At 40.3% G+C, this 249148-nt stretch overlaps 2 protein-coding genes across 2 annotated transcripts; both read left to right on the top strand.

The window, feature by feature from the left end:
• Nucleotides 1-19590: 19590 nt before the first annotated feature.
• Nucleotides 19591-59011, top strand: LOC306823269 (scavenger receptor cysteine-rich domain-containing protein DMBT1-like; the record flags this gene model as incomplete). Its single annotated transcript, XM_079342724.1, has 8 exons — nucleotides 19591-19678; nucleotides 19952-20002; nucleotides 52344-52658; nucleotides 52956-53270; nucleotides 53559-53873; nucleotides 56302-56616; nucleotides 58550-58864; nucleotides 58920-59011. 8 exons carry the CDS (start codon nucleotides 19591-19593, stop codon nucleotides 59009-59011), a joined length of 1806 nt encoding a protein of 601 aa, XP_079198850.1.
• Nucleotides 59012-68927: 9916 nt separating this feature from the next.
• On the top strand, nucleotides 68928-219939 carry tsnare1 (T-SNARE Domain Containing 1). Its single transcript, XM_079343521.1, has 12 exons — nucleotides 68928-69016; nucleotides 99484-99605; nucleotides 120595-120672; nucleotides 122541-122610; nucleotides 141633-141723; nucleotides 141830-141904; nucleotides 142079-142135; nucleotides 145955-146107; nucleotides 170357-170429; nucleotides 179476-179558; nucleotides 193670-193779; nucleotides 219327-219939. Exons 2-11 carry the CDS (start codon nucleotides 99521-99523, stop codon nucleotides 193763-193765), a joined length of 861 nt encoding a protein of 286 aa, XP_079199647.1. The 5' UTR covers nucleotides 68928-69016; nucleotides 99484-99520; the 3' UTR covers nucleotides 193766-193779; nucleotides 219327-219939.
• The last annotated feature ends 29209 nt before the right edge of the window (nucleotides 219940-249148 follow it).

The raw sequence follows: 249148 nt of genomic DNA, 5'->3' as shown, positions 1-249148 counted from the left end.
TTCTGTTTCATCTTGTTTTAGTTTTCATTCTGTCCTTAGTGTTCTGTTTGTTTCCTAGTGTTGATTGTTTAGCTTGTGTGTTTTAATGTTTCATAGTTTTATCTTTACTTTAGTCTTTAGTGTGTTTCCCTGTGTCCTCCTATGTTACCTGTTAGTTTATTTCCGGTTTTGTGTTTTAAGTCTAGTCTTTAGTGTTTCCTGTTTTATTTTGTAATATCTGGTTTAGGTGGTGTTGTCAGTGTTGGGTTTTACTTTGTACTTGTCCTCTAGTGTTCTGGTCTTGTGTTCTTCAGCCTGCCAGGCTGGTATGGAGGAAAACGATGGAGTTGAAGGTATGGGGGCAGGCCTTTATAATGTTGCAAGTGTGGCTTACACAGGTGTGGTAGAAATTCAGGTAAGGTGATGCTGCTAGGTTGAGCTTGTTATTTTAATAGTACTATAAGGTTTCCTCTAAGTAGCCTGTAAAACAAGACAGTGTGCACAATACTCACAATACTTCATATTTGTGGATTGAATCACATCTGTGATGTTATGAAAGAGTTTTTTCTTTGCGTCCCTATTCTACAGCAGGTTACACCAGAACTGCATGAACGTATCAAGTTTTTATACCGACATTAAGGAGTAGTTAAAGCGTCTCATTCACTTAACGTTATCACCCAGTGACTGTAATCCTGACGACCCGAATACAGAGAAAAACCTATAAATAGATGCCACCAGTTGCTATCTGCAACTTCTGTTATAATTGTCTGGAGAAGTAAGACTATCAGGTCAACCAAAGATGTGACAAGCCAGAGGAAGTTCATTGATATAAAAACATTCAGATGCAAGGCAAGTCAAAGTGCTTTACAGGGAAATATTAAGTGTGTTTCAAAGACGCTTGCCATTCTGAAAAAGCTGTTTCAAAGTATTTTTTTTTCCACCTTAAAACTACTAAAGAGACAGGGTAAAAGCATGTCTAACTTACAGCTGCAACTTGCCTGCTTGCTGTCATATTAGTCATGCGGATATTCAGGCTCTCTTAACCTATGTAAAATAATGTTAAAATCTTCCCCATACAGTGTGCGCACAGGACCATTCAGACCAAAATCCTATTTTATCTCACCATACTGTGAACAACTTTATTTCTGCTGTAAAACTGGGTGTTTGTGACTTTAAGGGCTGTTGGCTGCCTCGAGTGGACAGTGGAGAAACTTAAGGTTTTTGCACTTCCCTTGTTCCCCTTTGTTACGGCTATATGTTTCCGTGTACTGTTAATCCCTCCTCCCTTTCTGTTGTCTCCTGCCCTGGTGTAGCCACTGATTGAACAACGAGGCACACCTGGCCTCAGAGCTTAAAAGCCCAGTGCTGGCTTCAGTAGAGAGGAGGCATTTCAAATGGGGACTGTTGTGCCTCTCAGCCAGGGATTGTTTGTGGGTGTTGTTGTGTTTGATTACATTAAGTTGATCTTTGTTATCAGTATGTTTGTTTATTAGTAATAAAGGCCAATGGTTTGACTTAGTAAAGGTGTTAATTATAAACGAGTCAATGAGTGGTTTGTTGTTAGCCCCATAAGGCCGTCTTATGGTGGGGCGTAACACCCTTTTTTAAATCGTTATTAGTTTTAACTTCAGCAGCATTTTATTTTTAACCACAAGAGCTTGTCACTTGCTGGGAAAACAGTAAATTCATCCCAGATGATCCAAGGAGTCTGGATTTTACAAAGTATATGAGTAACTGTATGAGTAAAAGCAACACCATATTGTGCTTTATAGGAGAAAATAAGATTAACCCACATTATGTAAAGGACATCTGCTGCCAGGGAGCACTCAATCAAAACAATTTAAATTTGTTGAGGCTAAGGTGGCGTCATGGGATTGATTGTCTCTGCTACTCATCCCTGACCCCCATGGTGAAAACAACACATTGACTGGAGTAACCCTAACCCAGACTTCCCTTTCCACAGCAGTGTTTTCCAGCTCCTTCTGGGGGATTCAGAGGCGTTCTCAGGCTACATAGGGTACATAACCCCTCCAGTGACCTCTAGGTCTACCCTGGAGTCTCCTTCTAGTTTTGATGTGAAAGAGTTCCCCCTGAATGTCATGCGTTCTTTTAGATTTGATTGGCTGATTATTCAGAAGGGACCGGCTGATTGGCTGTCTGTCTGTGACTGTATCGACGAATTAGTCCACAAGCGGGAGGATTTAAAAGCTAGTGAAGTTGTGAAGATAAATAAAGTGGATTTCTTATTGGAGCACAGTTTTGAAACCGTGAATTAGCAGGAGAAGTTGGAGGTAAAGTGTAATGGAGCATTCCAACCGATGGACAATGTCATCACCCAAACTGCCAGTAAAACAAACCGTGGATTTAATGTGGAGTGGTTTTCAAAGGAAAAGTGAACAGTTAGCGCCGAGAAGAAGGCGCTCTTCTGTTTTCCGTGTTTGCTATTCGGCGGGGATGGGGTTCAAAGATTTGAAACGTCTTTCTGAAAGGATCTCAAAACATGACAGCAGCGGGAGTCTGCTGGACTGTGTGCTGAAACTGGGATTACTTGGAACAGTAAATGTGGCCGCTCAAATTGACAGCGTTGACAGGCGTTACAGGCGATCCATTGAGCAGCAAAACGACAGGTGGAGGAGAACAGGTACAGCATGTGCTCATTCGGATAATCACATGTATTAAACTTTGTGGAAAATGCAAAGCTGCATTGCGGAGCCATGACGAGTTGGCGGACAGGCATTTTCCGTTGTATCTTTGAGACCATGAGTGAGGGTGATTGGAGGCTTCAGAGGCAGTATGACGCTTAGCCCGTCTTCAAAGGGACATCCAGCACCATTCAAAACAAACTGTTAGACTGCATGTATGAATGTACAGGGAGGAGATAGTCAAACAAAGGGGCGAGACATCCTTTGTCACTGTACAGACTGACGAGACAACTGATGAGAGAGTGTTTGTGTCAGAGAAAGAGTTTGTATATGAGGGTTTGTGTGTGTGTGTGAGAGAGAGAATGTGTTTGTGGATGTATGTTAGATTTGAGGCACTCTGCATAGTGTTTTTTTTTGACGTGTAAAATTTTAAAAAAAAGGGCACTGAGCTTGTGTAGTTTGTTTTAATAATACATGTAATGATTTCATACATTTAAAAAAAAATCTCAGAGCATTGAAGAAATGTTACTTTCTAAATCATGCTAGTTTTCAAAAATTAACAACCCTGCCTTTGTGAATGAAATGCATTTGGTTGTCCTTGTTCCTGTTTGCTTGATACTTGAATGTCAGGAAGGATCAAACTCGGTTATTTCAACTTTATTTTTTTCACGATCAAGAACTAAGAGACTAATGCAGCAAATCTAACTAAAGCATAACCTGCCAGGCTTTGAATGTCATTATAATAATAATTTATACTTTATTAATCCCACGAGGGGAAATTCGGTTTACACTCTGTCTAACACACACATAGGCCGAGATACACACTCATGCACAAACAGGGTTCTAGGGACATGCATTAATGGAGAGGTCTCAGAGTGAGGGGGCTGCCCACAGCGAGCGCTCCAGAGCAGTTTTTGGGGTTCGGTGCCTTGCTCAGGGGCACCTCGGCAGTGCTCAGGAAATGGACTGGCACCTCTCCAGCTACCAGACCAGTTTCCGGACTTGGTCCGTGCCGGGACTTGAACCAGCGACCCTCTGGTTCCCAACCCAAGTCCCTACAGACTGAGCTACTGCCGCCCCATTACCAAAGGGATCATATTTAGCACACACACAGACACACTGTCAGGAGAGAATGTCTTAAATTGTGTCTTGTATTAATCTACCAAAAGTAATAAAAACTCACCTCGCAAAGTGGAGCCAGCTTCAATCGTTCACATAAGAGAAGTCTGTCTGTTCGTCACCAAATTCCACTGCTGAATAGTGACCTGATGAAAGCATCAGATGGTGGGTTATGGGGTTATGAAAATCATTAGGAGATAGAATAACTGTAGGCAGTGCACACTGCAGCACCCTGACCCTGACGCCTCATGGACAAACAGCAGTAATAGTTTTCTCCTCCTCGTGCTGTCTTTCTGAGAGCTGTAGATGATATGTATTGAAGTATTACCTTTTCTTCTACCCTCCACACACACACACACACACAACCTCTAGATACACACTTCTTCCTTTGCCTTGAGCACAGCCACACAGCTGGGAAGTCCTTCTGATTCGAAACCCACAGAGATCTGAGAAGCGAGAAAACAAATACATCTTCCCTCCTTCGCTGTCATTGTCTCCACTTTAATCAAACACAAAGAGGCATATGTAAGTGCATGTTTGAACAACACACACACACACACACGCACACACACACACACACCTCAAGGAGACTTAGCCAAGCGTGTTGTCAGGGCGTCGTATAAGAAAGCTGTTTCACACATGAATTTTTCATGTCGGGGTTGAGCCGGATGACTAAGGTGTTGATGCCTCCAAACCTCTTCTAAAAAAAATGTGCAATGTCTGATCCTGTTTGCAAACATTTTGTAACTAGTTTTCCCTTTGAGCTTTAGAATAAGTCTCGATTTTTCCTTCTTCTTTGCTCCATGAAGCAATCAGATCTGTGTGCAGCCTCGTCATGAACTGCACTTACAGCGGGCTGAGGGTGCACTTTCTGAGGCTCTTTGTGGCGGAATTATGTTCAGCTAAAGTCCAACAGCACGGGGGGGACAGAGAGATAGAGAGCACAGGGATGAGTGCGAGGGGAAAGCAGCTGTGTTAGCAGCTGAACTAATAAAAGAGCATTTAAACAGACACACCCCGTCTCCTAATGCCTCACTGTGACACCGAGGAATTAACGAGCCCGATGTTCCCAGGAATTCATTAATGCTTGGCATGAGCGAATATTGCTATTAAACATCATTTAAAATAGTACAAAGCCAGGATGTAAATGTTTCCTGTCGTCCTATTTTGCAGGGAAAATGAAGCAGTAATTTTTAGGCACATTGGCTTTAATTGCTGCCATACGTCATGTTGTGACGTGATTTTATGACCTCGTTGTGGTGATGCAGGAGTGTTGTTGCTAGTGTGGATAAATGTTGTGTCAAACTAAAAAAGCAGGGTTCACACAGGGGTTGAAAGGGCTTGAGTAAATCTTTTTTTATACATTCAAACAACAGGCACTACTTTTAAACAGATCAGTCAATGCATGTGAAGCATCATTATCTATGGGGCTTATTGTGTGCACAAGTTGTTGCGAGCGGCATCCATCTGATGTGTATCTTGAGTATGATAAATAGTATTGGTTATGAATCGGCAGTGATTCTCACTATTAGGCTTCACCAGGGTGTCACATATTGCTTTAATAGGAGTTGCCTGTGTCTATTTGGCAAGCTATTTTATCATTAAACATGTTTATTTTCAGGGAGGTGACTTCACGTGTCACAGGGGAACGCATATCCTAAATTAAGGAATTATGTAACAAAACTGAGCTAGATAAAAATAATAATTATTCTTATTATCAAAACAGGATTAAAGATGCCAAACTAAAAATGGAATGCCCTTCATAAACTAATGGGAAGAAGAGCTAAATTAACTCTTAATTCATCCGTCTTGGAATGGAATTTCTCTTACTAAACCAGTTGATATGGCAAATGATTTGAGTACATACTTTAGCAATGCAATACAAAAATTGCGGGATAGCATGGATCTCACTAATGAAAATGACATTTCTAGCAGGCTAATAAAAGACAAATACAAACAAACGAAACAAATAACGAGAAACAAATCATAAATTTTAACTTGAGACAGTCGGTATGTGTATATGTGTTACATTAATTGTTGCTTGCCTCAGTAAAGGCCAACTGATCAAGGTGTTTTCACAGTTTGTTCGATTCACAAGACTCCATTCATATAGAGATCTATATGTGATTTTGTCATGTCGAGCCGAAGCAATGCTTTCTATATTTTGTGTGAAATGATTAGTTTTCAGGCCTGTAGTATACAATGACAGACAAGTGAGGAAAAGCCCTCAGGTGTTGACAAACCCCAATGTGAAACTACTGAAACAAGTAGCTGATTAGATTGCCCTGACGATTGTGTACAGTATATACTGTAATCAATTTAAGTTTATAAAAATGAGTTTGGAGAAAAATGAGCTTCTGTTTAACACAGACACTAAGGGGAAGCTTATTAAACAAACACGAGGCTGCGCATCTCTCCTTAAAAAAAATCACTGATTGTCTTTGGGCTTGGTTAATAACAGCAAAATATTTTTGAGTTTGGTACCCAGGCTACTCCCCACAGGTCTGTTTTGAATTCAGAGAATTGAGGAAAGATATCCTAATCAGTGCTGGCATGTTGATGCTGTGTTGGTTGTGGGGTTAAAGGTAGTAGTGCAGTACTGGTGAGGGTCAATGCTGCAGAGGGACAGACCGAGAGGCCGATTTATCTTGAAGCTTAAAGATCCTGTGGGGAGTGTTTGGCTGGTGTTCGGACCAGGCATGTGTTGCACAGACTCAGGCTTGTAGCAACATAGAGGAGACTGATTTCAGAACTGTAGGAGGAAAACGAAGACAGACCCTGCATTCCCTGCAGCACCTCAAACAAACGAAAAGTTCCTCACAGGAGCTTTCCATCAACCGCCAAAGTGGGAGGACGCGTTTGACAGGTGATCATATCGGAATTAGTGCAGCTTAATACCTGAACTAGCCTGCCTTACTTCTCTTATCCTTTTGTAGTAATAAGGTTTTCTCCCCAGTTGTTAATGAAAAAAGAAGAATGTGTATTAGTGTATTCCCCTTAGCTTTCTTTATCATTTAAATTAATTAAGGTACAAAAATCCCAAGAGAATTCCTGCAGATCTCTTTTATTCATTCAAATGTCAAACCAAGGTTGTGAGGGAAATGTCTGTCCTGTTCAGCTTGCTTGGCTTAGATGTCTTTTTTTTGTTTTTAAATTAGGGATGAGTAGAGTAACAATGGTGAGCCAGTCCAGCCATATCAATAAGCAACTGGAAGCCCTGTGACTTCCTAAACATCAAACTGTGTACCAGATGGATGTTGAAAGGAAGGAAATGCACAACGAAATGAGCAGATTGCAACTAAGGAGAAAATGGAGTTCATTGAATGATGTGATGAAGGGGGATGAAAACTGTATAAAACATGTGCTACAACACAAAATCTGTCACCTCTTAATCCTGGATCGGTGAGTTTGACAGCGCTTGCCACAACCATCAACAGATCAAAACGTTTCGGAAATTCTTCATGTTCATCCACATACTCGGAGAGTGTAAGTGTGAAACCAAACAGAAATAAAAGCAGTGACCTCATTTAGGATCCTTGCTGCCTGAGGGTGGGAGCTCCCTCCTGAGCCTCTCTGTGAATCAGGCTGCTGTGAGTAAAGCCTAGCTTAGCACAAAATCTGGGAGCAAGTAAAGTGTCAGCCTGTCTTTCCAAGCTAACAGTCAGGCACGATCGGAGTGAAATCAAAACTGAGCACTGACAATGGACGATAAAGTTTCCTTGAGAACTCTCTCAGATGGATGTGAAAATGTGTTTCCTCTCGCTATCGCTCACACTCATCATCAGCAACAAATAAAACCTTGCAAGCAAGCTAAACCTTTAAGAATAGCCCATGTTTTTGGCTGCTGGCAATTCCTGACAATGTTTTTCTCCTGTATGTTACCTTATCACAAAAAAGAAACTCCTACGACCCGTTAAAATCAAGCCATGATCAGCTCATGTGTCCCCCTGTACATTGCACTGCAAACGACGAGGGCCTAAGACAGCAAGACCAGCTGTTTGCCTGCCTCCAGCTTCCCTGATGGACACCAACATCCTGAAGCTATCTCTGTACTGCACACACATAAAATTGATATTGATTTTCCTGTGTGAGCATATTTCCTTAAAATGCCCCTAGAATCACATTTCAAGCTTTCTGCTCTTTCTTTATTACAGACAATTACCTCGTTCTCATTTCTATTTGCTGTGTACATGCAGGTTGTGCTGCATGACTCTAGAGACTGAAGAGCGCTGTCATCTGCATTGCACACCATTATCAGACATGACTAATTCAGCATGTGGCCAAAAGACTCTAAATGTGTGATCAAATATTTAAAAGGGCCACAGACTATCCACCCACCTCACACTGGCCTTTGCTTTGCAGCATTTATGCAGAAAAAACACTGAACGCTGGGGGTTTCCACCTTACTTGAACATACTGCAGCTCTCAGGGCTTGGCCTTGTCATCTTTGAGAAGTGCACCTGGTCAAGTGTCCTATGGGATATAATAAATGCATGTGAACTTTATACACAGAATGCCACAGTGTCCCATAGCGGCCTGCCATCCTCTTTGTACATATGTAATCTGTTTTCTCTCTTGCAGTTTTGCCTAAATTGTTTGTTTTGTGTGAACTGTATTTGCTATCTAATCTCTGAATGCAGCCCCATGTCATTTGGATTTGTACAGCTTGTGCTGGATAACACCGTCAGGGACATTAAACCCAATTTGAGCGTGACCTTTTTTGCTGCTTTTATCTAAAAGACTCAGGGAAAAAAGCTGTCTCTCTATTGTGAGGACTTTTATGAGTCCGCTCAGCAGCCATTCATGAATGAGCTTTTCTTTTACCCCTGCTTCATATGACAAAAAGTCCACACCTTGCACATGACAAACAACCTTTGAAATCCAGATGCAGCCACATCCCTTGTATCTTTAATCACACGGTGCTATTTTTAAAAGGCCCACTGTTGTACAAGGCTTATTTTAAGTGAAACATTGATCCTCTGTGTCGGGATACATTCAGGCCTTGTCGAGCCCAGCCTGCTGAGCTGGGATCTGGCTCAGGTCCAGTTCCACTGTGGCTGGGGTGTTCACTGTGTGGGGGTGGCTGGGACCATCCAAGCCAGAGAAATCATCACTGCTCACTTCTCATCCCCCAGCCATGTTTCTGCTGAGAGAGGAGAAAGGGGCGCCAGAGATGTGAATATGTGTCAGCTTATGGAGCATAGAGGGAATAATGTGATTTTACCAGTGTGTGTGTGTGTGTGTGTGTGTGTGTGTGTGTGTGTGTGTGTGTGTGTGTGTGTGTGTGTGTGTGTGTGTGTGTGTGTGTGTGTGTGTGTGTGTGTGTGTGTGTGTGTGTGTGTGTGTGTGTGTGTGTGTGTGTGTGTGTGTGTGTGTGTGTGTGTGTGTGTGTGTGTGTTGTGACTGGGAATATATTATGCACTCATGCATTGAATGAAGGCAAGCCTTTACAAAGACTCAACTGCAACTGTTAGGGTGTACTGTCTGCCCCTCAGTTAAAATGTGAGGTTATACAGGTGACTGTAAAAGTTATTATGGATGGTTATTAGGATATTTTAATTAGGATATTTTAATGTACAACACTTTGGTCAGCTGTGGTTGTTTAAAAGTGCTTAATCAAATAAAGTTGGATTGGATTGGAGTTGGATTATGTTACTTTAGATTTAAGCATGGATGTGTCCAAAAACCACATGCTTACATAGTGCCAACAACAGGGGTCACCAGCCTTTTTGAAACTGAGAGCTACTTCCTGGGTACCGATTAAGGCAAAGGGCTACTAGTTTGATACACACTTCTGCAATAGCCAATTTATTCAATTTACCTTTAACTATATGTTATAATTAATAATTAATGATATTCAGCTATGTGAAGACACTGATCATATTAATGATTTCTCATAATAAATATCAACAATGATTTAACAAGATAGGAAACAGATAAATATCAATATGCCACAATTTATTTCTATATTTTCTTGCAGAGCAAATGTTTTTCAAATTGAACATCTTCAAAATATCACTTTTACAATAGTCTTTGGAAATCACAATGTCCCATTTTCACAAGCAACAAACACCTTTTAACAAAAAATGAATAACTTTGCACCATATTTGAAACAAATAAAAATACAAAAACTACCTTATTACATTTGTAACTTGACACCAAATCTGCACCATTTTTGATATTTTCAAATGTTACATTTTAAGTGTTGACTGACACATAACTGTATACATGACCTCAGGATGAACGTTTTATGTGTTTACAGGAGCCCAGAATGGACAAACTAAAACACCTTTTGACCTTAAATGAAATCTGAGGCTTCCACATAAGTGAACCTACAAAACAAATGGACTTTTTCCACATCAGTCATTTTGAACAAACGTTCACATTTGAACTGGACACCAAATCTGGTATCTGTTTCTTTGTCAGTTAGTGGGACACCTGGCATTGCATGCTGTTCACCAGTGTGTTGTACTCTGGTGTGTACTCTGACACTGCAACTCTGACTAAGTCTTGTAGATGTGCATCAGTGAGGCATGTTCTGTGTTTGTTTTTGAAAAAGTTCATGTCAGAAAAGGCTGATTCACAAAAGTAGGTTGAACCAAACAGGCTTGCAACCTTCATAGCTGCTGTGCATACACCTTGGTACTTTTCTGTGTCAACAAGGCACCAAAAGTTTGGTGCACCCTGATAGGCTTTGAGGTGGAGGTCATTTTGTAATGTTACAATTTCAATCTCCATCTGGCCACCATCCAGGCTGAACGTTGCACTTAACTGCTCAGCAATGCATATGTCCACGTTCATGAAAGGGTTAGAAATGAACGATACACATGGCTCAAGCTGATCCAGGTCAGAAAACCTGTTCTCAAACTCTTGTCCAAGTTTTTCTATGACCTGAGAGTACTTTTCTGCACAGAGGGAAAGTGCAGCACCTTTTTTCTCTGTAAATGCACAGAGAAAATGTTCATCATGGCTTTAAATGCATTTAAAGCACTTATCATATCAGCAACAGTCTTACCTTTGCCAGATCCCGGTCCAGCTGTTTGGCCAAGTTGCCGGACATCGCCGACACTCTTCTTACCATTGTAGTTGCCCCCAGTTGAACATCGGAGAGAGAGTGGAGATTACATCTGTTCCATATTTCTCGTCCTCAAGTACAGTTTTGGCAATTAGCATCATTGCTTCTTTGACAACCTCCCCATCTGAAAATGCCTTCTTTTTCTTAATCAGGAATTGCGTAGCTCTAAATGAGGCTTCGGTAGCTTTTTGGGAGTTTTTCACCGGTCTCGTGAAAAAGATTACCCAAAGCTGCCTTTAACTCGCGGGCCTTTTCTGCTCGTAGTGTACTGCCCTGTGGGTAGCTAGCATGGTAGCTGGTGTGACAGGTGGTGAAATGTCTCTCCACATTGTGCTGCTTTGCCGTCGCCACAGTCGCCCCGCAAATGAGACACACGCAGGCTCCTTTCACGGTGGTAAAAAAAACCTCTACCTCCCATTCATCGTGAAAATAATATGTTTTCTTTCTTTTTTCTGCCATCTTTTTGGGGGTCAGTCATCTCCTCTTTTTCGCCGCGCTCGCTAGTCATCCTGTTTGCGTGATCTTTGCGTATGCTACGTTACGACCTTTGACCTATACCAGGTCAGAGTTCATTTATATTAAACATTTTTCAGTTTTTTTTTTTATATATTGTGATTTCCAGTTTACATGCAAGTGTGATTTAAACAAGAATAGCACAAAAAAAAACAAAAAACGTAGATGCTGGTATGTGCGCTATTGGAGCTATTTTTAGAACAGCCTGGCGGGCGACTCATGTGGTCCTTAGGGGCGACCTGATGCCCGCGGGCAATGCGTTGGTGACCCCTGGCCTACAACATATTTCAACAGTATACACTGCATATGGTCTACTTACCCAACCATTTGTATGGCATTAGCAATATACTAAGGTATGAGCATGTGACTGGTCTACGATTTATGGTCATAACTACGTTGTATAAGCGCAATCATTGGTATAGCAGTTAGTCATTTTTATATAATTTAATAACATAAACATATTACAGTACAGTTACTTTTTTTGTTTGGTGAGAGAGTGCCACAATTGTATTTTGGAGTTTGAGACAATACTTCAAAAAGTCTGGCCAAAGTAGTACACAATTGGATATTTCTCACATACATAACATTTCATACTATTATTTTGGCAATATTTAGTGTAAATAATTTGAATGGTACAAAAGTATGCATTTTCAGAAACAGCCTTTGTCCTATAGACTGTATGAAACATTGATGTAGTATCATTGCCATTAGTCTCTGAAGCTTGGTTGTGAAGGCCATCGACAAAGGTCACCATATTGGGAATACTGTTGTCATGACCCGGCTCAGTGGGTCAAAACAAATGAAGGGAGACACACCAGATTCAAAGTACAAATAATTCTTTTATTAACCCCAAAATAGCCAGTCAAATCAAATTACATCAATTATCAAATTAAATTAAATCTTTCCTTTTGAAAGGGCGAACAAAGTCACAAACACCAAAACAGCCAGGTACCTGTGGAGTAGAGCAGGGCAGGCAGAGAGAGAGAGAGAGAGTGTTACATTTCAGGACATTATGTAACCTCAGCACACTGGGCCCAGGTGTGCTGAGGTGTGAGTTACTCCAATCAGTACTTCCACCAGACCAACACACCTCCACAAGGCAACCAAGACAAAAACATCCCTTGCCCCCCCCCCCCCCCCCCCCCCCCCCCCCACACACACACACACACACACACTTAAGACAGGGGCCTCAAAGGGATCCACGACATACACTAGGTAACGCAACAACAAGGCTTATTCAGGAAATCAAGTGAAGTACTAGGGATCATCCTAAGCTAAATTACCTTACTGGGGTGCATGAGTTCAGTTCTCTGAAACACAGGCAAATGACGCAATTTTAAACTTTCAGACAGTCTGCTTCAAACAAGGCCAAACGAAGTAGCGTAGGACATGGTCATAACCCCTTTTCACACCCAAATGCCCACAAGCATCATGTGCAGTCCGCAGCACCACATCACAAAAACAACTTGGCACTACAACCTGAAAAATCACCTCACCCACAAAGTCTCCATCACAGGGAATCCACTTGCGCACCAGCAACTTATCCTGAACAAAATACCCCTGTGCCACATCCATGACCTGGTCAACTGGCAGCACTTCATCCCACAATACAGACAGAGAAGGATCAGCCCTCTGACTCGTCACCCAGTCTTCCTTTGAAACAGAAGCTGGGAGATCTGGTAGTTTAACCAACCCATCTCCATTACCACCCGAACTAGGCATGCCAGGCACAGATTCCTTGTGGCTGTGCGCACTTGTCACAGCACAGGCTGGAAAAACCTCTGGCACAAGCCCACTATCATTCAACATCTCAGACAATAATGGCTTAGACACAACCACAGGTGGTGGTGGAACATCAGCCCACACCCGACCACCAGCAAGATCATTTCCCAACACCATAGCGATTCCTTCAATTGGCAACTCAGGAACAATACCCTGTACCAACTCACAGTTCAACTTCAAGAAATGACGTGGTACAGTATTCAAACCCAACTCCATACCCCTCATCAATATGTAAGCACCGGTTTCAGTCCGTGGCGAAAAAGGCAACACTGAATCCAAAACATGTGTGTTTTGCACCTGTAACACGAAGAATCTTGATTGGAGCACCTGATTCACTACCAATCAGTGATACCAAAGCATCAAAAATAGATAGGTCTAAAACCAGAATTCTCATCTGGGTCGACACAAACTGGCACTTTACCCAAGCCAACGTAAGAGGGCACACTATCAGAACATCGAACATCTATCACTGGAACATCGGTACAAAGCATAGCTGGAGCATGAAAGTTGGGCTTGACCTTTGGCTTCAACAGGGGACACTGGTTCTTCCAATGTCCATCACCACAGCAATAATTGCACACCCTGGCCGTCTCATGTCGGCCCATCAAAGCAGTATCACGCATCCGATCAAGCCCAGAAAATGTTGGCCCACTGCCTGTGTTCACTTCACCAGCCTCCATGTTCGCACCAAAACTGGACTTATGAGTAAGCACAAAATCATCAGCCAACTCTGCAGCTTTCAGCGCTGTTAAAGGTTTCTGCTCATTTACATAAGTAGTAATGCGCTGCAGGATAACATTTTTAAACTGCTCCAATATCATGAGTTCACAAAGATCAGCAAAAGTACAAACTTTAGCTGCTGAGCACCAACGCTGAAAATGGGAAGTCAGATGGCGAACAAACTCAACATTGGTTTGTTCGTTGTCCTTTACCCAACGTCGAAATTTTTGCAGATACGCCTCTGGAACGAGCTCATATGCCTTCAACACAGTGGTTTTAACCAACTCATAAGTCAGATTCCCTTCACCACAAACAGCAGAATAAGCCTCCAATGCTCTACCAGTGAGGACACACTGTAGCATGAGAACCTTATCTGAATTTGCCCAATCTCTACAATCAGCCACACGCTCAAAAAGTGTGAAGAACGTGTCAGGATCACGCTCATTAAACTTGGGCACTAACCGCAAGTTAGCAGCAACAGCAAACCCCCCTGATGAAGCACCACCAGAACCCCCAGGAAGAAGCTTGCCCTCTCTTATCAACTCCAACCTTGACTGCTCTCCCTCCAACTTCATCCTCTCAATGTTCTGTCTCATTTGCTCCAGCTCAAGCCGCTCTTCCCTCTCGATCTGTCTGCGTAGCTTCTGCTGCTCAAACTGCAACATTAACAGTTCCTTCTGCTGTTCAAAAGTTAGGCCTGCAGTCTGGAGAACTACTGGTGCAGACACTGCCACAGGCACTGGGTCTTCTTTCACCCCCTGATCAATCAAAGCCAACAACACCGTTTTACGAATCTCTTCCTTTAAGATTCTTTCTAGAAATAACAATACCATAATGTTCAGCTATCTCCAACAACTGTTCCTTCTTACAAACATTTAACAATGTCACTGTGGGTGCCTTGAAAAATTCTGACATGGAAGCCATGATCACTAAACCAACAGAAAATTATCAGAACTGCTTTTATATGCACTTGGGCACGCTTTGCCCTCGACAGACAATTTCCCCCTATCTGCCTAACAGAAAGCTATCTACAGCTCGACCCTGGTCTTCGTGTGGTACTGATGGTAGGTACTTATGCACTGTAGCCCAACAACTCGGGAAAGCAACCATTGATATGGCGACCACCCTGCAGTAGCGGATGTGCTCCCAAGACAAATGCTCTACCCACTTTCCCAAATAGCAAAAAAACAAACTGACATGATCCCTATTGGAACGTACCCTACAGCCTGACGGAGAAATGTCTGTTCACAGTGTTTCAGCAGTACCAGTGACTTCCTGGATGGTAAAAAACAACCTCTAGATCAACAAACAAAATGGCTTCTACTGAGCACATGGTGCATCTCCCAGCAAACTAATTCAAGGTCTACTAAGTATTCACTTAAGTGTGCCAATTAGCTATTTATGTCAAGTTCAGAGGTAGAAAAACAAGGAGGAGGACCCATGTGCAGAAAAAACAAAATATTTATTAAACAAAAGCCAAAACGAAAACTTAGTGAAACAATAAATCCAGAAAGTCCAAAAGAAGCCTCCAGGAGAAACAAAAAGATAATCCACAGGAGCAGGGAGATAATCCACACCAACAGGCAACAAAAGACAATGATCCGACAGGGGACTGAGGAAAAACACAGAGACTAAATAGACAGGGTTAATTGGACACAGGTGAGACTAACGAGACAGGTGAGGACAATCAGGGTAATCACACAGGCGGGAAGCACAAGGAACAAAGAACACAAGACCAGAACACTAGAAGACAAGTACCAGGTAAAACCCAACACTGACACCACCAAAAGCAGATATACAAAATAAAACAGGAAACACCAAAGACTAGACTGAAAACACCAAAACAGGAAATAAACTTAGAGGCAACAGGGAAACACACTTAAGACTAACGTAAACAACAGACTATGAACCATTAAAACATACAAAGGAAACAATCAACACTAGGAAACAAACTAAAGACAGAATGAAAACTAAAACAAGACGAAACACAGGAACAAAACCAAACCATGACAATTTAGCTCAAACTCAAATAATAAAAAAATAAATAAACAATAAAAGTCCCTTTATTTATACTTCAAAGTATAAATAAAGGTTAATGATTGATTTTCAACATTACTCACCTGTTTAACAGTTTGGTACAGTTAGATGTCTGCTATGCTTAACTTTAGCTATGATAATGGGAACTTCACCTGTCCTCAAAGACATTGTTGTTGGTGCCTTTTTGATGTGTTTCAAAGCCAAATATGCGGAGAATATGATGTTTTGTAATTTGGCACTTACAAACATATGCAGTTGAAGCTTATGGGATAACAGGGTGAGATCAAGAAAGGTGTTTAAGATCTCCTAATTATTTCTATTGTGTTGGCCCCTTAAAAACATAAACTCTTTCTTCAATTTTCTGATGAATGAATGATGAATTTGTGCCTTTGCAGAACCAAGATGCCCAAGTCAGCGGGTGACAATCCCATGAAAACTCTCTCTGCAGAGCCCTAGAGGTTAAGCTAACCTGCGTTAAATCTGCAAAACGTCCTCCCTCGAATTCTGTGAAAGGAAACATGAATAATATGTGGAGTCAAAAGAAACCATTTTCCATTGACTAAGGTCTTTCAAAAGGTAATCTGCACACAGATGTACACAGATGAGGAATGGAAAGAATCAGCAAAATCAGAATGAAGAGTCACTAATCTGGAGTTTCCGTCACACTGCTTACTAAGCAAATTTGTGTTAAACCTTAAATGTGTATTAACCTGTTTGGACAGTTATTGGCACGATCTTGTTTGCCACTTTCTTCCCTCTGCCATCAATCACCACGCCTTCTGGTTCACTGTAGATGGCATGTTTATGTCCTTGAGAGCTTTGCCTCTTTTGATTATTACTGCCACATTTTTTCATCAGCGTCTGCTCCCAGTCTGGATCCTGCCTAACCACTTTAGAATAGATGATCATTTTCCAAGGTGCTTTGAAGGTCTGAGGTGGAAGAGAAGATGCTCTCAATTCAAGGTGTCTGCTCTCCACCAGGAGACGCTGAATTATAAGCATGCATGCTGCATGTGCATGATTCTGTGGCGCTCCCAGGTAATAACATACTGGGCTTGTTGTCAGCCAATTCTCTACACAAAACATTAAATATGGCACATTTAAAAACATGTAAGTATAAGCATTCTGTAGTCCACTTTGATTCAACATTTGTAATTATTTTTTTCAGATTTTCATATAATGGCTGTGTGATTAAAGGTGAAGAGAGAGTTGTAGGGTTTTTACTCAGAACTAGAGTGAAAAAATCTGCCTTTAATTGCACTTTAAGAATAAATATTTTCTCTGTATACTAACAAAATATGTAACATACAGGTCGCCTGCAGCTAGATGTTGCCTGTTACCCAAAACACCAAAGTCCAATCTAGTTATAAATGGAGGCTAATGTCACGCTTTCAACTCCATTGCTATGAAAACTCTTTTTCCACATCCAAATACCAGACTCTCCTTCAGCCCTGTGTGGTACTTAGAAAAAAGATTTTACAGGATTAAGTCACAACAGATTAAACCAGACTGTCAGACTGCATTATTTAATAGTTTGACACGACTGAAAAACTGCCGTATCCTTAAAGTGTTACTTCTTACTCTCTTTGCAGATCTGCTTCAACTATGGCTGAACATCAGTTTGTTGTGTTTGCTCGAAGAGAACAACATGACCTGTTGAAGCTGCATCCATAGACTGTCGATATTAATGGACTCAATGTCTCAGGCAAACTTTCAGTCATCCTAACGACAGGCTGAGAGTTGGAGCTGAGGCGGGGTTTAAGCTAAAAAAAAAAAAAAATCCTCCCCTGAGCATTGTGTGTTCATGAGGACAATAACTAATCAGACCGATTTTTTTTTTTTTTGTACCAGGCTGTAAACATGTTTTATATATGCTGTGAAAATGGATGTGACTTCCAGTGTTCCTCCAGCCAGCCTCAAGCAGATAAACTGCAGGATTTAGCACTTCCATATTGGTTTCATTTTTCAAGACCACAGATTGCATCCTATAGCACAGTATGACCAGTGCAGGGGTCACCATCACCAACTGACATGATTAGAAGCAAGCATCCTTGGATACACAGTGGGGCAGCTGTGGCTCAGTGGTAGAGTTGTCATGTCATGAGTGTTCAAATCCCGAGCTGCTGCTGCAACTTAATTAATGTGTCCTTGACATAACGTCGAATTGCTCCTGCTGCTTCATCTGGTGTGTATGAATGCATGAATGGGACGATGACAGTCCAAAGCCCTCCATGAAGCACGACACATCAGCAAACAACAAGCTGAACGGGAAGTCAGAAAATGATACAACAATAGAAGATTGGGTATATTTTCAGAATAAAACACGTTGTTTTGACGGTTCAGAAAAATGACCATATCTTTTTATGTGTTTATAAGGTTCATATAGAGTTTTATACCACATACACCGTATTATCTTGCGGAGAACGTGGCCGCTAGGTGTTGCTAAAAGGAATGTGCACAGAGCTGTGACGGACCGGAAAGGACACGCAATGCACACAGATCTGGTAGAAGTTTGGGGTTAGGGCTAATGGGTTATGTGATTTTCAGGAAGACGAAGAAATCTGATACTATATCAGCCGATATCCATTTTAGATCTGTACAGATAGATGTACATTTTTTTCCATTATCAAACATGTGAAAAAGATTTACAATGAAGACAGAAGGTCACTCAACTGGAAAGTAACTGTGTGTACGTGCATCAAGGTTAATAATAACGCTTGTTGTAATCCATATAGCACACTCTCTCCTGACAGCCGAAAAGACAAATGATGTAATGAAGATACTCAAATGAAATGCTATTTGACTGGTGAATAAATCTAGTAATATCAGGCAAACATTGATGCTAGCTGATGTAGGTCTAATACTAAAACGTTGCCAATAAATGTTTGTTTTTATAAGTTAGACAGTCTGCAGGAATGTATTTAAAAAGTCTGTTTTTTTGAGGTTCTTCTCTTCCTAATGAGTTTTTTTTTTTCATCCATCTTGACATGAAATTAGAATGTTAAAATGCTCACTTTTAAAGGTCTAACATCAAGCCAAAATATCAGTGTTGAAATCAAATACAAAACAAGTTTTGGTTAAACTATAATCAGAGCCTTTGCTTGAAAATGCAGAGCTAGATAGAATCGAAGCTTAAACTTCTGAGGTGTTGGCTGCTGCCTTTTAATGCACTCTTTTGGCAAGGCAGCTGAAGGCAAAAAAAGTAAGTATTAGGCAAGCTGCAGAAAGCTCATTTTCCGTGTATGGCTGTGGATAGAGAATGCTCAGAGGTCAGAATTAACTACAGAGCGGAGGCTGTTTACTTCCCCCTATTCCTCTCGTATGCTGAGTTTGTCAGTCAGCTGTAACCCATCGGATGTTTTTCCTCCCTTCAGATCAGAGGAGTGGGCTCAAACACAGACTATACTTGAATTGACCCCCTGCAGCAGTGAAGGTCACAGTCCTGGAAACCCTGTGCATGTGCTTCATGCATTCAAGTCAGGATGGCTGCGAGTAATGTGCACTCAGAGATAACATGCTGGAAAAATGACCCACATTCTACTGAACACTGACACACACACACACACACAAACACACACACACACACACACACACACACACACACGCGCACACACACACACACACACACAATGTATGGGGGGTGGGTCCATTCTAAATTCATCTGAGCAACAGCTGACACTACACCTACATTTTCCATAGACTTAGAATGCTCACATGGGCACAATGCACAAGTGGCGCCCGCATGTGTGCATGATGCGCCTTAACACGTTTGCAGACACCACAGCTACGCCACACTTTATAGTGTGTACAGGTAATTAAAACGTAACACATTGTTTTTGTAAATAACAACAAAAATATCCCTTTCATTTACCCCTTTATAAATCCAAAACAAACTTAAGAAATCAGAAACAAAGTAAATATACATTATGAGCCACCAGTTTAGTTTAGTTTAGTTTAAATGGTCTTTTAGTCTGTTTTTAACCAAAAACAAAATCCCTAATCCAACACGGCCGTTGACTCCTTCATAAAAGAAACCCCCCCCCCAAAAAAACTCAGGTGAATATTAAATCCTATTCTTTGACAGGATATTCTCTGACTATGCCAGAGAAGAGCGTAGACAGAGAGGACTTAGGAGGTAAAACTGTCAGGTGTAGTTGCACATGTGACAACATACCGTTCGCACTTAATAATGTTCAGCACTCACGCAAGCTTACTGATGTGCGATGGACTTGTGTGCATGAATTTAGGATGGATTCACCCCCCATACACTATGCAAACCAAAACAGCATATGTGCTCCCTTGCCCAGATGCTGTCACCCTACAGCTACAGCATTAAGCAAACATTTGACTCTAACCATCATATCGTTCAGCTGACTGAGCAGTTTGATATTGTACTAAATACTTTCGTATAGTATTAAATATTTGACTACAGTACATTACCAATCTATTAAAGGCAGGGTCATTCAATTTCAAAAACTAGCATGATTTTGAAAGTAGCATTTCCTTAGCGCCACATCATTACTCATACCCTCCCCTTTGTGCTCCCTCAAAAGCCACACCCCTCACTTACAGGCACAAGCAGCGCTGCTCCAGTGGCACACCTCCAACCTCTCTCCACTTGAGTTTGCACAAAGGAGGAATGAATTAAAACACACTATAATTTAACACTATGAAGCACAGGCAGCAGACGAAATTGTTCTTGGCTAGAGCTGCAATTGCCTGTGGTCGGCATTGTTTTGTTAGCAGGCTAATATTAACCCACTTTGGTTAACTCAAGTAATAATTTGTCGCTGTCCACTCTATTCAATTATTGTGTTTTCATAGTAAGCACAGCAGTCTGTCTCCAGAGCATGCCAGCAACGCACCGACGCTGTGCTCCGTTTCAAATACAGCAGTCACACAAGAAAACATAAAGAGCATCCGTCGAATTAAAAAGAAAAAACAAACAGAATATACGGATTTAGGATTGTATTAGCATCACTTGATCAACATTACATCAAAACATTCACTAAACAAACTGCCAGTCGTCCTCAGAGACACAAAGTAACATGTTTTTAGCACGTTTTTCTCTTTAGTCTCGCGTGATCTTGTAGATCTCCTGTGGTGTGTGTACAGCTGCTCATAGCTTCACCCATGTTCCAGAAATGGACAATAGGGCAGGATGCGTGCCGTTTAGTTTAATTGTATCTGAAAGTTTATATATTTAATATATAACACATATTTTGTACCCGAAAGCTTCCTTTTTGTATTATTTTATTCTGCAATTTAATTTGATTTGTTGATCTCATTTTGTCTCCAGTTTGGGATAAATAAGCAAGTGATTGATGTTGATGAGCATGTTCCTTTGCCAGTGCTAAACCAACACTTTCCTCTTGGTTCTTGTCTGTGTACAAAGGGAGGCCTTCCAGATCTGTTTCAGTTTATGTAAGAGGGACATGATTGTGATATTAAATCAGAGAAGGACCTCGCAGAAACTTGGCAAGAAGTTAATTGTGGTCAAACGCAGGCTTGAAGGCAGTTATGTAAGGGCAGAGCAAATAGAACTGAGCAGGCAGGGAGGAAGCCAAAACATGACTGCACTCACAAAGAAAAAGCAGAAAACAGAAAGGGCCACTAAGAAAGAAAGCACAACTGTCAAAACTTCAGGTTAATGAGCTGTGTAAGAAAATAAAACTGGCAAGAAAATGTTGTGATTGGTATGAGACATCTGCAGCATTTTGAAAGTGGAAATTTCCACAGATGGATGGAGGGAAATGATAGTAGATTATGCTGCATAAAGCAGGAAAAATCTGTACAACAAAGTAAATAGAAGGGGGGCACTCAGGCACATGCCAACTGTTCTGCTTATCTCATGATCATTTGGGATTTCTCAACCATCCACTAAGCATGCAGAGATGGTTTGATGAGAGGTGTCTCCTCAGCTTCAAGTACCTGCTGATCTTTGTGGCTACTCCAGGTCCTGGTGTAGTTTTGAGGCGTTATGTTCTGTATTTGTAGCTCAGGTGTGTGACCCTGTTCTATCCATGGTCCACCTAAAGCCTAGCTCACACTGAACGAGTTTTCCCCAGTTGTATGGAAATCGGGGTGGCATGTCAGCTCACACTGTATGTCTGAGTCATTTACGAGCCGACCTTAAAGATTTATGTGCTCACTCTGTACGAGCTGATTGTCGGGCACATCCTGAGAGTTCACTCTGTGAATAAACAATGACAATTGTTAACAAAGTTTCATCTGTAAACTCCAACAGACTCCAGGTGACAGCTGGTGAAAGAGAAGGAGTGGAAGTTGTTGCAGGATAAAGGACAGTTGATACAATCGTAGATAAATGGATACAATGTTTCAGAAAAGTGCTGCACTGATGATCTGTGCCGTCCTGTGGACTGAAACCTTCAAAAAAGGAAAGAAACGGCTGCCTGTATGGACTCGCAGGTGGATGAGGAGACAAGGACTGTAGGTGTGTGCGTTTTTGCAGAGAGGTTATATAATATTATGATTATATTGTGGTTGTGCAGATAGTGCAGATCGTTAAGATTGGAACTTTGTACGACTCACACTACAAGATAATATGGGCACATAATCGGTTCCAAGCAGCCTTGAGTCATGAGTGACCTTGCGATTGTGGGGAAGGAGGAATTAGGCCTCAAATCAGCCCCATTGTCCTGCAGTGTGAGCCAGGCTTTAACGTTTTAGTAGTGCACACTTCTCTTCTTGGTCTTTTCAACTGTGCTAGTAGCTCAGTGTGTTGGGCCTCAATTGGGAACAGGAGGATGCAGACCCAGTGTGGATATTGGTAGCCCCCTTCACTGACATCTCTCCATTCGTGCAAAGGATCCAGTTTGTGCATTTGTGCGTATTTCAGCGTATGTGTAGAATGTTCAACAATTTCCCATTGTGGGATTAATACAGTAAATGTTCTTCTTCTTAAATGGCCTACATGCATGTCAAAGAAACTCACTCCCCTCCAGTTTGTTTCCTCCTCCTGCTCAGATTCTGCTTGAGCAAGTCTAAAGAGGTTAAAGATGGCAAGCTACTGTATATGCACAATGATGCAACGGAAAAGTTTGTTGTCACAAAAGGTGACAACAAACTGTCTCCTGGACAGGATTTACTTTTCTAGTTTAAGGCATTCTGCAAGACTTTGTAACCAGGTTGCGAGTTTTGCTCTGATTCATCCTAAAAAGTAAAGTTCCAACACCAATGATATTGAGGGATATAGCCTGATTTGCAATTGCCATTCCCATAAAGCTGGGTGTGGTGGAGGTTCAGGGGTAAAATGAAACTCATCAGGCGTCAATCTCAGATATCTCTAGTTCCAGTCTAACACACTGCTGCTGCCTTCTAACCAATACACTCACATCACTTAGCAACGGAACTTTAAGTTTTAAAAAGAGGAACATTAACAGCCACAGGACAAGAGGGAAATATGATGCTATTTAAAATCAATTTCTCATCTTGAATATGTTTGCTCTCCGTTGGTGAAAAGGTGAATCATTAAGATAATAAAGGTTTCAGTAAAATCTGCCTTTGTGTCCTGTCCCTCAATGTGGTTGTCATGGTCACAATGAGGGCCAGAGCGGTACAATGAAAAAGTTGATTCAACATCGACTCAGATGGCAGTGACTCATCGCATTGCCTGTCTATGAGAAGCTGAAGCTTCCCCTCTCTCCCCCTCTCTTTTTCGCTCCTGCTGTTGATTTGTGTTCACAGTAAAACATGGGTGTCTGACAACACCTTCAGGCTTCTCTCCTGCTGTCATGGTGCCCTGAAACAAACAGCTGTCAACTGGCTTTTCCCTCCTGTGTGTTGAAACAAGGATCACCTTTAACACCCATCTTGTGACTGTGTTTCGCCCCATGCTTTGTAACTCAGGTATCTTGTCTCCATTTGTCCATACTGGTCTTCTCTGATTTTTTTTTGATTTTTTAAAAAGACCTAATGTTGACAAATGAAGATGTGGGTTTATACTCGAATTTCTTTTGTTTTGTACAGTCAGCCACAAGTCTGGAATAGGCAGCTTATCTTGCTAATGACTGCCAAACAAGCAGGAAGATGTATGCTGGCACTAGTCCTCAAAGCTAGCTAGCATCATAACAAATATAATAGGGACATGGTGAGCGACCATGACCTCGTGAAGGGGAGTTTGTCCCAATGCAGGGGCTGCATTTGAAGGCTGTTTACATCACAGCGGTGGGTTGCAAAGCTGTCCCATTTCAAAGGCTGATTCACAAGCAGTGGACAAATGCCTAATTTATTTGAAGGCAAACAAATGAAGGTAAATGGACATGAGCATATAGAGAACTTTTGTAATATTCTGACCACTCCAAGTGCTTTTACACAGCAGGTCACACCTACACATTCACACAGTGATAGTAGAGGATTCTATTCTCAAGTGTCTATTAGTATTAGTGCCCATGGACACATCAGACATGTGACTGCAGGGGCTCAAACTTGCAACCTTCCAGTTTAGAGACGACCAACTCTACCAACTGAGTCACATCCACAGCTCGTCTGATCCCTCCTGGGCATCATATGTGGCCCTACATGTGGCAAGATTTATTGTGGGCCATTAAAAAACAAGAACCTTATTTCAAATCAGATTTTGATATTACCATAATACATTGGTAAATGCCATATAATAACAGAATGGGTTTATATAAGAAACGCAACTCAAAGAAATGGAGGCATACACAAAAGAAGAATAAAAAAACCAGAAAATCACAAATCTAACCAGGAATAGCCAGAATCATCCTTTTCTACCCATGACTGCATTTTCATATGTAACAGTTAGTTTCACTTTCATTGATGTATTGGGGTCTGAATATAATTTCTAATTACATGTCCTTAGTGCTGTTTCCTCTGGCTGAGTTCACAGTGCGTGTAGTTGAAAAAGACTGGTGCTGCCAACTAGCTTCTAAAGGTTCTTGATCAAGTTAAAGAATTCAGGCTAAATAAACGTAAATAGTTATGATATCCACGTGTTTGATTGAAGTGTTAAAATTGAATTTGGCATATTTTGAATCGAAAGTGAAATCTCCTCTCAGAACGTCTAATTCATTGTGCATGCAAGGAGCTTTTTCTAAGAGAATTTTAACAGGTATATGAGGTCTGCTGGTACTTACTGTATGTAGGAGGGATTAAAAATAAGTATGCATGAATAAGTTGTGATGTTTTCATTGTAATGATTAAGCAGGACGCCCACACTGTGGACTAATTGGATCTTTTGTCACTGGGGCCCATTCCCCATCACAAACATGAAGCTCTTTAAGGGCAGAAAGTGCATTTCTTGGCTCCTTGTGACTGCATAAAACATTATGTAATCAATACTTTGTAATAGGTACTGATACCAGATGAGTAGAGTATTGACCTGTGTATGTGGGTATGGATTGCTGTGGTATTGATCCAGACCTTCTCCTCTCCTCTCGTATAGCTCACTGACTTTTTTTTCCTGATCTATCATGTTCTGAAGAGGTTTTCTCTCCATCCCCTTTTCCTTCATCTTTATGCACTCCCACTAATCTGCAGGATTAACTTATTCTGTATCTACCTGTATTCTTTGGTTATTTCTGAAAGCCTGAGCACTGAAAACTGGCTGGGATTATCTCCCAGCGGAGTGTTTGATGTTCCTCTCTTAATGAGGCAGGCAGCAGAGAAGCCGCCACGCTTCAAACCTTCCCTTTTATGTGGATGTAATGTTGCAGCCATCTTAAAAGCAGTTATTACTGAGCCATCACATTCATTCAGGCACGTCCACTCCTGCATCAATGTTCGGTCACACTGGGGTCAAATGGTGTTTATGCTCATTGCATTGCTAATAGTTTCGATAGCTTGAGGCAACGCTAGATTTCAGAGAGGGCTGTTGAATTGCAACATCAAGTCAATGCAAGATAACACACACACACACACACACACACACACACACACACACACACACACACACACACACACTGTCACAGCTCATATAAGAAACACTTATTGGATGATGCACGGAGCTTAGTTTATTGACAGATAAGGATGTGTGTGTGTGTGTGTGTGTGTGTGTGTGTGTGTGTGTGTGTGTGTGTGTGTGAGTCTAAAGGACTCCAATTATCATCTCGAGGGGCCCAAAAATTATAAAACTTGTACAAAATGTGTAATTCTATTGCAAGTTGAAGAATTCATTCAAATCCATCAGCCGAATAATATTACTTTTATTAAGAGGACAAAAGCAGGAAAGTTAGACAATGGAAATGAACTATAGGAACTGTATTGCTTTATTGACTCTTGCTACGTTCATGTTTATTTGGACACAATGAAACCCTGTGCTTCTTAATTTTTTGTGCAGTTTTAATTTTTGGCACACTTTCATCGTCACTGGAAAAGTGAAGTGGTCGAACATTCTCTCAGCTCAACCTCCTCAGACCTGGGCTTTTGTCTACAACGCAACCATTTGGGATTAGAGGAAAAATGGATTGGAGGAATAGGAAGTGGATTAGAAATCTTGGTTACAGGCTAATTAATGAATACTAGCATCTTACTTGCTATTGTTAAAGTCTTATTGTTACTATTGTCACTATTGTTAAGATAAAGTAGGTATGCTCGCCAGCTAATTAAACTTCCTTTGAGAAGTTTTTACCAGGATACAAAACAGTCAGAACGAAACATAATGCAGATGCTTCTGTATTTCTATTGAACCAGGACTGTACGACGCAACAAGTTCCACATACACAGGGTCTCTTTGGGTCACGTAGATTAAGTAACCCTGACATAAGAGATCAGGCTTAACATTCCTACGAAGCTGGTTATCAACGTGATCGGTAAACCCAGAGTTGCCAAGAGCGCAGTCACATAAAGGTAGCAGAGTTATCTTCATTTAACCTATGATGATCATCACTACGTTTGTCGTCAGCAGATCGTCATATCTACAAACTCTTATCAAACTATATTAACAATATAACTTGACTAAAGTTACACTGCTGCAGGAAGGACAAATGGACATAAAAAAGAAAACTCTACAAGAATTAACGCGCAAACTGCGGCTTATTATATTTTTTCCATTGTTAGTTCATCTTCAAACTGACTATAATAACTGGTGTTTCTTCTCTGAAAGAGTTGTGTTGCTCTTTCATGGGGTGAGTAGAAAAGTTTGAGAAGTTATATATCAGCTGCAGCTAATGATAGTTCTACGCTGACAGTTTTTTTGGCGTTTTTCTCGGCCATGTGAGAGAGCAGCTACTGTTTACTCATATGTTGAATGACAACTTTTTAGACAGGCACTGTTGAAGTCACCGGCGCTCTTTTCAAAATATCCAATATTCCCATCGTTTTATTTTTCTTGAAGTCCCTGTTGTTTTAGAGCCAACACACACTTGAAACACTTTTATTCTCAGAGCAAAAACGCTTCCTCCAATTGCTCCAGAGCGCAAAACCAGCCATAATGCCAGACCTGGAATACACTACCGAGGTGATTTACAGCAGCTACAATAAGGACACTGCCTCCTTAGAAAGTCAAGATGTGGAGCGTTCAGGCAGTAAGAGAGGCATGACGGCCTGAGGAAGAGTTAGCAGGGTCAGCCGTGGGGTCACATAAAATCACAAATCAATCAATCAATATAATCCACCTCGGTCCTGTAAAATCTTTCACCTCAACTTATGTTTGAATAACTGTTTGTAGATGACAGGTCAACATCAATGTTTTAAGACATACTCCCAGTTCTCAAAAAAAAAAAAACCCCTGAGGTTTATGTGAGTCCATGTCCTGATGAGTTTCATAAGCTGGGGAAACATTATTGCAATGCTTTCATATAGTGATGGAATACCCCAATTAAGACTTTGACACAATTAAAGTTTTAATAGCTAATCCAAGAGAAGCTGGTGGCAGCTCCTCTTGAACTAGCTGTTATAACTTTGCAGTCAGAATTTGTTTCCTTTCAGGTAGCTCTCATTAATCACAAGCTTATCTTAAATTCTGATAAAACAAAATGTTTTGTTTTCAAGGTCCTATGTGAACAATGTCCCTATTGGTATTCACACTCTTCAGGGTTCCCAAATTGAGAAGGTAGAATCCTATAAATACCTAGGGATTTGGCTGGACAATAGGCTCTCTTTCCGCACCCATGTGGAGCAACTGTCTAAAAAGATTAGAAGAAAAATCGGATTCTTGTACAGAAACCAGTCCTGCATCTCTACTGCCAGTAGGAAAATCATTGTGCAAGCTACAATTATGTCTGTTTTTGATTATGGTGACATTCTATACATGCATGCCTTTGCCACCACCTTGAAAGCCCTTGATGCTGTGTATCATTGTGCATTGAGTTTTCGTGGCTGGCTGCAAAGCTCTGACACATGACTGTACCTTGGGCATCACTGTAACTGGCTGTCCAAAGGCAAACCCATTGGCTCATATATATTTATAAGTCTATTGTTGTTCTACTCCCCTCCTATCTATGCACCTTAATTGTACCCGACATCGGTAGCAATAGCCTACACTCGACTGAACTGCTATTGCTTTTTGTACCTAAGGTCTGCACAGAATTAGGTAAGACGGCCTTTGGGTACTCCGCCCCCTCTTCCTGGAACACACTACAGGCAGACTTTCAGCTGAGAGATCTGGTCACTCTCACAGAATGAAAGCTGTGCTGAAAAACCACAAATCTAATTCAGTCGGGAGTGGTCGATGTATATTTTTAATGTGTTCACATGATGTTGTGTGTTTTGGCCATGCATCTACTTGTGTTTTGATGACTGTTACTTCAATGTTTTTATTTTTTGTTTTATTGCCACTGATGTACCCCGGTCTCTTTTGAATGAGAGATTACACAGTCTCAATGAGACTACCTGCTAAAATAAAGGTGAATAAATTGTGAGATTTTGACTACATGCAAGATCGGCTAATTGATTGACTTTCTGATATGTAACTTTTCATGATTTTCTGTAAACAACCACATCAGTGTTAATCTCCACACAATTTTCAAATGTAGTCATAGTCATTAGGGTTTACCTATTATAAAATCATCATAAAGCCAAGTTTTTTTTTCGTCTCGTCATAGTTGACACATTTAAAAAAAACCTTTGTCAACGAATATTTTTCGACAAGATTAACCCTGAACCACAGCCTGATTCTTTGAATGAAAGTGTGATTTGAAATACTGTTGGGGACATTGCATTGTTTTTTAGTTTCTGCGTTAATCAATAAAAATCACAAGATGCTTCGAGGCCTTGTCTTTGATTTAAGAGTCATTGAGATGAACAGTGCCATCTGGCTTCTCCTCTCAGATGAAAGACATCGATCATTTTGATTGGTGGATGAATATGTCAGCGAATCCAAACACTGAAAGACACTAATGTCTTCAGTAGAGTTAGATGAGGGGTAATGATTTAATGAACCTCTTTGAACATAAAAGGCTGGAAATTCTGAATTCACTTAAACGTTTTTATGTGCTTTATGACAATTGCTTAATCAGGCTTGTTAGGGGTGGTAGTTAGGAATAATTACAACTTATAAATGGACGGTACATTTGGTATGGCGACTGTATATGGCTTACTGAACGGACATTATTATTGCACATATATTTTAGAACCAGCAGCAGTTGCAAAAAAAAACCTAGCAGCTTGAGATAATCATAGAGCCTGATGGCTTCCTCCACCCTGACAAACCAATCCAAGCCAGCCCAGCTGCTCTGGAAGCACCAATAAGTCACGGTTCACTAACTGACCCTCCGAAAGGACCAGTCATGCAAAGCTGAGTGTGTGACTGGCATGGCATACATTGGCTGGGAAAGTGGTTTACATGCAAGAAGGAACGTTTCACATGTCTAATTCCACTGTCGTCTTTACACCTTCATGTGGAATAAAGTAGAAATACGCACATACAAAATGGATTTTTGACTGAGAAATTGTTCTGACAGAATGATATTGATCCCGACAGGGCTCCCTCTTTTATTTCCCTGACCACTAACTCTTTTACCGTGTGTTTATAAATGCTTCTCTCAACAAATTCTACTGCCAAGCCAAGCCCTCATCAAATCAGCAATTTATTCCACTTTAATTACTTAAATGGAAAAAAAAATATGGCTGCAAGAGTCTTCAAGTTGATTCATCATATGTTTGGGCTAATCAGGTTAAATGTGAAAAAAAAGCAAAATGAAGAATCCACGGTACGCTGTCAGTCTTATTTTTGCAGCTGGCATTTATTTGTTTCGTGTTTCAGTCAAAGGCGATAAAAGTGTCGGCTAATTCATCACCTTTTCTGTGATGGTGAAAATCAAAACACATGTAAGAAAAAAAAAGTGTCTCTGCCTTCTTCATAAAGCCAATGAGTGACAGGAAATCCATTTCTGTCGCATGCAATTACTAGCATGCTGATTCGATGGAAAGTACTCCTGCTTTATATTTCATCAAGGCCATAGAGGCGCTGAGGTGGCGCTCAATACTGGCCTCCAAATCAACACACACACACACACACACACACACACACACACACACACACAGAGAGAGTAGGGATTAGTAGTAAAAAAAACGTAGAACTAACATGAACACATGTTAGAAAGGAGGGAACAGAAGCCATGATTCTACTATTTTCCACTTTTCAATCTTCATATTTTTATCATTAGTGATGGAATTATCTTCAGGCAATCATCCTACATGTGCAATCTTATGCCTCTTCAAGTTTTTCTGTAAAGACAGTGGGAGGAACTAAACTGAAGGTGAAACTTGCATTTCATTTTGAAGGCATGTGAGTCTTAGCTGTAGTAATGTGAGCTACAGTTCAATCAGGAGAGAAATATTTAAAGATAAACATTTCTCTTACAGGACGATGTAATATAAAGTGATTGTCAGAGAATCATTGGCGCTTAAACTCCACAGGGAGATGGAGTGAATGAAAATGTCTGCCCTGAGCGGGAGCAAGATCTACCCTCCACGAAGTCCAGACACTGAAATGATGGAGGTGTGAGCTGAAGATGTCGTCTGTGCGTATGTGATGAAGAGGCTGACTGAACTGTGAGGACTGGGGTTTGATGAGACGATAGTTGATGATGTCAACTGAAGCTGACAGGATGTAAGCTGATGAAACTGAAGACTGTTGACCTGACAATGGCTGATGATGTGATTTGAGGCTGATGGGGTGACGAAGGTGAAGAAACTACGAAGGCTTGGTGGATATGGAGAGGCGGAGGGCAGCTCGTGAGGATGTCATGAATTAACTCATGGAAGAGAAAAGACTGCAGCAACAAATAAGGCTAACAATGAGAGAGTGAAGCAAGGCTATTGGATAGATGCGACCAGGTGATGTGAACAGCTGATGACAAAAAAGGAGTGAGTGTGGAGAAGTGATGTCACACAGTATGATAATAAATAAAACTACCGTGTCTCTTTCAGACTGAACATTCGCTACAATACACTGAATACTAGAACACAGAGCTACACATGTGTGATGATGGATACTGTTTGTTGTGTTTGAATTCACCAGGTGGTGAATGAGTTTCCCAGCTGGTGATAAAGTTTTCTAATCTCATTTTATCTATATTTATTTGTGCAAGGGATACCCTGTTAGCCATTTAGATTAACATTAGGATTGGATTTGAAAAATATTTATTCCATCAGGGACAATATGCTTTTTATTTATTTTTTATTTAACCTTTTATTTAGCCAGGTGATTAAACGATTGAGATCAAGATGTCTTTCAAAAGGGTTTGCAACAGAGGAATAAATGAAATACATTAAATACATAACGCCCATGGATGTTGTCATGACAGACAAATCATGATAAAGTTCTTTTAAAGACACCCACTCAAAAGTGTAAAATATCCTTTCATGGTTAAAGTGCATCCTCTTGTGCCGGCTCTGTTGAAGGCTGAATGTGCAACATTTTACACATAAAAGCAGAAGAAATCCAGCACATCCCCTGAAAATGTGTCTCTGAGTCATGACTGTCTACATTGAGTGTGACACCCGAGTCCCGCTGTCTGATGTTGTCTGAGCCGTATCCACACATGTTTAAACGGACGTGACGGCTCATCCCCTGGAGTATAAAAGTAGTTTAACAGAGGGACTTGAGAGAAGAAGAAAAACATGATATTCGGATCACACAATCATTTTTAGATCATGGTCTTTTGTGTAAATTTACATTCAGTGTGAAGCTACGAACAAACTAAAGGCTGCTACAATTAGCCTGCTAGCACAACGATGCAGCTTGAGTTGTTTTGGTTTCATGCTGCTGCTTAAGGGTGACATCTACTGGATCAAAAAGCCACATATTCTTCTTTGAAGTAGAGTTAAGGCTGCAGGTACGAAAATGTTTCCGACAGCCTGATGGAAGAAACTGAAAGTCAAAATTGAGGTTTTTGATTTGTATGATACTGTATGTAGGATAATTTGCTTCTCCTCATTGAGATGTTTGTTCATTTATTTTAAATCTGTATACTTCAGTTTGTCATGTGTCTGCTTGAGGCTGACTCCAGGAACACTGGAAGTCACAAACACATGTCAGGCATCACGTTTACAGCCTGGTACAAAAAAAAAACAAATGGGTCTGATTAATTATTGTCATTGGCACACTCTAAAACAGCTCCGTTTTGAATTTAAAAACTAAATGACTCCTCTGTAGTTAGGCGTGACTGCTGGGCTAGAACGTGGCTCGGCTCTAAGCCTGTCGTTAGGTTGACTGAAAGTTTGACTGAGACAGGATTTCACCAGCATGGCGGCTGCTACCGATGAGCCTCTGGAGCCCCCTGCAGTAACAGCTAGCTGACGTCACTCAGACTTTGAATGTCAATATTTACAGTCTATGGTTTGGACATAAATTACGTCCATCAACAAATGATCTTTAAATTAATGTTTTTCCTTGAGGGACTGGGCGAGTAGTTTGTGATTTACTACTTAAAATGTTTTTTTTTAAAAATGAGAAAAAATTCAGCCAAAGAAAAGGAAGCTTTGAGCCTGCTATGGGTTGTGAGCCAGCATCAGTGTGATTTTACAGATTAAAGGGTCACTTTGTGTGTATGTGTGGGTGAAATGACCATCACTAGGTGGTCTGGCCATCGTGCAGAGATAGCTTGGAGCAGACACAGGCAGGATAAGAGCACTTCTGACTAGGATTGTGTTCCTGTCGGTGTTTGATAATGGATGAGGTCCAGGGAAAGGGGAAGCTGGAGTATCCTGCTCGGTCACAGGGTTACATCTAACAAAAAGGGAAGGGGGAAAAAAAAGGAAGTGCATGTCTGTGTTAAATCTAGTGTAGTGAAAAAGGTGAACTTGTGCATGCATGTGTGTGTAAGTGCTTCTTCTTTGTATTTTAATGTCAGGGCGCTGGTGCTCTGAATTGTTTTAAATAGGAATCTGCCCTCATAATTAATTGATTGCTCCTTCTCTTCCAACCTTTGTGAAATGTAAAAAATATGAAAACTTTATGAGTGTTTCATGCATGAAAAGCTTGTTAATAATAAGTTAAATGTGAACGTCATGTTGCCTGCTGTTTTACTTGGGTCTAAAAAGGAAAAAAAAAACACTTCAGAGTTAACATTAAGGTTTAAACATTAAGAAGGCAAAGTAAAGCGTGCTCCAGTCATCTCATGCATATCTCTCCTCCTAATGTCTTTAAGGTGTGGTGGTTCTCGGGTTATTTCGAAGAGCTGCAAAAATGGCACTGTGAGAGTGTTGCAACAAGGGTGGATGTGCACACAGATTTTTTTTTTAACTGAAGCGTAAATAACTTCCTCAGGACGCCTTTCTGTAATGTTTTTTTCGGATACATATCACGCCTTCAAGACGTAATCACCAGGTGCATTATCTTCAATTCTGTCTCTTTAGTATTTCAACAAATTGTCCCATTTCAAGATGCATATCTCTTATAATTACTATTTTGAAGCAAATACTTCTTCTTCTACTACGTGGAAATATTTTCAGGAAACGAAATCGTGTCAGGACTAGGTTTATGTCGTCTGCAGGCAAAGGCAGTATCTCAGAAAACTCTGTCTCGATTAATTTCCTGTAGCTTCGAGCTACTTGAAGCTAACCAGTTTCCAGCTCGATGACCTCTTGGCTTGATCAGACTCAGCCTTGGTCTGTAGCAGAACTTTTTAGCCTCAGAGCTCCTGCCATTCCAGCTCAAATGAAATAGAGTTTCAATGTATTGCAAAACCAGATGTCACACAACACATCTGGGTTGTTGTTTTCCCCCTGCTGTGATTGGAAAGTTTCTGCATGTACTTCAACCTTTTGGAAGCTGTGTATACCTCCTGGCTAAATAACAGCACAGTGGTTTGTGAGGTTGTGACAATAAGACTGTTTATAATATTTGCGATAAGGTGCACGATTGCAAAGAACTTTGACACATTTTGATTCAAAACCAGAGAGAATTGTTGGTCAGTTTAGACCTGAGGATGACAGAAAAGATGGGGGTGAAACTCTTAATTTATGTCAGAGCATTTCTCAATCTAAGTAAAAAAACAAAACAAAAAAAACTAAGTTTGAAAAAAATAATGACATTTTTTTTCTTTTTTGAGGATATTACATTCTTGAAAAAAAGAGAACGCTCGTACTTTTGCAGGAATGTCATTTTTTTAGGTGGTCAATGTCAATATGGAGGAATAACAATATGTATTATTGTAGTTTCTGTGAATGGACTCTTTAAGACAACAATGAGTCCTAATGACTGTCCAAAAATAATGTCAAGTAACTAAGTCAGCAGACAGCAGAGGCAATCTTGCAAAACAAATTGTTTTTTCTATTTCCCATCTATAATGTGCAGATCACACACTTGTGTGGACACAGTAAACATCTTTGCATTAACACACACATTCACACACAGACCGAGTGGAGACCAATAATTGGAAAAGTGGAGGCAGCTTTGAGCTCATTGAGCTAATATGAACAACATTAGCAGAGTGTAATTCAGCATTTTAGATGGTGCTTCAGTCCATCTGCATTCCTCTGATTAATCACACACCATCCCTTCAACACACTTTAGTCTGGCCCCAGATCAACGTGCAGGTCGAATAAAATCAGAGTGTGGGGCCAAATGTATTCATTAAAAATCGAAACATGGAAAACGTTTCTGCAAAGTACAAACAAACTAAAAACATCGACAAAGGAAGTTTGCTAAGGTGGCCCTGAAAATAAACACACAAAACTTAGTTTCGTTACACTTTTAGCACTTCAACAGTAGAGGAAGAAACAAAAAGGAATTACAGGCGGCAACCTTTAGTTTAGTCCAACGTTTAGTCAAGAGGATTGAGCTCCACACTGTCTTTAGGTTGAGTGAAAGTTATGGTGAGACAGGATTCCCAGCATGGTGACTGCTGCTGAAGGGACTTCAAATCGGCAGTAGCTCAGTCTGTACGGACTTGGGTTGGGAACCGGAGGGTTGCCGGTTCAAGTCCCAGCACGGACCAAGTCCGGAAACTGGTCTGGTAGCTGGAGAGGTGCCAGTCCACTTCCTGAGCACTGCCGAAGTGCCCCTGAGCAAGGCACCGAACCCCCCCAAAAAAAACTGCTCTGGAGCGCTCGCTGTGGGCAGCAACCTCACTCTGAGACCTCTCCATTAATGCAGAGTGAAAAACCGAATTTCCCCTCGTGGGATTAATAAAGTATATGAAAAAAGAAAAAAGAAAAAAAAAAAAAATCCCCCTGAAGTAACACATGGGTGATGTCACTCAGACTTCATCTATTAATATTTACAGTCTGTGGTTAATACAGAACATACAGAGGCAGGTTCATGTGACACATTATTTTACAGTTAAACTGAAAGTTTTCTGTTTTAACTTTTAATGCATCGTGTGTTCACAGAGAATGTTGGATGAGTTGTGACATCTGTAGTGTTTTGAATTGTGGATCCTTAAATAAGTGAAGTCTGCAGCCCTGGCGGCTCGTCTGGCAATGTGCAGAAAGTCCGCTTCAGGCCCTCTGTTGACTGTGGTCAGCCACCAGCACTCGCCCACTATATTTGTGAGCCAAAATGGCAAAAGTCCTGACATTTGGTTCCAGCCTGAGGCCTGTTATATTTACAATATTTCAATATTGACTGAGAAAATGCTTATCAGCTATGGTATAGTGAAGGTTAGTGTTTGTGTGATACTTCTGATCTAGATTGCTAATCTGAACAGTCAGAGTAAAGGGGAGGACACGATGACCCTGGGTGGCAGCCTCCCACATAAACATAGAGAAAGAATGGTTAAATGTGAATTATGCAACAAATGAGATAAAGCTGGTGGAAGAGCTCAGCACATGATTTATTTAATAAGTTAAGTATCTATCTATGTCTGTCCATCCGTCCATCCGTCCGTCTATCTCTTGTCTGACTTCCTGTCTGAGCAATGAGTGAGTGTTAATGATAATTGGATCTCAACCATATTAGGCCCAGCTGGCACAGTATCAATGTGTTTCTGTGTGCTTGTGGATGAGTGCATTTACGATATAAAAGTGGTAAAGGTATAAAAATAAAGTTGTAAATTTAGAACAATAAAGTTATAAATTTATGATATGAAATTCGTAAATCAATTTGAATAATTCTATGGTTGTCATCAAAGAGCAGCCATCTTTGAGGGAACCCTCAGATGCTACAAAAGAGACAATAATCAGACATTTTGGTATCTTAAAGCAGTTACTCAGTCAGTGTGTTACTGACTACACAAAGAAGTATTTCTGTATCTGTGAAACCTTTACTAAAGTATTACTTCACAAGATGCTCCTGCAGCTACTGCTTTACTGATTATCATCATTTATTTTATTTAAATCCTCAGAAGACAAATTGAGGAAGAACCCTCATTTACAATGGTGCCGAGGTACATGTTACAGATAAAACAAGAGAACCGCAAGATATAAAACAGGAAGTGCAGTCAGTTTAAAATGGCAAGAAAACAACAAAAAGAGTGAAAGTAATAAGTAACAACTTTGAATGCTAAAAGCAAAAACAGCAAAAATCAATCAAACTTTTGTTTTCAGTTTTTGTTGTTTAAATTGATCGTAAAACATCCCTGAAACAAATTCCACGTTTGGTGCAAAGAAACTACAGGAAGGTTATTTATAATAACCGGTATATTGAAAAAGTCAGTGACATTGAGCCCAGTTGAAAGTTGACATGGTATATCAGACCAACTATAAATGACTGGATGTGTAATCTGAGGTGGCATCTTCCAATGGCTGTTTAGAGAAAGAAAAGCTGTAAACTAAAAGGACCACTTTATATTCGTAAATGTTTTGTAAATGTCTTCTTTTATGACTCTGTTCTCGTACATTTTTGACTTTGTTCGAATAAATGTATCACTCTAATCTTGAAATCGCAGATGTTTTTGATGTGGCCCTAATATCCCTTGTAGGTGATAAGGGCATGTAGTGTCAAGCTTTGATAATAGTGCAGTCCAATTTCATTCACATCCTTGAAAACAGTGATAAAGTAAAAGAAGACGTGCAAAATGCTGTGACAGCACAGATCACAGAGCACTACTTAGTTTGAGTTGATCCTAACACACCGGTAAAAACGTGCAGGAGAGCTGTGTTCTCAGACGTTTCTGTCAGGCCCCCTCTTGGAGTTTTCCAAGGGGATCAGAAATATATTTTTGTCAGAGATTATTGAGCTATTTTTAAACCAGCAGCAGCAAATTTGAAACCTTCTCAGTAAAAAAGTTGGTGCTTTGTTTTTTTTCAGACTGAGGACGTTAGTTGGGGGCAGCAGTTGCTCAGTTGTAGGGACTTGGGTTGGGAACCGGAGGGTCGCCGGTTTAACTCCTGATGTGGACCACAATGTGGAAGTTGGTCTGGTCGCTGGAGGGGTGTAAGGGCGCTTTATAAGCACCTCTGAGCAAGGCACTGAACCCCCAACCACTCTGGTGTGCTCTCTGCATAGCAGTGTGTGGCAGCCCCACTCCGACATCGCTCCACTGATGCATGTCCACCTGTTTGTGCATGTTTGTGATTTCAGCAGCATGTCTCTCAATAACAGAGTGCAAACCACAATTTCCCTCGGGGTTCAAAAAGTTCATTCCCCCCCTACAAAAAAAAAAAAAAAAGATCACTGATGTAATCTGTTTCTGATGACCATACCAAGAAAAGACCATTACAGAAGTCCACCCTACTGGAGGCCTAAATGTGCTTCAGTAAATCTTTCCTTGACTTGATACCTCTAATTTGTGCTGTCCGAATGATAAAACAACAGTAAAGCTAAAGTGCCTCAAAGTGGCCGGCAACACTTACATTTCTATTAAAACACCAGGACTTCCATCTTAGTTTTCAGTCTTTATAGCTCAGGCATCAAGCTGAGCAATGACTTTAAGATGTTCAGTGGAAATCAGAATGTGTTGAGTCTAACAAACTGGGAACAGCAGGATTCTTCATCTGCCTTTCAGTACGTAGCAGAGATATTTAAAGTAAGGAGGCAAAGTCACTGCGTGGTAAGTAAAAAGAGCAACAACACAACTTTTTGTCAGGATGAAAAACTTCATCTTGAGATTCTCTTTGCACCCAAACTTGCAATTAAGGGGAAAAAAAGAACCCCTGCTGTTTCAAAACATTTGAAAGCATGTTCCTTTGTTTTTCTATTCTTCGATGCAAAAAAAGACACGCAACACTAAAGCTCCAAAATATAAACGTGTTTATTTGCTAAAAGTTCATGAACAGGGGTGCATCGTTTCGAGCTGTCCGGGCTCTTCTGAACCTGTCTGTCTGTAAAGCAGACGGACAGGTTCAGGTGTTGTTAAAGACAATCTAGGAGACGCACCCATGTGGACATCAAACTGAAGCAAATTAAGTGGATATTTAACCCACATAGTTTTAGAACCTATTCATAGAAATGTGAGTTTTAGAGTTCAATCTAAGTGTGGACAGCAAATGTATGCAAAACAAATGTAGACATAAGCACAACACATTTTAATCTACAGAGTCTCTTATGTATACATCTTAATAAAACACCTGAGTGTTCTATTCAGGGAAAGTATGTGCTTCTTCCACAAGGTCATCAATAAATAACCATAACAAATAAACATTCATATTACAAAATAAATCTTAAAGATTCATGAGGTATAATTAAAAGGAGCCGAGTGGAGCTTCAGAATACTCTGGATCTTATGACCTCTATTTCCCCCCTTCACTAGCTTGCTGACACATTCCCTCTTTGTGACTTTTTCCATTTCCCTTGTGGCTGTTTACTTAACATACTCTGAGATGAATTTGGCAAGAAGATTCTGAATCTCTTTCAAAAGAAAGGTCTAAAAAAATATGAATATTTTATTCAATTAACGACTGAAAGAGGACCAAATGTCTCCTTTCACATCCTAGTCTCCAGGGTTGGTTTTCTCGGGAACAAAAGTGCTGTTCAAGGCAACAATTAGCTTTCATAAAAACCTCTCGCATAAAGAAAATACATAATTTTGGAAAAAAATAAAAAAGTGTTTTTTAAAAGCAGTATTATCACTTAGCCAAAAAAGTTGAGAGACAGCTGACAGCTTACTCGGCCCGTAGGCTGAATAAGAGTTGGATTTTGGTGCTTGCAATTTTTTCTTTTTCTTTTGGGAAGTAATGATGTGGCCAAATAAAGATAAGATGGTGGAGCTTAAGATAGACTGATAGAAGGGCTTAGAACAGACTGTAAAAACATGAGCGTAGTCTCAGTGGGGTCGCCCGTTGGTCTGTGAAGCACACTAACCTACCTGACAGTCAAAGAGCTGGAGAGCTGAGGTGGGCCTTTCTTCCATCTATCCATTGTCTATACAGCTTTTATACTGCCACTGGACGAGAGGCGGTGTACACCCTGGACTGTTCGCCAGTCAATCACAGCTCTTACATAAAGAGACACACAACCAACCACATTCACATTCACAACTACGGGACATTTTAGAGTTGAGGTGGATCCTGACAAACAACGTGCTTATTAGACAGATCAGCCGAGCCCCTATACTCTTTGATCACATTTAAATGGCTGAGTTTCAAAAAAACAAACAAAAAAAACCCTGCATGGGGGGAGACACGGCTATTCAGATGAAAATCGTTTTTGTTCCAGGCTATGATCATGTTTATTCCTGGTGATGAAATGTGGCACTCAAGGAACTTCAGATTTTTGCACTCTGCTCTTTGTATTGTGCCAGTTTATGATAAATGTTATCTCAAGACTTTACAACTTCACCATAGAGCAGGTTAAAGACCTTACTCTTTGTTATTTTATCTACAAAGACACTAACATTAGTCCACCATGTGTCACGAACATACAAAGAGACCCAAATGCACGACTCGATAGGCACAAACAGTTTCTCAAAAACGTTTAATCCGGTCAGGGTTCGGTACACGGGAATCAGTCCAAGGAAGTAAAGGTACAAAATCGGCATGCAAGGGGAATCCAAAAAACACTCGGGGGTCAGAACAAGAATCAAATACAAAAAAATACTGGGACGCTGCTACAGAAGAGACAAGATGAACTGGCACGGAGTGAGGGGAAGACAGACATTAAATACTGAACAGGGGGTGGAGTTAACAAGACACAGGTGAGACACATCAGGTAATCAGCAGGCTGAGACACACTGGGGGAAGGGCATGCAGCCAACAGACCTGAAACGAGACACAGGTGAGTAACGAGTAAACAAGCACAGGACATGATACATGAGGAAAAACAGAAGATAAACAGACACTTAACCCAGGGACGTGACACCACGAGCACAAAGCAACATTTAAAGTCAAAGTTACCCCGGTAAGAATTGAACAACATTCAAAGTATTCTAAGAACGTGGAGTTAACCCTGAAGTCACCCTCAAAATCCTTTGTCATGATCTACCCCCCAGATAACCTTAGTCCACTCATAGAGTGTGGTTTAACTCAAAGGGCGTTACAATATAGACATCCAGCACTTTAGCAGCAGAGATTAAGCACCATCCCTTTCACTCTGACGTCCTGTTTTAAATGCCACTTGCAAATGCTTCGCAGGGTGACTTAAAAATCCATTTCCCACTTCACGTCCTTGTTCGAAGTCCATTTGTCTTCCCAGGATTCCTGTGTTTTGTTTATCGATTTGCTGCTGCCTGCTGTCATGCTCAGGACCAGAGGAGACCTTGAGAGAAGGAGAAGCTGATAATGGAGTTGTCTCCCTCTAGTTATCCCTGGTAGGACAGAAGGGAGCGGCAACTCCCGTCTGACCTTCACCTACTCCCCCAGTACAACAGATGACAGGCCGTCCTGTTGGCTTAAAATGAAGATGATCTGTACATTGACGGATGTGTTCTTTGATTATTCAGTTTCTCTACGTGTCTGTCTCTACTCTCCACTGACGAATAAAAGTCATAACTATTATCTGGTGAGACAGAACAACTGATAGAACAAACAGGAACAGACAATGCATACCATTCACTTTGTACAACATCATGGAAATGATTTCTGATAGTTGTAAGAAAACTTATGTGAGGACTTGTGATCTACCCATCGCCCTCAGACGCTGCAGGATGCTACACTGCAAGCTAGCACAAGATAACCATGTTTGCTAACCTGCCTGTCGAACAGCGAGCAGGCCAATTCAACGTCCACCGTCAAAGTCAACACCCTGGTTTTTTTTGGAAGGAGCTTTATCCACTTTTGCCTCACTTTGATTATATTTCTGCTCTTTTTTTTCTATTTTGCTTTTTTTCCTATTTGGAAAGACATGAATGTGGATAGAGTCGGAAATCAGCGAGAGAGAGAGAGCGAGAGAGAGAGAGGGGAATGACACAGAGAAAGGAGCCACAGGTCGGATTCAAACCTGGGGTGCCGACTTAGCATGACTTGCATGGGCCATGCTCACTAACCACTGTTCCAGCACCCTGATATTCTCTACTCTTTGCCACTTTGTATTCACTGACTTCCTAAACTCACCTGCGCGCTGTCATTGGCTGGGGAAATACAGCAGAAACGTCCAGAGCCAACCAAAACAAGTCAAAACAGGAAAATCCAGTCAAAGTCTCTGCAGTCGCAGTCACCGGAACATATGTACAGGTATGGAGGCCCATAAGTGATGACTAAGTGGCATTCATTATTAGTGTAAGTCTATATTTAATTGTTTAGTAAAAAGCTCCTGTCCCTACCTTTACTGTGAATAATGTTGATTGTTGTCTTTTTATGGCTGCAGCATGGGGGACGAGCCCAATTCAAATTCATGACTTTGTAGGACAAACAGTTCTATAATCAACACTGTGGATCTTTTTGACTTTGCAGACACCAATCTATGAATATGGGTGGCAGCGAGAGCACAGCCTTCATTCACAAGATAATACGGTCTCTTATTAGGCTGACTGAGTGCTTCAATTAGCGCTTGGTTTACATTTTCCATCATTGCTCTTGCTCCGGTTCTCCAGGTGTCTTCAGGATGATTACTGTGTGAGGGATTTTTCCACTTGCTACCATCTGGGTGGGAGGAACAGAGAACACAGCCATCTGTAATACGCAAAGCTACACAACAAACCATGCATGAGCTGCCTTAACACAGCAATGGAAGAAAGCTACACACGTGAAATATACAGGGTTGGCAAGCAATCAGCCTTATTAAGACACAGTAATCATAAAAAAATATAAAATTTTCTTTAAAGTCTGTCTTTTGCATAATAGTTTTACAGCCAGTCAAGTTTGTATACCTATTTTTTTATATCTTTTTTTTTTTATATTAATATGGGGATATAATTTGAATATTTCATTTGTCCAGCATTCCCCCAGACTCTATGCTTTTTTTTTTTATTATAGAGGGGAAAAGTTGTTGCGATGTGTTCACAGTTGTTGATGTCTGCAGCAGTTTGAGATATTCTGCCTGGATTTGTTTACATTTTGAAAATTGCCCCCATTACAATATGATTCGCTATCAGCACACCGAGATAATTCATGAATGGATTGGACCAGCCAGAGAAGTAGTACTCAACTCCTCATAGACTGGACTGGGACTTAAACATGTACTGCATCGGGAGATAGAGGAAGACATGACCTCATAAGGCCTTGATGATTTGTGAAGTTTTCTTCATGTGATGCAAAAAGCGTCATATTGCATCACATGAAGAAAACTTCCAGGCAAAAAAAAACTGAGAAAAATGAGGGCTGGATTCACGACCATTCAACACTACTACCATGTTTCTAATGATACACAGCTTCATGTAAATGGGTGAAGTATCCCTTTAAGACATTACAAACAAGACAAAAGGAAAACTAGCAGGAGGAAATGACAATCTATTTTGTAGGGCTGTGTTTATGTACGTGTATATGTGTGTGTGTGTGTATTTTTTGTGTGTATATATAACCAGAGTGAAGAACAGGGAGAAGGACAAGATGTTGATCAGGACTGTATAGGTATAACATTTCTTGCTCATAATACATCATAATTGCAATTTTACTGTCTCAACAATATTGTTTCCTTTTATTCAATCTGTTTCATATGTTCATTATTATTCCTTTATTAAACTTAAACCAAAAAAATTAGAATTGGGTTCTGTGTCTCTCTCTCTATTTTAAACTGCTCTAGAATTCCCACTTCTGATATTAGATTGATTAATTAATAATTAATATAGTTATGCCTGGTAATCCAGTTGATGCCCTATCTGTCTTCCGAGTTATAATACATATTCATATTTAATACATTCATTTTCGCTACAGTTGTTTTGTTGTAAGAAACGTGGGAACAGGTTTTTAATGTTATTCTCTGCTGTGCTGCTGTGTCTGTTAATAATAGTTTGAAAGAGTGGAGAGTTTGATGATGACATTTTTGCTGTTTGTGCAGGGACTCTGGAAGTAGGCAGCACCCCCCAAATCAGGCACATTTTAAACGATCAGGTTATTAAAAAATGTAAACTTACTAACTAATAGTTTCTGCGGAGTAATAAGCCTACAACTCCTAACTGGTCAGAGTTTTTATGTTGTTGCACACACGTTGAAGTGTCATATCCAAATGTATAATTTTATGTAATCATTTTTATTTATTTTAGTTATTTATTTTAAAATATAACTGTAGTTGTCAAATGAAAGTAAAAAGAATCCAAATGTAAACTCAAAATCACATTTTTTTTCTTGAAAATAAGTGTGTTTTACAAAAGTGCTGTTTTCTCAGCCTTTTGTCCGGAATGTTGTTTTTTGTGAAAATGGCCGATATTCAAGTGCTGATAAAAAAAGATTGAATGAAGCTTGAATAAAATAGTTTTTTGTATATGAAAGCAGAAGCTCTGATCTTTCTTTTGATGTATTCAATATTTACATTCAAATGCATTATGACACTTTTTGCATCACATGAAGAAAACTTTCAAGCAAAGAAAAACATATTTTTCTCGTCTCAGGGCAAAATGAGGGCTGGACTCACGACCATTCAACACTACTGCCATGTTTCTAATGATACACAGCTTCATGCAAATGGGTGAAGTATCCCTTTAAGACTAGACTAAGAAACACTAAACACCAAACTAGGAACCTAAAAACACAAGTAACACAGGAAAAAAAACAACTTACAGGCAACAACGTCCCAACGTCCTTCCAATCAGAGGAGAGCAGTCTTAACACAACACACACGGCAGGATTATTTTATAAGATTATTTTATGATGATCAGGGCGTCTTTAAAATTATCGGAAGGGGAGAATCGAGGCCAAAATCGGCCTAAGTATCCCGCCGTGTGAACCAGCCTTTAGATGAAGACACAGAAGGACATGGAGAAAACTTTAATTACAAAACCAAAGTTAATGGCTGGTCATGGTTAATGTCCAAGAGATTAGTTATTTTGCTCATAAATAAAATCATGTGGCCACAGCTCAAGTGCAAATGTTATAAAATGTGACACTGGACTGATGGCAGTATCAATCAGAGATTCATTATTTACAGAAAATTATACACACAAAGATATTTAATTATTATTAATTACTATGCAGTTTGATGAGAACACCTCCCAAAAGAGCTTCACACGATAATGTATTTGAGGAAGTATCATGCATATTGAGGAAGTATAAATAAGAAGCACTGTATTAAGACACTGTTTCAAAACATCAAGGTTTTCAAGGTGGGCTCACCCACATAACCCATACTGCCACCAAAGTAATCAGTCTGGACACACCAAATGTACAGGAATAAAACAACAAGGCCATCACACGTATCATACATGCAATATTGTAGGGCCCGTTTTTTTTCTCATCTTCTTGTTTCCTCTGAAAAGGCACACAAGTCTTTATCCAAATTAGATGAAGACACAGACGGACATGGAGAGAGCTTTATTTACAAAATCAAAGTTAAAAGCTGGTTAAAAAAAAAGATGAGATGAGTTATTTTGCTTATAAATAAAATCTTATGGCCACAGCTCAAGTGCAAATGTCATAAAATGTGACACTGGACTGATGGCCGTATCAATCAGAGAATAATTATTTTTAGAAAATTATACAGATATAGATAATTAATTATTATTAATAACTATGCAACGTGATGTTGTATACACAAAAATATGTAATTATTATTAATTACTATGCAGTGTTATGTTATATACACACAAAGATATTTAATTATTATTAATTACTATGCAGTGTGATGGGAGCACCTCCCAAAAGAGCTTCACACCATAATGTATTTGAGGAAGCATCATGCATATTGAGGAAGAAAGAAAGAAGAAGTACTGTATTAAGACTTGCTGTTTTAAAACAACAAGGTTAAGCAACTTTTCAAGTACCAGACAATTCATGCATTAATGTTAACTCTTATTTGAAAGTGTTTTGATATCTTTAAGGTTTCATCAACATCAAGAACTCATAATGCTCTTCGTTATGAATATGTCTTCTCTAGAATACATATTCTGAAGATTAGGCCTCCAATGCCTGACAAACCTCATACCACAGCTGGGGTGCAAAACAAAAGTTTGTCTCCTGCTTGAGTTAACTATTCTACTTTTCCTAGAACTCAGAGGGCTTGCTTCTTTCCTTCTTACCACTAAACTAATATTTCCGAGCATCTGGAGGTCATGGTAAAATTATCTAACACCCAGTCAAGGAGGACCTGTCTATAACTGCCACTAGGATTTACTGCCTGAAGTCTTTTTCAGATCAGAACCATCAGCAACACATCAATAAACGTGCCATTTTTGTCCAACACCAATAAATGGTTATATCAAATCAATATTGTCTTCTACAGGGAAATAGAACATACAAACATCTCTTACTTGGAAGTGAGAAAAGTCCAAACCACCCAAATCAGTTCAATTCAAAAGACTCTCATGGCAGGATCTGAGAGCACATAGCCCAAAGAATCGGCAAATGTCACAATAGCCCAAAGTCCCTCAACATAAAGCTAGACCCAGACTGCACATCAAGCATATCCAAAATTTCCCATCTTCTCCAAGGCTGTTCAAAACATATAGACTGCAGTACATGCAGACCGGCTCCATCTTCTCCATCCATCCATTTTCATCCGCTTATCCAGGATTGTGTCAAAGAGGAAGCAAACGCAGCAAGTCAACCCAGACTTCCCTCTCCCTGGAAAAACTTTCCAGCTCCTCCTGGGGGATTCCGAGGCATTCCCAGTCTAAATAATCTCTCCAGCATGTTCTGGGTCTTCCCCAGGGTCTCCTCTCAGTTGGGCGTGCCTCTAACACCTCTCACGGGACATATCCAGGGGGCATACTTAACAGATGCCCAAACCACCTCAACTGGCTCGCTCTACTCTGGCTCCCCCCAAATGACTGAGCTCCTCAACTGATCTCTGAGGCTGAGCCCAGCCACCTTCCGGAGAAGATTTTGAGGTCCCCATACTAGAAACCCTCCTTCCCCCCACTGCTTAACGCACTTGCCGAACAGATGGGCAAATTCCCATGCCCACCCAAAGAACCCTGCAAGGGTAAAGAGATGGTTTATTGTCCCACGGCCAGGACGGAATCCACATTGTTCCTCCTGTTTCCGAGGTTTGACAATCAGCTGGGGCATCCTGTCCAGCACCTTAAAGTAAGCTTTCCATGAATGCCTGAGAAGTGTGATATACCGGTAATTGGATCACATCCAACGAACGGTTGCCAGCCAGCGCCAGCCTTTTTCACCATTTTCACCAGTCTTTCAAGACCCACAGAATGTTTTGTTCTTTGAATATGTAAATATTGAATACATCAAAAGAAAGATCAGAGCCTCTGCTTTCATATACAAAAACTTTTTTATTCAAGCTTCATTCATTCTTTTTTATCAGCACTTGAAAATCGGCCATTTTCACACACAAAAAACAACATTCTGGACAAAAAACTGAGAAAACAGCACTAAAATGTGTTGATTTTGATTCTACATTTGGATTCTTTTAACTTTCATTTGAAAACTACAGCTTTATTTTAATTTAAAAAATTTAATAAAAATTACATAAAATTATACTTTCTCTTTGAATAGTGTAGCACTGCAATATTTACAATCATGAGACAACTCGCTAACTTTATACATTTACACATTTTTCTTCTCTTATACACTCAAACACTTTTTTTAAAGTTTTTTTTTACAAACACTTAAATATTGGTTATTTTCAGTAATAAAACATTAGTTGAACAAAAACCTGATCAAGAAGAAAGACAACTGTGTCTCCAAGGGATGCGCCTTCTCCGCGATAGGGTTTCATGTTGTAACAGTACCCTGTGTCAGAATCGCAAAGGTGTAGGATTTAATGCCATATTTGACAGGTTTTTGGGGATTGTACACCCTGAATGCTAGCAGTCCACGTCACAGAAGCAAACCCTCATCAATGCAAATGTTGGTGTTAGGTTGATACATTTAACTGAATTTAGATACAAGGTAATCTAAGACAGGGCGGACTTTGTACAACCTGTCAGTGCTTTTTGCTGGCCTTGATTCAGTATCATTTAAGTGAAGAAATCTCCACATGATTTCAAACCGGTTGTGGGACATGACCTTGTTGAAGTAGGGGGTGGCCAAAATGTCATCTGTAGACCAGTACATTTCAAGGTCAGGCTTACGAATGATACCTATGAGAAAAAAAAGTTCTGTATCAGTTCATCAGATATGAACAACTCAAAGTTAACCGGTTGTTCTGAATCAAGAAAAGCAGCATAATTTAGAGTTCCAGGATTCTCAGTGAAAGGAAAGTCTTTTGGCTGCCAGTTCATTTCTTTCCACATCAGATTACCTGGACCAGGACCTGCACCTGGCTGGTTTACGGGGCCTCTTGCTTGGTCACCAGGTATTTGACCTCCACCACGCCCATGAGATCCACAGGTCTGACCGCTGCCTCTTTGCTGTGTTCGACCTGTAAATAATTAGAATGACAATTTTTTTCAATCAACAGTGCGATGTGCACAAAGAGAGAGACGTTATTTTTCGGCCTCTTCATATCATATCTTACCTCTTTGACCTTGGGTAGTTCTGCATAAAGGACACCTGGGCCTTAAATCCCTGGACTCAGTGTGTGTATTTATCTTCTTACTTACTTTTCAGATGCTTATATCCCATAAATTGGCATATATATATATATATATATATATATATATATATATATATATATATATATATACAGTATATGGTAAAAACCATTGACTAAAGGACTGAAATGTTATTTCACTACATTATAATAAGCATGTTTTTTTGTGGTGACTTTTCTGCCTCTGTGGAGCAGCGGTTAAAATTTCAGCCACTGAGTTCAGCTCAACTGTACTCTTGACTTTAAAAAACATCAGCATTTTAAAGAGGAAGTAATTCAGGAAATGCAAATAGGTGTAAGTGTGTCTGTGTCTTTTTTTTTAATCATTCTTCTGTCTTTTCACGTGAAACATGCACGCTTTGCATCAGCCATGAGGAACATACAACAGAGAGACCTTTACATAACACTCGGTATGGCACAGATTTAACATTTGAATGCAGGTTCACATCTACTCACATTATTATACAGAAATTATTTAAATATACAGAGATAATTAGGTGAACAAATACTTTAAATGGTCTGTCACTTATTGTAACTTTCTTCTCTATTGATTCTATTCTGGACCTCTTCTTTGCCTGCAGGTAAGTTATCCTTGTTATTATTGCTTCATTTCCACAGCGATACCTTAGCCTGTATTCAGTCCTATATGACTGAAAGGTGATCACATCAGATTAGTTGGCCGAGTTTCAGGGTTAGTAGTACATGCAGACCGAGGTTCTCAAAGGGTTGAAGTACTGTAACATCAAGAAACCGTTTGCAATGATAACAGGATTTAAAACAGCGGAAGCAAGCGCAGTAAGTCAACCCAGACTTCCCTCTCCCCGGAAAAACTTTCCAGCTCCTCCTGGGGGATTCCGAGGCATTCCCAGTCTAAATAATCTCTCCAGCATGTTCTGGGTCTTCCCCAGGGTCTCCTCTCAGTTGGGCGTGCCTCTAACACCTCTCACGGGACATATCCAGGGGGCATACTTAACAGATGCCCAAACCACCTCAACTGGCTCGCTCTACTCTGGCTCCCCCCAAATGACTGAGCTCCTCACCTGATCTCTGAGGCTGAGCCCAGCCACCTTCCGGAGAAGATTTTGAGGTCCTCATACTAGAAACCCTCCTTCCCCCCACTGCTTAACGCACTTGCCGAACAGATGGGCAAATTCCCATGCTCACCCAAAGAACCCTGCAAGAAATTATTTAAATATACAGAGATAATTAGGTGAACAAATACTTTAAATGGTCTGTCACTTATTGTAACTTTCTTCTCTAGTGATTCTATTCTGGACCTCTTCTTTGCCTGCAGGTAAGTTATCCTTGTTATTATTGCTTCATTTCCACAGCGATACCTTAGCCTGTATTCAGTCCTATATGACTGAAAGGTGGTCACATCAGATTAGTTGGCCGAGTTTCAGGGTTAGTAGTACATGCAGACCGGGGTTCAATGATAACAGGATTTAAAACAGCGTTATAGTGGAGTTCCAACAGCTGGGCATGATGATAACCACACTCTGCTGCACGCTTTTTGAATTAAAGACCCGAATAACAATTGTGAAATGTTAACACAGGCTTCTAAATCATTTCTGTTAGAAGCCTCTTTCAGAAGCAGTTTTTGAAATGACAACAATTAAAACATGTCATGGTTTGGTTTTGTGTATGTTATATTTTAGAGTTTTCTGTTTTATATATTCCCTTGTGTTGTGTTTCTGTCTTAGTTTGTATCCTCATGTCCTTCTATGTTGTCTGTAATATAGTTTCCTGTGTTACTTTTGTAAAAGTTCCTAGATTGGTGTTTAGTCTTTTAAGTCTAGTCTTTAGTGTTTCCTGTTTTATTTTGTAATATCTGGTTTAGGTTTTGTTTTTAGTGTCAGGTTTTACTTTATACTTGTCCTCAGAGTTCTGAGGCCTATACTATGAAGCAAGTTCAACATATCCAGGGTCTCTTTGGGTTATCTGGCTTGACAAACCATGACATACAAGATCATGATTATCAGTCCTACGGTGTAGGTTATCAACCTGATCCGTCAACCCAGGGTTGCCAAGAGCGCGTTCACGTAATAGGGGCGGAGTTAGCGTCATTTAACCTATCACAATCTTCACCGCGTCTGCCGTCAGCAGATCGTCATATCTACAAACATATTTACAAAAACTAAAAACTACATTAACGATGTAAATACGTTAAAACAAACAGGCTCCCAAGAGACACAGCTGCAGTAACAAATGCAGGAAGGACAAAAAAAGGAAAATCTGCGAGTAAAAACTGCAGCTTATATTTGTCCCATTGTTAGTTCACCTTAGAACTGACTATAATAACTCGTTTCTTCTCTGAACTGAATGTGTTGCTCTGACTCTTTAAAGCGGAGAGTAGAAAAGGTTTTAGAAGTTATATTTAAACTGCTGCTCTGATCATCACAAGCAGAGCAACTTTGAGAAATTAAACATTAATGAAAACACAATTAAAAGCCACAAGAAAATATTTGTAATTGTACATCTTTCACTAAAATGTTACGCCGCTTTCTTCAGGCTCTGTTGAAGGATATCAGTGAAACATAATCATTAACTAGACGGACTACAGTCTAATGTAAAATCATGTGGGACACATGAAGTGTCCTCCCCCCTCTCGATCAGCTCCTGGAGGTCCACGATCTAAAGATCTGATTGGTCAGTGGGCGGAGATTTTCAAAGTTTGATCTCTTACCTCCAACATAACCTGCTCTGGAGCAGGTTAGGTGTTCAGCATAAGTTACCGTGGTGATATACTCAGGTAAAAAGTAATCGACCCTCGTAGGACTGAAAACCCAGGGTTAACCCTGAAGTTACCTCGCTAAGCTCAAATCCTGCTTCGTAGTATAGGCCTCTGGTTTTGTGTTCTTTGTTCCTTGTGTTTCCAGCCTTGTTGATTACCCTGATTGTCCTCACCTGTCACGTTAGTCTCACCTGTGTCTGATTACCCCTGTCTAATAAGTCTCTGGGTGCATTCGGTTGTCCCTCCTATCTACTTTCACTATCCACTTTACCTTTACATGACATTTTCACGGGGTTAAAGAAAGGTTTTAGGAGAATTCATAAAGGACTTAGGAAAAGGCGATCGCGTTGTTTTGACAATCCACACTTTCACTAAGTGATGTAATAATAATGTGAAGGCGGCAGAGGTTTGTGACGTGAGTCTGCCGTGGTGGAACTACAGTTTTCAGAAATAAACAACCTAAAAACCATGGGGTGTGAATAAAAATAAAATGTAGGCGTTATTAGATATCAGGAAACTTCACTTTGATGGTTTTATAACATCAACATCACGTTCAGAGTTTACCTCTAGATTTAACATTGATCAAAGTTGTTTGAGGCAATTATTGCAGGGCTAACTTCTATGATCTGGTTCAGGTTTTATAGGCCTATTACAATTTCTCACATTAAATCATCATCAAATAACAACAAATCATCTCCACAAACATGATACAAGAATGTAAAAAAGCAATTTTCACCCTCTTCATACACACAATAAAAAGTAATGAAAGTCAAATCAATATGCAGATTGTCTCTACATTTCAGTTAGTTTTCGTGAACACTCGGATATGGGTCGGATACGCGAGTCCCTTTAAAAGTTGCGGCCGCAATGAATTGTGGGGCGGCACTTTCTTATCTCCTTTGGTAAAGGATGGTCCAGTGTTTCCTATGCTAAAGGAGGTTATAAAGGAAGCAATGAGCTACCTTTCCTTAAATCTTAGAGAATTCGAGCACTTCCGGGGTTAAGGAAAAAATGCGAGTGAAAGTGGATAGGAGGGACAGTCCGAACGCACCCTCTGTTTTTTTTCTTACCTTCTTGTTGTTTGTTGGTTGTAGTTTGCCTGTAGTCAGTCTGTGAGATTCTTGTCTAGTTTGAGCCTGTCGTTTGTTTCCCTTTGATCCCTGGATTTACTTCGTTTTTCTCCTCGTGGCTTTTTGACGTTTTGGAATTATTATTTAGTTACGTTTTTATTTTCTTTTTCTTTAAATAAATCAGCTCCTTTTTGTTTTATCTGCAATTGGGTCCTCTCTCTCTAAGGTTTAGGTGGTCAGATGAACAATTTTCACACTTGTCTTCCAAGACTGTTTTTCACATGACCAATTAAGAAAAAAAATCATGTTTTTTTCTTGTAATGTTTTGTTCTTCTTCCACTCTCAGGTGCTCAGCTCAGATTAACTGGGTCTGGATCTACTCAGTGCTCTGGAAGAGTTGAAATCTTCTTTGACAGTACCTGGGGAACAGTATGTGATGATGAGTGGGACTTAAGTGATGCTGAGGTGGTGTGCAGGCAGCTGAACTGTGGGACAGCACTGAGTGCTCCTGGAGGAGCCAGCTTTGGTGAAGGAAGTGGCCCAATCTTGCTGAATCTAGTGGACTGTTCAGGAAGGGAAGTGTCTCTAACTGACTGTCAGCACAAAGGATATCAGATTCACAACTGTGGACACGAGGAGGATGCTGGTGTGGTCTGTTCTGGTAAATAAAAAATTAAAAAAACATGTTTGTATCAAATATATTTAAATGTCTAATGTGCTTTTTGATATCATGTTTTTTTGTATTTGGTGTATATGAAGCCTGTCGGAAAGCTCACATGCAACAGCTGGTAACCACCACCTGAGGAGAATAACAAGTTATATGTTGATGTAACATTTTTATATTAATTAATATTTTTTTCTATTTGTATCATCAAAAAAACATATGTAGATAGGCCATTATGAAAAACGACTCACGTTTTATCGTGCAATGTTTTTTTCTTCTGTGATCCACTCTCAGGTGCTCAGCTAAGATTGGTTGGGTCTGGATCTACTCAGTGCTCTGGAAGAGTTGAAATCTTCTTTGACAGTACCTGGGGAACAGTATGTGATGATGAGTGGGACTTAAGTGATGCTGAGGTGGTGTGCAGACAGCTGAACTGTGGGACAGCACTGAGTGCTCCTGGAGGAGCCAGCTTTGGTGAAGGAAGTGGCCCAATCTTGCTGGATGATGTGGACTGTTCAGGAAGGGAAGTGTCTCTAACAGAGTGTCAGCACAAAGGATATCACAAACATGACTGTAAACATGATGAGGATGCTGGTGTGGTCTGTTCTGGTAAATAAAAATATCATGTTTGTATCAAATATTTTTAAAATTCTAATGTGCTTTTTGAAATCTTTTTTTTTTTTGTATTTGGTGTAATAGCTGCTGGTAACCACACCCTGCCTCGTGCTTTTAAAGTTTCAGAGCAGAATAACAAGTGATATGTTGATGTAACATTTTTATATTAATCAATGATTTTTTTTCTATTTGTATCTTCAAAAAACATCTGTAGATAGACCATTTTGAAAAAAAAGTCATGTTTTATCTTGCAGTGATTTTTCTTTTGTGATCCACTCTCAGGTGCTCAACTCAGATTAACTGGGTCTGGATCTACTCAGTGCTCTGGAAGAGTTGAAATCTTCTTTGACAGTACCTGGGGAACAGTATGTGATGATGCGTGGGACTTAAGTGATGCTGAGGTGGTGTGCAGACAGCTGAACTGTGGGACAGCACTGAGTGCTCCTGGAGGAGCCAGCTTTGGTGAAGGAAGTGGCCCAATCTTTTTGAATGAAGTGGACTGTTTAGGAAGGGAAGTGTCTCTAACGGAGTGTCAGCACAGAGGATATCAGATTGACAACTGTAGACACCATGAAGATGCTGGTGTGGTCTGTTCTGGTGAGCACAGTTTCAAACATCTTATGTGTTGATGTTGTAATAAAAAGTTATCAAAGACCCAAACCCACCCACCACCAACCGGCTGTGGCTCAATTGGTAGAGTCGTCGCCCCTCAATCGGAAGGTTGAGGGTTCGATCCCCAGCTCCTGCGAGCAACATGTCCGATGTGTCCTTGGGCAAGACACTTAACCCCAAATTGCTCCCCCTGCTGCGTCTGGGGCGTATGAATGTGGCATGAATGTATAGATACTGGATGGGCCACATATCCAGCCCATCAGTGTGAATGGGTGTGAATGGGTAGGTGTGATGGGTAGGTGTAAAAGCGCTTTGAGTAGTCGGAAGACTAGAAAAGCGCTATACAAGCTCAAGTCCATTTACAAAGGCAACCTGAAGGACTGGAGCACATGCTGAATCTCTTAGTGTAATCACGCATGGGAACACAGTGTTATCATCAGTGAGAAGCTGATTTCTTTCCTATTAATTATTATGATTATTTATTTGAAGGTCCACTGTGGCTCAGTGGTTGATTTGGTTGTTACTATTTGTCATTCTGGGGATTAATCCACAGCTTCTGCTGTCACATGTCAAAGTGTCCTTTGGCAAGACACTGAAGCCTAAATTGCTTCCATTGCTGTGTCAGTGGTGTGTGAATGTGTATGAACTGGATTAGTTAATACTGAAGACATTTTAGGTAGCCTTTACCATCAGTGTGTGAATGGGTTAGGAATGGGAAAATGTGACCTGTAGTCTAAAGCCCCGCTTCTACCGAGCGGTCCGGCTGGGTAGTCTCGGTACGACGTGCATTTTGCGGCGTTTCTATAGACCAGGGGTGTGAAACTCCAGTCCTGGAGGGCCGGCTTCCTCAGACTGTTAGATGTCTCCCTGCTCCAACGCAACTGAAACCAATGAGTGACTCGTTATCAGGCTTCTGCAGAGCTTGATGACAACACATTGGTTTAAAGCAGGTGTGTTGGAGCAGGGAGACATCTAAAAGTCTCAGGTATCTGGCCCTCGAGGACTGGAGTTCGACATCCATGCCATAGAAACCAGGAAAGATTCCCAAATAACTGATCTGTGCCGTCCCACTTTTTGGGAACCTTCCGTTGGGGTGCCAAAAGTATCGAGCCGACCCGAAAAGGTGGAGCTAAACACTGCAGTCCGTTTATTGGTTGAAGGAATTGTCATTTCCAGTGTTACGTCAGCAAACAAAACTGTCGTGTTTAAACCATTGACTGGAATACACAGCTGATTGTTTCTGTCTGTATTTCTCCTCGAGGCACAAAGCCTTTTCTGAAACAAAGCTTGATTGAGTTCTTGTAATAAATAGTCACATGCCAATGACAAAGTGGTGAGCTGCTGGATGTCTTCCAGCGGTGGTTTTGTTTGTGTAGCTTTTTTCTCCTTTGTTGAGTTATTAGATAGCTGTTAGCAGTTAGCTGCTATCATAGGATGCTATTTACAAAGCGCCTATCGTCATCCGGCTTACACGACGCCTACCAAATAGGGCATGGGTGGCTGTGGAAACGCAAACGGGATCAGGCTTAATCGAACCAAACCATACCAAACTGATCCGTACTCGACTGCTGTGTGGAAACGGGGATTAAAAGTGCTTCAGAGGACTAGAATATCGCTAAAAAAGCAAACAAATTTATTCATCACTATTATTGTAAAAATGACACTACTATCACACTTCACACACAACTACAATGCATCACTGGGATTTAGTGGGGACATAATAAATGCTAAGAGTATTTATAAATGAAATATATTCACAAGGAAATCAACATAATTTATAATACAGTAAATACTAAAAAACATCAGCACATTATCTAAAAAAACAAACAAACATGTTTTCTCATTACAACACATTTACAAAATACACTTGATAACTCTTAAAAGCAGGGTTGGTAATTTTGAAAATTAGCATGATTTTGAAAGTTTGTCTTTCTCGGTATTCACCCACACTCTACCCTTTGTCCTTCCTCAAAAGCCATGCCCCTCACTTACATGCTCTAGCCCCATTGGTCCTGACGTTGGTTTTTGCGCATACATTGAGTTTGGGCTTGTGCATGCATGGGGTAGACAACGAGCAGGCAGACAGGGAGGCATGATTGGTTCATAAAACTTGTACAAATGCACACATTGGTTGAAGTTTTGGCGAGTTTACAAATGCTACAGATGACAGATTGTCTTCATTTCTTTTTTATAGCTCACCAGGTCACAAACTCCATTACTGGTAAGGAAATAAAGTTTCCTTAACTTGATATGTTAATTTTGAATTATTCGTCTGAATGATATGTTGGGACAATATTTGTAAATTAATCTTTTTATTTTCACACTTATCTTCCAAAATTGTTTTTCACATGACCAATTAAGAAAAAAAATCATGTTTTTTTCTTGTAATGTTTTGTTCTTCTTCCACTCTCAGGTGCTCAGCTCAGATTAACTGGGTCTGGATCTACTCAGTGCTCTGGAAGAGTTGAAATCTTCTTTGACAGTACCTGGGGAACAGTATGTGATGATGAGTGGGACTTAAGTGATGCTGAGGTGGTGTGCAGACAGCTGAACTGTGGGACAGCACTGAGTGCTCCTGGAGGAGCCAGCTTTGGTGAAGGAAGTGGCCCAATCTTGCTGAATCTAGTGGACTGTTTAGGAAGGGAAGTGTCTCTGACGGAGTGTCAGCACAGAGGATATCAGATTGACAACTGTGGACACCATGAAGATGCTGGTGTGGTCTGTTCTGGTGAGCACAGTTTTAAACGTCTTATATGTTGATGCTGTAATCAAAAGTTACCAAAAGCCCCGAAACCCACCCCACCAACCACAGAGGCAACCTGAAGGACTGGAGATCATGCTGAGTCTCTTAGTGTAATCACTCATGGTAACACAGTGTTATCATCAGTGAGAAGCTGATTTCTTTCCTATTAATTATTATGATTATTTATTTGAAGGTCCACTGTGGCTCAGTGGTTGATTTGGTTGTTACTATTTGTCATTCTGGGGATTAATCCACAGCTTCTGCTGTCACATGTCAAAGTGTCCTTTGGCAAGACACTGAAGCCTAAATTGCTTCCATTGCTGTGTCAGTGGTGTGTGAATGTGTATGAACTGGATTAGTTAATACTGAAGACATTTTAGGTAGCCTTTACCATCAGTGTGTGAATGGGTTAGGAATGGGAAAATGTGACCTGTAGTCTAAAGCCCCGCTTCAACCGAGCGGTCCGGCTCGGTTCGTCTTGGTACAGCGTACATTTTGCGGCGTTTCCATAGACTAATCCCAGGAAAGATTCCCAAATAACCGATCCGTACCGTCACACTTTTTGGGAACCTTCCGTTGGGGTGCCAAAAATATCGACCCGACCTGAAAAGGTGGAGCTAAACACTGCAGTCCGTTTATTGATTGAACGAATTGTCACTTCCAGTGTTACGTCAGCAAACAAAACTGTCGTGTTAAAACCATTGACTGGAATACACAGCTGATTATTTCTGTCTGTATTTCTCCTCGAGGCACAAAGCCTTTTCTGAAACAAAGCTTGATTGAGTTCTTGTAATAAAGAGTCACATGTCAGTGACAGAGAAGATGAACTGCTGGATGTCTTTCAGCGTTGGTTTTGTTTGTGTAGCTTTTTTCTCCTTTGTTGCATTATTAGATAGCGGTTAGCTGTTAGCGGTTAGCTGCTATCATATGACGCTATATACATAGCGGCTACTGTCATCCGGCTTACATGCCGCCTACCAAATAGGGCACGGGTGGCTGTGGAAACACAAACGGGATTGGGCTTAATCGAACCAAACAGTACCAAACTGTACTGATCCGTACTCGACTGCTGTGTGGAAACGGGGCTTAAAAGTGCTTCAGAGGACTAGAATATCGCTAAAAAAGCAAACAAATCTATTCATCACTATTATTGCAAAAATGACACTACTATCACACTTCACACACAACTACAATGCATCAATGGGATTTAGTGGGGACATACACACAATAAATGCCAAGAGTATTTATAACAACATCAAATCAAATCAACATCATTTATAATACAGTAAATACTCAAAAACATCAGCACATTATCTAAAAAAAACAAACAAACATGTTTTTTCATTAAAAGACATTTACAAAATACACTTGATAACTCTTAAAAGCAGGGTTGGTCATTTTTGAAAACTAGCATGATTTTGAAAGTTTGTCTTTCTCGGTATTCACCCACACTCTTCCCTCTGTCCTTCCTTAAAAGCTATGCCCCTCACTTACATGCTCTAGCCCCATTGGTCCTGACGTTGGTTTTTGCGCATACATTGAGTTTGGGCTTGTGCATGCATGGGGTAGACAACGAGCAGGCAGACAGGGAGGCATGATTGGTTCATAAAACTTGTACAAATGCACACATTGGTTGAAGTTTTGGCAAGTTTACAAATGCTACAGATGACAGATTGTCTTCATTTCCATTTTTATAGCTCACCAGGTCACAAACTCCATTACTGGTAAGGAAAAAAAAGTTTCCTTAACTTGATATGTTACTTTTGAATTACTCGTCTGAATGATATGTTGGGACAATATTTGTAAATTATTTTATTTTTTTTCACACTTATCTTCCAAAATTGATTTTCACATGACCAATTAAGAAAAGAAAGTCATGTTTTGTTCTTGTAATGTTTTGTTCTTCTTCCACTCTCAGGTGCTCAGCTCAGATTAACTGGGTCTGGATCTACTCAGTGCTCTGGAAGAGTTGAAATCTTCTTTGACAGTACCTGGGGAACAGTATGTGATGATGAGTGGGACTTAAGTGATGCTGAGGTGGTGTGCAGACAGCTGAACTGTGGGACAGCACTGAGTGCTCCTGGAGGAGCCAGCTTTGGTGAAGGAAGTGGCCCAATCTTGCTGGATGATGTGGACTGTTCAGGAAGGGAAGTGTTTCTAACGGAGTGTCAGCACAAAGGATATCACAAACATGACTGTAAACATGATGAGGATGCTGGTGTGGTCTGTTCTGGTAAATAAAAAAAACATTTTTGTATCAAATATTTTTAAAATTCTAATGTGCACAGAAAAGGCCCAGCTGCCTCTGAGCTTCCGACTGGATTTGGGGACTGAGAGGAGAAGCTGGTCAGATGATCTAAGTGACCTTGAAGGAACATAGGGTACCAGTAAACTTGTCAGATACACTGGCGCTAAACCATTTAGGCACATTATAAAAATATACAGCAACATTTTGAAGTCAATTCTATATTGCACTGGAAGCCCATGGAGGGAGGACAAGACAGGGCTGATGTGATCATGTTTTCTTGAATCTGTGAGCAAATGGGCGGCGGCATTCTGAACTTTTATTTCTTAGTGTAATCACTCATGGTAACACAGTGTTATCATCAGTGAGAAGCAGATTTTTTTTTTTCATGAGGTAAAGATCGAGCAGGCAGACAGGCAGGCGTGATTGGTCCATAAAACTTGTACCAAGTGCACACATTGGTCAAAGTTTTGACGAGTTTACAACTGCTACAAATGACAGATTGTCTTCATTTCTTTTTTATAGGTCACCCGGTCACAAAATCCACTACTGGTAAGAAGAAAAGTTTCTTCTACATGATATTACATAGGAAATTATTGTGGGTCATATTTCACTGATGAGGGGGTCGTCATAGCTTGTGTATCAAAGGGTTAAGGAATTGTACATCTACATTAGACATATTTTTGTTGGATATATTATTGAATCAAGTGCTTTTCCCTTCCAGAGGTGACCCCAGTCATCCTGCTGTTGGCGGTGATACGGATGGTGATGATACTGTTGCTTATGGTACTGTTGGTGGTGGTGGTGGTCCATCTGATCTGCAGGAGAAGACAACAAGCAAAGCAACCAATCCTGGTCCACAACAAATGTAATCACACAGTTTCCCAATCATGAACACATACTTTCTCCAAAGATCACTCATAACTCACTCATTGTGCCAATATTTCAGTGGCTGTCAGAGTGGGAAACGATGATGCGGAGGACTACGTGAATATGGTTCCAGTGGAAACCAAGAAGAATCTCATAGAAGAAACAGACATAGTTGATGAAGAAAATATTAATGAGGAACCAGACACTGTTGATTATCATGTTTATGAAGAGGAAGACCATAATAGAAGTTTTAGAAAGGTCAAGGTCTGTTTTAGCGTAGATGAAAAAAGACATGAGAAGGCAGAAAACAGTCAAGAGGAAGATAATTATGTGATTGTACTCGAACCGCTTACCGAACAAACTGTTGGCATTCATGAAAACCATGAGGATATATAGCACATGTGCATGTGTGTAACTTTTCCCTCCTGAGTCCAGTCGCTTCCAATCATCTTTTCATCCCCTCGTGATCTGACCAAACTTTTAAGATTTGGCACCGGAGGGCATCAATTGATTTAAAGGCATGTTTCAAGATAGATGCTTTATTTCTTTTAATCAGCTGTCTCAATGAGAAATGCAACTTACCAAAATCACATTTCTTCTAATATTCCAGGCGTGGCAGTACATTATATTTGTTCAAACCTTCTTGGTTTCCTTCAGAACCTGACACCAAACTTGTTGATGCCTTTCTTTGAAACCACTGTCTTTAGGTGCACTCTTTACATTGATAATAATTTATGGATGTTGACATGTTAACCTCTGGACAAGATTAAGGAATGAAATTTAGGGCATATATTTGACGGTCAGTGGGACTCTCCGCTTTTATCAACACAAAAGTCTTCACTCTGCACAAGACATTCACTACTAGAATTCAAAGTGGTCCAAAGAGCCCACGTGTCTAAGGTCAAGTTAGCTAGCATCTACCCTGATATAACTCCCACCTGTAAAACTTTGATGCTACTCTGATCCAGATTTACTGGCTTTGCCTTTGCCCACAAACATTCTGGATAGATGTCTTCCATTTTATCTAAAATATTAGACAAAACTTTAGACCCAAACCCTATTGTCGCCTTTTGATGACCAACCTCTGACATCTGCGGAGCACTGTGTGGTTTCCTTTGCTCTGCTCTTGGTTTGACCTGTAAACTTGTTTAGGTGAAAGGATGCTGCCTTGTCCACGCTTAGCCATTAGCTTTGGGATTTAATGTTATGTCTCCAAATGGAGATGCTATGGGGTTTTTTTTTTGTTTTTTGTTTTTGTCAGTGGCTCCTTAAAAAAACAAAAAGAACCTGGGAACCTTTCTTAACCTACTTCCATCACACCAAAAGATTGTCAGCTTGAAGTATCTTTTCATTTGGCCCTTGATGGAAACCGGACTTCATGGTGGTGTAGGGAAGGGATATTGTTCTTAATTAACTATTAATGTTAATGCCACAGGATTCTGTTCACTTTTTACTTCCCTGTACCTAACTGTATTCTACTGTATCATTTGTGTGCCTTGATTCATGTTGTCGTTCTTTGTTTCTCGTCCTGTCTTTGTTCCTGCCTCTCTGGCTTGATCACACTGCACTTTCAAATCAGATTTTTTGCACATCCAGATTGTATGTGGTTTGTGATCTCATGGTTTTTGGCTCGTCTGAACACAAAAAGCCACATGAGATCAGATGTTTTGAAATCTGATTCAAACCACATACAGAGGTGGTTTCAGATCTGATTCAAATCTGATTCCTACAGATCAGACTCCATCTGAGCATCTCAGTTGCTTTAATGTGTCTTCTGTGTCACTCTCAACGCGACGCCTTTAAAAAATCACCATGACGTAGATCTGGAAAGCCGGAAGTTAACTTTGGTCAGCAAGAATTAAAAAAAAAAACGTAGTAAAACAAGCCCGACTGACAGACTGCTCCACATGATAGTTTGCATCAGAAATAACCCCACTTCTCCATCATCCATTTTGCTGTTGTATTTCCTGGGCGTAACATATTACCACCATATGGTGGATCCGACCACATCAATATGGACAGGCAGATCGGATTTGGTCACTTGCAATTTGTAATGTGGACAGTCAGTCAAGTTAGATTGGATTCTGATCAGATTTAGGGACAAATCTGATTTGGGTGACAATCTGAACAAAGCCTCTGTGTTTGCCTCCTGTCTGATTGCCCTGATTGTCTACACCTGTGTAACTGGTCTCACCTGTTTGATTAACCCTGTGTATTTAGTCTCTGTATTCCTTCCGTCATATAGTCAGATCGTTGGCGCATGTTGGTGTTGTGTGTCCGTTTATGTTTTTCGTTCTCTTTGTGATTCCCAGTGTTTTACCTTTTAGATTTATTTAAACTTTATGAATAGCACATTTTTGTTTGCCTTTTAGTTAAATAAATATTGTTTTCCTTACATCTGTAATTTTGTCCAGTTTCTTTTTTTTTTTTTAAAGACTCAGACACCGAACACTTTCTTGTTTTTCCAATGTGGGTGTTTGGCAGTCATCTTCATATCTTCATTATTTTATTCATTCATGTGTTTTAAAGATTAAAAAATTTACAACTTTTATTTTAAATTATAAAATCTAAAGGTAGTAGGGTAAACAACACAACATTACAACAATACCCACCACCTATATAACACTAAAAATAGAAGGAAAAGAACATTCTTATAAACAGAGTCACTGGAGATCATGTGCTGGTTGATAACAACTTTAGCTCTGGTTTTCCAGATAATTGTGTTAATGACACACATCACCAGTCAGAACAGTCTCCGTTTGTCATCAGTAAAGGACTCCGAAAAACAAACCATACATAACAGATTTATAATTATGAACAACTTTAAAACCTACATCAGCCAGTTTTGATCTGACTTCCTTTGTTCTATAGCAGTGGATCAACAGATGTTCTAATGTTTCATCCTCAGTACAGTTGATCATGGGACACTTTTTTGTTTTAACAAAACAACTCCACTGAACAACTGCTCTCACTGGAAGTCTGTTAACAGAGACTGACCATGCAGTGTCCCGGAGGCGCTCAGACAGTAATTTATCCTGTACATTTTTAGTTATCTATTCACACTCAACAGGATTTACTTGTTTATATTCAATTAGTCCTCCATTTACAACATCATTTAGTATTTTATAGATTTCTTTAGTGGCTGAAGTAGTCCAGTTTATATTTAAGAATTCGTATTTTGTTTTAAAATCACCAAATAACAACTTATAATAATGGGTATTTGTTCTACCTCTGGCTTTTAATTTGTTCCATTTTGTGTTTCCAGTACCTTGAAATCAAAGAGAAGTTTTGTGTCTGAATTCACAATGTAAACTTGTAACAAAAAGAAATGTCCATTTAAAAAAAGATATACAGCCCGCCTCTGACAAAGCAAATAGCCAATCATAGTCTCGTCCTTTTTTAGCTTAGCACCCGCCAATCACATTTGAAAGAGGGCTCTGGCCAACGATTGAGTCATGTCCCTGCACTGGCTGCCGCCTGCATCACCCTTCCATAAGCCCAGAGTTTCTGTTGTGATGTGAGTCAATGATACTTGTACAATGGATGGATTCATTGACGCCAGATACTGTTCTTATTTGTTTTGTCACTTTGCCACTGTACAAGCCTCTGATGAGTTGTTCAGCAATTCTCCCTGACCTTGTTACATTATTATTTTTGACATAGTCCTGTTAATCTGATTCAATTTCACATGTGAATAAAAGGTCACATAAATACACTTTTTTTTTTCAAGGCTTCAAACCAGCAACCTTTAAAGTCATAAGCCTTACTCTCCCTTCGTTGTTTGTGGACAAAGATTAAAGCAAATAAGTCAAATGAATCTCTTGATTGTTGAGGTATAAATAGGATCTGCTATATATGAATATCCAGTAACAACAGTCCTGTTGAGAGTACTGATGCATGCAGGCTTCATGTTTGCCCTTAAATTAGCCAATTCCTCGAGGATGAAGTGCGGTGCATTAGAGTGAAGTGAATGGCACACTTAACCTGAGGGATTGTGTTTGTTACAGACACAGCAGGCCGATGAACTATGGATCTGCCGTGAGTAAAGGGAGCTGTGTATGTATCTGTGTGTGGTGACACTGAGGAGGCCTGACAGACTTGTTCTCTGTCAGCAGATGGAGGCATGCATAATTCAATCTTGAGGCAGTTTCATGCTGTTTCTCTTCCTGTCTCATCACTGTTCCCAAAGACAGACAAAGCAGGATTAGGATATACAGAAGAAGCAGGGGATACAGTTGTCTTTCCTTATTTGCTCAGCAGTGGTTTGCCTCCTCCTTGTACATGAGCTGGTTACAGTGTGCTCCCAGATGTTACTATTGATATGTTTAGTTGTTTTTATTAATATTTTCGACAATACTACAGTAGATTATGCTCATGTAGAGTACGTTACTGATACATGCTTAATGATGATTGATAAGCAGACAGTATGCTACTAGTTAGCATGCTAATAAGCAACAGATTGATCTTGAGTATTGTGATCTTTGTTTAGTGTTACCAGAGATTTAAATAGAAAAGTGTTTCACTTCTGGCTGTTTGGAGGTGTAATTCTAAATCATAAAGAAAGGCAGTAACACCAAGGCAGGCCGACAATAGTGAGATTGTAGCCCTAATAAAATCCTCTGATATCCTGATTTGTTCTGTTTTTCAACAAGTTGTTTCAGCCCTCTGCTGCATATTGTGGTGCTGATTGTTTTCTCCTGGGCATCTTTTCCAGAGTATACAAGTTGTTCTGCGTCTCTCAAGCAGAGTTGAAAAGAAAAAACTCTATCTTTTAAGACAACCAATCGAGAGGCAAGTTTCTCAAACTCCAGATTTGTCTACCTCCTGGGCTTCTCTGTTAAAAATAAAAAATAAAAAAAACATTTCGAAAGAGCAAATGTTTGTGTAAAGTACATCATTTCTCTTTCCATAGTGAATTAGCATTTGAACAGTCGTTTCCCCAAGAACCTTGGAGCTCCTTGGACGTCCTGTGCTGTGTTGATCTGTGGACATATCTGAAGCATCTGTCATGATAAATGTCCGTCTGTTGATGTCTGTGACGCCACTCCACACCGCTGCTCCTCTCTGCTCATGCACTTTATGGCTGGCATATGCTGCCATGATTCTCCTCACTCCTCTCCTTGTGAGGTTAAACAGTTGTACAGTTTGGATGAGTTATGCACCAGCTTCCTGTTTAGAATTGCTTCATTGTGATTTCAATGTCAAATATCACATCTGTGTTTACCTTTTTCAAGCTAACTGTCCTTCATCTGTGCGGTTGTTGTTCCAAGGTAAGGTTGTTTCTGAGGGGGAAAGTGAGTGCTGAACAAATGTACAGCTATGTAGCAATCTGTATCATCCAAACACACAGAGTAATAAGCTTCTACACAAACACATAATGGTCCAAGCCTGTCACCATTAGAGGCAGTTATATAGTTTACATTTGTTCAGGGTAAACTAGTTCCACTAGTTTGTTTTTTTTAAAGCTGTAAGTGATGAAACTCCTTCCCTCAAAACCTTTCATCATCACCACATACACCAGTAGTTTCCAAACTTTTTTCTGTGGGCCCCTTTCTGTAGATGCAAATATTTTGAAGTGACAAAGTGAAAAAAACTAACAAGGTGCTTTTAAAGAGGAAGCAGATAAAAGTGATGAAACTTCCAAATTTGTGACATCTGATGGTGTAAGTTTACAACCTGTACCTGTTTCATTAGCTGTGAATGACTTTGTGTACTGCTTTGATTAAGCTGTGCTGGACCCTCCCTGACATAACACCAGGCCCCTGCTAAGGGCCCTACTTTGGGAGTCACTGACATACACAATCAGTCTTGATTATAAACGTCAATAAAAATGGCATTCTTAAGCATCGGACAAATATTAAAATTAATTGATTTATTTTACACAGTGACAGCATGAACATTAAATTCAGCAGAAGAATCTTCAATCTGATATGTATCACACGTGCTGCTGTCATTAACAGCTCCATTAGTACATATATCAGTCTCATTGTGGACAGGACAGCTGGCCTGGGTCCCTGCAGTTTTTCTTGCCATATGCACCATACTGATCAGACAGCAGGATGGTGTGTGAAGGTCACTCTGGTCTCAGGGAGGCAGATGTCTCTCTGGACATCACGCCGCCGACATATCCAAGTTTGTGGAGCAGCGAGAGCGGAGTAGCGATCACCTGTGCACGGTACAGATGAATCACAATGTCATGAAACATACGAAGATTAAACCTTTACAAAAATAAAACCAACACTTGTTTAAGAAAATACATTTTATCATGACTTATGTCATGACAATGTTTTTTATCAACAGTCTTTAACATCATCAAAGTTGACACAGGATATTCTGATGTGCTTTGACTATAAATGAATTATATTTGAATTAATATGAATGAATATTTTATGCATTTTACTTTTAATAAGCATCTAGACAACAGTTTTAACATTTGTTTACATATATTTAACCAGGAGAGCTTTATTTAGATGAAGAATCTCTAAATCTTTTATCTCATAGATATATATAACAAGCATATAAAAGTCGAAAAAATACGAGCCTAATTTGTCAAATAAAAACCCAGCCCAAACTTTAGCTCAGTAGCTTGAAAGACAGCGTCTAAGACGATACAGCCTCAATCACATCACCCTGAGAATAAAAGTCAGTTTCAGTGACTTTTGCTTCGAGTTTGAACACATTAAGAAAAAAACAGTTTTGACACCTGAAGAGTGTCCTGCACTAAACTGAAGGCCTGTGGTGAGTGACAGAGAACCTGATGCTGTGTAGGAGTGGAGCAAACAGTATCATATGCATATAAATGTACATTGTCATGGTGACCCATTTGTCGATACTGTTTGTATGAATTGTCAATGACAGTTGCCCCAAGACTGAACCTTGTGGATCACTATATGCTTACTTGAAGATATCTGGAGGTGATGCCACACTCATTGTGATCTGTTGGATAAATAATTGATCAAATTATGGAGACTATGATAGAGACTGTGACTGTTGCTAAAATAATACACATTATTATTTTAGCATCAACAAAGTTGATGTTGTTTGAAACATTTGTACATACATACATAAAACCTCAGACTGTGACAACTACTTGATACAATAATGCAATGGTAATGTCAGAAAAGCTTCACTGTTCCGAAAGGCTGTGGCATGGTTTTGTCTTGTTTATGTTATAGTTCAGAGTTTTGAGTTCCGTTGCTTTTGTTCTTATTCCCTAGTGTTTCTTGTTTCCCTGTTTTTAATGTTAGCTTGTTTGGTGTTAAGTGTTACCTGTGCTATTTTGTCATGGTGTTTCCCAGGTGTGTTTCTTGGTTCAGTCTGTAGTGTTTCTTGTTTTATTTCATGTAGTTCTGGTCCTGAGTGTTGTCTTGATTCCTGCTTCTGTGTTTCCCTCCTGTCTTGATTACCCTGATTGTCCTCACCTGTGTCTTGTTGGTCTCAACCGTGTTTGAATGTGTGTGTATGTTTTCTCTGTATTTCCTCCCCTCCGTGTCAGTGCATTGTTTTATGTTGGTGTCCGTTCATGTATACTGAGTCCTCGTGGCTCCCTGTGTTTTCTTCTTTTGGAATTTTTGGGATGTATTTTTTGTTCGCCTTTTTGTTAAAATTTTTGTCCCCCTGCAACTGGATCCCCCTCCCTTTTTTTCAACTGCATCGTGATTGGCTGCACCTTTAAAAAGCAACATTTCTTCCAACCTATACGACCGTAGAGGTCGTCTGTCACGTAATACGACCCATAGGAGCGTTTCCTGAATTAGCGCCCCTACCGGCTAACGGAGAAATGCCAGTAAATCGTCACCTTGCACCGTCACACTGCTTGATGCGCTTACCAAGGTAAGTGGTAATTAACTATTAAGTTAGATAGCTTGGACTTGGGTTAGGGGTCAAATGTCATTCGATGACAAACACACATTCACTGGATCGAGGTTATTTTACCTTCCGCTCAAGGTCGCTTGACTCTAAAATGTAAATATGGGTCATAATTTGACACTTGCAGTTAGAAATTCAATCCTGAAATTGACAGTCAAATTATTAGTAATTTAAGCTATCACTGATATAATCGAGGGAAAATATTTCAACATTCAGAAAAGTTATACAGTATGTGTAATTTCTTTCATACAGCAGACACAGACATAGCAAACAACAGTCATTCATATAAATAGCACAAGTACTGGATTTGTATTGGTATTAGTATAGTAATAGAATTAGTTTTGGCATTATATTGGAAATGTTTAAATGTTTTGTTTATTCTAAAAAGCAGTTGTTGATATTTATTGTTTCTATTACTACTCAAAAAAAGTGAAGAAGGCTTGCCACAATTTTGCTTTCATATCGTACTACTTCAGCAACGTCTGCTAAAGGGCCATAATTTGGAAATAAACCGGCCATGCAGGGAAAAAAAAGACAGGGATTAATTTCCATTAAAATTTAAATGAAAAATGAGAAATAGACACTGAAAGTCCCAGTATTTAGTGATTTACAGGATTGTTGTCATCTTTTTAATAGTAGAGAGTTTCTGCACCTCATAGTTTCATGTTATTATTTGTGGTATCTTACAGGTTTCCCATTCTTACAACCTGGGTTCGATTCCTGGGCGGTGCACATCTTGAGGGGTGGCAGTAGCTTGCAATTTGGTCTTTTTTGGGAATAGGGTGTGGAACTATAGTGTTGCCTGTTCAAGCCCTGGTGAAGACCACAGTATGGAAGTTGGTCTGATCTCTGGAGAGCTAAGAATTCACTTCCCGATTATTGCCAAGCTGCCTTTACAATATGACACAAAATATGACAATATTTCCAAAATTATTAAAATAATGTCATCACATTCCACGTTAACAATAATTAAACTAGTGTTTCCCATTTCTTAAATAATTTAAAGGAATAATGTTCTTCACCACTCTCCTTGTTAATGTATGGAGGATGTGTATACAAATGCACATAATTATATAAACCTTAATCATACTTCAGTTATTATTTCTGTCATAGATCATCAAAGCAGGGGCTCAGAATGAAGTGAATTCAGACCTCTTATTTATTTTCACCTGGCCTTCACAGCCACATGCAGCTCAGTACTGTATGTTATTTATAGAACAAAATCCAATCCTGTCTATCCCTCCTAAACTACAAATCCCAGAGATCCTTGCTTCCTCTAATCTGGTCATATGACCCGGCAGTAGAGCAGGTGGTACTTGGTCATATGATATTGTGAACCGAGGATGAGGAGCAGCAGCATCTAAGCTAAATCACAGCCCACATCTCTCCCTACGCTGAAAGGTAAAGCTGGAGGAATCCCTCCTTTTCACACTGTGTCTTTGAGCCTTTAGTGACGGATGCTGCAGCCTTACACAGAGGAGGGGGAGGAGGAGGAGGAGATGCAGGCAGAGATGAGGGGGATGGTAGGCCATCAGGGATGCCTCTCCGCTGCTTTCTGTAGAAAACAAGGAAGCACAGATGTCTGTGGTGTGTGAACGTACTGTATGCTGTAAACATGTTTGGCCTGAGTTTGTGTGTGAGGAGTGTGTGTTTGTGTGGGCTCCATATTGTTGTGTATAGGCAGAAATCCTGTAGAGAGGGGATGGACTGTTGAGTGTGTTCCACTTTCGATGTAAGAGCTTTCTGTTGTTATTCGGCAGGAGGTCACACATGGATGGATGATTCCTATAGGTTCTGTTTCCCCCCATCAATGCAAACATGTCAGTGAGTAAGGCCAGGGAGCTCTGTATGTATGATTGTTACAAGGAAAATATAAACAAAAAGATGTGTTGAACTTTCCACAGCATGCTGACATTTGGAATTGTTGAATAAGACCAATATGCTCTCAGTCATTGTGTAAGCATTCATACTTTTTTTTGAAGTGTTCACGATATGAAACCAAACCTTTGATTTAGTGTGTTTTTGTTGTAACAACAGACTGTTGAGTCTTCTTCCTGCCGTTCCCCGAGTCCCACTTTACAAGCGCACTTTCAACAAATTGCTGTTCATCATGCCCAAGATGTCTGCCTCTTAAATAGATGTTTTTTATTGCCAGTGTAACTTTGCCAGATGTTGCTCAGGGCTCATGATGGATTAATGTTGGGTCTATGTAAAACGTGAACCACTATGAATTGCCTTGTTGCTGAAATGCGCTCTATAAATTCTTGCCTTGCCTCCTGATTTCCCGCTGGCCTGCATTCAAACTGCTCCAGGACGAACCCGAGCATGAGCACGGTTAACTCTCTGCATACCATTCCAATACAACACATGGCTTTTACATGATCATAAAGCGTGCTTAGATTACAACGCAGGTGGACTTACTTATAAGAAATACTTAAAGAATTGAAAAAGGACACATGGCTGAGTCAGCGTCCGCATGTCAGAGAACGACACAGTATGTATGACTGCATTTACAGTACTGACTTATTGGCTTGTTTTTTTTTTCATTTTATTCAGATACAAATGTAACACTCTGAGATTTCTCCATATTGAAGGCTATCCATGTTGTGCCCGTACTTGTGCTTGTGCATGAACTGTACCATGCCTAAGCACACCTCTTCTTCTAAGTGAGCCAGGGCCAAGGAAGTGTACCATGCTCGAGCACCCTTTGCTGCTCTTTAGTAACATGTCTTTTACTTACTTTTTTGTCACAGGAAGAATGTGTAACATTTAATACAAATACAGCAGAAATCCAGTGTATCCTCTGAGTCATGACTGTCTACAATGAGTGACACGAGTGAGTCCCACTGTCTGTGATGTTGTCAGAGCAGTGTTTACATCATGGATGGTAAAGTCGGCCAGCTCATCCCCTTGGTTTTAAAAGTTGTTTAAGAGGAATAGCATTCTATACTCGCTACTCATTTGAAGTGTGTATACAGCATGGTAATTTCCCGTAATATTTACATGCAATGTGAAGCTACGAGCTAACGAAAGAGTGTTACCATTAGCCTGCTAACACAACTCGACTGCAGCTCGAGTAAAGGACAATTCTGTCTATTGCATGCGCTAAGAACTTAATTATAGTGCATTCCAATGAAATAACTTTGTGAGTGAAGTGGGGTTGGAGGTATGTCGCTATAGGAGAATGGTTATACAAATAAAGATTGACTGATTAAGTTTGTTGGGTTGCGGCTGGGAATGCTGAATATTTAGTGAAGGTTTGTTCAACCTTCAATCGTTCAGCCCTCTGAGGTAGATCAGGTCTATAAAATATTCCGTGAAAACAAATGTGTTTTGAAAAAACACAAGTTTCCCCTGTTCACAGTTATCTTCACAGCTTTCCTCGAGGCATGGCTGTTGTTTTTAGTGCAATGTAACTGTTATGCTGCCTAAGCCCACAAACATTTGGTTTATCCTAAAGTGTTTAAGCGTTCCTTATGTTTTCATTAAGGTCAGGCTTAAAGAATAGTTCTACATGTTGGAAATGTGCTAGTTTTATTTCTTGCTGGGATTATCCTGCTCAAATAAATACCATTTATTCGAGCTTTTCATGTGATTGGAAGAAGCTGTGGCTACTGTAAGCCTGTGTTTTGCTTTATAAAATAGCTGTAGCCGGGTCAGACGGTTGGACATAATAGATCTCAGAGTCTGGTCATGTTGACAAGGTGAGGTGAGGGTCACACAGTTCTGCCTACATTTTCAAATTTCAACAGATGCAGAGAGGCTGATTTCAGAAGTACTACATTTCCCTCCAGATGAGCCTGTATTAACAATGAATTGATGTTCAGTGAACACCTGTGATAATTAAAACTACAGCCCAGTTTTACAGTTCATGTTCGTCTAAGAATCATGGTGTCGTTCAGTACGCTTATTTCACTGAGCCTGACATCTGATGTTGAAAAATGACAATGATGCACTATTGCAAAAAAAATAAAAACTGCAGATCCTTGAGTTTCCTCTTAAGCCTGCCTCACACTGCAGGAGTTTGAAAATCCTCCCGATTTTGATTTTGGGCAGCATCACATACGAGAATCCTTAGAGATATCCTCCTCAATAATCTCCAACAAGCTCACACTACAAGATGGCACAAAAGGAACACATCACCTCACGTGACCTCATGTAAACCATGGAGTCAACAGTTAAATGTGCGATTATAATGCTTTGTGCAGAGAGGAAAATATATTTAAAAACATAATTTGGGGTGAACAAATGTCTACAACATGGACTGCATATTCTTCAGAAAGAGCTGAAGGTCACATTGAGACTTTGAACATATCAGTTGTCAAGTGCACCTGTGCGGGTTAACTCCTGCCGCCGGTCGCCTTGACTACCTTTATGACTGTCCTCCCCGTCACTCTGATGGTAGTCATGCAAACTCCTCCAGAGCGTTTTTAAGACATAACTGTCAAGATTTTAAATTCTAAATATCAAATGTGTGAAATAAATCAGGTCGTCCCCGGCGACCGCAGAGCTGATTGGGGACATCAAAATTGGATCTTTATTCGACTCACAATTTAAAGTAATCGAGACAGCCTTGAGTAGGACCCAATCATCCTGCAATTTGAGCCAGGCTTTAAGCTGTCCCCCAAAAGAAAAGAAAACAAACAATGTAATTAGGCACGCAGCAAAAGGCTGGATCGGATTCAAACCCGAGTCCTCTGTGACGGGGACTATTGCCTCTGTACATGAGGTATGCTAAAAACCTGCTGTAGGCTTCATGACATCTGTACCATGGTTACATTTTTACAAAAGCTTACATTATATGAAGCATTCAGTCACAGTATACTCACTGAAAAAAAAAAAAAAGAAAGTTGCATGAAATCAACTGGACCTGGCAGAGGAAACAAGGATTACATAAAGAAGAACAAAGGGAACAAAATAGATTGTTCTTCTTCATTTATATAAAGGACACCATGTATTGTATGGTGTGGAGGTGCACAGTATGCATTCCAAATGAGACTATCCCATAATATGTTCCAGCTATGTTTTATGTAACTTATAAGACTTAGAGCGGAGGGGTTTATTAATATAATCTGAACTCCATCCGTATTTTTCTGGTACATCTGAAATGAGTTCTTCCTCTGTGGTGTGGTAGTCGGAGTGTATGTAACAGGATGTTGAGTGGTGGGTGTTCTCTGCATGAGTCATTGCTCATCTAGCCGATCTGGACAACAGATTGTTCTATTTAACCACTCCCACTCTTCTTTCTTCTCTCTTTTTGTCTTTTTTTCTCTAGTCACTATTGATTATCTGCTGTTTGTTATGAATATTAAGTGATGATTCAGTTCATCACAAACTGTTTTTGTACTCGGAAAATGGTGGTTATCGCAATTTATGCCTGAAGTGGGGTCGCCAGCTTAGTTGTTGCAATCGACTTTGTTGTTGTCAGTCATTTTGAAGGACAGGGTTGTAAACACTCCATCACGATCTGTCATTACTGTTTTTTTTTTTTTTTGTTTGTTTGTTTTTTCATAAATGAACATTAACAGAGAGCCAGAGAACACTTTCCAGAAATGATGGAAAGGGCCACTGACCAAGCTGCTGTCCTTTACCAGAGTGGTTTCTGACAAGGAAAAGGCTGACATGTTGCGTCTTCTAAATCAGTCGTTGTCAACTGGTCGGTCAAGACCTAAAAGTGTGTTGTGGAGCTATTTTCAGTGGGTCGTGAACATGTGACTGGAAACAAAAGTGTCAAAAAGTCAATGAAGCGCTCTTTAAACATGCTTGTATTGTTCCATTTCTTAATTCTGTAACCTTTCGTACCATCTGAGGTCCAAACAGCACTATTATTTATTTAATAGTTTTGATTAGGTTTTCTGGACCTGCCAATACAAAATCAAATACCTGGCCAGTTACTTTCTTCTGGTATTTGGACTGGGTCAAGTGGGGATTCCTTGACTTTGCAGCAAGCCTCAAGTGGACACTCATGGAACTGCAGTTTTTTGCACTTCAGATTTCTTTTCTTTTTTTAAAAAAAACCAGAGTTTGCTGCTTGACATGACTTCAAGTACTGGCAAAGATAAGCTTCAGAGTAGCTTCTTATGTCAACATTGTTCTACTTAAACTGTCACATGAATGTTCATGTGTTGTGTTTGGATGTTTTATGACCTCAGAACCTTATTTAGGACCTCTACACTCTCCTGACAACAATCAATTATATGTTGTTGCCATAGCAATCGGATGTAGCGTAACAGTATCACTATTGAGATTTCCAAGCGGTACAAACCCTGATGCTCAACCGTGTCAGCATGAGATGAGACCCACAACCTCCATCACATTTGTGAATAATGTTTACATATGGCTCCCATTCAGAACTGCCATCTGCTGCGCTGTTTGTACAAATACACCATCATCCTTTGGCAGACAGTCAGTCACACTGTGCTGATTATTTGCTTTTGCTTGGTATTGTGTGATTATTACAGCAGTGATAACACAAGGAACATTTTTTTTCTATCCACCACACCACATCACATCGTACACCACAGTAGCAGTAAACTAAGCTATAAGCTTTATCCGAATGCATGTTGTTGAATCTCAGAGTAAGAACAAATTCAAGTAAGAACGTATTAATGAATCCCAGATTTGTACGGACGGTTTAAGCACAGATATGTACATTTGCACTGTTTGAAAATGAGGCCCAAAGTCATTGTGATGTGTTGCGCAGACCTTGTTAGAAACTGAGACATATTCTCAGTGGTTCTCTCTTCTTCTTTTTTTGTGATCAACAGTTTGTTAAAACCTTACTTCAAAACTAAGAAAATAAATCAATCATAGATGTATATTCGAGGGCGCTTAACGATCAGTTTAGAAAGCTTTTACAACATCTCTTGGTCTTCCTCAGTGGATGAAGTTCACCCATTAGGCTACACAGAGATGTACACGTGCAGAAGACCAGGGTGTGAGTTATTATAGAGCCATCTCCATGACAACAATGCAAACTCAGTCTGCAGAGGACAACTTTCAATCACTGTGTAAATCCTCGGGAAACCTGCTTTTTGGATTCTCGTTTTCTATCTATCACATTAGTCCAGAACTATGCATTTTCAGATGTTCTTCCTGAGAGATGTGTCACCCAGGTTAATTCATTAGAATTGGACTTAGCCTCTTGTTTTTTTTGTTTCTGTGCAAGGGGAGTGACCTCAGTGAACCTCCATAACTTGTGATGAATCGGTTTTCATTTTATTTTGAATTTATTTGTTAACTTCCCTATATTTTTACCTAAAACATTCCCTAACGTCACCTGAACTCCACCGAAATCTATCAGCCAATCAGAGCTCAACCCACTGATCAAAAAGATCTGTGTCACGAGGTCACTTCCTCTCATCTCATTCAACGCATGGTGAAACAGCACAGCAGAAGTTGTCTGCCCAAGACAAGAAAACAGTTTACGTTTCTTTGCACTCAGTGGTCAGGTTTTTTTTTTTGTTATGATGAATCTTCTCCATGATCAAGATGGCGAGCTTCCATCCTAGATCATTTCACCTCCTGCTACAAGTGTGCTAGGACTGGGAAAAACATGTTGGGAGCACTGAAAGATACTGTTTTTTGTTTGTTTGTTTGTTTTTAAACAGACCTAAACAGAACCTTTCCATTTGTTTTTTGGATTGATCTAAAGGCCAATATTGTTTTGTGGTTATTGTAATTGGTTCATTTTATAAAATACAATTATTATTATTTAAACTTACATTTTTTTTAAAATGTTATGATTTCTTCTATTGTTTATTTAACAAAATACTTAAGTAAATGCATAGTTAACATAGCCCACATACTATAGATTATTTTACCTTTGGTTTGACTGTTCATGAATCCCAGTGAGTTTCGTGATCCCTTCCTGTATCCTGGTGCTTTAAAAGGACCCTGCATTCACTCAAATACATTTTTAATTTTGAACACATTTTGGAATTAAAAGTTCAAAGCAGCATGTTTACCACGTTTCAGGAGAAAAAAAAAAACTACTGGTGCATCCGAACACACCAGAAAAAACATGCTTGACATATACAGTGAGTATATGTTTACTGACTCCTCCTGTGTTCACTGGAATTATTTCAAGTATGAATATCTTAGTATCTTCCAAAGTACTTATATTCAAGAAGGCTCAGTCGATACTCCTTCTCAAGAAAGCTTAGGTCTTTTGACATCAGCAAGATTTTAGGGAATCATGGCTCGTGACCTCTTTTATGCTGTGCTGTGCTGGGTGGGAAGTATCTGTGTGGATGATAAAAACAGAATCAATGAGCTGATCAAAAAGGCTGGCTCTGTGATTGCTATGACTCTAGATACACTTGAGGCTACCTTTGATAAGAGAATGAGGACACATGGTGTTTTTAATGGACACAAAAGCTCCTTCAATGAGCGACTAGTGTTTCCCTGAAGGATTCAGGAGGTCGTTTGTTTGAGCAGCAGTCAGATATTCTTAATGTATTTGGTTGTGACTCCGACTCATGGCTGTACATTCTGTCCCAAATGGTTTCAGTGGTGTTATTTACTTGTTGTGTACTGTGATTGTACTGTCGATAATGTTTGCTGTGTGTGAATTGACCAACTGGCAAATGAGTTTCCCTGCTGGGGATTAATAAAATATTCTAATCTAAAGCTTGAGTCCTGCATAAGAAACATTACAAGTGCATTTTTAACATCATCATCAATCAGAGCTTAACGTGAAGGCAGATTACTTTTGATAGAGATGAGTTAGGAACATTGTCGCTCCTGTGGTCAGGAGCTTTGCGGACTGAACACATGACTGAATTTTCAAATTGGTCAAAGAGGAGCCACGTGCGGTGTTTCTGAGAGCCCCCTCCTACCTTGCTTGAGAGTTTTTACAGTGACATACAACTGGGAGGAGGCACAGGGTACTCTGAAGGATAGAGGTTTTAGCTGATTCTATGCATGGTTTTCAGTTTATTTAATCATCTGGGTCAATCCAATACAAACTGATATACAATTTCTTCAAATACAGCTAACTGCCAATTAAATGAATCTAAAGAGTCCATGCATTTTGACAGCATGGACTGATGTTTTATGGACTGTCTCCTGAGACCTAAGGCCAAAATGTATTGCTCACAAAATATTTTAAATAACCAACTACATTTTAGAGCAAATTCCAGGCGTGCGAATTAATCTCCATATGTTTTACTGCAAGATTGATCAACATTCATAATGTAAAAATTTCCCTCTCTCCTGCAGTCACATAATGATGTAAGGTACTGGAATTGTATTATAGGATTATACCTCACCTACTAGCTTTAATAAGTGATTTGAATGCTTGATGGCAACTGAGACCCTTTAGTAAGGACAGATAGGGAAAAGGAAGGAGCCTTTTTTTGCTGGATGTGAATTCAGAGAGACAAGAGGCCCTGCCGTCAGAGATAACAAGGCCAGGCTCTGTGATGTGTGAATAATGGCCAGACAGAGGTTTAGACATCATTAGAATAATCAGTCCTGATGTGGACGGAGATGCATGGAAATACAGGGGAAGCCTACTGATGTCTGATAGTGCACTAATTAAGATGCTGCTGGTGATCTCTTCTCTTTTATTTTTTTTAATTTTTTTTATACATCATGGACGTATTGTGATCCAACCTCTGGGCTAGAGTTTAGTTTTAATATGAGTCGACTAAATTTTCACATGCCTTAGCCAATCTTAAACTTGAATTTTTCATTTATTAGATTTCGGTCTTTCATGTGGCGAGTCGTGGCTGTGCTGCTTTTTTGCATGAGCAATTCCTCATGTCTTTCTACTTTCTATTGAACTTTTGCGTGTTCTGCGTTTTGCTGATGCAAAACAGTCCAGCTTTGGGAACAGCTCAGCTGCAGCTGCAGACCATTCAGCATGTTTGTGGTTTTATCGTATTTCACTACTCATCTTGCTGTCTGCTGGATTGGAAACCCCATTGATCATATCAGATTGGATAAGTAATTGATTGTTACTGGTTATTAACCTCCCAGAACTTTGGACCTGCTTGCCAGCCTCTGAGAACAGACTGTAATCAGTCACAAATGGCAGCCGCTAATGAAATTAGTTCCTGGTTCTGCCTCACAACTTTGTTTGTTCCACAAAGTATTGGCAAGGGCATAGCGATGCCATGGTTTCCTCTCCCACAGGAATGGAGTGATAGAACAACAGAATGCAGATAATGAGCTGCTATGTCTGTGTTGTCTCTTTGTAATTACTCACGTGTCTGACCAAAATGTAAAAGATGAGGACATGGAAAGTTTTACTTGTAACAATTTGGGTAATGTCCACAGTGTTGCTGCAGAGACAACTAGTGTGTGACCATCCAGGCCAAATGCAACCAAGTGCATGAAAGTAACTGTTCAAGAATCCCGGATTTTTATTGAACCATGGGAACGTTTCAATCGACATCGTCCTCGAATTTGTCTCTTGCCTGTGATTCTCCACTATGTTATTATTTTGTTTACTTTTAGCACATGATGTGGGTTCCTTTTGTGACCGCAGAGCTAGAAACAACAAACCCATAGAGAGTTTGACTTCACTTGATTTTTAGGAAGTCATTAATCAACAATATTGTTAGGATATATCTTCCTGCTTTGACAATGTTATACATTATGCATATACCTTTAATTACAGAAATCACAATGCTTACTCTGTTAGCAAGTTAATAACTTTGTATTATTCATTAGCATTAAGCTAATGAACTGAGATGTGCATCCTGATCCATTTTTATGACATTTCACATCTTCCCCTCTGAAGAATAAAGCAGAATATTACATCTGCCGCCAATGTACTGAATGATACTAGTCGAAATATAATATAACCTCTGTATATAGCTAAGAGAGATGTAAAGATTAATCTTGATAAATCGATTTAAAGGCGCCAACGTCCACATTGGTACTGCTACATCACAATATTATGGTGAACGTCAGCTGCTGTAGAACAGAGGTGGATAGCAGCTGCAGAGAAAGATTTAGAAATTGAGGACGCACCAACGTATTTTAAATCCCCAAGACAGAAAATTAAAGAACGAAAAGAAGACGGGGAACTACTCAAATAGCACCACCAGCATGATGCAGCATTTAAGCACAAAAAGAAGCTCCAATCACCTCCCCTCGAGAATTAAAAAAAGGCCAAACCATACTGACAAGCAGGTTAGCGACCCCTGAAGGAATCTTTTTCAGCCATTTTTGTCTACAGTCTATTTTATAAAATAAATTGTGAGAGAATTGTGTAGTGAATCTAGTATTGTATCATGAGTTGATTGAATTGTTACATCCCTATAGCTTATTGTTTGTCCCATCTCTCTCTCTCTCTTTTAAAGAGTAGAATGAAACAGCTTGGGTTGCTGGCAGTAGCTCAGGGTGTCTGGTTCAAGTTTTTTATATGGAGCATGTAAATGGTGTGTAAATTGGTCTGGATAAAGGAGAGGTGCCAGTTTATTCTATCGGAACTGCTGAGGTGCCCTTGAGCAATGTACCGAACCCCTCACTGCTTGGGTGCTCTTTGGTGTGCAACCCCTCACTCTGACATAGCTCTCTCTCTCTCTCTCTTTTATCAAATCTATGGGATTGTGTTTGTGCATGTGTATTTATTTGTGTATATTTGGCCTATGTGTATTAAGCATGTCCACTGAAGGAATGAAAAAAAGCGCATTTCCCCTTGGGGTATGTCTTGTTCTTTTCCTTTAAAAATTAAAAAAAAAAAAATTGTAACCTGAGTCGCCAAACTAAAACCAACTTTCATTAGAAGAACCAATAGCTTCAGGCAAGTTATTTTTTTTCTGAGCAGGAGGATTCGCAGAATAATGATTAAATCAGTTATAAATTAGCACATGTGAAGCCTCTGAATTGTTAAACAGGAAGGAAACATGATTGATAGAAGTAGAGCTAATATGCCTCCACATGAACCTTTAACAATTTCAAATTCATCCTTACAATCATTATTGTTTTTGAGCTCATTCCAATGGTATGCATTGTTTATAACTACATTATTTAATTTCTGAGCAGAAAGAGAACCAATTACTGTTTAAGTGTCCAGTGACCAGTTCAAAAGTACCCTACCCATTTCAATTCAATGCAAGTAAAACTAAATCCTTGTGTTAAAGTCTGTTCATTGCCCACAACAAAATGTCAAAGTCTTGCCATCATGTATACTTACAAAATGTTAACCAACATGTGGATCAGATCTACCACGCTGTGCAGTGCAAATTAGATCGCAATATAATGAATCATATTTGCTTTCACAGTTTTCTGCTGATTTAGCCTGAGCTTATCAGCCAGCCAACGCAGCCCAATTGTTCCCGAAGCATGGCCAGATGACTGCTTGGCTTTGTGTTTGGAAATGCCTCTGATTATCTTGTCATAACCAAACAGTGAAATCCATTCACTCAAGAGTCAGCTTTTGTTGAGGCTTGACTGAGACGCATCTTATCATCTGGTAGCAACGATTCAGCTCCATGACATGTGAAATCCCAATATTAAGGAATATTAACAGAGAGTGATGGCAGCAACCCACTGTAGAGCATTACCAGTGTGTGTTAGGCTGATAAAATAATACCCCACAGTTGCTTTGGAATGCCTTGCATGTGGGGATTCAGGGCTTCAAGAGGGTTTTAAAGTTGGTGTGTGTATGTGTGTATTTGTGAATGCCGAGGTCTGTTTCCAACAATTGGGATTTTGTAGCCATGGAGATGGCTAAGCGGGACTGTGAAAAAGCAATCTCCAGGAAGTCATAGCCGCGGGGTGAAGCATATGTGGCATGGGGATGGCACCAGAAGGCCGCATCATGGATGTCCAGTTGGCCATCTGTTGCAGCCCTGCAGCCAGGGCCAGGAAGCCCCCCGGAACTTACACAGGAAGAACGACATTTTGAAATGCCAGGGCCCTGGACAGCTCTGGTTTCCCCCGGGAGCTCCTGGGCACATCCCAGACACTGTGCCTCAGACGATCTCAGTGGGACTTCCAGAAAACATCCTAGACTGGAGCGATGACTCCGTGCGGTGCATTTGTTGGTGTGCAGAATGAGAATGCTTGAGTGGAAGCGACCACAGCATGGATCTGTAATCGGCCAAAGATCATTACTCTTCCTCATCTTGGGCCAAGTCCCCAGGCCGCTCCACTCCCATCCAAACAGAGAGCCCATTACCAGACTGTGTCACTAGAGGCCTGTCCACAAGGCTTGAGGAGACAGCTTGGCATTCCACAGCTGCTTTTTCTCAGGGACAGAGCAGTACTTTCAATAACTCTTGTATCCTGTGAATGAAATTAAATGCTTATTGGGTGGTGGAATTCATTGTAACATAGAAGTGGTGATATTGCAGATGAAGAGGTTGTGTTTCAGTTAGCTTAGTCAGTTATAGTTAAGCTGGAGACCTTAAATCATCACTCAGTTTTAATCAGTCCCTCCAGGAAGTCGTGATGTTGCGATCGCAACAATTCACGCAAATTCAATGAATTCCTGCGATTTTTGGGCGACCTTGCAATTGTGTTCAATCACTGCAACTTTTCTGCAAGTTTGAAAAATTTAAATAGTTTTCCCCGCGACTTTCACCAATCAGAGCAGTCCCCCGCGAAAACAGTGAGCTAAACGTTACCAAAGATCAGTGACCACGGATCAAACTCACCTCCCTGTCGCACTCAGGAGAGTGTGCACGAAGCGTTTGTGTGCTGAAAAGAAAAGTGCTGCAGGTCCGTCCTGTCTCCATGACAACAGTTTGTTGACAAAGTGCTGCTGTGTAGCTGACACTGCTCCGTCACTTTTTAATGCATGTGTAATATTCTGGGAGGATCCTGGAAAAATCCTGGAAGGACTATTTATGCAAATCAATCATTTGACTTACCCACTTCATATGCAAATGTTCATGGAGCTTCATCCACTTTAAAAATGATTAAAAACTGAGATACTGGTTGTAGCAGAGCAAACATCAAACTATCAGGTCCTTATGAACCAAGTTATGAAAAATCTGTCTCCTCAATGCTGAGTGGTCCTGTACCTGCTTGTATTCATAATGATGCTTTAGTGCCTCCATGCACTGTTGTGTGCAATGAACTCGGGTAATTATAGCTGGGTGTCAGGGGTGGTGGGAGGCGCTGATCCAGGGATAGTGTGGGAAGACATATCTTGAGGGACGAATTTAGCTCCGCGTTTGATCTGAACAGACCATCATCAAGTTCATAAATGGACTTTCAAAGCAGTACAGTGTAATGGAAGTCTTGCCGTAAAGTTGTTTTTAACACTAACTGCTAGCTACTAACCAAGAAAATGACCATTGTTCCTGGAGGCCTAATGTCCTCAGAAATGGTTCCTGGGTTAGAGCCATACCAGTGAGAGTATCTAGAAGGTCCCATAAATAAATAGCTATGCTTTCTGGAGTGATGATAATCTCTCTCTGTCTGTCCGTCTGTCTGTCTATCTTAATGATAAAGACGTAGCCTATAACTTTGCTGCTAACCTTAGTATCTATATATACATTTTTTCAGTGAGCCGCTAAGAGAGTTCTACACACAAACAACACCATTATTATTGTCTTAAATGGTTAATGGATTTCAACTTTTATTGTGCTTTTCTAGTCTTGTAAAGTGATTTTACAACAGCAGGTCGCATGTACATATTCACACAGCAGATAGTAGAGGCTGCTATGTAAAGTGACCATCAGTCTTAACTCATCTGTTCATACATATTCACACACCACAGATGAAGCAATTCTGGATTTAGTGTCTTGCCCAAGAACACATCGGACATGTGGCTGCTAGAGCTGGGAATTGAACCTTGCCTCTCCAGCTGAAAGACGACTGACTCAACCACTGAACCCTTTAATTTCTCTCATCTCATAGAAGTGCTCTGTTAGTGATGTTAGCATTTTTTTCCAAGTTGTGTTCAGGGCTTTTTCAGTTTTCTGGGATTGTAACAGCACAACTCTGAACATATGACCTGCTTCCTGTGTCTGAAGTGTTTGTGCTTCAGTTGAACTAAAAATATGTCTCTCTGACATATGAGCTGTTTTATTATTCTTCAACTTTAAATATAATCCAACATGTGCCTTCTGGTTATTTTCTTATTTGCTTTTTTCCTCATTCACAGGCCACCATTCTAAAAATACAACCAGCTGAGATAGCCTTTGAATAGCCTGCAATATTACTGGAGGTATGTGGGTGCATGTTACACAGCTCCAAGGTAAGATAATAGCTACTTTTTCTTAAAGGTCAGATGAAAAAGAGGCCAGATAAAGTCCGCTGCATGCCCGGATGTTCTTTAGAAAAGGCCACAGACACATTGGGAGTGAAAGGCTGACGAATAAGAGAGAAGGAAGGTTTTTTTTTAATGCACTCATTAGCGAGTAGAGATTGAGGAATATTGAAACAGCTCCCCCTTAGGACCACCAATGTGCTGCAAGAAATGCTCATGCTGCCATTGACAATCCAATCCAATCAGTGTGTAGAGGACAACCTTTTAGGTCCTTTCAAACAAATGAAAGCAGCATAGCACCTCACCTTTTGACTCTAGCTCGTTTTTCACAAAAGCATCCTGCGTCTCTCTGAGGGGCGTTCAGGCTCTCCTCCTCTAAAGTGTTATTGATAAGTGTGTTGCTAAAAAGAAGTGTGTTTTGTGCCTGCACACCTTTTGCACTAATAAAGATACAGCTAGTTCCTTTAAGACACACAAAATGTGTGTGTACCATTGTGATGATCTGACCTGAATCTGACAGGATAAGTCAAGTGACATCCAACTTCGTACTTGTGAAATAAATTGGGGTTTTTTCATTCAGTAATTACAACATTGTAATCATGAAGAACATGTCTGGGGCCTGGGAGAATGACAATATTTCCAGTTTTCAAAGTCAGAATTAAATAAATAATACTGAAACTTACCTTTATAAAAAATTTGAGATGTAACAATATAGAAAAATCTCACTAAACAATAATACTGCGATAACAAGTTCACTGCACAATATCTCTTCTCCCTCCTCACTAACGCCCGTGTCCAACATGTCTTTGCGAAATTGAGGCAGCGAGCATAACGTACAGGATAATTGTCTCTGTAGTTCCTACTTCCATCTGCTGTGCTCCACTGTGGCTGAAACAAAACTAGACTCTTGACGTCACAGCTCCAAGAGAGTATTGAGACATTTTAGTTCCGGCAATATCACAAAATCGACAACACCGTTACTTCCTTGGTAACAATCAATCACAGTTTGTTGACTTGATGCTCATCTTAAATTATGAACATGTAGTAAATAAACTCTTTCATCTCACTGTTTTTTTTATCTAACGCTTCGAGAAGACAATAATGAAACTACCATTAAACTAGTGTTTGATAGAAAACTAAATCTAGGTCAGGACTGCCCAATACCTAACTGTTTGACATTTTAGTTTTTTCAACCCTGCTTTTCTGTCTTTATTCCCTTTGTTTGTGTCCTGCTTAAAGAGTGAGGTGGAGTTATCCATCAGTGTAACATAACTTCATTTTTAAATGGTTTGTTTGCCATGTTGGGAAAACATAAGAATTATAGTGCAATCCTGTGAGTGGCCAACATCTAGCCATTGCTTAAGTTTGATGCTTTGTACCTTTCCGTATTGGGGATTTATAGGCAGCTGCAGGGTCATGCTTCTGGTTAAAGTCAGTGAACAAACCCTGGTGGGGGTTCAGAAAACTCAATAACTGCCAATATAGCTGTTTTCACATTTCCCCTGTAACCTTTCTAGAACACTTGAGGGCAATCAAGGCTCTAAAATCTTCTTTCGTTTCTTGTTCACATGTGCACCTCTTAGCAGCTACAATACCAGTCCTCTCAGAGGACATAGGACATGATGAGAAAAAAGAGTGATGCAGATATTGAAAATGCGACCACATAGTTCAATGTCATGATGGCAGATCTTTGTATTTATATCAGTGCATGTTTGACAGATTCATCGTATCAACTAAAAACCTAATGAAGCAGTTTGCACCGGGTCGCGTGCTTTGAGTAGAATAGAATCATCGCCACCCACTCCAAGTGGTTCTTGACTACATTTCCTGAACATATCATGCGACATCTCACTTCTCATCCTGACTTCTTATTGAGAAGGGAAAAATTCAAAGTAAAGCCAGAGTTTAAATGTTTATGTTCATGCATGCAGCTCACCCCAAAACTTTCAGGAAGTATTCAGGGTTTTTTGCCCATGTTAAAACACCAAATGCTACCTGACTTCCGACATGCTAGAGTGCTCGGTATGTTACTTTTGTTAACGTGTGTTACAGTTAAAACGATTGACAGGGGATGAGAGACAGGAGGATCAAAACGAACAAAAGGGGAATACAGACAGACAGAAAACATAAAGAAGAGGAAAGGCATCATACAGAACTGAATTATAACACTTCATATGCTCAATGTTGCTGAGGATTGGTGCAAAATTTAAATAATGATTCGGAATTTACATATTTACTGAGCTGCTTTCCCCATTTATGAGTACCATAAGTGACTTAGAACTGTGTGTTTTGTACTACTCCATCTGCCACTACATGTAGCCAAGGTAAGCAAATTTGGGACCTTGGAACCAGTTTTGCCCTCTACAGTTTTATTTTCTTATTTTGTTAGTAGTGGCATTGCAGTCCTTGTTGGTCAGCTTATTTGTCAGCGTTGCCAAAATGCTTGTCTAAGACATTTGTCTCTTTTTCAAACTTGTGTAATTGACATGCTGTCGCACAGGAATGTGTGGGACAATATTTGACAGGGATGTGGCACCTCCATGTCAGGCACGTCTGTTTCACTTCTTTTTAACGGGGAAGCTGAGACCACCTCACACAGCGTCTCCTCTATTGAAGGTGTCTCTTTCAGCTCCCTGACCGAGCGGGCCGTCTCCATGGTTTCCAAACCCAATTAAAGAGGTTGTTCCAATTAGAGAGCTGAGAAAGCTGACGTTTGATAGGTAAGAGCACCGAGAGCCTGGCCTCACCCAGCATACAAGCAACCCCCCTTCCAGTACTAAACTGTCAGACTGCAGTCGTCCTGTCTTTGATTTGATCATGTCTAGACAGTAATCTGAGCAGCAGGTGTGGCCATATGAGCTTTACAGTATTCCATTTCAGATGTATGTGAGGTGTTAACAGGTGGGCTTCAAGAGATAAAGTCTGTTTCATAGCATGTGACAAATGGTTGTAAATGTTTATGAGTGTATTATTCCTGATTATGATGATGCCAGTTTAATGCACATGGATTTATTTTCTAACCCCTGGACTGACAGTCATATGCAATCAATATAGCATCAATTACAACTCTGCACAGAAGCTCCCATCAACATGTGTGAGCTGATGAAAGTGAGCTGTGTATGAGCCTCCCTCCTTTTAGCCAGCTGTAAGTACAGAGCAGGACTGCTTAAATCAAAGCCGTGACAGACAACAAGACGGCACATGCTTCATCAACAGAAGCTTCCAGTAACAGTTTACTTAATCCCTGCCAGTCCACACAAGAGTGATGAAGGGCTATCATACATCACAAGAACTTGTATTTGTGTGATGACGTGAACTGATCTGCAGTGTGCGGCCAGTGTCAGGCTGCTAACTGCTCCACAGTACAGCTCTGTGCCACCATTAGCTGCTTTGCTTTGGAACAGCATTGGTGTCGTAATTTGTGATCCTATAGCAAAGATAGAGTTGTGCTCTGGCTTCTTCAAAGAACTTCAGAACTAGCATATTAGCTGTACATGTGTCGTGAACAGCAATCGTTAATTATTTTATTTTTTTTAAGATTTATTTTTGGCCTTTATTGCCTTTATTGATAGTGAGAGGAAAGTGGATAGAGTCGGAAACAGGGAGAGAGCAGGGAGAGACATGCGGGAGGTGGGCCACAGGCCGGACGCGAACCCGGGCCGCCCGCGCGAGGAGTAAAGCCTCGCTATATGGGACGCGCGCTGCCGCTGCGCCACCGGCGCCCCACAGCAATCGTTAATTAATGATGATTCAAGTCAGCAACCTTTCCTTGAAGACGCTGCTGTTTGTTAAAGAAGCTGAACTCCAACCCCCTTCACCCACACCTGAAAAAGACTGATATAAGACAAACATTAAACTTACCTTTAAGAATAGAGATTGGCTAAGTAGCCTGATGATTTGGGGTTATGGAACATGTATTTCTGCAAAGTTTTACAGACATACCTTCAACTCAACTATTTAATAAGTGTGTCATCTTTGTTTATTCTGCATCAAACCAATAAAAAGGATTGACTCGGGATGTCTTCTTCACATGAAAGGACATTGACAGAAACATGAAAAGTACTCGTGTCCATGTTTTGCTGTGAGTCATGAAGGAGGGTTTAGTGCCAGCATGTTTTATAAGGTTAGAGCTCATGATTAGTGGCATCTCACACACACTTTCCTTTTTAGATTATGTTGGGGCTTGGACCAGACGTCTACTGGCTCATATGCACTAACTTTTCCCTGTTATCTTTTTTGACATGTAAAGTCATTTCACATTATTTTATATCAGGTTGAATGTCAAGAAAATCTCTAATTTATTGTCAAGTGACGTTTTTGTTTCTTTTAAACTGAGTGTTTTCAGTACAAATTAATGAAAACATCTGTGAGGGTCGTCAGATTTGATCTGATTTACTTCTCTGTGTACATGTAAGAATGTCCTTGATTCCTTAAAGAGATCTTTTTTTTGGGTTACATGAGGGTCAGCTCGGCCCCTTTAAAGGGAAAGTGTTAGTGGGAGTGCCAGCACAGAAACTAAACTATACTTCGCTGCAGACAGGGTCAGCTTTACCACGTAGCCTCTCTAAACTTAAGATATAAATGACCTAAAAAGCGGTGACTATGTATGGTTCAGAAGGTTTCAAGCACATTACTTTGGCGTCAACAAGGCACTTTCTTTTCTTTTCAAATACGTGTTCCTACGCCATCGATCAGCTCCTTTAGGTCTGCAGGATTTGGAATAGACAACATATGAAAAATTACCTCTATCCACTGTCATGCCTTGACATTAAAGGCTTACAAAATATCTTACAATCCTCAGACCATAAAAAAAACACTGCAAAAAGGCATCTAAACTCTGTTGTTGAGAAGTCACTACAAGAAGCACATACAGTGAGTTCACAGTGCACGATCCAACGAGACAGGTAAAGACCAGGTTGTCAGGTTGATGAGCTGAGTGGAGCCAGGTGAGCCTCTCTGCTGCTGATGAGAGAAGCAAGCCACACCCCCTGCCACACACTCATACCTGCAGGAGAATAAATACAGAAAGGGGAGAAGCTGAAGGAGAGAAAAGAAACAAAAAAACAGAAACATCTCAGAATCATCCCTTTAACCTCACAGATTTTTTATTTTTTTTGCTTCTCCTTAAAATTGTTATCCATTATTTAGAGATGTGAGTGCATTTTTCTTTCAAACCCACAATGGAGGTCCATTGATTGCAACCACTCCATCAATGTATTGATTTCTTTCTGAAGTGTAGATGTGAATGTTGTTCTGAATCTGACGGTCTCAACCCCTCGAGACAACAGAGCTGGAAATAAGTATCGAGCATGTGTGCACACTGGCTCACAGTGAACTATTCAAACACGGTATCACCCTGTTGATGTTCATGCATATTCATATTTCTGCCTTTTGTGAGAAGACAAGCTTTACTGAACATCTAAGGCTTAAGTTTAAACCACATTTGGAAACTGAATCCTGCAGCATGTTTGTTTTAAACAGTCAGTGCCGTAATGTTCAGTGAAACATTTTGCTGTAGATCACTTAGTCAAACCAAACTGACCAGAGGCAATACTGAACCCCTCTGGCACCCTGAGCTTCAGGTTGGAGAGTGCATTTTATAGTTCAGCTCGGATGGCATGTGCCACTGGAAGGTAAGCTGAGGCAGAGTTTAGTTATGGGACAGAATGGGGTGATTTATCTCAATAATGAGTCCCTTTTGTGTGACAAGGCAATTTCACTGCCCAGAGTGTTTTTTCCCTCTCCTCCTCCCCGGGATGAAGGTTGTTTTCAAAGGGAGGGAGTGCTGATGGAATGGCCTGAGATCAGACTGGGGACAAGGGAGGAGGCTTTAGTAAACACACATGAGCAATCCTTAAGTTTGGCAGTGTCAGCCGAAGGGCCGACAATAAAGACAGGGGATAACGCAGAGCCACTTTGCCAGTGGAGAGAGAGACGTCGGTAGGGAGTTCATCTTTGTTTCTTTCTGTCTGTTCTGAGGGGTTACTGTCGATGGTTGAGCCTGGAAACACATTGCCTTTTCATTTCCATCTTTTCCTTTGATCCTGTCAAATACTCGGTGGATACAAATCTACTGTGCGGTTGCATCTCTATTTCAGAGTATTGTGTGCAAAATAGTGTGCAATCAAACCAGCAAAAACTTTGTTTTCTTGGCAGTATCAGCAAAACATCCATTTACTCTAATCTAACAATACAAGGAGGCACCTTTAGTGTCCAGGCTTTGGATTCTATGTCACAGAAAGCTGCATCGGGGTTATTTCAGGACTCAATCTGCTGCAGCTGGAGAATTCTCTCGGTGTGGCTAACCTTATGAAGCAGATTCTCCTTTGGGGAAGGACTTCATTCAGTATGTTTGTGTGATGTTAAAATAAATTGATTTATTGTGTGAGTTGGGGGTTGATTGGCTCTTGCATGTATACACTTTAATCTCACCCAAACTGTGCGCCAAGGTGTGCTGCAGATGCTCCACAGTTCTCATGCCGGGCTTGGCGAACACAAATGTGTCAATATGGCGAGTGACAGAGCGAGAGCCTTGGCGGTTTGAGCACGTTGTTTTCACAACCGCTAATATTGGTGTCCAAATCTCTAAATTGTGCAGCGAAAGAACAGCACACCTTGTTGTAAATATTTCTCATCTCATCCACAATCAAAACGGATAAGTAATCAAAAATGTAACCCCCGTACAGACACGACTGAATCAGACCTTTTTGGGGTTTTCACAGAAGAAGCAGGCCACAGTTTGCTGATTAATACTTGCAGATCTTGTCTTTCCAATTTCCCTTCCTGCATTTGTTCCTGCAGTGGTGTAACTTTAGTCTTTGAGTGCCTGTTTGTCTTAAACATATTTATATTATTAATATAGTTTGTTCACAGTTTGTTTGATATTACGATCTGCTGACTGCAAATGCAGTGATGATTATGATAGGTTAGATGAAGTCAACATGCTCTCTGAAACTCTGTGTTTACCTATCAGGTTGATAACCGACTGGACTGTTAAGCACAATCTCTTATGTTGGGCGGAGTGAATGCAGTTAACCCAAAGAGACCCTGGTATATTTAACTTGCTATGTGACGACTGGTGCATCTGCAGCCCGCCTCGAGCAGACACTCTTCGAACTGCAGGACTTTGCGCTTCGCGTTGGCTTCATTTTTCAAAACCGGTAGCCGCTTGGATTATACTCTAAACTTAATAAGGGATAGACAGCATTTCCAGCATGGCAACAGTCATCTGTGGGTCTCCAAAGCCCCTTGTGGTAATAGAAGGAGGACTTCATCCAGGCTTCGTCCATTAATATTAACAGTCTACGGTATTTACCCTGCTACAAATTGTATTAGGTGAAGATCTGTCCTTCCCTTTGTTGGGGGCGGTGAGGCACTAGCTTTTTTTATATTCCAGCTGCCACTGTAGTAACGTAAAATCAGTCACTGGAACAACAATATAATGCTGTTGTTGCTTTAATGTAAAAGATAGATAGATAGATAGATAGATAGATAGATAGATAGATAGATAGATACTTTATTGATCCCGAGGGAAATTCAAGCATAAAGTATAAAGTCAGGGTGATGGCAGGGCTACGATACAGCGCTAATACATGGGTGTTCCTCCTTGAACATTTGTAAGCATCATACACTTTACCATAATGATCCTTTTATTATTAGAAACATTTAACTGAAGTTAGGGTTCAAACATGTAGCTCTGTGAGCAGTCCATGGATGTCATTCTAACTTTCATATTCTTTTATGCAAGCAACGCTTCTTGTGATTGGCAGTTTCAGTTATCTCGACTATACTATGTTGACTTCTTGGCTAATTCATAACTCTGGAGTCGTGTGAGCTGCCTGAGGCAGACAATGAACATTTGGGTTAAATGAGAATCATAACAACACACTGAAATATGGAATAACTCCAACAGACATTTCTGGATTGGTAAATGAAACATATCTAACACACATTATACATCCATTAACCCAATAGAGTCACAATCAGACTTTGTGTGTGAGATAATTAGACAGGGAGCCTCCTTCACTGTTATGAATCGGGATGTGAGAGAGAGCAGCTTGGTCAAAGAAGCCGAGATGATGAGGCTCTTTCTTTGAATCACAACGTCACAGTGTTCATGGTCATAACACCTCACTGACTTGATTCCAGACCATTGAAGTGATACGGCACTATAATAAGCCCGGGTCAACCTTTTGTTTTTGAACTTTCATCTTATTGTGCCACTTGAATAAGCACAGCTTCCAGAGTCTGCACAATATCTCTGATAGATGTTTGACATAACAGTTAGGATGAACTAAATATGGAATATCACATATTGACTTACTGTGCTTCATTTAACGTTAACAACACCTTTGTATTCCCATCTTGGCAATTACAACAGCTTGGTCTGTGATCAGACACTTTAAAATGTGACAATTGTGAAAGGTTCAAACATCGTATAAAATGTGACTTTCTGCTTATTAGCAAATAATGAAATGAAGTCAAACCTACTCTGGATGTGTTGTCCCCAGGTCTATGTTAACATTGATTGGATGGTGCTTTTTTATGTTTTTCTTCGAGGCTCAAACTAGTGTCAAACACGTTATTTTTTTTCTTTGGCTCAACCCCTTTCTCTCCAACAGTTAGCCCTGCTTCCTTGCGTGGTGAGAGAGGTGGCCCCTCCCACTCAGGGAAGCTGTGTTTAGGGAATTAATAACTAAATAACCCCCAATTTCTACATACTCCAAACACGCTGCATTCTGTCAGCGCTACACAACGCCATAGTCAGCTGCCACTGTAGTCAATCAATGTTTCCGCAGCGAGAGCCTGGGTCCATCTACAGTGTGTCACCAGCGCCACTACACTCTGCTCTGTTTCAAATACACTATGAGTCTATTTTAACTCCAGGGACAAGTTCATTGTAGGCACTTGTCAAGCTGGACAGAATATGACAACCCAGACAGGAAGTCAGACACGGAAACGCACAGTCAATTTCAAAATAAAACAATAATTCGACTCCTCAGGATCGTATTTTTAATCACTTTATCAACGTACAGATCTGGTCGACAAAACAGGCAGCTAATGAGCAAAGAAATTATCCTCAGAAAGAAAAAGCACCATGTTGTTTGCAAATTTTCAACACTTCCGATGGGAGGCAAGTAAGGACTGCAGAAGGCCAGCTCATCTGGATGACTTTTTGAAGGATTGGTAGTCTGTTAATAATAGTTTGACATACATGTAATTTTTACTAATACAGGGTTAAAACAATCTAAACTGCCAGAGACTAAAACCCTGCAAATACCCAAACACTTGATACATGTGTGTCCTGTTTGCATATCAGAGACTGAGTGAATATCAGTGGCACAATATGCTTTGTGAATAGTTTGTTGAGACGGGGCAGATAGAGGGTACAGTTAATGCAAGATTTATGAATCTTTTTTTCGTAAGCAAGCCATAAAATTTCTGACCGTATTTAACTATATGTCATGTTCTTTGTTTTCCTGCAATATATGTAAGTTATCTCTGGCTGCTGGATGATACAGGAAAAAAAGGATGGAGAGAAACAAATGTTGAATCCTATGAAAGAGAAATACGTCAGGGTGATAAATTACACTTTCACAAAAAAAAAAAAAAGAATTGACTTTTTCTCTTGAACGAAACTGTATTTGCATAAACTTGACTCAACATGACTGTTCATTTTTCTATGCAAGTTCAGTTTTGAGTTTCTTTTGAAATCAGGGAGTTCTTCTCTTCTGTGCCGACTGTTCTCTTTCTTTTGTTTTCTGTTTTTTTTTTTACTGTGATTACAATGTAATTACTCACTGCTCTGCAGGAAACCTCCTAAAAAATATCCAAATACCATTTCCTGTCAGGGAAATTATTAGCAAGCTGATGCACCTGCAAATTTCAAAGTCTAATGAAATGCATGGAAAAGAGTGCCAGGAAGGACGGTGATAATTTAAATCCTATGCACTGGAGGATTATAAGTGTTAATACACAACAGATTTTTATTTACAGTTTGATAGGGGCAACAACATAACACTATTTTTTATGAACCCAAAATACATGAATCAGTCTGGTTTTAACAAAAGAAACAGAAGAAAAGCTAAATATAACACTGGTGTTTTAAAGGTTCCCAAAGTTTTCACCGAAAGACCCCCGAAATGAGAGCGCCAGAGACTGGGGGCCCCCCACTGTCCCTGGAGGTGGTTAGGGCATATAATGTACGTAGATCACAGCCACTTACTAATAGACCTACTGTATGTTAATTATTTTATATAGTCATTTTTTGTAAGAAAGAAAAGATGCAAAAGTTATTTTTATGCATAGACTTTACTACTAGCTGGGCAAACAAAAGTTCATAAACATCAACACAAACAGGTGTGTGCAGCTTTGTATGTAAAGAGCAGCAGACACCCACACTGTTGTTGATGGCAAACTTACTTCTTAATTATTATTACACATGTATTTCATTTTACTTAATATGGTTTTATTTGAAACTGATCTTCTGTTTTGTATCTAATTTCACAATAATGAGTAAAATATACAATTTAAATAAAAAATGTGAAGGCATCTCAGGCCCCCCAACAGATAGTACATCTGTTCAAATCAGGACAAATAGCTTTGCCTGTACGCTCTTTCATTGGTGCAGATGGATTGCAGCATCAACTTATGGATGATAACACACTTTTGTACACATTAATTAAGGTTATTTGAATCGAATAGTAAAATTTAAATGTCACATGTTCGCCTCTTTTTCAACCATTTTAAATAAGTCTTAGTACTCCGGAAAACGTCTGAAGTTTCTTGTAGTAAATCCACTCTGAACCTGTATTTGATTATTCTCATAAACCCCTCTACCACGCCCTGCTCAGAACAGGCTAATTATATGTCTGTACCTTTAAATGTAAATGAGGTGTGTTTGACCACACCCTCCCTGGACTGGTTAAGACTTTGGCCCTGTTTACACAGAGACGCTGTGACAGTAAAACGAAACAGTTGAGTATCGGATTGGCCTTTCGTTCACACGGCGTCGGTGTTTCACGGGGGTGAAAACGCAAGCTTTTGAATTCGACCTCCAGTGTGGAGCAAAACAAATACGGGGGGCGCATCGCAGCCATGTGAACGAAACGGAGCGGACTCTCTGGCTGCGATGACCTCACCACACCTCCCCCCCATAGATTTGGACATGCGCAGTAGTCTAGAACAAACATAAACAACAATGGCGGCGGCTATGTGCTTCAGCAGCTATTCGCGTTGTATAAACAGAACCTTGATATGATACATTGTGTGTGTTGCCGCTGAAAGAGCATCGAACACTTTGGCAAATTGTTCAACCTTTACCCAAGCACAGGGCGACCATACGCAGCATTTATGTAAGACTTGGGAGAACCAGCCGCCAAAGAGGATGTTGTGGAGGAAGTGGTTGTCCTGGTGAGTGTCGCGTGAGTCGCGTGAGAACTACATCGTTTTCACTCAGACAAGACCTGCCGTGTAGACAGTCTGTGCTTGAAATCCGGAGTGGAGTCGATCGATGCGTTTCTGTCACAGCGTCTCCGTGTAAACGGAGCCTTTCTTGCACCCTGCTTTGTCGTTTACTGTGAGAAGGCAGATCCTGAGGGCAGAACAAACACAGAGCTGTGGCAGTGTCACCCACCTGGGGGAGGGGCTACTGCCCTTTGTGATGTCATGAAGGGAAGATCTCCAAATAGTTACATTACTGAGATTTCATCTGCAAAACAGACAGCATTCAAGTAAAAACCACAAAAAAATACAAAATTACAGGACAATAAGACCAGGGCTGTAAAACATTTGTTTCCACAAAAATGCTTCAACACCGTCCAGCTCTTAGCTGTCAGTCAACTGATGCCATGGAAATGGGGTCCTTAAGCTCATGCAAAGAAACAAACAAACAGTAATCATAATTGTTTCCTGTCTGGCTGAGCCCAGGCTTTTTTATGCATAACATTCCCAGTCTAGGTGTTATTTTCAAAGACTAATACGATTCAAAAGAAACCAGTGTTACTGTGATGTGTTGCAGCCAGTTTGTTTTGAAAATGGTTTCATGTGCAAAACCGCTCTCCATCAATTATATTGCCTTTTTGTTTTCCTAAATACCTATTTTTTTAATTTGGCTTAAGCTGTTTACCACATAATGAAGACGAATGAAAACATCTCATAATTGGATTGGAAATGGTGGAACATTATGCATTGAATAAATAATAATAAAAAATAAAAAAACATCAATGCACACCTCAGTCTAGAGATATTTATATCAGCCTTCACAAGTCAATATCAGCTGAACCCACCCCACATGCTCACTCACACACACACACACACACACACACACACATGCTCCCACACAGTCCCGCCTTGCTTGTTTGCGATAAATGCCGCATTTGTGTCCAGGGTGTAGGCTTATTTCTGCTCAGTTGCCCGCTCTGGCTAAGCTAAGCCTTGTGTTGCTGATAATGACAGCTGTGAAAGGAGTGGGGGACTGAATGAAAACCAGTGGGGGTGGTGAGTAGCTGTGAATCCAGTCTATGTGCCCTGCCAGGCCTATATTTACCATCCTTCTGTGTCCTGCAGTGTCACACAGGGGTGCACACTGTTCTTCCTCACTTCGACTCTGTTTACCAGTGGAAGGGCCGATTTTTCTCTAACAGTGTGGACTGTCTCCATTCCAAAGTGGCATTTCATGTGTTAGACAAATCTTACATCCCCCGCATGTGTTGGCATAATTTTTGTATTTGTTTTTAAAACTGCTCTTCCAAACGCTCCTTGTTACTTTCAGTAAATAAATATTTTATTCGAGGAAACAAGTTAAAAGAATAAATGTTTACTTCCTGCCTTTCATGGTTGTGATGAAGGGAAAAAGCTAGCTAGTTTTTTTGTGATATATGATGGACCATGATTGCTTTTATTGGACAGGATAGCTGAAGAGAGATAGGACATATTATAACAGGGCAGGGGGGGTTTGAAACCCATGACCACTGCGACATGGACTAAAGCCTGTCTACACGGCCCGCTGGTCATAACTGCTCGGCTATCTAACTCCCCTACATTTGTATTTTTAAATGATAGTTTACAACAAATATATTCTGCAAACAACACTGCAGAAATGTAATAACTCTTATAAATACTGAACCCACTTTAAGTTAGCAAAAGGGAGAGAAAGGGAACGTTAGAAAAATCCAACCTTTTGAATACACAGGGCTCAGTGGCGTTTACTGTTACTACCTGTGCCAATCACACTGGGTAACTTTAAACACAGTCAGCTCATTTGCATTGCCCCTCAAATCAACTGTGAGGCTCAAGGGGTAGTCGACAACAACTTTGAGTCCCATTCAAGGTTCAAGGTTCAAGGTTCTTTATTTGTCAAATATGCCACATGTTAAACATACAGCACAGATGAAATTGCATCCCCCCCCCCCCCCCCCCCCCCCCCCCAGTGCAAACCTGCAGTGCATAAAAGAGCACTAAAGAAAAGAAAAAGAAAAAAAATGTGTCATGACTCAGGTGGTCACAACATAAAATGGTAGACACACAATGTTAAAGTGTAACATAAGTCTTTATTAACCAAATGATCTCATTAAACAAGTCTCAATTAACCAAATAGTAAGATCAACCAAATTAGTTCAACTTATTTTTCCAAATGAAGACCAAAGTTTCAAACAAAATCACAGAGTCCCTGTGGAGAAGAGCAGGTAGAGCAGGTAGAGCGAGGGATGCAGCGAGGGGAGTGTGTGAAATGAGAGTTTAAATCACCTCAGCACATCGAGCCCAGATGTTGCTGCGACACACACACACACACCTCCAAGACAATCACCACACAATGAAAACATTACCTGTTTACCCTACGGGGGACATCACACATGAATGTGATACGACTCACTCATGAACAGTTGACTAACACAAAACATCTCCCTCCAAGGTATGGAGAGAGGACACACAAATTACCCCACTAAACCGCATATTCGCAAAGCGGCCATGTTTTTTTGTTACTCTCAGGGTGGGAAGCCGTCACGTCGTGCTGTTATTACAGTCCATACTGTCAATAGGGTGTTGATAGTATGGGGTACAGCGTAGTGTTCTTAACTGAGCCTCTTCTGTTTGATGAGGGATGATGGCATCATGAGCAAAAATATGCCTTCATTACGACCTCAATTTTTACTTGTAGGATCAGATAAGTGAATGGCCTGTAAGTACCTTCGCTGGTGCAGACATAAATGTGCTTCAATGAATGTGCATCTTTTATGCAGATGGAGCCATTGCACGTTTACACTTCAGAGAGATGTGAGCCTCAGTCACTGGGCTTGGAATCAACCAGTGTAAAGATTGTTTATGGACTGCCAAGAGTAATTAATCTCCCTTCTCTGTGAAAATTAATCGGATTAAACATTCTCGTGGCCCAGTGAATCTGTCTCCCCGTAATGTTCGGACGCTGAATCTCCTGCTGCTCCTCTGTGCCGACTCGTACCCGCAGAACGCCAGCCCTATAGTCCAGAGCCACCTCGCTTTCAGCACAACAATGACCGACACAATAATTCAGCAGTGTAATCACATTGGCCTGCATGTCTGAATGCTTGTCTTTCACGGTGGAGGAGAGAGCACTGGCCACTTGACTAGTGCCATGTTGTGACCTTTGTTAGAGATGCTGAAATGCTGAGAGAGATTTGTTGATGAGCCTTTCATCTGTATTTCTCTTTGCCGGGGGTGAAACACATGTTCACACGATGATTTGACCTTTTTAAGCAGAATTCAGATGAGTATTTGGTGTCCTCGGCTCTCCATGGAAGCGGCTTATAAGTTAACATCCTTAAGGGGATGACTCCAAAGTACTCCCAAGTTACTTTAGCTGCATGCTTTTTATTCCTCCACATTTTCCATGTCATCTTCTCTAATGACACACACAAACACACTCACACACACACACACCTACACACACACACACACACACACACACACACACACACACACACACACACACACACACACACACACGTGTGGGACTAGTTTGTCACAGCCCTGTAAAGGCTCATAAATCATATATGATACACACATTTCAGTTCATTCATTTCTTTCCAGAAAATCCTGATGAACACAGCCACAAACATACAGTGCATTAACTATTCACCAGTGGACAGAAGGCATGCCTTATATGATCTTAGTATAAAGTAAGCAGAAACCTCCAGTTTTGAAAAATGAAGCCAGTGTGTAAGTGCAAGATCCTGCAGTTTGTTGGAGGCTATGCTTGAGGCAGGCTCCAAGAGCCCTGGAAGTAACATATACACACCACACCACTAAGAGCTGATTAGATGTTGTTATCAAGGATACACAATGAACTTATTTACAACCCATCTGTTTTTTTTCTTCCATGAACAATACGTGTTATACATAGTTAGTAGTGTAGCTGACATGATTGACAGGTGGGCGTGGCTTAGTGGTTTGTCATAAGGCTTAAAGCCCACCTGAACTCCAGCTCTGAGACAGGATTTCAGCATGCTGTCGATGAGCCCCTTGCATTAACTGATGGATGACATCACTCAGGCTTCATTAATCAATACCAGTCTATGGAGTAAAGATGGCTATCACACGTCAGTGCCACATGTTTGGTCAAAGATATTTTTGCCATATATGAAAAGGACAAGGAATGAAAAACTTTTTAGTTGTTACACAAAAATGATAAATTAGGTGATTTTTTTTCTCACTTGTGCATTCCAGAAAGTAGTGGTTTTTTTGTTTGTTTGTTTTTCCATTTTTGCATATCAAAGTAAACTAATGAAATACTTGACATATTTAGAGGGAAATCTGACATCTGTCTTTTATTTTTCACAATGCAATCTATTGTGACCAAATTATATGTAAGTAATTATCTAATCACAGGGGTCACTTGCTCCCCTCCCACTTTTTTTTACAATTAAGTTTTAGCTTCAAATGTTTCGGTAACTCAGATGACATCAGATGAGTGCGTTTTGAACGACAGACAGTATGTGATATGAGTTACAGGCAAAATAATTTGACAATTAACTGGTTTTATAACGACAAGAAACACTGTCAAAACCCAGAGAAGACTCTAAGATTTTAAAGAACATTCTGGACCTCATCTTCCATACCCAGAGAAAATTGAAAAATCTTCAAAATGGGAGATTTCATATTCAGTGAAGGGTCTTTTCTTCTGAGTGAAATCAGCAGTATATAGACATGATGACTTTCTTTGGTCGTTTCTTGGACCCACTTATAAGACCACAAACTGTCTGAGAGATGCTGTTGTTAGACGTTTTGCAAAAGGATGGCCATATTTTCTAATTTGGATTTATTTATTTTTTTTAACTTTCCCTGCTTAATTATTCAATTAAGCTTAATGAAATGAGTTTTACACTTTTAACCATATGTGATAGATTTCAGTGAAACAGAACAAACAAAAACCAAGATGCAGTTGAGGCTCAGTGGTAAGTGTAAGTGGAAAGGGATTACTAATTGAAGAGTGATATGATTATCTAGACGAAACATAAACAATCATTGCTTTCTTATATCTCTATATATCTTGCAACTCATGTTGAAAAATCATGCAGCATCCATTCCCTATTACACCCGACAGATGAAGTCTGTTCAGCCTCTGCTCATTTTGTGGTGTAATATCTTTACCGGTGGACAGAACTGGAAAGAAACTGTTTCTTTATTGATTTCTTTGTTTGTTTTTTGTCCATAGACACCAAAAGCTGAAACACCATCAACTATCAGGCAGGATGTCGTACGGGTCCATAGACGGAGGCTCTTTTGGCAGTCGTAACCCATTCGGTGGTCCTACGAGGCAGGGCTACCAGCCAGTAGGTAAGGACACATGAACGTTTACGAGTTCATGAAATGTTCATGTCATTGCGCTTTATTAAAGTTTATATACAACAATTACTTTACATGTGATATGGTATAATTATCATGAAAAAAATATTTGAGCTTTGGCGTAGTGCTGTCATTTTTTTAAAAAGTTTTTTTGAAGCTGGTTCCTTAAAAGCTGAGATTTTGTCTTAGCTTTTTTGCGTGTCACAGAGGTGTAGTGTGTTTGTCTTGATTTTCACATATTTCTGATTGTTATCTTAGAATGTTTTTCAGGCTTATGATCAGCCAGCATTTAAAATGAGTCTTTTTAGCTAATGACAAGGTTTTTCTATTGTCCACATACAAACTAAGAAAATATAGATGAATAACGATTATTGCTATATTGATTAAAATGATTAAATACATGTGATAAATAACAGTAGAGGATGTTACTAACTACTTTTAATAAAGTGGCAAATAAGGTTTCATTAAGGTCCCAGGCCACCCTGTCCATCACCTACACCCAGCCATGCTGCCCAGGCAAAACCTGGACCTGAGCCCATCCAGCTCACTGCTCTCACTACTATATCTCAGGGTAGTTGTGATGATCTTTTTGATGCAAAAAGTAGATGGAAGTAAACAGTGTTGTAGTCAAGACCACACTAACCAAGACCAATATACATCAAAGACTAGAAAGCTTAGAAACCGAGACAAGACTAAGACATTTAAGGATCGAGACCGAGACCAAGCTCAAAATAAAGGCAGGGTTGGAGTCAAGACCAAAACTATAAATATCAATAGGAAGTCATCATCATGTGTGCAGCGGGCTCATTTAGACCACAACGGGTAGGCTGCAGCGGTAACCTGCTAAGAATGAATCTAAGTTATTTGTATTTTTTAGAAATTCTGATAAAGATGTGGAAAAAAGGCCCGTCAGTGGTGGTCTAGAGCAATCCAAAGTCCGCCCAGCCTGAGACCGAGACAAGACAGTACAAACGCTCTTGATTACGAGGTGAGACAGAGACCTTCAAAAAGTGGTCTCGAGACTTGTCATGAGTCCAAGACCAATTTAAAGTACTACAAAACTAGCGAATACTCACCCAGAGCTGCACACAGAATTCCCGTTGGTGATGTGAAGTTAATATGTGAGCCGGATAATTTATGAATCAACATTAATGAGCAAGGAAGGAGTCAATCATGTGAAGAATAAAACATGAAAATAGAGAGGGGGAGGGTGCTAAACTTAAATAATCAACCTCTCAAACATACAAAGCATCAACACAGCACTCAGGTGTTACTGAAACCTGTTCTATATTTCATCATTGTGGCTTAATAAATGTTTGCATGATTTGGTGTACTCTCTGATAAGCAGGTAATCAGAATCAGGTGTTGGCGTCATTTATTATTCATGAAGAATTTAAAGAGCATATTGCAGGTTAAAAAAAAGTGTAAATTAGCACTTCATGTTGTCTGATAAGGGCTGTAGAATAAGTACATCCATTTTCTGTACATTCTTCAACACATAAGTGCTCTAATTTAGAGGAGAAAGTGGCTGTTTTTAGCGTAGCTGTTTCGAACTCGCTTTTTTTCAACAACGCGTCATATGACGTAACGTAAGGGAGTCGTGTTCTGTTACTCTGCTTTCATCGGCTTTATGCGTACGTGTATGAATGAATGAATGAAGCCTTTATGGCCCCTGGGGGAACTTGTCTTACACTGAGAGCATAAAACACTTTACAAACAAACATTTAGAAGGCAGCACAAAAGAATTAAAGCACAAAAAAACAGGCTAAAACATGATTAAAGAGGTGTAATGATACGTGGTAGTGAGTGAGAATAGACAGGATGCCTCCCTGCAATAGTTTGTAATTTGAGCGGCGCACATTCGGGTGCATAGTGTAAGTGGCTTGATTATTCATAGTGTGTTTTGGTGAATTATTCCCACAACCTCAGAAACGATCGAACAGACACGTTGAATATTTTGGCATCAGACGCAAAAGCGTTTCCTTATTAATGATTTAAATCTCTGGGTGTTTAACATCAAATATTATATACGCAGACAAGCATTTAATGATTTGATCTGCTGGAATCCTCTGTTATATTCTCTAGTTTGCGCGTAATAGACACCGGACAGTCTGTATTAATATATGTAGTCATACGATTTATCATAAATCCAACTCTGTTACAAGAGAGCGTGTGTGTGTGTGTGTGTGCGCGCAGTGGGGAAAGACGGAACGCGCAGTTTGGAAACAAACAGAAACACAAGCTTTACTTCTGTCGGTCCTTTATCCCATTAAAATTGTAAACTTTTTGTAGAAGCCTAATATATGTGCATGTGTCCATGATTTTCTATGTTAAACAGATGGAGATTCAGCGGGACTCCCTTATGTTACGTCACAGCCGAATGCGGAAGTAAAGAGCAAAGACATGCGAAAACGTACTAAAACGTCTCCAGGAGACCCTGTGGGTTATTAATTTCTGAATTTCTTTAAAAACAGAATTGTCAACGTATTTTCCTATGATTAGTTAAGTTTTGTCTTTAACCTGCAATATGCTCTTTAAGCAATCAAGCATACATGTGCAAGAGTAACAAAACACACACAAATACAGCCATGACAGGGAAGCACATTTAGGCTACACATACGTTTGTCTATGCACAGTCCCATGACAACTTCAAGTGTGTGCATTCATGCAAGAATATGAATAGAACATGTACCCCTATATAAACTACAGTATGTGTGTCAGTCATCCATGCCTTATGTATGTGTGTTTGTACAGTATGTGTGTGTTTGCTCCTGCACAGAGGTCACTGGCTGTTCTCGAGGTTAAGCAGTGTCAAAACCAGTTTCATTAGATTTTGATCCTCTCGCTGCTTTCATTAGCCTCGTAATGGGTTGGGAGCGAGACAGAACCCCTGAGGAAAACACGGAAAAACTTGCTAGCAGCCAAAATGTGTGTGTGCGTGCACGTGTGTGTGTGTGTGTGCCCGTGTGCATGTATATAGGTTCAGAGTAATGGTGGAGTTGCACATTATGCATGGCAATCCAGTTTTTTTATGTGATAGCTTGGACAAAGTACCATTTAGACAAATCAATGTGACTGTCTTTATTCAAGACTAATGAATAAAGACAGAGTGTCTGTTCTTTAGCATATCTTGTATAAATAATGGGCTCTATCACATTGAGTCATGTATAATAATCACCTTAACTTTTATTTGTTAAATGTTGGTAGTTTACATCTGCAGTCCCTCGGCAGGTCATAATTAAAACGTCACATGGTGATGTTGACTTTCTTTCTAAAGCCTTAGATTCAACATGTTGTCCGTTGCTGTGTTGACTTTGGAGAGCCAGAAGTGACCATGAGAGGGGGACTCAAAATCGAGCAGTTATTAAATGCCAAAGTTAAGTTATTAAAGGTGAACTGTCTTTGCCCATGGCTTATTCATAGCTTGTGAATCAGCAAGTTAACCTGTGTGTTTCACCCAGAATGAACTTTTGTCTGAGTTGTAGCAGAACACATTAAGTATTTATTAGGCTGTAAAGGTAAGACAGCATTGTAGCAGACACTTCTTGCTCGTCCGTCAAAGAAAATTTTAAGTCAAATTTTAGCCTCAGTACATGGAGTGCGCAACATAACCGCTAGGCTCTCCAGCGCCCCAAGACTAGATTTAACTTGATAATGGTTGCACAGTTTGACATTATTCAAAGCACAGTTTGAACAGAAGAGAAATTGTTTCCTTTTTTTATCAGTGTGTTTTTTTACAACGTCCCATTTCATTAAAATGTTAACTTCAAAATTCATCAATGCAGTGACTGCTCAGTGTGTTCGCTGCAGAGTGTTTCAGGCAGAACCTCAATAAAATGAAAAAGCTGAAATCGCTGAGCAGAACATTCAGTGTAATCCACTGCTGTTAGCTTTATGAATAAGGCCTTGGGTGTGTTTTTTTTTTTCCTGGTTCAATGTTCCCTATTTGGCCAGTCAGCGGCAAATGAAAATGCCCTTATCTGTCTGCTTTGTACTGTGCATTTAGCATACAGAATGTATGTTCACACCAATCACGTTTGATACTCGAGGGGAGAAGCTGGCACAAGTCATTATGCTGCAGTTCAGATCCAAAGTGAAGGAGAAAGGCAGGATGTGTCACAAGAAACAAACATTGCATATGCTTTTTGTCTCTGGACTCCAGCACACTGTACTCATAAACGAGCCCAAAAATACTCCCTCTCAGTCAACCTGACAGTCAGCTTCTCTCTCCTCGTCTTCCCTTTTGTGGAGAGACAGATGGAGCCAGAGTCCCCAGAAAGAGGGAGTTGGGGGTGGTGGTGGTGGTGGGGTCTTTGATCACAGTGAAGTCTGGGTACATTATGAGGGATGTGTGTGTTGGCGGAGGGAGAGATGAGGAAGGGGTAGAGCAAGAGCCTGTCAGATATGCCGTCTGTTGCTCAGGCTGATCTGAAGGGGAGCTCAGGAAATGATCAAAGCCCAGGTTAAGTCTCTAATAGAGCTGTCTTTTAGGCTAATCTCTCCCCTCCTTCTCCCGGCAAAAGCTCTCAGCCCTCCGCCCTGCACTCTGAGAGGCAGAGTGTCACTTGCAGCACAGTCTTATTCAGGATGACAGACAACACAGCTTTAATATCAACACATAGTGACACGCCATATGTTGTCCTGAATAAGTACTGAGAATGAAAAGGTGCAAAAGCTCACTGATTTGATTATTGACAGCTTACAGTTGTGGTGGAAGTTTTTAAAGGAATTAATATGAAGATGTCAAATGAGTTATTTTGATTTCATTTATTATTCTAACAAACATATTCTTTCAAACAAAATGTATTTAATACCTTAATTCTTCTCTCTCTGCTGAATGAAGGAGTTCTCAAACTTTGCTTGGGTTTAAATAATTTTTTCTTTGAAATGTCTGAAAAATGGTTAACATTTTTTAAATGCCAATACATGTTCATTCTTTCGTTGATTAGCCACTCATCTGTGAGGTCACTCACTGCTTCAGAGCCAGAAGCAGACATGATGATAGTCAAAGCAAAATGGCAGAGGTCGAGTTATCTGGCCAATGAGGTGGCATCTTGGTGCTGATAACAGTTGTCAAAGCAGGGTTTTATCCGTTTATGATCACAATCTAAGATCGATGGTGGACAGTCTGCACCTGTTCTTTGACCTGCATTCACAAGCTCTGCATGTGAGGTAATTAGAGAGATGTTGAGTTGTGCTTTTTCTTTTTTTGACCACTTTGCCTGGTCATACCAATTTGCCCATGAAAACATCTAGAAGATCAGACCTTGTGATATCTTGTGATATCACACATTTACTATCACAACTCTCTACTGGCAGGCCCTCCTCCATGCACAACCAAACACCTGCATGATCCAAAAGGCATCTGCATGGCTGGTCTTCAACCTACTATTGTTATTGTTTGTTTTTATACTGTAAGACTTTGAGACATTCTTTTAAATGAAAGGTGTGCTATAACTAACTCTGCCTCTGGTCACTTCCTGTCAGCACCTGTGTGTCTGTTTCAGTTGTTCATTTACACTTCATTCTTTCTAGATCAGTGCTTGTGTATTTACTCTCTGATGTACGTCTCATTGGATAAAATTGTCAGCTAAATGATGATTTGGGTATTAAAAAAGAGGAGGTGGAGGAGTAGAACTAAAGACCCAGAGAAATTCATATATTTGTAGTATTCTCTTTTTATGCAGGAACTGGCAAGAACAAAAACAGATTTATTTCCTAATTATCAAAGAAGAGATGAGATGTTGCTTGACAAAAGCATCCCAGCCCTCCAACATCTCACATCACAGTTCGAGGAATACCACCTTTTTTTATTTCTGCAGGAGACATCAGACCTGAACTCTTGATGTGTCCACATGGTGAGCTACCTGTGGTGAGCTCTCAGATATGACCCTGCGCATTAAGTCTGAATGAAGTAGGAGTGGGGGGGACCAGGTGTGACAAAGCTGGGATGAACATTTGCTCCTCCAGCTCCATGCTCTGCTGATGGGCAGTAAGTGACCAAAGTGGGCCACATGTGAGACAAACACGGATGGATTATTGGACCAACTGAGACACCATTGATCTCAGGTCCAGCCTGATGTGACCTTGCATTGTCATATGAGTTCTTTATTTACAACAGCCATCTACAGCTACCCTATGTATAACTTCTGACCATTTGATACCACTAGATGGCAGCTAAAACCAGATGGCCTCTTAAATCTAAGCTTTGGATTGGTAAAGTGAGCAACATGTGCTGCTAACGTCAAAGCAAAAACACAAATTTAACCAGAAACAGGTCTTACATTAAAGGTGTTTGGCCTCCTGGCAACCACATACATTGTGCATATCAATTCAGCCACACTCCTAATTATGCAAACGTTTGGATCAATCTGAACCCTAAAATAATAAAAACATAAAAGTTAAAAGATCAAATCATCCCCCAAACACTTTTAACCAATAAAAAATGAGCTATTGATGAGAGAATATTCCAGAAGTGCTTGTACCGGCCTGCGAACATGTTTATTCCTGCTATTGAACTTGACCTTTTAATGACCTCACTAATCAGAAGCAACGGGTGAAAACAGAACATCTCCTCTCATACCACTTCCTGTCACTCAGGGTGAACCCCAGGGTTCAATCCTCGCCCCCACTCTCTTCTCCATCTATATTAACGATATCCCCAGATCTGTCACAAACTCTTCCATCCACCTCTATGCTGATGACACATTCCTTTATGTCATTGGTCCGTCCCCAGGTGCAGTACATCACTCCAAGATCCAGTGGGCCTTCTCCTCCTGCTTAACATAAAAAACAAGGTCATGTGGTTGTGGAAGGGCTGCACTCGTTGAAATGTTGTAAGCTGCTATCTTTTAACTGTGCTGGGTGTGTACGTGCTACCGTTCGTCTCCATCTGTGTTGGATGTACCTGGACGAGTCGGGTGTGTGCTGTTCCATTTAACATTGACCCACCCAGTGTTAAAAGTTGAAACAGTCAAACAACAATACAAAAACAAATCTAAATGTATTCTGCCTTGTAAAGTTACTAGTTTTGTTAATGGAGGCTTAAATAGACCAATACAACATTTTTTGAAGTCCGTATACTTGGATGCTCTCTGTAATGTTGCCTGACACTGTGAAAACATGTCTTCATAACAACGACGAAGTTCACAATCATCATCTTATGTTGTGGAGCTTAGAGAGTTTGTGTTTGCAGCACTTTTAAATTTGATGGATGATTTTGCCTTTTTTAGTCCAGCGCTTTCAAAATATGATCGTGTCCTGGGTCAAATAATCAGACCGAGAATTGATTTCTGATCAAAGCCAGGGTTAATTACTTGCAGTTATAAATATTATTTAACATGCATTCATTTTTCGAGGCCACCCAATCAACTGATTCTTGACTATGAGTAGATATTTTTGCTGGATGAAAAGTAATCATTAGTTAAAAATGGTGGGTGAAAACAAAATTGCAACATGGTGAATTTAAATTATTTCTGAAGGGTTCTGATCTGCAGCCTTCTCAATGAATTCATTTAAATTTCAATCATTCTTAATTCTCTCAGCTCTCCGTCCGCCAAATAAGACCTGAGCTGTCCTTAATATCAGAGCACTTAGCTTTTGGTTATTTCTGAAATCAATCAATAAGGATTAACATACAATCGGAGAGAAAGAGGAGTAAACTTCTCTTCAGTACAGAACAAAAGTATGAACCCTGCAAAATGTTTTTATGTATTTTTAATTTACAGATACATTTTCCTTTCATTCGGTTCATTTCAAAAGCTTTAATTGTTATACATACTGATTTCTAAAGCCATAATGTGGGACAAAAAAATCTGATACTTTAAATGAGTATGGGGTTGATTAATGACTTCTGAAGAAGACCTGTCCCCGTCCCTGACTAAGGGTTTAGTAGTTGAGCCTGATTTATCAGATTTGGTCTGTAGTTGACTAAAGGTCCATTTTCACCAAGCGGTTCAGTTCGGTTCGTCTCGTTACGGCACGCCTTTTGTGGCTTTTCCAGATTAAGATTAAATCAGATTTAGACTAAAACCGGGAAAGGTCCCCAAATTACCGACCCCTATCGTCCTACTTTTTGGTACCCTTCTGTTGGGGAGCCAAGTATATCCATCCGACCCTAGAAGGTGGAGCTTAACACAGTATGCAGTCTGTTGATTGGTCCCGTACGACAGTGGCATTAAAAGACAAACACAACCCCGCCGTGTTTTAACACACAGTCGATGGTTTTTTTGTTTGTTTTTCGTCAGTATTTCTCCTCACGGCACACAGTCTTCTCTAAATCAAAACTTGATCATGTTTTTGTAACAAAGAGCCACATGTCAATATACAGTTACTCACTCAGAGGTGTGTTAATTGTCCTGATAGCAAGCAAAGTTATTTCTCCTCTCCTTTCGTTTCCCCATTCCTCTGTGTTTATTAATTATTATTATTTTTATTTTTTTACATCAGCAGCGGCGGTCATATTTCAGGAGGGGCGTACCACCGCTGGTAAATACATAGAGTGGAAACACTTCAGTGACAAAACAGATGAATTGCTGGATCTTGTTCTTTGTTTACTGTGTTAAGTTTTCCTTTGTTGAATTTATTAGCAGGGTACACTGGGTTGCGCTGCAATAATGTCCTACCATCACATAGATGACGCAGCTATCGGCATCTGGCTTAGACATCGCCTTCCATATAGTGCCATACATTTTATTCTATAATATGACACTGTTTTTCTAACAATAAGTCTGCTTTATTGTGACATTTTGACAATATTATAAATGTGTAATACAGCACGCAAACACACAGACACACTGACAGGCATTGTGTGCTTGTCAGACCAGAACAATACAAGTAAACACATTTTAACGTACCAGTGGAAGATTTCCTGAACCCATATAATAATCCACCAAACTCAGTCCAAACGATTTAGATCCTGAACGATCCACAAAACTGTGAAAAAAAATCCTCTACGTTTTGATGAAACTTAATAGCAGTGTATAACAGCCAATGAGAGCCTTTGTTGAAAGGAGGTGCCTCTGTTGTGCCCCTGTTCTGACAGACAATTGCACTCGACTGTACCGATGACTGACATCTCTTGTAGCCAATGAAATTCTCTAAACATGGAAACATTGTCAATACTTTGTTGTGATTTCTTCATGCACACACTAAAGAGATTGATTTCAAGAACAAGGGTTTTTCTAGAAAGACAGAACAAACGATAGAAAGGATTAATAAGGTGTGATTTACACCAAGGTATGAGTCATGAATTATTTGCAGAAAACCGATCTACGTAAAATTAGACACAAAAGATCCCTATATTGCGGGAAGGTTCCTCCACTGAGGCTCTAACGTACCCATTATCGAGTACTCGGCTATATAGGATCAGCCCGAGATCAAAAATCTGTTTTTGCATTGTAAGCCTTCAAGCTTCTTTTGTGCAAAATTCTGCAGACCACAAAATGTCATTTATTCAACAATAATTGCACCCTTTCAAAATAAAGGCAAACAATAATTGCACTGGACTGAATGCATCATAATGATAAGGATGATCCATCAGCTTTTAACTGAAATGTACTGAAACTTAAAGCACTGTCATTTTCTGTTCACATTAATGTCTGGTCTGGATTTGACTGACAGAGAAATTATGAGAAACATGTTTCATCTAAATGAGCACAGTTTAGATGTATTTAATTGTTATCACATATGGTTTTTTTGTATATTTTAATGAATATTTTAGCTGATCAGTCTGTCAGCTTAATGTTTGAAAATCTTTCCTCAAACTCTTTTTGAAATGGTGCATCTCCCACTGAGCAAAGAGAGATGGATAATGGATGGCTTTTATCAAAGAAATCAAAATATTCAGCCAAACATCAGCTGCTGAGCAGTTTGGTGTTCACTTGAACTGAACAAAACTTTCCATGCTTAATATTCAATGTTTTCCTGTGACATGGATCATGCATATGGCCTTATGTAAGCCCCTGACTTCCTCCCTGTGAAGACAAGGGGAATCTGTCATGAATTCTTGTGGTTTGCTCACTTTCTACACATTATCCCAGTTTGATTCAAAGGTATTCCAAAAATAGCTATGTATTATATAATAATACCGATGAGACACTTGTTGGAAGTTCCCCTTCTTTAGCATCATGAATGTACACATTTAAGAAGTTAATGTAAAGTCCGCCATGTGTGGCATCTTGGTATAGATGTAGCAACTTCACATCTGAGTTTGAACACAGTTTCATTTCAAATACAGCGGCTTGATCACTGAATCCATGCTTCAACATTTGATCCTGCAGGCACCAGAAATGCACACTGTCCACAAGCTTTTTGTTTTGGTCTCACATCATGTAAGAAAAAATGATTTAAGTATCATTGAGTCAGGTTTGATTCCTGTGTTAAGTAAAGAGAGTACATATTAATATTTAAGTAATTGACTTATTGTAAAGCTGCATTACATTACCATTCCTGCCAACTTTAGTTTTTGTATGACAAATTTAATTAATATGATTTTCTAACACCAATATGTGCACCTAGCCTGATACACGCTCAGAGTGGAATTTTTAGCACAAAAAAAAAAGTAATTTAAATGTTTTGGGGATCTCTGAGCTCTGAATACAAAGTGTAGTTTTTATGGGAGAGTGCATAGACAGGGGATTGTGTGAATTGGTCAAATCCCTCTGAGAATGATAATCAAACTGTGCCAGCTCCACCTGCACTGGCAGCTGTTTGGATCATTTCCAGGTTCTTATTCTCCCCCTCTGCTTCTCAGTGGCTAAATCGCAGATTTTTTGGGAAGAGTAAAATGTGTCGCCCCTAACTGAGGAGAGAGCACCACTGACCCTGGGCGTAATGAGATAGAAGCTCTTGATTAAGTTCCTCTCTGATTTGAGAGTATAATTGAACATGTTGCAGATAGCACATTTGTGCTATCGACAAGCCTCTCTGAGAAGACACGATGGTAATTTATCCCCAGCGAGCACAAGCCTCTCACTCATTACTGTAGGAGAAATCAGGGCACTTTCTATTGATTATTCAGCCCTTAAAAAGGAGAAAAAAGAAATCCAACCACCCTGCCAAACTGATAATCATCTATAATCAGTTCACTGGGAATATGCAGAGTGAGACTTTGCCCTGCAGCTTTCTTGCACTAGTTTCACTTCAAGCTCTTGCTCATATTTTGACAGCTATGATGCTGTATGCTCAACAAATACTGAATGTCAGAAAACAAACTGATCTATGCTTTCCACATTATCTTAATATCTTTCAACCACATCCAGATTACAACTTTTCACATCACAGTCTCTGGATCACCTGTGCTTTTACACATCACATTATAGGCGAGCCAACTTTAAAATGTGGGGCACTGTGTAAAATGTAATGTCAGGTTGGTGGAAAAGAATAAATTAAAAGAACCCAAGTGCAGAATATAAACCCCTAAAGTGCTTTTTTTTTGTGTCCACCTCAGTATACTGAACATTTCAGTATGGATACTAACTTCCAGGTTTAGTGCAGTATGGATCGGATGCATGTTTTCAGGAAATGGATTGTATTTTACCACAATGCTGCCTCCAATTTAAATCAAACACATATTGAATATGTTTAATCTAGAGTTAAAGTCCCTTCTAAAATCAGTGTATACTGTGAATGACCAAAAAATGCATACTAAAACATCAAAAGAGTCTACTGAAACTCCCCACTAAAAAGTCTGTACTGCCTCAGGAACACTTCAAGAAGACGTATCTGTGATAACTGTTCTTCACAGAATTCTCAAATACTGGCTGAAACTCGACCATGCAAGCCTTATAACACTGTCACTGTCTCTGGGCCTAGGCTCATTTAAGATAGACTGAGGCGAAGTGGAAAACTGTCCAGAGGTCTGATGGGACAAAATTAGATTTTCTTGTCCTGTTCTTTGTGCTAAAGAGGAAGGGGGCCATCCAGCTTGTTAGAAGTGCACTGTTCAAAAACGTACATTGTTGATGGTATGGGAGTGAGGAATTTAAAAAAATATACTTCATAAAGAAATACATATATCAAAGGATGCACTATGTTAGGATGTCGACACATACATAGTTGCGAGAGAGACAGAGATGTGAGAAAAGTTGCAAGTGTTGAGATTCCTCCGCTTGCCTCCTATATGCGAGGTGCTTCACAGGAGGAGAGCAGAGGCTTTAGTACGGCAAGTTGTGACCAAAATACCCATCAAATAACTTCAATTGGTGACTTCTTTCTTTATAGGTTTCCATCACTTAAATGACAAAGAGGCTTGTTTGAGCTTCAGCATGGTCTTTTTGATTTTCTTTAACACAACCTGCATATACATCACCTCGCAACCACAGAAAAACAGATATATCATTATAAACTGCAACTTTTGGGAAACTCTGGCCGGCCCTTGAACAGCACACAGGAAATTATTGTAATCCCTAACATCAGCAAAGTCCTTTCTGTTTATGTGATTTGAAGAGGAATCATAATTGGCAACGCATTCAGACGAATGTGTCTCGATGTCGAAGACAAAAAGTGCCCTCACAAATGCCTCTTTGTGTAACTTTTCATTAAATTTAAGAGTATTTAGAGTATTTTTGAGATTAAGATCATGCAAAACATAAACAAAGGGCCATTTCCTTGTATATGATATTTTCAGTTCTTATTAGCTTCCACTTGCACTCAAAACAGCAGATGGCATGTTATTTTTTGATTATTTTGACTTTTTGTCAAACATGATGATGGGGGCGGGCAAGGGTGTGTTATTGCTCATAACTTTAGATTCATTTTCCCCCAGTGAGGTGAAGGCTAAAAGAAAGGACACTCAGGAGTTGTATCAACAGAAGCTCTCCAACACTGATTTGAATCACTCATTTAATCAATTTTATTTGACCTGACCTGACAGTATTAACTCACTGAGGCTTATTTAGATTTAATTTAAGCAGCCATCATTATTTTTTTAAGCAATCCATTGCACTCCAAACATGACCAACAGGCCTTGATGAGCTGTTTTGGAAACCCATCATGGTGGTTACCATATTGGATATGTTGACTCTCAAACTTAAATCAACAACAGCCAAAGAGACTCAGAAGGTTAGCCATGGCCTTACGATAGTGTGTGCTGATGAAGATATAAACTTATCAACAGGCTGTAAACACATTATTTCAGCTGTGTGTTGTGTGTGTGACTTCAGAGTCTTTTGGAGCTGACCTCAAGTGGACACTCATTGGCTTATTTCTGATAATACACCAGAGGTTGCTGCTTGTTTGGTCACAATGCTGCACTCATCAAAAAGTAACAGTCAGTCTCTGGTGCTGTCATTGCTCTGGTGTCAGATAGTTTCATATTAAATCATCATGTACCTGCCATGCTGAAGAAAAGCAACTTCTCCATGTTAACTCATGCAGGCAGAGACATAGACTTGGAGCATTGGGAGCAGTATCATCCCCTTCACGTCAGTTTGGCACAGATGACAGAGGCGATGGCAACACAGGCTGAGTATTGGACAAGTCTGACATAGAGATTAAACAAGTCCATGAGGATCCTGCCTCACTACTCAACTCCTACACACAGCATCCCACACAGTGACAGGCTGCCCAAGCTGCTCCTTATACTTATCCCTCCATGATTTCAATGTAAGTCTTGTAACTTGGCTGCAATGTAAAAGTAGACGATTCACGTCATCTGTCTGCAGATATTGGCAAGTTTTCATTTCACGAGTGTCACAGGTCACTGAGAAGAAACCTTACCTGGGGAACAGTGAGGGGAATCACAACTCATTTTGGTGATCCAGATCATTTAGCTCAGCTCAGCAACAAGAGCTTCGCCTCCTAAACTGCTCTTAATTTGGTATCGATATCAGCCAGGGCCGTGAATAGTAGTCTTTAATTTCCTTAACTTTTACCATTCATTCTCTATGGTAGTTCTTATCACTACGGATGTAATATACTTTTGGCCACTATGGAGATTTGGGGGGCGCTGTTTCACCCGTTTGATAAAGGTAAGGAGACCCCCTTTCTTCAGGTTTGAGTGACAGTCCGACAGTCAGTGCAGGGTGTTCATCACAAAGTGAAGAGAACTCCGTATCAACAGTTTATCGTCACCTTTTTCACAACTTTAATAACATATATCCAACTACACAAACGTAAGTCTGGCTTGTTTTTTCATAGACTTTATTAACAATCCTCATTTATATCTTAAAACCTGTTTAATGGTAGTTTCGTTGTGTTGACAAAATACGAACTATGATTTCTTTTTGCTAAGGTAGCAAGGTGGTACAATATCGGTAACGTTAATGTTATTTTTACACTGATGAAAATAACTTGTTAACTGTAATATTAATGTTATTTTATTGATTATTGACGACTGTAATAAAACAATTTCTCTCCTGCTGATAGTGACAAAAAAATCCTTTTTGTTTGAACCTTTCACGGTTTTTTATTCATATAATCATTGTGTTAGGTTAATGTTTTGTTTTTATACAACAATAGCTTACATTAAAGATTCAATTGAATTGCCATGTAAAAAAAAAACACTTATTATAAGGTATCACATCAAAGAATGACTCTATCTGGTGTGTAAGTGTTATTACCTCGTCATTAAAAATGCAGGTTATTTTATATACATCAGTAACACTGTTGATATAACAGCTTGATTACCCTTTGATTAATATAACAAATATACATTGTGTTCTGCTGTGCACAGGAGATAATGAAGAAGACAGTTGACTTCTTTCCAGGAAGGGCAACAGTGTCCTTCAGGAAGGGTCCGTCAGGCCATGTTCGCCAGGACCCCTCTGACGAGGCCATGAGGATTAAAAAAATCCCTCCCTTCAGGACAAGTCCCCTCCTCAAAAACAGGACCAGGTGAGAACCAATGCTCTCACTCTGGTTTTTCAACGTGGAGGCGATGTGTCAGACCGCCAGGAGGTAATGGGCGAGTAAAACTGGAAAAACAGCAGCATCAGAAAAAGATGAGCAGGAACTGTTCTGCCTGTGGTCAGCCAAAGTCCAGATATCTTGGGGATGGCTGTTCAGTTCATTTCTTTTATCAGTGCCCATTTGTACTTTTATTGTTCAACGAAGGTTTTTAAGATCTATGAACATGAAGGCCTTAAGAACCCCAGGATGTCCTTTGAGGACTTTGCTGCCTCTCCGTTTTTTGAGCGGGAGCTGGATGCTGCCAAACAGAGGGGGGGGGCAGAATGGAGAAAGGTGGCAGAGCAGAGGGCAAAGAGGAAGTCGTCATTGCAGCTGCCGACAGGTCGTCTGTGCAGGTTCTGTCACCAGCCACTAAAACAGGGTCTGAGCAGCCCTCATATACATGCATCCTTCCCGGGGGTGCCAGGAAAGTACATTCACTGCCCCTCCAGAGTGTTCTCCATGTTCAGGGCACAGGGCATGATTAAAGAAATTACCTGGGCAGAGTTTCATCAGTCTGGCTTTCACGACACTGAAAGGGACAGATGGGCTGCGGAAAAGAAAAAGTGACTGCTTTTTGCCCCAATATTATAAATATGTTTATAGCTACAAACTTTGTGTATACTACTGTGTATTTCTCTTTCTGTTCATTTATTGTTCATATCATTTTGTGTGATTTAGAATTTAGATTTAGAAAGGTTTTTATAATAGATCTTGTGTGTATAATAAAATATTGTCAAGGCATTTCTGCTTTACTGTATTTTCTTCATATTGGAACTGAAAAGAAACTCACTAAATTTACTTAGGGACTGTTCTTGTACATTTCAGGTCATTGTTATTTACAGGACAGGATATTGTCAAACTGAGATGTACAGTATTTGATTAAAATTGAACTTGATATTGTAATGTAGTAAATAACACTGCAGCAGTATTTGAGGATGTTTCTTACAATCATTTAGAGGGCAAAAGCTATTTATGAAAGAGATGTGTACAATATAGAGAAATATTCTGGTATGAATATTGGCCATTTTGTTTGGGTAGAGTCGGATTCGATCCTGCACCGTCGCGAGCGCCTCCTGGAGCACTGATTTCTCTTCTACGGCTATCCGCGGCCGGCCTCCGCGGGAAAGCTGCCTTATATCACGTTTATAGTATGGCTGCTGGTGTTTGTCAGAAACTCTGTTAATTGTGCTGCTGCCTGGCTAATAAGTCACTACCACCCATCTAAAACCCTCCAACTGTAGCATACACAGTTGACATTCTTCCATAGTAAAAGTTTGATAAAACGTGTTTTTCCAGCCAACGTGCGGTATGGGCTTCAACTGCAAGTTTGCTCAGAGAGAATCATATAAACGGAGAACATTGGTACATGATGGTTCCCTCGTGGGTAACAATTTACCTAAATGGTACCTGTGGTTTAGCCCATCTGGCTTTGTGGGGCCGCCATAGTTATTGATGGTAAATTGGCTGGGTACCAGATGGGTTTGGTATCATTTTGTCCCTACAATAAACTGTTCTAAGAGTGTAATAAAACTAAAGCAACCTTAATCTAAACATTAGATATAAAGAGCTCCCCCTACCAACTGACTGCAATATAGATCATAAAACCCACCTCCTCTTTAGAAACAGATGAGAAATGGAGTGAATTTTCAAATTAGTGTACACTTAAAAAAATGTCCCTCAATCCCCAATTCTATCTTGATGTTGAGTCTCATAGTTTTTTTGATTGTCCATGTGTTTATTTTCCTGACGACCTTTGGATTAAGTTACTTATTTGATGCAAAAAAAATAGTGGATGTAGTGTCATAATTTACAGTTCTGACAAATGTAGCTTCTGCAGTGTAGATGAGAACGTGAGAATTAACATAATAAAAACTAACACAAGTCATGAGACCTCCAATAACCATGAATGACTGCTTCAAACTGGCACAAAAATATGTTCTTCTATGGACTGTAACAATTTAAGGGATCTCTGAAGTTTATTTGGGAAAGTAAAGCTAAAGGAGCGAGGAGTCATTTGCCACCAGCCAGATCCCTTCTGAGCATCTTCTGGCTCCAAATGACGTCATCATGGCAATAGACTGGTGTAGTAATGACGTATTTTTGTAGGCCAACCCGAAAAAATGTCCCCGATGGTTCCTTCGGAAATTCGGATTTTTGCATTGGATTTTGGATCATTGCAGAAAATAAGCTCTGTGTCAAACACACGTTTCTAACGCGTTGCTGTTTTGTTCAGCGGGATAATCTTTACAGATGAACGTCATTTAAATGAAGTTTGAAGAGTTAATGCAGCCGAGAGAAGTAAAAAGCTAACGTTATGTTCTAGCGAACTACACCGCGGTCGGTTTATAATGACGCCACGACCGTTATGCTTCATCAATCTAATCAGCTGATTTGACAAGATAGCTAAACGTTAGCTTAATAAGTTGTTTATTAACCTAATATTTACAAGAGCACTGAAAAACATGACTAGAGGCTGTAAGGAGGATTAGGGAGAGAGTTCCCGGCGTGATGACGTGTAATGTCTGTGACATGATGTGATGTTGACATGATGATGACATCGATGTTGCCATGGAGACCAAACCGTACTGGCGCCTGTGACTGGCATTGCCACGGTTCGCTCTCTGTTTTGTAGATTATTGATGATTATTGTTTCACTATATGTGATCTTTGCAGCCCAGATGACAAATGGAAGTGTCCTGGCTTTACTAACCTATGATCGGGACTCTTTATTTCGTATCAAAGAGTCATTGGAGGACATGTTTCATACCTGGGACCGTTACAAACAGGCATTTCTGCCTCCGTTTGAAATCGATCCCGTCTCACCTGACTACTTGGTGCTGTATCGGGTGCCGGGTAGGACCCGCAGGAGATCCAGAAAAAGGGGCTCTCGGTCCGGTATCCAAGTGAAGCGAGGGCGTGCTGCGGCTGCCGGGGGCTCCGTCGGTTCCTGCGCCGGATTCCTCTCCTCGACGTGTGCGCCAGCGTGTCCTCGCTGCCGCCTGCCCGCACTTCAACAACTGTCCTGGACCCTTCACAGTGCTGGAGCCATGGTCAGGGGTTTTCATCGCCATCGCCTACTTCCGTGTTTATGCCGGCTTTTCTAGCATGGACCAGCTGGAGCTCACGTGACCGCTGGATGTGCCTTCGTCCAGTCCCACTCCGCAACACGGACACTACCTCCGAGACGTCAATCCACGTCGGCCTATTGGATGCTCGTTCAATGTGACTCCGACACTTTCAAGAGTCAACTGGGGACGTTTTTATTTGTCCAGGCTTTTGGTTGGTCTCTTTTAGGGCTGCTATGGTCTCTGTACTGTCTGTTTGTTGCTTGTGATGTTTTAAACCCTGTTTGTGAAGCACTTTGTGGCCCCTGCCTGCGAAAAGTGCTATATAAATACATTTTACTTTACTTTACTTTACTTTACAACCACTGTAGTTTCAGTTAGCTACTCATTAGCTGTTTAAAGTTCACGTAAAAACTTTAAAATTGACAAGTGGGGTCTTAGCTAACATAGTTTTTTTCGTCTAACAAAACGTCAACATCTCTTCAGCTTGTGTTAACCACAGACCTTATTTCAGGCTTCGAAACACAAACCCATTCAAAATCCCCATTGACTTTTAGAGTTAGGAACCCATGGCGCTAAAATGCTAACTCACTTCCTGGTTTTCGGACTCAAAACTACACCAGTCTATAGGTCAGCGGCCATGGTGAGTTTATTTTGGGTTAAATTTGGTCAAAAGTGGAAATATGCAGACGCGTCATCCATATTTACATTCAGTCAATAGTCCTAACATGGGCGTCTTGGCTGACTTGACCAGGATGATGTGTGTGTATGTGTGTACTGAGAGTGCACTAAAGGTCCCTCAGTTGAAAAATGTATGTATCACTCATGTATCACAATCGTGTAATGCTGCTCAACTGACTGCATGCAATCATGTAATTACCTGGACCATTTGTCACTACAGCTCAGTGAGTAGAGTTAATGACTTGTGATGTACCGTGGAGGTCTCACAGTTCTTCTCCATCCCACACCATGAATATATGTTCTATTGTCCAACTCTGCTTTGTCTCTGCCTTAACCAACTCTATCCCTCTTTATGCCACTTTTAGCACTTTAACACCTCTACATGTTAACTGTACCCATGTACTTTTGACCATGTCGGGGAAAAAAGTGCAGTATTTGACAAAAAGGTGGGTGAGATGGCTTGAGTGTGCTGCTCATACAGGTCGTGATGTTGATCTCATCCCGCTGTAATGGCTTAGGGCCATTAACCCCCCCTGTCATTTGTAATGACACGTGCTTTAGAGAGAGGGAAATGGTGCTGCCCACATACAGCAGCATCACCGCTCCTGCTGCCAGCCTGTGGCTTATTGCCATGCCTTTTCCCCCAGCCACTCCATCATCATCACTGCAGATAGATTTTACATTACAGGCACCAGCCTTTGATGTCCATTCATTTTACACAACTATTCATCTTAATAACAAAATGTTTCAATGTAAGTACTGTAAATGATAATTTCCTACCATCTCCTGTAACTTATTAATGTAACTTCTGTTGTCTCTTTACGTTCTCCACATGTATTCATTATTCATGTGTTTGTTCACAGGGCCTGAAGTAATTAACATTTCATGAATGTTTGAATTTAAAATGCAGATTTCTACATATTGCATGAGTAGCAAAATGGACCATTACTAAAAATCATTAAAAAAAATAAGGATTCTAGCTATTTGCTGTTTCTCCTTATGAGGCTGTATTTATATGCTGCTGGTATCAAAACTGAACCAAAACCTTAAGTATCAAAAATGACTTGCAATAATAGGTAATACAGGTTAATTTTAATTATGAGCATGCTGAGTCAATTTCACCAACAAATGCTGTTTGGCAATCAATGGCTGCCACACTGCTTGTTACCAAGCTCCCCACTGAAATGTGTAATTCTGGCAAATGCTGCACATTGGAATATTATTTCTCGATAGTTTCTAGATAGATCTTGAAACAGGAAGTTCATCTGAACTTGACCTGTAAATGTTGCTAATACTGAGTGTAATTTATCTTTAAATACATCAGAAAAATACACAACAGACTTGATGTGCAGTGTCTTCTCAGTGATGTCACTTCTGGGTTTTGAAGCCCGACAATGGCAGTTTCCATTTTGTAAACGTAACAAAGTCTCCTGACAAATAGTGACCACTCACCTGCCAGTTAGTCAGATCAGTCATACATCCATTTGTATGCATAACTTTTATCTTTAATGGAAACAAAACATGTGTCTCCTCTGAAGTTTGTGCCAATAAAGAAATTAGCTATTCAGAGCATAATTGTTTTAAAACCAGGCTGTGAACACCATTTATTTTTTCTGTAACAAAGAGCACTTTGTTTTTGTTTGTAATTGGCACCTCCAGGCTTTTGCAGCCAGCCTAAATTGGACATTTTGAAGAACTACTATTGTTGGCTTTATTTTTCAACACATTTTGTGCACATGAACACACATGTAGCAGTGGTGCTGGATGACCAACTGGTAAAATGAAACAGATCATCACATATTAAGGAAAACAAGATGCTCCAACATTGGAATCAATTGGCTTTTTACCTTAGAAAAAAAGAGCAAGGACATAGAACCAATCTGTAAGAAACATAATGTTGTTCTGTGTGATTGATCCTTAATTTGACAGCATCAGTTTAAGATGAATAACTACAGACTCCAGAAGGTCAAGGACATTTTGTCAGTTCTTCCACGCTGGTTTTCTCTTGTTGGATGTGGTTTTAGTGCGCAATTCCATCTCGGTCGGTTATTGGAACCACATTATTTAGGTTCATAGCTCATAGCCAGGAAACAGTATCCTGATGATGATCATGTCTTTCCCCAACAATGATGGCCAATCAATCAGCATTGAAATATGTCTGATTTAGAAAACACATAACACAGTTTCATGAAAATGTTTGCAGCTGTATATTTTTTGTGTTTTTTTGTTTCAACACAGTAGTCCATTCATGTTGCTGCTGTGTTGTCAGCTCTTTTCTTGCTTTAATGTTACACTCCGCTGGGCTCAGAAGTGTTTGCTGATATCATGTTTTCTCTCCAAAGCCACACAGGTCAGCCCCTCAGAACTGCAAGATGTGTTTCAGGAGACCTCCTCCAATATCTTCCAGATCAACGCCAACGGTAAAAATACCAATCATCAGCAAAAGTGTGTGTGTGTATTTCTGTGTGTGCTTTTGTGTGTGTGTGTGTGTGTGTGTGTGTGTGTGCATTTCCTCGAGTGCTCCTATCCAACAGTAATACTCAAAGACCTTTGTTCAAGGACATTTTGGCCAGTATATCGCTCTTCAAAAGTAATAGATCATGGGTTTAAAGATTAAAGCAGGTGTAAAATGCTCAGTAAGTTCTAATTTACAGTAAACATAGATCTGCTTTAAGGAAACTGTAGCATTATCTCTTGTGTTTTAGAGATCTCTGCTTTTTTTAATATATTTATAGTAAACCAATATTTGATTTGGTTTGTCTGAAATGAGTGCTGGCACTTGGTTACAATGTAACCGCAATTACTTTCAGGGATTCTTGTTCCACAACATGTTTAGTAGTACTAGGTTCAATACTGTATGTAGGTTTATACAGATGGTAGCATTTTGTCTTGGGTTATAGTTGTACCAAACTTAATATTGCATACGGTTGACTTTCATAAGGGCCAGGGCACCAACAGTTCAAAGGCCCTATTGAAAAAAGGTTTACTGAAGTGTGCCAAATGAATTAAATTTTTGAGAGTCTAAACATTATTATAAACTTTGGAAACATTGTAAACAGAGAGAAAGTGGTAAAAATTGACGTTCTCTGTAGATCATACAAATAAGTGTTACAAAACTTTTCCACCAATACATTTTTGATCAAGTACTGTACTGTAGATGCTTTAATCTGACCAAAAATGTATTATAAGAGTCCTGACCTGAACACAATCATGTGTCAACGTTTGGTAATAATTAAAGCACCACCTACAAAGTCTTAGTGTAAAATTTTAATCATGTTAGATTGGCCATCATCTTATTATGAAGGAGTAATAGCACTTTGGTGTCAGAGTCTTGTTGGGTAAGATTAAGACACGTTTTTAAATGTAGATTAGGGCTAAATCCATGTGTTACCGTTAGGCAGAGACTTGATGATTTTAGATGAATATAGCAGTAGGCTATGTCTTTCTTAAAAGTAAAGAGTTCAAAGTAGTTTTTAAATGTTCCTTTTCTTTCCCTTGTCAAACATTGGCTAAAGGATGGATTTCAGAATTATTATCACTGGCAAGCTTGGTCTGAGTGGAAGAGGAAAGTAGTATTATATGTAATAGGGCCAAGACATTTAAGACAAAGCTCTGAACTGAGGGTGTCCATTACTATAAGTAGAATGTTTCGATATGACCTCGTCCAGCACTGTAATTTGGGTATAGTATAGAGACTGAAAGTTTTATTCTATTAAAGAGAGGGTGAGGTACCATTAATGAAAGTTGTTTTAATTTAAAGTAAAGGTTGGGTTGATTCATGGATTTATTTTAGCATCTGAGTGCTTTTTAGAACACGGTAATGTTAAAAAAAAAAAGTAGTTTGAGAGTATACTGTAAACGTAGCCTTTAGAAAATAAGTGTAAGGGTTAAATTAAGCTTATGTGCATAAGTGATAGCTGTTGATCAGGAATAAAGTAATGTTTAATTAAGATGTGAATTTAGTTAAGGCTTTTATTATTTTTAGAGTAAGGTAACAGAAAGCACATAGATTCATTTCAGAGTTAAAGGGATACTTCACCCATTTGCATGAAGCTTTGTATCATTAGAAACATGGTACTAGTGTTGAATGGTTGTGAGTCCAGCCCTCATTTTGCCCTGAGATGAGATGTGTTTTTCTTTGCTTGAAAGTTTTCTTCATGTGATGCAATATGACGCTTTTTGCATCATGATACACAGCTTCATGTAAATGGGTGAAGTATCCCTTTAAGTGCATTAGTTAGAGTGTGATTGTGAATCCAGTATGCGTTCTTTGTTTATCTTTCTCCAGTTGTCACATTAGAGAAGAACCTTCAATCACTGGGAACATCAAGAGATACAGCAGAGCTACGATTAAGTCTGTGAGTAACAAACACAAACAAACACAAACACCATGGCTGGAATGTACGCGTCCACACTTGATTTGAGTAGTCTCATTCATGAAACATTAATCTTGTACTCTGCTATAATTCATAGAACAACAGAAGAAACTATACTTGTTACTCTACTTCAAATATGTGATAGTTACTGTCGTGTTTGATAAAATGTTTTTTACAAAAATAACGTTTTAAATGATGCAAATTTAAAGACTTATCTACAAAACAACACAAACTCTGAGTTAAAAGCTAAGAGTGGCAAGTTGTTAAGTCAGCTAGCAAAAAAGATATCTCATAAAATTCTTAAAGATGAGGTCATGGATACAATCAATGAATTACATGTGACAAACAAACATGCTACTCTAAAAGGTAGCTACTGACGTGATCAGCCAATTCAGAAACAATATGTTTTTCAAGGTCACATGCAAAGTTCTAAACCAATGCAATACCTGAAGCATACTGCAAAAAGCCCAAACAATTACATTAATGCGTAAGAGCTGCAAATACCATGCACAAGCAAAAGACACAGCTTTTCAGGAAACAAATGCTTTAACAGAAACTGCAAATGTAGTCTTCAAAGGCAGTGCTCCGGGCATTTATATCTATAGAAAAGTTAATTTCTGACAGGAGACTGGAGGAGACTGAATGTTCTGTTTACAGCCATGAGTCTTAACATGTGTCCAGCCTGGACTCTTAGACCAGAGACAGGAGAACTGAGCAAGGGTTCAATTTGCACAAGCCCAGATTGCCTCTGTATTCAGAGCCTGACACCAGGCAGTCAACTCGTCGTACTGCTAACTGTGCAGCAACAGTAACCGAGGACATAAACTGTAGCTTGCTTATGCTGCCTGGTGTAGGGCTCTGAACACAGGTGAAGTTTTCCTGCTCTAGACGTCATGTGGCTGCTCTCAGAGAACCCCTCGCTGTTGTCTAGGAATATGTTCATTGTTTATGTTGCAACACATTTGCCTTTATTGTAGTCTCTTTGTCTTTTCTCATTGATGATACCAAGGTATACATACTGTATGTGTGAAGAACTCCCAGAACAATTGTATCGTAATGCTGCACTTAACGCGAGTACCTTGCCCGCTGGCAAAGTTGCATAGTGCTCAGAGTAGGTGACTGTGACACTCTGGAAATGGAATATACCTCATTCTCCCCGTTGAAAATCATTGTACTGTTCCACTTTGAAAGTAATAATTTTAAAAAGGAAAACTTACAAATTGCTCCATTTCAATCAATAGATAACTATACAGAAATGGTCAGTATTCTAGCTAATTGTCTTCAACGATCATAAAGTGTTATGAGTGTGCTTATCAACAAGCCAAAATCCTCTCTGAAATGTTCTCATCGAGGAAGTACTTCAGTATGATGATGTCGTTTTTTTTTATAACAAGTGAAGTACTCACTAACACTTCCCAGTCCTCAGTCATCTCTACCCTTTCTTTGCTTGACCAGCTTGTTCTAACAGTTACATTCATCTTTGGTTTCAAGAAAAAAGTGCTTATTTTTGTCTTTGTTTTGTCGCCCTCTTTCATATTGATTATTCTCTTTTAGTTGAGCTGCCAGCAATTACCAGATTCAAAGCTGATGACAAAGTGGCCAATCTAAGATGATTGCATCTGTTTAAAATGCATTACATCCCACTGTGTTGGCTGGCATGTCATCAATTCGATTGAACATTTTTTATGATCGCCTTGGAAGCTTACTGACAATGCTTGGCTGCTTTTATTTTTAACTGCCCATTTTCCTTCAGCGGGATGCAAACAGCACATCTAGTGCCGCCGACTGATGCAAATTACATCCGGAACTATTCTTTTTGTTATTCAGCAGCTCTCAGGGTTTGGGAGAGATTGTTCCAGAGAGCAGTCAGACGGTTTCCTGATTCATGAATACAATGGTGACTTTAATGGCTCATTAACAGAAGGCTTGTGTTTTTTACAGTTCTCTCTCTCATCGGCTGTAATAAACTTTAAAATAAACTGACTCTTATGACACACTGGCAGACATTCAAGACATATCAAGTAATGGGACTAAGGGGGAAGACAAGAAGCAGTGCCACCCCCATGTTAATTAAATGACTAAAAAGCATCCTTCCTGTTTCTCAAACATACTGTAAGAGCCAGTTACAAAGTGGATCTAATAGCACAATAACCTTCAACATAGAGAGGGATATCCAACCCGTTTCCACTGAGCACCATGGTTGTCAGAACTTTGGCAGCAGTTTGTAAAACGATACCAGTTCTTCTTCCTTTGTACTATTTGATGGCGAAGGCTAAGAACAGAAAGAAGTTGGTCCCAGAGAATAAACTTTGCTCTGGCTGTGTTGGCTCCTTACAATTGGTCGAATATGACACAATTGTACATGGTATATGGACTTGAGCTTTTCTAGTCTTCAGACTTCTCAAAGCGCTATTACACTACCCATTCACACACTGATTGCCGATATTTAATCCCAGTCACATCAATCAACTTTAGTTATATAACACATTTATAACAGTGATGTAGAGTAAGTTTAGCAAAATACATTACATCCAAACCTTACAATGGAATGTAAAGGCCAATTTAAAAACAAGTTAAAATGCTAAACAATAGTAGAAGTTCAAGTGGACACTGTTGTTTGGTTAAAAGAATCAACAAGAGGTAAAAGCCAAGGACAATAAATGGGTTTAAATATGCCATCAAAGAAGCAGATTGAGTCTAATTTGGGGTTTGGTGTTTTGCCATCTAGGAGAAAGTTAGTACGCTAAGCTACAGCAAAATGGCAAAAGTATTAGCAGCTTACTAAATCCAATATATTTTAATTAATTTCAGAATATTATTGATAATAAGAACACATCACAAATGCCCTCATTTCCCCAACTTTCAGTACCTTGCTACCAAAGACTTTTCTACCATAGCAAGAATCCCAGGGGGAAAACAGACAATGAAATAAATCTAGAAATTAAAGAATTCTTAAAAGTAGTAGCATCCCTTGTGTCTGCATCATGGATTGTTGGAAAAAAAAAACACAGAACAGACTGAAAGCAAAAAACCTTAAGCTTTCTTGATGAGGGACTATTGACTGCACTGCTGTTTTCTCTTTGAATGTGTATTGACGAAGCTGTTTATTTTCCTAGCCTAGGTCTATTGATTGAAATGTTGTTGAACAAAGCCAGAACATCTAAGGTTAGCATAAAAGTGGTCTGTTTTAAAGAAAATAGTCTTGAAATGGGGGCTTCATCTGCAACTTTAGCTGCACAATTTTAAAGTAGGGAATGACAAGATTGGGGTTTTGAAGGATTTTCCCTTCATAATATTCTGAATTGAGAAACTGCCTCTTTACATGGTCCATGTCGTCGTCCATAACATGTGCCTGTTCTATAATTGCACATGATCTTTGTCAACTGTTTTGGTGGTTTAATTGGTGTTAAATTGACTTTTGGACGTATTCTCAAGCATTTTAAAGACTGCAGCTTATGTAAGGTATGGTGCCTGGGCAAGTGCTGCCGGAGGAGAAGGAGGTATGCAATCATGTGTAGGCCTATGTTGTTACACTACAATAACTACAACTGATAATCTAACATATCAGTAACAAAAGCAAGAAGGGAAAAGTGTTATTATTCCTATTCTGTCCCCCATCATTGTTTGGTTCCTTAACCGACACTGTGTTGGTACAATGGGATAAGAATCCATAGCACATTTTTTAGGATTATATTTGGAAAATAAAGGGTAATTTTTTTTCATAAACAATCATATGGGAGATATTATAACCAGTATAGGTTTCCGTAGAACGATCATGTATTCACACTGGAGCAAGTTCCAGTGGCTCAAGTATTTGTCAGCATACGGACCAAAGCTACAGTACTGAAAATGCTAGCAAGTGATCCTTGAAATTGGAACCACAAGCACGTGTTTCCAAGGTCAAGTATGAAAACCTCCATGCTCAAATACCTCTTCAGAGCTTCCTTTCCTGCTATGTTCCATTCCCAGTAAATTTCCCCAATGAGCGTATATGGTTTTGGTTATAAGGTGGATAACTATGATGTATTTTTTTAAATGTTATAGTTGATTTGTCCCCAATGGGAAATGTGTGCCAACAGTATTATTTGAGAGACATACATTTTGTGATTTTTCTGTTATTCTTTATATTAGGCATTTTTTAAATTCTGTTTGATGTTTGTAATTGCTTCTTATATTCTATTTTATTGTTTTTAAGTACTTGCTATTTTAGCCTTATTTCCTATGTTATGTTAACTGTTTTTGCACCAATACACCAAGACAAATTCCTTGTATATGTGAATGTACCTTGCAATAAAAAAAAAGAAACATTCCATGCTTTGATCCATATCAGGACTCTGAAAGACCCCTCAAGTCGCTACAGACTGAGCTCCGGTCAGCATCTGCAATTTTTTTTGACTGATGAAGGACTTGACTGTTCAAGACTTGTGAGAAAGGTCAAAAGTCATGTCTAATTCACAAAACACATGAACAGGCTTAAATGCACCCCAAACTGTGTTGCAGAGCAAATAGCCCCTCTGAGCTCTGGTGCTGTTTATGCACATTTAAATGAGCAATTATGGAGACATTTTGGACAAACCTGGCCTCAGCAAAAAAGAATATCCATGAAATTCACAACTGCACTAAAGGCCATGTGCAGTTAGAGTGAAAATGTTAATGTCAACTGAGAGTTGGTGGCAACATTGGCAAGCTTTTAATAAGGGATGTCATGCTTAAACTTTACATTGATGATAGTTCTTCATGAATTCCCCCCCTGAGAGGAAGTTGTGTCTGAGGGACCCAATAAGGAAGAAGTGCTCCCAATTGTGTAACCCTGATTGAACCTCAGATTATTATATGCAGTACCTCAGATCACTCCCTCATCAATGGCTAGTTGTATGAACAATGAACATTACAGAAAAATGCTACTTTATTGGAAAGAGTAGTTTAGTGTCTAAAATGCCTTTAAAAGCAGAGCAATGTCATGTGACCCAGAGGAAATCACACTTTTGACCTTTACCCATCCAAACACCACCTGACACCCTTGCATGTCCCCTCCATGATTAACTGCAGTGACACAGAGGACTACAACCATTTGCTCTCCACCTGGTTACACTGAAAAATACCATATGCATATTCTGCTTACACACACACACACAAACACACAGCAGGCTGTCGACCACGTGTTCCTTCACTAGAAGCAAACCTCTTGAGGTTTGTCAAATAAGCATGGTTTTTAACCATGATTTGAAAGGTTACTTGTCACCTTTTTTCAGTCTTAAGGCAACCCCCCCCCAAAAAAAAAAAAAAAAAGAAAAATCTCACGGTTAATAGAATTTGACCTGCCACCGTAATCGTGAAAATGCACCAGGCAAAAAGTTTAAGTGGATTAATGGTCCACACCCTCTGAGTGTCATTGTCTTTGTTAGCACGTGAAGCATTCACTGGTGTTCCGTCTGGAACATTCCAGAGGACACAGGGCTGTGTTTTGAGGAGAGCGAGCGCCCACTAGCTTCTTTTCAGATGCTTTATGATACAGTACACCATAAAACCAGATTAACGCAAGAGCAGGAATGGCTGAACTGAGGTTATATAAACACAAGTAAAACTTTAATCCTGTGGAAATTAGCATCTTAAATTATTAATTTGAATGTGTTCAACTTTCACTTTTCTGGAACATTTTACTTTTTGTTGATAATATTAAACATTATACCGTCTGAAACAAGTAAAGCAATGGTTTGAGTTTTATCAAATGTTCTTTCGTGTTTAGTTTGTGTCAGTCAGATTTTGCTCCAAGATGACTTCAAGAAAGGTCAACATATTGCTTTTCCCATCAATATAGAATATTACTATAAATAAATCTGGAGTATACAAACTGTATCCAGTGTCTCTCCCCAATTAAATACAAATAAAAAACAAGAGATGGCAATGTTAAAATGTTATCTGATTAATCTCGAGACTTTAATGCATTATTTTTTACCGCTTCAGATGCATATTTACACTGAACTTCTTTCCCCTTAATTTGCCCTAAAAAAAGTAAGAATGACAAACACAGATGAGACATGGAGACCTGTCCTCGTTATTACTGAGCTGCTCCGTTAGTCTCTTCATTACATATTTGAGTAATTCCTAACATGTGAAGACATAGTTTTTGCTCCATAATGGGGGGATCGAATGAACCTGAGAAGATGGTGAAGATGTACGTTCCTGCAGAACTGGCTCTTGCACTTTGTAATCCGTCATTGAGTCTTATTCTGAGGCAGTAGTGGCAGGCTAACCATAATATTAATGTGCTCACTTTTAGGTGTGTGGTCAACAATGTGCATACATAGATATTTGAGTGTTTACATCTATTTTCTTGCATAATAGGAGCCTTTATTTGTGTAGTCATGACAACAATAAGCTGGATGGACCCAGGTTATTTTGGCTATAGGTGGCAGGGCTCAACCCAGGAGTGTTTGGCTGTTTGTACTTCAGTTCGTAGAGGACACCACCCTTATTCAGTTAACTTTCAGGGGTTTTTGGCTAGCTACAGGTAGGACTTCAGTGTTCTGAAGCCGAACCACACTTTCATCATCCTCTGTGGCTCCCCACTTTAGGGCCCTAACAGTTCCTCATTGCCAAGAAGGCACAGCAACAGATGCAAGAGTCAGTCATTATGCACTTTTACACTTCCATATTTAAGTCCATCCTCACCTCCTTCATCCCCATCTGGTGTCCTACTGCCACTGCCAAGGAATAAGACTGCAAGCTGCAGCACAAGAGTCACTCACCCAAGAAGGTGATCGGATGCAATCCGCAATCCCTTCAGGACCTTTGTGCATCAACAACCCTGATGTGTGGGAAAGATTTTGATCGCACGCCTTGCAAATGGGACATGAACTCAAGCAACTTCAAGCATAAGGCTACAGTCCTCCCGCTCATCTCACCAACAATTATTTTGCTAAAGGAGCCATATGTAAGACATCTACTTAATAAAATGACCTCACATACTTTAAGGAAACATGCTATGCTGAAGTGTTGCCTTTTCTGACAACAATGCAGCAGCCAGTATATCCTCTTCCCAGTTCTGATTCTGGTCCTGAATGGTCTGGACTTGTTTTGACCAATGAAAGTAGGCCGTTTTAAGGTCCGCCCACACAGCCATATCGTATGCCTCTAGGTTTTCCAGAAATGAGACCAGTTGTCACAGCAAATCAACAGGTGTTGCAACAATCTCAGCGGTCAAGTGGTTCATAAATGTCAGAGTACAAACTTTGCGATGGTTCGACATCCATTGCACAGTAATGTTTGGTGTGCCAGTGAGTGTTGGTGGAATCAGAAATAACTAAGCAGCACACAATCTGGGCACTAAGTGGGGCACAAGCAGGTTTGATTATGACGCTGAATTATACATGTCCAATCACAGTGTCAGCTCCCATTTTCTTCAAGAAGCAGGTGTAACTTTAGGTTAGTGTGTTATTCATGCTTTATAGTGTTTGATAGACCGGGCTCCAGCCGGCTCAGTTAATTTCCTTCTACTGTACCCCTGAACAAACAGAACACATGTAGAACTCCAGATGAATTGTTTTGATCGCAGATTTAATTTATGATTTGCTGAAATATTAGTTGAAATGCTCAGTGCCATTTTACCCTTAGCCTAAATTAACCCTAACCGCCAAAATTAACAGAGATGCAGCGAACATTTCCACAAAAATTACCATTATTGACAATTACAGACATGCACACAGAAATAATATATATGTTAAGTTGTGTTCTGTGTGCTCAAAATCAAATAAAGGTAGGCTTTAAACATTTATTAACTCGTTTTCTCTGCTGTAATTGTTGGCTAAATTCTCTATTGTGTTTGTAAGGTGAAGACTCACCTGTGAGCTGTCACAAATCTTATCCTCTGATGCATGAGAGTGTGTGTTCCTCTTTGCGTGTTTCTATCTGTATTAGATATTAGAGAATTGGAGGGAGAGAGGAAGCCTTTTGGAGAGCTTCGTGTTGGTGTAGCTGGAGTTTTTGGCTGTGTTAGGCTGTGGCAGAATTCTTTCCTAAGCTGTAGCAGACATCCAAGATGTAAAGGTGAGCATTCGCTTGATGAATCAGACATAACTGGACTGGTCTAATGTTGATAGAAATATAAAGACGACCCATTGAAAACTCAATTTAAAAGTGTATATTTTTTGCAAAGGAAACATATTTCACTGAGCAGTTTGAGCAATGCTGGGTTTCCCTCTGTTTATCCGGCTGAGAGGAAAAATGTTATGACTTCATATATATTCCCATCTTTCAAACACACTCAGGAACATACAACGTGGTAGAATTGTAACTTTTGGACCGGTTTTGGGAGGTCTAAGGTGTGTTGGAGTTCTGTGTTCTCAAGATGGAAGAAAACAACACCTGTTTGCCTGATCACACCTTATAAAGCAACACACCCATGGGCGCTTACTCTGGTGCAAGCTTACATGATGTGGGAAAAACACTTTTTTTGCGAGCCAAGCTGCTCTAGGCTGGGTGTATGATGGGGCCCTCTGTCTCTCCTTTCACCATGCTATTTGTAACTGCCATACACTATGACACTAAGGGCAAAGTTTTTAAATGTAAAAACAACGTGTAGTAGACCTGATTCTATTTGTGTTTTCTCAATGTTGCCTCCAGTGTTTTGTACAATGTCAAATGTTGTCTCACTGCTTGGAAACACTGAGAAAATGCTAATGTGATTCCTTTTAGAGGGCAACGGCAAAGACTGATTTAGTCATTTTCTTTAAATAACCTGTTGAAATATTCATAACACATCCATATTTAAATATCTGCAACCATATGGACCAGCACAAGCAGGAGATGCCATAAGTGAACATACACAGCTGTCGCAACCTAATTGACCATTTCCACTGCTTTACCGCCGTGACACTAGAGGCCTCTGAGTAACAGAACTGGTAATTACGGTGCTTTGTAATCACACACCAACATCAAGCAATTCTTTGGAAATCAGAGATAGTAACAATAATCATAAACACAGCTGGGAAGGAAACAGGTAGAATGTCACAGCCACCTTTAAAGACTCGGAACATGACTGTGCGGAGGCACCTCTCCACCTCGTCCTCCTCCACTGTTACACAACAAGCAGGCATCACTCTTCCTCTCAAACCCACGTTAATGCACCACTCTCGTACAGCCAAGTGAATGTGGACCAACAGTAGGTGTATGTTCTGGACGAGATGCACGTTTCAAATGTCAGATGGATTTTTAAACTGCAGCCGTGTGAGTGAGTGTGTGTGAGCGTATTCATGAGGATATCATTTTAGAGTGTCGCTGATCTTAAAATTGAACTTTACATTCTGTTGCTTTCATCTTCAGATGTGCTCTTGAAATACATCCATCCATAAAAATAAATAGAAAATGTCAAGTGTGTTTGTGTTCAGAGGCATCATCACATATATTCAGGCACATAAGAGCTTTTAAGAGTGCCGTATATATACAGTATGTGATGCAAAGTATAATATGATTTTCTCGTAAACATGCACAATGACATCAAAAGAGTTTCTCCCTCGAATTCATTATGTGTTTACTTTATTCTTAAAGGTCCAATATGTAAGCTCTCTACTAAATTACATCATACCATCATCAGACATTAAGGAAACATGTTATGTTGTAGTTCCCGTTTCTCTGACAACAATGCACCAGCCAGTATGTCCTCCTTCTAAGTTTAGACTGTGGTCCTGAATGGTTTGTTTTTATTTTGGTGAGAGAAGGTAGGCGGTTTTAAGGCACCCCCACACAGCCGTTTTGGATGCCCCACTGTTTTCCAGGCAAATGCCAAACCAAAATGTGTTGAGCCATGGAAGTGGGAGAGAGACTTGGTTAAAGATATAACTGAATCTACCCAACCTAAAATGCCTCAGCATGTTTTTAATAAGCTCCAAGATCAGAAATGTGGTAAAACTAGTACAACTACTGGAGATGCTTTATAAAAATGGAAAGAGGTTCAAACGGAAAAGGATTCAAGACTGATGCATATTTGAACTAATAGCATAAATAGCCTACTGAAGTTTCTGTGTGGCCGGCATGGCAACCTGAGAGCACATTAGCTCTATAGGTAGGAGGGGCGGCAGGGGAAAAGAGCTCTCGCTAATTTTTTGAATTATGACTGCATTAACCATTTTAAAGTGAGTTGTCACAGTTACATATTGCCCCTTTAATGAAATCGTTGGGCACATTCATTTCTCAATAAACTTTTGATTTTTTTTTTTTTTTTTTTTGCATCAACAAGATTTTGTCTGGAGAAGGACACCTTCGAAGGGTAGTGGATGATATAATGAGGTGGTTTTAACAACAAGTCTGACTAAAAGAAGTGCCTCGAATTGACAGATAATACAGAATAATGCTAAAAAAAAAAGTGCTGACATTGAAACATTTTCCTCTCTGTGTATGTGATATGAAAAAGATTAAGGAAATGACACCAAACATCTGCCTTGTTGTTTTCATACAAAAACAAACTATGTGCATTGCCGGGTGCAGATGCATGTTGTTGATGAAAATAACACAATTACAAATGCATTACATTTGTATTTTCACATATAAAATGTAAATTAATGTATTGATTAGATTAGATTTTTAATATCTACTGACAGTTATGGATGAAAATGACTGGATTCACATCATTATATATCAGGTAGATGAAGCTTTTATCATCATCGTTTTATAGAGGTATCAGCTTTATGATTACTTTGGAAACAGTATACAATTGTTGATACACTTTTATTACAACGCAACCTACACTTGAGAGTAAGTACAACACATGCAATGAAATAGAAAAGACGAAAACAAGTGAGTGCCAACAAACATCTTTAAGTCAGATCGAGCACAGGTGCTGCTGGCAGGCAGCGCTCAGAGGCAAAGCACAGGGTGTACAGAAATAGATATTTTTGATCATCATCAGCAGAAACAGCAGCAGCTTCCACATCATAATCATTACCATCATAATCATCATCAGTCACATCAATACTGTGTCGGTGTTTGGGAAAGAGCTGGGTCTTTAGCTTTCTCTTAAAGGTGTAAAGATGCTCAGCAGATAGAATTGAGGTAATGAATTCCACTACCAGGGGATCATGGAGGAAAAGAGGGGGACCAGGTGCCTTTTAACAGGCAGAGTGTAGTGTTTGAGAGGAATTGTAGAGCTCTATTAAGGACTTCAGATGGAGCAAGGGGGTTTGAATTAGATGATAGCTTCTACTGAGAGCCAGTGGAAAGAGATGGACAGTGGAGTGACATGCTGCTTATGTTTAGGTTAAAGACCAGTCATGCTTTTAATTAATTTTATTATAAGTTGTTAATGAGATATGAGGAGCTCAGTCCAGAATGTGTTTCAGTGCTCGGCAGGGTCTGATGTCGTAACGGATGTATACATTCATAAAGTTTAGCTGGTTGTCAATCATGACACCAAGAGTCAGACGGATTGTATGGCTATAGATTTGGTCCAAGGTTGGTCTCACTCTGGTTGTTTTAAGGGACTGGTTGGGATGACAATGAGGTCAGTCAATCTGGTACATTTTAGACACATTTAGAGTCTGTCTCTCAAATGAAGCTCCCTAGGTGTTCTTACACGCTATGATTCTTTCCCACATGACATAAACCTTAAAACCCATGCAGCATCATCATTACAGGATCTTGGAGAAGCATAATGTTTTGAATTTTAATAATTTTAAGCTTTTTTCAATCTGTTGTATAAAATTGTTAATGATTTGTCACCGCCGCCATTACGTCACTTTATTAACTTTTGCTCAGTGGAGACAATAAAATCCACAAGAATATCTTCGACAAGAGATTGTCATGTAGCCTTTCGTCGCTCTACTTTTTGGCAAACAGCTTTCTGTGTGAAAGCATCGACTGAGTGGAAAGCTTTGACAGACAATATTAAGATGTCAGTCAATCAAACATCTACTTAGTGTGCGTGTGTGTGTGTGTGTGTGTGTGTGTGTGTGTGTGTGTGTGAAGACAATCTGCTATGTTTGTTCCAGAAATATTTTATATTGTTTTACTGTGTGATGTCTTAATTGTGACCAAGGGATATATACAGTAAACTTATGTAGACATAAACTAGCTCTAAGCTAACTCTGGTGCAATACATCAAATGGAAACATAATATATTAATATTGTACATGGTCCCTTTACAAATAAAAGGCTGGCAGTATTTTGCCGAAGCCTTTTATATCAATGAAATAATTTCTTTCACGTCAAACAAACAAAAAAACATACTGTTACAACGACCATGATACATTTTATTCAAGCTTCAGTGTAGCCACACTGCACATCAATTGGTCCACATAGCACACACTACTACTGTATTGAGAATATACAGCACAGTGCTGAAGTCGAATCAATAATCCTCTGTGAGTTATTTTACAGGTTTCTTCACATGTCGAGCCAATCCCCCTCGCTATGGCTCACCATTCAATGCCATTCTAAATGTTATCTTTATAAGTCAGAATGGAGACTTTCCACACTGTTTCAAAAATCTCTTCATCCACTGACACAGCAACAATACCAAAGGTAGAAAGGACATGCACCACTTGTGCCTTTTAGAAAGTCGTAGCATTTTCAGTTGTGATTAAATAGAACCCATTTTTTGTACAGTTAGAAGATCACTGTGTACGATAAGGTGCACTGCACTTGATGCTTCTGATGACTTGGCCTGGAGGCAGTCTTGACTGTCAGGACTTAGGGCAGGAAGGGCAAAAGGAGAGCCTTCCAAAAAGCCTCGTAAACTGTAATCCTTCATGGATAGATAGATATTGAGCATATGGGTGAGCCACATGTGTGCAGGATGAATCACCCAAAGATGAAACAAATTTATATAATGAGCCTTACCTTGGTCTTACAGGTTCACTGAGCATGGACCGCAGAACGCAATCAGAGGCACGCAGCAACCACACAGAGGAGGCCCCTGCAACTGTAACATTGCAACCAGGGTGCAAAATACAAGGGGTCCCAGGGGGTCTGAGACCCCCTGATTGACACTGGTTGCAACTGTAACAACATTACAAAAAACATTTTTTATTCGGCGGGTAGTGTGTAGGTTTGGAAGTCATGGTTGCATTGCTGAGAGAAATCACCCCATATGCCTCAAATTTAGATTGTATTCATTAATTTAAATGTTCAGCATTATTCTGTCTGAAGAGTATTTACAGCTGCTCCCATATGCGGCTTATGAATAGTTTAAAGTGGAGAATTGATGATCCATTCATTTTTTTGCAGGTGACACTTAGAGCTGTGCAGATGATCTTGCAGTGAACAAACTTTGGAGTTCTTCATGTGATGCAGCATCTCTCCCACTCCCTGAGAAGTTGTTTCAAAGTTATTAAATGAGTAATCAGCTAAAACTCCAACTTCTTGAGGAACGTCCACTAATGCTGCTCGGTCTGACAGAAGGATTGAATAAGCAGATATGGCATGTGGCATACATCCCATGTAAAGAAGCAATGGTCCTCATTGCAGCAGCTATGGGTTTGAATCCAATTTCGGACCTTTTGCTGCATTTCATCCCTCACTCTCCTCTTAACATTTACTGTCTCTCTTCAGCTGTCCTATCTTATAAAGGCAAACAGGCCCAAATAAAAACTAAAAGAGGCAAGATACCAGTCCTTATTATGGGATGGCCATCTATAGCGCTGTGTGCCAATTGCAACTATATTTTCTATTCTTTGAAAAAAGGATTTGTAAACTATTTTCTTTGATTCCTCAGCAAATTTATCCAGAAACATATACCTATAATATTTTTGAATGGACTGACAGAGAAAGGAATTATATGTTTATTTACAAAAGTTCTATAGTATTCTGGTACATAATTTGTTTTCTGTACTTCTGTTGCTCTGTACAGAAGAGTGAAAAAACAACAGTCTGATGTTTGAGGCTTAAGGGAGTTAGTTAAATAATATCAGAAATGTTTCAAAACTTGAATGCTTAAAATCAATGGAAACATCAATGGTTTACCATGAAAAAGAAGACAGAATTGTTATTCTCTCGTACAAAGCGTTTTCATGTAAAATTTGTTAGCCACCTACCGGCCACCATACCAAATGATTATATGGTAATAATTTTAAACCCACACTAGTGGTACAGTTAAACAAATCCCATGAATACACTGATGGAGGATTGTGGGATGTTAACATCACTTTTGGATCATTGTGGACAAGGTGTCATCAAAAATGGCTGATGTATTAAAAATCTATATTCATGCTGAGTTTCACAAGTCTTCTTCATTGTCATCTGAGCAAGTGAGGAGTCAGCAGCGAGTGTGAAGAACTCCGGTTTGGTGGTTTTATTCTCATCAGAGCTCAGTATAAGCACTGCTCTATCCCTTAAAGCCCTGAAACTATGATTGCAGTCAGAGGACAGAACTCCCCACAACCACCTTGTCTCTCCAGACACTCTTCCCCCTCCATCCTTTACACCTCCCCCTGCAGCCAGCTGCTCTCAGACGCCACAGTTCTCCTTCACCAGGGCTGACCAGACCTCAAAGGAATACCAAACACCAAGCAGGCACCAGAAGCACACAGCAGAGGTGACTGATTGAAATTCACAGTGTGAGCAATTCCAATCTTTTGCATGCGGTTTCTGGCCGCCTGGCTCTACAGCTAGTTGTGGTGGGAGTGTGACGAGCACATGTATCACTGTGCAGCGATACTGCAGAGGTCTTCTGAGGGGTCCTCAGTAGTGGGCGAGCTATGATTGTTTGGTAACAGTGTAGTTGGTGGTGGGCGGGGCTTCCAGTGACTCACGGCTGATTTATCGGAGCTCATCAGCACTGAAGCAGAGCTCAGATGATATTTTTAGACTGCAAGTTTTCAAGGATTCCCTTCAACTCACAAATACTTATACCTGTCAAAAGAATCTTATCAACAGTAGGAAGTTGCGATTGAATATTTTACATGTACACATTTTAAACTAAATCTTTGATCTAAAGGCAATTTAATGTTATATCATCCATTTTGCACCCACCTACCTACCTGCCTGCCTGCCTGGCAGATGTACGGAGGCACACGCAGACTCATTGAGGAGTTTCCAAAAATCAGTCTTTTATTACAAAACGGGTTCAGTACACGAGCAAACAAATCCAGTGGTTCAAGCTATGGTTGATAACGAGGGACAGGCAACGGTAATACACAAGATCAGACAAGGAAAAACGGATAATCAGGAAAAACAAGACACATGTGCAGGTAATCAGGGGCGGGGACTTGAAACACAAGGTGAACACAGGAGGAAGCTGTGAAACACAGAGACAAGGGTAAGTAAAACAATAATAATGAATGTAAAATGACAAAGAAAAACACAAAACATAACCTGCTTTAAAATGTATACCCTGTAAAGTGTAGTGTTACCAACTTAAGCAGGATCAGAGGCGGTTAATGTTAGCCAGGTAGCTAGCGCTAACATTACTAAATCATTTAAATAACGCCCTGTGAGGGCCTGTTCACTGATCCTTTTAGGGGCCCAGCCATTTCTGCGGACAGGTTTGTCACTAACAAATGTTTCTCTGCATTTAATATGCTAATAAAGCTAAATATTATTTGTTTGTAATGTAATATGATGCAATGGAAAAGTGTGTAAATTTCTAGCTAGCAGTTAGTTGCTTTGAATTGGTTTATACTAAGTTGCAACCTCAGTTGAAAAATGAATCCAATGCTGAAGTACAAACAACTACAGCTCCTCCAGTTTCCACTTGAGGCCGGTTCTATGAGCCCATGAATTCTTGTAAACACCCATTTCAAATATGCATTCTGAGTAGTTCACTGTACAGGGGTGGAATTAATAATAACTCACAACATTTTGATTTTACTTTTAGGATAATAATTAGGTGCGTGGTTGATCAGGCTGATTAGTGGGTTTGCTTGAGCCGTTTCCCAGAAGGTTTCAAGCCCTGCTTCAACTCCAACCCTTTTTGGCTTCACAACTCAAGTCTGGATTCAACATTCTCATTAAGGTCATCTGTCAATGACTGTCCATGTTTTATACAGTATGATTTATACTAGCATTAGTCTTTATGTTTGTGGCTGCTAATAGGTTATTAAATGTGTATGTTAAAAGGAATCCTGAGGTCCCTTCAGTTTATGAATGTTCATTGGATTAGTTTCTTAAAAATCAGGATAAAAAATAATACTGATTGTCAACCACCTTGCATTTGTAGGTTGAGGTGTATCAGTAGAGGATTATGTCTGAGGCATCCATGTGGATGGAGGTGCCAGCAGGGAGTTAGCTGCTCAGTTTGAGGGTCGCTAATCCTGACGCTCTACAGGGCCAAAAATGTGCACACAGCATGGCCTGGAGAAGCAGTTGGGTGCCAAGCATGCAGGTTGTGACAAAAAGGTCTGACTGACTGTCAGATCTCTGAGAGAAAGAAACATGTCATTTGGATGAGCACTGCAGTGGACATGTATGTGAGTATAGGATAAAGGACACTTGATTAACTGCATGCTGTGCTTCTGTGTTTATTCCATCATTTCTAAGTTGATTGTTACTGCTTTTGCCCCTATTTGCTGAATAGAGATTGTTTTGGGGGTTTTTTCAGACCTTTTTTAAAGGCAGAAATTAATATGTGATAGAGCTGATTAGCTGATTGGCTGAGACAGCATTTCCAGCATGGAGACAAGCAGAGCCCCCTGCAGTAACAGATGGATAACGTCACTCAGGCTTCTTTCATTATATTGTACAGTTCATGATTAGAATTCAGGTACTTTCTGCCACTAAAGGCTCACCAACGAGGAGCAAGAGGTAAACAACGTTTTTTCTCTTTTTTACCCAAATGTCTTCACTTCTTCTTCTAAAAGAAAAAAACCCAACCGGAGGTCTTCGGAAAGGGGACTTTGAAACCAATGGGTGAGGCAGCTCCATCGTATACCGTTAATACTTTCTAAAACAGTTTAAAAGCTTAACTTATTCCACAAAGTCAGAGTTATGGTATGCCAGCTTCCCCTCTCACATTTTAATGAGTCACTGATTCACAAGGGGTTCTGTCCTTGTTGAGGGCAGCTGTATAAATGAAGCCACCTGTTACAGAATGTCTGATGCATTAAAAGGTGCTGCTCAACTGAAACTTTCCATATGTTTAACAGTAATTTGCACATTTGCTGCATTTTCTCCAGATCCTTAATGCAGAGTGCCAGGCGTACAGTCTGTCTCTGCGGTGTCATTTTTTTGGGTGGTTAACATGATGGAGCATTAGCTGGCTGAGATTTCAAAATAATCCTTCACGTCTGTTGTGCTGCAGCTAAACGATGACGCATCAGGCTGAGGTTTAGCGCTTGTTAATTTTTCTGTTGTATGCGTTTCTGTAAGTGAGCGTGTTTGTGTACATGTGTTCCCAAATGATGATCGAGGCTGGTGTGTCTGTCAGCAGTTTTCTTATGTGCAGTTAATTAACATATTTGGCAAATCAATAATTCAGCATGAACAGTTTATACTCTAAGACAAGAAAGCCAAGTAAAAGAGAACAACTTCTTTTTAGTAGTCCACGATTTGGCATAATCTATTTATGTTATCACACGGAATGATCTCAAGCATTTACAGATTTACTGTCATCTCACAGCAGCTTTGAACAACAGGCTATGCAAAGCCTTGATTAGATTAGAAGTGTAAAACCTCTTCACATTGAAGACACTGTGTCTGTGTGTTGTGACTTTGGCTGAGGAAACTGGCTGCCGTCCAATTTAATTATTTCCTTACAGTAAAACTTTATTTCTTGTAGCAAAATTAACTTCCACCCGGCCTGCTTCCCTGACTCTTCAACTGTCTTTAACCCTGCTCTGCACTGATATGACGGTTGGTGTTTTTTCTGCTGTATTTTCTTCACTGTGACTTTTTTTCAACAACAAGACAGAATTACTGTGACCTGCTCCTTCCATCCCCGGTGCAATGTGGTCTGTGTGCTCCTCCTGCCAGCAGCTACATGTAGAACAATATTTGAGAACGGTATGCAGGAGCAGCAGCATGGGTGTGTTTGTGTAGCTATCTCTGTGTGGCAGGCCGCTGTGGTGACAAATCTGGAGGATGGGAGCTGGCCTTTTGGGCAAAGCATGCTGCTGTAGGGGGGAGATTGGAAGGCCAGGGTGACCTTATGGTGTAGATATGTAATAACTGCCTTAACCTGGACTTCCACGAAATGTGCTGCAGAGTTATGGAAATGTTTGCACCTTCAACCTTTCACCTCAGTGAAGATTCCCTGGGGGGAAAAAGGAAGCAGAGAAGATATGACAGTGTCACAGTGTTAACCAGCTGCTAATACCCAGTCCCTCTGTTTTAGTCAAATGTAATCCCAAGGAAGAGAACGCACACAGATATTAAATAGACCAAGAGTGTGACAAACAGGACACAGGTGAGACTGGTGATGATGGAAGGGAATCCAGACAAAGGGAGGAAGTAAGGCAGGCAACACTGGGGAGAAGAACTAAACAAAGAGAAACAGAAATACTACAAAATAAACTAGGGAGTGCACACAGAGGGAAAAGAAACGTGAGGATACAAATGAGATAACAAATAAGGAAGCACTATACATATAGTAGACAAGGGAAGATTACGAAATAAAATGAATTCTAAGCACTGAAATTAAGAACAGATCATGACATTTCAATCCTTATGATTTGTTGTCCTATTTGTTGAGCTCGGGTTGTACAGCTGTTCGGGTTATAATGCATTCTCCATTACTTAAAATCAGCCAAACATCTCATTGTAGATGCCGGCAAATTTTAATTCAGAGTTCTTTTGAGTTAGGGTATTATGTGTAAATATTAACAATAAGATAATACAAATTGCTTCAGTGTATCAGCTCAACACTTGTAAGAATATATTTTGTTATTGGCAAATCTCTTTGAATTTGAGGTGTTTTCATAATTCAGTAAATGCTCTCTCTCTCTCTTTCTCTCTCTCTCTCTCTCTCTCTCTCTCTCTTTCTCTCTCTCTCTCTTTCTCTCTCTCTCTCTCTCTCTCTCTCTCTCTCTTTCTCTCTCTCTCTCTCTCCGTCTGTCTGACTTCCCATCTTCTCTCCCCAGACACTCCATGCAACAGCAAACCAACAAAGTCATCACCAGTACAAGCCAGCTCATCAAGCAGCTCTCTGATATAATCAGTGGCTCTTCACGGGTATTTAATGCTCCCCTTCCTCCCTCATTCACCGGCATTCTCTTGAATAAACAGTGGATTAAGCAACATTTGAGCTAATTAAAGCTTATCTTGATTTGTTGCACAGCAAGACCGTCTGCGCCTGACCAGACTAAAGACTGAACTCTCCGAGTCTGTGCAGCGCTATGGAGATCTGCAGAAGGTATCTACATTCATTTTATCTCCATTGTTTTATTCATATGGCAATTTAATCTTTGAAAGAAGCTGGGAAATATCTGAATGCATATGAATACAAAATGAAAAAAAGTAGTCTGACCTCTTTAATAAGGAATACAAAGACTCTTCTTGACCCTCTCTTCATTTGCTCCTCTTTCAGAAAATTGCAGAGCGCTCGAGGGCCCTGCTCCCTCCAGCACAGAAAGACAAGAGGAAGGTGAGCTGATATGGAGGATGAGAAGCCGTCCTTTGTTTCACTGTCATTCATAAAAGAGCAGGGTGATGAGATGGCATTTTCTCTGCTCGATTGCTCTCTCACAAGGGCTCCTTTGAAGCTCTGTCGAGTGTCTTCCCATCTCTTATTTTCCAGTGGAATCCATCCATCATGTATAACTCATATATGCACTGCTGAATTGACATTTAAAAAAAAAAAAATCTGAATCTAAAGGGGTTACAGTCAAGAGTTTGTTTTCACAGTGAAGCCGCGTGAAAGCTGAAAAGACGGGCTGGTATCTCAAATTGGGTTTGAAAAATGAACGTCAATCCCAACTCGACTAATTTTTGATTGCTTAAACGAGATAATATCATTTCAAATGTATTGATCTTGTTTTGAACCAGAGTTAATATCCTGCAACAAAATCTTGTCAAAGTAATATTTACAGAACAAAACCATGAAAGTCCATGATGTCCTTAAAAGGAGTGGATGCACAGATTCTATGAAAAGTCAGGCAGAGCGGCTCTCTGTGAGTGTGAAGTGATAGTCCATCTAAAATCTTCCAGAACCTATTGTTCACCCCCAACAGTAAGGTACTGTATATAACTAGTCACAACCATGGAGAGTAAATATTGATGGTCGAAGCCTTACTCAAATTGCCATTAACGGGTTAATGCTAAATACTCTATAAATACCAATACAACATTTAGAGACAATAGATTTTTTTGGCACATGGCTTGCTTTAATTTTCATAGCTCCAGTTAAAACATCGGACGGCAAATAACACACCTTCAATTTAAAGCATATATAGCATATTGTAAACCAGCATAATGAATTGAATAGAAAACTGTTTACAGCTACTTCAAATAAACCTCTTACAAAGGGGAGAGTCAGATATATCACAGTTTTATGTCCCTCTGAAGGCATATTATTGGGACTCTTAAACTGACTGTGTTGGAGGCAAAGGGCTATGAGGGCGGAGGCGGGATGGAACATTATATAACCCTGACTACCCTCAATGCATAGATGCAGGTGGACTTAGCAGTGATTCCATTCTAGTCAAATCTAGTCATTGGCAGTAGGAACAGAATGTCTGTTTTCCGCATTAGATGGAGTGGGATCTTTTATCACTTTGTTCATAGCTATGGATGCGAGGTGTTGTGATGTTTAGAGCGCCATACATATGCATTTAGACACTTTGGATATCAATGCAAATGCTATTGACCGCTTTCCACCCACATCCTTAAATTCACATCAATAGACTCAACTGGAATCGACAGCAACAAACTTGAGGAACTTGTGCAACAGGGTGCCAGAATGATTGTCTTGAAAGTTTTCCTGTAAGTGTGATGTTCTAACGTATTCCAGAGAGAACATATGTGGAGGAGTGAGCACGATGTTGCAGAGTTTGCTGAGGAGGGGTGAGTCAGATCATGGCTAGTACGCAGAGCGCTGTGACTCACTTTAAGTTGGTCTCTGTGCTCTGACCCACACTGGGCCTTTCTACCAGGAATTAGCTGTGCAATCAGCCACACAAAGTTGGAACATATTAGCAATGCAAAAAAGGCAACCAGGCATTCCTCTGACTATGTTTCCTTCCTTTGCTGTGCATCTGTTCACTGGTTCTGCGTGTGCATCTGCACATTGTGCATGGATTTGATGGATTCATAGCCTCTGTCTGAACCACCAACTTCAACCTTCCCCACTAAGCTAACAGTCTCTTTTAAATATTAGTGACAGGGTGGACCAAAGTGGACTGTCCACTTAATTAAAAAAAGTTATTTTTCATTTATTGAATAACATCAATTTGGTTTGATCTTTCTGTTGTTTCAAAAATAAGCATAGAAGTGAAATACAATGATAAATGTCGCTCTCGTTGGGTATACAGCTAACCTTAAAGGGATTTGAGAAAAGGAACTTGTTGAACAACACTGATTACCTTCATGGAAGAAAAATGGCTTTTAGAAATATTGATCTGTTGACCTGGAGGTTTTAGAGATTTATGAGGCTTGTTTGAAAATAAAACTCTAACTCTGGAAGTAAGGGAAATCAAGTTTACTATATTTCTTAAAGAATGAATTTATCACAAACCTTTATAAATATCTACTTAAAAAGGCAGAATCTGTCAACTGGGAACCACAGTTTGGTGTAATGGTTGGTATAGTGCATTTTGGTTATTTAAAAAGTATTGACTATATTAAACATTGACCAGGCTTTGGATGCATACATGCAGTAATTGCTAAATATCGTACTGTTGCCAAACATTTTATTTCCAGACTGATCGGGTTTTTTCTGTTAGTCAGGGACTTTATTGCATCCCGCATTAAATCAATAACAAGTTTGATATCCTCAAGATTAAGCCTTTATCTCTTCATAATTCACAGTCTTCCATTGTCAGAATATTTCATCTTCCTGCAGCCATGTTCGAAATCTTTGTGAATAGGTCTTAGTGAGTTAGGATTCCTCTCGAGGACTTTTAAGTTCTCCTAGACTTAGGAGCTACTTTTAAGCCTGTTACAACCCGGCTCTCAGCTGCAACAAGAACATGTGAAATAGAACACGATTTCTACTCAGAATGCAATCCAGTTTATTAACATCACAGCCAAACTCGTGCCACACAGCCCGCCGCCACGTTCCCACGGTCCCTTTGTGTGGTCCTCAGAGAGAGAGAGAGAGAGAGAGAGAGAGAGAGAGAGAGAGATTACAATCCCGCCTCCTGGAACCTGCAACAGAATACAACCAGCAGCACAGGAACACCAATCGGTGTGGAGGGGTCGTCACAAGCCTTAAATGCTTTTTGAATTGCTCTTTATGAAAACATGAGGAGTCCTACATTTTAGACTGCCCTCCCCATTTATTTTTTGGAGTTTCTCTTAAATTCACCTGTTAGTAGAAACGTTTGGCCCTTAGATCCTTTTTAAATACCGCCTCGGATCTGATAAGATAATAGAGTCTATCACATAGATGGAACAGTAATATAGTTGATTGTTCCCTCATCTAGGTTAAGAAAAATAATATTCTTGGACACTATAAAGGGTTTGGTAAAAGCTGACTTTGATTGTCATAAGTCCTTTTGAATATAGCCAAATTTAGGCTTTATTCTTTGCTATTAAGATCCATTTTTAATCACATCTAAACTTTAGACATTAACTGCAATATTACTACTATCACTGTACCACTATTGTTTCTCCACATATCACTACAGGGACTGCTACAGTACTGCCTTTACTTTCAGTGCTGCCTTTACTTTCATTACTGTCGCTCCAAAATCTGCTCCTGCTGTTATTTTTGTGTTGCTCCTACTCATTAAAGTTGTTGCACATAAGGCTGCTGGGCTGTTTAGGTCTTTCGCACACAGAGTGGTTGCGGCAACCACCTTGGAGTTTTTAGTGTTTAGTGTACCACCGAGAGAGAGAGAGAGAGAGAGAGAGAGAGAGAGAGAGAGAGAGAGAATTTCTATCAGCCTCTTCCCCTGTGTTCGCGATGGGTGAACTTTCTTCCAGGACATGATGAAGAGATTGATTTATCAATGACAACTGATACAACTCTTTTTCTGGGTCAATAAAACAATGTTTGTTTATCAAAGTCAGCTAAACTTAGACGTATGTGTGTCTTATGTCTTAAGCACATCATACATTTCATGCTTCAAAGTTGCTGCAGTTATTTGATGATGAGATGGCGGCGGGTGGACAGCATCAGTCCACTCTGTATAATAGAGGGAACTCGAATCCACTACACTGTCAGAAAGTACCTTCATTGTAGAATTTATCTCATCTAACCTTAACTATTGTTTTTTTTGTGTGTGTGTGTTTGCTCCTGCAGAGTCCTCAGACCCCGCTCACTGAGCACATTGACGGTCCACTGTTTGAAGACACACTAAGCTCAGAGGGAGGTGTGGAGGCTTTCCTGTCTGAGATCAGTGAGGAGGATGTGGAGGTGCTCCGTCAAAGGGAGGAGGCCCTGCTGCAGATTGAGGTAAATCTGACTTATTTTAAAACACTTCAAAAAAACTGACGGTAACACCTTTACAACTCTGATATGATTGTGGAGCTAACAAGTTGCTTCACGGGAGCAGCTGAAGATTGGAAGCCCTGCTTGTAACTGCGCGAAGCACAAAAACAAAATATACATGCAGACCTCTGTCAAAGACTCAACAGTAATGTTGCCACGGTTGGTATAGATTGTGCTTGACTCAGGTCAAAAAATCCATGAATGTGTTTGGAGACTCATTTCATACAAAAGCAGCCATCTTTTTATTCCATTTGTTTTTCATCAATATTCTCAGCAGTTGTGACCGGTCAATAGAGGGCGCTGAAGTGTTGTCTGGAAGTCGTTTAATGCTAACCGCTTGACCACTGGAATTACTCATAAATTGGCATCTGAGATTGATCGAACATTGCCTCCACCTGTCACCTCATGGAGAGTGATGCACCTGCTGCCACGGATTCTCTCGATGCCTATGGGTCCAAAGCGTTGGTTGAAAACTGCACCTAAATGTTGTGTTCACACTGGAGCCAAAGAGAGGTTGCCAAGCACCTTTTTAAAACATTTGCTATATTTTTGAGGGGGGGGGGTTATCTCTCTCTCTCTACAGAAATCAGCTCAAGCTAAGCTCTACCACCGGCCTCGTCAGGAGTAATAGTAAGTGTAGTGCTGATAAGGTCCAACAGGGGCCCCCAGGTGGTATGGAAGGCTGTCAGAGATCCGGACCGTGAAAACCTCAACTTCTCCAACCGTAAGCATTGCAAAACATCACGAACCCATCTACTATGGGACGGAGGTGAGACAAGTTTCCAATTAAGAAGAATTGCGCGCCTAGCTAACAGGGTAGAAAAGGCGAGAACCCGACGAGCAGACCCAGGCACACCCCCCCATCAGTGGTAGACCGAATAAAGCCGTCAGAGGGTTCGGTCTCAGAGCCATACCAAGGGCTTGGTTGAGAGTGCCAAAAAAATCAGACCAAAACTTGGTGATTCTCGGGCAAGCCCAAAACATATGCAGATGATCAGCCGGGGATCTCTTACAACGGTTACAAGCATCACTATGATTGGGATAGATTCTAGCCAGCCTAGCATTGGGAAGGTGCACCTTATGCAAGATCGTGCGTTGTAGCAGGCCATGTCTAGCGCAGACAGATGACGAGTGAACCAGTTTTAAAATGTCCCTCCACTGCTCATCAGAAAGAGAAGTCCCCAAATCACTCTCCCAAGACTCCTTAACACACGTAGTATCAGACAGAGCTAGATCACCGATCATAGTGTAAATGGCGGAAATCAATTGCTTTTGATCCAATTTAAGGGATAGGAACTGATCAATTCCAGCCGATTGGGAAAATGAAGGAACATTTTCTGAATAAAGTGCCTCGCCTGAAGGCAATGAGAGTTCGGCAACTTAAATTTCAACGACAGCGAGGCAAAGGAGAGGAACATGGCTACTTTTTGATAAACAAAGACAAGCAGTCATATAAATATGAACTCCTTTTGTATGAATTAGAAAGTGATTTAGACATCAATTTAATGGCTGATGTCCTGTCCCTGCATCGATCATCCACGTCTGCATCACGATGCATTGATTAAACAATTATTAGGTTCATTTTTCCTGGTTTGAAAATTGTTTGTTAAAGCTCGAGCTGGGCCACTTAAATACATAACTAAACCTTTCCTGCAACTATAAACAATATGATAAGATATTACTTTATTACCCTAAGGGGGAGATTCGGGCGTTGCAGCAGCAATACAGAAATCAAAAACCAAACAGAATAGTAACATATGTACAATTTTGAAAAAATAGAAGTCGAACATATATACAGAAGAATATACATACAATGACAGTTTATTTCTGCTGTATTAAGATATCTTCAGCAGGAACTAATCAGCTTCTAGTGCAAAGAGAGAGTCAATCAGCCACAAAGTATTGCAAGTTGCTTCAACACTTGTTGGTTTCTGTTTTTTAATTAATATTTTTTTATAAGAGACCTCTGACCCCTATACTCCTCTGCACTGCTCTTAAGTAAAAGTCAAATTCCACATGCAGAGATGGAGTGGTTTGGCTACCTTTCTCCAAAAATAACATCCCTTTTTTTGCTGTTAATAATCAAATTTTCTGTGCTGCATTTACATAAAATGTTGTCCCTCTGCAGATACATTTTCCACATGCATGCCCCAGCAGCCAAAAAGATTGCCACTTGTGGATCTCTTTCCCCACTCATGTATTCCCAGCCAGCAAACAAAATCCTATCCACCAAACTTGTGATAATAAGCCTGTTTGCCAATAATCTCTCAGGGCTAAATTTACTTAGCTGATTGCAACTTGTTTTCAATATTTCAGTGTGCATAAATAAGTCCGTCCTTTAGTCTTGTATACACAACAACAAACAATAACCCTGGCCATTTACCTTTAAATCAACCAAGTATGTGAGGTGGAGAACACCTGCATTTAAAACACTTTAAATGGGAAAAGAGAGAAAAAAACCCAACTTATTTGGCTTCCCAAAAATTGGCTCCCAGGAGACAAACACACGCCAAGCAAGTAACTAGAAACTCAGTCAGACTCACACTTTGGAAAGCTTATTAGTATTTTGTCACAGTACCCCCATGCTGCTGCAGGATATTGAATGCTACCCAATTACTAAGGTGCTTATATGGACTTGTTTGTTCCTTTACCTAGGTAAGTGTGTGTGGAATCATAATGCTCCCACACTTAACATTTCAAACCCAAACCAAATGCACCGTCGTTCTTCTAACAAGTGTCAAGTACTTTCTTGTTACTTTGTTTCACTTCACTTAATGTTGGCAGCTGTTTTAGATTTTCTCTTGGACTTATGCTGGGCTTGAACCAGACGACATTTTAATTGGTTTCAAAGTCGATGACAAATGACCAAAGTTTAAATAAAATCCTGAACGTTTTGGTGGAGTTGGAGCGCCTTGATGATCTTGACCGTTTGGTGTAAGCTGGTCATGAAACTGAATCCAAACTTTTTTTTATGATCACGTTCAACATTTTTAATGTCTTTAGTCTTGTCTCATGCAAATTGTGTTGTTCAATGATGTGACCATTGTCAACAGCTAATAGGAGCGGTCTCGCCAGCACCGAACAGGAAGCTGCAGCCTAAGCATGGTAGGATTATGATTTAGATCTTCTTCAATAAAATTTAGCTGGGAACACAAGCAAGAGCCGAAGCACTCTGCCAGGGACTTTATTCACGAAATACGGTAACTGTTCTGGTCAGGACATCATTTTGTGAAACTTCTGGTCTCAGGCAAAAAACAAAATGGAGCCATGTTGGATGCATTGCAAGTGCTGCATGTTGGTACTCAGTGCCCTGCAATTCTCTGTGCCTCGAAATGTTTGCGGTTGTTCCAGAGCAAATTATGCTCACGTGCTCGAGCATGACTTTTAAACTGAGTCATTCAGGTCTCTTTTAGACCAAAAAAAACCCAGCACATTCAATGAAGTAACCATTTTGCTGGCACAACACTTATGGAATTCATCATGATGTGTGGAGTTGAACATGTGGCTGTGGTTGTGCAAGATCTCATTATTGCTTTATTAAAGGACATAATGTAAAACATCATCATCCGTCTCAGACGCATGTGGCAGAATGAGAGCAGATAGAAGTCTGACACATGGTGACACAACCTGCTCTTAAAGATGACAATCCTCTATATACAGTATTTGGCAGTCCAGCTTTGCACTGCAGTTATCCATCCAGCGGTCTGAAGACTAATGATAATGTTTGAGCAGCACTTTGCAGCCTAATGAAGATGTATCTCCTCGCCCAGTTGGAGCTGTCTGAACTTCATCAACACTTCAAATCAGCTAATCCCACTGCAGGAGCCATGCTGAATGAAGGGAAAGGGAGGAAGAGCATCAATCTCTTCCTGCAGAGTGACACAGTGAAAGAGCCGCCGAGCGGATGACAGCTTCATTTTAGTGCAACCGTCGAGACGAGCCAGGCAGAGGATTGGTGTTCAGATAGGGCCGTCTGGCCGGCACTTTAGTCATAGCATCATGGATGAGTGTCATAGTCAGCGCTCAGGCAGGTGCTGAGGGGCTTGACGTTGCTCCCTTTGGGAGAGTGATAGTATCTGACAATGTGCTTTCTCACCTCCATACCACCCTCCTGGCTCAATCTCTTCATAGCACTATGTCAGCAGTGTTTATGTGTGTCCCAAAACACTCACATTTCTCCACTGCGCTCCTCCCAAAGGACCAAGACAGTGTAGATCCTGTCATCGTTATCAGCCCTGCTCCCTCCAGCTTCACAGTGGTGTCCATGGAGGTTAATTTAGCCTTCCTCAGAGACTGGACATGAACGATTTGTACTCGACAAAACACTTCCTGGCCACAGCTAGTGTGACAAGTCATGATGTAAAGAATCTTCATCTCTTCAGGGTTTTCAGAATTTATACATCCTTAGTATGTGTTGTTGCAAGTACGACAATTATATTAATTATATGATTTACAGTCAATAATTTAATATTAATTCATGAGGAAACATCAGATGTATTTGAATGTTTTAGAATACAAACGAATTGTGATGAATGAATTTTGTGTTCACTGTCTGCTTGAAGGATTCCAGTTTTATTTTCCATCACATTGTAATCTGCATCTGGAAAGCATCTGAGTATATTATCAGAACACTGACAACTGGTGTGGCATTACAACACTGATTTCATATTTCCTCTGCTGTAAATAAAATAATCTGCTATAGAGAGGTTTTGTCACACCAACCAGTTGATATCATAACCACACATTATAAGGCTAATTATATTATGGCTGACCAGATATTAACAGGTCAAACCTGAAACGAAGTTTGTTGCAATCTTTAAATGGTGCCCTTTTCTCATGTTGTAGTCAAGACCCCACTAACTAAGACCATGAGAGATACCTAAGACCAGAGTGCTCCGAGACCAAGACCAAACCGTGACATTTAGGGATTCAGACCGAGTCAAAATCAAGACTATAAATATCTCAGAGAAGTCCTCGACTTGTCTGCAGAGGGCGTGTCACTCATCGACACTGTAACACTGATGGTTGTGTTCATAACCGGGGGATGCAATTGAAACTACAAATGGATTAAAGTTGTTTTTTTTGGAGAAAGAGGCATTTCCTTCTTTTCACAGTACTGATGTAGAAAATAGCTGATCAGTGTTGGTCTTGACCGGTCTTGATTTAAAACCCAGAGTCGGCCCAGTCTGAAACTGAGTATAAAGGCTCTTGATTCTGAGACGAGACATAGACCTTTAAAAAGTGGTCTCGAGACCAAGGCTGATTTTTATTCCTACAACACCGTTTTGTACATGACGAGACATAGAAGGCAGAATATAACTTTCCAGCCTGCAACTATTCCAGTTCCCGTTGGACTGCCACCGCCCAGCTGCACGTCATATGCTTTGGCACCAGAGATCATTTCATCAAAAATGAATTCATAAAAAAAAAGCTCAGGGCGTAACAGAGGACAGCTTTCAAGGGGAATCTGAATACAACACCTGGCCCGGCAGAAAAAAGGAGGCAAAAAAAAAAAAAGGCCCACAACAAAGCGTGTCTGTCCTACCAATGTATCCTCGGGACAATCTATCCACAGTTTACCCTTGAGGAGAGACAGTGGGGAGGGAAGAATCGTTCTAGCAGATAAACATTCAAACTTTTTAAACCCTCGGCAGAAAAGGTGGTTTATTAGCAGAAGCATTTGTTATTAACCCTGGCAATCAAATCTGCATCGATTTCCCTCTCTTTTCACACTGAAGCTTATAACATGGTGGCAGATCACGTCCCGCTTGCTGGCTCCTCCGAGATAATGAGGAACATCAGCCTTGTGTGAAATCTAAACGCTGATATTCCACTTAAACCTGATTATCCACTAAAGCTGACGAAGACAGGCGTCAGGTTCCTACTCACTGACACTGTTCAATCACGTTATTGTGTGGACCACTGTAAGGACAAAAACACTGCAGGTGAATTAAAGCATTTTTAATATGAACTGGAATGACTGTAGCTGAAGCCATGCACAATATTAGGATATGCAGCTAATGAGCCCTGACACTTTGCTGAAATTGAATTGAAGTTAAGGTAAAAGTATTGATGTAAAAGCCTGTTTAATAAAAGATAACTCGGTTACTGTTTTTAATTGAAGAACATTATTACCTTTATTTCATGTGCAATGCAATGCAAAAAAAAAAAGTCAGAGGGCTGAGGTTTGATTACATTTTAATTAAAATGTTATACGGTGAATGATGAAAGCTAAGAAAGCCATTTTTGTCTCCTTTTTTCCCCTCTCCTCTGCCTGATGGATTGCCACTGTTAAACGCAGCAATTCATTCTCATATAACACAGTAAAACTTTGAGCAAAGTGCAAAACCTCAGGCAAAACACAACATCTAAGAAGGTTTGGCAAACAGTCTACAACCATGTGACGTGTGTGTGTAGAATCTTTTAAAGAACATTTGTCATTTCCCTTATACGTTTCTGCATGAGAGACGACTCTGAGGACTGTTCAGTTGGAGTTTGACATCTGTAAGCCAATATCTTTCAGTGCTTAGTGCACGCACTCCATGTATGCAAAATATAATGAGCAATCTCCTCCAAGCGGGAGGCGCGGTGTCGAATCTGACCTGTGGCTGCTTTGGATTCAGTAAATGGACTTGAGCTCGTATAGCGCTTTTCTCGTCTTACTACTCAAAGCACTTTGACACCGCAGGTCACACCTCCACATTCACACACCGATGGCAGAGGCTGCTATGTAACTCCATTAGAAGAAAGTAATCCCATTTATAAACAAACGCAAACCGCTGACAAAGCAGAGAGAGCATTTCGGGGTTGAGTGTCTTGCCCAATGACACATCAGAGATGAAACCGCAGGAGCTGGGGATCAAACCCCCAACCCTCCAGTTAAGAGACGGCCGACTCTCACTCTGAGGAATTGTTACGATGATCAGATCAGCTGACCTTTATGCCCAGCACAAACTGGTTCATCGTAAAAAGGGTCACTGTTGCGTTCTTCCTTGTTATTCTCAAACCAGAGTAGAGAAAGCAGGTTGAGCCTCAGCAGACTGTAACCTCTGTCCCTCTCCCCTCACTGCCCTTCAGGCCCTGCTGCTCCGTATTCAGAGGTGTTAGGTCCTTGGGCTACTGCCAGAGAGGAAACATGATTTTACATTTATAAACCTTTTATGCAGTAAGGGTAAAAAAAAAGAGAGGGAGAGATGTCTCCTGCGGTCGGTGTGGGAAAATGTCATCTCCCCCCCCCCATTTCTCACCAGTAAGCGTGCAAGTAAATCTGCTAAGCAGTTTTTCTGCTGTGGTTGTGACACTGTCCTGTTGCCCGATGCCTTTGGGCTCTGGTGGAAGATGTGGGGAGAATTTCATATCAGCATTAAGCACACTTATCAAAGAGAGTGTGAGTGGTGTGTGGGGAGGTGAAACAACTAAGCACGAGAGGGAACAACAGCTACACTCATTGCAGACACAAGAAGACACGATGAATGTTTTTGAGCTAGATATATTTATTTGTGCTTTTCCCATGCCACACTGATTAATCTTACGTTTACATGGATATGTGTTTAATGTATGTTACATGATTACAATGGAACTAGTACAACATATTGACACAAATGGAAAACAACCCTTATTTTGAAAAGAAAAATAAAAATAAAATGTAGCTACGTAATTTGTCCTTAATTTTCTGAAAGCAAAGTGGTGAGTGTTTATAGACAGATCATTTAGAGAAAGCTTTATCTTTTAGTGATGCTTAGATCGAAATAAATATACTTAACGGGAATAATGAAACAATGACATTTCAATATAACCTCACAACACGGAACTGCCAATGTAAGTTAGCTTCAGGCTACTGTTCTGTCAGAATGATGAAAAGTCTTCATAGTCACCAGATCAAAGCCCAGTTAAATATCTCGGGTTGACCTCGGACTGGTGCATTGGAGTTTGTGTTTGTGTGTGGGACTCGAAAACAAGTTTAGTCAGAAACTCCAAAAAAGTGTGTGTGCACTAATAAGGGCTGTCTATTTTTAATCTAAATTCAAACATTCTAATTCAGAGTATAAAGTCTATCACAGTCAAGCCGTCTGACATAGTTTGAAATTTGATCCAGCCGAGGGCGCTCTAACCGTAACTTGACCATTGCGTCCACTCTTGACCTCAGTAAATGAAGACAGTAATACTGTGGTGAAAGTGACAGGGGCACGACTCCACAGATGCAGACTTCCCTGAGAGACTTCTCTCTCTGCCCACAGAGAGGTGGAATGACAAAGGGTCACTGAAAACTCACAACACTCCGAGATGGCTCGCAAATACACATATGTACTTGTGTCAATCTGTATTCTTGTCAGCAGGTAATATTGCAAATGACAAGAGAGCTGCACTCGAACCTGATCAAGTTAATAGACTTGTGTTTCTGGGATAAAATATTGAAAAATAAGTTGTTATGAAAATGATTTGTGTCTGTGCAGCAATGGGAGGAGGGTTTTAAATGTGCTCGAAAATGACCTTGACAAGTCATTCAAAGTTGTTTTCATGGACATTGACAGCCCGAGTACTTTTATGACCTCCAAAACATGCAAACTCCTGCCTCTTGTTGGATCATGGAATTAAGTGTTGCAGCTCTCATCTGCTCCAGTGATAGACTCTCGCCTCATTTTGTATGTGGCTCTGGACTAAGTACCTGCCAAATTAATACATGTTTTTATACAAGGAGGGTCCTCCCATGATTTCTAAATGGAATGGTCTTAAGTGTCTTCACTGAAGACCCCTCTTATGGAAAAAAAAGCTGTTCAGTGTGTCAGATCACCCAGAACCAATTCCCAACCACTTGTATTTTTCAGTTTTGAAAACATAGTCAAGGTGACAGGCACAGCAAAGCTCGTGGAGCAGACAAGTGCTGCAACACTCGTCCCTTCCTGTGTCCAGTCAAGGCAACATCACATCTTTACTTTGTAGTTTGCAATTTTTTAACAAAAAATCAAAGCCAAAATATTCTTCTTTGTTGTATTTTGCTTGTTTCGCTTAGACTGTTTGCTGAAGTGCCCCCATGATTTCTGCCCTTAAGAACATTTGTTTTACGGTATACGATAAGACATGTAGAAATGCGTATGAAATAAAAGAGTATCGGACATGGAGCATAATTGAGCCTAAATACAACTTGAAGCTGCATTTTCATCCTCACTCCCTTTTCGATTAAGAACTTATTTTCCCATGATGTGTGTCCCTGTGGGTGTGGGCTTGTGGGTGCCACTGTTATGTGTGGTTGGTCTCCACAGTCATGTGACAGAGGCATGCGAAAACAATCTGTCTCATTACAATATTGAGAGAAAATGGCAGAAAACTCCGAAAAGAAGAGCATTAATTTATGCTTTTTTTAATTAACTCATTTGGCAATACTCAAATACTCAAAGTAAGCTTTACCAAATGAGTAGAATTCAGTACTGTAGTACCAATACTGCAGTATGGATATGCCCATACCTACTCGGTTGAATCTGAACTGATGCTAAATCATTTCTGGCTTTCATGTAGCCAAAGTTTGCACCCGTCTAGTTCAGTATAAAATGATGATGTTTAAATTAATTTAGATCAAAGTAGACAACTGTAATATAAAAAGTATGCAGAACATTAGCAGACCAAATAGAGTTCAGAGGTCTGCCCATGTCCCCGTGGACAGAGAGATTATCCAGCACCTGCAGTAAAGAAGGTTAATTAAGTTTGTGTACTTCAATTGAAACAAGTTAAAAAGTCATGTTTTGAAGATCCTCTTTCAATTAAAAAGCAAAGCCAGCCACTCTCTTTCTTCTCTCCGAAGCAGAGGAATACCACGCAGAAGCTGCAGGTTGGCTGAGGTAATGTTTATAATGCAATATGTTGAAGGGACTTTGCAACACGGACAGCATGTAATGCCATGAAATCATGGTTTACATCACGGGTGCTTCCTGTGTGGCGGGATGTTGGAGGAGATCGAGAGGTCTGTCTACTCATGACATAGCCCTTACTTTGGTTCATAAGAAGGCAGAGGTTCATTCTGACTGCGTGTTGTGAGGACGCCTCTCTTATTTTAAACACAACTGTGTGCTCACTTGAATCTTCTATCTCTTCTCTGATGTGCTGTCTGGCTGATAAAATGTATGGATATTTTTAATGAAAATATTTTGTTCAGTTAATCTGAGGCTCCAAATGGATCTATATTCAGGGAGCACAAAGGTACGCTGAGCTCTTCAGTACATTGTAAAGAAATGGTTACCACTTGCAAGCTAGCATTTTGCCGAACAGAAGGGGCTTGAAAGGACAAGTGTTGACAGCGAATAATAACTTGTGTTCCTTTGTAGAGTAGTTATGTCATCGAACACTAAAATCACAATCAGCATGAGTCATTGCATTTGTTGGGTAAACATAGCTACACTTGATGAACTACAATCTATTGTTAAGGAACACAAAGCTGCACATTGTTCCACTGTTCATACATGTTCGCACGTCATCGTCATCGTCAAGGACTTCATTACACCCTTTATCTCATTCACAGCTCCAGGTAGAGATAAACATCAGAATTTAAGGTATCATTTCACACACAGACTGTATAAAACATGGACGTAATCTCAGTTACAGTATGTCACTCATTGGTTTGTAAAGTGCACAAACATATGGGTGCCCAATGATGGTTGTTGCTAACCTAACTTTCAGATGACCTTACGCCAGGCAAAGAGCTGGAGTTCAGACGGGACTTAATACTCCTGACAAACAGCTACACCACGCTTTTCCATCCGTCGGGTCAGCCATGCCCCTAATTATGTATACACACACATATTCACCCCTGTACAGTTTGTGCTGATAAAGATGTGAGCTCTTCAGACCCAAGATCTTGTTTTGTACCAGGCTTTAACAGTTTATCTCTGCTGTAAAAATGTGCATTTTTTAATGTGTGTAGGTGTGTGTGTGTGTCTGACTTCTGTAGCCGGTCCCAAGTGGACACTTGATGAATTGCACTTTTGTACAGTCCCGCTTGGTTTCATTGTACAACACCGAGGTTGCTGCTTAATATTTGCCCTATTAGGGACAAGTGCCGTAAAGTAGCCTTGGCTAAAACACTGTGATTCATACATCAGATGACTGTTCAAATTTATCTGTTATTTTGTATCTGTCAAATAAGCCTTTAAATAAAAAAAAATAACAACATAGCTAGGTTAAATATGTGCAATATAGTTTTGGTATGGAGAAACGTGACAGTTACAGAAGTGTACATATTCTGTGGTATACGTTCATAACTTTATACACTGCAAATTATAAAAAATTGAAAATGAAAATTTTCGACAGGTCCACAGTCAACATTTTTTGATCAACATTTTCCATTGTACATTGTTGTATTTTTAAACATAAAAAAATAACTGTCCTCAGAGAAACATTTGGTCCCTGGAACACAGTTTGAAGATGCTACACAAGAAGTTATGGTGAAGGGCCCCCAAACAGTGAAACCGTAACTCTCCTGGTAGCTTTTTTACCTCCGAACAGTGTTCAGGGACCCTTTTTTTCTTTTCAATAAAGTTTGTGTATTTAGTTCAGAAAATATGACATAGAATTCTTTCTCCTCTCCAACTTTTAATTTCACCACCAAATCTACATAGTGCGCATTTCAAAATATGGCCTGGTATAGTTGGAAAGTATAGGCCTATCAATGACATTGCAGTATGTTTTCAGTGAATAGGGCTGACATGTTAAGTTATATTATAGAACAAATAATAATACAAACAATATTAACATATAATATATATTATAATATCAATCATACCTGCAGGAGAACTCAAATAGTTAACAGCTTTAGCTCGACTGGCAGCTGTGATTTGTCAAAGATTCCTTCAAGAGTGATTTGTTCAGACAACAGCCTCCTTCGATCTTTACTGAGTCAAATGGATAAAATACAAGTCGGAAAATGTTGACCATCTTTCCAGCTTAAAAAATGTAAAATAGTGATATTGCTTGCTTTTTTTCTCATTTTGCAAATGCTAGCAGGACATTCTTAGAAATGAAAAAGCTACAATAATAACAGGGTATCTATTCTCATACCACAAAACAAAATAATAGTCATAGAAAGCTTTTATTAGATCAGTTCTTGTTTTTAATCATAATTAAATTGGAAGCAAACTTCTGCACTGTCCAAATTGTACTCATACATTGGCAACATTTTGATACTCATGCCTTCAGTACACGTCATAATGAGAAAATACTTTTTTCAAAGCTTCTGTACTTTTTAATACTATCAATCAATGAAAGTGTTTTTGGTATCAAGAGTTTCAAAGAGGAACATTTTGATGACCTGAACTCAAAGCTTATAATGGCTTATTTATGTAACGTACACTGCAATATATTGCAGGGTTAACAGATTCTATGGTGCAGGGGCCCCGATGTGATACATTTTCATGGCACCCAGAGGTCCTCGTGACAGGGTGACAGGGTGATCATAATGACCTAAAAACAGAATATCTAATGTGAGATTGGAAACACAGCTCCCTTCACTCTTATGTGAATGAAAGTGGTTGAATGAACAGACAGCGTATGGCTCCGAGGGCTCGCTTCAGTTTGCTCCTGGTCGGCTGATGTTCAAAGTTCAGAGAAGGTGTCAGTCTGGTTTAGGACTGTAGTGACAGACTTCTCTCTCGCTGAGGTCTCGCTCTGATTGCTGCACTTTCATTTGGCCTAAAGAAGCAAACTAAGTGGGAGAGAGCACTCCAAGAGTTCCAAGTAACTTCTCATACATACAAGGTGTGAAAATGCCTTAAATCTCTCAGACGCCTCTTCAGGGGTCGTGCTGTCTATCAGCGTCTTCCCTCTTTGAGGCTGACTCGCATACTTAATCAGCTTAATACTGAAGCTGGTTCACCTTAAAGAAGCTGATAGGAGCACTCTGCTGTGCCACACTTCCCTCTGCAGGCGCAACTCGGCAGTTTGTCTCATCACCACACTGCAGTGTAAGACTGAATGACATGTTAGCATGTCTGCTGCTGGCTTTTATAAACTGCCATGGTGCCACATGTAGCCCTGTTTCTAATCCCTGCTGCTTGCTGTCATATACAGGACTGTAAATCTTCTCTGCATTGCGCTGATAGCTTTCAGGTATCAAACTGTTCCCAGCAAATGTTCCCTTTAATAAAGAAAGTGTAAAGGCAGAAAAAGAATAAAATAATCACACTGGGGAAGCTCATTGAAGCTGCTACTGATTTTTCTTATAGATGAACAAAGCACTTTATTGCAGACATGAGCCTTAAAGGGGAACAACAAGCAGTCAGTTTTTTCCCCGTTTAGTTCATCCGCTATCAAACAATCTGCATGTTGCAAAGCTTTGGATCAAGCTGCAGTATCTCCCAGAAGTGTTTCTAACAGCCACTATCAGACAGATTCTTATGACTGGAGGAATGTGAGGCATGCAGCACTGCTGAGTGAGGTGTCAATCAGATGCCGCCGGCAGGCTTGTCTTTTGTGACTTTTTTTTTTTGTATCTTGGCCTCCAGTTTAATTGCGTTTCTTTCATCTATGAGGTGGCCCCAGTCAGGTGGAGCAGATGTCTGAATCACAGTCTGACATTTTGGTCTCATGAAAATATTCACACCCTTTGAGTCTTTTATTTTCTCACTTTGTACTTTTTACCCGTCAAATACAATCATAGCAGCTGCAGGATTGAAGAGCAGCAGAGGGGAGTGTTCACAGCACTGAGGAAACACTTAATCAACGGTAACTGTGAGGGATGCACGATTACAGTCAGCCCATGGTTCAATACGTTCCTGGTTTGTTTTTGGTAACACAATTCAGTTTGGTTCTGAAGCCCAAGTCGTTGTAGTAGTTTATTTCTTTTATTTAGAGGTTTTTTTTTTTTTAATCTATTCACTCTTAGGAGTTTTAGGAGATGTTTACAAGAACAGAAGGGGATTTAGGTTCTTAAGGAGAAAAAAAACTTGTTTTTTAAAAATTCCAGAATGACTCCTGTAACATCAGTCCTGCACCTCGTGGTTATCAGCCTGTGACTGAACGGTCTCTGCTGAACCACGTCCAGCGTGTGGAGTCGGTGTGAAGGATTTTTCAAAATGGACTTTTAGCTTTGAAAGCAGTCTTTCCTCTGTGAAATGTTGAAGGTTTTCCATTTTAGTCCCAATGACGGAGCTGGCCTTCTTAATTATTAGCTTGTTGGTTCTGTTCTTGTCTGCTGTGTGAGCCCACTGTCCCCAACATACCACACCACACCAAAGAGTCTGGCACAAGCAGTCTGATGAAAAGGTGCACAAAAGAGGCTTATGGATGTTAAAAGACCTCAGCCTTCTCCAAAGAGAAAGACGGCTTTGTCCCTTCTTGTACAGCACCTCCATGTGGGCGGAACAGTCTAGTTTAATGTCCAGCTTTACTTCACGTGAAAAACATTTTAAAAACCATTAAAAAATGAATAAATTTTTTTAACTCCAGCAGTCATGAAAATGGTTTCAAATTGCACAGAATTTTTCGAGTTTTTATCAAAAATCCACACCCTGGTCCTGAGTGCCTGATAGACTGTTGAAAAGTATTTTCACACCTCACCTGTTGAAACTCAAACAGACGCTGCCCTTTTTTTTCCATTAGGTAAGGTTCATTTAGGCTGTAGTGAGAGCTGTTCTGTGAACAACCATACAAAATCCCCCTAGGACAGTTGGTCTTGGTTCATTTCCCAGCTAATTCTGCTGCAGATTAGTTTGTGGTGAAGAGGGGAAGTGGACAAACAGAAAATATAAGACTTGTATCATTTAAAAACGTCAAAATAGGACTCAATTTACGAAATGACTCGCTCTTTAGTTGTGACAATGATGCAATTTTCTGTAATGTCAGGAAATATATGTGCTACAATCTCTGCATGGTTACTTGTTGATCAGTGTGAGGTTTGTTTGTGATACATGATCATGTAAAGATCTTACATGTAGCAGCCCAGTAGTCACTGTCTCTATCAACACAGTAGAAGATGGACCATTGAAATGACAGTTTCAGTATATTTAATGACACTAGCTCTTTTGCAACAGTCTGAGCGTCTTAAACCAATAAAAACATTTGTACTACACACAACTTTCCTGTGCACCAGAAAGACAATGAGTGCCTTTACATGGACTTGAGTATCCCGTTTTTGATTGGGGTTTTAAGTATCCCGTTTTTGTATTTGTGCATGTACTGTAAAGAAATCCTGATTTCAGAAACCTGAAATCACCCTTATCCCGGTTTTGAGAAACCTGATTTTGCTACCTGGAGAACTCCGAAAGAAAACTGGATGCTGTGGAATGTATACGCCTTACCCCGGTTTCTGACAGTGCTGCCCTGCCAACACCTGCACAGACATGGAGCTTAGTCACCTACATGCAAGACAAACGCCAACGAGAGCATCTTTGTGTTTTGCTAATTGAAAATAAAATTTAATTGAAGGTTTGCTAAAATATAGAGCTGCAAACCGAATACATACAGTGCGCATGCAAAACAAAATTTAAAAAAAAGGATGCAGTGCCTGTGTAAAGGCGGAGAATCAGAGTGCCTTGGGAGAAAATAACGAAAAGTGAAGCACCATGAAAACTTTGCTGCAGATGCTGTTAGCCGATGTACATAGTCTGTTTGTTTTGAAAGTGTTGGATAATATAAAAGAGCACTGAAAGCCTGCGAAAGTGTCTGAAAGATAGACCAAAGATTCTCACCACATCTCCTCTGCTACTCTGCTATAGCAGTGATCGATCGACCACCTTTGTTGTCCTTGGTTTGTATTGTAAAAAATGAACATTGTAAGTGCCTGTGCAAATGAGATTCAGTAATCAGGAACCAGCATACTAACATACTCTGTGAGCATGTAAACGTCATATCCCGAATATGATCTAAACCGCGATAAGGCTCGTAACCAGGATACTAATGTCCATGTAAACGCACTCAATGTAGTTGATTTAATAAGTTACTTGCAGATTCCAAAGGATCCATGCGTGCAGCATTCCGTCTCTGCCTTGTTTTTTTTCCCATCCTATAAGGCTGAACTTACCACATTTGGTCTGTTTCTAGAGCGTGCACGCAGCCATGAGAAGCTGAAATCACAAGATCACGGTAGAACTAAAAGGCTGAAACGACGAGAACGACAAAACAGACTGATTTGCTGTTCATTGGGTGGCTGTTTTGACGTAATTTTGTCTGTGTATTGTGTTTTATTTTAAAATTGACCGGTGGCTCTTTGCGTTCCCTTCGTGTTTGGGTCCATCCATTCGGTTCTGCTTTGCACGAGGTGGCAGCGGCCTCTGTTGGAAATAGCCGGACCAGTACATGCAGTGGAAGCAGGATCTTTGACTAAAGATGGAGCAGTGGGCTCCGTAGTGAGCCATGCAGATAAGCACATTGATTCTATGGAACCAGGCTGTGAGATGTCAGATAACATAACTTTACGTCAAATTCACTCGCTTCAGTCGCAATCAGTTTGTCGCCGGGAGTCAGATTCTTGCATAAAACTAACTCTATACATCATATACAGATTATAGTCACAGTACTATTTAAGCAGTTACTACAAACCAACATGTGGGACATCAAACATCAACACATTTCTGGACTTTCTAGTTAAACTGCAAAAACAAAAAGTCAGTAGTCTTTGTGGTTGATGTATTCTATTTCTGTCTGGCTATTATTTTATATGAAAGCCCCTGTGAGGGGTTCGCAGCTATGAAGTAATTAACACAGATGCATTTTTATGACCTACCAAAGCAAATGAGACCATCAGCATGAAGATTGATCTTGTCTATTAAGTATTATTCTTTTATGCTGAAAATTGCAGCTCGGGGAGTAACCGCCAGATGAGAAGACAATCAACCATGCAGAACAAGACTCTGTAAACCTGATTCACAGTAAAGACTTACACAGAGTGACGTGACTGACCATTAAAAGAAAACAGGAAGATATTTTCTTGTTAAAGCGTTACTTACACATATACAGGTCAAGATCAGTGACACATAGAGACACAATTCTGTAGTGGATATCACAGCTTGCTGTTTCAGAAACCATTGTCTCTGAACACAGTTCATCCCTGCACAGATAAATGAAACTGTAACATGCAAACATGAAACTGTGTAAGAACCAGATCTTTTCTCTGGTTCCTTGCTCATTTAAAAAAGTAAAGTAAAATAAAATGTCTTGAGGTCTAATGAGTCGAAATTTGCATATATTTTTGTTAATCCGAGGCTCTTGTTTCTCTGGACTGAAGAGAGGAGAGCCCATCCAGCTTGTTATGAGTGCATAGTTCAAAAGCCTGCATCTGTGAGGGTATGGGAGTGCATCAGGGGCAGCTGTGCCTCAGTGGTAGAATCGGTCATCTCTCAAGCGGAAGGTCTGTAATTTGATCCCCAGCTCCTGCAGCCACATGTCAGATGTGTCCTTGGGTGAGACACTTAACCCCTGAGCTTCATCTGCAGCATATGAATGGGTATGAATGGGAGTAGTTAATATGAACACTTAACATAACAGCCTCAGCCATCAGTGAGTGTACGCTGCACTGAAATAATTGCCAACGTCCAGACCTCATTGAGCACGGAAATTGCAAATTGACTGAACTGAAAGGCATTTGGTTTGAATCTTTATTTCTCACACAAGACCTTCACTATGGTCCTTGTCATAGAAAAGAAGCAGGACTATCTTCTGGTTGTGCTGATAAGCAAACCTCCTGTTGGAAACCTGTTGTCGGAAACACAATAGAAAAATCTACAGTACTGGTTCCCAGCCCAGTGCCGGTTTCCAGTGGCTGCTAGATTGGCCGTGAGGAGAATTTAAAGCCCATGAAATATGAAAAAGGCCACCGTGTTGGCTCAGAGCCTGGCCACCCACTCAGCCCTTGGGCGCAGGTCCCAACCCATCACATCACTGCATCCACCCTGTGTGAGTGGCTGTCTCTGCCCATTTACTTCCACACACTATTTGCTAAATTGGTTACACACTGCTCCATCATTATGATGAAATGAGGCCTGATTGCCCAATGCTTTGGTAAAATACATTTGTTATTCTATTACAGCTTGGTAGACAGGGTTGCCCAATGATAAATGCGGGAAAAAAAGGTCTTTGGCGTGACAGGGTTTGCCGGGGGCCATTTTGGCTCCAATCAAACGCTTTATGCCAAGTGGCAGAATAGGTGCCAGTTTCCACAGCAATCTCTGCCACCTGTGATGGACGGCCCAATGGGTTAGGCTACACAAACGCAGCTGTGATTGCATGGAGCCATAATGGAGGGAAAGGGGACCTGTGAGAAAGAGATAGAGGTTTTTATAAGCTTTCATATTGCTTTGAGCTGAAACATTGAGAGCAGATTCAAAGCTTGGACTGTGGAGAATTAGCTGCGGTCAACCATAGCTCTGCTTTGCACTGTACCGTGACACAGAAATAATTGAACGAAAACTTTGAACTGTTTTTTTTTTTTACTGCTAGTCAAGCCAAGCACACAACATTTGGGATTAAACAACAGATCCTTTGACTTTGTCAATTTAAGTGATGGAAAGCACTTGAGCATTTCATTCTTACAAATATATGCACAGACAGATGCCCATTTGAGGTGTTGTGTAGATCTGCAGTTTTATTTGATGTGTCTTTTGTAAATCATTTATGCCCTATCAAGTCCAAATCATCTTTTACCTTTTTTTCAATGAGTGTTTACTGGCAGCCCTTTTGGAAAATGTCAATTTTACATACAGTCTATCTGAGTTTGTAAGGTAGTCTACGGCAGGGTTTCTTAACCTTTTTGACCTTGGGGCCCAACATTTTCAGGGCAAGGTAGTCTGGGGCCCAATCGAGTGAATGGTTCTGATATAACTTTTGCGGTCATTTTTATTTAATAGCTATTTGTGTCACTATGTTGTAATAATGAATCCTGTTCTTCATTTGTATGTTTTTTAATCAATATATAACCTATACATAGGCTAATTATGCATAAAACCTTGCACAAGTTAAGATCATTTAATTAATTTTGCTCATATAAAACCATGTTTAAGTGCATGTTTGTCAAATAAGTAACACAATATAAACTTAGCAACAAAAGCAATAAAATTAGGTGCTCAATGAAGTTAGGTAGATTTGTTGAAATTAAAATGAGCATTCTGTTTTGTGTAGCGCTGCCCCCGTTGCTGTCATTATTTTTTCGTTTTAAGAACCTCTCCATTACGTTTCCATTCAGATTCAGGCCCCGTTTACACGGAGACGCTGTGACAGCAAGACGAAACATTTGGACATGCGCAGTAGTCGACAACAAACAACAATGGCGGCGGCTATGTGTTTCAGCAGCTATTCGCGTTGTATCGTCTTTTAAAACAGAACCTTGATATGATACATCGTGTATGTCGCCGCCAAAAGAGCAACGAATACTTGCGGCAAATAGTTCAACCTTTACCCAAGCACAGGGCGACCATATGCAGCATTTAGATAAGACCTGGGAGAACTAGCCGCTAAACAGGATGTTGTGGAGGAAGTGGTTATACTGCTGAGTGTCGCGCGTGTCGCGTTGTAAAGTTCCACTACTTCTAACTGATGATACTGCCTCTGGTGGTCGGAGAGTATACTGCAGGCCAACGATCACGGCCCTTTCGGCCCACAGATGCAAACATATTATCCCCTTGCGGCCCTGCAGGTGGCGCTCGCGGCCCTTCGAAGGGCCGCGGCCCTATGGTTAAGAAACCCTGGTCTACGGTGTCTCTGAAGACAAATGAAAAAAAAAAACCAGCATAAAATCCAAAGAGAATATTCACAAATCATAAAAAAAAGTGTTATTGTTCTGTTTCAAATACGAACAAAAGATTACTCAAAAACATTCATTATGTCTTCAATTAATAATGCGTTTTTGTTTCTTTTTTCAGACAAAGTATTCGAGTAGATGTCGCTCTTTTACCTGACAGTTTCTCGCCTTCTTCAGAGTCTCACTGACAGCGTGTGACGTGTCAGCCGGCAGATATTGACACGGCACGCCCAGCAGGGCTGTCAGAACGACGGGTCTTGCCATGGGGGACCCCCTCTCCGCCATAATGAGCAACTTCTTTATGGAGGACCTGGAACAAAAAGCCATTACCACAGCACCACCACTACTCAAACCCACCCTCTGGAAACGTTATGTCGACGACATCCTGGAAAAGATAAAGACTGGACACACACAACCTCTTACCGACCACCTCAACAACACGGACACCACAGGAAATATCAAAATCACGCATGAAGAGGAGCACAATAGAACCCATTCATTTCTCGATTCACCACAATGACAATGGCATCATCAAAATCACTGTTTACAGGAAGCCCACCCACACCGACCAGTACCTGCTCTGGACTTTGGAACACCCAACAATACACAAACTCTCAGTAATCAGAACCCTATATGAAAGGACCAGCTTCATCACAGAAGAGCCTGCCAATACCCCATGTGGGCCATCAATAAAGGAAAACAAGTAAAAAACAAACAGAAGGAAACAAAAAACAAAAAAAAGCATCAGTAAACCACAGTCACTTTAGCATACATTCGGGGATCACAGAACCTATACAGCGCATCATGAAAAAACAGCATTGGCACAGCAATAAAACCACACACAAAATTACAACAACTCCTGGTACACCCCAAAGACAAAATTCAAGGGGAAAACAAGTGCAATGTCATCTACGAAATACTCTGCAACTCCTGCATTAACACATACGTCGGAGAAACAGGAAGACCATTTCACACAAGAAAACAAGAACACCAGAAGGAATACGAAAAGGAAACGGCAACAAGACTCACAAGATCAAAAAAAGGAAACGGCACTACACGAAAATCTCAAATCAGCAATATCAGACCACTGCAAAAGGAACATACACGTCATGGACTGGGACGGGGCAAAAATCATCGGGACAGAAGAAAACAAATACAAACGCTGGATCAAGGAGGCAATACAAATCAGGAAACGTGCAAAGAGAGCCATGAACAGGGACGAGGGGGGCTATATGCTCTCACACACCTGGGACACTCTACTCCAGGAATAGTCGGCGGGGGGACGCGGCGTGCCTGCCTGGGGGGGTGGTCGGGTCTACTCGGCTGACCACGATCACGCCGTTTTGGCGTGGGCGTGGTCAGACCCGTGGATCTGACAGCCCTGCTGGGCGTGCCGTGTCAATATCTGCCGGCTGACACGTCACACGCTGTCAGTGAGACTCTGAAGAAGGCGAGAGACGAAACTGTCAGGTAAAAGAGGGACATCTACTCGAATACTTTGTCTGAAAAAAGAAACAAAAACGCATGAACAAAAGATATTTTGGGGGTTATATTTTGAGGTTTTTAAAGTTATATTTGTTTTAAAAAAAACGTTTTTGATGTGACCTTCAGGGCCACCGTACATTTCACTATATACTGGCATTCTGTAGACCAATGATTCTCAACTCCTCTAGCCTCAGGACCCACCCTCAACTCCTCAGTGTAAAATTGTGATCCAAATTCATGCTGTTTTCTACCAGTCAGATTTGTTTACTGGAAAATTGTGCAGTTTGGACCTCAGTTGGTACAAAACATGTGACAGAAGCAAAAAACTGAACAAACAAATTATTTTCTAAAAGCCTTTCACAGACTTTTCACTCATCACATTTTTTTCCAAGTTCACAATCGGGACCCACTGAAAATGGCTCTGCGACCGACCTCTGGGTCCCAACCCACCAGAAAATCTCTGCTATAGCCCAAACCGTTTACTAATCAATCAGGAAATCAATAGTTGAAGCAAAATGAAATGAGGATCCTAGTTTGAAAAAAACATGTATGTATTAGATTTGGACATACAATGTTGGTGGCTTTACTCAAACTATTCCATTCGCACTGAGCCAAAGTGTGAGGAGAAAATATTCAGAAAACTTGAAGGCATGCGGTAGTAATGCTGTTTATCACGCATCCAGGGTGCATCCAGTGTGATCATCAAGCTTGCAATTAAGCACCGCTGCTTGTATTATAAAGACATCAAATTACACACAACATTGACATAAAGAGAAATGTCATCATAAAGTTTTATTCTATTGCTTTTCCTACCAGCTTGGATTTCCACTGCGTCTTTTTTTCATCATGTCTCACCTCCCGTCCAACATGGAAAACATCACGCTGTGAGGGACATGTGTGAATAAGTATCTCAGGGCCAGTCAGTCCTGATATGCTCTTCTAAAAGTTTTAGGAGTTTTTAGAAGTGCAGCAAAAGCAGCACTGATCATCATTCAGATCACTAACCTATGATCACTAAACCAGACATTCAGGAGTGGGAGCATTTTGTCCATTAAGATTGAAAACAAAACGTGAGCAACGTACACAGTGATTTGAGGGTGCAGAGTCAGGCCTCGAGTGAGACTGAGGATTGTTCTTGTTATTTTTGTCTCCTATCTGTTCTTTTTGTTTCTGTATGGCACACTTAATCATGCTACATTCATGTGGCCTCAGGACAAACCACATTATTTGTTTCTAATTAAAATGTTTTCAACTCAGTGAATCCATCCTTGTGTTTCTTTAAACCACCTTAGGCACTTGTTTGTACCCACTTGTGTCTTTCTATTTGTTTAGCATGCTGTCGAGGGAGATTGTTGGAGGGTACTATCAAGTGTCCGGTCTCTTCTTATTTACATTACAGTGTGTATCTCTAGTTATCAGAAAATCACTTACATTTGATTTCCTGCAGTGCAAAATACCTGCAAACATGGCAGACGAAGCAACATTATATGACACTACAAGGAGCATTCTTGCCTTTAATTCAAAGCTACCTGAGAGTCAACACAAACACAATGTCAAAACAGAGCAAAGGAAAGGAAGATGCTGGAAAGAAGAAGAAGTTGCATGAAGTGCACAGAAAACTTCAGGAAGCTTTCTGGAGGCTAGTCCACATGTAAAAGCACCAGCGTGTGTGTGTGTGTATATATATATATATATATATATATACACACACACGTTTGTTCTGGACTACATAATTGGATCATTTCTACTATGATTTACTATAATTTTGAACTTGTTCCTCTGCGATGGGCTATTTTTATTTTTTTATTTTTTTTTCCAAACACTTCTTTTTTCCTACCTCAGGCTGCATAAAAATACAAAATAAGAGCCACTCAAAAATTGATGAGAGCTTCTTTTGATAAGCATCACCTGAAAACCAACAGGGTAGCAAAGAGTACTACCCGCTTGTGACAAGTACTGCTACTTGTAACTCATGTGTAGATGAGAACTGGCCGACTCATTTCTGCTTATTTTATGTGTAAAGTCGAGCCTTTGTATAGTGCCTAAGGAGGGAGCCAGGAGGAGTCCTTTTCATGTCCTAAAGAAACATCATTTGTGTCAGTGTCACTTTGAGCTAAAAGCATTTAATAAAGTGAAAAGGCTGGATTCAGAAGTAAGGACAGCAGACCTGTCTAACATGCTCCTGATGTTGGCTTTAGGCTCACAGCCAGAGGCAACAGATCGTGCTATAGTAATAAAGGTTTGAACCTATGAATCAAAGAGCTTTATACAATGTTGTGACACAACATCGTATTACATTAAAGACTAAGGTACATATGCGTTATAAAAAGAGCACATACATGCAACATGACGTTGAAAAGCCAACATAAAGCTCTCATATGATCATTCACCATGGCAACAGGTGGCCGTTCAGGGTGAACAGACTGAGTAAACCAGGCTTCAAACCTGACTTTGAACTAGCTCGGTCGAATGCTCCGTATTTGTGTACCAAGCGGCAACCTCCGGTCTTGAAAAACAAAGCCAACGCAGAATTGCAAAATCCTGCAGTTTGTCCAGTGTCCACTCGAGGTGAACTCCCAGAGGCCAGGAAGTCACATACACACCGCATTCAAAAAAGCCAGTTATAACATGTTTACAGCCTGGTACAAAACATGAAAATTGATGTGATTAGTAATTATCATCTGCTACATGTGAGCCATGGTTAGGCAGGTAGCTGACAGGTGGGCGCAACATGACAGGTTTTCAAAGGCTTTCTAAACCTCGCCTCAGCTTCTGCTCTCAGCCTGTCGTTAGGTTGACTGAAGTTAAGGTGAGACAGGATTTCCAACATGGCGGCTGCTGCAGCCTCCAGAGTCCCCTGCAGGAACAGATGGCTGACATCGCTCAGGCTTCATCCATTGATATTTAAAGTATATGGTGTATACTTATCTAGTGTTTTTCCTGTGTCTCATCTCCAACGACTGCATTGAATACAATTGCAACATCATTTCTTAACATGGCTTTTTTTTCCACAGAGAGACATGCTGGATGTCAGTCAAATCATGAAGGACCTGGCCAGTATGGTCCACGAACAAGGAGACTCCATAGGTAAGACCTTTTGTGTGTTGCATGTGTTTTGAATATTGTTTACATTCATGTCCCAGTAAGCAGAGATAACCTTTGCAGTCATGTTTTTTTTTTTCTTCCCCGTTATGCTTGATTATTCGCGTAAACTAGAACATTCTGCTGGGCAAAACAAACTTTTTAACCTCCACCTCGCAGCCACGCTGTGAACATTCTTTGATGAGGAGCAAAAATGCTCTGGGTTTATACAAACTGTGGCCTGTTAGAGTAAATCCATTTAGACACCCTGATATCTGTAAACGGCTCTCCACGCCCTGCAGTGATTCAGGCTTGGCAGAACAGAATGAAAGTTAGCACACAGATAAAGAGCAGATATAGAGGCTCGGCTGCTGGGTCATAAATCTGCCATCAGCTATGTTTGACTCCATCATGAACATTCACCGGAGGATCGACTGGTACTTTATAATGTGAACCACAAAGACAAAGAGACAAACTTGAAAAATATTGTTGTGACGGGGTTGTAGATCAATTCTGAACTGAGTGAAAGGTCTGATAAGGCAGATGGCTCTCCAAATTGAGGTGAATGCGTCCAGCTGGAGTGAGTGCTGCAAAACATTTTTAGATGTGGCTGGAGGAGCGTTAGCTTTCAGCTTTTTGTCTTATTCAGAAAAACAAGTAACTGTGAGGCTGATTTCACCTTTTAACCCTTAATGTCTGCAATTGACTCGGTTAATAAGTGCTTACATCGATACCTGGGCTCATTGTGATGTCATTTCTAGGAGTATTGTTCAAATATCTCATATCCCTTGAATCTGTACAACCTAAACACGGGCATACACTGAGATGTTTTCAATTGTTTTGAAAATCTTAGACTCAAACCGCACAAGTAAATCGAATGTGAAGAGAAGCCAAAGTTCACGAAGGAGAGACGAGCGCTCTTTGGACATTTTGTGCCCTTTTTTTTGTCTGAAACGTCAGACAAAAAAACCACACGTTGCAGCGGCACAGACATGACAACATGCTGCTTCTTCTCAATGTCGGGATGTTTACATTTTTCACGCAGGCGCAATGAAGGGGAAACCCACTGATGTCAGGTGAATGGGCCTCGTAGCTCTGCTTCAACGAGACGCGACCAAAATATCAAACAGGTTTGATTTTCCTGCAAGCAGCCGATTGCCGGTCAGGAGCTGGTTGAGAGGGATACATCGGTGCTCACTGCCACTTGTATACTACACGAGTCACGAGAGTGAAATTCGGCCCGACTCCAAAAATTCTTGCACGACTCAGAAATTGGCCCAAAATAGGGAAAAAAATGGCAGCATGCCGACCTTTAAATGGACGTTTTTGAAGTCACTCCACTTCTTCACTGCATGATCAGCAGTGTTGCAACTAACGTATTGCTACGTAACGTGTTGTTATAACACCACGGCTTTTTGCAATAACTCGAAACACTTACTTTCCAGAATTTCATCACGCCGTTAAAGCGAACAATAGGCTGATAGGTAGGTATGTTGTTGAGAGTGAAAAGCTTCATAACCTGTTGAGTCAGTTGCCTTTAGAGATCGAATCAGTAAAATCTCTACAAACTAAAAACAAGTATAGTGTTATTTGAAATGTTGTTATCACTCGTCCATTCTGCCACAGCAGCACGAAGTAAAGTGAACATAAATATGAGGATGGAAGAAACAGGAAGTAGCAGTAATTTACCAAGTTCTAGCAAGTTAGAAGTTACTTTTGTCATGCACTAACTTCCTTAGTAACTCAGCCAGTTACTACTTTTCAGTAACGTCGACGAACATCTATATTTTGGTGATCCGTGAAGACTGATGCAGATGCTGTTGACACTGACTGGTATAAAACACCGGAAACTGAAAAAGTCAATGGCTAGCAGTCCTTAAAGAGATATCAGCTATCAGTGTGCAGTGCAGTTACAAAGACTTAATGCACGTTCCAGCTTCATGGTGCTAAACTGTTGGACGTGAGTACTCAGCAGATGTGTGTTTAACTGAGTGTGTGTGTGTGTGTGTGTGTGTGATGAGGAATTGGAAGCAATAACTTCTGCTAATTGCTGCCTTTTTGTTGGAGAGTATCCTTTTGTCTGCTGCTTTCAATCAGGCTAATGTAGATGCCCTTTAAATACCCTTTAGAGCCCGGCTGACTCGTACTGGCTTACCCTAATTCCCACACAATGGAATACCTATTTCTTTCCCCTGCCTTTCTTACTTCTGACGGACTATTTTTAATGAGGATGTCTAACATTTAGAGAAATGAATGATGCAAAAGTGTTTTTGTTCTCCAAGTGCCTTTTTTAAATGCAGCTAAAGACAAGTTGTTAGCCTTTTTCTTCAAAGATTTACAGCAGCACTACATGACTTGGTGGTAGGTTTTGGCATGAGCTCTTATTTTTCTTCCATGAAAGATTTAAGTTTTCACTTTTCAGTCAGTTTGAAGGTCAATGCGCCAACAAAAGGATGGGAAGTGTCACTTTGGGAAGTGTTTCAATATGAACGTTTTTTGTGCTAATTGTAGAACGCCAATAAGAGGTTTAGAAAATTAGTTGTAAACTGAAACCAACCTTTTATAAAGCATTAACTCTGTAAGTTACTCCCTCACTTTAGTAGTAACAGTTAGTAACTGCTCAACACTGGAGTGTTATACTATTATGGATATGTAGAGAAGTGTCTGCAGATGGAAGAATCAGTGAATATAATGTGGAAGTATAATTGATCTTACTTTATACTGCCTCTGTATCCTGATTTATGAGACACATTGTTTACAATGGTTCATGTTCCTCACTTAAACTGAATACATATGGAGAATGGTCCTTTCATGGGATGCTTTGATAAAGTTTTATCTTTGTCTGATTAGCTCTTTAAAGCATTGGAGAGGAAAAGAGTTACTTATAACCAAGCTGCAACCTCTGGTTTTGACAAATGAAGCCAATGCAGAGGTACACAATCCTGCAGTTTTTTTAGTGTCCACTAGAGGATGGCTCCAAAAGCCCCCAAAGTCCCATGCTCGACATTCAAAAAAGTCTGTTTTTTAAATGAACATGTTTACAGCCTGGTACTAAAGAGAAAATACGTCTGATTAGTTGTTTTTCTCACGGGCACACACTGTGCTGGGTTTTTTTTTTTTTTAATTCTTATCATTAACAAAGGCGCATAGCTGACATGGTGAGCGCAATGTATCGGCTCATCAAGAGGCTTAAAACCCACCTCAGCTGCAGCTCTCAGCCTGTCGTTAGGTTGACTGAAAGTCCGGCTGAGACAGGATCTCCAACATGGTGGTTGAGCTTCCTGAGCCCCCTGCAGGAACAGATGAGTGATGTCACTCAGGCTTTGTCCATTAACATTTACAGTCCATGCTTATAACAGACACATTTCTTACACTGTTTGAAAATGCTTTCTCTCTTTGTTGACCATGAATACAACTTGTTTTAAATCCTATGCAGGGTCAAAAAATAATGGAGCACTTTGGAATTATCTTTATTTGAAGTGTTTTGCTCTTCAACATGTTCACCGTTCATCTTTTATGTCCTTTAAAGAAATTGTTGTAAATTTAACCACACCTCATGATTGTTCAGAAATCCTCAGATATACATGAACTGCACTGCGTTTTCAGACGTTTTGTTATTTGCACGTGAAAGGATGCAGGTGCGGTGCTTTGCACGTGGTAGGTGGAGGAACACAGTGTGATCCCGCCTAAATGGGCCAATTGAGAGAAAAACGAGCTCTCAGCGAAACACTGCAGAGTTTACGACATTATTACACAGCAGAAGTCCAATTTGATCATTACAGTACAGAGCAATGCAATAATGGACATGCTGAAATTGCCTTTGGCCTTTTTCAAACAAGGCTTTTTTGTGTAGTGGCGGATATGAATAACATGTGATGTGCTGCGGAGGCGTTTGTATGAAAGCAGCAGGTAATACAAAGAAATGAATATGCTCAAGAAGGAAGGATTAGTGCTTTTATGGCCTATTCACGCTGGCTAAGGACACACTATATTAAAGCCTGTGAGCTGAGATACACAATCAACAAGGTTGGTTGAGCATGCACACACAAACACTGGCGCTCAAAACAAAGGAGGTCTTAAATATGTATTTCTTTGTGCACATCAATAGAGAACGTTCTTTTTGTTTCTGAGGGTGATTAAAATGTTCTGGGATTACACGTGCTGAGGGACTGTTTCTGTAGTGGATTATAATACACGACAGATCTGATTTTATTTGCAATTGGGGATGCTGTACAGTACCAAAGGGTCCTAACAGGGTTTCAAATGTCAACATTTTTGAGTAGCCTCTGCTGAAAATCAACGATAAAACATCTACTGCCCAGAGTGTGTGAGTGACAGAGCATTCACACTCCTCTGCACCCTGCAGAGGAGCCTCTAAATCACCTTCTCAGGTGTACAGCAAGCAGAGGAAGGAAGGTGAGCAGAGAGAGAGAAAGACCAAGCCTAACATCCCCCAAAGAATTCAAAATCAGGGACAACATATCAACAGCATCCACAGTGGCGTGAAAGTGGCGAGTTGAGGGGTTGTTCCTTATTTAGTCTTGTATATCAGTCTTTAATTACTAGTATATTTTTGAGTTTATTGTTATATTTCATGTTATACCTTTGTACAAAAAGAACAAACCAGGACAGTCTACTCAATTCCTTGAGTGTTAAACTTACCGGGCCAATAAAGCTGATTCTAATGAGCCATGAGGTGTGTTCAGTGAATCTGTGTTTAAAAATCTGTGATATTGAATCGACATATTTCACTGTATGAATGTAAATGTGTCCTAAAGGCACAGACAGCGTCAGAGAGTTATCAATAAGGACTTTGAATATGCACTGAGGCTGAGGAGCAGGGGTTCCCTAAATGTTCAACATAAACCCTCAAACCTTTGTGCCGGTGAATGAGGACTCCCACTGTCACTTGAGGTGGTTCATGCATAGAAACGTAGAACATAGAATAGACCTTAAAAACACTGGTGACTAGAACAACAACAACAAAAAAAAACCCTGTCCCTATAACCACTGCTTTTAGATCTTGTTTCATGCTCAGGTTTTTAACTCTGCCTGATACTTTACTGTTGTTTTTATTGTTTTTTATGGTACTGCAGCACTTTGAGATTTTCTTTTAAATGTAAGGTGCATTATACATAAAATGTGTTATTATTACAACAGCATATAAAACGCACAATTATTTTGAACAGCAGACAACTAGATTGTTGCTGGCTATCATGTGCAAGCATTTGAAGTATTTTTATACTTTATTATTTGTTCTTTTTTTGGAGGGCATCTCATGACCTCTGTTTCGGTGGCTTCCTCGACCATCACTTTGGGAACCACTGACGTTGGGCTGTACCTCTGAAAAAGAGACCTCTGTCTCAGGGGTCCTCTCTTCTATTTGCCTCCCTCTGTTTTTTTTATTTATTGATATATTTATTTATATGGATTAAAGTGCCATGTCAAAAATATATTGTTATTGAAAAGGGCCTGTTGGCATAGGATTAGTGTTACCCCAAAGGTGTGAGTGTTCGGTGCAGCAAATTTGAAAGCAAAGTCTGTAACTTTGGGATTGAAAATCTCGAGGCACTGCATAGCATCCACCTGGCCTCAGGTGGGCAGACACAAGGTGGATAACTTTAGGACATATAAAGTTTATAGGCAGTTTGAGCCCACCCCTCCGGCTTTTCACCACATGTTTGAAATTTGAAGACATTGAATGTAAAGTGTCTCTGTGCGTGACTTAGTGGTTGCTCAGCAACAATAATTAAAGCGCTGAGCTCTACCTATTCTTTTTACAAATGGAGACAAAAAGGCAAAGTAGTGCAGCACTTTACAGGAGACAATGCCTCAACGTATGAAGGAATTTGATGCGAGCCTGTTCATTAATTTTCTTTTTGACGTGTGCTTCTTCTGGATTTCAGTTTCGTCTTTCTGCTCATAGTTCTCGGTGTGTGCTGAGATGAACCAGCTGAATCTGCACCCAGCAGCATGCTTTCTAAACCTTTGATTACAATGTCCAACACAGCCTCTATTATTCTTGACAGGTGAAAGGGTCATGAAAAGCCGCAGAGACCTTTAAAAAACAGAAATGCCCGCCCAAATTACTGAAATGCAGATTCCAAGTGGATAATTGTAATCAGAGGGACTTGTGTGTTTGCTGACATTCGACCTTTAATATTTACCCTGCAAATTACAGATGTGGACAAATTGCAAAGGATTAAAATCACAGACATCCTCTGAAGTTATTACAAATTATCAGAGGTCCAAAGGTGAAGTTATCCCTGATGTAGAGAGGCTAAGTCGACACTCTTAGGCACTGAGGCGCTGCAACTGGATTTAGGAACATTAGTTACAAGTCAATCTTCATTGTTGATCCTGCCATTAATTTATTGTATCTCCATTCAGCTCCATATTTCAAGACCCAAAAACACTCGATAATCACTCTTGCATGCCACTGCATTGCGGTCAAATAACAGTTTTCCCTTCCAGGTGGAACACCTGAACAGTAACACAGGTTCCTGCTTTGTATAGACGACCAGGACAGTCAGTCAACCAGTGAGCTCCAAGTGTAATGGGTGATGGTGCATTTAACATGGAGTTATAAAGACAGCTCTAAAATGCTTGAGTGTTGCAGGTGTAATTTGACTTTTGCACTCTTAATTCACCTCAACTCGCTTCAATGGCCATCGACAAGATAACCTGCAGGCGACTTACACCTGTGAGGGTCGCTGTTGAGTCATATGTTAAACTTTAGAGCTGCTAAACGGGGGAGTCGTAGTGGGGAAATCGTGGGACTGACTACCCAGGGCCCAGGTGGGAGGAAAGAGGGCCCTTAATGGGCATTTTGCACGTTTACCATTAATGCCAGTATATTTTTTAATTTAGTAATCTAACCAATAAGATCACGTTTAGACATTAAAAGCCTTTAGAACATCAATAAGCAAGTTAAAAAGAAAAACAACGCTGTTAAAATCAGATGATTTTTTAACAATGTGGAAATATATCCCATTTTCAGGGTGTAAAATAAAGCATATAATTCAAAGTCTGAATGAGTCTTTTGAGTGGTGGATGTGTGGTTAGTTTTGGCTGAGGTAGGGGCCCAATGTTAAATCTTTTCCTGGGGCACGGCAACCCTGGTGGCGCCCCTTCCGCTGAATATACACATCGTTTTAGTAAACGTATAAGTAAATATTGATTCTTCCACTTTACAGTTACAAACATGTTCAAATGCTTCCAAGGCTTCATGAAAAACAGTAGCAATGTGTTGGCAATGTGTTGGTAATCCAAAGCTTCACTATCACTGTCTCATTCTAAAATCAATTTAAACATAGACACTTTTGTAGGTGATCAAATGAGGTGTTGTATAACAGAAACAGGACTTAAAGGGAAGTCGATCTGAATCAGTTTTAAATAAAGAAGAGCCCTGAGCAGAGATTGAGTGAGTCACTCTCTCCGGAAGTCAACCTTCCTCTGAAAGTCAGCTGGTGATGATGTGTCCCTCCGCCTTCTCCACCTCAGGAGGAGGCGGAGGAAGCGTCATTCACTCAGCAGCATTCAGTCCTCCAACCTCCTGCTCTTGGTAAGTTCAAAAAGTTAATTCTTTACAAGCTCAAGTGGTGCAGTAATTATCCGAGGCCATCACATAAAGAAAGTCTTTACCCACATCTCTAAAGTGGCCTCAGCCTTTTCACTCTCACAACACCTAAACAATCAATAGCACTCTCGCTTTGTTCTGCCAGTTGTATATATATATATATGTGGGTAATTACCAAATATTTCAGAGCTTCCGCTTCATTAAACATGTTCTGTCTCAAGCCATTCTCTGCTGTGTATTGGCAGCCCATAAATGAGGCCTTGCTGTTTTCGTAGTGTTAACTATCAGACCCGTTGTCCTTGGTAACACTGAGGGCTGTCACGTAATGCGCTGTCAAGGCGGTGTGTGCTGCAAAGTAACACTATGAACAAAAGTCACTCATTCCATTAAGGTCAGGATGATTCAGCAAGTAAGGACACACACACACACACACACACACACACACACAGATTAGAGGAGAGCACTCTGAGATGTGTTTGTCACGGAGAAGGACAACTATGCAGCCTTCTTTTTCTGTTTCCCGTCAGAAGGACTTGATTGGGGGAAAACATTTGTCTGGCTTATATTTTTGCTTCACCTTGTTGTGTGGCTACATGAATTTGGTTGTTGACCGGATGCTGAATTAATGTTGCTTATGAATGTCCTGTTTTCCCTTAATTCCTCAGTGTAAATACAATTAACCATTATATTTATGGAAAGGTCAAACATTGATAATATGCTACATTATTATACAAAAGCCTATGTTGTGCTATGTTACTGTTTGTCCTGTTTATGATTAATGTCATGTTATAATGTGTTGTAACGCTTACATTGTCACATGTAACGTCTGTGTTAAGAACCCCAGGAAGAAAAGAAGTTTCAAGGCTTCAACATTATGCTAAAACACAAAACACACACTGTTGTCCAACTTGTGAAATAACTCTTGGACTGAAGTGCTGCAGTTGTGTATCTGCCTCCCAAATTTCTTAACTCCTTTTCTCCTTCAGTAATTAAAAAAAAAAAAAAAAGAGGCATGTATGATATGATAAGATTAATGTGCACGTAATATACATCTTTCTGGGGGTGGGGAGCATCCTGGGGAATCAGAATATATAATCCCTAAGGATGTCAGGTAAAGCGCAATGGGTTATGCTGTGTCCTGGTGTCCAGGGGTCATTGAAATAAACACTGTGGATATCATATATAAAAAATATAGACATTTTTCATGAAAAAAACCCAAGACGATATTTGTTAAATTATAGTATAATGAGTGTCTTTAGTGACCGAGAGAACCATATCAAAGTAGATTTATGTAAGCCAGCAACAATGAGCGCCAGTGAGTAGCGCTCTAAAACGGAGCCAGGCCCTAACTTTAGCGACGTTTTAGATAACATACAGGACTCGAAGGTGTTGGGGTGTTGCCTAAAGACACTTCTGTCAATACCAAGAGTAAAATTAACCCATTGTAAGTCAATCTGTTCTCTGTTTCCTCAGACAGCATTGAAGATTATATCCAGACCACAACATCCAACGTGGAATCAGCCAATCAGGAGCTTGCAAAGGCCAACCAATACCAGGTACAACTGACCCCCCTGTACCGCAGCATGCTGTGTACTGTGCATTCACTCTGCTCTGTTTGACTTTTTTATAGTTGAGTGAGCCCTTGCTTTGTAATACAGTCACAAGAAGCTTAGCTTGATTAGACATGCAAACAGGGACTCTGCTAACTAGATTACACAGCTTTATCACAATCCCCACTAGCATAATAACAACGATGATGTAATTTGGTGTCATACTTCACTAGCTTTTGCCTTCAGTTAAACTAATTGTATGAAGAGACAGGAAACATAAATTCTTTGCCTGGAGTCTTTTAAAAACACAAAGAAAAACATAGTATTCTTATTCCAGAATCCAGTCGTACTCCTTCAGAGATAATAGTTGTACATGTGTAATTGTATTCTACAAGCAGTATTGACTTAAAGCGGAAATTGCATTAATGGACAAGAGAACAGCAGCTAGAAATTAAATAGAAAATGTTTATTTTTCTGTTTTGTTTTTTTGTTTTGTTTTTTGGCATGGCTTGATTTTCCACTTCACAGCATATATTGGAGAGACGCTTTATGAGATGCCCAAGGGTCTGCTTTGGCTCTTTCTTTTTCGAGGAAGTATATGTGTCTTCTGCCGTTCTGTCAGGGAGTATCTCAGTAGGCCAGAGAGCTGAGTGGCTCTGTGCTCTGTAGGCCTCCGGCGATGGTAAATAATGTATTGACTTAAGTGTCACTGAGTTAATAAAGGATATATATATATATATATATATATATATATATACGTTTTGTGCATGGGTTGCACAGCTTTGGAGCTGCCTCCCAACTCATCTGAAGATAGTGGATGTTGAATGTATTAAATAACCAAGTTTACTCATAAAGTGGCAGTAAAAGTAGACGTTTTATAAGCTTTAATGTTTTCTTCTTAGACCAAAATCATATGTTTTTACCTTTTATTTAGAAGATATTTCGACATCATATGAGTAGCTTTCTCGATCACAAAAAAACAACAACAATTGCTGGGCAGTTGTCAGTCTGTCACGATTGCAGTGGTTTCTGTCTGTCCCCTCACTGCTGCTGCTCCACCAGTGAGCGAACAAATGAGCGAATGGCAACAGCTTTCCAGTTAATTGTCATTTCATTATCTCAAGGAGAGCTGAGGCGTGACCAAGCTCACACTGAGCAATTTAGTTCTCAACCAATCCAGACCGCAGCCGTCTTAACAGAGAAAGAGCAGCTGAATGGAAGAAAATCAACAAAGCAGGAGACAGACAGGCACAAAGTTGAGTTTCACAGACAGACAGGATGATGTACCTGGAGAGAGACATTTTTGGATTTTGCACAGTCCGATGTTGACGCCCAACCTGATGAATGTTTTGTTTTTTTCTACATTGTGGAAGTTACAGACTAAGTAGCCCCCACATACTGTACACATGAAGAACAACTTTTTATGCATAACACATCTCTTTAAAATTTGTTAGAACACTGAAAACATCAATGGATGGTGTTTCATAGTTATGAAAAGTGTCTCCAGTTTGTTTGACTTAAAGTAGGCTTTTATTTTTATCTTGCAAATAATTAAGCCATGTATGATGCAGCAGAAAACTGGTTTTACCCAAGCTCTTATTTTTCACCTTCAAGTCCAATTTAAAAACCTTTAATAACTTCACATCCACAGACCTTAAATTTAGAAATTTAGTGATCAGCAAATATGTAACGTTTCCCAATTATTATACAAAAGAAAGTATAATTAACATTAATGTGTAATTGTAATATGAAGACACAAAAACTAAGCTTGCGAGCTGCTTCTGTGTTACGCTAATCAGCAATCAGGCTAAACTTAAAGACAGAGGTGACACAGGATGCAGGTTTTTCAAGCCCAATGGACGGAGCTGTGTTTATGTGGACCTAGCCAAAATGTTCCCAGAGCTAAGGACCGCATGGGAACAGCTGCATTGCGTGCACATGCAACTTTCTCACCAAACTCGTTATTATCATAGCCTTTGTATTGGAGCATGTACATAGCCACAAGGCTATCATGCCTGTCATGGGATCACATCCAAGTTTTTACAAAGTTAGGTAAAAAAGGCCATCAGTGTTTTGATCAGAGAGGCAGATCCAGACCCTGTTCCATTTTGATCAACCTGGACCTTTCTAAAACTAAACAGGGCAGACTTTGCACAGCTTAAATCCAGATCAGCCTCAGTGGGATGCGGGTCGTTTGGGCTGTAGGATCTGCCATAAAACCTCTAAATCTGCTTTAATTGCCTCTTGGGGCTGATTTGAACAGTTTTACCAGTTGGTAGCTTGTATTTACTCAATATGAAGTGAATGTAGCGTGAAGTTGATGGCACTATTGTGATCTCATAAAAATTCACCAGAGAGAGGAGGCTGGGGGAAGGGAGCTGTGGGAAACAGACTGAACACTGTGCGGCTCATCTGGAGTGCTGATGTAGCCTTGAACACTCCTTGATGCTGGTGTTCATGCACCGCTGCACATCTCCACCCATGGTCAATTAAGAGCGGATGTCATTTTCTTCTTGGGACCCGCCTTGTCTACTCACTTTCTACTGAGAACAAATTGAATCTATAATCCATTATGCGAAGGCAGATTACTCTCCCCGCTGCAAGTTTATCTCGTTGCCGTGATGTTTTATCACCTCATCTGTGTTCAGTGGACCACAATGAACCCTGATTGTTGATTGCCGCACAAGATGGTTTATAATTAACAATAAAACACAGATGTTTCATCAGTTCAGTGAACAAAGCTGTAGCTATTTCACACGTCCGGGAAGGAAAGAAAAAAAAACCAATGAAATACCTGAAGTTATTATTGATTGGATCTGATGTCATTGTAAAGACTTAACAGTCTATCCATCTTCAGAACTGGAATTGATCTCCCAGTGAGAGACTACATCCCTCTGAATCTGAAAAGGAAAATCAATGTCAACACAGTTTTCTCTTGGCTTAATTGAGGAGAATATAAGGCGCTGGCTATTGCGAGTTTGTCATGAACAAAAGGAACGGGGAGTGGGAGGAAAATAAAATGAAAAAGGAAGATGGCTTGTAGATGATTGGGCGGACGCATGAATGGACCCATCCACACTCAGACAAAGACAAATTGTTGCCTTTTTGACAAATAAGATAATGAAAAGGAATCAGCTAATCACAGTGGTAAAGCTCTGACTGATCACTGCACTCAGACTGGGGGGGGGGTTGGCGTTCAGTCGTTCTCCCTGCACTCCCTCTGGACTCTTTGAAGGATATGGAGGGAAAATAACAATGTTTGAAGTTCCCCTGGTCGATGTCAGTGACACTCTTGTGGCTCTGCCTCCCCAATCAGACACGGGTGGCCTGAGCATGTTGGAGGAATAGGAAAACCTGACTTCAAATAAAACCGGGATGTTTTTCTTTGTAAAACTTTCAACTTTGATTAAGAACAATATTCAAATTAAAAATGACCACAAACGTGTTGTACTTCCTGCATTTGGGATATATTTTTATTCCAGATTAATGTTCAAATATAGGAGTAAATTCTCAGTGGAGCATGAGGATATTCAACACAAACTCATGGCAATGATTTATTTCCGAACTTTCACAAATTGTTTCTGCTGATACTTCATTTAACCATTTAATCATTTGCCTCTTTTTCCGAAACAACATTTCCTAAAAAAGTAAAGGATAGTGTTTCAAATGTAAATTAAAAGCAAAAGGTGACAATTTTAAAGTCATTCATACCCCATATGTCCCAATATTTCTTATCTGTCTTTAGCTGTCCTATCACACTAAGGTAAAAAAAAAGCCCTAAAAAAAAAATTAGTGGGGCACCAGTGAGCTGATGGTTGGGTTACGCCCCATGCGCTGAGGTTGTTGTCTTCCATTGCAGCTGTTTTATTTAGTTTGACCTTATTAGTCTGTTCTTTCTTCTTTGCATGCCATTTACTGGAATCCAATAAATGGCACGCAAGTCATGCCATTTGAAAAATGAAGTTTAAATTCTGCAGTTCATTGAGTGTCCACTTGAGGCTCACCGGTAGAAGCCCCTTTACTCAGATACAAACCCAGTCAAGAAAGCCTGTTTGTACAGCAGCGAATGACATGATTACAGCCTGGTTCCAAAAAACGATTAGCCCGTGTCTTAATCTGCACACTGCAGGGGTGAATGTTTTGATTTTGTAATGATTAACTCATTGGTTTTGAATTTATAAAGGATATTATTATGTGTTTTACAATAAGGTGTGTAGCTGATTCCCAACTTTTTACGAAATGGTGTCGTTAATACAGTATATTCTGTTTTAAATAGCTCTTGTATTTAAGTCTTTTTGTTTCCTGGTCTGGATTCAGAATGGAAATAAACATGAGTATTTAGAGAAGATGCTGTTGACAAAATGCCTCCTATAGAAACCTGAAAATCCCAAATCAAACCATCTAGGCAACAAAAAAAAAAAAAAAACCTAATCACAGAAATGCTCATGCTGTTTGATTGACAAGAGCTTTGTGGAAAGTGAAATGCAAGAAAATGAACTACGCAGAGCAAAAAACTGAAAAAAACAAACAAAACAAAAGACTTTAAATTTCAGGCAAACTTCAAGTCAGTTCTGTATGTGGAAGCTTTTGTTTTCATACGGGAGAGATGCCTTCAGTGTAAATGGTTGAGATTTTCATGTGAAGACATTTCCAATTAAGTAAAAGACCTGACTGAAAAGAACCAGGCGTTGTTGGCTCTGGAGGGAATGTAGGGTTGAAAACTGGTTAAAAAAAAAAGGTTGTTTGTGCCCCCTTGGAATCTGTTTGGCCATCACAGGTTTCAAGCAAAATCCTAAACTTTGATTGGCTCTGTCCCTTGTCAGAGGTGGGATTTATTATTCGATAAAATGTTTTGGCTGTGTTCTTTGTATTTCAATGTGGCCCATTTCCTTTCCTTCTAACTTAAATAATTTGGCTTTGGACATTGGATCCTTTTTGTTGAGTCCTCAAAGATATGAGCCAAAGATTTTAACGTGACCACTTTGATTTTAGCATAGAATGGAAAACTCCTCCAACTATAGGCAAAACGTTTGAGAACCTCTTGTTTAGCAGATGTGTGTGTGTCTTTGTACAGGCTCCTGCAGCGTAGTGCAATATTAACTCTTTTTTTTTTTTTCTCAAAAAAACAATGGTCAAAATATACATTGGATCATCATAGTGCCATCACACACTTCTCAAACCTTGCCTTCTTTTCACGAAGACTCAGGGATTTAGCATCGGTACATTTATTTCACAAATTTATAATTTATTTTCCATCAAACTGTGGATCACATGAAGTCCTAACAGTGGGAGGTAATGAATGGATCATGGATCAACCATGAACACATGTACATTTTAAATTAGATATATGTTTTTATGTTACTCTCAAAATCTGTTTGGTCGTCTCCAATAGCTCTGATCTCGGCAGTGAGTTTCCATATGCTTGGCATGCACGTTGTAGTCTCAGATTATTTTTATATGTTTCATAAATCAGGTTGGTTTTGATGGCATTTTACCTCTTCAACCAATCAAGAATGCACAAACTGCTTAAGCTAGTAAGTCATTTGTTTTTCTGTCATGCAGCTACTTACATGAAATGCCCTGAAAACTATTCGTGACATGCTGCTTTTGTGTTACAACTGTAGCTCAAGCTGTGATAGTTATTGTAGGGACACTTTTATGTAAATTACCGAAATATCTTGTGCATGCAAGTAAGAAAAAATCTCTGAGAAAGTCCCTGACATGTGGCTTGCTGGTGGGACCCTAGGATCCATAGGGTTCTTGTATTGCATTTATGCATCTGAAATGAGATGCACAGTCTGCCTTCCCTGGAAAAAAAAAAAAAAAAGGATTTGTACCTCAGACCATGAATCTGTGAGCACATGTCTGCTGGCTTGAAAGCCACAGCAGAGTGATTTCTGTGAGAGCAGCAGTACAAAGCCAGGTTACTCCACACGGCCGGTGCCTAGTTCCGTTTGACTTCCACACACACACACACACACACACACACACACACACAGCCATGTGATGTGAAGCACTATAAAGCAAGGCTTCCCTTTTGAATCCAGGTTGATTGTACACACCAGACTTTGCGCTGAGATTAGTTCACCTTCCTTGCCCAAGGTTAACCTTCAATAGCAGAGCTGACGATGCCTTTGTAAGTGGAAAAAAAAAAAAAGGACAAACATGCTTCACTGTACTATATAATAGTTTGGATAAATAAATCATATAAAAATTACTGACTTTTTTGTCTGAAGTAATTTGTGGTGAAGGTGAAGCCTTGTGTGCTGCTTTGTAAAGATCTGTTTTCCTCCTTGTTATTGATGTGCACTCGTATATACCCCATTTAATTACAACTTACTTATCTCTTTTGCAATATTAAATTGTTTAACTGTTCAAACATTTGAATCAAACAAGATTCTCAAATTGACAGAAAAAAAAGACATTTTATTCACGTTTGCTATATTATATGCAAATGTATAACCGCTCTTTAGATTTCTTAAATGTTATGCACAACTTTAACTGCCAATTACAGACACTGTATGCTGCCATTAGTCAATGCTCCTATTTCCACAGCAGGCAATGCGTTTTGTCTCCGGAGCAGCAACACCACCACACTCTGCTTCAAATACGCTTAATGTCTTTTTTTTCGACGGAGCCATCTGAAAGCATACATCAAGCATTATAGATCAACCTGGACAGGAAGTCAGACAAGGAAATGCACAGAGCATCTGTTCGATTTCCGAAATCATACTCGATGTACAGACTCCTTACATCAAAACAAGCACCGAATAATCAGCAAAGAATCCTTAGAAAGACTAAACATGTCATTTGCATGTTTTTCTCTTTATTTCTGCATGATCTTCTAGTTCTCCTGATATTTGTACAGCTGCTCGTGGCTGCTCTCATGCTCCAGAAGTGGACCCTGTGTGCTTGGGTGTGCTCCATCCACAGGCGCTGCTTGTCAACAGGAAACTGCTGACAGACTTCAAATCACAGCAGTGACACAAAATGTGCAGAATTTAGCAATGACAATAGGAAACCTCCCTCAGAGCGCCACATTTGATAGCACTCACTCTCATTGTGCTGTCAAGCTTCTCAGCGTCCCATGAAAACCTGAGTTTGTAAAAATGTTCATCAAATGAAGATGAATTATCCGTCTGGGAGTAAATAATAATAATTATTAAAAAAAAGAAAGAGGAAAATAGAAAGTAAGCTGTTGGCTCATTACCTAAGTTTCTGACACCAGCCAAAGAGAAGGATAAAGTGCTCAATGCTAGTTGGAGGGCCCCCAGTGCATTTTTACCGAGGGCCCAAACAGACTCTTGTAACGCCACTGGCACCGTCCAACAGACCAAAACTGTTGCACTGACATAATGCAACATGTACGGATTGTGTGGAAATTGGCAGTAATTTGTTCAGGGATCAGATGCTATTAGCATTAGCCTCTTCATGAACAGAATAGAATGCCTTTATTGTCATTATATTGAACAATGAAATTATTTGGCAAAAACAAAGAAGAATATGAAAATGTCAGTGTAGTGAAGTTGAGATGGGCTATGTGGATGCTAACATTTCCAGCTCCATCCACCAGTAAGTTTAGAACTGAAGAAGCCTTTAAGGGAAAAGGTGAAACAAGATCTTTGGATCATGCCTAAACAGACATTCCTCAGCCTCAACATTGGATGTTTTGTCTTTGTGCTATTTACAAGCGGATATCGGGGTTGTGATCATGTGCAAATTACTTATGAACATTTTAGCTGATTTTGAAGGAATTGGAGTTGTAAATACAAAGTTGAAGTGGTTGGTAAGCCCACAGGATGGCACATCGTTTGTGCAGTATAAGCATAATAGTTTTCATTTTAGACAATTCCCTTCTATGTTCAGAGAGAATCCTCTGCCATGTCCAAGATTGGCAACATGATTGGCTGTTTTGCAGATGTTCACTAAAGTCCAATCAATCTGTAATACATTGCCAAATATGATGGTGTGGGTTTTTGCCCTGTTGTTGACAATGACTATCACAAGGCATTCTCCCTGGATGCCAGGCTTGGCCATGAAGTCTCTGTTTATTTGCAGCTCCTCTTAAATATCATAATCAGGGTGACTGCATGGGACTCTGAGTTTTATGTAAATTGCACATAAGCCGATTACAAGTGAGGCAGTTCCGCTGTAAACATTATTTATTTCATGGACTTCCAATTTTCCCAACCAGATGCGATAAAGGGAAAATAATATTATGGCCATTATCATTGCATGGCATTATTGTTGTATTATGAAGATATTTCTCATGTCACACAAGGTAAGTAGTTCTTCTCCCAGAGACACTGCCAGTTTGTGTTTTGCTGTATTGTCCCTTGGAATACAAGGTTTTTATAAAATGGTGTTGAAAATGGAAAAACAATTTCTAGCTTCTTCTCTGTGCCTTCATTCTTCTGACCCAAACTCCCTTCTAGTTTTTAACCTGCTGACTTTTATGAATCTGTTTAATCGACAAGTGGCATTACTTGAACAGGTACAGTTCATCATCGGGCTCAGAGAGCGGTCAAACTTCCTAATCCTTTCCTAAGAAAGATGACAACTCTACCAAGTGAGCCTCAGCCGATCCTTGTCGTCCCAAAGACTGCAGAACCAAGTGCATTACTACCTTTAACCCTAAGCAGACAAGTTGTTTGTGAATCCACACACAGCATTGATGCACAGAGCACACATTTAGGTGTGCATATATCGATTTTCATGAGCTTTTCAGTCCCTTCAGGGTTTCACAGACTTGTTGGGGGATTGTTGCAGCCTTAAATGCTTGATTTCGCGGCAGAGTTTAAAAAAAATTGCAATGCATGTCGTTTTTTGCAATTAAATTGCGGCAGGAAGCAAAAATTGTAAAAACTAGTTGCGATTTTTTTTTTTCCATGTCAATCATTTTCTTGCTCAGACTTCGATGTGATTGAGTGATATTTTAACCTGAGCAGAGCGATTTACTTTGTGAAGCATATTCCTCTGCTTCACTCAGTGACGTCTGTCTCTCACACACGTGCGTGCACGGACACAAACACACACACTGTAAATTTTGTGCGGCCGCTCCGAGCTCTTTCATCTTTTCAGAAAGGCGCTGTTGACTTTACGGGTCTCTTTTCAAAATGTACGATATTACCCGTATTTTAGCTTCCAACAGATCATATCTTGTACCCACATCCTCTTTGCTCCGTGTCTGCTGGGTTAAAAAACGATAAGGAATATTAAACATGCAGTAAAAAGTGACGGAGCAGTGTCTGCGAGACAGGACGGACCTGCAGCGCTTTTCTTCTCAGCGCACAAACGCTTCATGCACACACTCCTGAGAGCATATAAACAAGGAAGTGAGTTTGGTCAGTGGCCACTAAACTTTGGTGACGTACGGCTCACTGTTTTTCGCGGGGGACTGCTCTGATTGGTGAAACTCGCAGAGCAAACGATTTTGATTGTTCAAATTTGCAGAAATGTTGCGGTGATTGGACGAAATTGCAAGGTCACCCAGATTTTGCGGGAATTGGTTGAATTTGCGTGAATTGTTGCAATTGCAACATTGCGACTTCCTGGAGGGACTGGCTTTCGGTGTTGTCACATATTCACAGGTTCACTGTTCACTGTATTCACTGTAGAGGACAAAAAAGCATTGCAATCCTTTTGGAAATCAGGCCAGGGAAGAACCTGTCCTACCCAGGAAGTAGTGGATTTTGTTTTCCTTTTTCAGAGGCACCATGAGGCACATGGGTGTCTGGTAGACTGAGTCTGAGAAGACTTGTGCGCTTTTTAGATTATTGCAACGTGTACCTTGTTGTGTGCTGGGCCTATTGCAAATTTGGCAGATTTTCTATTTTTTTTTTGTGGTGCTAGTTTTGCATGAAAGCCCCAAAATGTCTTCTCTGATGACATCAGGCTTGCATTTCTTCTTGTTGCCCATGATGTGGTTCTGCCAGCTCTGTGAGCCCATGACCTCAACAGTTGGCTTTGTGGGCCAGCCAAGTGTGAAACGGTCGGGATATGGGTTAGCACCTCCAAGTCTGGGGACGGTATTTCCTGTCAGAAAATGAAGAATGGTTCCATGTAAGGTGGGGAAATAAGAGCTACTGCACAGATTGTAAGTATCTTAGGGCTCTGCTCACAAAGTAGAAAAATGGAGATTACTGCAGGTGCGTTTTATCTTTGTCTCGGCCTGTCATCGAGGGGAGCTACATTTACATTTTGACCCTCGCCTGTGGTCTGGCCACAGCTTAAAGCAGCCTAATACCCTTCCTTTGTCATGAATCCTGGGCTCATACTTATGCATACCAGGATAAGATGTATCAAGTCACTTCTTTGAGTTGAGGATACAAACAGGCTTGGGTGTGGATTATTCCTCAACCATTTATTTTATGTATTTGTTTTCATTATACTCATATTGAGTTTGCGTAATTATTGTAGTCAATTTCAGGCTTTTTCTTCATTTACGTCCAACCATTATCTGAGCTTGCGAGGAATTCCCCCAGTTTGTTGACTTTAGTGACCTTTTATTGATCTGTCTTTTGGTTCTTGAAATGATTTAATGCCTTTTTATTATTCATTCTGTAATAACTCGATGTCATTGTAAATATGGGTTGCCCCTCAGTGACCTGGATTTGAGTTTCAATGTTAAAGGTGAGAAGGCAAATTAGATGGCAGAACAAACTCCTAGTGTGTCATCCACACAACATGGTTCTGTTCGTTCCTTTGGGATCACTGTTTGAGGTTCTGTATAACAGGAAAAAACGGGTTACACTCTTAATAAAGGTCACAATATTCACCATTAATTAATGCTTATCAGCTTGCTAATGAGCAACCTACTGGCTACTTATTAGTCTTCAGCTAATATGATCTTAAGTAAGTTTGCCCTCAAACAATACCAGTATGGAAGAAAGTTAGGGAGTTGTTAAACATAAATTTTAATCTTAATATGATTTTTGTTTCTTCTACCTCATAAGGGACGAAGTGACTGTCTGATAAGTAGCTAGTATGCTATTGATGAGCAAGCTAATGAGCGACTAGTTAATGGTGAATACTGTGACCTTGTTTAAAGTGATCCAAAATCTATATTATACGTTTCTCTAAAGTATATTTAGACCTGACTGCAGAGCGAGTCACAGTTTGTATAGAATTACCTTCAAAGTGAGTTCAACCTGGTGTATTCAACATGAAACCAAAAAGAGGAAAGAGAAACAAAACAGATGAAAAAGAAAAAGCAACACAAAAATTAATCAAATCTCCGGACGCTATTCATATATAAGAAATAAATGGTGGAAAAAAAAACGGTACACCAAAATAAATATGGGCCTCAGAGCATGTATTTTATTCATGATTAACTTGTCCGTGAGGTTATCAAGCACCTCTTAAAGGCACATTATGATCACTCCAAGTTGATGAAGAGTCACTGCCAGATAGCTTTAAGTGCCGTGGGAGGACCATCCATCTGTTGTTAGTGCAGCAGAAGAGGAAAACTCCTGCTCGAGAGCCACAGCAAAGGGTTCAGGGTGAAGTTATTGTCTATAGCTTTAAGAAGCCAAGTCTGAATTTAAAAATGTAAAAACGCATTTTAAATCATGAAAAAAAAAAACTCCAGCTTAAGTATGAACTATTCCCCTCGTATTAGACATAATAAGTGATCAAGAAAGACCTCAGAGAGACACTGTCTTCTCCCTGAGGGCTTGCAGCACCCAAAGGCCCAGAGGAGCCTGCTCTGAGGACACATTCTCTCACAGATTAAGTCACTGCTCGATAAGAGCATCCCTAGTCTATCCCCCCCGTCTCTCCCTCCATGACTCTGCTGTCCCGCCTCTCAGCCTGCCCTGCAATCTGGAAAATTCCTGGTTTAAAAATACTGCAACACTTCCTTTGTTATACTAAGCGCTTTTTTGTCCCCCCTCTACCCTATTTATTTTTCTTGTTCTCCCCAAATAACAGCAGTGCTGGGATGACCGAGGAGGAGGGAAAGCAGAAAGGAAAGAGAATATGGTAGAGAGACGGAGGGGGGGAGTGTTCAGAGGATACTGTATATAGTGAGAGGGAGCGACTCGGCGCTGTCAGAGCGAACAGAGAAGAAGAGGACGGCAGAGAAAGTTTATAAGGCGTAGTTTAGGAGGAAAACGCGTGAGAGAAGCTGGGGAATCTGTGGTGGCCAGCTGCAAGAGGGGAGATAGCGGAGAAAGGCTTTTAATTCTCAATCCCCACAGAGCCTTTGAAAATTACCAATCTTCTTATCACAGACGCAGGGCTGCTTATGCAAATTGTTGTGGAGTGGAACGTTTAAACGGAAAATTACTCGACAGCATTTTTTTTCCTCCCTCTCTCGGCTCCCCCTCTCCCTCTCTCTTCCACACAGAAAGCCTGTTTTGAGTCTCAGATAAGAAGATGAATTGCTCTCTCCGTGCTTTGAAGCGCGTCAGGATTTAAAGACTCCAGCCTCGGCTCCGGTCTAAACCGCTGCTCTTGCTGCCTTTGTAGCAAAAAACAGGCTGAAGAAATAAAAAAAATAAAAAAAATAAAAAAGAGGAGAAATAGCGTTTCAAAACAACATAGATTCTGTGCTCCAACATATTGTTACTGCCTGAAGTGACTAGGAAATATAAATATTCCTCCTTCACTCTATTTCCTTTAATATATCTGCTTAACACAGCCAATACTTTTTCTTTTTTTGGCCAATAATTGACATGGATGACTGAAGCTCATGTGCTGTTGAGAGGAAACCTTTGAAATCGAAATGACACTACATTCAATATGAGAAATGAAACAGAAAGAGGTGTTTACATTTCTTGAAGAGCTTTTTAAAATTAAAATAAAAACATGCAGTTTGACATCATGACTCAGTCGCATGTGCTGTGATTACGCAGATGTTGAAGTGCCTGATTCCTCTGCAAAGGCAGATTATGTTGGAACGGCAAGAGATTTTTTGAAAGCTCTAAATTGTTTTATCGTGCGCACATTTTTATGTTTGAGTGAATATTATTTTGCAGATGATTATTTTCTTTGCAGTATTATAGTAGTGTAGCTGTGAGTTTATCTCTGATGCTGCACGCAAGCTGGACAGTTATAACAACAAGGACAGGAAGTCAGACAAGGAAAAGCACAGAACGTTTATTAAGTTTCAGAATAAAACACAATATTGTACTTGATGCTCAGGAACAAAACCAATGTGCTGAAGGATTGCGGCGTGCACTGAGTATGTGGGGATTGGGGGTGAAAAGCCAGTTTAAATAGCATGCCCCAAGGCTGCCCGGGCACATGGCATCAAATTAACTGATGTAATTAACTTTACCAGCCCAAGGCAACCTGAGTGGTGAGAGATACAAGGCAACAGGTGAATTTTCATATCGGGTAATTTATAGCAGGGATAAGATAAATGTTTTGCACATTTGTATGAACTGTTTTCATTTGTTTCATGTATTTTCTGCAGCAATTTTCCCAGTAAGACACATTTCTCCCCAGGAAGACGAATAAAGAAACCTTGATGTTGACTGGCACTGACACGTTTAGGGGTCGTCACAATGTCACAAAAAAGACAAAAACTAACAACATCACGACAAAAGACAAAAACTAACAACATCACAACAAAAGACAAAAACCAACAATATCACAAAAGGACAAAAACTAACTCCAAAGTTAAAAATAAAATGTTCCATACATCACACCCGTTATTTTTATCTATACTGTCATCTTACCCAGTGGACATTTGTTTTTCTGAATCGTTGAGTCCCCTTTTATAGTTGTCAGCCTTTGTTGTTCTGTTGTTGTGGGCTTTAGGGTTGCATTATATTAACTCAGAAGCCACAAAACATGGCAGCCTGGGTGTTGGAGCTGTTTAGTTAATAAACAGGAGCTTGACATTTACAGAGCTGATAATGGATTGCGGCGATGACTTTCATGTTTGCAAAAATTCAGCAGCGGTTAAGCATTAAAAAACGGAATCTCTTGTAAACCGTGAAACCACTTGTTCAGTGACTGCTGTCTCACGTAAACCACAGGCGAAGATTTAAAGCCCCATCATTATCTCCTCTCAGATGGCTTGCCTTGGCTCACAGAGCAGTTTAAGACAGTGTGCCGTGTTTGATGTGGTTATTGGCTAACGCTTGAACTCTCCTTCTTCCCATCAGAGGCAGCTAAGGAAGAGGAAGTGCTACCTGCTGGTGATCGGAGCCGTCGTCCTAACCATCCTCATCATCATCATCGCTGTTACAACAAAAAAATGAGACTGGCCTCTGTGGTAAGCTCAATCTTCTGCAACACATCTGACACTGTTGTCACTTTGTGTGTGTGTGTGTGTGTGTGTGTGTGTGTGTGTGTGTGTGTGACGGGTTGGCGTTGATGGGTGGGAATATCAAGGTAAACATTCTAACTTGTATTTTTTTTTCTTTCTAAGGGCGAACTCACACTATACAATAAATACAATGCATTAGCATGCGAAAGTTCCAGATCGTTTGACTGGTTTGACAAGGCTAAAACAACACTTACATGAACTAATAGGATATCGTGCCACATAGTATTTATGGTAAGGACAAACATATCCTAGAGCCTGTTAGCCCACAGCACATTAGCTTCAATTCATTAGTATTGTAAGCTGTAAAGGAGTAAATCAGTCACACGTTCTTTGTCTTTCTTATAACTTTTAGAAATCTTTCTTTAAGCACCGTACATTCAACTCTCCTCTCCTCTTCTCCTCCCCACTCGCTGAACAGCGCCCCTTGAGGTGGCATACCTCATAACAGGATCTGAACATTACTGTTGTGTAAACAACAAACCAACATAACAATCATTTAAGAACATGCTAACATTTTGTCTGCGTAAAGAAAGAGCATAATAAACATATGTTACCAAGTTATTTGCATATCCCATTTTCCCTTTTACAGTATTATTTATACATACATGAGTAGGGTTTGATTGATCTCTCTGATTTTGAGTCTGTTTCCGTGTTGAAAAAGAAAAACGTCATTGAATTCCAAGACAGACTTAAGATTATGTTAGATTTACGTAAATCTAGAAGTTTGAACCATGGATGTAAAACTCTTAAAACATCCCAATTAGCTTTTTGTTCTATTAGCTGAATGAGAAAGATGGAAAACATTTTTTTAATCCAAATCAATCACTTTACGGCTCATGAGAAAATATTTACCTGCTTCACTCAACTTTGATCAGGTGTCTCTTCAGAAATAGATTACAATTAGACTAACTGTTTCTTCAATGGTTGTAAATGATGCTCCAATTCTGCTAACAAGCGATAGATATTTTTATTAAAAAGTAAAGGAAACACATAAAAAAACAATGTTGAATTCAAAATAAGATGCCCTTCTCTGCAGCCTGCAGGTTTGTTAAGGCAGCAACATGGCAGTGAAGGGCCACCAGACTAATTTTAACAACATAATACTCAAAGCAGAAAAAGCTCTCTTGTCCTTTTCACTCACTTGATGTTCAATACAAGATGTGTCTGCTTGCATTAAGTATTGAACCGCACCAAAACGGAAATCCAGTGGAACAAAGCTTTCTGTCCGTAAAACAGCAGGCTGAATCAATGCTCCCATGGCGACCAGCCCATGTTGGGGCTCAGCCATTGCATAGCTCAGTCCATAGCAAGACAGTCTCAGTGCTTTGAAAAGAAACTGAGACTAAGTAGAGTCCATCACCAAAGTCTGTTTCAGGTCACATGTGTTTATAGAAAGATGACCTGATGTTTACCGAGCTGACTTTACTTTAAGTGTGAACGTCTATGTGAGAGTCTTTGTGTTTGTACTTTTAAAGATCGTACCATAAATTACTATACTAGTCTTATACCCGATCGTATTGGACCATATTGTATCATTGTTGTCACTGTAAAAAAGATTCATTTTTTCTTAAGTTGTTTATTTGGGCATTTTGCCTTTATTAAACAGGACAGCTGAAGAAATGTTGGGAGGAAAGAGTGGAGAATAACACGCAGTAAAGGGCTGCTGCGACAAGGACTATAACATCTGTACAGCACAGCATAAGCATAATCGCTCAGCTATTGGTGCTCCCGTTATAAGAATTATTAAAGAATAACTAAAGTCAAAGCAATTTTCTCTGTCACATTATTACACAGGGAATGTACTTCGGAGGGAGCAGTTTCAAAGTTAGAGGCACCAGAAAAAAACAATAAAAATGAGTTGAATGCAATCTGAAAACATTCCATTGACAAACCATGAAGCAAATGTAAAAAATTAAGAATGGGGAAACAAAGCATGTGATTTCACATCTTATGAATCGCAATTAACTATTGAATTTTGGTGATTAATCACATTTTTTCTAAATAATCGTTAAACAGTTCAAATTAAAATGTTTAAACTTTTAAAGGCAGGGTCGGTAATTTTCAAAAACTAGCATGATTTTGAAAGTAGCATCCTCTCCGCTCTCCGTAATCACTCAACCCCTCCCCTCTGTGCTCCCTCTAAAGCCACGCCCCCTCACTTAAATGCACTAGCGCCGTCGGTCCAGAAGCAGATTTCAGCTCATGCTTTGACTTCGACATTGGTCAAAGTTTGTACAGGCTTCTAGAGATGACAGATTTTCTTTTTCAGAGCAAATAAGACCTAATTACCCTCAAGACAATTTCATCAAACACTTAAAACGTGTATCTTCCCTTCCTTTCAAGGTGCACTGTGTCATTTTTGTAGAGTAATGTGAAAGTTGGAGAGGTGTGCACATTCTGTGGTATATGTTCAGAACTCTTTACACAAACTGTCCTCAGAGGAACCTTTCTTCCCTGAAACACTGAAGATAAAATGCTCCGTAAGTCATGGTGGAGGGCCCCCGACAGTGAAACTGTTCCTCTCCTTGTAGCTTTTTAGCTCCAAAGAGTGTTTAGGGACCCATTTTTTTCAAACACTTTGTATATTTAGTTCAGCAAATACAGCATGGAATTGTTTCACTTCTACAACTTTCAAATTTCATACCCAAATCTGCAGAGTGAACCTTAAGAACTGGTTTCACAAATTGTTTTGGGAAATCTGTTTGACAGTTTTTAAGGACTCTGCCTTGTTGATAACTGTTAACGGCAACAGCAGGAAACGGCCTCAATTGTTTGAGAGTTAAATTTGTCCAGACGATCGCTGTTTCACTCCATCTTTCATACCTATGGCACTGTAACTGTGAGTGATGGCATGCATCACCCCAATGTCCATTTCTGAAAAGTGAGCGACGCGGAGTGCAGCCATGATCAGCTGTACACACGTCACAGAGAATATTTTTAACCTTGCCTTGCACGTTTCCATATCTGACTTCCTTTCTGAGTTTTAATCTGTTCAGCTTGATCATGACAGCAGCGTACTTCATTGAAAACAGACATGCCGCATAATTGAAAGTAGTGGTGCTGGTGGCAAGCTCCGGAGACTGAAAACGGCACTCACTGTGGAAACACAATCCTTGACTACAAACAGCAGTGTAGTGTGAAGTGCGCTGACGGACCGCGATGTGCACAGAGTATGTGCAAATCCAACCCGGTCTCACAGTCTGCATATAAATAACACAACATTACACTTTGAAATGACGTGCCATGCATACGGAAAATTGCACTTTTGCGTGCATATGATATGCAAATCCTTGCCACTAACTTCTATCGTGAGCGGAAGTGCACGCTTTACCTTTCAACGTCAGGACGTCACCAGCGAAGCTCCGTGACAGTACAAGAATGTACATAACTTTTGTCAGGAGTCAAATGGTTACCCATCCCAGAATCCATTCCTTTACCAGTCGGGATGTGGTGCAAGTCGGTCTGCTGGTTAGGTTTAGGGCAGGGGTCTGGGAGGGGCCAAAGACAACTATTCTAACCTTCCAATCCCTTTTCCTGACCTGAACCAGTCGGGATGTGTTGCAAGGCGTATCACGGGCATGCAAAATTGCAATTTGGCGTATGCATGGCAAATAATTTGAAAGTGTAATGTTGTGTTATACGCAGATTGACGAGACCGGGTAGGGACATTATATGGATTATATATGTTGAGAAACTATAAGAATACTGGCATTATATATTCTACACTGAATGTAAGATGACTTTTTTAGAAGTGTTGTTGGGAGAAAACGAAACCTGTACTATATATATCTCTATTTGTTTTTACCTTTATTTAACCAGCCATCATATCGATGCAGTGTCTATTGAAGGCTCTCTGTTTTTTTTTGTAAGCGATGCATTATGTCAGAGTTTGCAGTCCTTAATGTTAATATGTGTACACAGAGTTCAGGCTGTGCAGACAGATACTTTGGCCAGCGTGGAGCTTGTAAAATCCCAGCTCATAAATCATATACACAGTAAAATGAAAACATAAATATTGGCACTGCATCTAGAGTCTTTTACCTCATACTGCGGTTCAATAAGCACACATAAATGCAAAACCACAACTGTTTGAATCTGTCCAAAAGAAACCTCCCCATCAGTGTTAGAAGTGCAGTCATTGTTCACTGTTTGACTTCAGGAGAAGAGACTGGTTGATTATTGAAGCAGCTCAGTGGCCTCTGCTCCATGCAGCAGAGTGCAGTGTTGTTCAATGTCGCCTAAACTAAACATTGTTGTGTGATTTGAGAGCAACCAATCACATCAGCATGAATGAGATGTCCAGCTGACCAGGCTCTACCTGCCAGATAAATAAACACCTGTCCTTCCTTATGCCAGATAGATTGCAGGAAAACACACGTCACAATGCTAGCTCACTTACACAGAAGCTGAAGGCAGCGCCTTGATATTTTTTTGAATGTACGATTGTTTAAAGTAAAACAAGCTGCAGTACAATATTGCTGTATTTTCCATCTGGCAACACTGGTTTTATGAAACTTTAAAAGATTGTGAACTCTCTGCAGACTCTGTCACCTTTTAATTCAAGTTTAAGTGATTTTTAGCAGCAGAAATACAAACATTAAACTTTGGCTTTTTTCATAGTTTTTTTATTCAATGTTTTAATTTACACAGTGTTTGACATGCCTTCCTCTGACATACTTTTTTATAACATTAGAAACTTTTAGATTTCAGTTTACTTAAAGGGATGGCATTGTCCTCCAGGACTGAGAAACGTTGGGAACAGATAAAGAGACAAGACAGCAAGAGTCTCACCATGCAGTAAACACAACATGCTGGGCTGAGTTAAGGCGGCAGTCGCTCAGTCTGTAGGGACTTGGCTTGGGAACTGAAGAGTCGCCGGTTCAAGTCCCGGTGCGGACCAAAGTTAGTGCTGAGGTGCCCCCTGAGGAAGGCACTGAACCCTAAAACTAAAAGTGTGCTGTGTGGCTGCCCCACTCTGACATCTCTGCACTGATGAATGCCCACTCCTCCTGTTTGTTTCTGGCCTGTGTGTGAGAGAGGCATGTCCCTAAAAAAAAGGAAAAGAAAAGTGTAATCCCGAATTTCCCACAGGGATTACTGAAGTATTTTATAAAAAATAGACAATAAGATTGGTTTATTTAAACATTGAATCTTCTCTGGAGGAGTTGGAACTACATGATTATATATTAGAAGATCACAAATAAACAAACGCCCAAATGGAACCAAACTTTGAAGTTCTCAAATGAATATATTAAAGATTTGTTTTAGGTTTTTTTTCAATATTTAGCACCTGGCTCAGGGCTGATAACAAAGACAAAGGCCACACACAGATAATCCAGTCTAATCAGTCTTTATTAACTCAAATTCTCAAATGTATTAAATGTGAGTATGAAGAATCGTGTCTGAAATGTCTGTGTTAGAGAAAATGCATGATGATGATCGTGATGAGTGCAGCAAACCAAAAAAAGTAAATGGCTGTGATGGTTGCAGCCGACCCAGCACAGAGAGAATCTCTCTATCAGGCAGCCCCTATATAAGTATGGCTTTAACAAAGCCTTATTAAACTGAGTTCTATAACCAACCATGACCATGTGTTCTGTTTCCTCTTTTCTTAAAATACATCTGTGGAAAGAGCCATTAATGTATATATATATATATATATGGTTGTGTATATATATATATATATATATATATATATATATATATATATATATATATATATGGTTGTGTATATATATATACGACCAAAACTGTAAAACCTCCGATTATTTATCACCACGTGTGTAGTCACTAAGGTTTGGGAAATAGGCCAACAATTTTAAAATCTTGCCGTGTGAACCAGCCTTTAATGTGCCCTGAAGTAGAGCTCTTGCATCGCTTAAGACCAATGCTTTTTATTGGTGAAGCTGTTAACAGTTACAGCAGACACTAACATCTTTCACCGGCGATCCAAACACACAGTTTAAAATAGACGTTGAAGTGTGTTCCTTGCTTTTTTTTATTTCCTGAGCCGACCACCAGCCAGAGTGCACAGAAGGGTGTGAAAAAGTGAAGAACAGAAGCAAGAGAGGCAGAAAGGAGGATAGCCGGTGCCATACGTCAGTTTAATGAGAGTGACGATGACAGAAATAACTGCTGAGCTGCTTCTGCTCTGAAATCAATAGCCTGGCGCTTTATGGCACTCTAAATAATGCAATAACTGCGCCCTGACACTTATTCCTATACGAATTATGTTACTGGCACTGCCCTCACATCTTGTTTACAAAGTCATTTGGGGAGCAAGATCTCTCTATATGCATGTCAGCGCCATGTGCTTAAACACTTTGTTCATTGCGTCGTTGCTGATGGGTTTCCTGTTCTCTTTGAGCCACAGCAGAGAAAATAAAACAACACTTTCTCCGTTTTAATGGTTAAAATAATGAGCCATTCGATTTTACGATAAGTACATTTGAATTGTACTACTTTTCTTCACTTATTTATAGCTACAATAAAGACGAGGTTTCCCTCTGGGTTTCCAATCTAAAGTCACCCCAGTCCTAACCCTAGCTTTGATTAAAAATAATGAGCGGATCAGTGTTATACAAGCACCTGGAACGTTAAAATGTATTATATTGAAATACAGTCTATGTCCCTTGACAGCAGCCCTTTCCATATGACTGAAGAAACTTAAATGCGTGGGACATGTGAGAAAGCAGCTCAGTAAAATTCCAGGGACAGCTCGAATGGCGTTTATGGATACGATGTGACGAGTGTTCCCGGCACAGTTTCAGTCGACGGCTGTTTCGTCACAAGACTGGACTTGCCCAACATTTCTCTTTGTTAAAAGGTAGTTTTGTCTTGCCACTGTAACTTTGCTGCTTTGCTTAAAGTGCTCATGATGGATTAAGCTGGATTGTTGTAACATAGCAATAAGGTCTTTCTACCAGCTTTATATAAAGTGTCTTGAAATAACGAAATAATTCAAATTGATTAATTGAGTTTAGTGGCGCTGCTGGCGCACAAATTGAATTTATGGCAGCGAAATGTTCCATACATTACATTTCCAGGAGTGCATGTGTAAAAAGAGCTCAGGTTTACAGAGTAAGCAGGGGAAGTAACTAGTCAAGTAAGTCATGTCTTATGGCATAGCCCATGATTGTGTCTGTTTAATTCTAAATGGCATGTAACTGATTTAATTTGTAGCTGATTACCTGTCCCCGCATTTGATCTAAAAATGCCTTTTAAGGGTAGTAAGGAGTTCTTTAACCGCTGCACAATAATGTTCAGTCTCTTATGTTTTGATAATAATTTCCACTCACATCCTAAAAACATTACTTTGTCATCTCTCATAATTCTCAGAGATGAACAGAATACAAACAAATCTCCTGAGAACTCAATAGCTTTCATTTGAGTGCAGCTACAGAGTCTTATCCGTAATGACACGACCACAAATCAGAACCAGAATTCAAATGGTTCTGTTCATGGGCCTAGACTCAAAGCCTATTGAAACAATACAGTTTGACTCACTACACACCTGGCTTTGCACACGTATTAGAGACAACAAGGATAATTAAAGAGCACTTCAGTTCATTATCGAAAGTTGCACGTCATGTTGCTTTAGTAACTCTCGCTCACACAAAACATCCAGGACTGAACCATACACCATCCTAAAGAGGGGCTGCACTGTGACATCACCCAGTGGTCTGCAGACTAACCTGTTGGAGCATTAACTTGAGTGGCAGCCAAACTGCAGCTGAAAGACCGCGGCAAATTACTTACTGTAACAAATAGCAGATATCTCGTAGCTCTATCAAGACAAGAGGAAACATTAAAGCAATATGTATTCAAGTTCACATTTCATGAGGAGAATGATCTCATTCAGAGGAACTCCGGCTCCAAAGGAGTAATGTCATGAGATTAGTGTTTCCTCAGTGGCTTTGTGGGCTTAACGGTGAACATACACACAATATATCTAATGATTATACATACATTTTTAATAAACCTAAACTGTTAAGCACTTTTAGTAGCCGTATGAGGTTTTAAAAGTATAATAGCAAACATACAGATGTGGTTAGAAGCAATTGAAGAGACACATAATACAAATGGTGTTATTGAAAGAGCTGCCAGTATTTTGGCCTTAAATTGACACTGCAGGGCTACAGTCCTTGTGCGGGCGACCCGGTAAAAAGGCCAAAAATTTTTTTTTACACAGCAGAAAAAGTATACAGTTGTGAAATTACAACAGTGTTTACCTTCACTTGAAATACAGTTCTTGTCAAAACCAAGTTAAACCAACCTAAACTCAAAACTTGAGCGTTGTTATCGCCCCAAGAGTCGATCCTACATGTAGCTCATGACAGAACATTATCTTAAAGAAACAAGATTTAACTTTTCCACCTCCAAATAGTACTTTCAAAGTGGCTCTAATAGCACAATAACTTTCACAGGGATAATGGTGTCTATCCATTTCCACAAGGCACCTGGGACACTTGCTTCCAGCACTGTGCTGCAAGCTGTGGTTCTGTCACATGAAGTACGTACAGCTTTATCACACTAGAAAGACTGAGACAAAAAGAGACAGAAGAGGACAGCGACGGTTAAAGCTAAGAAGAGAAAGAGAGTGAGGACAGGCTTTTTACACATTGGCCACCAGACTGTCTAACCCAGTACACGATGTGTTTTGAACGATAGGTGCAGTAGGATTTAGGCTCATGGCTAGCCCCAAAAACACACTAAAGTGAATATATATAAATGTTGCTTTAAGTCAGAGATCTTGCTGTTTAACCTTCTGTGGATACACAATGAGCCCGGGCACTGACATTATTGTTCATAAGCAGTATTCATGCGATTGGAGGATACTGGGCTTTTGATAGTACGAATTTCTGTGAATACGTTCAGTTTGGTTACACTTTGTAGAGGTGACTTTGCTGTGAGCAGACTACGATCTATTTGGAGAAGCTATGACCATATTTGAAGAGAAGAATGTCATTAGAGGTATTCTAAAAGTATAAATGTATGGCCTCAGTTGACAATGGAATGATGAATTGTTCTTCAAATAGAGGTTTGACATTGTAAGGGTAAAGGTGATGTGATTCTCCTGACCATGTACAGAAGTATCTAAAGTGGGAAGGAATTTGTGACATCTGTTGAACAGTATATAATGGCTCCACAATGAACATTAAAGTGTCTACCTTTCAGCCTGCACAGAGTCTCAGTGTTGTCTGTTAGATTAGAACCACGGCCGTGATTATGCTGCATTAGTATTCTCCAGTCTGTTGATAGATTCAGCTTTAGCGACAGTTATATTATTCAACCCATCAGCTTTGTAACTCTATTGTTTAGGTGGCCAGATTTTCATAAAAGCTAAGGACCCAGTGGCTTGACAAGCAAGTCCACCACAGCAGTGCACGGCCTGAAAACCATTTTTCCCATCAGCAACACAAGCTCGTGATAGGCTGCGAGCACAGAAGAGTCAAGTGACCTCTAGCGGACGCACAAATAACCTCGATCTGGTGAATATGTGTTCGTCATTGAATGACGTTTGACCCCTAACCCGTGGTTAAACAACTGAGACCGATCTAAACTAGCACTGGAGAATGGACAGCAACAAGAAAGGTCACGTTTGTCCAATCACAAACAAGTAGTATGGGCCTACCCTTTCTTGTTTGTGAAATATATTTTGCAGTCGGTATAAATAAATTTGCAGCAGGGGAAATATATCTCGCAGCAGGGATACAACATGTTGCAGGTGCACAACTTTAACATGACTTAAAAAGAGACGGAAACGTCAGCACAACTAAACGTCTTTCAAGATTCCCTTATCTGAGCAGGAGCAGCGTAAACAACGCTGATGAAGGTGGCGTGCTGTTGTTTTGTACAAATCAATCAGAGTTTATAGTCATGAGTACTGGGGTAGCTGGTAGCATGTTGTCTTGGTTCCAGGCTTCAATCTTCAAAGATTTTGTGAAATATCAAGGGAAGATTTAAATGGGGAAATTCAGTTCTGGAACCATAGCCGCAGAAAACAAGTGGGCAGTCTCTGTTGAGCTCTATTGAAAAGGAATTGATTGGTACGCTGTTTAGAGTTATGAAATTCTGAGTACATACTGTAGGGAGGATGTTGGAAATCGATAAAGTGAAATGTTTTGAGTTGTGGCCTTCAGGAGGAAACAAAACAGACACAGCTGTTCAGGCAAGAGTCTGAAAGAACAGTTTAGTATGAATCAGAGTGCACTTCTTGTTCATGTGTTTTGCTCAATGACACAGCTAGATTTACTTAAAGTGCTTACACAAAAGCAAAACCAGCCTGGTTACAAGGTGTACCCATGATTGTTCAGCAGCCTCATTTACATGGACACATGTAGTGGGAATAAAAGCCTGATCACGTGTTGCTTCATAACGCAGAACAGAAGAAATCAATGCACAGTTTGCAGAATATGTTGTGTGACAATTCTGATGTTGCAAAAGTGAAACGTAAATGTATGCAGAGAGAAATATGTGAGGGAGGATGATGGGCAGGAGGAAATCCGATATCCAAAGGAATGCAGCAACTGTGAAGATTTTTTTACAAATACAGGCGGAAATGTCAGCTTCTTCTTCTGATGTTTACGGCAGATAAGACATGTGGGAGCAGTCTGTGCATGTCAGAATGGTTTTATTCTGATTAGATGCTGATGCATGCACACGCACAGCATCATACAATCATTTTATTTAGCCTCCATGTAAACAGAGAAATCGGAATAAGAATAATTTCCATCAGAAACTGTGCACATGTAGACATAGCCTGCGGCACTCTACTGTATTTACACTTTTGGTTGTTCTGTCTTTCTCTTGCTCTTTTCAGTAGCTTGGTCTTTATGTCGACAATTTTATAATAACAGCGCTACATTATCGGCAGCTTTCCAGCAGTAAAGTCTGTGGGATTCTGCCACATCCAGATGCAGTTCTATCCCACTGAGAGGACCAGTGCATGTCTGGATCCAATTGTCCCAAAAATGAAAGTAATCAAAAAGACGTCAGTCTGTTCTCAGCACAGAAATATAAAAGATCAAATAAATAAATGGAAACATGAGGTGAAAATCCATGCATATTTTTTGTATACTTTTTCCAACGGAAGTGTGTTCTATTATTTATGCTATATTATTCTTTACATTGTTACTTTTTGTTTTGTTACCTGCTACATTTTTATTTTTATTTTTATTGTATCTGCTGCTGGAACCTAAATTTCCTTGAGGGAGTCATCCCAAAAGGATCAATAAAGTTCAGTCTAAGTCCAAGTCTCTAAGTCTAAAAAGTCCTCAGAGGGCTTAGGGACTTATACATGTGTGCTTTTGTACATGTTGATTGTAGGAATATAAAAAAAAAAAGAAATGATCCTAAAAATGACATCACCATTGGACACAGTGACTGAAGTGTTCACTGGTTGAGTCAGTTCTGTTGCAGGGATCAAACAGTCAAACCCTGCGTGTGCTTCTTTGTGTCATTTTGCTCCTCTCCAGAGCTGTATTACAGTCTGACTGTAATGTGCTACACCTCCTTGACACAACACTGTACTCAAGGGAATAAACTGCAACTCTCATGTAGTCTCATGACAGCCTGTTGTCACTCTCCTGTGAGCAGCTATCAAACAAGTGAGTCAGGGCTCAGGCTGCTGTTGTAAATCACACTGTGGATCGGCAGCACAGTGTGGGCAGTGGCAGACAACATGAAGAGGTTTTTTCCCTTCTTCTTCTTTTTCTTCTTCTTCTTCTTCTTCGGGGGGATGTTGAGGGATTTGTGCTGCCCTCGAGATGCACGCTGAGCGTTTGTTCGTGTTGATCAAGTTGTGTCAGAAGTTGAGCACAACTTGTGTATTTGTTTCATGTCTTCCTGTTGAATATTAAACACGGATATACGCTCTGTTTGGAGCACCTTTCTCCCCCCCTCTGATAAATATTAAAGAATTAATGCAGTGGATGTTATATTTAGACTCCAAAGCTGCTTTAGTCTCGATGAAACACAACACACTCGCTCGCACTGAAAGAGGCTTATTCAAATGATGTAAAAAGCTAAGTTGACAACACAGAGCGGGGAATTCAGGAGCGCGGTGGTGCTGCGGTGATATGGCAGAAAATAAATATTGAAAAGAGAAATTGATATTTAGGGAACAGGAGGAGAAGTTTTGGAGAATCATTTGAAACAGAGATGTCGAAAGTCGCACCATATTTGGTTTTCTTTTTTAACTTTAGAGGAAGATTAATGCTTAACACACTGGCTCTGGATAAATATTTGACAAAATTAAACAAGTATGAGGTATTATGCCAAGCATGCAGCAGACAGTCTGATCCCAGTCCCTTTGAAACAGAGATCTGAGCCAGTGAAGGGGAACTTGTGAGTTGGTGCCACAGTTATTGGACTTCTTTAGGCCTGGTATCGTTAATCCATGTCTATGAACAAGTGTGACAATAAGCTCTCTGTCTGAACAGCAATCCTCTTAGGCGAAGCTTTGTGGGTAAACTCGCCTCATGCAAATTCTAAACCCCATTAGCTTTGAGGGACTAGTCAGCGGCATTGAGATTAATGGCCAAGTGACTACTTGATTTAATAGGGTTATTTCACATCTTCCGGGGGAAAAATAAACAACAAAGTTAATGCAAGACATTTGTCACTGACGTCCTCAATCTCTCCTCTCTAAGTGGGAGAACTTTCTCGTGCTTATAGATGTGTTACTTATTCATTGTAGCACTGCTGGTGGCTTAGCAGACGCTACGTTTTGGTATGCTAATAGCCCGGAAGTTAGGAATTATTATTTCAAATAGTTTTTATTTGTTCCGAGTGTGAAAAAGCAAAAGGTGGAAAGTTTTTGTGCATTGTGTGAAATGACAGCACAGGACTATCTCAAAGTGTATTACAGATAAATGCAGCGCAGAGAGAAAGTGCAATGCAATTTTTCATTACAGGGTGAAAAATGAAAATCCTTATTTATCTTTTTTCTGTGCTGTCAGCTTACTCCAAACTTTGCTGCAGGGGATTACTGGCTGGGTGGGTAAGGCTCTGTCACCGCAGAGTGGGAGACAACACAGTGTGACAACGGTGATCTGAGAGCGCTGCCGACTCCTCCGACTCACAGCTGTAGAGGAATGATTAGCCAGAAGTTGAGCAGCAGCGTTTAAATACTTCTTCATGACCTTTAATCCCCAATCAAATCCAACGCCATCCCTCCTCTGCAGAGCATGAGCAAACGCTCCACACTGCCAGTTTTTGTCTGCCCAGCTCCCAGCATGCACTGCTCACAGCTTTCAAGAAGATGGGAGATTACCTAAAGCTGACTGATTACCTTAACAGGTGGAATGAGTGTCACCCTCCAGTGGAGGACTTAACTCTGGATCTCATCGTTTGAGGACTGCCACAGGACGGGCACAGATAGTCGAACGAGTTTAAACACTCTTCACCTTTGTGGCAAAAATCAATCAATAAATCAATATGAGCACCAAAACAAAACAAGTGTTAATAAATAATAATACATTTTATTTATAATGCCCTTTTCATCAGTCGAAACCAAAGTGCTACAGTACAGGTGAAAAACAAAGAGCGATAACAATAATAAAAAAAAGGGAATGGAGGGGAATGAAAACAAAATGAGCAGTTATTTAAAAGGTGTAAAAATAAAAACATCTACAGGGGACGAAAAGCTTCACTAAAAAGAAATGTCTTTAGACCTTTTTTAAAGCAGTCAGTGGATTGTGGTGCCCTCGAGGTGTCAGGGAGGGCATGCCACAGACGTGAGGCGGCAGACTGGTCCTGAGTCTGGTTCTGGGTTCGTGGAGGAGGATTGACTGAGTGGAGCGGAGGGAGCGTGATGTATTTTGTAGGTTGAGAAGTGTTATCTCGAGACACTGGTAAAATACCATACTCTTTATTTAATGTTTCAGAAGAGCATCTTGATCATTGCTATATTTCAATCCGCAGAGACTTAATTAACAATGAACCAATATTTATTTAACAATTTAGGAAATACATGTGCATAGTCTTCAGGGATTAGACTCCGTCATGACGACTTCACGTACTCGGAGGGGTAATGAGGCCGATAGCAGGACAGGAAACCCCCCTATGGAGTCTAGAGCCTGTTGGTGGTGGTGATAGAAGAACTCTGCAGAGCTGGATTGGAGGTGACCGGGGCAGAGGAGGGTCACACTGTAATGACAAACTGACTGTGGAATAGAGAGAGCAGGTTTTAAAATGGGACGGATGGGAGGATGATTGGTTGGGAGAAGTTGTGGCCTCAAATCATCTCATCACCCAAGCAGGGAGAAGGTGGATGTGGTAGAGAGGGAGTGGCTGAGGTGAATTAAGAAATTGAAAACATGTGTGACAGAATGTGACCAGTCTTCATGCTTGAATTTACGCTGAGCTCCAATAAAAGGCCCTTTGTTAATTCACCACGAGCACAGAATTTAGTGATATTTAGTGAAGTTACAGTGGCAACAAACAACTTCCTTTAAAGAGTCAGACATCCAGGGCAAATAAAAAAGTTTTAAAAAAAAGTTCAACAGAAATGTGTCACCGAAGAGGATTTTTTTATTTTTTGTAGAAAAGTCTTTACTTGTTCCCTGAAGAACATATCAGGTATCACATCCTAACTAAATACAGTATATGTATATATACACATACACACACACACACACACACACAATAGTAAGTAACACGCTCCGTGCTAGTAAGAGGCCTCATGGTGGAGTTTCATGGCAAGACTATTTAAGGAGGACAAACGGACTTTACAAATGAAAGAAAATACCTTTTTTTGGTGTAAAATATTTAATCCACTTTGGGCTGCATATCTGAATGGAGATAAGTAGCAGACACCAACGTCAGGTTTGTGGCCGTGTTGCAAGAATCTTTGTGTGAATAATAACAGGTGCAAACCTTGTGGAGGCGGTAGTATTTATTTCAGGCTTTTGTGTGTTCTACTACTTTACATCACGGAGAGTTTGGACGGAAAGTCGGATGAATACAAGCGCAAAATAGGTATTAGTAGGAGAGCCAAATGAACGTCCAGTATTTGTATGGTTACAGCAGAAAAAATATTTCCTTTTATTTTATTTTAATCTGGAGATGAACGGTCGACCCACTGACAAACATTTCCACCACTCCACCTCCCAGTAAGAGCGCTGGTCGTACAGCGGGCTCGGGCACATCTCCTGGGTCCAGCTGTGGAAACGCCGCGGTGTGTCGAGGTAAGGCTGCGCCGCCCCTTGAAGAGGAGCTTTTTGTGTCGCCTTCAGAGAGAACCAGACGTCTGTGGGCTGTGTCGGGGTCAAGGGTCAAGTTCACAGACTCTAGGAAAGAGAGGGTTGAATTAAAATGACTCGAGTGTTGACTGTAAATGTGGCCTACAATTCTCTACAGACATGAAACTTGAATGCATTCATTAATTTAGTTTTTTTTTTTTATTGATTTCTTCACATGCACATGTTTCAGTGCAGCCAGCAGGAGGCTAGCCGTGTTAGTTGGAGCTGGAGCAGGTGAACATTCGTCTCAGCCAGCCTCTCTTCTTCTTCTTTGCTTTTGTCTCTGACATCTCCTCCATCTTGCTCTCCAGCTCTTCCATCCTGTAGGCCATGTAGCTCTCCCTCTCCGTCCACTTCTCCTCCTTCTCCTTCAGGCTTTTGTGGAGGAGCTGAATGGCGTCTAAGAGGGAGCTCCTCTCTTCCTGCCACTCCTTCTGTCGCTGCTGAAGCTCGTCTTTGGCATTTTTCTGGGCCGCAGCGAGCTCAGCGTTGACCAGTTTGAGGCTCTCCAGATCGGCCGTGAAGGAAGAGCGGGATCTTTCCAGCTCCGCCTGAGACTCTTCTTTGAGCCTCTGCAGGTCTTTCTTCACATCGGCAGCTGACTGACTCGCTGCTGTCTCGTGCAGCTCGTCAGTCTGCTGCCTCTGCTCTCGGTGGCTTCTGACCCACTTGGATTTGTTGGATGCTTTCTTCTCCTTGCAGACTGTATTCAGACCCAGGGCCTGGTTCAGGAGATGAGTTTGGAGCTTCTGCAGGTGGATGTTCATCTTCTCCACCTCTTCATCCTCAGCAGACTGGCTGGTGCAGGGATCTATTTGTGTGGCCTTCTTCATGAGAGCGGCCTGATCCTGCTGCAGCTTCTCACTGAAGCTCAGGATGCTCGTCCTCAGAGCACAGACCTTCTGCTGGTGGTCTAGCTCATCCTCTTCCTGCAAGTCTTCACTGGACTGACTTTTGAGGGTGAATTTGTCCAGATCTTCATGAGCTGTCTGCAGCTGCAGGATCAGCTCTGAGGCGTCTTTGTCTTCAGTCTTGGAGCACTGATTGGCGTTGGCACTTTGCTGCTCTTTTTTCTGTTTGAAAATCTCAAGTTGGCTCTCCAAAGCTGCAGCTTTATTCTCAGCTTGGAGCAGATCGGAGCGAGTCTTCTTCAGCTTGGTCTTCAGCTGTGTAGCTTTCTTCTCTGCAGCTACATATTTATCGTACATTTTTTTGTGCTGGTACTCGGCATCTTTGAGTTGCGCTGTTAAGTGAGTGTTTATTTCCATCAGCCGGGACATTTTGTCCTCTTCGAATTCGGACTCAAACTGGTATTCAAAGTCGTCCATGCTGCTGCAGGTTTCCTCCTGATTTCTGCTCCTTGGATTTTGAGCTTCGTTGTAAAAGTGTTCATCCATCGCTGCAGTTCAACTTCGTACAGAGGTAGAAACTACTGACCGAGTAACTGAAAGTTTGTTAAAGGTTTGTAAAAGTACCGACTTGCTGTGAAAATCGCGACTGATCGAGAGGCTGCTCAGAGTGGTTATGAAGCTGGGAGTGAATTCTGAGCACTTTGTGACCTCAGCGTTCCTTTGATGTCACAATCGAGGATTCTGTTCCAGAAAAGACTCCAAACTCTTTGTTTGTGTTTAAAAACAAACAAACCATTTTCCCTCTGATGTGATTGGTCATTTCTAAATCTAAGTCTATAATGTTATATAAAGTGAACATGCTGTCACTATACACTTTGTACTGCTCCCTAATACTCCATACATTAGTCACTATGAAAGTGTGGGGCAGCACATAGAATACAAAGAGAGGCAATCTTTGTTCTTCAAAAAAAGAGCCATCCCAATAAAAACTAAATCCACCTACAGAGAAACCACAAACCCACTGAATACTTCAAGGACCTGGTCGACTCTAAAACCATCCAAACCACGTGCAGAGTTAAACATGAGCACTGACTGAACTGTGTCCAAAGGTTTTGTTGGGTTTTTTTTAACAAACAGAAGGACAAAAGTTCTGAGAGGAAGGAATGAAAATATGTCGAACATTATGACAGTTCAAACACATGAAGATGAACATAATGAACAGATATATCATTGAAGAGGCAAAAAGAAATAAAAAATGTCAGTCATGAGGTCTGTTAATGAATGTGTGTAAGAAAATGTGGCTGTAAAGGGTATTTTGCATGCTCGGGCAGAAACGCCTCATATTGCATATTCATTAAGGCAAACGTGCTAAATGGATAATTAACAATCAGATGTGTTATTTTGCTCATATGAAAGACGCAGTCCTCACGGCAAGCTGTTAGTAGATCAGATAGCATATTTTTTGCTGGTGGAATCAAGTTTGCACATGTTTTAAGACACATAAAGTTTAATAAATCAGGGATGTTGAGGGGTGAGGGGAAGCAGTGTTTTTTGTTGGTTTTTTTCCAATGGTGCTAAAATGCGACATCTCCTCCACATCTTCTCTGAAAGCCACAAAGTATACCTTTTAAGTTTGGCAGAGTGATTCGGGGTCCATTAAGCAAAGCAACAACAAAAAGCCAGAGTAGAGTAAATATTGTCGGGGCTTTACATGATGGCGAGAGCTGGGCGAAACAGGAGGCTAACAGTCTGACACTGTCCTGTTAAAAACACAACTGGAGTGTATTATTAGTAAATGCACTGATACTGATTGATGGAGTAATCTGCTGTTGTGCATCTTGTGTGCGTGGAATAAGCTCAGTGGAAGATTGTTGTGAACTTGCTAATGTCTGCCTGTGTGAAACAACACACTGCTCCGCTGACTTTAGACCTGAGAGGCAGTTTTCATTGATCTGTAGGGTGCAGATGTTTTCTGCATCTTTAAGATAGGAACGCTTCACCTTAGACAAACACACAAACAAACCACTGCCAGGGGCTCACGCTCATTTTCTATTGAAACAACATGAGCGCTGGGCATTAAAATGACAACAGTGTCAGATGGACACCTGCTCTATGCGCAAAGACGCTTTGTCTGTGCTTACAGTAGGGCCCTTATTGTGTTAAAAGTTATGTTATATTGATCTACATCACAAGATCTGGAGCAGTTTTCCTGAAGAATAGCAGTATTGTTTTTTTAAGCAGAGGTTGATGTTTGTTTCAGCTGATTTTCACTTTCAGTTTGCTTGTGCAGAAAAGTAATGAATAATAAACTGTATTTGAGCTGGTTGCCAATTGTTATCATAGCTGTTTCACCAGCTACTTGTCATGAATGTGAACCAAGTGTTAAATGCTGTTAACAGGGCTAAACGGGAGACAAAACAAACCCACGATGATCCAGCAGAGCGCTGGGGCAGGGCTCTTGTAGGCGATTGTGGGAGAGGAATACAAAACACACCAAGCACTCAGCACTCTTAACAATACTCAGAAATTAAATTAAACACACACACACACACACACACACACACACACACACACACACACACACAAACCTCATATAAACTGGATTCAGTGTAACATTACAACGAATTGGGGTTAAAATTTCCAGATATACCAAACATGAAAACTGAGCGTTTCTGAGGAAGGTTTGGCATATACTGTGTGTGTATATATATATATATATATATATATATATATATATATATATATATATTACATTACATTTGTGTTACATTGATTGTTATTAGCATGCTCTACAATGCATTGCACTTTAGTGTGTCTTCTACCTTTTGATTTAGTCACTCTTGAGTTTTTGAAACCCTTCAACACTTGGACTTGTCAATGATCGATACTGCACCTTTCACTATAAATCCCTCAGTCCTGTAAGGCGCTCTGAACATTTCACTCCCCACTGACACTACGTTGGCTCAGTGTCCTCAAAATCACTCAAATGCGATTCATCCTGCGACTGACAGTCAGTGGTGGTGCCATGGAGCACATTTGTGCGCTGATTGATTGGAGCGATTAGCTTCTTGCATCTGGACACTGAGCTCTGGTAACGTGGCTGGACAATTCTGTCTCAGCGAAAGAGTCTGTATTGATGTGACAAGATGAAAACTTTGTGATCTATAAACACACTCAGATAGACTCAGCTTGATGTCATTTGGCCGTGGACTTCATGGTGTTTGTTTGATGTAGCTTGCCATAGTGTTTCTTTAAAGCTCGACTGAGCGCCATAAAATAGTACAGTGTTTAGTTGTGTCATGGTTTGGATTATGTTGTATTTCAGTGTTTTGAGCTCCGTTTTAGTTCTTCTCTCGTGTTAGCTCTTGTGTTTCTTAGCTCAGTCTTTGTGTCTTTAGTCTTCCTGTTTTTTTGTACTTCTAGTCATCAGTGTTGTCTGGTTTCCTGCCTCTCTGTCTTGATGACCCTGATTGTCCTCACCTGTCTGATTAGTCTCACCTGTGTCTGATTACCCTTGTCTATTTAGTGTCTGTGTGTTCTAACCCTCTTGTCGGCTCATTGTCGTTTGTTCTTTGCTAGAAGTTGGATGTTTACCCGTGTTCTCCGCTCCCTGGATTTACTTTTTGTGCTCATGGTTTTTTTCTCGTTATGGATTTTGTTTGAAAGTAAGTCTAGTTTTGCCTTTTGCCTCTTTTTACTTTAAAATAAATCATTTTTTTCTGCAATTGGTTCCTCCTCCTTGTTTTTCTACCCTCCTTAAACCAGCTTGACAAGTTGACAATGATGGAACTCAACAACTCTCAGAGCATCTTAATGTGAATTATCTGTGAACTAGTTTTACTGTCATGACTCTGACTATGAACTCTCATTAGGAAACACGTTTAGGAAATGTTATCCTCTTGGAAACGCATCATACGTAATTTATATGAACTGATTTGTTATGTGGAGTTTTTACAAAGCGCTGAAGGCAATAGAAAAAGTAAATATCGTGTTGTGTATGATTAAACAATAACATAGTCTCAGTGACATCACCCATTGGCTTCTGAAGAGGACTTACAGTATGACGCCCAACTATGGTGGTCACATACTTTGTTGGAAATGCTATCTCAAACCAACTTTTAGTCATTCTTTTTTTTTTATTTATTTTTTTTTTTTTTTAAAGGATTATTTTTGGCCTTTTTGCCTTTATTGATAGGACAGATAGAGTCGGAAAGGGGGAGAGAGTGGGGAGAGACATGCGGGAAAGTGGCCACAGGCCGGACGCGAACCCGGGCCGCCCGCGCGAGGAGCAGGGCCTCGCAACATGGTACGCGCGCAGTCGCTGCCGCTGAGCTATCGGCGCCCCCAACTTTTAGTCATTCTTGAAGCTGAGTCAGGCCTTCAGCCTCCTGGCAAACAGCTGCAACGGCCTCGCCTGTCAGTCAGATCAGCCGCGCCCCAAATTATGCGTAACACTTAGCATTCACAAAATCAAAAGGATCATGAAATAAATTCAACCAGCGTACGGTGTGTCCTTGAGCAAGACATTGAACCATGAGTTGCTCCCGCCACTTTATTGGCTGAGTATGAATGTGTATGAACAGGATTAGTTACTTCTGATGACCACTTTACATAGACCCTCTTCCATCAGGGTGTGAATGTGTGACATGCAGTGTAAAAGCACAGACATTAGTCAGAAGACTAGAAAAGTGCTGAACAAGCTCAGTCCATGAAACTGCTTCTTGCAAAGCCACAATTGCCTGGTACTTCAAACTATTCTATAGATCAACATTTGTAGTACATCAATCTTTCTTTTGATTCATCCACATGAACAGTTACAACACTTTATATTATACTTCTGAAGCCCAGGGTGAATTTTTCCATGGCTGATGGTTAACAAATTAAAAACTCCCCCCCCCCCATCCCAAAGTTCCACTTGGTTCAGTCCAGATTATGAACAATCTGAGCATAACTCAGATTATGAGTTGTGCTCGTTCAAAAAAAAAAAGACTGAGCAAGTATATTTCTTGTATTTGTATGTCAGTGTTTCTATATCTCAGCAAATTATCAGGAAAAGTCAGGAAAAAAAACACATTTTGATCCCTTATGAATATTCAACAGAAAAAAAAAACACTGAACTCTTCAGACTTGCTATTAATAACTACAAAAGTACTAAATCAAGATGCATGCTCTAGAATAATTTGTGTTTTTTCATCACTTTACTATTGCTCCAGTATACACATATTTGTTTACATTTCGATGGGGGCTGGACTTCACGTCCTTCACACCACCGAGTATGCAATTACTGAGTCCCACAGGAAAGACTGCATATACATATGGACTCACAGAGAGTGCTCGCTTTTGAAAAGTCCACAGAAGAGCCCTTGCACACCTATGATTTCACTGTGACAGCACTAAGCACTCACACACTTGACAGTCTGTGAGTTCCTGTTGCTGAAGTTTTAAATTCAGCGAGCAACATCCTGAATCACAAAGTGGACCTTGAAAATGAACAGTTGAATATTAAAAAAGTAACAGAAACAAGTGTTAGTAGATCAGTGGGGTCCAATGTGTGGCCCAGGGGCCATAAGCAGCCCTTGAGGGGATTTTTTGCGGCCCTTGACTTCAGTCAGCCAGAGGCCTTATTCAGATGGCATTTTTTTATTTTTATGTTTTCTTTGTCATTTTAGGCTGAAAGATATTCCTAAAATTCAAAACAATTTAGTTTCCTCTTTTTTTTTATAACAGCTTTGACTCGTTTCTTTGAAAATAAATCTATGCCTATTTTATAAAAAAAAAAACAGAAATAGAATGACTAAGTATTTGATTTCCTTTTATTAAAGGGTTTCTTTTGTGAACCTTCAGAGTCTGATCTACGTAGCGTTATTTATAAAAAAAAATAGAACAAAATAGTTTGTCATTGTAATTAGTGATTGTGTATTTATGTTATTTTTGAAGAGGTGAAAATACAAACAGTTTTTTTCACAAATTAAAAAAAAACCAAAAAAAAAACCTGTTGCCTGCAAGCAATTCCAACTTGACAATTGTTGCCCGTATGCAAAAAAGTTTGGACACCACTGCAGGAGATCCTAGTTTTAGTTAAACACAAATTTCACATAACCACATCCAAATATGTATTTAATGACACGATTGTTCAAGGGAGGAAAAGTCTAAATAACATAGACAGAAATGATATGAATGGTCAAGGCCAAAGCTAAGGTTACTACAGGGAGCAAGTAGTGGTGAAGGTTGCCTGCAGCATAAAGGACTGAGAAATGAATGTGGTCTAGGAGTGTGCGTGTTTGTGTGTGTGTGTGTGTTGTGTAAATGGGAGGAGGGGGTGGGTGGGGGGGCTTTGGTGGCAGGCACACAGAGCATTGATGTTGCTGTGACTGACAATACAGTCTGGACTGTTTGAGCCTAGCAGACCCATTCACCCCGCGGCCTCTGATCTCTACAAAAAAAAAAAAATGTCTTTACATCTCTTCAAATACACACACACAGACACACACACACCCAAAAACACCCAGACGAGCATATAATCAGATCTACCATGACATAAATCGTCTCCATCCACCTCCTCACCCCTTAAACTGGCGTCCTTCCAGTCGGTGGGGATTGGAACATTGTGCAGACGGGCACAAAATCACCGATCTGACGGACGCCTTAGGTCTTTTCATGGACGAGCTCTGCAGTGTAGTCATGTTCATTCTCCTGTCAAACTTCATACTTCTCTCATCACTCTTCCTCCCCCTGCAGCTCTCTCTCTATTATTCCTCTTCCTCGAGCTCCAGCCGCTCGTCTTCGTGTTCGCACTTTTTCTCTGTCAATCTGTGTGATACTTGCTCGATCTGATGGCGGGTGTCGATTTCGAAATTTCCTCAACTGGCTCAGATCCATGATAGCTGTGGCTGAAAATAAGTGACGGATTTTGTCTGAGGGTTTTTCATCTGCCTGTCTGTTGTCCTGTTTTACTATGAGCATCAGCAGTTTTGTATTGGAACAGCCTCTAGCAATATCTTTTAAAAAGTATTCTAATTTTAGTAGCTTTGTGTTTGCATTTTCCCTGAAATAAGCCAATATGAGCCACTATTTGGATTCCTGGCTCTGCTCACCTAATGCAATTTTAATCTTTTCTTCATCACTCCGAGTTCAGAAGCCCTTGAGTCAACCAGAAACACATTTGAATTCCTGTCCTATTTTGCTTCATTCAGTTTTATATTCTTTAGCTTTGTTGCCTAGAGTATCTAAATTAAAATGAAAATAAATAAAGAAATCAATCAAATGTCCAGAGTGTGTCTGGGTGCACCTCCCTCTCTTTAATAAAGTGTGTATGTGTGTCTCTGTGTGTGTTGTCGTCCTCGGCAGGTGAAATACGAGACGTTGCCTCCTTTAGTGATTTCCAGAAAGATTTTCTGAAAGGTTGTTGACGGAAGAATCAAAACAAAGAATGTACTGGGTGTAAGAAGCATCACATGAAGTGTGTTTTTTGTATTAAGTGACAGAGCAAATCTCTGTAGCTGTTAAAGGATAACAACCATGTTCTCGAAGGTAAAACAAAAGAAAATCACTAATGGCACAAGACAAAAACGTTTTGTAGGCTTAATTAAAGCGCAAAACATTTCATTACAAGAAACTTTCACAAAACGTTTCACGAAACAAAAGAAAACGTTTCATGAAATGGAAATACATTACTTTATGAAAGGATTTTACCATTCACAATTTTTTTTTTAAATTTCTACTGAATGTTTTTCTGTTCAATGAAATGTTTTTGTGTTTTCACAAAGTCTTTTCAGCAGTTGACCTTCAGGGCCACCGTAGATATCCCCTTTATTGACGCAAGTATTTGTGAATGCTGCAGTTTTATTATCTCACTGACTGACTGCAGACCTGAACAATGAGTACAAACATTAGCACCAACTTTGGAGAAAATGTGTATCAGGGGTATAAGGGTGTATAAGGGGCAACAAGGAGAACGGAGAGGATGCTAGCTTTCAAAATCATGCTAGCTTTCAAAAATGACCAACCCTGCCTTTAAGAGAGCTGCTAAGATGTAAAACTGTGAGGAAAGCTCTAAACAGGACTTTCTCAAGATGAGAAGAACATGGAGAAATGTTCTTCAAACACGACATAAAGAGTAGTCCTATTGAATCAGAGCTGGACCAGGCAGACACAAAATATTTGTGCAGACATTACAATCCATCTCTGACTTTTTTTTTTTTTTGTACAAAGTGAGACATGTTGATTTTCTGTTTTCTGATGTGTGGTTAGCGCCACAGGTGAATCCAATCACTGATTAAGGTGATTATGATGATGTAACTCTCACCTGGGAGGAGGGGGCACATGCTACATTCAGGTGCTCCTCGAATTGTGAAACCGTTCTTCCAACTTCAGTGTGTTCACCTGATTTCAGTTCAGAGAGTTGGAATATCGTAACATCTACTATAAAAATGGTTGACGCTATGAAGAATATATTATATATCGTTTAGCAAAAAGTTTATGTGCAATGCAGGAGTCTCTTAACATTAACGAGACTTGTTTTGCTCCCTATGTTATGACAGATAGGACATCAAGTCTACAAGTCAGGCAACTCATTTTTTCTCGAGCTGCTGTCCAGACTTGCGCAGGCATTCGTCTGCATTTTACAGCTGGGACACTCGTCTTCCCGATGAGTCTGAAATCACATGAATGCAGCATTAGTCTGCTTTACTCAAAAAAGTAATGGGGAATGGATAGTTTGTACAAATGTCTGTGGATCAAACTGTTCAACAAATACATTTGGGTTCATATGAAATCAATTAAATTGTTTTCATTTTAAGAAATGTTATTTTTTTTTAAATAAAAAAACATTCGTGGAGCAATAAATAATGGCTGACATTTACCTTTTATTAGAATGTAAACTCTGATTGTTGAGCCGATAAGGATATAAATCTTTATGTTGATCAGAATTAACCTATTTCTGTTCATTGAATGCCAACACGATCCTTAAAATCCTCGCGGGGCTTAATTCTCTTACATGTTTCCTGTTGGCAAACTATTAACTGTAATCCAGATAAAAGAGATGCGCTTTGGCCTTTGATGTAGCTGCTTCGTCTGCTAGTTGGTGATTAATGAACCACTTCCATCTCCAGCACTGTGAACCCTGACCCGGACTTAATTAAAACTCTGCTGTTGACCACCAATCATAAATTACTTCCCACAACCTGTGACACTTTTAGAATAAAAAGAACAAATTGGTTTCTTACCAATTAATAATTCACAAATGAAAGGGAATAACTGGCCCGGGGGATGGCTCCTGTTAGGAGTTCAACATCCTCTGTGTGGTGGAAGAAGCTTGATGGCTGCGTTTCTGAGCAAGAGGCTGGGGGTTGGATATGGGTGATTGATGCATGTTGTCTGCTCTGCTTGTGTTTTACAGGTAGCTGCTGTCATTACAGTGTCACCACGACGACCCTGCCCAGTCTGATCCCTGACCTGAACAGCTGGTTTCCAGTAGGAGGGAGCTGCCTGCAACAACAAATCTCCTCCATCATCCCTGCCTCTGTTTACACATGCAGCAGTCAGGGAGTGGAGGTCCTTCTCTGCATACAAATTTTGTCAAGAGTTATCCCCGGTCTGAGCCTTTCATTTAATCATCATAGTGCATCATGTTTCTTTTCTTTCTTTAGTCTAGATGTGGCTGTTATCTGTGACTTGAATGTTCTGAAGCCACAAATGTGAATTTAGAGATTGCGTCGGAGGCACAAGCTGGGGCTGTTAATGTTATCCCACATCTACAGTATAGCTCCTAACTGTTGTGTTTAATCAGAAAAACCAAATGAAGGTGGAGCAGAGGTTTCAGGGCGAGATGGAGCAGCTGAGCCTTTACTGTCTTCACTGTATGCCGAGATTGTTTGATGTATTTTTACTGAGATTAACTTATTATTTATCAGCCTGTAGTGTAATTTAATCAGTATTATACTGTTGCATATGTTGATATTGTTTCATATTGTTTGACTAAATATATCTTCCAAATAAAAGTCTGAATTGAAAAGCAACAAAGGTGTTGTCTTTGTCTTTTGATAATCTACCATCATGTGCTTCCTTTGTTTTATTATTATTTTTAGTAATTTTAGTTTAAATTCCTCCCTAAGGATGACAAACAACAAAGCTAAAGTTTCCTCATGCTGTCTGTGTTTTTTAGAGGACATTTTAGTCATTATTTCTCAGAGTTCTTGTGTCCAGTTTCTTCATCAGACCGAAACATGTCACCTGCATGCTAAATGGACTTGTATAGTGCTTTTCCAGTCTTCTGTCACACCTACCTATTCACACACTGATGACACGGTGTCCATCAATATTAACTAATCCAATTTATACACCCGACAAAGAAGCAGAATGAACTTGGGGTTAAACGTCTTGTCCATAGACAGTGAATATTATTGGACAAAGTCACCCATCCGTTCCTGCGGGGGGTTGAGGAGGCTCATCGGCAGCAGCCGCCATGCTGGAAATCCTGTCTCAACCTGTCAGGGAAACGACAGACTGAGAGCTGGTTGAATGTGATTGGACATTATTTAAGGAATGAAACTAAAAAAGTAGCGCTTAACTTTCTTTCACAGGTAACTAGTTACTTTAATTATGCATTAACTCCGACAGTAACTCAGTTACTTTTTGAAAGTAGGAACTAGCAATGGTAACTAGTTAGTGTAACACTGGTGATAACCAGAATATGAATGAGAAACTGGGCTCGGTCAACTTGTGCAGCAAACCCGAAAGTTCCATTTGCACCTTTGTGCAATAGGCCAGGACAGAGTCCATTTCAGCCAAAACAGCTGGTATGTCATTGAAGCATTTAGAACATGGGGTCTCCACAGGTAGCTCGCCGATAGGTTGACTGACTGTGTAAATTTAAAAAAAGGGGAAAAAAAGAATCTGCCGAAAGTAAAACCACCTCTTCCCACCATTCATATATTTGGCCCATAAAAACAAGGAGAAATGAATGTGTGTGTACTAATAGTAAGTGATAGTGGTGGTTAACCCTTGTATTATTTTTGGTACTGTCTGGTTCTTTTTGCAGTTGTTGCAGGTGGTCTGTCTTTGAGTCCTTTGAGTGTCCACACAGTTCACAGCACTTCCTCTTTTTGCCAGTGGCTTCAGTCTTCACAAAAACATTCAGAATGTTTTCCAAAGTCTACAAATACTATCTCTCTCTCTCACACACACACACGCACATACGCATGCGCACACACACAAACCACGTGAAATATAGGTTACGTTCTTCAGCCACTGAAAGTTGTGGTTGTGTGGGTGGTGCAGGTGGGACAGCAGCATCCTCCCTCGCCCTCCTTACAAAGGCAAGAGAAGCTTGGTGACTGAACACATGTTGTCTCCTCTCTATGTACCGTGTCACTAATGCTTTGGAGCTTCCTCTCTTTCCAGTCTGGGGTAATTGCCATCCAGATTACAAAAGCATTGTAAAGTCAGACATCAAGGATGTTGGAGAAAATCGCGAGTGGCCACCTTAATGTTCTTCTTTGGCAGACGTGGCAGGCCAGCAGCTTCAAGGGGTTGTCTTGCCCCCCTTTTGGTTGCATTGAAGTCAAGTTTGACTTTTGGTTTACAATCATCCCGGCCATTGATCCTTCAATCCCTATCCAGAGTGCTCATGAGCATCACATTATTGCCCTTTTTGTGGTTTTTAGGAGGGCAGTGTTGGCTGTGTTCACATTGAAAGAATAGACTGTCCTGTTATTTCGTCAGAAGCTGAGATGAGAGCTCCGTCCTTTTCTTTTTCTAACTGTGACAACCATTTCAGCCTTCTTTTGAGAAGTTTCCAGATATGACATCCCACAAACACAAAAGCATCCGACGCCTGAGACATACGGCAAGCGATTAACACCTGACAGCAGAAACTAAATCCTGTATCAGCCTTGGCACTGTACTTAAGTTTTAAAATGTCTCAAGGCCAGGTTCAGCAAGACTTTTGGAATGCGGATTGACATCATGTCTGAACACACAAAGTAATGTTTGCCTTGTAAAACAAAGCTGCACTGCTACAAGCTGTTAAAGAGCACTTCTCAAACACAACCTGTGTAATTGACTGTCTTGCAGAAAGCCACTACAGACTAGTAAATCATACAGACCATGTCAGCAACACTGTGAAATATTCATTGGCAATTGCTCCCTGTGAAATAATCATGCACATTTCAGATATGTATGGTGGCAAATGCAGTGACAGCCAAATAACACAGAACATAGAATATCTGTCATTATATGGCTGGAGATGTGATGTATGACTGTGGTTTCACAGTGAGGAACTCACTGGAGGAGCGGAGGGGGAATTTATAATTCCAGCATTCACACCCCTAAAGGATGAAAACTAAACAACCAGCAGGTCACTCAGACATGGGGGCATATCTTATAGATGCATTCATGTTAAGTGGGTGTTGAGGCGTCTGAAGGCGTCCATATTTTATCAAGTTGGGAGATGGTTGTCTCTTTTATGAAACCTTGTGTCGTATCCATACTAAAACAGTATGTACATTTTACTATAAGGTTGTTTTTTTATTCATTACACATTTTGAATGGGAACTACCGTACGATTTTCAGTTTCAGGCCCTGTTTTTTGTTCTGATCAGATAGATAGATAGATAGATAGATAGATAGATAGATAGATAGATAGATACTTTATTGATCCCAAGGGAAATTTAAGGCTTTAAAAATAGACTCCAGAGTTCATCCTGTTTTCAAATTAATTTCAACATTGACATATGCTCACTGGGACTACTTTTTGAAGTCTCTACATACCTCTGTAATGAATTCTTAGAAGACAACACAGCCCTTAAAATTATGTAAGTTAATATATAGTCACTGTTGCAAAAAGTCCCACAACTCATGAAACACATCATTGAGTTTATTAAATGTGTTATTGCTGTCTCAACTCTGAAGGCCGACGTGCACAATAGAATCAGAGGGTAACACTAAGGATTAAAAGGTTTAAGACTGCTGTATTTAATGGCATGGGTTTTTTTTTGTTGTGAGTACAATGGCTTCCAATATGGTGCATTGTTATCTAGTTAAAAACCACAGAGTGAACTTTACCTTACAGGTTGTTTAGGCCCTTTAGCGGTAAAGGCTAATTAGTCAGTAGTCAGTTTAATTGCACACTCCTACATTCACACCTGTAGCACAGATCATGTGATTACAATGATGTACGTTTTGTGGTGGCCTGGAGAATCAGTTAAACAACATCAGACTATCAGGTTTTTCTTAGATTTCCTCATGCCTCAACATTTATATCAGAAGCTCTTACCTGAAGGTTGTAATCGGGTTAACTTGATCTGTAGTAGGGGTGAATATGTTGCGAGTTAGTCTCTCTCCAGGCTTTGTGTTGTTTCCATGGGGCTCTACAGAGGTAAGTGTGTAGACAGACTGTGCAGCTGCGAGGTCAAGTCTCACAACCTGTCATCACTCTCCCTTTCACCAGCGCCACTGAAAAAGTTCCATCACTTCTGATATCTCTTCAAAGGACGTGTGCGGTCTTCAATCAGTCACATTTCCCTCAAATCATACTGACTTGACAGCAGCCAAGCGATTCATTTTTAATGGAGTTTTTAATAGGCAGAGACGAAACAAAGAAATTAAACAAAAGATTTGGGCCTGTATAATTTGCCTTTTGTTTCTGACATTTATTTAAAATTTAATTGGAAAATGCATTCTCTATTTTGTGTCTGTGATTGTTGAAAAAGGCCAGAGAAAAGGTTCTTTTTAAGGTAATGTTCCCGTGATTTTTCAATTTATTGAAGGTGTAGTAATTATTGTAATAGAAAAACTAGCACATCAAACAGCTTTGAAATATTTGAAAAAGCAATCAAAGTCCGGTTTTTCCTTTCCTCGAGGCCTTGTATTCAGATTTAATTCAGTGCGTGTTGCCGGACAAAACTTAACCACGGTCTTGATTGCTCACAGCGGTTTGCTGTCTGATAGCCCACTGCCTCTGTAAATACAGCATGAACAAGGGGATAAATCTCCAGGGAAATGTGGGCTGAGGGGAATTTCAATGCCATGTGGGGCGGTTATCACCTCTGTTCGATGTCTGGAATGTTAACGAAGTCGCGAGAGAAACCCAGAGGAAGAATGTGTCGTAACAACAAAGGTAGGGCCGGCTCGTCTCCAGCTTCATGACTGAATTATGTTTGTTATTGTCAGAAGAAATACTTGTTAAAAGAGAAGCCCTCAGCAGTAGAAGAAGACATGGTCAATTAAAAACCACTGTTTATTTTATTATTAATGTTGTGTCACGTTACAGTACATTTTTTTCAATCCAAGCCACACTTTGATGGTTGTCTGTAGAAAGTACTGAGGAAGGAATTATGAAGATGAAACACATTCCCAGCGTTTGACAAAGTAATCTTCATCCCACGTCTCCTCACTGGACATGTCTGTCTGATGTGTGTTTGGGTAAGACACTTAACCCCCAACTGCTCCCGCTGCTTTGTCGACAGCGTATGAATGGATTAGCTGCTTCTGATGGTCACTTTAGCAGCCTCTGCCATCAGTGTGTGAATGTGTGGGTGTGACACGTGGTGTGAAAGCGCTTTGAGTAGTCTCAAGATTAGAAAAGAGATATATAAGCTTAAGTCCATTTACCATTTAAATGTGAACGCAGACAGCCAAATTCCTCCCTTGGATTTCATGCAGAGTTTCTGTGGTGCATGGTGCGCGCACGCATGCGCCCACTGTGATCTCTGTGCACATAACTGAGCCGCTGCATTATGTTTTGTGTTAGCTAGTATCTGCTCTTTTGATAAGCATTCTTCTTACTAGGGTTGAACAGCAGACTTCGATGCTTCCTCTGCCACTTCAGGACCTGGAGGGACATTGTCTTACATGTCGTCTGCCACATATTGTGAGTCAATGTTTAAAATGAAAAAGAATCAGCAATTTTAACGTCTCAGTCTGTTGTATCAACATCATCATCATCCACTGGTTGGTGTTCATAACCCCACCATGGTGTTTGAAAAAATGTCACAGGAAAGATATAGCAGCTTCTTTTACCTACCTATACTGTAGTATAATTTGACTTTTTGCTTTGAGATGTTTTTTTTTTTTTTGGGGGGGGGGGGGATACACTCAAAGCTCTATGCAAAGTTCAATTTTTCAAGCAGCAAGGAATAGCTGTGGTAATTTGCTCTCCCTGTTTCAAACCTCATGAATCTTAATGGTGCAAAGTCTGCATGTAGGGACCAATCAGGTCAGACTGTTCCCTGGACAGAGTGCAGAGCAGCAATTCTACACTTCTCTTACAGCCACTGCATATTGTAAAAGTAGGCCACAGTTTGGCCTTTTGTGTGTGTTTGAATTATGCAGATTATTTTATTTTAAATGTGACCAGCCGAAGGGCGTCTTTCCTATTTGCATACCTTTGAATAATTGAAATTGATCAATCCAGTTACATTGTTTGTGTGATAAAACATCATATCTCCTTTTGTTCACAGTTAGTGTTTAAGTGAGCAACTTCCTAAAAGATTAACTTTCATAAACGTGTACATACCTTTAGGCTGCATGTCGCCTATTGATGAATGCACACAGCCCCATTGTTACGTGATGCGAGTATGGTCTTGTTTTTTCTCTCCCTCCCCCCTCTCTCCTGTGTACTCGTCAGGTGTTGCTGCTCAGCCTGAGTGTGCCCAGACACACCTGTGGCAAATTAACAATCAGGAGCTGCACTATAAATAACAGTATCTGTGTGTGTCTTTGACTACGACAAACTTTGAACTGTCTGTGAAAGGAGCATGACTTTGATTGAGGCCTTTTTGTTAGAATTTGACCTTTGTTTAAGTTACTTTGGCTTCTCTTATGTTTTGTAGTTTTGTTGAAGAAGTTTGTCTTGTGTTGAGCCTTTTTTCTTTAGTTTGTAAATACATACATTTAAACATTGCTTCAATTTAGTTCCATCTTCTTTCCTCTGCGGTTTGATTTATTGTTTCTCCCCTCGTCCCCTGGCCATCTTGGAGAACGTAACACCCATGTACAGAGGCTATAGTCTTCCAAGAAGGTGGCCCGGGTTCAAATCCCGCCTTGTGTTCTTTTCTCCATGTCATTCCTCACTCTCTCTCCAAGATTTCTGACTTTATCCACAGTCCTACTTCTCATATAAAGACACAATAAGCCCAAATTTAAACCTCACAGGGAAAAAATTGTGCATACTTTAGTTGGGTCTAAATGGCCAGGACAGTACGCCGTGCACAGCCTGTACACTCTCACGGTTAGAGGAACATTCGGTGAAAATGATTCAATAATCCGTGGCACAGTGAAAATAACTGAACGAACAATGAGTTCCGCTGGTTCGCCAGGCACCTGGAGGGTCGCTGGTTCAAGTCCCGAAGTGGACCATAATATGTAAGTTGGTATGGTAGCTGGAGAGGTGCCAAGGCACTTCCCGAGCACTGCAGTGGTGCCCTTGAGCAAGGCACTGAACCCCCAACTGCTCTGTTGCCCTCCCTGTGTAAGAGCCCGACTCTGACATTAATTCATGTCAGGTCCTGTTTGTGCATGCATGTGAGAAACATGTCTCTATAGAAATAAAGTGTAAACCCAGAATTTCTCTCAGGGACTGATGAAGTATATGAAATGAAACTTAAACAAAAAATAGATACAAAGCTTCATCTTGAGCGCCCTCTCCACCAAGAGAGTCTGTCACACCAGCGGCATTACTGCTGACACTGCGCTAATCTGCCTGTTGATTTCATGATCCATCTTATCCTCACTCAGACCCCAAGCTACTTGAACTCCTTCACTGAAGTACTTGCTCCTGAGAAATGTTCACAGAGTACCAGCTTGATTACCTGATATCTTGAATAAATACATGTTCAGAGACAGAAAAATGTGACTCTATGTCTGTCAGATTGATTTTTTAAATGAAAATGTCTGTGCCAAAAACTGAACACTTACAAAACCATGGCAGAATAGTGTTCCCATGTAAAAAAAGAAAACTAACAAAAAAAACAACATTGTGTGAATGATGTAACATAAATAGCCTGTTTTCAAATTTTACACATTTAAGTGATGGCATATGAAAAAAAGTGTGTGGGGGGGATTTATTTTAATTGAAAAAACTTTCCTTTAGAAAATAACATTTTATCCAAACAGAATTTTTTTTTTCACAAGTCAGTTGCACCAAGTCTTTTATTTCTGATTGAAACTGAAACCCTGGTCTTAAACTGATAAACATAAAAGCGATTCTTAAACCTCATTTTCATACGTTGTGCAAATGAAGTAATTTATTTTAATTAAAGTTTCCTTTAAATGAAACTTTTCTCTTTTGTGTGTACCATTCGTCTTTGCTCTTCTAAAGTGGAGTGCAGAATGTGCAAGTCACTGTGTCTGCGAGCAGGCTGGCAGGCTGGAATCACAGTACCAAAACTGATGCTAATTTCTTACTTCCCCTTCCATATTTAAACCAGTGTTCAAACAATGGTTTAAATAGCTGTGGTAGTACATCATTAGCTTCTCTCCAGGCTCAATGTGCAGAGCAGTAGGAGAGGGAATAAATCAACATTGTATAGCTCCTAGGGGCTCCACGGATCAGACAGAGCTCTGCAGTGAGAAATTAAGGGCTTCCTAATGGGCCGCACAGCCGAAACATAAAACTGGATCTGAGCACACAATGGTGTTCCTTCATATCCTCCCATATACCATTAGAGGTTTGAGTTCTGTTGACAAAACAACAAAGTGCTGCTCCACTGAGCCACCACGGACTAATGTAAAGTGACAAACAAAACAGAGATGATGGAGATAATAAATCACCATCATGAGAATTTTATACTTGTGGTAGTTTGCCACCTTTTTTTTGTGGAATGCAAATCTTTTGAACACTTTGGGCCAGACGGCACCGTTGATTATTTTTCGGCATTTACAGGCATTAGGCTTCCCCACAACTAATGAGTTTTCAAGTCTAGTCAAATACATTTGTCTTGTATTGGTGGTTTCTCTGAGTTTGTCCTTATCTTGCACCTTTTATGTCCACATTTTCACTTTTCTGAAAAGTTTGGAGAGACAAAACATGACGTCAAGGCTAGTGGTGAATTACGGTGAACGGTAAATGGACTTGAGCTTATACAGCGCTTTTATAGTCTTCTGACTGCTCAAAGCACTTTTACACTGTAGGTCACGCCTACACATTCATACCCAGTGGTTGCTATGCTGTATCCTCCTTCAGCAGTAACTAATCCACTCTTACACTGCCACTGAAGCAGAAGGAGCAGTGCTAGACATTGGACATGTTGCTCGGTGGATCGAACCTTCAACCTTCCAGTTGAGGGTTCGATCCACCGCCCCACTGGAAATTCTCTCTGCTACTCTCTCCCTGCCCACCAATGAAAATGAATGTTTCCTGATGTTTTTATCGCAGCAGCTGTACGGCAGCTTTCAGTAGCATTGGGGACAGTGTTTGATGGTTTGGTTGTCATGCTGATATGATAACCTTCAATAAAATGCATATAAATCACAAATGCACAATTGTTTCACAATGATGGTAAGGTATGTTAATTTTGGCCTAAACCATTGGTTTAAAACTTCCCTGCTATCTGAAACACTTGTTAAGTATTATAAACCAATGAACTGCCCTTGTTGTAAGTACATGTAGTCAGTTCTATTCAGAATTGAAAAGGAAACCTGAGTATACAAAGATAAAAGTCATTGACTGAAAGGAGCGCCATGGCCCAGCTCAGCACCATGGAGAGCGCCACAGTGTTTCCAATCCCCGCTTTTATATACAAGCTTAACATGGATTGGAAATGCCTGGTTGTATACAGTGAAGATGTTTTTGAGGACCTGTTTATGGACACTTGGACAACAATTTACTTACTCATATCTCAGTAATACTTATGTCCTGAACACATGAAAAAACATCTCAGTATTTAACGTCCTAAACAAGTACAAAATGTACAGTGTGCATCCAGAGATGTGTATGCCTTCAGTTTTTCTTTAGTAAAGACACAGTGTTCCTCCACAACAGTGAGGCTGCCACTGTAATTTTGGCCGTTTTGGTTAATCCTCGACCCACTGAACTGGCAGTGATGATGGGCACGATACCATGCCGTACTCAAGCACAATTGTTGTTTGTTACAATTACTTCTGACTTTACTCTCTTGTCCATTTAATCTCAGTAATATGAGACTTCTGTGTTTCCATAAAGTCACCTAAATATTTGTGGATTTTCTTTTGCAAATATCTGACACTGGTTGGCACTGGTTGGAACATTTCTTGGTCTTAACAATATGTCTGCTTTCAGCAGTGCAAAACCCTTTGCAGCATATGCTTCCTCTAGAGGGATTAAGACCCTGCAGAGCAGAGATGTATGCGGAACATTGCAGTGTACCAAACAGCTGTCTGTGCTCCGTGGAGCAACAGTCACACAATTAAGCATATTGAAACCTTTGGTGACAATTCCTAGAAGGGGACACAATGCTACATTGAACATTTTTCAAAAAATGAACTACACCTGCATATAAAGTCTACTTTTATACTTGTGGTAAGTCCCGCTGTTTTCAGAATAAAAGGGAAAGAAAAGGACAGCATGAAATGAGACAGAAAAGAATGGCATCCACAGAAATTCAAACTTTATCGATACACAAACGGAGCATTGCAGAACTGATTATGAAGGTAAAATAAAACTGACACAAAGCAGGAATTATAACTGTGACAGTCCTGTTCTTATGCACAAACATATGATGGATTGCCTCTTAATCCAGCCATGTCATTGCACATCGATCTGCCTAACAAATCAGTGATATCTTTGTAGAGAAAAGTGCTGGTAAGACAAAGCTGTGCAGATAGTTGGCGACAGCACATAAAAGGTCTCTGTGGTTCAGCGGTCAGCATTAATGGGCTGTCCAGGTCTTTTCTTCCATCACATGGCTACATCATTACGACAGAGCTCCCAGCTACTGAGCCCCGGCCAGGGTCAGACTTTTAAAGGACATGGGATTGGCTTCAAACAAAGATATTATTGTTACTCACAACATCAAAGATGGGCCATTCCACTTCCATGTCATACTTGCAGGGCTTGGGGAAGAAATTGCCCTGTGTGTGTGTGTGTGTGTCTGTCAGTGTATGTGTGTGTGTGTCCTTTTATTAGTAATTATTTTCATCAGCCTTGTTTGGACGTTGGATTTCGATCAGTGACCCTCTGTAGCACTCCAGCTGACATGGTGCTCTGAACCTGCCCTGTCTCATCACTAACCAGGGACAGCAATCAGCCCAATCTGTGCATTGATGGAGGATGAAATAACAATCACATTGCATGAAACTATCTATAAAGACAAATGATAATCTTAGCAACCAAAATGTATAGAAGAAAAAAAGTGTTTACTGAGAAACCTTCTAATGTTCTGTGCTTGTGTATCTTTCAATACTATACCTGTCTTTCCCTTCCTCTCACATAAAAAAAACTGTATAAAACATTTCAATAAACACTAATAACAGTAATTTCAACTTTAAAATATCGTGACTACCCTCTCTCCTAAAGTAACTGTGTGCATGTCATTACACAAGAAAACCCATGTGTCAGTGGTTTTATTGTCCCCTGAAAGGTTAACACAGCTTTTGAGTGTGTGTACGTGGAGTGCTGTATAATCATATTTTGGACGCTGTATATTATCATGTCCTGGCCTTTCAGCAGCCCTGCTTCTAATCTGTCAAACAGTTGTGCTCTATTTCTAGAACCATCCATAGAGTGTCGACCACAATGTCTGTAAAAGGTTTGAGGCACTTCTTCTTTCTACCTGTCACTTTGCCCCCACTGTTCTTTAGTGAGTTGATTATTACATGTTCTTTTTCTGTCCCGGACTTCTTGTTTAAACTAGTGAAACCCCCCCCAGACCACTTTTTTCAGAAAAATAAAAAAACCTTGCATATGGTTATAGAATAATGTTGTAGATCATTTCCAAATCTTGACATTCAAGTACAAAGTATTTGAATTCTACATAAAATGTGAGAAATATGCAAAACAACACTTACCTCTACAGGTGGAAATCTGGTTACTGTAATTACATCAGGTATTTGGTGATGTATGTGGTGGCAGTTTTTGTAACCAAACCCTTTTAAAGAATCCGCCAGCCAACTCAGCAATCTGTCCAATCTCCCCCTATCCCATGTTTTTAAGCCCGGTGCAGTTTTGGCATACACAAGTTTATCATGAGTCTGGTTTTGCCCAACATTTCTGTCTCTTATCCCCAATTTCCACTAACCATGTAAGTGCTGCTGCGGTCCATCAGAGCCACTTTTTTTTCAAATTTGGACGACATGCTCCTTGCCCCACTGGACAATTTCTTGAACATGATGGAAAATACTTCTGAGTCTGTATGTTGTTTTATTTTGCAATTGACCAGACGCTCTGTGCGTTTTTTTGTCTGACTTCTTGTTTGTGTTGTTATCTTCTGTTCAGCTTGATGAGTGCCTTCAGCGTACTCTGTCGAAAATAGACTCTCAGTCTATTTGAAAGGGAGCAAAGCGCAGTGGCGTGCTCCTGGGACGGACCGCGCTGCCTGCTGTGAAAACACAATCATTGACTAAGAGTGGCAGCTCACGGTGGCGTATTGTGTGCATGGTGGTGATGGACCGCAGGGTGTACAGAGTTTGTGGAAATTGGGGGTCTAAAGGAAGAAGTTTGGGACCGTTACTTCCCTGCACAGAAGACAACGTTGGAGAAACAGAGAGGGGACGATGCTGACAGTGTTACAACTGATTAATGTTGTTATTGATGTTTCACTCTGATTTCAGAATTAACATCAAGGTATCTTCCTTGAGTCTTTCCCATAGACTGTAAATATTAATGGACGTAGCCAGAGTGGCTTCACCCATCTGATCCTGTAGGGGGCTCCCGAGGCTCATCAGCAGTAGCCGCCATGTTGGAAATCCTGTCTGAACCGACCTTTCAGTCAACCTATGATAGGCTGAGAGCTGGAGCTGAGGCGGATTTTAAGCTTCTTGACAAACTGTCACACTGGGACTACCTGTCAATTATGTCAGCTACATTACGCGTCTATGGATAGCACGTGTTGTTTTCAAAATCAATAGGGAGCTGTTTAAAAAAAAAAAAAAAAACACCACTTGTATAGGGTGTGTCCATGATGACAATTTCTTAACTGGCCCATTTCATATTTGTATCAGGCTGTAAACATATTTATTGACGCTGGCTTCTTTGGCTGTGGTGTGTGTATGACTTCTTCCTGGAGCCATCCTCAAGCTTCCTCAAGACCTTCCGCGTTGGTGTCATTTTTCAAAACCAGAGGTTGCTGCTTTGTGTTGTACAACCTAGTTGCAAATAGCCTGAGCTCTCCGATATCCTCTAGTAACATGCAAGTTACTAGAGAATACCTGGACTTCATTAAACCAGCAGCATCATGACTGACAGTGGTCAGTCATGATGCTGCTGGTTGTGTGTAAAAACCCTTCATCTACCAGTTGCTTCAAATCAAAAGATCTGGATCTCCATGGAACCATATCAGTATATTGTTTCTATATCCTTGATTAACCTTTTCATTGTTGTAACAACACAACCTCTTAAGTCCTATATCTTTTGAACATTGTATACACTCTGCCAATAAATTCTCGATTTTATTGACACTATTAAATTACTTCATGTGCTCTCAGTGGTCAAATGTGCAGCCTGCTGTCACAGGCCCCTTGTTTAGGGATCAGTTGAGGGTTGTCACACGGCTGTGAAAATGTTGTGACATAGAGCAGAGCTGTCATCAATAATTAGAACTCGTTGCTCTCGTAACACTGCGTCTGGCACAGCTCCGGAGTTCAGCCTGGCTAATCAAACCCCTGACACGCCAAATCTCATCCCAACACAGAGGAGCCGCCTCTTCTTAATGATCCCCTTAACACTGATAGTATTGATCCTGTGTGCAGGAGTGTTTCCAAACTGTTGATGGAGCTGGTTCTGTTTGTGTGATGCACAACATCATGAGTTACGCTGACATGATGCCTCTTATAGTCGACATCTGGATAAATGCCTCTCAGAGCTCCCCAGCTCCTCTCAGGCTGCATTCCCCTGCTCTTCTCAGCCCACCCACTGCCTCCTAAAGAGCATCCAAATGTCACACATCAAGACACAAACACTGATTTATGGACTCTCCGACTGCAGCTGACGAGAGGCTGTCAGGCCAAATGAACATGTATAACCAACCAATGAGCTTCATGAGAGTGGTTTGTGTCCTATCTTGCAAGGTCATGCACACATGCCTGATGTATTTGGCCATATGCATTAATTTATTAAGATGTATCTGGCTTATAGACTTATTTAAAACTACAGGAAATGTCTCAAATAACGTTACCACCATTCCAGCTTACTTTTGTATTTCTGAGCTTATCGTTTTATTGGTCTTAGCCAGAGATTCTATTTTATGCTATATCACGATTATTAATAGTTCATTAATAATCTAAATTTGCAGTGTTATTTTTCTTTGTTGCTAATGAGGCCATAAAAGTAAATGAACTGTCAAGGACTATGGTAAACTAAAGAGATCAAGTTCATGGAATCAACATTGTCCTTTCTGTTTGTACAAAACTTCATTTAAAGGCTCACTCCTCCCAAGAGTTGATGATGAGAGGTTTTCATATTGCAGACACTGAAGCTTCAGTGTTTAGCCAGCTCTGCATCAGTCTGTAAACCTTTCTGAGTTCTAACCTCTCTTCTTTTTTCAAAAGCATCTCCAATATTGAACCTAGTTTGAGCACAGTGCTGCTCGTAGAAGAATCAGTTCTATCCGAGCCAATTCACTTACCCTTTTCCAACGCTGCATTACATGTTGGTTTGCTGTTTGATTCACAACCGAGGGCAAAAACGGTGGAAATTGCTTTATTTAGTTTAGCTTCAGCGATAAATCTTTCATGTACTGAATAGTTTTAATTTCTTATTGTAGTTATCTAACTGATTGTAGAGCAACCAGACCCACTTAATATCTGTCTCACGCTGTGTGCTGAACTGTGAACCTAACAGAGAATGGGGGATTTGAATGGATAAGGTTTTTTTTAAATCTTGGTTTACACTGAACCATATTTGTCATACTCTCTGTGTATAATCTATGTACAGTTCTGCACTATGCAGTCAAATTATAGACACAATGGGAGGCCTTGGAGACGTGCAATGAAACCTCTTAAACTCTAATTAAAGCCACAGGGAGTCATCAACGACCCTCCTCCCACACTGTCATGGAGATATAAACATTGTTTTGCACAATTACAATATCACCTCACTTCATATGTAATAGAGTAACTCTTATTCCTGCCAGAATACCGATAAAAATCTTATGTTTGCCTGTTTTATTGATAGTATTTTACGTGTGTAGTCAGCGGCCACATTCTGCACCCTTTACTGAAATGTCACAGCTTGGGCTCTGGTCACATTCCTCATCTCAGCTTCAGTGCCTCCCCCCTGCTAGCCACTCCACAGAAACCCCCCATCACACTACTTAATGATGTGGAAGATTCATCTCAATGCCCAAAATAACCCATTATCTAACTGGCAATAGACACATTTCAGAGCTCCAACACTCTGTCATGTTGTCAGCCTTTCCAATGACGCTCGAGCTTCTCCCACAATGCAAAGTGCTGCTGGGTAGACTCTCCCTGCTTTCTAAATGAGGGTATTGGTGGAAATGAGACATTGTTAAGAAACAGCAGGAGTATGATGTGAAGAATGAGAGGGCATTGCACTTGATTAGCTTTGAATTGCACTCTTGGAGAGCCACACCAGGAACGAGAAGCCATGTCCCGCATAACTGGTGGAAAGACTGCCGGTAACCAGGACTATCTGATCCTTCCCTATGTGTAAAATTATAACCATATCGCCAGTAAATCTTCTCTGACAGCAGCCTTTGACAGTCTGGCAATAGGACAGGCTTACACTTACACTATGTCCCGAAAGGTGAGAGCCATGCAACAACAAAAATCACACACTTCAAGTTCACGGGCTGAACTCAGGAGTAACAACACGAAACAGAATATCAGTAAAAGCATGGACCACACAGATTCCCCGACATTGTAAAAGGTCCAGATATGACAGATTATTCAAATAATAAAAGAGAAAATCATTCCGACTGTATTGAATAGGGCAGTCTGTTGGATTAATTCTTGGAGCTACGAATTTTCTTCTTCAAATTGATAAAGATTCAAAAACTGAAATGGTGAAGGGACATGAAGGCATAAATAAGTGAGGAGGAGGATTTTGCTTTTCATTTGGGACTTGATCTGAAGTGGTGTGAAGTGTATTTAGATAGAGGTCACGTGCTGTTAGGGCTATGTGTGCTTGAGAACCCTGGCAGCTTCATCCTGCACCGACTCCAGTCTGAACAGGGCTTTGCTAAACAAAGCTGGACAATAATCCACTGAAATAATCGAAACAGCTTGTGACAAAAGCAATTCTTCGTTAAATTTTCAACAGATCAACGACGCACAGGGCAGACATCTTTAACCATCATTGAAACACAATATGTAATCCACAAAGATCCATCCATGAGAAGTCTCAAGACATTTGAACCAAGTCAGAGTTTTAGGTAATTAAACATAGAACTGAGATAACCTCCAGTTTTCAGGAAGAAACCAAGGTCAAGCATTAAAAGGAGAAATCATATTGGAAAGTCTCACGCCATTAGAACAAGTCTAAGTCAATGGAAAGAGTATAGGGACTAGTCCAACTATGAGGAATCTATGTTGGGTAAGCATGTCATTTTAGGTACCCAACCAAAAAAATCTTCATTCCCCTAAACGCATGAACACTACCTCCTCACGTCACTTCCCTACTGGACTACATTTGCCATCATTTTGCAGTGAGCTTTTTAGCTTTAGCTCACAGAAGACTGCACATATATGCAGTGAGTGTTCGGGCCTTATTCATTGCTGTCAGTTTATAACAAGCTTTTTTAATCAAACGAGAGGAGGAGGTGGTTTAAAAGTACCAAACAGTAAAGAGTAAGCAGATTTTTTTGTGGGTCTCATCATTCAAATGAAACTTGACATTTACTAATCAAGCAGCTAATAGATGTCGATAATTGCACACAGACATTTACACCGGGCGGCTTGTTTTGTTTTTTTTACGAGTTCTGTATTAGATGAAGTAAATCCATCTGATTAATTTCAGTCAAACTTAATTGCTCAACCCTTCTGCTTTAGCTTTATATCCGTTCTACGAATACAAGTTTTAAATATGATTTTGCTTTCATGAATTTCAGATGGGAAAATCATTTTACTTGTGAAATGTAATCTCAATAAATGTTTTAGCTTCACAGTTTATTTACAATGTTTTTTAACTCTCTTTGCTTTAAAGAACAGCTGTGTTCATGAGTAAGTAACTTGACACACTTTGACATTTCTTCAGCGGGGCAAAAGGACAAAATATGGAGAATATGTCTTGTGTTTCAGTGGTTGTGTGTAGTCGAGCAGTAACAGTAATACACAGTGCAAAGTGAAGCAGCATGACTCGTGCGACACAGGTCGCTCATGCATAATGTATCCGTCCTCCCGCCTTTTTAAAACAGGGAACTGTCACTCCTGGTTAGAGCCAGCCTTGAACCACATTACACTGTGTCCCACTCAGCCCTCGCCCAAGCCCATCTGCACATTAACACGTCTGCTTTCATCACAATGCTTTTCCACTCGGCCTCTGCTTGGGACAGTCTGGAAGAAATAACTCTGTTTAATCTTTTAGGACAATATTACACAAAGACGAGGCTAATCATCAGCACAGAGGAGAAGCCGAAGTTGTTGAACTCCAAATAAATGTCAACACCATAGACACTGCTGCGTGTATAGTGTGAAGCAACTTAGTGATGATTATAAGACAGTTATTGTTCTTTGTTGACAATTTTACAAACCAAGAGCCGGCTGAAATATAGTTATGGTATAGTGTTATCTCAGCCATAATGTGCCTTCACAAATGTCCACATCTCCAGTGCCTTGTGCACTAATCACCCCCATACCACCATGGATGCTGGCTTATGAGGTTTAATCTTTTCATGGCAGAGTTTCAGTACTCAATTAATTTAAGGATGCAGCAATGAACTGTGTACATGGACATTATTTTTGTGTTCCTGAGCCGTTACTACAGAATCTGTTTTAAGTGTTTGAAGTGCCCAAAGATCATGACCATCGCATCTTTTATGGAGGCCTTGTCCTCTGCATTCAGAGATATCTTCAGATACCCTGAATCTTTTAATGATGTGCTACGATCCTCAAGGTATGCAGCCTGGGTTTGAGTCCTGCATGTGGTTCCTTTCATGCATGTCCCCCCTCTCTCTCTCTCTCTCTCTCTCTCTCTCTCTCTCTCCCTGATTTCCCCAACTCTTTCCAATGTCCTGTTTCTCTTATAGAGTGGAGCAGGAAGAAGTCCCGAAACCTGGAAATGAGTTAGCACTTTAACACACCTCGTCCCATCGTCTCTTATTTTGTCCTTGTGTGGAACATGGACACACATTTTCTTACATGCAGTGGCTGTAACGACATTGAAGTCAGTCAACCGTGTTGTAGTTCCTTTATAGCCTAACATGAGATTTTTACTTTGCCGATTGCTTTTATGCTTCAGACATTATGGAAGCAGTGTGAATAGTGGAGATTATTGTGACGAACAACATTTTATCGACTTTTTTCCCCCACAGGCTTGTTGTCAGCAATAACAATTAAAAAAATACACAATACATAACACACCCAGAAAGAAATACTGTATGTGACAAATAAACATTATTCTTAAATGGTTGCACAATTTTTCACAGAGAAGTGAAAACTTCTTTACCTTTAATTCAGAAAAACTCAGCCTCCCTGGGAAATTCTTTTAACATTCAATCATGTTACTTACCATAACATGATTGAGTGTTTTGGAGTGTTTTTTAAACCATTTCACAACTTTTACAGTCTTTTGTTGCCTCTGTCACAACTTTTTTTAAAACGTGTTGTCTGCGCCACATTCAAAATGGACTGTATTTAAATTTTAATAACATTTTACATAATGTCTAAACTATATGATATAGGTTGTATTTAATGAAAGCTAACTCTGTCATCTAAAATAAATGATCATTTTTCTTTGCACTTCACTTCCTATTTTTCTCATTCACTCTTGTATTCTCTCTTGAAACACTATAGTCTTCAAACTCCTCTTTTATCTTTAACTCCATAGTCTCTGCCCTCTCTCCCTCCTTACTGAGAGATTTCTTAATGCGGCCCCCTTCAAAAGAAACTAGGTCCTGATCCCCATATTTCCATAAGTCACAAACCCATCTCAAATGTTCATTTTATCCAAAATTATGAAGAAGAAAAAACGGATCTTCTCAAGTGTCCTTAATTGCTTTAGCAACAAGAGAGAAGTTCCACTCGGTCTGGTAAAGAGCCTATTCTAAAGTACTGAGCAGGGCCCTGATTAGGGTCACCGAAGACTCACTGAGGGACGCCGGTGAATCCTCAATCTTGATCCATCTGGATTAAAGCACTGCCTAAAATGAATCCCTGAGATCTTAGGTGTGCCACTGCCTTCATGGTGCGTTCCCGTCTCATGGATAGAACGTATATAATATATAATGTCTCCTTTTGTGATCCCCCCCTTGCTTTTGATGTAAAGGCAGTTTAAATGACCACCATTAGTTAGAGCATACAATTAAAAACCACAAACCTAGTAAGAAAGCTTCTACTTTGGGCTGCAAAGCTGATGTACTTTTTTAGACCAGCCCAGAGCTTGTGGCGCCTAATGTAAGTATTTCACACACTGTACTGTTGACTCTCCAGCCTTTGAAAAGAAGGTGGGCTAAGTTAACTGGAAGCTATGCCTTCTTGTCATTGCCTTTGACTTGTTTTTTGTAAAAGCACCAGATGTCCCTCATATCTTCATGTGAGCTGAGCTGTTGCAGAACCTTGTTGATGTGTTTCTTTTTTTTTTTTTTTGCTGGATGTCATATGTTGCTTAACATTGATGATATTCACAGAAAGCTCTAACCTCCGCATATGAACTCCAGCCTGAGCATGTGTCAAAATGGTTCCTGCTGAGAGGAGGCAAAATGAACTCCACATAGTCCTCTTTTTTCACATTTTATTTTGAACATCCGTCAATGCAGCACAGATTTTGGGTGTTGCACATAAGCCTCCTCCTCCTGCTCTGAGCGTTTGAAAGCAGGAATGACATTCTGTCATTGGTTGGTGGAGGGGAGTGATGCCAGGCCAGACAGGATGAGGACTGGGCTGTCACTGTAAGCATTCAAGCGATTATTCATGAAATGAAATTACTCTCTGACAATGGCACTGCTTTGCTTTTGAAGCAGCCTGTCTTTTCTGAACTGTAAATCCTTTGGCTTGCACCTCTCCTCCATGCAGCCCCTCCCAGCTGTGTGCCCTCGCTAACTGCAGAAGTGTGATTGCAAAGAGCAAGCTTTTCTTACCTCCACACAAAGAAACAGGATTTGTCATCAACATTTTCACACCTCTTTGAAAACCTCAAGGAATAAAGCAAACACTGATTTGCAGATAGGTCCCCCTGAATGCATTTGTTTGGAGGGGGGGCGAGGTGACGTGAAGTTCTACCACAGTCTAATTTCCAATGCAAAAGAGAAGTGACTTCCAGCAGAACGCTGCTGAAGAGCGGCCTCTGTGATTGGCTGACAGCCTGCTAAGTGTCAGCAGAGTGGAAGTAAGCCTCATGAATATCCGTGAAGTAACAGCATGTCTTTGGGTAGACCAATTCCTAAGTAGCTGACAGAGAGGCAGTCAGCTAAACGCAATGCACAATGAGGAGAATTATTTAAAAAAAACATGTTTAAATTTGTATTTTCAGGTCAGCCAATTAATGATTATAATATTGTCATAATGGTGGAGCCAGGAAAACATGCCAGATGTTCTTTATCAGAATAAAAAACAAACATTTGAAGTGTAAAATAAAAAAATATGAAAACCAGCTGCTGTACAGTAACAAATAAAGTCAGCTTTTTCCAATTTTCTTTTTTTTGAGTTTTTGCTGATTCTTGTTCTTTCATCGGATTACCTTCAAATTTTACAAACTCACATCCTTCAAGATAATTAAAGTTAAGCTATCTTAAGCTGTTTTGCCAAATGTTAAAAACCAGGCAGCCTGCTCCTCAAATCTTCCCGAGTTGTTTGTTCACACATGAACCTCATAGCTGGAGGCTTCCCTGTCGTTAGAAATTCCGGGAGTTATGATGATTATTGTACTTGGGGATAGACCCATCCAAGATGGTGGCCGCGCCAATACGTCAGCTCTAATAGGCAGCGTCAGTCTATGAGGTGTCTTGTTTATGGTTGTTTCGATTCCTGCCTCTCTGTGGGTGCGTTCGAACTGTCCCTCCTATCCACTTTCACTCGCATTTTTTCCTTAACCCCAGAAGCAGTTAAGTGGCGGCCATGATAAGAGCCGTTCGAATTCTCTAAGAGTTAAGGATAGGTGGCTCAGTGCTTCCTTTATAACCTCTTTAGCATAGGAAACACTGGAGCGTCCTTTACTAAAGGAGATAAAAAAAGTGCCGCCCCACAATCCATTGCGGCCGCAACTTTTAAAGCGACTTGCGCATCAGACCCATATCCGAGTGTTCACGAAAACTAACGATCTGTCAGAGGAGAAATGTGGAGACAATCTACATGTTGATTTGACTTATAATTAGTTACAGCCTTTGTATTTTTTCATTTCTTTTTATTGTGTGTGAAGAAGGTAAACCTTGCTTGTATACATTCTTGTATCATGTTTGTGAAGATGATTTGCTGTTATTTGATGTTGATTTAATATGAAAAATTGTAATAGGCCTATAAACCCTTGTTTATAAAAAGAGAAAAAGAAAAGGGACACAGATCATAGAAGCTAGCACTGCAATAAGTTGCCTGAAACAACTTTGATCAATGTTAAATCTAGAGGTAAACTCTGAACGTGATGTTGATGTTATAAAACCATCAAAGTGAGGTTTCCTGGTATCTAATAACGCCTATCTTTTATTTTTATTCACATGGTTTTTAGGATTATTTCAACGGTAAGAAGGCACAGGGGGGGTCGGATTGTCAAAACCGTCGCCTTTTCCTTTATGAAGTCAAGTCCTTTATGAATTCTCCTAACACCTTTCCTTAACCCTGTGATGTTTTAACAGGGTTAAGGTAAAGTGGATAGTGAAAGTAGATAGGAGGGACAATCCGAATGCACCCTGTGTTTCCCTCCTGTCTTGATTGCCCTGATTGTCCTCACTTGTGTCTTGTTGGTCTCACCTGTGTTTGATTACCCCTGTGTGTATTTAGTCTCTGTGTTTCCTCTCCCACTGTGTCAGTTCATAGTTGTTTGCGGTGTTGCATGTGTGGTCAGGTGTCCTGTGTTTCTTTGTGGCTCTTTTTGGACATTCTGAATTTATTGTTTAATTAAATTTTAATTTGCCTTTTTGTTTAAAGAGGACACATTGTACCCCCTTTTTCACCCTTTCAAACAGTCCCCTGTGCTCTAAATGAAACGTGCTGTGCTTTAGTCAAAATATAACCTGAATCAAGCAGCAGAGGAGGTTTGTGATCCTGTAGAAACCAGCTCTCTCAGAACACTCTGTGTTGGTTTGTGTGTCTTTTTAAATGCAATGAGACTCTCTAAGTTTCCCCTGTACATATCCCTCCTCTGCAGAGAATAAAAATGGTGAACCTGTGCTAAATGTTTGCTCTAAACTGGAGGTGGAGTCCATGGGTGGAGACACCGGGGGAGGGAAGGGTATTTTCTTACCAGAATCCAATCCACTGAGAGAATTTGAAAATGAGCATTTTTCTCTGTGTGATAAGACTAAAGCAGATCACAAACAAAGGACTTGATGGGTTTATTTCAAATTTTGTGGGTCTAGGTTACCCAAATAAATGTTCAAAAACACTGTAAAAGTGGATTTTTCACAATACGCCCCTTTAAGAAAATGAATTGTTCTTTTTAAGCTCTGCAATTGGGTTCGCCTCCTTTGTTTTTCAACTAAATGGGACAGATTTACTAAGGGGATGGTAGGGAAAATTCACTTAAAAAAGCAACAACCTCAGCAGCACAGGGAGTTTCAGGAGTTTTGAGCATGTGTATAGACACTTTTAGAGATTTCACAACAAGAGACAGAAGATTCACTGAAGGATGCCGCTGAATTTTCATTCTAGATCCGTTTGGATTAAAGCTCTGCATTTAACATGAATAAAGCCCTGAGATCTTTGCTTGATATGCCACTGCCTTCAATGATGCCTTTGATTTTAAATACAGAGACAATTAAAGAAATCACCATTGATTTTAGAAGGCAGTCATCTCCCTCTCCTGTAAATATGAAGGACATCGAAACTGAAATTGTACAGGATTAAAGTATTTTGGCACAATAATTGATAACAAACTGACACTGACACAAGTGCAAGATTTGCAATGGTTCAACAGCGCTTTTTTTTTTTTTTTTTAAGGAAACTTAGAAATATTATGTTGTTAAAAGGAAGTTTTTTCTTGCCACGCTATGACGGATTAAGCTGGGCTCTTGTAATATAGCCATAAGTAAGGTCTTTTACCTGCTTTTTGTAAACATAACAATGAGCATGGTCTTGTTACCTGCTCTTTTGTTAATGTTAACAGACAAACAGTAAGGTCCTTTACCTGCTTTTGTAAAGTGTCTTGAGATAACACCTGTTATGAATTGACGCTATATAAATAAAGATTGATTGATTGATTGACAACACAATCCAGCTGCTTAACAAGCTCTGATAATACAGAAGGTACTTGGCTCTCTGCACTTTATTTAACTTGCTACTGAAATCCCTCTTTTAGTCATGGGAAGCTTTTTGTGTTTTATGTGCTTTCATTTTTTGTGCTGTCTTGTAAATATTTGTTTGTATATTGTTTTATGCTCTCTGTGCAAGATGAATTCCCTTAGGGGCAATAGAGGATTTCATTCAATATGTTGCATTTCCATCTCATGGATAAACACCCCCATGGTTGGTAGTAATGTCTCCTTTTGTAATCCCCCCTTCACTTTTGGTGTACAAATATTTATGCTGGGCAGCTTAAATGACCACCATCAGTTAGAGCATACAATGAAAAATGATAAACCGGGTTAGAAAGCTTCTATTTAGGTCTGCAAAGCTGATTTACTGCAACAGCTAGAGATTATGTTCATGTAAAATAAGGTACTGATAAACACTTAATAACTAATAAGTTTTCCCAAACATCCCTGCAGATATCAGGGAGAGCTGTTGACACTCTCCCAGCTGTCCTTGGTCTCAAGACAAAGCTGAACTGTACCAGGTCTGACTGACATCAGCAACAGTGAATTAACATTACACATTAAGTAATTACATAAATTCTATGACATGTGTGACCTTAATTAAACTTTTTTTTTCTTTTGGCTGATCTGAAAAAAATGAGCTGACCATCACAAAAGTGCATGTTACTGCAGGACATTTGTCACTATAACACTCTTGGAGCTCAATCAGAACACATTGTTGTGGCTGTGCTGAAAATAAATGTCCCTGCTGCATAGTTAGCATCTGTCCTCTGATGAGTGCAGTACTTCTGCAGTGAACAGGTAGTTGCCGGCCTTTCGCTGCCGCTATCCCCTCTGAGTGCCTCCCCTTTGTGGAATCCCAGAGGCAGTGTAAAAGCTTTGACTCTTGTCTCTGTGTGGCCTATTGCTTTGAAAAATGATCAAAGTGCTACGAGCTGGTGAGGGCCATGAAAACGACAGAGAGCCAAACATCAATTTGTATGAATCAAGCAGCCAATTCTCTTGGGGTCAGAAAAGTTGTCCTCTCCGTGCTTCAAAGGGAGAACTAATGAAGCCAGAAGTCACTGCCTTGAGAGAGAGACTTGGTGTGAGGTCAATTATTGGAACCTACAGCCCACAGTAAACCAATTAGACATTACCACCAGACTGTCAGGCTGCTGATGAGAAGCCCCATTCAACCACACATGGTGAGAGTTCAAGCATTAGGTTGCACCTAAATTACATGGTGTGCTTTTTAGTAGGACTGTAGCCAACACAATAGCCCTGTGTGCTGAATAACAAATGATCCTGTATTATCCGCTCATCAAATGGCTGCTATTAGGTGACATCAGGGGCATAGTTGTACAGAAGCAGAGTCCTGCTTTACATAAAAGACAGCTGAGCAGGCCACTGTGAATAAGTGGCATGCTCCGGAAATCTCAGTTATCACACAAACACTTAGCTAACAGCAGCAGAGTTAAAGTAAGAATGAACAACTTTTTGTTCCAGTAATGTCAACCTTGAGCGCCAGCACTAAACCAAAACAATCTGCTGTTTGGCAATACCGCCGCTATTCTGAAGCCTCTGCACTCCTCCAGCGGCACACCTGCAACCCCACTCCATTCTCGTTCGCAGGAAGGAGATTTGAATTCGAACGTACCATAATTAAGCACCAATAATCGGAAGCTGCAGACAAAATTATCCTTTACTCAAGCTGCAATTGCCTGGGCCTACATTTTTTGTTAGCATGCTAATATTAGCACACTTTGGTTGAGTCATATCTTTATATTGCACATAAATTGACACCAGAAAACAATATTGAAAGACACTTAAGTGACATCCAGATAAACAGTGATGAGTGTCATGGTTTTGTCTTAAGTTTTGTACTTCAGAGTTTTGAGTTATCTTGTTTTAGTTTTCAATTATTCCCTAGTGCTGCTTGTTTCCCTTGTGTGTGTGAATGTTTCCTAATGTTGATTGTTTATTCTTTAGTGCTTCCTGTTTCATTGTGTAATTTCTTCCTGTGTCCCTATGTTCCAGTTACATTCATAAGTTCTATGTGTCCTTCAGTGTTTTAATGATTTAGTTTGTAGTTGTCCATAGTGTTTCTGGTCATTTCTTCATTCCTGCCTTTCTTTGTTTTCCTCAGTCCTGATTGCCAATTGTCCTCACCTGTGTCTTTGGTCTCACCTGTGACTGATTACTCTGTGTCTATTTAGTTTCTGTGTTTTTTCCATTCTCTGTCAGTTCATTGTTGTATGTCAGCATTGGATGTCCAGTCATGTTTTCCATGTTTCCTTTGTTTTTCCCTGTCTGGATTATTTAGTATATCTTTAGGGTCCTCCTCTCCTTTGTTTTTCAACCGGTTATGACAGAAGAGTAAAGAGTAGATTATGTTATTTTTCTTTTCTCTAGTTCTTCACTAAAGGGAGTTAATGAATTAATGTAGGTTTGGGAGCAGGACCACGCTTAAAACAACCATTCCAATCACACGACATTCCTATTTATACCTGGTCACTTGACCACACTGTTTGTCTCTGTTCCTTCTAGGAAGACGGACCAACAAGAACTCATGAAATTTCAAAGGAAAAAAAGAAATGGAAGGATAGCCTATTCAATGGATCCAGAACTTTAACTACAAGATTCAGACAAAGACCCCTATGAAACAGATTACCAGAAACACAAGGAAGAGCAGTCTAACAACAGCCAAGCACCACAGCAGAGTAGCCAAGTGCCACAGTGGGGCCACATGCGCTCAACGATCAGTGTCCTGAGGCAAAACGATTTCTCCCCGAACCTGATCTCTCCAACTCGCAGCGGATCACAGGCATCATTGTTACCTAAAACCGGAGATAAACAACATCGCAGGGAGAGCAGCAGCACCCGGCAACTCCACTCTGCCTCAGCCAAGTCCCCATTCACGAATGATTCCGCACGTCCTGTTCTCCCTCCAGACAGGCTACCTTCAAAGAAATCAGCTGTGATGTCATGGGGCCTCCAACAACAGCCCCCCCTGGTGGGAAACAGGCTGTACCATCCCTAGACTTCTCTCAGGCTATCACAGCCTCCCTTTCTATCATGTTTTTGCAGGTTTCACAAAATCTCCAAGCACATACTTCCTTCATCCCTCCTTCCCTTTCCTCAACCCTTCTTTCAGCCTCCCACAATAGTGCAATGACTCAAGACCTCTATCGCAACCAAATCCGTAGCTGCTCAACAAGCTCAATTCAGCTTCATCTTCTCACTATCCCTCTCCGGTTTCACTTGCACTGGGCAAGAAAATCCTCTCTGGTGATTATATAGATTTAGCTCAATTACTCCAGCCATATATTATCGACACAAGTCAACTGAGAGAAATTATGTCAAATTTTGGCCCTGTGAAGCTCAGTTAACCAACTCCTTTAAGGTCTAAGGAGCTAACACCAGTTGAATTCTCCCTGGCATTCTCATTTTACCGTGGCACAATCATGTTCAGTCTATCCATCGCACTGGCCCAAGCTTGACGATTACCTTTCAATCATCCTTGACTTAGCTTTAAGTTTCAGGGGCACGGGTTTCTATAGCTATCACGTGCGCTTCACTCATCAGGCAGCTGACCGCATCCAACAATTCAATCAGAAAACATACCAAGGAACACTGGACTCTGAACTTTACTGCCGCATCTTCGCAGCCTGTACTTCCCATTCCTGCAAGCTATGCGGAGCTATGCCTCTTCATGCTGTTCCCCAGACTTTAATCAACTCTCATCGGCAGCACTTCCACTTGCAATAATCCCCAAACCCACAAAAACCCGACCTGCAGTGAACGCCCCCATACCCAAGGGCACATATAAAAAAAGGTTGCCCAATTCACCACCAAGCAGGCAGGATAGTGTGTAACAACTTAAATCACCTCGGCTGCTCCACCTCTATATGCCGCCTCCTGCATGTCTGCTCCTTCTGTGGAGATGTTCATGCCAGGAGCGTCTGCCCTTAAAATCCGACCACACCAAACACCATCCAGACAGACAATTTGTTCACTTTCTCTTGCATGGCTTCACTCACGGTTTTCATTGACCTACTTCCCGCACTTCCCACACCTGCCAACTCCCAAAAGAAGCTATCCTTAACAGCCTAGCTTCCAGCACACTACCTATCTACTATCTATCTTTCCCTTCAACGGACACTGCGACCCTCTGCAATTTCATTACTCACGCTTATTCTATACATAAAATCAGGTCGTCAACCATTCAGACCTACCTTGCGGGAATACACTTCTTCCTGAAACTGGCAACAGGCAAGCCATGTGCTTCCATTTCTCACCCTCACATAACATTATTAATCAAAGGCTTAAGGACACACAAAGCAGCCATCACTACACAGCACATTGACCTCAGACCTTCTCAGTCTCTGCATTCATTCCCTTCGTTCAGACTACCTATCCGCCACGGACAATCTAACCCTAGAATCCATGTTCCTACTGGCTTTCTCCAGGTTCCTAAGGTGCTCAGGATTTGCCCCTACCTCAACAGACTTTAATCCTGCCATCCATCCAAAACTATCAGACCTGACAATTCATTCTTTGGATTGTCTCATATTCACGCTCCGATGGAGTAAAACAGATCAGCTCTGAGTCTCTCGTCCTATCTTCATCTTCCATCCCAACTCCTCTCTCAGCTCATATGAGCCTCTGACAAAATATATCAGCTCCAGGCATGTTACACAAGTGTTACTAGACCATCCTCTCTGCTTAACCGAAACCGGGAAACAGGCCACCCGATTCTGGTTCCAGAAGCAATTACACCGAGTACTTTGAATCTCAGCAATTAATTCAAACCACTGTTCCACCTATTCTTTCTGCATTGGTGCAGCATGCACCGCAACCAGACAAGGCATCTCAGATCAAACCATCGAGATCCTCGTGCGCTGGTCTTCTCAAGCATATAATCTTTACTTGTACGTAACAACCTTGGCGATCTTTGTCGAGCACACGCTCGACTAATCTCCATTTAAATTGTTTATTTTTGGGGCCCGGAGATCAGTTCGGGTAGATCTCCACCTGAGACGGAATCCTCACCCTGAGTCTCACATCACCTGATCTCAAATCTACCTCCCAGACCATCCTGAAAGACGACAGCCATCTCACACCTACACCTTTCTCTCAAAAACACATACTTCTGTCTCGATATATCACACAATTTACATTAAATGTTCAAACGAATACTGGTGTGGCAAGGTCCTTGCTAGTGAAAACAGTCTACACAGAAGGCCGTCCCATCCATGTAAACACATATCCAACAACAATAAGGCTGGAGGGACTCAAGCTTCTCATTTATGGTAGACAGCCATGATTCAGTGAAATATTTACTGAGGAGAGACTTGAGTTCTGCTGCATCTATGTTTTAAATGATGGGCGGCAGTAGCTCGTTTCGTAGGGACTTGGTTCCAGGTGCCAAACTACTTTGAGCAAGGCACTGAACCAGCTAAGCAGCGCCTGCCAGGAACCAATCCCCCACTCTGACATCTGTTCATTAGTGCATGTCCATAGGATCGCGTTTGTGAATGTGTGTTTGTTTGTCTTGCAGGATTTCAGTGTAAAAAACTAATTTCCCTTAGGGCATCAATGAAGTTTTGACTTTACTGCTCTGTCTTTCTAGCTTTCTCTGTGTATGGTATTCTTTTATAGTCTTCTTTTATATCATTTAAATCAGATCAAGTGACTCTATCATAGTTCCTGGGAAGTGATACATCTCTCAGCAGGATAAACGCTTTAATCATACGCTCACATGCTGACTTTTATTATTTAAGTGTCCCACCGTGACCAAGGAAAGAATATTAGTGAAATCCTTTTTACATGCTTTCCGAAAAAGGAGGAGAGAGAGAGAGAGAGAGAGAGAGAGAGAGAGAGAGATACTTTTGAGCCCCCCCCCCCCCCCCACACACACACACACACACACACACACACACACTCACACTGTTGACATGTTGTTGTACATGCGGTAATCTGGTAAGAGCTAGTGTTGCTGTGCGTATGGAATGACACTGGCAGCTTACGTGTGTGAATCTGAGATCTGAGATCACAATATAGCATCACCTCTTCCTCTTCTCTAACGGCCTGCAGTTAGTTAGTGCCTGAAGCAGCACCAATCACATCCTCTTGTCTACCTGTACTCACCGAGACCACTACAGTCCCTGTATTTGTCACCTGTGTACCTGTGACACACCACTGCATCTCTCCATGATAGCACCCTGGACGCTCACAGCCAGCTATTACCTGCTCTAATTATCAGGCAGCATACAATAAGTCAACGGAGGCTGAGAATAACCACTCAGGCTCCAAAAGACGGAGAGTCTCGCCTGCCCCTGAGCAAATGCTGTCATCCATTTTAATAAAGATGTCTCCTCTGGCAAGCGGGGGAAGATGACAGGGAAGAAAAGTATGATAAGGAGAGGTGATGTGACACATGGAGGGAGAGGAAGACATCATAACCTGCTGCAGTAGCATCAATGCTTTTGTAGACGCATAATAGGTTGTGTCAGTCAGGAAGGGG

Source organism: Symphodus melops (assembly GCF_947650265.1).
Source record: "Symphodus melops genome assembly, chromosome: 5".
Taxonomy (NCBI): domain Eukaryota; kingdom Metazoa; phylum Chordata; class Actinopteri; order Labriformes; family Labridae; genus Symphodus; species Symphodus melops.
The sequence above is the reverse complement of the archived record's forward strand: the minus strand, read 5'-3'. Positions and strand labels throughout refer to the sequence as shown.

Coding starts and splice junctions, on each gene's coding strand:
- tsnare1 (XM_079343521.1), top strand. CDS start 99,521: ATGTCGTACGGGTCCATAGACGGAGGCTCTTTTGGCAGTCGTAACCCA. Junction 99,606..120,594: donor GCAGGGCTACCAGCCAGTAG/GTAAGGACACAT, acceptor TTCTCTCCAAAG/CCACACAGGTCAGCCCCTCA. Junction 120,673..122,540: donor CTTCCAGATCAACGCCAACG/GTAAAAATACCA, acceptor ATCTTTCTCCAG/TTGTCACATTAGAGAAGAAC.